Consider the following 288,358-nt stretch of genomic DNA (forward strand, 5'->3'; position numbering starts at 1 on the left):
AAACACATATTGTGCCCTTAGTATCTGCTGGAGTTTGATTCCAGGACCTCCATGGTCACCAAAATCTGTGAATACTCATCCCATTAAATATAGTGGCGTAATAAAATGGTGACCCTTACATAAAATGGCAAAATCAAGTTTCCTTTTTGATTGCACACACACACAGACACACATACCTTCAAGCCATGGATGGTTCAATCCATGGATGCAGAAACCACAGATACAGAGGGCCAAAGGAATACCATAGACTATACAATTTGACTGATATAGTCCTATTTGAATATATCAGTTACCAAGCATTTAAACAAAAGTTCCAGATCTTGCTCAAACTTTGTGGCAGTGTGAATAGTTGGGCTGTTTTATATTTGGAAGCAGCAATTTACAGAGTCATCCTGCTGCCCAAGCCTAAGGAGAGGGAACGGCACTTACTTTCCACCTGTCATTCTGGGCTTTGTGTTTACCACTGGGCATGAAACTGGTAGTAATCATTGCTTGTCACATGTAGTGATGCTAGTTGAAGTGATGAAGCAAGTAGAGAAGGGAGGACAGAAAGGAGTTAACAATTCCTCCTTTCTCCCCGCTCCTCTATCATCTTGCTTTGTCACTCTGGCTAACGTTACTACACGTGATGAGCAATGATAACCACTAGTTCCATGCCATGTTATCCCTGCTAAGGCCAGAACTCCTTTTAAGATAAGCATACCTGACTAATTTGCTGCCAGATACTTTTCCCCTTCTCCTATCATGTGTAGCCAACATAAGTGACAAGAGCTTCCAAATTAACCTACCTGAATTCTAAGATCCTCAGTGGAAGTCTTTTTATCTGGCCCAGCACCTCAAAGGTTAATTTCATGGGTGCACATGGCCAAGTTCATGCTATTAGCAACACCCCAACAGTGGCACTCCACTCTCAAATGAGGTCAGCCTGGTTCTTACCTGTAGGAATACTTGGTATTTCCCTGAAAATAAGACATACCCCTTTCTTCTGCCATGGCTGCGGCTGACTTGCCAGCTCACACCAACACACCCTCTTTCCTGCCCAAACAAGGGAAGACACTCCCAAACAGAGGGAGCAGGAGCAGTGGCAAGCCCCAGTAAGGGGAAATGCTGCAAGAAGGTGGAGTGGGACCCGCTCAGGCCCCCACCATGCCCATAGCGCATCTGTAGGGCTCCTCCCAGCACTCTTGCTGCCAGAGGAATATGCCAGAGCGCTACTCACTGGGTCACCTCTCTCGCTGTCAAGGGCTTGAGCACCACAGCGTTCCCTCCCTCGCAGGAGCAGCAGCCCCTTCCAGGCATCTGGCCATCACACTATCTGAGCGCTTGAGTACTGGTCATGGATACAGAAATAAGACATCCCCTGAAAATAAGCCATAGTATGTCTTCCTGAAAAAAAAATCAAAACAGTGTCTTATTTTGGGAGAAACGGTATATTATGCAAAGTACAGCAAGGCTACTACAACATGAGCTTCTGGTAGAAACAGAGAAAACTATTCTAAGAAAAAACTTAGTTTATTGTTTCAGGAAATCAACTGCATGATAGGAAAGGAGACAGGCAAAAGTTGACCTATACTTGCTTAGAAGAGCCCCTCAAAGATGGCTTTCATGTGTAAGCGTAAGTTAGCATCCATTGTTGGGGCTGGAGCTTCAAGGATGATCTTTCCAGACAAAAGGAAGAAAGAGACTAACGTCTTGAGAGATGGGGGAAGTGATGTCTACAGATAAGAAGGAAGGAAAAGTCTTGAGCACAGAGCAAAGAAAAATACAGAGGGGTGAAAGGAAGGGGCAGACATTATTTAGCCTCCCCCCTCTCTCAAATTACTTTACAATCACTGATGCCTCTTTGCTTCTAATACATCCCTTGTGAGTGTCTGGCAGGCAGCTAAGACTGCGTTGTTTTGCATGGCATCCAGTTCTTAAACCGGGGGTGGCTACTTTGGCTGTATTCATTGTCTGTGTTTTAAAACTATATCAAGGAGTCTGTTTTTAAATATCAATTTTTGTATATTTTTTAATGTTTTTATCTATTCATAAATGCAGGTTCCCTGACATATTAAGAGGTGAAAGACATCTGTTGTGAATACATAAATAAAAACAATTTTCAGTTCCATTTCTATTGAAAATAAATCACAGACTTGTTTTTGCATCCAGAAATATCTTGTTAGAGAAACCAACTATCTCCTAATGCTACTCTGTGGACCACTAGATACATAATAGAATACAAGAGTACAATTTATTGGTTGTTCTCAACCCTTTCCTTATTTCTCAAGAGAACATCCTGTGACTTGGCAGTTGTCCTCTATCTGTTTTCTCTAGGCAGTATCTCAGGATATCCCTTCTCTATAAACTGAGTTTCAAGAAGGCTTCATTCTTGGTGAAAATCTCTCTCATCCTTGTGATTCCGCTGTACTTACAAAATACTCCATAGGGCAACTTTTGCTTTAGGAGAGATAGAAAGGAGCATATCTTAAATATGTATTCTTATCACTGGGACTCTGGTGTCATGTAATAAAACTTTTTTCCTCTGTCTAGTTTTAAATATCAAGAAATACTACAGTAATACAATCTCTAATGTATATCAAATACTATGGTTCTTTAGCATTAACATATATCTACAATCTGTTAGCCTATCTTTTACTGCCTTCTAATTATTTTTTAAAAAACCATTTATATATTATCCCTGCATCTTCAGATAATCCCCCAAAATGGACCCATATAAAAGCATAGAGAGTTGTAAATTGATTCATATTCAGTCTATATTTTTGTGATACATAGCCTACAGCACATTATATTTATTGGCAATCTCCCATCCAAGTATTAACCAGGGCTGACCCTCCAAGATCAGTTGAGATGTTGTACCGTTAGTGTATTTATTAAAACTAAAATATGCCAAGATTTTTTAATAGCCCTTGTAAATTAACACAAAATAAATAGGGACTTTGTGAGTTTGTATAATCAATAGTTTTCCTGTGAAAATGACAGCAAGGACAGAGAACAGGCTGAATGGTCAGCACATGAATGGCTAAAATATCAACCTCATACCTTTTTTCAACCACATACAATGATGAGCAATCATGGGCATGATTTTGTCCAAAGAGTGACTCTGAAATAATGCTGCTATCATTCCAGGGACATTTTGGGGCAAAAATGATGGCAACTGACCAGTAAAAGCTCTGCCAAGGCTATCAAACAGGGTAAGGCAAATAAATCTGCCACTACTATATTAATATTTGTAGTGGTGGTCATGATGATGATCATCATAGAACTCGTTTCACAACTGACAGGTAGGCCTCTGAAAGCTCAAGGAATTTCACAGGATTATCTGAATCTTTTCTCCATCTTTTCACTTCTCAGAAATAGGTTGGTGATGGATTGTCACCTTGACGTGGTGAGGAGGCTTGCGTGTTCCAATGAACCTGAGGGCACAACCACGGGAGTCACACACTCCCAGGAGTGGCCATAGGGGAGGATCCAGACCAAGAACAATCCGAAGACCCAAAGACCTCAACGGCGGAGCAGGTGGAGGATAACATGGTACATGTTACAACGGCTGTGAAGGCGGAAGAAGGCTGCAACAGACTGAGAAGCCACTCTCGATGTGTTAATCACACCACTGCTGGGACCTCACTCTGTGAAGACTGTGTGTTGACCGGCCGTGCACCAACCTCCACACATTAAAAAAAATCACGCACAGATGATTTTATTTTGTTTGAATGAAATCAAAGTTTGACTGTAAATACCCTACCATCTTTAAATTTTGTTTCAACAGGTTTTCATGAAAAAATAGATCCAAACCAGCAGATCTTCCCTCAAGGAGTAAAGTTTATTAATTTGTTTCAAACTTGGATACCATATTTGGGATGCTAATTTAACTTTAAATAGTAATGTGCCAAAAAGAGATCATAAATGTGCCTTCCAAGCAGAAACTATAGCTATTTAAAAAGCTTATTTTGGAAGTATCTGGCCTTGTTGACAGATAACAAACCATGTTTGGCAACTCTGGCAAGTAGCTTTATACACCATTGGACACAAACTCTTTAAAACACAGTACAGATTAGATAGCCATGTATTATTTATTTATTTATTTACCCTATTTATACTCGTCCTTTCTCTACCCCAAAGGGAATTCAAGGCGGCTTACATATGACAATTATTCAATGCCTTAAACACATTCAAAACGTTAAGCTTAAAATCAATTGAATTAAAATCAATACACATTAACATTTTAAAACATTACATTCAATGTTAAAATTATGTCAGAAATCATAGTATAAGGCCATTCCGTAGTCATTGCACGTATTCCAAATATATTATTTCACTACACTTTTCTCCAAAAGCCTGATCCCAGAGCCAGGTTTTTACTTTCCTTCTGAAGGCTAGGAGGATGGGGGCTGATCTAATGTCACTAGGGAGGGAGTTCCACAGCTGAGGGGCCACCACTGAGAAGGCCCCGTCTCTTGTCCCCACCAGTCACGCTTGCAAAGAAGGCAGAAATGAGAACAGGGCCTCCCCAGACGATCTTCATTTCCAAGGTGGTTCATAGGGAAAGATACATTTGGACAGGTAAGCTGTCCAAGCTTAATAAAGAATTAAAATAAGTCTGATATATATATACAGTAGAGTCTCACTTATTCAACACTCGTTCTGGATTATCCAACACATTTTTGTAGTCAATGTTTTCAATATATCATGATATTTTGGTGCTAAATTCATAAATACAGTAATTACTACATAGCATTACTATGTATTGAACTACTTTTTCTGTCAAATTTGTTGTATAATATGATGTTTTGGTGCTTAATTTGTAAAATCATAACCTAATTTGATGTTTAATAGGCTTTTCCTTAATCTCTCCTTATTATCCAACATATTCGCTTATCCAACGTTCTGATGGCCCGTTTACGTTAGATAAGTGAGACTCTACTGCAGGGGTCCCCAAACTAAGGCCCGGGGGCCGGATGCGGCCCATCAAAGCCATTTATCCGGCCCCCATGGCACAAGGGCAGAAGGGGGTTAGACTAAATGACCCAAGGGGTCTCTTCTTCTCTTACAACCATTATTATTATTATTATTATTATTATTATTATTATTATTATTATTATATTTTTTGACACAGCAAACAAGATAGATGTGCTGGATTTCATATCACAAAATCACATTATTATTATTATTATTATTATTATTATTATTATTATTACTATTATTAACATTGAGGCTGGGTGGCCATCTGTCAGGGGTGCTTTGCAGGTGCTTTTGATGCACAAAGGCAGAAGGGGATTGGACTCAATGGCCCAAAGGGTCTCTTCCAACCCTCTTTATTATTATTATTATTATTATTATTATTATTATTATTATTATTATTATTATTATTATTAACATTGAGGCTGGGTGGCCATCTGTCAGGGGTGCTTTGCTTGTGCTTTCGGTGCACAAAGGCAGAAGGGGATTGGACTCAATGGCCCAAAGGGTCTCTTCCAACCCTCTTTTTATTGTTGTTGTTGTTGTTATTATTATTTTATTGTATGACACAGCAAACAAGATAGATATGCTGGAATTATTATTATTATTATTATTATTATTATTATTATTATTATTATTATTATTATTATTGCTCGGTGGCCAACTATAGTCCGGCCGTCCAACGGTCCGAAGGATCGTGAACCGGCCCCCTGTTTAAAAAGTTTGGGGACCCTTGCTCTACTGTATATATAAATGTAATGTGCATTTTACTATGGAGTAAACAACAAAACTACTGAACCAAATCACACCAAATTTGGCCACAAAAGACATAGTCATCCAAAATATGTCTTTCAAGCAAAAAAACTTAGAAAAATAAAGTCCAAATTAGAGGAAGAGGAAGAACAGTTTTTTCCCCTTGCTGCCAGTTAGAAGGGTAGGCCCTGCCCACTTCATCTCCTAGCAACCCACTCAGCCAGAATGGAGCTCAGGGCTTCTTGACTCAGGCCTCTTCCACACTGCCTATAAAATACAGATTATCTGATTTGAACTGGATTATATGGTAGTGTAGACTCAAGGCTCTACCACCACCTATATAACCCAGAATGCCAAGGCAGGATAATCCAAAGTATCTGCTTTGAACTGGATTATCTTGAGTCCACACTGCCATATAATCCAGTTCACTGTGGATTTTATACAGTTGTGTAGAACGGGCCTCATATAATCCAGTTCTAAGCAGATAATATAAGATTATAAATATAAAATATAATAATTACTGTGGTATAATAATACAGAACAATATATTCTCTAAAATCAGGACGGTAAATAAAGAGCAACACTCTGAAAACAGGGGAATTCCAGAATGACAACAACCAGGGCCAGCTAACACCTCCCAACAAAGGATTCCTCCAGGCAGAAAGCAGTCAGGCTTTGAAGCTGCAAGGCCATTAAATGCTAATCAAGGTGACTAATTGCAGCATTCATACTTGCCGCACAGAGACTATTAATTGCTATTCAACCTGGCCAACCAAGAATTCCACAAGGTAGAAAGCGGCCAGGCTTGCAAGCAGCAAGGCTATTCAGTGCTGTTCAACCTGACCAACCAAGATTTCCCCTAAGTAGAAAACCTTCAGGTTTTGAAGCCACAAGGCTACTCCATCCCATTCAACCTGCCCAAGGAAGGATGCCCCTATATTGAAAGCGGCCAGGCTTTGAAGCAGCAAGGCTATTCAGTGCAATTCAAATTGGCCAAAAAACCATTCTTCTGGAACGCAAGTACCCAGGCTTCCAAGCAGCAAGCCTATTCCATTGTATTCTACCTCCCCAAACAAGGATTTGCATAAGAAGAAAACAGCCAGGCTTTGAGGCTGCAAGGCCATTCACTGCTATTCCACCTGGCTAACAAATGATTCCCATAAGCCACAGCAATGCGTGGCCGGGCACAACTAGTCATTTTATAAATGTTGGATTGGCTCTAAAGGGAGTTGCCAGGTTGTTATCCCACTGAGGTCAAAGTAACAAGTTTAGTCATGAATATAGCTGAAATCCTATTGAAATAAATGGACATATATCCAGATTACTTTCTCTGGCCAGAATCTAATGACATACTTCAACTGCAGACTGCTGCTTCTACATAAACTGGCAATGTTTTGTCCCTAGAACAGGACCTTTTACACTCTCAAACTCTGCTCCATTGTGGGGAATCCTCTGGAATAGACTTTTTGGTGTCAAAGAGGGCTGCAGTAGATAGCCAAAGGATGAAAACTTTGATTCTGCTGGTACTGAATATCAAAATATACCTTTGGATCCATCTTATTGTGTTGCAAGATGTCTGACCATATCTAGTATTGCCAACTGTGGCCAACAGTCTTTTCTTCTTTTTTCAGCATTTGTCCCAGCATTTGTCCCGAGCCCCCAGATGGCGTAGTGGACTAAGTGACTTGAAGGTTGGGTTGCTGACCTGAAAGCTGCCAGGTTCGAATCCCACCTGGGGAGAGTGTGGATGAGCTCCCTCTATCAGCTCCAGCTCCATGCGGGGACATGAGAGAAGCCTCCCACAAGGATGGTAAAAACATCAAAACATCCGGGCGTCCCCTGGGCAACGTCCTTGCAGACGGCCAATTCTCTCACTCCAGAAGCAACTCCGGTTGCTCCTGACACGAAAAAAAAGCATTTGTCCCACTTGATGGCAAGATCTGCTTTATTGGTTTGTTGGTGCCATTTCACCTGGTCATGTACCTGATCAGGGTGTGTGCCAGCAGTTTTCAGATCATCATGCAGCGTGTCCAGCCAGCATTGCTTTGGTCATCCCTTTGGTCTCTTGCCAGGCATTTCTAAACCAAGAGCAATCTTGTGAATGGACTTGTCTTCACCTCAGAGAGCAAAGCCAAATCATTGCCTGATGTCATTGTTGCAGGTGTGGTCAAGGTGCGTGTCTGTAAGCTGTAAGTCATAGTATCCACATCTCCATAACACTGAAGCAGCGTTCGGCTTCCTTTGTTGCAACTTTGTTGCAATTGCAGCCAACATGAATCCAAATATTTATAAAGAAAAAATGCATTTCTATTTTTGAAAGCAAATGAGAATTACATAAAAATACCTAACTAATTTGTGAATTCCTCACCCCTTCTTTAACTCTTGATAATGTAACTCCTCTGTCTTATTAGCTGTTTTCCTTTTTCGCTATGTAGAGAGCCGTGCACATTTTGTACAGAGCAAGTAGTGTTTTCCGTAACTTTCATATTTCTATACTTTTATAATTTGGTTTCACCATACTATTTTAACATGATTATTTTTCTTTAGGAAATCATCCCCCCCCCCCCCGCCCCGTTTTTGTTAAGTCTGACATGATTATGCAGGTTGAACCTTTGTGGAATTCAATGTGCTATAAAATGTGGCAGCAAATGTTAAACTTGAAAAACCAAAAGAAACAAATACCAGAAACTCTAGGGTCATGAAGAATGTAGAATCATAAATTTGTGACTGCTGCAATGGGAGTTCCATATAGGAAATATAATCTTGCTTCTGCCCAGATTTGAATTGCACCATCTGTCCAAGTAGCAACCAGCACAAACTAAGGTTGAGCCAAAAGAACTAAATGTTTTACACAAACAATTGCTGGTAGTAAAAAACAAATGCCAATTTCTTTAGTTGTTAGTTTAAGTAAAATCTAAAGAAATATTTGCCTATCAGTTTGCACTGTCTTGCTTTCACAGCTGGATTTTCTTGCCATCAAAGGGATCATTGTGCGGCTAAATTTCATTTCCTATATAGTGTAGTATGCCATCAAATCCACAATCAAATCACTGGCATGTTGTGATTGTGCCTGCAATCAATAAACAAGGAAGAAAGAAGCAGTAACTTTGTGAGGGAAAGTGGCATTGAAGCAATAACCCCAAACAAAAGAATGGTTCCAAACAGCATTTGAAAAGATGAATCTTCTTCCCATCAAAGCATTCTTAAGGAAATTATTTCTATTCTTCTCATCCTTGCTATTTGTGGGCGGAACACTGCAAAGTGAAAATAGCTCTCACAGCTGTAGCTTTTATTCCTTTTCACAGCAAACTCAGGTGGTTGAGTGTCTATTAATTTGGAACAATATGAGACTGTAGATGAGTGTACACCCCTCCCTCCTGGAATCAGCCTAGTGGTCCAGGTTTCAATGGTGACAAGGAATACATTGGCATAGTTAAAACTGATGTACAACTATATCTCTTCCTGGAGAAATTTGAGCTGGCCTCAGTAATGCATAACTTGGTTATATCCCATTTGGGTTACTGCAATTTTCTGCCTCCGGGACCTTGGGATTCCTTAAGAATAGCTGGGGATAGCATTGATGAGTAGAGGAGAAAGAATGTTTTCTCTTTCCTTTCATGAAACCATCTTCCAACCCACCTGTTCCAAGCTGTCTGTAAGAGCCTTGGATCAGACAACTCATCTCAGGAGCTGAAGATATCCTGCAGGATTTATGTTGTACACCCAACACTTGTGTACCATTAGAATTGCAGGTGGCATAAATAGTACAAATCACCCCAAAACACTGTAACAGCCACTATGAAAACAAAGTCACACAGCTACAGAGCTATATTAGGAGTGTTATGACTTTCCTTTTGTTAAAAAAAAATACCTCAGAATTTAATTTGTCAGGCAACTTACTGTGAATTCTCTTCCTCCTCCCCTCTTTAGTAAAATGACACCTTATGTCATGACCAGTTAGGATAGCAAGGGTGAGGAGTTTCTAGATGGGCCAGCAGAGGAGATGGAGGCCAGAAGCTCCCAGCAGTTTGCCCTGCCTATCTCAGTCACTGAAGATGAGCCTTCCGCAGCTGCAAACACTCCCCCGCAATCTGGGCAAGTTTCTCTAGAGGAAGGTGAAACAAGAATGTCTGAACAAGCCACACACCTCTAGAGCATGGGAAAGAGTGGGCAGATCATTGGAGGTCTCAGAGATGAGTGGAGAAATTATCACTAATCAAGCACCAGCTGAGATCTTAAAATTAAAAGCTCTCAGTGATGTGCCTCTTGTGGCAGATGTTGTTACCTAACGTGAGTCTGATGCCTTTTAGCTTTGTCTTGGGACCTGACTCTGTTGCTTCTTGGTTTGCTACTTGAGGACGTCCGGCTTCAACTTCTGGTAATCAGGTTTCTGACTCTGGCATCTTTGTTTGTTTGAACTGCATGTTACTAACTATGGACCTGACTTTTGGATATTCTATTGCTTTCGAAGCACTCTTGTAATCAGCATTCTGACCCTGGACTGTTGACCTTGGCTATATCAGTGAATTTACTTGAACTTTGCTGCTAAGCTGCAGCTTTTACGACTTTACAAGTACAGAACAACTCCCTGACAATCTAAATAAGGCACAACACACAAGGAACAGTATGGGAGGAAATAAAGTGCAGCAGATACTGCCAGTTCATCTTGCCCTCCAATACCAAGGCACTGGCAGTAGGGATAGATAGAAGGAACTTGTCATCTGTTTCTGGATCTAAGCATGATGGAGCTGTGCCTACCTCTTCTTCTTTCCCTCTGAGACCAGGACAGTGTCAGTTGGGACAGACTGCAAGCCTTTCATCTGCTTCTGAGGCTAGACATGAAGGATTTATGTCTGCCTGTTCTTCTTTCCCTCCAAAGGGAAATTGTAATGGGAGAGAACCTTTAATCTGTTTCTGGACCTAGGCATAATGTAATTCAGTGAAAAGGAGCATGGTCACTAACATATTGCTGAAAAAATATGAAAAGCATTTCCAAGACAGCATACGAAAGAAGCTGTAGCTTTGAGTAAAAACATCTACATATTAATTTGCACCTATAAAATTATAATTCAATGTAAAGGAAACACTATGTATCTTATCATACAGGGGAGGATTTTGATCAGTTCCTATGTGCCTGCTTAGTCTGCAACTATTTGTTGAAAGGTAGTTTCAGTAGCCTTGTTTTCCTTCATATGATTGGTTATCTTTAAACTGAACATAAGGAGGATAGCAGCCTCAAACAAAAGATGCTATGAAACACAGGATTCATAGAGAATTCTAGCCATGTTTAATGGTCTTATTCTCTAGATCCTAGCAATGTGGTAAATGGAATCAAAAAGTGCACATTTTCATTTGTTTTATAATAAAAACTTCCAAATTTCATAAATGGGAAAGAAAGGATATGAGATTCAGGCAGAGATAGTTGATTGTGCAGACTTTCATTGTCTGCCATTGAATATCTCTGTATTGAGCATGTGTATGGCAACGAGTTAAGGTTTCCCCTTCTTCACCCCCTCTTTTATTTTAACAGCTATAGAACAAGGTTCCTGTACTATTGAATACAGCTAGTGCAAACTGAGAGTGCTATTTCATTTACTTTTTCTAAGAGCTTACCAAAATTTGGAAAGTTCTTCATAAGGGGATAGAAATAACATGTGGAAAAAACTGAAACTGCTGAAGTTTATTTATTCCTATTAGAAAAATATGGAATTTTTAAAGAGTTAATCTGCTGCCATCTAATATATTTGATTGATAGAGGATTGGGCAATACCACATTTAAGAAATATCCTATTGCTATCCATGTTAAGTGTTTTATAGGTCATAAGACACCTTTCTGCCTGAAGGAATGGACTGCAGGCTTTCATCCCTGTCATGGTTTTATTGCTGCCACTTTGGTGGTCTGGTTAATTTTACTTCCTAACCCTGAGGGAAGATCAGATTCTCTCACACAAATCAACCGTAGGCAGATCAACTGCTTTAATGTCTTGAGTGAAAAATATTGACCACTAGGGGGATCAAACACAACTTTATTAGAAAAAGATAAACCATTGTTTAATGTTATCTTAATGTACAAATACCCGCTTTAGTTAAATGCTTCCTTTGACTAGACAGATAATTAATTGTAGCTTAACAACTTGTAGTGAAATCATAATCTTCTGGATGATCAGATATCATCAAAGAGGTCTTCAGGATCACCACCATTTTTTCCTGCCTCTGTAGCCATTCCTTTTGAAGACACTTGCTTGTTTGATGATTTTGGCTTCGAAGAATCAACTCTACAGATGTAAAGTAGATAATGTAATTATTTAAAACAAGATTAGATACTGACATAAAAAGTTAAGTTTATATTCTAGTAGTCTAATAACATATTACATTCATTTGTAGGATAGAATGTTTTGTAAGTTATATTTCTTGTCTGTGGCAAAACCACCAATGAAATTATTCAGGTAACAAAAAGCTTAACTGTTACTTTTTCATTTAATTATCCTTCCCAAATCCCAGTTAACAATCTATTGACAAACTATTGACAATCGCATCTGTGATGCTACTACAAAGAAGAAAGCACACAGCAAAAAGTTGGATGGATTTTTTTCCTGCTTATTTTTGTTAATTATAGCTAGCATCTAATATTTTTACATTATAGGATAAATCGCTCAATTTCTTGGTGTTCTATACATGCCAACATTTAAGGGTTTTTTTTTTTTAAAAAAAATTGCCTATATCAATAATCTCTTCCAGTACCTGATATCTTAAAACTCACATTTTAAATAATGAGATAAAACCCCTCATTTTGTAATGCTTTGCCTTTTGAAACCCCTAGTCCCAAATTCCCCTCAAATGGATGTAAACTGGCTGAAAATCCAGGAAGGGCTGACATTTTTGATCTTATATAGGCTACTGGTTTGGTCTCGGGGGGGGGGGGGCAATGTGGTCCCTAAGACAAATACATTAACATGTTTGAATTGCATATTAGACCTCAGTTTCTGGGAGGGGGATATTATAATTAAAGATGTCAACTGAAAGGCATGCCATGCATTTCTCATAGTGTAATTAGTAGGAAGACCAATGAAAGACTTCCAACTTACCCCTTTCCACCCAGTGTAAGTTTCTGGATGAGAGATCAGCTGAAAATTCTTAATTTATAATTAGGAAGATAGAGGAATAGATAGCAGAATGAATCGTAGATAGCAGAATGCCCAATCAAATACTAAATCAGGAACTTTGCAATTGGCACCTAAATAAAATATTGTTCACTTAAATGTGTTGAAGAAAAGCATTGGGTACTGTGCACAATTGATATTGTCCCCCAAACATAAATACAAGTGCATAGTTGACAGATACAGAATGAAATAAAAAACAGGCATCACAGATTTTATTCGTTGTAAACAACTTCTGAAAAATTAAATAAAAAACAGGCATAACAGAGAGAAAGTTGTCTGCCCTTAGTCAGCAAAATCAGTGTCACTAAGCAGAAACCTGCTAGACATGGCATAGAGCCAAGGTCCTATTAACTAAGCCTCAAAGAAACATCTAGACTGCACATATTCAAATCTTGCCTTGTGTGATACAAAAAACAGCATTAGTAATAATAATAATAATTTGGTGATTTTCAATGCGTGGAAGTCACAGCTTTAGAAGTCTTTTGAGAATTTCTACAAATGTTTGTGACAACAAAATCCTATGCAACACCTCAAAAAGACAGATAAAACCAAAGTTTCTCAAATTCAGAGCTCTGCTACAATGTGGGCTAAAGTTGTTGTTCAATGTTAACTGCTGTCAAGCCAGCTTTCACTTATGGTGATCCTTTGAGTAAGAGAACTTTGAGTCATCCTCTCATCAACAGCTCTTCTCAGGACTTAAAGACTGAGGACTGTGGCTTCCCTGATTGAGTCTAACAACCTTCCTTTTTTCCTACTGCCTTCTACCTTACCAGATGTTATGTTTGTAATTTTGCTTTGTATTGCAAAGTATTTTATATAAACGATTATAATAAATGTGGTTTTAAGACTTACCTCAATTTAAAATAATTTACTATATTGCTATATTTTGGTAGACTCTAGTATCTGCTCGGGATATTTTGTGATGGGAAATCCAACATGTTAAGTTAAGCACTCTGCCTAAGTTTGGCAAAAAGCATCGGTTGATGTGAGTTTTCTGGGCTGTATAGCCATATTCCAGAAGCATTCTCTCTTGACATTTTGCCTACATCTATGGCAGGCATTCTCAGAGGTTGTGAGGTCTGTTGGAAACTAGGCAAGTGGGGTTTATATATCTGTGGAATGTCCAGGGTGGGAGCAAGAACTCCTGACAAGACTCACAGCAACCTAGTGATTCCGGCCAAAAAAGCCTTTGACAACACAAAAAGGATGTTTTCAGGAGAAACATACACTAAAACATATTTTGTTCAACCCAGAATTCTTTCTCATGTTTAATAACTATTAAAATCATTTATAATTGGCTTCTTAAAACTAGAAAACAGTATTTTTTTCCTTAGGAAGTATATCTTTTGGATGGGTGGAGGGAGAACAAATCATACCCTGGTGAGGCAGGAAGTAGACCTATGATACATCACATGGCCAAATGAATTACACCTCTATGACAGCATCCATACATATGGAAACTCCACTTCACATGGGATGCTCTCGACATTAGGGAAAGGCCCACTATACTTTGGCATCATTCTATTTTAGCATAGTTTCCTGGTGGATACCTGAACCAATGCTATTAAAGATCTGCTGCTATTCTTTCAAAATGTTTAGTGTGCTCTTTGTTGTTGTTTATTCGTTCAGTCACTTCTGACTCTTTGTGACCTCATGGATCAGCCCATGCCAGAGCTTCTTGTCGGCTGCCGCCCCGCCGCCCCTCCCCCCCAGTTTCTTCAAGGTCAAGCCAGTCACTTCAAGGATACCATCCATCCATCTTGCCCTTGGTTGATATCTCTTCCTTTTTCCTTCCATTTTCCCCAGCATCATGATCTTTTCCAAGCTTTCCTATCTTCTCATTATGTGGCCAAAGTATCTTTGCCTCTAATATCCTTCCTTCCAGTGAGCAGCCAGGCTTTATTTTCTGGAGGATGGATTGGTTGGATCTTCTTGCGGTCCAAGGCACTCTCAGAATTTTCCTCCAACACCACAGTTCAAAAGCATCTATCCTCCTTCGCTCAGCCTTCCTTATGGTCCAGCTCTCGCATCCATAGTTTATTACAGAGAATACCATTGCTTTAACTATGCGGACCTTAGTTGCCAATGTGATGTCTCTGCTCTTCACTATTTTATCGAGACTGGCCATTGCTCTCCTCCCAAGAAGTAAACGTCTTCTGATTTCCTGGCTGCAGTCTGCAACTGCAGTGATCTTCATGCCTAGAAATATAAAGTCTGTCACTGCCTCCACGTTTTCTCCCTCTATTTGCCAGTTATCAATTGGTCTGGTTGCCATAATCTTGGTTTTCTTGATGTTTAACTGCAACCCAGTTTTTGCACTTTCTTCTTTCACCTTGGTGATAAGGCTCCTCAGCTCCTCCTCACTTTCAGCCATCAAAGTGATATCATCTGCATACCTAAGGTTGTTAATGTTTCTTCCAGCAATTTTAGCTCCAGCCTTGGATTCATCAAGCCACGCACATCGCATGATGTGTTCTGCGTACAAGTTGAATAGGTAGGGTGAAAATATACAGTCTTGCCGTCCTCCTTTCTCAATCTTGTTATTCTGTGGTCTGTTCTTACTGTTGTAACTTGGTCATTATACAGATTTCTCAGGAGACAGACAAGGTGACTTGGTATCCCCATACCAACAAGAACATGCCACAATTTATTATGATCCACACAACTGAAGACTTTAGAATAGTCAATAAAACAGAAATAGATGTTTTCCTGAAAATCCCTAGCTTCCTCCATCATCCAGCGGATAATGGCAATTTGGACTCTTGTTCCTCTGCATTTTCTAAATCCAGCTTGTACAACTGGCAACTCTCGCTCCATGTATTGCTGGAGTCTGCCTTGCAGGATCTTGAGCATTACCTTACTGGCATGTGAAATAAGTGCCACTGTTTGAGCATTCTTTAGTGTTTGAGCATTCTTTAGTTTGAGCATTCTTTAGTGTTTCCCTTTTTTGGTATGGGGACTGATTTTTTTCCAATCTGATGGCCAATCTTGTGTTTACCATATTTGCTGGCATATGGCATGCATCACCTTGACAGCATCATTTTTCAAGATTTTAAACAACTCAGCTGGGATCCTGTCATTTCCTGCTGCCTTGTTATTGGCAATGCTTCTTAAGGCCCATTCAACCTCAACCTTTATTCTTGCTCTAGACAAGAATAAAGACTTGCTTTTCAGAAAATGTGGTTATATGATATTCTACTGAAATACATGTTAAATGTGACCGGAGTTCAAAATCCTCAGACTATGTGAATTCTCATTGGCTTGCCAGAGGTCAATACAGTTGGAGAGACAGTAAAGCTACTGTCAAACTCAAGGGCTGTGTCTGATCTGTGTCCTCAGACATCTATCCTTTGTCACCTTCAAATAGGAAAAAAATCAACTCTGTCTGAGGTCTTTGCCAAAAGTATCCAAATTGCTGGGCTGTGATTTGAAAGGCAGTAACAACATAGCTAGGTATTTGTTTTCTCAGCTGAAAATGAGCTCTACAAAACTCAAGAAGCAGATGTGAGACATCTCAATAGAATTGAGCAATGCATTCAGTGTGATGGGATAATAAGAGTAGGTGATAGGATAAGTAATGGTGATAGGAATGAAGTAATCTGACAGATAAAGCAACTTAAATACTCCTGCCTTTAGCCAAATTCCTAATTGCTACAGTAGAGCCAATTCTTTTAAAAAACCACCACTATTTAGGGTTGTTGTATGTCTTTCGGGCTGTGTGGCCATGTTCCAGAAGTATTCTCTCCTGACGTTCCGCCCACATCTAAGGCAGGCATCCTCAGTGTATAGATGCTTTGTCTTTTTTCTCAATAGCATTTTTTTCAGAAGCAAAGACTGACAAGAGATTAAATAAAATCTCAATATATGTGGAATACTTGGTTTTTAAATAAGATCTAAATATATGTGGACTATTTGGATTTCATCATGCTGGCATAGTCTATCATACCAAAGGCTATGCTGACACATTTATTGGAGCCTTGTTCTCAAATTCCCTGTGTGAGATTTGAAACATAGTCCCATGTTTACGAAACACTTTCTTAGAAATTCTAACAACTACCTTGGAAAAGTACTTGGACTTGGTTATGTCCTCTGCTCTGTTTAATTTATTCTCAGTTAGCCATATCTCTTTTTGTATATGAAGAGAAATGGACAAATTTCCCATGAGGAATAAATTCCTGGTCTCATAAATTGAAAGTTTATATTCCTTGCTGTGTTTCCAGAGTCCCTTTATCTTTTTACTGTGCAAAATAGCATTATATGTATGCCTATTCAGATGGGCATACACAATGCTATTCATATCAAAGGAATGTTCATAATGGAGCATTCCATTAATATGTGAATATGATCTAAGATGCTTATCACATGAGCCTCCTCTCCCAGTACAATTGCGATTTGTGTAAAAATGATATTCAAATTTCAAGCAGGATTGCTTTCTTTCTTACCACACCTTCAGAACCATTGTAAGTTTGGAGCATCTGTGCACTAAAATTATATTGTACACAGCATTTCATACACAAACACAGATGTATAATACACCATTGTGTTACAGTGTTGTAGCATTGTAGTATTGTAACACCACCCTCGTTTACAAAGCTGTTTTTATAATACAAGAAAACTGTGTTATATTAAATCTGCCTTTATTTGTCTCACTTCATTTTCAATTACTGCATTTCAATACTAATATCAAGTTAACACAGAGTTTATGGTATAGTATGGGATATAGTATCAGTTATTTTTAATAGCAACTCTCAAGCAACCGAGAACTACGTTTATTTGGCATCTACCAATCCCCATGGGTGCCAGTTAACTGAGAGACTGCAGTAGTCAAATGTTACCATTCTACTCTGAGCGGTCTAGGACCAGATCTAAGGTTAAAAAAACCCTTAAATTAAAAAATTAAAATATGTTAAAGTATACTTTTAAAAATCCATATTTTAAACATTTCTCAGACTTTCTCATACTGGTTTGGGGAAAAACCCTGCCAAGAAATACAGACGTCTACATGGAAATTAAAAAACACACTAGACCAGTAAAAATGGTCCATATAAAGTGATTGTATAAGTTAGCGTTTCTCAAATTCTGTTCATCCAGGTGTTTTGGATTTCAGCTCCCAAAAATCCCAGCCAGTATATCAGCTGTTAAGAATTGTGGGAACTGAAGTCCAAAACATCTGGAGGAGCACAATTTGAGAAATTTTGGTTTAACATATGAAGCAGTACAGCTATCTGTATTTCCCATATGCCATGGAAATCAAAGCTTGAGGAACAATGACAAGAGTGAATACTGGATGTCTGCCCTCTTCTTCTTCATGTAGCCATAAAACTCATAGAGCAGGAGGAGCCAGGGCTCTTTAATGATAGGTAATGGTCTAGGCAGAAGGCAAGGGTGAGATGCCAGAGGGAAGTGACAGTTAGTTTAATTACAGTCTTTATACAGATACTTGCGGAGAGTTCATGGGGAATTTAAAGTTCAGAAAGGGATTCAGCACTACTTTACTAGTCAAAACTGCATCTGCATTGTAAGTACAATGGGCATCTAGAATTTTCCCACACACAAAATTTGAAGGCACTAATTCACCAAATGACACATGCAAATTTCAGAATGAAAGCTTCATAATGCCCTTATTTTTGTTCAATGGTTAAATTAATACTGGAGTAAAGGTTAAATCGAATTCACTATAATATTCTTGGATATAGTTTGCAATTTTTTTTAAAAAAAAGCTCTGTTACACAAAATACTCTGTTAAAAAAGTACTGCCAAGATTTTATTGCTCCAAATTTTCATATATTGAGTAGAATTCTACTTAATTGTATGCATATTGCAAGTACATACTATAGAGAATACAAACAATGAAAAAAAAAAAGACCGAATAACTAGAAGATATTCATTTTTCATGCCTAAAGTTTTAAATCAATCCAGCATTTAACTGCCTTACACTACTAAATGTTATGATAACTAAAGACTGTGCTGGAAATTATTCTGTTTGGATTTTATAAGGCAATATCCTATTGTGTCTATCTGCCATTTGAATGGACTCCCCTTTCCTGTATTTCACTAAATTTACGCCAAAGGTTTGGATGTCCCTCCAAAAAAGATTTTGGGAAATTATAGGTTACAAGAATGGAAGGGAAAGTCTTGTTACTTGAGCAGAATTATGCTTCTGTGTTATTTGACATGTCCCATTATTATATTAAGTGAATTAACATAGTGATATGTAGGTTTCTATATATAGTTATAACACTTACAACCCTTTCTTCTCGCTTATCAACACACTCAGGCTTTGAGAATTAAATATGTATACCATAAAATATCTCTAGGCCTGAGGTGTGTTAACAAGAGACATACATTCCTGTGGTTCATTTACACTTAAGCTCATTCCTGCATAAAGAAACTCGACCACACAACTTGACTGAGAAATACTTTTGCAGCCACTGTCTCTACAGGGAGAAAAAAGGATCCGATTACTTAGTCATAACCACAAAAGTATACACAGCACAACTATTTGGTTTGCCTAGCTGTTTAGACAAGAGCTTTTACAAACCCAGGACATTATAAACTATTCAGTAACAGAGCAAGATTGACTTTTCTACTTAGTTTTTGGTTATATTTATAGCTATATGGTGATGTTCTATAATTCTTCCCATGACAGAAAAACTACAGAAGCTTGAGCAAACTCAATTATAATGGCCCCTTGAATAGTGTTAATTAGGAACATTATATCTGACAAAGACCTTAAAAGCAAAATTAATAGGGAATATCTTAAATATATCTAGGAGATAAGCCATCAAGAAATAGCTTTGTTGACTTTTAAAATAAACTGTTCACTTTGCTGGCTCACAAAGACAAGTGTTTTGGGCACAGACATCACCTCATTTCCTTTATATTTTTCCGTACCTGATGCTAGTAAATTACCATAACATTTCCTCCTGGTCCATAGGGAATGCTCAAGACCTTACTATCTCAGGGCTTAGAAACAACCTTGGGTCCAGAGTATCTGAAAGACCATATCTCCCTATTAAGCTCTTCATGGGAAGGTTTTCTCTTGGTCCCCTGTTGCAACAGCTCCATTGACTGCTAATCCTTTTCCAGGCACAATTCAGTGCTAGTTTTGACATATAAAGTCCTCTATGGCTTGGGTCCTTGATAGATACTCCCAGGCTAACTCATTCTCATCTGATATCCCTTCTACACTGCCATATAAAATCCACATTATCTGCTTTGAACTGGATTATATGGCAGTGTAGACTCATATATTCCAGTTCAAAGTACATATTGTGGATGTGGACAACAACAACAACAACAACAACAACAACAACAACAACAACAACAACAACTTTTTCTATCCTGCCTCCATGACCCTGTAGGGACTTGGGGTGGCTAACACGGGGCCAAGCCCGAGAACAAATAAAAGCATAATAAAATGCAAGTAAAAACAGCATCAATAATCAAATAAAAAACATTCGACCAGATGATACAAACAATAACAATACAATCACTGTAAAAACCAATTTTAAAACACAAAATGATAACATAGAAGGACCACCATTTAAGAGAAATGGAGTAAAATGGGAGGGCAGTCTAGGCAAAAGTGCAGCAATGTATGGACAGGTTGCTTACCTGTAACCATGTTTCTTCGAGTGTACTCTGTGAATTCACACTAATGGAGAGGCTGCGCCTGCGCAGGTCCCAACGGAAACTCTTCCCAAGCTGAAGTTTAAATTTTGGCGGTAGCCACGCCCCTCCGTCCCCGGAGGGCATATAAGGCAGCCCTCGGCGTCTCCTCTCCAGTTCCTACGCCGCAAAGGCAACGCGAAAGGAAGAGGGTTTGCCAGAGGGGAAGGAAGGGCGGGCTTGTGTGAATTCACAGAGTACACTCGAAGAAACATGGTTACAGGTAAGCAACCTGTCCTTTTTCTTCGTGTACTCTGTGAATGCACACTAATGGAGACTAGCAAGCTTAGGTCTCGGAGGCGGGCTAAGCAAACCCTGACAACGAGAAAACTGTCCAAACATATGTTTATTAAACATGAAAAAATCAAAGAAAACCCTGGTCCAAGGACCCATTAAGGTATTGCATCAAACACACGCCAAACACCGAAAGCAGTTCGGTCAGGCATGATATAACCCTTTAAGAGCACATGTGAAAAAACAGGAAAAACATCATTCCCCTAAGGGGGAAGGCAGTAGCAATAAGGCACGGATCATCAGGAGAGTAGTGCAAACATGTACCAAACAGGAAAAAACAACAAGAGGGTCGCATGAGAAAAGCACCCACATAGAAGTCATAAATGCAGAAGGTTAGGACAAGCATGAGGATAAAACCGCCCTAGCAAAGGCGGCATCCTTCAAAGTTTTTTGGTCTAACCTGTAGTGAGACACAAATGTAAGGGGGTTAGACCAGATCGCTGCCTTGCAGATGGAGTCTAGGGAAATGCCCCTTAGGAAGGCAGTCGACGTGGAGAGACCTCTCGTCGAACGCGGGCGAACCGACGGGGGAGGAGGTCTTTTGGCTAGTTCATAGGCCAGTTCAATGGCCTGAGCAATCCAGTGTGAGAGTCTTTGAGAAGAAATAGGATTGCCCAGTTTATCTGGGGCATGGGCCACAAAAAGTTTTGGGGTCTTTCGAATGTCCTTAGTACGGTCCCGGTAGAACAGAAGTGCTCTACGCACATCAAGGAGGTGCAGTCTCCGCTCAAGGGGAGACGAGGGGTCTGGGAAGAAAGCGGGAAGGACAATGTCCTGGTTAAGGTGAAAAGCAGAGACCACCTTGGGAAGGAAGGTGATGTCCGGACGGAGAACGGCGCGGTCGTGATGAAAGCGGAGGTAGGGTTCTGTCACGACCCAGGCTACAGAGCACCAATAACCATACGCAGAGGCCAGATTCTATCTAATATCTTTATTAAGGAAATATATAAAGTTAGTAAAAGCAAATGTAAAAGATAGTCCAGAAGCAGACCTTCCAGGAAAGGTCAAAATTAGTCCAAAGAAATAATGTCCAATATGAAATATTAAGGTCCAAAGTTGTAATCCAATAACCGAAACACTCACTTTGACAAGCAAAGTGAGGGGAGATGACAAGGTCCTTTAGTCCATGAAACTTGAGCGAGGCTAGGAAATAACTTGATACTTGAAACAAGGCTTAAAACGTGGAACAAGGTAACTAGGAACAAGAACAAGGTCCGTGGAATAACTTGGTAAAATCCGTGGAACAAGGCAAGGATTGGTCCTGGGAAACAAGGCAAAGTCCGTAGATAAACAAAGGCTGGGAAGCAAGGCGAAGGCTGGATAGCAAGGCAAGGCTTGAGCAGGAGCGAGGCTTGAATCGGAGCGCGCTGTCCAGACACAACTCGCTCCGTAGGCTGACGAATTGACTCCGCGAAGTTACTACGCGGGCAAAACACCTATATAGAGTCTAACTTTCCCACCGAAGCAGTTCTCTGGGAATCAGAAACGAAAGCTAAACTCTGAGACCAGATGTTAAACTCCTTAAAGATTCTCACGAGAAGCAGTCTTAATTGGCTACATTCTTAGCTGCAATTCTTGCACTCCTGCGCGAAGCTGAATCCAAACTTCTCTGTTGTTTACAAAACTCCCGGCGCAAGAACACGGGAGAAGTAGGCTCTGGGCTTGTTTGACATACTTCTGGGAGACAACTTTCTTGCAGGTGCAAGGTTCCCAGATCTGCCTGGGAAAGATCTGGCTGAGAGGAATCCAGTTCAGACTGGGAAGGTAAAAAACCCAAGTTTTCATCTTCATCAGGAATTACCATGCCCTGAGCAGGACTACAAGGCCCATGGGTCATCACACTATCCCCCTCCTCAAGGCCCCTCCCAAACTGGGGCCCTCTCCCCGAGGCGCGAGGTCGCGGCTTGGCGGGATAGGTCTGATGAAAGCGACGGGTTAGCTCAGGAGCATGGACTGTGGAGGCGTCTTCCCAAGAGCGTTCCTCAGGGCCAAAACCCACCCAGTCAATGAGATATTGTAGGCGGCGGCGGTGAAAGCGAGAATCCAAAATGTCCTCAACCTCGAACTCCTCCTCCCCATTCATCAAAACAGGAGGGGGGACCGGTTGGTCTGTATCAGGACGCACACCATCCGCCGGAAGGAGCAGGGAACGGTGAAACACTGGGTGAATGCGCATTGAACGCGGAAGTTGGAGTTTGAAAGTCACGGGGTTTAATTGCGCCACCACTGGATAGGGGCCAATGAAACGGGCATCTAACTTCCGGCAAGGGCGGTGGGAGGGCAGAAAGCGAGTGGACAGAAAAACCCGATCTCCTACCTTGATTTCGGGGCCCGGCTGGCGATGTTTGTCAGCGTGGCGTTTATAGTCCTCCTTGGCTTGGTCCAGTTGCTGGAGCAAAAGTTGTTGTACCGCTGTGAGTTCCTGCAGCCAATCCTCTGCTGCGGGAACTTCTGAAGTTTCAATGACAGGGGGAAAGAAACGTGGATGGAAGCCGTAGTTTGCAAAGAACGGCGTTTCTTTTGTAGAAGCTTGAACTCCATTGTTGTAGGCAAACTCAGACAGTGGTAACAGAGAAGCCCAATTGTCCTGTTGGTAGTTTACATAACAGCGAAGATACTGCTCCAAAGTGGCATTGGTGCGCTCCGTTTGCCCATCTGTTTGGGGATGATGAGCTGAAGATAAGCGAGAGTCTATGCCCAATAGTTTTTGTAGCGCCTTCCAAAAACGAGAGGTGAATTGAGATCCACGGTCTGTGACTAAACTCTTGGGCAATCCATGTAGTCTGAAAACATGTTGAAGGAATAGATCCGCAGTCTCTTTGGCCGTGGGGAGGCCTTCGCAGGGAATGAAATGGGCTAACTTGGTGAAAAGGTCCACCACCACTAAGATCGTGGTGAATCCACAGGAAGGTGGTAGGTCAGTGATGAAATCCGCAGAAATTATTTCCCATGGGCGAGATGGGGTAGGAAGGGGGTGTAAAAGTCCTGAGGGCTTCTCCCTTCTTATCTTGGAGCGCTGGCATACTGGGCAGGTGTTGACATATTTTTCCACATCCTTGCGGATCTTGGGCCACCAAAAGTCCCTTAGGATCAGATGCATGGTTTTAAATAGTCCGAAGTGTCCTGCTGGTTTGCAATCATGACACAGACGAAGCGCTTTTTCCCTGCCCGGTCCGGGTGGGATATAAACATGATTTCTATAGCAAAGCAGCCCATCCTTAAGCGAAAAGGGAAAATGCAGACCTTGGCGAAGTTGGTCCTGCGCCCAGGCATCTGCTTGCTGACTAGCCCTGATTTCTTGAGCACAGAGGGGTCCTGGAGTAGAGGAAGTTGAACCAATGGGAATGGATTTGGTGTTCCCCACTGTGAGCGTGGCAAAGTTCTCGGGTTGTAGTAGTTGGGATTCAAAGGTCTCCTTGCGTCCTGCAGCGTATTCCGGTTTACGTGACAGGGCGTCTGCTTGCTTGGTCTGGGCTGGGGTCACATAATGAATCTGGAAGTCGAAACGTTCGAAGAATAAAGCCCAACGTTGCTGCCTCTGATTTAGTTTGCGGGCAGTTCTTAGATGTTCTAGATTACGATGATCAGTGTGGACTTCAATGGGAAATTTGGCCCCTTCTAGCCAATGTCTCCAAGTTTCAAAGGCTGCCTTTATGGCCAGTAGTTCTTTTTCCCAAATGGTGTAATTCCTCTCTGGTGTGGTTAGTTGACGAGAGTAAAAGGCACAGGGATGGAGGTGATCTCCCACCGGTTGTAAGAGTACAGCCCCAATTGCCACATCTGAGGCGTCCGCTTGCACAACAAAAGGGGTTCCAGGATTTGGGTGCTGTAGAATTGGCTGGGAGGTGAATAGTTTCTTTAGTTGCTGGAACCCTTTCTCTGCTTGATCAGTCCAGCGGAAAGGCTGCTTTCCACGGATGCAGCTAGTGATGGGGTCGGACCAGCGGGCAAAATCTGGAATGAACTTGCGGTAATAGTTCGCGAACCCCAAGAAACGCTGCACCTCTTTCTTGTTAGTTGGCGCCCGCCATTCCAATACTGCTGAAACCTTGGCTGGATCCATGGAAAGCCCTAGAGGCGAGATGCGGTAACCAAGGAAATCTACCTCTTGTAGATCAAAGGCGCATTTTTCCAGCTTGGCATAAAGTCCATGATCCCGCAATCGTTGTAACACCATTTTGACGTGGTTCTCATGTTCTGATTGTGATCTAGAAAACACCAAAAAATCGTCCAGGTAGATTATCAAGAACCTGTCTAGATAGTCCTGAAAAATGTCATTGACAAAATGCTGGAACGTTGCGGGAGCTCCGCATAAACCGAAATTCATAACTCGGGACTCGAATAATCCGAATTTGGTCTGGAAGGCGGTCTTCCACTCGTCCCCTTCCCTGATGCGAACTAAGTTGTAAGCCCCCCGAAGGTCCAGCTTGGTGTAAACCTTGGCTCCTCGAAGCCGATCCAGTAGATCCGAGATTAAGGGCAGGGGATAGCTGTTCCGCTTGGTGATATTGTTCAATGCTCTGTAGTCCACCACCAAGCGTAGTTCCCCTGACTTCTTCTTCACAAACATCACTGGGGAGGCGGCTGGGGATTGAGAGGGTCTGATGAATCCCTTGCGAAGGTTTGTCTCTATGAATTCCCTGAGAGCTTCTTGCTCTGGTTCAGTCAGGGAGTAGAGATGCCCTCGCGGGATCGGGGCCCCCTCCACCAAGTCAATGGCACAGTCATAAGGTCTATGTGGGGGTAATTTTTCGGCTTCTTTCTCATTGAATACATCCCAATACTCGGAGTACTTCTTTGGCAAGGTGATGATGGGCTCGGTGTCCGTGGCATGGCAGACCTTGGCTACGAGGCAATGGTTTTGGCAGTACGGTGAAGCAAACTGCAGTTCTCTGTTGGACCAGGAGATGTTAGGGTCGTGGAGAGTCAGCCATGGAATTCCCAAAATCACAGGGAAATGGGGAACCTCGGTAACAAAGAAGGAAATCTCTTCCATATGTTCCCTTATCCACATCCTGGTGGGTTCCGACCACTGACTTACGGGGCCCGTCTTGAGGGGGCGGCCGTCTATGGCTTGCACCACACGGGCATTCTTGAAATCATGATATTGTAATCCCAGAGAGTCGGCATACTCTCTATCAATGAAATTGTTGGTAGCTCCAGAGTCTATCATGGCGTGGATCATGACGGGTCCCCTTTTTGCTGACCATAATGTGACCACGAGAAGGAACAGGACCCCGGTTGGCGGCTCTTGAATGGATTTTTTGACCGGGTTGGCGAGCCTCTCTACACCCGGTCGTTGGCTTCCCCCGCCGGCTGTGTGCCAGTCGGCTCAGACGTCTTCGTCTCCGTGGAGGACGCCGCCGCAAGACGGGCGGCAGGCTTCCCTTTGGCTGGGCACTCTCTGGCGAAGTGGCCCCCGTTCCCGCAGTACCAACAGAGGTTTAAGCGTTGACGACGGGCCTTCTCGGCGGCATCTAGTCTGGGACGCACATTGCCCAACTGCATCGGCACCTCCTCGCCTCCTCTGGGGTATGGGGTTGGCGGTGGGGGTCTCCACACTGGACGTGGCTGAACGCTGGCGGGAGCGGGGGGTTTTGCCCCGGCTCTACTGCCCTGGCCTCGAACCCACTGTTTCCTGTTGGCAATCATGACTTCAGCCCGTAAACATTGATCAATGAGTGCCTCGAGGGTCTGGGGAGGATCCACCTTGGAGATTTCTTCCAGCATTTCAATGTTGAGACCCTCCCGGAATTGTCCTCTGAGGGCTACATCGTTCCAGCCGGTGTTGTGGGCCAGCACTCGGAACTCGGCTATATACTGAGACATAGGTCTGTCTCCTTGGAAAAGGCGGCGTAGTTTGTGACCGGCTGCCTCCAAATTGTCCTCGATTCCCCAAGTCTCCTTGAGGTGGTCCAAGAAGTGTTGCGCTGATCTTAGGTGTGGAGAGGCTTGGTCGAACAGTGCCGTCGCCCAATTGGCCGCTGGCCCGTCTAGAAGACTGTAAACCCACGCCACTTTGATGTCTTCTTGGGGAAACTCGGCATCACGGGCCTCTAGATAAGCTTGACATTGGCGACGGAAAACATGAACCTTAGAAGCTTCTCCAGTAAACTTGGTAGGCAACGCCATGGCCGGGAGGCGGATTCCGCGCTCCCGCAAGCCCTTTATTTCTCCATCCTGGGCGTTGAGTCTGTCGCGGATGCGATCCACTTCGTCCTTGCTGATGGTGTAGCTCAGTGGCTGCCCACCGGGCACGGTTCCGGTAGACATTCTGGCCGAGGTTAATTGGTGCTTAGGGTGGCGGAGTCAAACTGTCACGACCCAGGCTACAGAGCACCAATAACCATACGCAGAGGCCAGATTCTATCTAATATCTTTATTAAGGAAATATATAAAGTTAGTAAAAGCAAATGTAAAAGATAGTCCAGAAGCAGACCTTCCAGGAAAGGTCAAAATTAGTCCAAAGAAATAATGTCCAATATGAAATATTAAGGTCCAAAGTTGTAATCCAATAACCGAAACACTCACTTTGACAAGCAAAGTGAGGGGAGATGACAAGGTCCTTTAGTCCATGAAACTTGAGCGAGGCTAGGAAATAACTTGATACTTGAAACAAGGCTTAAAACGTGGAACAAGGTAACTAGGAACAAGAACAAGGTCCGTGGAATAACTTGGTAAAATCCGTGGAACAAGGCAAGGATTGGTCCTGGGAAACAAGGCAAAGTCCGTAGATAAACAAAGGCTGGGAAGCAAGGCGAAGGCTGGATAGCAAGGCAAGGCTTGAGCAGGAGCGAGGCTTGAATCGGAGCGCGCTGTCCAGACACAACTCGCTCCGTAGGCTGACGAATTGACTCCGCGAAGTTACTACGCGGGCAAAACACCTATATAGAGTCTAACTTTCCCACCGAAGCAGTTCTCTGGGAATCAGAAACGAAAGCTAAACTCTGAGACCAGATGTTAAACTCCTTAAAGATTCTCACGAGAAGCAGTCTTAATTGGCTACATTCTTAGCTGCAATTCTTGCACTCCTGCGCGAAGCTGAATCCAAACTTCTCTGTTGTTTACAAAACTCCCGGCGCAAGAACACGGGAGAAGTAGGCTCTGGGCTTGTTTGACATACTTCTGGGAGACAACTTTCTTGCAGGTGCAAGGTTCCCAGATCTGCCTGGGAAAGATCTGGCTGAGAGGAATCCAGTTCAGACTGGGAAGGTAAAAAACCCAAGTTTTCATCTTCATCAGGAATTACCATGCCCTGAGCAGGACTACAAGGCCCATGGGTCATCACAGGTTCATCGACCCGAAGGGCCGCCAGCTCCGAGGGTCTGCGCGCTGAGGTTATGGCCACCAAGAAGGCAACTTTCCAAGAAAGGAGACGTAGGTCGGTCGAAGCCAGCGGTTCAAAGGGAGAGGCAGTAAGCTGGGAAAGTACAAGCTCGAGGTTCCACCCTGGAGTGGGAGGTTGAGTCGGTGGGCAGATGTTGTTGTATCCTTTCAAGAAGGTCTTGACAAGGTGGTCGGAGAATAGAGATGGTCTACCATGTTGTTGAAAACACCAGGATAGAGCGGCCAGGTAAGATTTCATAGAAGCAAGAGAAAGTTTTTGGTCTGCCAGAGACATAAGGAAGTCCAGCACAATCGGTACCGAGGTTGGGAAAACAGTAATTCCTCGGGAGCGAAGAAAGGAGCGAAAGCGAGAGACTTTATAAGTGTAGGCCCTGGTTGTAGCCGGTTTGTGAGCTGCGCGGAGGACCTCCTGTAGGTTTTGCGGGAGGGAGGTCAGGCGAGAATCCTCCAAGCAGTGAGATGTAGAGAGGGGAGATCCGGGTGGAGGATCTGGCCGTTCTCCCTGGATAAGAGGTGTGGCAGAAGAGGTAGAGTGAAGAAGGTCGCCTTGGAGAGATGAAGAAGAGCCGGGAACCAAGATTGACGAGGCCAGGCTGGAGCTATCAGGATCGCCGACGTAGGTACCGACCGGAGTTTCTGCAGGACCTTCGGTATCAGAGGAAAGGGCGGAAAGAGATAGATCGGTTCCGCCGACCAGTCCAGAAGAAAGGCGTCTCCCAGGCAGCCTGGAGAGGAGGACGGGGGGAGTCTTGCCCCGTATCGGGGCAGCTGAGCGTTCTCGGGAGAAGCGAAAAGGTCTAGAGTGGGGAAGCCCCATTTGAGAAAAAGAGAAAGAAGAGTCTCGGGGTCGAGCATCCACTCGTGGGAGGAAGTCGTCATCCTGCTGAGGGCGTCCGCCAAGTTGTTCTGGATCCCGGGAAGGTGAATCGCCGAGATTTGGATGTTGCGGGCTATGCACCAATGCCACAGCTGGGAGGAGAGGAGCATCAGCTTCCTTGAACCCGTGCCACCCTGTTTGTTGATGTAAAAGACTGCTACCGTGTTGTCTGACTGAATGAGTACAGATGTCTGGGAGATCAGGCGTGAGAAGGCTCTCAGAGCCTTGAAGATAGCAAGGAGTTCGAGAAAGTTTATGTGATTTGCCTTCTCGGAGGGAGACCAAAGGCCCCGAACAGTGAGACCCTTCATGTGGGCTCCCCAGCCGAAGTTGGATGAGTCCGTGGTTATGGTAGTGGAGGGAGGGATCGGGTGGAACGGAAGACCCCTGCAAACGTTGGAGAGGGACTTCCACCAGAGAAGCGACCGACGAGCGTGAGGCGGGACCGAGAGAAACCTCGAGTTGGGGTGGCGGAATGGCTTGAAAGCGTCTATGAACCACCTTTGAAGAGGCCGGAGATGAAGCCTGGCGAACGGGGTCGTGAAGACTGTGGAGGCCATGTGGCCGAGCAGTACCTGGATGGATCGAGCCCGAACCCTCCGGTGGGTCTCGCAGAAAATGATTTGTTGGCGAAGAGCTAGAAACCTGTCGAATGGAAGGGAGACAGTTTGAGCAATTGAGTCGAACAGGGCACCGATGAAGCAGATCTTGTTCGACGGGGTGAGGTGAGATTTGTCGTGGTTTAATTGAAGACCGAGAGATTCTAGAAGACAGAGGGTGTAGTCGACGTGACGTCGGAGAAGGGCAGGGTCGGATTCGACCAGAAGCCAGTCGTCTAGATATGGAAAGACTGTGATCCCTTGGAGCCGGAGGTGGGCAGCCACGACAGCGACGACTTTGGTAAAGACCCTTGGGGCCGTAGCGAGGCCAAAGGGTAAAACGGTGAACTGGTAGGTCTGGTCGAGAACTTTGAAAGAAAGGAAGCGTCTGTGGTTTTCTCGAATCGCCACGTGGAAATAGGCGTCTCGAAGGTCTATAGACACGAAGTAGACTCCGCGTTGAAGCATCGGGAGGATGGAGGCGATGGAGACCATCCTGAACTTGGTTGGACGTATGAAGACATTGAGCATGCGTAAGTCCAGAATTGGGCGGAGGCCCCCACCCCTCTTCGGGACCGTAAAGTATCTGGAGAAGAAGCCTTGAGGGTCCTGTACCGATGGAGAAGGCCGAATAGCCCCCTTGGCGAGAAGGGCGTCGACCTCTGCGAGAATTTCTTGAGAGGGGTTGGAGAGAAGGACTTGACCCGTGGGCGGGAGTTCTTCGAATTCCAAGGCATAGCCTTCTTGGACAATTTTGAGAACCCAGGCATCTGAAGTAATAGATTTCCACCGGTGAAAGAAGGGAGCCAGGCGGTCTAGAAAGAGACCATGAGGCTGATCTGGTGAAGGGGAGGGGTGTGGAGGCATGAGAGCTGCATCGGTACCGAAGAAAGAGTCTTTGGAAAGAGAGATGGCGTCAGGAACGCCGGAGAGGTTGAGCAGCAGTGGGGGTGGCTCGGCCGCGTTGTCTTTGTGGCTGAGCGGCCCGACGGGGTTGCTGGCGATTTTGGTTGTTTGATACCGAGGGACGCCGGAAGGATTGATGGCGGTAAGAAGGAGGCGGGAAGCGACGAAAGCGTTGAGGAAACCACTTGGTGCGGTGAACCTGGGGTTGATCGCCGCATTTAGTGGCCAGAACTTTAAAGTCGTGGTTGGTTTTTAGTTTGTCGTCGGTGCCAGAGTTAAAGAGGCCCATGGCGTCGAAGGGGAGGTCTTCGATGACCTGCCTCGAGGAGGAAGACAGACCGGAAGATCTCAGCCAGGCGTGGCGACGAATAGCAATGGCGTGGGCAATCATCTTGCCGGCCGTGTCGCCCGTATGCTTAGCCATCTGGATTTGATGATGCGCTAACGAATCGGCCTCTTGTTGGAGGGTGGACATGACGGACCGGTCTTCATCTGACAATTTAGAGAAGAAGGGCTGAGCTTTCTCCCAAAGGATCTGCTGGTATGCCCCCATACAGGCCCCATAGTTCGCCATTCTACAGAGTAGGAGAGCTCCGGAATAGAGCTTTCGACCGACCGCATCGAACCTCTTGCCCTCTCTGTCTGCAGGGGTAGTGGATTCACGGCCGGAAGACTGAGAAGCTTTAACGACCATGGAGTTCGGGTCGGGATGGTGTTTAAGCCATTCTAAAGTGTCGTCATCTGTACGATACCAAGATTCGATTCTCTTCGAGGTAGGAGGGATCGAGGAAGGAGTCTTCCACGAAGATTGGATGACATCTAGGAGATAAGGCAAAAATGGCAACAGCGTGGCTGGAGGGGCCTGGGCTTGGACCCGTTTGAAGACTGGGTCAGTGACTGCCTTGGAAGTCTGTTTGATTTCTAGACCCAGGGCGTCGGCCATTCTAATCATTTGTTCGGAGAAAGCCCGAATGTTGTCGGTAGGCGAAGGAGGGTCCACCTCATAGGCGTCATGAGGAGGGGAGAGATCAAGGCCTAAGGATACCACCGAGGCCGAGAGAGCGGAATCAGGGCGATCTATATCGATCTCATCGTCCCCAGCCCCTTGAGGGGACTGGGGGGGAGATGACAACACAGTCTCTGGTGGCGGCAAAGCCTCAAGAGCAGAAGCCATCTGTGGGCGAGTATCTTTGGAGGCCGAGGCCTGGGCCGCTCGAGCCAGGCGAGTGGTCTGTCTACCCCGTTCCGGTGTCGAGGTCGGGGGAAAAAGCTGCTGGCGAGACGGACGATGAGAGACAGCAGGTCGAGGAGAAGGCACCCTGACCACTGTCTGAGTGGAGTGGTGGGGTGAGTCCTGCAACTCGCCATCAGAAAGTTGTTGAGGAGAAGTTTGGCGAGGTCGCTGAGCAGGAGCGATCGGAGAGGACCTTCTAGAAGAAGTCGCCGAAGAAAGGACGTCCATCTTGGAGGAAGCAGAAGAGGAAGAACGTTGGGTAGCCCTCTTCTTAGCGAGTGGTTGTTTTGATGGAACCCTCAGGGATTTTCCCGGCGTGGGAGGGACCATCGCTGAGTCGGATTGGGACCGACGAGCTTCCTCGTGAGCCCTTTTAAGGGCGATCTTCATCGCAGAGGTCGACGGAGGAGCCACAAGATGGGATCGGGCCGAAGATACGGAAGCCACCGAGCTCGATGTCGAGGAAGGGCCGACCCGACCAGAACGTGTCGACACCGTAGCCGTGGTGAGTGTGCACGGTGGTTTAGCGGCCTTAGACGATCTGGAGGCTCTGGACGCCGTAGACGAGACCGAAGGGGCTTTAGCTGTTGAAGCCGACATCGAACCCGGATTAAGCGGCGGCTTCGTGCCCGAAGTCGACGGAGCGGGTTCAGGGGCAAGCGATTTTTCGTAGAGCGCCGCTCTAAGCCTCGCGGCTCTATTTTTTCTAGCCTGAGCCGTTAGGGCCAGGCAGAAACGGCAGGTACCGACGACATGTGCCTCTCCGAGGCAGTAGAGGCACTTGGCGTGGCCGTCGGAATCAGGAATTTTAGCGGCACACTGAGTGCAGCGCTTGAAGCGAGTCATAGACATGAGAATCCGAAGTGAACCTTGCGGCGGAAAAAAAGGAACTGGAGAGGAGACGCCGAGGGCTGCCTTATATGCCCTCCGGGGACGGAGGGGCGTGGCTACCGCCAAAATTTAAACTTCAGCTTGGGAAGAGTTTCCGTTGGGACCTGCGCAGGCGCAGCCTCTCCATTAGTGTGCATTCACAGAGTACACGAAGAAAAAATTATAGTGCCATATGGCGCGTAGAAGGACAAAGTTCTCAAACATTCTCAAGAGAATTGGAGAGAGGTAGGACTTCAAGTTATTTCCAGGGGAGAGTAAAGTGAAATCGTTCAAATAGAAATTTGATCATGGGGACCAGATTATTCAAAAGCGCACTGGGACAGCCAAGTTTTTAACTGCTTTTTAAAAGATGATAAGGTGGGTGCTTGCCTAATCTCCCTGGGAAGGGAATTCCAGATCCGGGGGGCCACTACAGAGAAGGCCTTTTCCCTTGTCCCGACAAGCTGAGCTTGTGATGGAGGTAGGATTATCTGCTTTGATAATCTGGATTATATGGCAGTGTAGAAGGGGCCGGAGAGAACCTCAATTGGCCTCTTTGCTGCTGACAAGTTCTTCCTCCATATTCCAACTGCCATTGCTTTGGCTTCTGAGGGACTAAGGAGGTTCAATTTTCCTTGTGCATCCTGCCTTATTTAGATGGTTTATCTAAGGGCAGAGAATTGTCAAAAATCTGATTGATAAGCTCCTTTGATAACCTTTTTTTTTTTTTTTGCAGAAAGTCAAGATATACATATAATCAATCAATATTTTGGCTGACTGGTAATTATGATTTTTAACACTTATCTATACATCTAACTTTTAATAAAGGTCCACTGATTTTAGTTTGACTTATTATTAGGCATATAAGATGGCAGCCAAAACGGTTTCATGAAAATTAGGTTGACAGCTATCAATAACCAAAGCATGAAATTTAACTGAACTGTTCACAGTGCCAGTAAGGTAGGTCATTACCATCTGAGAGAATGGTCATCTTCAATCTGAAGTTTTTGTACCAGAATAGTCTGTCTTTTTCTGTCAAGAATGCAGCCATGAATTCTTCATAAACTTTCAAAGAGTTAATTATTTAACTTGGAAGGAGGTTTCCTGCCTGTAAACAAGACAGAACTGACAGAGGAATGCTTCGTGAATTGTAACTAGACACGTGCAACTTCTATTGCTGAATACACCATCTAATAAGATTCATTTGTGCTCCTCCTGCTGCAGATTTAATTCTCTCTTGAGAGAGTGAACAACATCAGCTGAAAAGCCAGTTTGAATCTGAAATGTTTAAAGTGACTTCTTGTGAGAGTCACATACCTGTTAGTTTCTCATAGCTCATCATAATGCAGAATCATTACTTATGTATAGGGCAAATGGGTCAAACCTATTATCATCTGAAAAGAGCCCTTGCCTTATTCTTACCTTACCTCTTCAATTCCAAACAATCTACTTCTAGTTTTATTTGGCTGATCACATGGCTGAAGTAGTATTTAGTCTGTCAATTTCTACTAATTACATGCACCAAACACAAGTGCTATCAATAGATGCCTGCTGTATATTATACCCTTTAACAATTGATATAATCCCTGAATACAACATATATGAAGCACTTTTATTAACATGCTTTATGTTACACACCAATCAGTGACATGGCTAATTCTACAGATTATGAAACAATGCTAATTTACGAGAAGAGTAAAGAGATGCAAACTGAACCTGTGTTGATAGGAGACTGAAATGGGAATGGGAGTGTTTAGGATCCCAATAAGGAAATAGAAGAAAAGATACCCCTGCTTGTTATGCTAAAGCTGTGATTGATGAAATTGTTTTCATGATGATCTCTATGGTTTATTCTATGCAGCCTTCAGACCTTCTTATGAAAGACATTATATCAATGGAAATCTAAATAAATAATTCACAGATGCAATTCATATTGAAATAAGCCCAAGTATTCCACAGATGAAATACTAAGGGTAGCATCACTCTCAGAGGAGGTTCAAGGTAATTTTCAAGTATAGGCGAACAGAGATTTTGCCCCCCCCAAACCCCCCCCCCCAATAATAAACCAAAATAAAAGCGTTGGATAAGTGAAAATGTTGGATAATAAGGAGGGATTAAGGAAAAGCCTAAATAAAGAACAACACTCGGGGGAAATCCAGACAGGAAGCAATCAGGGAGAGCTAACACCTCCCAAATAAAGATTCTCCCAGGCAAGAGGAAGCCAGGCCTTGAAACCACAGGGCCATTAAATGCTAATCAAGGTGATTAATTACAACATCCACACCTGCCTCCCAACAGACAGGAGCTCTTTCTCCCACCCTGGACATTATTCCACAAACAAATAAACCCCACTTGCCTTGCTTCCAACAGACGGCAGCGGGCTCTGAAGTGCCCAACGTGGGCTCCGGAAGGCCCACCTGACCCACTGAAAGGGCTGACGCAGTGCCCAATGCGGGCTTCAGAAGGCCCACCCGGCCCACTGGAAGGGCTGATGCGCGCTCCAGAAGGCCCAGCGCGGGCTTCGGAAGGCCCGCCCAGCCCACCCGAAGGGCCGAGGCGGGCTACAGAAGGGCGGGCTCCGCAGAAAAGCGGGGTTTCTCTGCCTGGCAAAGTGGAGATGGGCTCACTTCTGGGCAGAAGGGAGCCCATCTCCACTTTGCCATGCAGAAACACGGCGTTTCTTTGCTTGGCGAAGTGGGAATCGCCTTCCTTCTGGCCAGAAGGGAGGTGATCCCCACCTTGCCAAGCAAAAAAGTGGGGTTTCTCTGCTTTGCAGAGTGGGGATCACCTTCCTTCTGGGCAGGAAGGTGATCTCCACTCTGCAAAGCAGAAAAGCGGCGTGGGAATCGCTTTTTGGGCTGCCATCACCACCGCCGCTTCAGGGCGCCTCCATGGTGTCCCGGAGAACAATGCGCTACAGGCGACGGCCTAATTGGCCTCGCTGATGGACCGCCTCTGATCACTCTTGTCTTATTAGTAACAGCGTCTCTTATCTAAAAATGCATGCTGGTTTCAAGCAATTCTTCTCTTTCTGTCCTTCCTCCAGCACAGAGAAAAGCAAATGGCTGATATTTCTCAAACATCAATCTTTTACTTGAGACCTTAATTTTCCTCTAGTGAAGAATAAACAGCCACCACATGTTTATGATTTAGCATCACATGAAATGCTTTCATCTGCTAACTTATATTAACTAGGCATGTGTCAGTATTTACATTATAAAACCTGCTTTTAATATACTGTACATGCAAGATATGAAATGTAAGATATGAAAACATGTTATCCAATTTGCACACTGAAGTGATCTTCTGTGAAGCAAAATAAATCCAAAGAGCCTTTAATGGGGAAAGGGTTAAACAAGCAAAATGTACTCACTAAGCATTTCTTAAAGTCTTATTATGATTATTTTTCTGTGCAATGAATCCAAGAGTAATTAGATTGCGAAGCCAACAAAATATAGTTACTTTTGTAAAAGTTATTCTGGCAAATTTGTTACTGATAATACTAATACATTTATAATTTACACATGTGTGAAAGCACTAGGTTTCTAGGATCATTGTGACCATGTGATTCAGCTTCTCATACAAGTCATGATGTTAAATCATTAACCATGGTCACTTAAACATGGCATGTGTGCAATTTGTCATGGCACCTCTACATAGCACTGGTGCTTTGTCTCAGCTCCCATGAGCGCTACTGGACTTTCCCCAAACACATTCTTTAGCAAAGTCTGATGAACAGGTGAGTCCTTGTAGGGAAAACATCCAGTGCTTCAGCATCACATCGGCCCAGGATATAAAGCAAGCATGGGCGAACTTCAGCCCTCCAGGTATTTTGGACTTCAACTCCAGAAAAAAAACTTTTCTCTGGAATCAGGCCTTCGATGAAGAATAATACAAGAGCGATAGGCACCATAGTAACATTTGAGCTGAACCTTTTTTGTCCAGTACCTTTATGGAGAAGTGGCAATGGCTTCGGTTTATGTTTATTTAGTTTTAACTGAACCTAAAATGTTGAATGTATTTTAATCTGTAACGTGTTCTGTGATTGTCTACTTTATTACATTTCAATTGTTATTTTTTAATTATATCTACTTCTTTTATCTCAATGTACCTTGTATGTTTTATACCTTGTTGTTGGCTGCTTTGAATCCCTGATAGGGAAGAAAAGCGGGATATAAATTAATAATAATAAATAACTCCCAGAAATTCCAGCCAGTTTGCTGGCTGTTAGGAATTGTGATAGTTGAAGTCCAAAACACCTGGCAGGTCATAGTTGGGGGCCCCTTGACCCTTCACTGGTTGGCCAGCTGTGCACATAATAAATTTGTTTATTGGCCAGGGGAATGGAGCTGGCAATAGTCTAAATGGCAGGCTACATGACAATCTGTTCTAAACTATATTCTATACACAAAAAGGAAAGCTACTTGGCATATGTTAAAGACAACAGATTTCACAATCAATAAGAATGCTGGCTTCCCCAGATTGCTATGACCATGTGATTTATTTTCACACGCTATAACTTTTTATTAAATTTATAACCAAGAGTTTTTTTTTTAAAAAAATAGTACTCAATGGAATAAATTCTGCAGCTAAGAGTACAACCTATTTTCTTCAGCCAAATAAAATATTAGCTTATAAAAAGATATGTCTGTAAAGATTATCAGAGAGAAGTGATTAGGAAGACAAAAATTCATCAACCTCAGTAGCAGCCCCATAAGACAGAAAATCTTCTATTCTGTTTCCAAACCATAAAGCAGTGATTCCCAAAGTGGGTGCTATCGCCCCCTGGTGGGCGCTGCAGTGATCCAGGGGGGTGGTGATGGCACCTATTAGGACACGGGGGCAGGGCCAGGGGAGGGGCGGGGCCTCTTTCCAAGAGTGCGAGACAGGGCTGAGCCTCTGCATACCTCCCCTGAGGCACTTGTTAGAACATGGGGGAGGGGTATAGAGGTTCAGCCCCATCAGGCACTTGGGAAGAGTCCCCGCCCCCTCCTCTAGCCCTGCCCCCTGTGTCCTGGCAGGCACTGCAAGACAGGGATAGAAGCTCAGCCCTGCATTAGAGCTCATAACTCTGCCCATCCCAGTCCTGGCCGTCAATTTGTGGCCCTGTCCACCTCCCCCTCCCCCTCCCAAGCCCTGCATCTTGGACTAGGGGAGAGGCTCAGTCCTGCCCTCTTGAGCAGGAGCCACACTCACCGCTCTAAAGCCACACCTCCCTTTCCGGGGGCGCTGAGTAATATTTTTTCTGGAAAGGGGGCAGTAGACCAAATAAGTTTGGGAACCACTGCCATAAAGTATCTAGGAATGAACTTAATTGAAGTCATGGTTTCTATTGTCACAGAACATCAGGGGGTTGACTGGCTTATCGAAAAGTAACTTTGGAAACTGTACACAGGATACAGGTTTTATACAAATGAAAAACTATAGTTGAAAATATTATTAAATAATAATCCTTAGATATTGTATTATGTTCATTGTTTTTGCTAGAGGCAGCTGGAGATACAAAAAGCCTGATTCCAATGTAATGTATTTCTCCACCCGATGACTGTTATGTAAGAATAAGGCTTCTTTTTAAGACACTGAAATAAGGAAGTTCACATTAATTTCTATTTTTCCTCCATGAAGTCTACATATACTTAAATATTACACTCGCTTTTGTTGCTAATGTGCCAAATCGTCAGCAAAATGGTATAGAAATAGTTCTAATGTTTACATTCACTTAGTATAATTGTCCATATAACTCTTATGAAGATTTTATTTCTCATAATGCAATCATATGTATTTAATATCAAAATTAGGGAAACTGGAGGAATAAACAGAGAAATACTAATTTCTTTTTTAAAATAGTATTAACTATGCACTGGAAACTGTTTCTCACATTGGAGCAAAGAAGAGATGTGTCCCAAGTATAATCAATCAGTCCATTATATGAGGCACAGGGGAACTTTCATAAAAGTACCATCAATAGTATTGGCTGGTGAAATTGGCTCCAATTCTCTTCCCCAAATCATGAGAGGTAGCCAAAACAGCAACAAAAGGAGTAATGTGTGTCAGACAAGAGGTTTAAGGAAATAAATTGAGATGAAGTTGCCAGCAGACAGCAATGGTTTAATGCAGTCTCTTCTAGGTAGAAGACAGCTGTATTCCTAAATCTATGATTGAGAACCCTACTTAGGTTTTCTTGCCATGAAAGGTATCTTGCTGGAGGTGTTTGCAATCATGTTCTAGAAGCAGCTATATTTTTTAACAAATGTTCATACTGTGGAGAGTCATGGACAGATCAGAAAAGCACAACACAGATCATGAGACAATCTGAGCATCTACTGCATTTTCCATACACATTTTAACAGGCATGATAATGGTTAGAAATAAATCCCCAAATATACTTTCCAAAACAAATCTGAACTGTTTTCGGATAAATTCAGACTATTTAGTTGAATACAAACGCACATAAGAGAGCATGAGGGGATGGGAAAGGATTTCAGCAGCAGGATGCTCTTTTGACTAATGTAGAAATCTGTATAAAGATGCAGTGAATGGTGAAACTAATAAAGAGATTAACACTGATTAAACGAATTTGTCAAATGTTGGCAGCAGGGTTATTACCAAATCTGTAAAACATCAGGGCTGGTGAGAAATTCTTTTTTAACTCTTCTGATTATTCAGGCTTAATTTTAGTGATGCTGAGTCAATTAGTGAACCTGACTCAGCACATAAAAGGTGGTTTTGAAAGGAAGCAGATTACAGGAGCTGTCTTCATTGATTTGTCAGCAGCTTATGACACTGTAAACCATTACCTTCTCCTGAGAAAAACTTATAGTATCACAAAGGACGACCACTTCACCTGCTTCATTGGAAATCTGCTACATAGCAGGAGCTTTTTTTGTTGAATTCGAGGACCAGAGAAGCAGATGGCGAAAACAGAAGAATGCCCTGCCTCAGGGGTGCATGCTTGCTCCATCAATGTTTAACATTTACACAAATGATCAGCCACTGCCAGGAGGGATAGAGAATTTCATCTATGCTGACGATCGTGCCATCACCACCCAAGCAGGGAGCTTTGAAATGGTTGAACAGAAACTCTGAAGCTTTAGGTGCTCTTACTGCCTATTATAGGGGAAACCAGCTGATTCCTAATCCATCTAAAACACAGACGTGTGCTTTTCACCTTAAGAACAGATTACCTGGGAAGGAATCCCACTGGAGCACTGAAGCTAGACCATTATTAGAGCATTATCCTAGACCGTGCCCTGACTTACAAGAAGCACTACTTGAATATCAAGCAAAAATCTTACAATTCCTCCTTAATAGCCTCTGCTAGATCGCGCCCAGCTCAAGTATTCAAAATCGTTCGTGCTTTGACCAGTCCGACTCCCTTAGTCCAAAACCCAGCAACCACAGCTCTTACAGCAAAGGCATTCCAGAAGTTTTTCACTGATAAAATCACCGTGCTTCGACAGGAACTGCCCCCTACAGCTGATACCTTAAGTGAGCTTGAGACTTTGTGGCCGCTTAGTGGGCCTATCTTTGACCGATTTACTCTGCTTGACAAGGAAGATGTCGCTAGAATCCTGGCTGTTGCAAAACCAACCACCTGTTCCCTTGATCCGTGCCCCTCCTGGCTGGTGAAGAGCTTCCTGGAAGGTCTACTCGATCCGTTGAGTAATATCATCAATGGCTCTCTTGAACAGGGGGTCTTCCCGGACAACCTAAAAGAGGCAAGGGTTCGTCCCCTGCTAAAGAAGCCTAGCTTGGATCCCATGACCCTTGCCAACTATCGTCCTGTCTCCAACCTCCCATTCTTGGGTAAGATGATAGAACGGGCTGTGCTGGGACAATTGCAACAATTTCTGGATGATACAGCCGGCCTGGACCCTTTCCAGTCAGGCTTCCGCCCTGGCCATGGGACGGAGACAGTCCTGGTTGCCATTACAGATGAACTTCGTCGCCAGTCTGATAGCGGCGGATCAGCGCTACTGGTACTTCTCGACCTTACCGCAGCGTTTGACACCGTTGACTACGATCTAATGATTCACCGTCTCTCCATGTCCGGAGTTCGCGGTCAGGCCCTCAATTGGTTCAACTCATTTCTGCGAAACCGGAGCCAATGCGTGGAGTATATGGATCAAGTCTCTGACAGATCTCCCCTCCTATGTGGGGTACCCCAAGGTGCCATTCTCTCCCCTCTTCTCTTCAACATCTACGTTAGACCCCTTGCTAGCTTGGTTCGGAGTTTCGGCCTAGACTGTTATCAATATGCGGACGACACCCAACTCCTTCTGCGCTTGGAGCCTGGAGCAACGTCAATACCAGAAAATTTCACCTTATGTCTGGAGGCTCTGTCGAACTGGCTACGTGCTAGTAGATTGAAGGTGAACCCGGAAAAGACTGAGATTCTCTGGCATGGCCGTTCAACTGGTCTGACCCACTTGCTACCCACCTTCGATGGTGCTGTCCTATCTCCTTCGCCCACCGTTAAGAGCCTGGGTGTCGTTTTAGATTCGCAGCTGACAATGGAAGCTCAGGTCGCTGCTGCCAGCAAACAGGCCTTTTTCCACCTACGACAAGCGAGGCAACTGGCACCCTATCTATCTGATGAGGCGCTGGCAACAGTCATTCATGCCACGGTCACATCTAGGCTGGACTATTGCAACGCCCTGTATGTTGGGCTTCCGATGTCCACGACCCGGAAGCTCCGTATTGTTCAAAATGCGGCAGCCAGGCTACTCACAAGAACACCCATGAAATGCCACATAACACCAGTGCTGCAGCATCTGCATTGGCTTCCAACTGATTACCTGTCAGACCCCTGGCTGCTGGGCACCAATAACCATACACGGAGGCCAATCTCTATCTAATATCTTTATTAAGGAAATATTAAAAAGCAATAAAAACAAGTGAAGAATATAGTTCAGGAGCAGACCTTTCGAATGAGGTCAAATATAGTCCAAAAATGTATTGTCCAATAAATGATATTAGAGTTCAAAGTTTTAATCCACTTGACCGAAACACACACGTTTGCCAAGCAATAGTGTGGGGAAATGACAGAGTCTTAGAGTCCAATGAAGCTTGACAACAAGGCTGGAAATAAACTTGGTTCTTGGCTAGGTCCGTGACTAGAAACAAGGCAAAACGTGAAGCGTGGAGCAGGGTCCGTGGTTAAACAGCAAGGCAAGGCAAAGGCTTGAAAACTTGATCCGGGAAGCAAGGAACTGGGGTTACGAAGTCCACACACGATCTCTCTCCTGAAGCTGATCAATTGACTCCGCAAAGAATCTCCCGCGCCAAACACCTATATTGGGTCTCGTTTTCCCGCCAACAAGTCTCTTTCCCTAGAGAACAAGAAGCAAAACCCAACTCTGTCCAGATGCAAGACTCCTTAGAATTTCCCAAGGGAAGCAGACCTAATCAGTCTGTTGTTTGGCAGCGATCCGTAAACTCCTCCGTTGGGCCTCTCTAACTCCTCTGTCTCTAGAATAAGATTCCTTCCTGGGAAACGGAGGGGAGTTCTGCCCAAGGCCTGTTTTACTTTCTTGAGGGCAAACATCAACATCCGGCAGGTGAAGAGACTCCAGCTCTTGTTGAACCGGCGAAAACCCCATGTTTTCATCTTCATCTGCCACAATAGTACTAGGAACAGGACTACAAGGCCCATGAGGCATCACATTACCGTGGTCTATATAAGATGCTAGTCCTGACTTTTAAAACTCTTTACGTGTGATGCCTCATGGGCCTTGTAGTCCTGTTCCTAGTGCTATCGTGGCAGATGAAGATGAAAACATGGGGTTTCGCCGGTTCAACAAGAACCGGAGTCCTTTCACCTGCCGGATGTTGATGTTTGTCCTTAAGAATTCAGTAAAACAGACCTTGGGCATTCCTCGCCTCCGTTTCCCAGGAGGGAATCTTACTCTAGAGACAGAGGAGTCAGAGAAGCAAATCGCAGGAGTTTACGGATCGCTGCCAAACAACAGGCTGATTAGGCCTGCTTCCCTTGGGAAATTCTAAGGAGTCTTGCATCTGGACAGAGTTGGGTTTCGCTTCTCGTTCTCTAGGGAAAGAGATTGTTGGCGGGAATACGAGACCCAATATAGGTGTTTGACGCGGGAGATTCTTTGCGGAGTCAACAGAGCTGCTTCAGGAGTGAGATCGTGTGTGGACTTCGTAACCCCAGTTCCTTGCTTCCCGGATCAAGAATTCAAGTACTGCCTTGCTTTGCTGTTATCCACGGACCTTGTTCCAAGATTCACTGTTTGCCTTGTTTCTAGTCACGGACCTTGTCAAAGAACCAAGTCTATTTCCAGCCTTGTTGTCAAGCTTCCTTGGACTTCTAAGACTCTGACATTTCCCCACACTATTGCTTGGCAATAGTGTGTGTTTCGGTATTGGATAAAGAACTTTGAACTCTAATATCATTTATTGGACAATACATTTTTGGACTATATTTGACCTCATTTGAAAGATCTGCTTCTGAACTATATTCTTCACTTGATTTTATTGCTTTTATACATTTCCTTAATAAAGATATTAGATAGAGATTGGCCTCCATGTATGGTTCTTGGTGCCCAGCTGCCAGGGGTCTGACATTACGGCCAGGGCCCATCGTATCTTAGGGACCGTCTCTCCTTCTCCCATCATCGGAGGTCGCAACGACCATCCCAACGAGACTTACTCTATGTACCGGGTCCTAGAGAAGTGCACTTGGAGAGGACCAGGCGCCGAGCTTTTTCTGTTTCTGCCCCTGCCTTATGGAATGCCTTGCCGCCCTATATGAGAGCCATGCGTGAGTTGGGGCCTTTTACCCTAGCACTCAAGACATGGCTCTTTACTAGAGCTTTTAATCTATTTTAATATTTTTAATCAATATTTGTATGTATGTATTTTATCCTTTTTTATCTTGTAAATCGCCTAGTGCATCGTGGATGGAGGGCAATTAATAAGTAATTAAATGATGATGATGATGATGATGATGATGATGATGAAAAAGTGGGTGCTAGAAACGAAATAATACGAAAGGTAACTGGCACAACCTGGGGATCACAACCGGATACAGAGTAGCAAAGCCCTTGTGCTTTGCTACTCTGCTGCCGAGTACGCATGCCCTGTGTGGAATACCTCTCACCACGTTAAAACTGTGGATGTGGCTCTTAATGAGACATGCCATATCATCACAGGATGTCTACGCCCCACACCACTGGATAAATTATACTGTTTAGCCGGTATTGCACCACCTGACATCCACTGGGATGTAGCAGCCAGCAATGAAAGGACCAAGGCAGTGACATCCCTGGCTCATTCCCTGTTCGAATATTGGCCAGCATGCCAAGAAATCAAGAAATTATTTTCTAAGATCTACAGAGATACTCACAGGAACACCTCAGCATGTGAGAGTCCAAAAGTGGCAGGCTACAACCTGGAACATCAAGCCATGGCTAATACTGAATGAGAGACTCCCTCCTAAGCACACAGGGCGACTTGGAAGGCGCTGAATAGACTGCGCTCTGGCACCACAAGATGCAGAGCCAACCTTAAGGAATGGGGCCACAAAGTGGAGTCCACGACATGCGAGTGTGGAGAAGAGCAAATCACAGACCACCTATTACAATGCAGTCTGAGTCCTGCCACATGCACAGTGGAGGACCTTCTTATAGCAACACCAGAGGCACTCCAAGTGGCCAGCTTCTGGTCAAAGGACATTTAGTATGATACCATGTTTTTAACTTTGTTTGTGTTTTTAAATACATTACAACTGTACCCTTGGTTCGCTTCTGATATGATAAATAAATAAATAAATAAATAAAGTGATGCTAATGAATCCATGATCTAATATATGAATTGACTCATGATCTGTGTATTATGTAACATCTTTGGTAATCGTATTTATGATAAAATTGAGGGTTAACAATCTCCTCAGATTATTTTTGGCTATTGCCTGACCTGCATGATAGGGAATTATTTCCAGATCTTCATAATTCCTCTGCCCAAGTTTTCCACTCTCAAAATAATTATCTTGACTGCAGTCTCCAATCTGAGCCAAATTATGGAAAACATTAATTAGTTCATTGTCTTCAACGGTGGTATTTTGTTTGCTTAATATTCAACTGTATTTCTGTTCAACCATAAACCTGTTTTTGCATTTCCTTCCTTGACTTTCTTCGGTAGGAGTTTCAATCCTTTCCGATTTTCTGATAGTAATATGATGCTATATGTGTATATTCAATTATTTTTGTAGTCTCCTCCAATTTTCAGGCCTTCCTTCAAATCTAATCAGCTTTATATGTATGATAGGTACGGAGGACTAGTTCAGGAGGGTAATGAAATGTGGTCTTGTCTGACCTCCTTGCCAATTTGAAACCATTCTCTGTATTCTGTCCTAATGCTAGCTTATAGTACTGAGCACAACTGCACATCAAATGACGTTGCATATCATTTTTTGTTTATAATTTACACAATTAAAGATTTTGCTATAATTTATAAAGCATAGACTATTTTCTTTTCAGAAATTCTTCAGTATGTTCCATTATCGTCTTCCTTTTCTGAGCCCAACTTGGACATATATAAATATTTTGTTGTGAAGTTTTGAGTTTTGAAATCAATCCAATGGTCTGGTGGTTACTGCAGCCCCCAATGTCAGCATTTTTGGGGACTAAATATATATCTTGAGCACTTCCAATCTGTGGGCCATTGTTTTGTTTTCAATATTTGTTTGTAGTTTTTTTTTTGTTAGAGTTTGTATAGTTTTTGTCTATGTTGCTTGAAACAGCTCTATTGGTAGTCCATGAACTGGTTATACATAATTTTACTCACTTCAATTTCCCTCCTGCTTCATTTTTTCTGTAACAGTGAATTTCAAAACAACAACAAGAAGTTGTTTTTTCATGTGTACTATAAAGTGTGTGCATGCTTTGTAGATTAATCTAAATGAAAGAGCTTAGTTTTGTTATGTGTGAAGCTATTGATCTGGAGTCCCTATGTCATTCTGGGACTGAACTGGGCAAAAGGATTGTCCAGATAGAAGTATCAGCTATGCTGTGTAATTAAAAGGAACTATCACCTTGGATTGGTTCATGTGCAACATCCAAGGGTAAATGTCAGTATCGTCTATACAAAATACCTGTAAAGTGATATGGCAAGTCAAAGAAAGTACAAAAGGCCTTTGTTTCAGATTGTGCTTGTAGGAAGAAATCTTTGGAGAATATGTTTAATTTAACAACTTACTGATAGCTTTTCTTGGTTGTTTCTTCACTGAATAAAAGACAACAAGTGTTGTCTAAAAGTCCTCATGCACAAAGGAAGATCAATAGAAGACAAAGAAGACAAATTAAATCAAGATAAAAAAAATGGACAAAACTAACTGATTAAATCAAAGAACACAGGTGGATCAAATTACTTCTTAGATGCCTGTTCCTGTTTCATCAATTCAAGTTAATAAATCTCTGCATAGCTAAAATTCCCAAAGCAACTTTCTGAGTTGCTTATTTTCCATCCAGCAAAGATGAATCTGGCAACAGGTGATCCCATTCTTTTCAACATCTTTGAGGAGTGACATTCAAAGCAAGGGTTCAGAGAAGCTAAACCACTTTTCACTTTTTCAAGAAGGTATTCAAAATTTAACACATGGAGAATATGCCTAGCCCTCATTCATATAACAAGGGCTGATCTTGCTGGATCAAGTCATCTCTTAATATAGTACTGTGGGAAATGAAAAATTTGATTTAAGATCTATTTCCTAAATTCTATTTGCTGTACAAAAGAGCAAAACATAAAGGCATTAAGACAATTCCTATAAATTCACATGCTCTTTTACGTTTCTGCAAACAAACTATTTGTAACGGCAACCACTGGTCTTGTAATTTAGTTGCTTTCTTATATTAATTGCTTTCACTGCACAATAAGCAATTGTCACCCTAGTCTAAACCACAACACAAACCAACCAGTCATTAAAGAAATCAAAAAGATAAGAAATACGAAATAATTTTGAATTAATGTAAGGGAAATGGTTAAAATATTTATTCTGTTGATGTTTTATGAGTGTGTTCCTGAGCTGCATGTTTTTGGCCAGTACAGAACTCTTCATTAGCCAGAAAGGATAAGTAGGTAATCTTCAGAGGAGAAAAGTATTTTGAGTTAAAAGCTTTTACATTGATTCTGTTTGGCAAAAAGTCCCATGTAATAAAAACTAAACACAAACTCTTAAACTCGCAGGATATTTTTCTGTACTGACAGAAGTATAGCCAGTACACAATCAAACAAACCCACATCCTAACCATATTTTATGTCTCCTAGACTTGTGAAACAGCACACCAAGAAAGATTGATCTATTGCAAACCGCTTCTGTTCAGTTACCTGGAAACCACCAGGTGCTGCTCTTAAGGGTGTTTTATATTCAATTGTTCATTTTATCTCTATTTCTCTTTCTATAACCTTTACTAAGATCTTTTCTGACCTAGACAATGATGGACAATCAGCTCAGCTATAATATCTAACGTTCTCTATAGAAAGTATGCCTAAAATTATGAAATTCAACAAGAAAATCAAGTCCAGGGATGTTGCCTAATCAATTGTTTCATAATAGAAGCACGTAGGCTTACTTCTACTATGGCTTTATAACAACATGAATTTCATGGCTTATTCATCTCACAACGGTGGGAATGAACTCCCAAGGAAACCAAAATGATCAGAGCACAATAATTTACTGCTGGAGCAGTAAGCCTTCCTTCTTAAAAAAAAACAACCCTTCCTCCATTAACACAGTATTTTCAAGAACTGGAACAATTTAAACAAAGCCCCATGGAGCAATTCAGCATTCCCATGAATTTAGCCAAATAAATGTTTTGATAGAAGAATAAGAATTATAAAAGAATTCAAGACTATTATGTTTAAAATCTCTCAAACTCACTTATGCTACATAGGACACTTTTGCAAAGGGATTTTAACTGGATAGATAGAACTCTCTCTTTATATATACAACTATATTTAGATTATAGATTCAATAAAATTTAGTATTTGTGAAAGTCATACAAAGTTACCAATCCCATTATTGTGACTGCTGAAAAATAAAATTATCCAGAGACGACTTGAGAACATAATGCAAGTCACTTCTGGTGTGAAAGAATCGCTTGTCTACAGAGGCATTGCCCAGGGGACACCCGGATGTGTTACTGGGAGGCTTCTCTCATGTTCCACAAGCTAGAGCTGACAGACAGAAACTCACCCTGTCTCGTGGATTCAATCCGTCAACCTTCAGGTCAGCAACTCAACCTTCAGGTCAGTAGTTCACAAGGGTTTAAACCTATTGCGCCACCGCAGTTCCTTAATGAATAGGTTACAGGCTCAATGTATAAGAAAATATATAGATACAATAAATGTGCTAAGAAATACTACAAAATTGTTCTGATCCAATGTGGGCACCTCTCATTTCCACACTCTATAACTAATAAAAGATTGATTAATATAGGTCCCCTGACTAGCATGACAGTTTCCAATTGTTTCAAAGATTTAATAAAACAATTAGGTGATTCAGTTCTGAATATGCAACATCAAATGTAAGCTGATCCAAAGAACTAATATTTTGGGCTGCTCTTGATTGTGCACAGCACATTGCCATCCCTTGGCCCTGAATGTTGTACAGGATTAATGACAATCATCTGTTTTCCATCTCTGCTCCAACACTACACTTACAAAGGTAGAAAGGTATTTTCAGTTTGGCATCACCACATTAGTGTCTTGGCAGAACAGCAGTCTCCTACCCTTTGTACAAGCCAATGTATCCAAAGAGCTTCAAGTGGAAATAAAATAGTAAATATCACTGTCCAATAATCATTTATATAAGAATATGCGGAAGAATGAACAGAAGTATTGTAACAGCTCCTGCTTGTCAAAGCAATAAGGCAAATGTGTGCGAGTGGAAGGTTAATGCTGGATTTTAAAAAGTTATGTGAAATGTAAAATGAGGTGTAAAACAGCCCTTCTGTGAAAAGAACAGGATCTTTGGACCAAGCCCAGGAAGATAGGAACTTGCTTTCGTTTGAGTTAGAACATTCATGCATCTAATTCATTATTGCCTTTGGTGACTGCTACCAGCTCCCGTGTTTGAGAAAAGAGCATTTCTCAGATCTATGTGGAGATTCCAGACACTGAAGTATAGACATATATTCAAAGCTTGTTCTCTGCCAATGAGCTATTGCTCTTTTCTGTTTTATTTTTATATAGGTGTAAAAAAAGCATGAAAAAACGGCACTCCATGCAGTCATGCAGGACACATGACCTTGGAAGTGTCTACAGACAACGCCGGCTCTTCGGCTTAGAAATGGAGATGAGCACCAACCCCCAGAGTCGGTTACGACTGGACTTATCGTCGGGGGAAAACCTTTACCTTTACTAAAAAAGCATGATAGCGCTACATAAATTCAGAAACATGACTAAGAATATAAGAACTCTGGATCAGACTTAAGGCCTTTTATTTCCAGCATTTTATTTCAATAGTGGCTATACAGATGGATGTGGAAAGCCACATGCACAACATTAATGTGACATGCTCACTGGCTCATGTTCAACAACTGGTATTCAGAGGCACTCAGACACAGGGCCTATATGAGGCAGGGTTCATTAGTCTGAATTCCAGAGAGTCTAGGAGAGACCTATGCATTTCTGACTCTAAAAGTTGTCTGCTGTGTTCATATTTTTATTATAACCATTTTTTTTCTACAAAGAAGGAAAACCCATAATTTTAAAATGTCATGCCGCCAAACCATCATCTTTATTGAAAAAACTTAACTGAGAATTTTAGGGTTTTTTTTTAATCTTTGATACCCACAAAGTATCAGGAAAGTCAAAATTCCCATCTTGGCTTGGAAAAGCAAGAAATCTCTCCAATGTGGCCCAGTCCTCCATAAGATTTGACTAAATCTAATGCACAGTCCCACATTTTAGCTGTCTGGATATAGAGAGAAGCAATGTAATCTTTTTCTTGAAATAAAGACTAAAGAGCTTAATTCTATGTGTAAAATGAAATCTGTAGATAGCATACTACAGAATACAAGTGTCACGACCCAGGCTGCGGAGCACCAATAACCATACACAGAGGCCAGAATCTATCTAATATCTTTATTGAAGGAATATATAAAGTTAATAAAAGCAAGTGTATGAAATAGTCCAGAAATAGACCTTTCAGGAAAGGTCAAAATTCGTCCAAAGAAACAATGTCCAATATGAAATATTAAGGTCCAAAGTTGTAATCCAATAACCGAAACACTCACTTTGCCAGGCAAAGTGAGGGGAGATGACAAGGTCCTTTAGTCCATGGAACTTGAGCGAGGCTAGGGAGTAACTTGAAACAGGGATTACATCACCTGTAAGTTCTTTCAGTAGACTTTCACTCTTAGGGGCACAATGACTGGAAGAATCTACTACATTAAACAACACATGGCTTGCCAGTCCGGACATCTTATTTATGTGATTAAATGTAGGCATACAGAATGTCATTTGCAATACCTGGACAAAACAACCACAGACCTACATACAGACTTCAGGAACCAGAAGTCTGCAATCCTAGCCAAGATGCTAGAGCAATACTAGCCAGGCAATTCAATTGGAATATTTGTTCCTTTTTTGTACTGAGCAGGAGAATTTCTGGATTTATAGGCTTAAAACCTAACACCACAGGAGGTGAATTTAGAGCAGTGTGGGCAAAGTGCAGTCCATGGGGTCACTTCTCTTCAAAATGGTCTTTAGAGAGCATGGAGGGCATTTCCACGATGTTTTGGGTTCACTCTGGGCCTCTCTTTCGCCACATACATTGCCTCTTTCACACAAATATATTTAGAGGAAAAATGCATATAGGGAAGATATAATCGGGAAAAAATCATTAAGAACCTTATATGCCAATTAAGTGAACTGAACAGCTTCCTGTTGGATATATAATGGAAACATATGTTTTCTTCCTTTATATATGGATGAATAAGAATAGTATGCAAAAGTGAAATATTGGTCTCATGCAAACACCCTGTTTTCACTAATTACACTTTTTTATTCACCAATTCACTAATTGTAATTCACTAATTACAAACACACTCAGGCATATGCAGATTCTCTGTGCAGTTTCAATGCCTGCATATTTATGCTTTTTGTATCACTTTTTTCTATGTATTTTAGCACCTAGAAATATTGTTCATAAGTTATAACACTTTTGATGGAAGATTTTTGTCTTACTACTGAATACATTTCTTAATCTTTACTTTTAGGGTGGGGGTATTTCTTTTATTCTGTTTAAAGTTTTTGGTGCAGACATATAAAAGTGACATTAAAATGGCATGGCTGTGATTTGCATACTATAATGTAACAAGGAAAATCGAGAAAGCTTTTATGTCATTTTTGTCAGAATAAAAGCTTTACTCTAAGATAGGAAATTTATGCTAATAACTCTATAGCTCATCTAAAATGAGAAACAAGAACGAAACACTAGCATGTCAAAAGCTAGCGGATGGTGACCCTGTAGGCATATGCCATTGATCAACTAATTACTATGATTCTGAAGGGCTGGAAACCCCAGGAAATAGCAAGCAGTTGACTGCCATGACAGAGACATTGCATATTTAAACAGCTGAAATCTGCTTTATGAGAAATTGGCATTTGGCACTACTTTGTGCCTCTTTGGTGAAGCGTATTTATCATGGAATACCATCATATTAAAGAACAAGGCATATGCCTTAGTCTGATATATTGATATACCTACTGTCTTCAGGGAACTATGCCTTAATTTTCTGGTTTTGAATATCTTTAGGAACTATTTTTAAAAGAGATAAAGTTACAAATGAGCAAGAGAACTTGTTTTCTGATGTGAAAACTGCTCTCAGTCTGATTTCCAGTTCCTTTACAATCAAGTCACCCACTTCCAAATAACAGCAACATCACAATTGACAACAAATGAAATCATTGCTGTCAATTAACATGTTTATTATATACAGGATGAGTGGGCATGTGAGGAGGGAACTAACTTTTACTCCAGTGGCAGTCTACATCATGCCATTCAGTTATTGAAAGTAACCCCAAATCCTTTCCTGGTTTTATGGGGGTTGGGTGGGAATGTGTCAGAATGTTTGGAAAGAATCTGTTACTGGATAGTAGTTGACTGTTTTTTGAGCCAAAACAAAATGTAAATGACATTGGGACATCCAAGTCTTTTGGGTCACAAACTGACAGATAATGGCATATGTGGCTTATAAGCAGCATGATTCCCACTCTGCTATCAACTGCAGAGAACCTCTACAAGTTTCTATAATGCTATTCAAAGAAAGGCATGCCTCAGATCACTGAATTCAATATATTCAGATAAGTCTAACAATACACTGAATTTGGCAGATAGATCTCAGCTCTTCTTTTAAAGGAAAATGTGAACAGAAGAGAATATATAAATTCTTGATTCTGATTTTTTTCTTACAGAACAGATACCACTAAGTCATACACTCATTCTCCAAGGATCTGATTGAGGAATGTCGGCCATTAGGATTTACGTTCATGCAACTGCTCCCATAAATTATCACCTACCAAAACCATACTGGGGAAAGATTTTTCAACTATGCTGTATTTTCTTTGAGTCAGTAGCTTCTGACTTGATCAAAACTATGGGCCAACTAACTATAAATGCTTCAGACATACTACTTTTATTTTATTGGATTCAATCCAACATGAATCCTACTTACCTAGTAAAATCATTTGGACTCCTATATTTAGGGACCTAATATTAGTGAGACAAAAATGGAATATAGTCCATTGTCAGAATGGTAATTGGGAGAAAGCCAATAGAACAAAAGATTCTAATAGTGAAGCTGGTTCTATTTTACTTCTTTTTTAAGCTACAAAAAGAAAAACATGAGAGTGAACATGTGACACAGGATTGTTTTACAGCACTATTCATTATAATTGCCTAATGTATGCCCCATCAGAATTATTTCAAGAAAGATTTGCTCCTTGATTAAATGTGCCAAATGCCAAGATCTAATACAGGGAGATTCTGCAAAGCCAATAATAACACATTTTGGAAAATGAGCTACAATGTGCTAATAAACCTTTAAGTACAGAAGTGGCAGCAGGTGTCCCTAATAACATATGATGTAAAAATCAATTTGAATATCAAAGAACATAAGGAAATACTTTCAAAATTGCTGCCATTCAGTTGATATAATGGTGGGGGGGGGGGGAGATTTAATAACTCCTTCACATCATCACTTTTTTCACTTTTCTGTGAATAGAAACACTTACAAATTGTTTGAAATGAACTGCCCTTACTGGGAGAGGAGAGTCAACAAATGAACATTAATGCACCATTAGAAAACATTTGCTTCTTTGTTTGTGCACTGAAAGAATCTGATTAAAATAATGACATCAGCCAACTTCAGTAAATAGACACAGCTATAAACCTTTTAATCTTATATATAAGGCATGGAAGTTTGAGCCAAGGCTTTCAGTTTCCTAGGAGGTATTGTAATAAGACCCCAACAATCTATTCATGCTGGTAGACAAGACTTTATATTCTATGTGTCATTCCCTATACTCACCAAAGAGAGAAATCATCAGTATCAACAGAAAGAGAACATACATTTGCAAAGAATTCCCCTATGCCAATTTAGGCATAAAATGCAAAATCAGAAAGAATTACTATAATTTAAATAGAATTATAATGCACACAATCTCACCAAAGTAGCAAAGACTGACCTGTGTTCCTGTTCAGTCTATGCTTCTAATATTATTGGTTGAAAAGCAGTTTCAAAACTCCTATTCGTTTTTGTTATCTATCTTTAAACTGAACTTGGGCTAGATAGTTTTTCAAATAGAGGAATGTCACCTGAGACTTTCAAACTATATACTTCTTCTGTAAATCAAGACATGTCTACATTTGAGGCATCCAAGGATCATCCCTGGAACCTGGATATAACAGATTTGGTAGGAATTTCTTTGCTATCACTGCACCCAAGTATACATTCAAGAAATGCCCACTTTTAGCGTGCCATCATAAATTCTGAAATAGCAGTTTTAGCAATTGGGAACATTTCCCCCCAAATAATGTTTTTTCCTGTAAGTGAAGGAACGAATGACTGTAGAAGAGGCAAGAACAGAATGATGGGTGCAGTTAGAAGTCAGGAATGGCTGCTAGTGACAAGGATATGATGCAAAATGAGGTTAGGAAAACAGATGTTATATTAATTCATTAGAACCATTATTTATTTTGATTTGTAGCTGGAATGTGCATTGTTGTAGCCTGCAAGTTACATGAAGTCTTGGGGTTTCCCCAAGTGATCCTTAAGTACCTCAGACTCCACCAGAATTGTACAAGAAAACAAAACCAACAGCTTTTGGCAAAAACACCATCAGGGGTTGAGCTGTTTTGTTCTTAAAAGCTGCTCTAGGTAAATTGTAAATTGTGAGGTTGATAGATATCACCTTCTTAGTTTGTAAACAATGTGTTATATATACCAACATTACTTGTATTCTTTTACTTTTTGGGTAATGGCATTATCAATTTATTATTTTGTAAAAGGTGATGTAACAATATGGCAACGTTACAACTTTTGGGATGTGAATAGTAGTTTGTCATTTTAAAATAACGAGTTGCTTTGAAAAAGTAATGCTCTAAGCCACCACATAATCACCAAGTCATAATAACAAAATAACTATTTGAAACTAGCCACTGTATTTAATTCTGCTAAGGCAATGCCCACAGGGAATTTTCTAAAATTACATACTACTATGACCTCCCCCCTCCCCAATGTGAAGAGTCCTAAAAGTAATTGCTCTTACACCAATTTTTAAAAATTTTGCATTTTTATAACTAAAATAAAATATAATAAAGAGAAGATTTGATGCAAAGAAATGTTATAGAACTGGTTCTTGGAATCCATTGGTGTATATACTTGAAATCTGTATATAATAGCTAACTTTGCATTGTAAAGCAAGCAAAAGTATTAAATACATTATTTGTACACAAATTATCCTTTTACCTAACTGCAATTCTGATATATAGGAACAAATATCCTAAATATCAGAATTACATATGAACAAACTACATATGCTTCAAAAGAAACAGACTTGGAAAAAGATGAGAAATAGTTGATGGGTGAGAAGTAAATGAAAATTACCCAAAGCCAAGGAAGCAATGCAGGAGAGATTAAATGCTATCAGTTAAATAGGGGTTAAATGTGCATAAATTTATATTTATGTTTAACTTAAGGTCTAATGCATGCGTTACAAACCTTGGTTTAAACATCGTAAGCTTTAGAAAGGTTGTCAGAAATACAGAGAAATGTGTATTTTTAATATCTACAATGCCTGAATAAGGAGTCTTAATCTTTAGCTGTATACTTTTCTTTTTAAAGGAAGCGCATGTGGAAATCAGTACCCTAGAATCTCAGACCAGAAGAAAAGATACTCCGTTCTTTGACAAGATGACATGAATATATGAGGTGTCTGGGAGCTTTAACTAAAGTAGAAGATTTGTAGTGGAACTGTATTTGACAAAAATAAGGTCATCTCTCACACAGAGCAAAGTTAAAGGTATTGATTCAGTCTTCAAGGGATTCAGAGTCAAGGCATGAAAAATTGATAACAATCCATAGGGCAGCATAGGGAAGCAATCAAAGCAACTGTCTGAGGCAGGAAAAGAGTGAAGAGACAAATCACAAGATCTTCTATTATATATTTATGAAGACTGACAACATCTTGTTACATAAATGGATTCTAATCAGTTTCATACTACCTGCTTTGGAATCAAAATGGCACAGTACTACACTTATATTGGTTTTTAGCTATTTGGATTTCACCACTTTTTGTTTTTTAAAGTGCTTTTAAATCATGTTTTTATTTAGAACAAAATTGGCATACACTGAGAAGAGTTCTTCAGGATGTTACAAAGTGTTGCTTTGGATGTTATATGAAGCAGTGCTGCCAGCCAAATAAACTCATTCACCCATGGCTAAGCTGATTTCTTGCAATGCTTTAACGGGAACGTATATATAATCGGAAACTTCCTTCCAACATGGGGACAGTTGTATATTACACAAGATGGAATGTTCCTAATGTTTAATTTACATATAAGCATATTCTGCTGAAAGCAGAACGCAGTGGGGTCATGATTTAAGGCTGCAGACAGAAACACTTACAAGGGTGTATGTCCCACTGAATACTACCGTGTTTCCCCGAAAATAAGACAGTGTCTTATATTAATTTTTGCTCCCAAAGATGCATTAGGTCTTATTTTCAGGGGATGTCTTATTTTTCCATGAAGAAGAATTCACATTTATTGTTGAACAAAAAAAATGAACATGTATTATATACTGTACAGTAGCTGTCATCACAAACCAGCGTAACCAGACAAACTGTGAATCCTATCAAGAATTTCTTATTACTACCAATATTTCCATGTACAACAATCTATGGTACGTACATTTACCAATCCTGCATGCTCTGGTGTTCTGTTCAGCCGACATGTTTCCAAACAAAAACTTTGCTAGGTCTTACTTTTGGGGGAGGCCTTATATTTAGTAATTCAGCAAAACCTCTACTAGGTCTTATTTTCTGGGGATGTCTTATTTTAGGGGAAACAGGGTATGTTCCAGGGACTGGAACAGCAGTGTATACAGGACTACATTATATGTAGAAGGCTACGGGGCTGCAGAAGCCCCCCATGAGACCTTGGAGAGCCATGTCTCACACGTAACCTGCTCCTGCCATTTTTAAAATGCCCTCCTAATGCTCTCAAACATTCTTCAGGGGATTTGGGGCATTCTCGCCATATTCTAGGGCCTTTTTTTTAAATAATAAGAAATGTACAAAGGTCACTTTCTTTTTACTTCTTGTTTCAGAAAAGCTGACTCTAACGTACAAATTGGCAAAAGATAGTGGAAAATATCCCCTTGAAACCTGGGGGGGGGGGGGGGGAGGTTGCAAATATTGATCCCAAAGGGCCCCAGGAGCTGCAAAAATAGCCCTAGGAGGTCTATGTGGCTTGTGTGCTGAACTTTGCCCACACCTACTATATATAGCACTAACATTTTAGACCAAGTATGTAGTAAGCTTTGGGCCTCTTTAATATAAGTATAAATAGAAATAGAAATTTGAGCTGCACTTCTGCTCCTTCTTGCCCTTGGGCTGAAACAACATATCACCTCTTCTCCAAACCACTGATAATACTCATAGTAACCACACACAAGAAAAACAAAGTATTTGTTGAACAGAAAATAAAAAGTTAAGTATTTAATGCTACAGTGGTCCAGAAAAGGAGTTGCAAACAGTGTAGAATCATGGAGTTCACCCAGCCCAACCCATTGTCATGCAGGAATCAAAGCTCTTGTGACAGATTATCATCCAGACCCTATCAGACTCCGAGGCAACACATTTCACTGTTAAAGAGCTCTGGTAAACGCTAGTTGTTTACCTCTACTATTCTTCTCTCCTTTCCTGGGCTGTGCCCTTCAACTGGGAGGAGAGATGAAATCACAACCTGTACATAAAGGTCCAGCTTGCTATCCAGAGCCTCTTATCATGAATGTCCTGAAGGCTATGCTCTACAGTGTCATTGGTTCTTATATGGACCAAAGGGGGCAATGGTCAGTGATGGTTATATTGATGTATCCACACACTGCTCCTCAATGTGAGCTGAACTGTAAGAGGGCTAGGATCCCCACTGATGAGATTTCTATATGTACTTTGTTGTTTATTTGTTCAGTCACTTCCGACTCTTCACTATTTCTATATGTACATCAACATGTATATAGAATCTCATTGCACGATGATCAGATGTTGCCCCAATTGTGCTACCCCATGAACCATTTCACACACTTTTTTCAACATGTGAGAGGGGACCTTTTCACACTACGCGATTACAGCACTGTAATTCCACTTAAACTCCCATAATTCCATCCCTGTGGTATTGTGGGATTTGCAGTATAGGGTGAGTTATTTAGAATTCTCGACCAGCGAGTTCTAGTATCTCATCAAGCTCCATGTCCCAGGATTTAGAAGGATGCTACCATGGCTGTTGAAGTAAAATCTTAGTTGTATTTTATTTTATAAAATGTATTTTATTGGCTCATATGTTTTAATTGTTTTATAATTAATGGGGCAAGTTTTATTGTTATGTTTATATGTGGCATTGAATTTTTGCTGGAGTTTGTAAGTTGCCTTGAGTCCCCTGTGGGGTGAGAAAGGCAGGATATAAATGAAGTAAATAAATAAATAAAGTGAAATCATGGTGTAATTTGAAATCATACAGATGTATTTGTATCCTAAATACATCTGTACAATTGGCCATTGTAAGTTAATGGGAAAATGTGGGGAAGGCACACTATATATTTCTTATGATATTTTGAGTACATGGCTTTATTTTCCCTGTCTTCTAGACTCCTCAGTGCATGTCTGAGCTAAATATAGTAAAAGATCAAAGTAGAGCATGGATCATTTGTGTCATTTTCTTTCATTTTTCTCTTACAGCTTCCTAAGTAATCATATTATCCACACACTAAAAGATGTAGTCAAAATAGATCAGGTTATTGCATTGAAAAGTTCTCCCATTCTGACACATACATTTTTATTGTGGTATAATTTTTAAAAAGATATTTCACTTCATTACATTGCTTTAAACTAGTAAGATATGTTTTATGGTAGAAGGGATGACCTAGCTATGATTCAAAGGATTGCGTATATCCCCAGGGGCAAGTTTTTGAAAGGTAATGCCACAGCAAATACAAGCTATGAAAGATAAATATACTAATTTTGAGAGCAGGATCTTTTTGCCTTTAATCTCTTATTTGATTTGTGTTGTGCTAAGTGCACTCGATTTCCTTATTATTTTTCTTTTTAATTATATACATTTGAATAAGGATGAATTTTAACACATTACTTTTACTAAGTATGTTTAGATGTCTGGGAAGTCTTGTGGGCATGATTTTTATTAATTTGCATTGGCTAGTGTCCAAATTCTTTGGAACTATTAATCAACTAATTTCCGATGTGGTGGGCTTTAGGGCAACCTTTTTCTATTTCCTTTCAATGCTGCAGCCAAAAAACCAGATACAGAGCAAACAAGCTATTTTTTTGTTACAACATAGCTTTTTAAAGATACAGATGACTAACAATTCAAGTCAATAGTTGTATTGGTTTTTTTTTTTTAAAAAAAAACATGTTCCATCATAACTTTATGATATCATTTTCACCTCAGACTTTTTTCCAGCATAAATCCAGCAGTGTCCCCTATATAATTTTCATTTCCTGCTCCATCTAATATTGGGCATTTGGGTTAGTATACTACACACACTCACATTCTGATTAATAAATTATATAAAAATTTGGATGGGTGCGTTGTTTTTGTGATGTGTGCTGGGGAAGGCATTTAATTTTGTTGTGCAATAGTATAATGACAATAAAGCTATTCTATAAAAAGCAGTGGTTCACTGTAAAACTCTCAGAAATAATATGTAGTTACAGACACAGCAAAGGAAGGTGGGCAGCAGTAAAGAATTAATCAGCACATAGGGACTTTAACTTCAAAACTGTAGTGGCAGACAGTGAACTCATTCAGGCAAACTAGTCCACAGTCTTCATAGTTGAAAGATGAGATTAGCCTCCTCCTAGATCTGAGTATTGGAATGTCTGAATATCCTCTCATAAAACCTCACCCTGCAACGTGAAGCACTTTATTAACTAAGAATTAAGGGTTGGATCTTAGTGTTCTATATACCAGGTGTTCAGTACAGTCATAGCTACTTTAGCTGGATTCTATTAATTTTGACAACAAAATTGCTTCTATGGCAAGTAATATTTATAAATCTGGAGAATCAATCTCAGTCTTCTGGGATGGTTGGAAAGACTAATCCACCTCCACCCATCACCAGAATTATCTGCCCAAAGCCCCAATGAATTGCCAAATGTTCATAAATTCAGCAATGGCAGTAATGGCTTAATATTATTTCCTAGTTGTCATTCCGGCAACCAATGCATGCAGTCAAAAGTAGGACATAAGGGATATTATTACAATTAGGACTTAGACTGCTTGATTAATTTTCAGTTTCTGGCTAGGCTGCATGTGGGATTAAGCTATCCTGGCAAAGATACTTTTTTCCCCTTTTACTTTTCATTTCTTTCATTCAACATGCAATAATGAGCTATCAATTTTAACACTCAAGAAAAATAAAACTTGACAGGGATTTAACTCAAGTCATGGCAACATACTGCTACTGCCATAGTGTTACCATCTGTAAAATCCATGTACATAAACCACAAGATAAATAGAAAATCAAGGAACAGACATTTAAAAAACATTATATGGAGTGGCTGCCTAAAAATGTGGGTATATTTTAGTTTCATGATAGATATGGTAATCAATTTTTTTAAATTACCACCATCCCATGTCAAATTCAATAGCTTTTCTGTTGAAAAATGGATGTCTTTGAAAATGTTTAAAAGGAAACCAGAACATTTATTTAACAGAAAGGTTAATATTTTTCATTGCTATCTTTGTTTGTCTCTAATTTCATTATCAGCGAGGAACTGAACAGAACAATGCTAATATCATTCTTACAATATAAAAATGGAAAAGGAGCTGTTCAATGTGTAAAAAAACCCCACAAACCAAACTCTGTACAAACATATATATATAAAACAGAATCATTTTATAAATGAAATCATATTTTAGCTTTTAAGCATCTGTGAAAAAATATTGGAGAATACAGCCATTCAGAATGTGTTAAGCATTTAAAACCTCAAATTAAAATAAAAAATAAGATTTATGAAACATCAAATTATGAGTTACCCAAATCTGAAACTGGTTTGTAAAATTTGCTAAGCCCTAGAGTGAAATGACATATGAGAGGGGCAAAGCATTTAAAGTGGCTTTAGAAAAAGCTTCACACACCTGGAAAACAAGTGTTTCCTATAGAATAAAAGCCTTTGCTGGATTCTCTTTGTAACTGTTTCAATAGCAGTAGGAAGCAAGAACAATGCCAAATCCTGAAGAAAGGAAATTGTCTGTTATCAACAAACTATTGATTGCTTCCAAGTCATGATCTTCTTCCTCTATTTAGTTGTTCCAAAACACCCAAAACACCCACATTGCTTTTACTACACTGAAATAAAATCTTCCTTTGTTTCTGTTACTGCAGTTTGCCCTTTCACTTTACTAATTTTATAGCTTGTTAGTGCACTTTAGAGAATCTGTCAAAGTCGCATTCCTAAATAGGCTGGTAGCTAGCATAAGGATCACGTTAGTAATGCTTACAACATCTGCAATAATTTCTGCATTATTTGAGAGTGGCCCAAACATTATAGTCTTTCCTGCAAAATAAGTGAATCTCATTACACATTTCAGTAATAAATATGAATAACAAATAAGTAATAATATTGAGAGTTCCAGATTTCCATGTATTATCATTACTGAATAGAAGGTTCCACAACATCTTCCTACACTGCTCAGTAATGAATGGCTATAGCATGTCATAATAATATATCTTCTTAAAAGAAAATTTTCCAAACTTTGCTAATGAGTTTAGATGTCACAGTACGTGGGGGAAACGTCTCTCTTTGAGAAAGAACAGAACATTACTTGCTTCACATAGTATGATGCCATCTATTTTTGAAATGACTTTTCATTACTTGGAGTTCATTTCAAATGCTGGCTATGTCTGTTTAGATCCTCTCTAGAACTTAAAAGTTCCACACTATTGCAGATATCGCCTGGAAGTGGAAAAGATTAATCAACATTTCCTATATTTCATACAGCTATAGTTTAATCACTAAAACTCTGAGATGTTTTCCACAAAATATGGAATAAGATGGTGAATTCATTTTTCTGCATTTAGAGTCTTTTAATCAGTAACAACAAGATCTCGCCCTCCCAATTTTAATTCATTGGCTCAATTCAGAAGCTCAAAATATGAGCTAATGGAAGTAGTCAATAATACAGGTCATATGTTTAGCATAATGCCAAATTCAGCAGAAATTACAGAACTGCATTATCACAGTAGCTTGCCAAAAAAACAAATGTGGACACTCCTGTGACATTTTTGTCTGTTTTTGTTCTCAAGCAAATTGGAAATTGTGCTCTACACAGAAATAATCAAGTTGTCTCACATATAAATTAGCAAGTTCTAAAAACCAAAATGTTTTGCCAAAAGGGCATTTAACATGAGCAAACCAACCATGTGCAAATTTTGCACAAAATAATACTCTAGTTACAACTTCTTCTATGCAGAAAATAATAGTGGCTGATCTTCAGCATTTCAGTTATAATAATAATAATAATAATAATAATAATAATAATAATAATAATAATAATAATCTTTATTTATACCCCGTCACCATCTCCCCAACGGGGACTCGGGGCGGCTTACATGGGGCCATGCCCAGAACAATACAATATAACAAAATATAAATGAAACAACAAATCATAACACATTAAACAATACAATAAAAGAAAATATACACTACAATAAACAAAATCAAAAGAACAGTAGAACAATAAAACCAAGGGCGGGCCACATGAACACTAGTTATGGATTCTTAATCTAAAGTTACAGATCTTTAACTATTCTGTATTCACTAATCCCACAAGATCACCTACCTTAACATCTAGTAACTTGGAGTCTCCTCAAAATCCAGCTGCCAGATCAGGCAAAAGAGCTCAATTCAGCTGATAATCAGGGTGCAAGGAAGATGACTTTTCCACTCATCCCTGTCCTGCCAGCAAGTGAGGTTTTGGCTATCAGTAGTAGTCCTCACAAGTCCTTATTACAACCTCATGTACTTGAGGGAGCGTGTGTAGACACTGTTCCCTCCTTGGCTCCAACTGCTAGCTGAACAGACCTCCTTCACCCAATTCTGTGGCTGGCTATTAGGGTAGTCTGATAGGGGTCAGACCAAGAAGTGTTATTTGGTGGATTCTAGCCAATCTTCAATTCGGGCATTTCGTCTGCACAAAAATATTATTTTATGCACAGAAAATATTTTCTACACAAAGCAACCATGTGAAAATTGATCCCAAACTGCAAAGTTTCTCATCTATAGGACTCTTCTTGTCAGAATTTCACAATCCTTAAAAAAAAAATGTGGTTTTTTTTTTTAGAGGGTGGGAGTGTTTGACCATTTTTTGAACATTTTACATATTCTTCCAATCCCTACTAGTGATGCCTATGCAAGAGTCTAAGGGCAGTACCCTAGTTACGAACAAGATAGGTATTGTAGCTTTGTTCTTAAGTTAAATTTGTATGTAAATCGGAACATGAACATTTTAGTGTAACTCCAGCTCCCCCCCCCCCCCCATCTTTCTCTGTGTTTGTGTGTGTATAGCACAGGGAAGAGTTAACACCCCTGTGATGTTTGCTTTGCTGTCTGTGCCCCTGTTCAGAAGATTTCACCTCACTTCTCTCCCTGTGAGAATTGCATTTTGAAAAATGTGGCTTGTTGTGGAAACAAGGTTTGGTGTTAAAGCTTCAGTGGAGAGTTCTTTTCCCTATAATTCTATCAGGAGCGAATTTCCCTTCTTAGGGGCAGATCTCTCTCACTTCCTGCTCTCTCACCCCCGTTCTTAACTATGAGTTGTTAGTAAGTCGGATATTTATAACTCGAGGACTGTCTGTATAGTTTTTCAGATGGCCCAAACAAAAGTCAGAGAAGATCTTAGGACTTGAATGATAGTGTTAATATGCTGAGTGTATAAGAGAGAGTGCTAATGCTGCTGTGTGTAGAAAGATAGTTGACATGAAAGATATGTAGGCCCTCCCCTACATTTTATATTGGTTTCCTTATAAATACAGTATTTTATTTTCAGACATTTTCAAAATAAATTATTTCCTATTGTGCCTCAACAAAGGTAACATTTTCATTTAAAAGGAATAAATTTTCATTAGGGCAACAAATGTGTCACTTCTAACATGGCATTAATTTTAGAGCACTGAACCTGGTTCAAATATTGTACCTTAATTTCCAACTGGGCAATTTCACAGCACATTACCTCCTGTCAATTAGTGAGGTAAACAGACTTATTGTAACTCACATGAACCTGCCTATTTGAGAAGCAATAACAATAAAGATTGCAGAATTTCACCATCGGCAAATGTATCATCAACTCAATTTCCTATGGATCTGAACTATTTATCAAAGAAAACAACATAAAGGCTACCTTTAACAGAAATTACCCAGTGGTTCCCAGTGTCAATTGAATGGATACTGTAATTCACACAATGAAAATATCAATTTCCTCTCCTATGTGCTACAGTGTTTCTTATATTAATTTTCGCTCCAAAAGATGCATTAGGGCTTGTTTTCAGGGCAGTCTTATTTTTCCAAATTGGTTTTTAAATGAATTATATCTAGGGCATATTTTTGAAATAGGTCTTATATTTCGAGAATACTTAGAAATGTTGAAAAATCATGGTAGGTCTTATTTTAGGGGTAGGTCTTATTTTTGGGGAAACAGGGTATCAACCCAAACCCATCAGAAATTTGCAGGAGATTTTGAATGTGCATGGCAAGGAGATTTTGCTTTACCGGTGGTGTCCACAGGAGTTTCCTAAGGGAGCATTATTATTTTGATAGACTAGTTCCAAATTCACAACTTTATAAAATGAATATGCCTGTACCACTCACAGTGTCCTTTCCTTTGTGATATGTGCCTATAACAAAGAACTTATGAAAGTGAACAGCCTGTCCAACTCCTTGTTTAAACACTGTACATTGTATAAAGCACAGATTGAAACATGCTGGCTGACTTCTACTGATGGAAATCAATGGGATTTATTAATCATGATTAAGTCTGGATCAATTTTCACGTGGACCAGGCTCATATACTTACAGAACATCAGAAAGAAATCTTTGCGGGGCAACCATGCTATTGACATGACAATACAGGAACCAAAAGTGTGACAAAAAATTAATACCATACCCGATTCTAACACACACACTTAAGGATTTCTAATAACTTTTAAATTTACACTTTAGAGATAATTTTGCTGATTATATGATAAATTGCTTACTTGAGATTCTCATAAGTTATATGTTATGAAGACACAGTTGCTATAAGAATGATAGTCAATTTATCTATTAAACTGATAAGTTTTCAAGCATAGCTAAATCTACCACAATAAATGCCATGCCCCCAATCAGTATGGTACGGTAGAGGCAAACCTGTAAAGTTTGGTTGCTTACCTGTAACCATGTTTCTTTGAGTGGTCATCTGTGAAATTTGCACATATGGGTCTTGTGTACAGATGCATGACAGTTGGGAATTCTCTATAGCTTTAAGAAACCCTTGGTGGTAGCCACTCCAACCATGCCCTGGAGGATATAGCCATTCAGTTAACCAACTGTAAGAAGAAGGGCAACAGCAGCAGCAGTGATGATACCAGTGCTTGCAGCTGGCCAGAAGAAAAAATTGGATTGTCTACTGGAAGCGGTAGTTGTGCAGTCAACAAAAACAAGGCATGTGCAAGGCGCAACATGAGCACCAAGAATTTAAGCAAGTCCCTCCTCTGCAGGGTCCCCTGTAGACGGCCCGTTTTGGTGCCTCTGATGCTTCAGATCCATGCTCAATGACTACCTCCTCTAGAGGAGCAGGGGAGCAAGATGTCATTCTATCCCTTGCTGACATGATGGCATGGCATAGCATATGTCAGGAAAACTCATGATCCCAAGAGGAAGAGTAGACAGCATTGTGATAGCCAGTGCTCCTTGGGCAAGAATAAGCAAAGGGATTAGAGCGAGGCCAAAATGGGGAAAACCAGGCGTGCCCTCATACTGGGAACACCTTGAGTGGTGCCCATGGCCAACAGAAGGCAGGGGGTAACAAACCTCCCCTTGAGGCTGATCAGATGGACTATACACTGTGGATCCCATGCCATAAGAGGCTTCGGTACAAGGGATGTCTTGAGGTGATTCCTGAGAAAGGCTGCGAGAATGGCTGCTGATGGACCCCTGCAATGGCGAAGGGGAGTGATGCCAGCCATGATCCATGTAAGGGGAACTCCCTGAGCAGAGCTTGTCCTGGTACCTCTGCCTCAAAGTGCCTTGGATGGGGGAGTGCAAATGGCACCTCTCCAACAAAGGCAGAAGAACACCCAGCTGGGGGCTGCTCACATAATAATGCTCTTGCCTCTCTGTAGTAGAAGGAGAAGGCATTGGGCACGAGGTACTTGTAGAGGTGCGCTGTAAGAAAGGTAATTCCTGAAGGTCAGGTACAGTTGGGCACACAATGGCACCGTAGCCGCAGATGTGGCTTGTTGTCGCTGGGGCTATCCTTGTCTATTACAAAATAACCTATTTTAGTACTGTAAATTATATAAAGTGGGTGACTTGTAACTCAAACTCCTCATGCCCTTTTACCCCATTTTGAGGGCTTTTGGTGCTACTGTGTTTCCCCGAAAATAAGACAGTGTATTATATTAATTTTTGCTCCCAAAGACACGGCAGGTTTTATTTTCAGGGGATGTCTTATTTTGCTCCCTCCTTGTCCACTAAGGAATCACGCTGAGGCTGATTTAGGAATAGTGGGAGTAGTAGTCCAGAACACCTGGAGGGCCCAAGTTGTTCCATGCCTGTTTTAGCTGCTAGACCTCCCTCTAGTTGTGCCCATTTAAACCACTAAGCCCTCCCCCCTTCCCTTTCCTTTAACTTTGGGTCACACAGGCTAGAGCACGCGAGCAAAAGGAGCAAAAGGAAAAGAAAGGGGGGAGGTTCTGTGGTTAATATGGCGCCGGTTTCCTGGGCAGGCTCGTTCATTCTAGCCCAGGCCTCCAGGGCGGTCTATGGTCCCAAAGGCGAGCACATCCCTGGCAGGGCCTAGGCCAGTGCTGCTGGCAGCAGCGCCTGCTTCCTGAGGCACGCAAGCAGGCATGCCCTTGCCTCCTCCGCCTTCATGGGTGGTTTCTTTCCATTGCCGAGGCCAAGTCTGTACTTTGAGGTAAAAATCGGTACGACTGTAGGGAGGACTAGCAGCTAAAACAGGCATGGACCAACTTGGGCCCTCCAGGTGTTTTTGGACATCTACTCCCACAATGCCTAACAGTCTCAGTGCACCTTCCTCGGTGGCGGCAGCTCCCTCCTCCCAGGTCATACTTTTCAGGGTTGTCTTATATTTAGCAAGTCACCAAAACCTCTACTAGATCTTATTTTCAGGGGATGTCTTATTTTCGGGGAAACACATATGTACCGCCCCTTGATGTAAAGAGGGATGGGCTCGGCTTCTTTGGTGTGGGGGCAGCTGCTGTGTGGCAGCTCCAACACAGCAGATTTCTTTGGCCAGGAAGGCAAGATCATAAATGCCTGGTCATAAAGGCACATTCTAAGGTGTGCTTCTTGCTTCCCCCATGCTTGGGAGTGAAAATCTGGCAACATCTTCACCACATGAGCCTTCCCCAAGTAGAGCAGATACATAGAGTGACCATCAGTGCCTGAAAGCTTTCCTCCACCACACATTGCTTTAAAAGGGTAGACACTGTGATAGAAATCAGGTGAGTAAGAGAAGTACAGGGAAGAAGTCCCAAACTTAATGTACAAAGAAATGGGAAACTCAGTGGAAGACACAGTATCATAGGATCCAGTTTTTAAGGTCACACTGCTTGTCCACTATGCCTAATATTGTCTATTTTGATTTCCAGTGGCTTTCTAAGGACTTGGTTGAACCTCATACTGAATCTGTTAGAACGTACTTAGCCACAGAGCTATAACACCTATCACAGGGACAGAGAAGTATTAGCACATTTGACAGGAAATGGCCTCAATCTAGCTGAAAAGTTGACAGTTTATCTGGAAGGTTTATACTACAGTAGCCCTTCTTAAGATAGATAGATAGATAGATAGATAGATAGATAGATAGATAGATAGATAGATAGATAGATATTAAAGCACTGCAGACAAAATTAGTAATTATCAGCTTTTCATTTAACTTACTGGAGCACAGGGATGACATTTATTTCATGGTACACATGATAGACTAAAACACCAACATGGAAACAAAGAAAATATTGTGGGGAAAATTCTAACCTACTTATTTGAGTTTTCCAGCATCTCACACAATGATTATGAAAGTCTGTGGGATGGATCTTGTGCAACCTTTTACAAGAGGTCTTGAACTTGTCCATTATGCCTTAGAGTTGATAAACCATTCCTGAATTGTTTTATATTTGAATTACAAAAGGCACTTTGTAATGCAGAAGGAATTGTGAACTCATTCATCTCTTGTCTAATCAAAACTATAACACAGAATGTTAAGGGATTACATATAGGACAACAGTTGCCAAACTAGAATATGACTGAAGACTGGGTTTATCTTGATGTCCAGGCTGACATCTTTTACCTATCAATATAATAAACCTATACCCTGGTTATAACCGAGCATTATAAATCTGTTAACACACAGTATTATTTAGATAGGATAAATGCATAATTATAGTAGTATAACTTCTCATATGAGTTATACATTCATCTTGCTCATTTTTAATCATTTCTTTAAACAGATTGACCTTTAAGCATCATAATTGATTATTTCCTGTTGTCAAATTAGACCACTGGAAAAATTACAGTTAACTCACTATCCCTTCCTTCCCCTCCCAAAATCCTTTAAAAGCAAAGAAAAATGTTCAATTTTATGAGTCTTCTTTCTTCTTATTAGTTTATATTTCTTACATTTCTTCTGTGCAAGCTGTTAAGAACCAAGCTTTTTAAAGTAACCAAGGGAACATTGCAATATAGCCTCTATTTCGTTCCATACTGTCTTCATTAAGGGATGGTGAACCTCCAGATCTTCTTGTCCATTGGCCATGGTGTCTAGGCTGAAATATTGGAATTCAGTGACATCTGGAGAGCTACAGGTTTTTTTTTTATCTTTACGAAGACTAGCATAGAATGTTCTCTACAAGGACTAGCAGCAGTTCTCCAGCGTGCCAGATAGAAGATGTTCGTAAGCCTACTTGGAGATACCATGGATTGAAACAGGACTCTTCTATAAACAAGGTGTAATCCCTTACCATTGAACTACAGCTCTACTACTTGTGGCTTCAACATATCTAGAAATGTGTTACTTGTACATGCCTATATTTTATTAAACAAAATAGAACATTTAATTTGCCACAGTAGGGGCAGTGTGTCAATAAAATGCATTGCAGTTATAATACTGTCAATAAACGATGCTTATTTAGTCTATACACAACCATATGTGGAAGTCTCAGTAAGTAAATTTCTCTCAGTAAATTCAGCACAGATGTGCATTTCAAAGAATGGCAGATTCATGTATGCTTTTACAGTCCCATCATGTACTCTTTGTGCCAAGGACCTTGTTTGGGTAGGATTTCACAGGCTTTACATAAGTAGATAAGAATGAGTGGAAGAAAAGGAGGAGAGGGAGAGAGAAAGACTGTTCATCTTCTCTTTATAGCTAGTTCTAGCCTATATCTAAGATTTGTTTAAGATAAATGCTGAGCAGAACTAGTGAATTCAAGATAGTCATGAGGTGGTCAAAATCACTTGCTCTTACCATAACATTTGTATTATTGCTTAATACTGAACAATTTTAATAAATTTCTTTACTAAGCACCATGAGTTCAAATATCACTCAAGAAAAATCATGTTTTAAATCAGAGTTCTATTTTAAATAATTGAAAATAATTGCTGTAATGCCAGTGGCTATTCAATTTAAAGGAAAAAAGAAAACCTGTCCAATGCATTTAGAACTTCCACAGTATGATAAAAGGTTCATACTATGAAAATTATCGGATGCTATTGATATTAAACATTAAGAGCATCCAAGAGCCATCAGTTTGTATTTAATAAATATGACATGAAAGGTTTACCTAAAGCGTAAGGCCTCTAGCTGGCTGCTATAATTGAAAGCATGCTATGCTGCATGTTAGACAGGCCAACCTCAATTTCATGGTGGCAAGAGAAATATGAATAGTTAGGTGAAGGGAGATGGAAACAACAGAACAGGTCTAGCCCTCTGGTCTTACACTATGGGGAGAAATTAAAATCAGAGCTGAAGATTCCCACCTGCCCCACCCACAGTTACAATTATCTTTTCCAGACAAAATTCACAGTAACCTGCCAAATAATTCCTTGCACAGCAGGTATTCTACCTCCACCATAATCAAGCCAAGCACATAGTTGTTTTATAACAGCTAACACTATTAAGCATATTGTAGTAAGCCACAGACCTTTCCTTCATCTTATTATGGGTATGGAAATCTAATCTTATGTGAAGGTAAAAGGTAAAGGTTTCCCCTGACAGGGTTGTTGTATGTCTTTCGGGCTGTGTGGCCATGTTCCAGAAGCATTCTCTCCTGACGTTTCGCCCACATCTATGGCAGGCATCCTCAGAGGTTGTGAGGTATGGATAAACTAAGTAAGGAAAGGAAAGAATATATATCTGTGTCCAAGGTGTGGCAAGAGTCCTTTATCACTGGGAGCCAGCATTAATGTTTCTGTTAATCACCCTAATTAGCATTGGAGATGTTTTGTCCCTTGCCTGGGGGCATCCTTTGTTCAGTCAAGCCTTCATTGTGTTGGTTCCCATCTACTGTTTTGATTTTGGAGTTTTGTAATACTGGTAGCCAGATTTTGTTCATTTTCATGGTTTCTTCCTTTCTGTTAAAGTTGTCCACATGCTTGTGGATTTCAATGGCTTCTCTGTGTAGTCTGACATGATAGTTGTTGGAATGGTCCAGCATTTTTGTGTTCTCAAATAGTATCCTGTGTCCAGGCTGGTTCATCAAATGCTCTGCTATGGCTGATTTCTCTGGTTGAATTAGTCTGCAGTGCCTTTCATGTTCTTTGACTCTTGTTTGGGCGCTGCGTTTGGTGGTCCCTATGTAGACTTGTCCACAGCTGCATGGTATCCGGTAGACTCCTGCAGAAGAGAGAGGATCCCTCTTGTCCTTCGCTGACCGTAGCATTTGTTGGATTTTCTTCGTGGGTCTGTAGATAGTTTGTAGGTTGTGCTTCTTCATCAGCTTCCCTATGCGGTCAGTAGTTCCCTTGATGTATGGTAAGAACACCTTTCCTCTGGGTGGATCTTTGTCTTGACTCTCATGGCTTGTTCTTGCCCTTGCAGCTCTTCTGATGTCTGTGGTGGAGTATCCATTGGCCTGTAGAGCCCAGTTTAGGTGGTTGAGTTCACCTTGGAGGAGGTGAGGTTCGCAGATTCTTTGTGCACGGTCTGTCAGGGCTTTGATTGTGCTCCTTTTTTGACTTGGGTGATGGTTGGAGTTTTTATGAAGGTATCTATCTGTGTGTGTAGGTTTTCTGTAAACTGTGTGGCCCAATTGTTGATTGGGTTTGCGGATGACCAGAACATCTAGAAATGGCAGTTTTCCTTCCTTTTCTTTTTCCATGGTGAATTGGATGTTTGGGTGGATGCTGTTAAGATGGTCCAGGAACTTGCTGAGTTCTTCCTCTCCATGGCTCCAAATTGTGAAGGTGTCATCTACGTATCTGAACCAAACAGTTGGCTTTTTTGGTGCTGTTTCTAGGGCCTGTTTTTCAAAGTATTCCATATAGAAATTTGCTACTACTGGGCTGAGAGGGCTCCCCATGGCCACTCCATCCTTCTGTTCATAGAATCCAGTGTCCCACTGAAAGTAGCTAGTGGTGAGGCAATGGTGAAACAGGGCTGTGATGTCTTCTGGGAAGTTTTGTTTGATTAGTGTGAGGGTGTCAGCTACTGGGACTTTGGTAAAAAGGGACACCAGTCCCAGTAGCTGACACCCTCACACTAATCAAACAAAACTTCCCAGAAGACATCACAGCCCTGTTTCACCATTGCCTCACCACTAGCTACTTTCAGTGGGACACTGGATTCTATGAACAGAAGGATGGAGTGGCCATGGGGAGCCCTCTCAGCCCAGTAGTAGCAAATTTCTATATGGAATACTTTGAAAAACAGGCCCTAGAAACAGCACCAAAAAAGCCAACTGTTTGGTTCAGATACGTAGATGACACCTTCACAATTTGGAGCCATGGAGAGGAAGAACTCAGCAAGTTCCTGGACCATCTTAACAGCATCCACCCAAACATCCAATTCACCATGGAAAAAGAAAAGGAAGGAAAACTGCCATTTCTAGATGTTCTGGTCATCCGCAAACCCAATCAACAATTGGGCCACACAGTTTACAGAAAACCTACACACACAGATAGATACCTTCATAAAAACTCCAACCATCACCCAAGTCAAAAAAGGAGCACAATCAAAGCCCTGACAGACCGTGCACAAAGAATCTGCGAACCTCACCTCCTCCAAGGTGAACTCAACCACCTAAACTGGGCTCTACAGGCCAATGGATACTCCACCACAGACATCAGAAGAGCTGCAAGGGCAAGAACAAGCCATGAGAGTCAAGACAAAGATCCACCCAGAGGAAAGGTGTTCTTACCATACATCAAGGGAACTACTGACCGCATAGGGAAGCTGATGAAGAAGCACAACCTACAAACTATCTACAGACCCACGAAGAAAATCCAACAAATGCTACGGTCAGCGAAGGACAAGAGGGATCCTCTCTCTTCTGCAGGAGTCTACCGGATACCATGCAGCTGTGGACAAGTCTACATAGGGACCACCAAACGCAGCGCCCAAACAAGAGTCAAAGAACATGAAAGGCACTGCAGACTAATTCAACCAGAGAAATCAGCCATAGCAGAGCATTTGATGAACCAGCCTGGACACAGGATACTATTTGAGAACACAAAAATGCTGGACCATTCCAACAACTATCATGTCAGACTACACAGAGAAGCCATTGAAATCCACAAGCATGTGGACAACTTTAACAGAAAGGAAGAAACCATGAAAATGAACAAAATCTGGCTACCAGTATTACAAAACTCCAAAATCAAAACAGTAGATGGGAACCAACACAATGAAGGCTTGACTGAACAAAGGATGCCCCCAGGCAAGGGACAAAACATCTCCAATGCTAATTAGGGTGATTAACAGAAACATTAATGCTGGCTCCCAGTGACAAAGGACTCTTGCCACACCTTGGACACAGATATATATTCTTTCCTTTCCTTACTTAGTTTATCCATACCTCACAACCTCTGAGGATGCCTGCCATAGATGTGGGCGAAACGTCAGGAGAGAATGCTTCTGGAACATGGCCACACAGCCCGAAAGACATACAACAACCCTGTGATCCCGGCCATGAAAGCCTTCGACAACACGTTTCCCCTGACGTTAAGTCCAATCATGACCGACCCTGGGGGTTGGTGCTCATCTCCATTTCTAAGCTGAAGAGCTGGCGTTGTCCATAGACACCTCCAAGGTCATGTGGCCAGCATGACGGCATGGAATGCCATTACCTTCCCGCCGGAGTGGTACTTATTGATCTACTCACATTTGCATGTTTTCAAACTGCTAGGTTGGCAGGAGCTGGGGCTAACAGCGGGTGCTCATTCCGCTCCTGGGATTTGAACCTGGGACCTTTCGGTCCGCAAGTTCAGCAGATCAGCGCTTTAACACACTGTGCCACCAGGGGCCCCTAATTTTATGTGAATGTTGCAATAATTCACTCTGCCTTGTTTTCTTTCTCTATGGAAAAAAAATCATCCACTTCCACACCAGGGGTTGTGTTCCTGGTCCCTCTGTTTAAAGAAGTAGGAGAGAAAAGTCATGGATCAGACATCATGGAACTCTTTATCTAGGGCAGGGTGGATAATGTCAGACACACACACACACACACACACAGGTGCTGTTGGATTGTTGCATCCATGATAGCTCGTGACAGTTTATTCTGGCTAAGGTTGATCTGAGATGCAATACAGAAAACACCCAGATATTCCCTAACCTGAGTGAAGGAAACACTTTTTGTCTACCTCTGCAATGTTTAGAAAGAAATGTAACATATACTCCCCAAAGACATTTTACATCACAGCTGGCAGTGGAAGCATTAATTTCTTTTTGTATAAAGCTGGGTTTTGAAGCTGTTCATTTTACACTCCTAAATGCTATTATGAGAGACTGTGTTCTTCGCGTACAGACGGCAACTTAACAGAGTTGTGCAGAAATCATAAAAACTCTTTAAAAATAAAATTCAGATGTCTATTAAACCACTTCTCTGTTATATAAGTTCTTTTTCAAAATATTATTATCTGTTCCATTTAATGCAACTCCTTTATGACATTAAATTATGCACTTGATCTAGCAAAACAGATTCCCAGTTTGCAGCAGCTCTATACTGTTAATATATGAAAACCTTACAGTATGATCCTACGTTAATTAATTTGGAAACAAGAGTGAACTAATGCAAAGGATGCTACCTTTGAAGTTAAATTTGTACACTTGCTTTAGTATCACTTGCAATGAACCTGGGTTGCTGTACATTCACACCAAAAACTGTTATTTGAAACAATCTCTGGCTAGTGAAACAAACAAGCAAACCAGTTTGAATTGTTATAACACAACACTGACCATTTTGTTTTGATTTAACATTGTTTGGGTAAAATGTATTAACTAGTATACTTTTGTTCAAAGTGAAATGAAACTTGTCAGGAATTCTTTTCTCAGTGCTGCAGAAGAAGAGCAGAAGGGTGACATGTGAGTCAGAGGTTTCAGTTGATTTTATTCCAGGCTGTGAGAATAGTCTTAACTCCTGGCTTAGTTAAGCAGGTCAATCTAGTAAATGATGATTACCAGTTAGTAAGCACACTGAATATAATATTACTTTCATATTTGTCTGAGTTGCTCAGCTTGGTAGAAATAAAAGAAAGATCTTGACTCTAGCTCTAATTAACTCAACTGCCAGAGCATATCATAAAATTATAGGTATAGTTTTATACTTCATCTTATTAGGACCTATGTTAAATGTAGGTTTGGAAGCATCTTATTTTACTTTGAGAGTTGTTACAAACAAGTTGTTACAAACAATCTTCTGCAGATTGATTTTTCCCACTGCACTCTCATGTCTATCCACACTATCAGTATGGATGGAAGGAAGGAGGGAAGGGCTCATCATCTACACTTTTTTTAGTACAGAGATTTATTTTTGCTAAATTATAATTTGTTGGTTGTTTCCTGCCTGTACTCAATCTTAAAACTCTTCTGCTTAGGTGCTATAGAAATGTCTCCTGAACATGTCTCAGTGTATTATGCAGTGTTCAGCCAGTGATCTGATGGGCCATGAGGTATCAGAAAATGAGTGCTTTAGCTTGCCTAGCAGAAATGTCCCTGCCGAGGATGAAAAAATCATGAATGTTGTGATGTACATCAAATGAACTTACAGTAATGAAAACAATAACTTTGATAATTACATTTTATTTGTAAGCACAAAGAAAGCAAGTCTGATTCACCAAAATGTAAGTTCAGAAACACAACATAGTTCTTTAAAAACCTTTCAGATATTTAAACATGGCAATCATGTCTCCTCTCAACCTTCCCATCTCTAGGCCTCACTTAGTTGGCTTCAAGAAATTGTTAATTCCAAACCATTAAGTTATTCAGGTTTACAACTTTTAGATAAGTTCTGGGTCTGCAGGCAAAGGGTGAGGGAAGAGGTGAATTCTCTAAGAGGGAAGACATTAGATTGGCTATCTAGCCTGTCCTCCTCTTGCTCACAGCCCTGTCTTTTCCCCTCTCTCAATTATCTCAGTCTTATGGGCTTTCCATAGTCTTAACATATGTTCTTCCTTCTATACTGTGGACTCTTCCTCCTCCAATCAACTGTCCTTCCAACATATTTGAGTTTACCAGCAACTGGCTGCAAACTGTCTGCTCAACCAAATTATTTCCACAGAAACACAGAATGTTAGAATGGAAAGGGGCTCTATGGGCCATTGGATCCAACCCTCTGCTCAATGCAGGATCTCTAACTAGAGCATCCCCAGTAGTTAGCTGTCTAACTTCATTTTAAAGACACCCAGAGAAGGATGTCTTTACCACCACTTTAGGCAATTGGTTTAATTGTTGAACTGCTGTTGTCAAGAAATTATTTCTAATTTTCTATAGAAATTTATTTTCTCATATCTTTGGACCATTAGACCAGGTCCTACCTTCTGGGGCAGCAAAGAACAGACTAATCAAGGCAGTAAATGGAAAACATGCCACATTATCAAACATAAGTAGTATGTGTTCTCTTTATTATTTCATCATCTGCAGACTGGTAATAACTAGTTTCCCTAACAGTTTTATGATAATTGTAATTATTAAGAATTTCTATATGCTGTTTCCTCAATAATGTCTAAAGTTAAGCAAGATCATTTAGTCTTTGTGTAAAAAATTACAGCTCTCCTGGTTATGGGCATCAATCAGACATGAATAACTATAGTTGATGACTGAATAAGTTTGTGGATTTAGGGGGCAAAAAACCACCACCTGAGGTTCCAGCACTGCATAATGTTTCACCTGTATTTGGTAAACCTGTTTCACTAGCAGCAAAATTTTTATATGACACTAAGTCCCAAACCAGGAATTGTAAGAGAAAGCTTTGTTCACAGTACTGTTTTACACATTCAGCCAAAGTTACCAACAATAGTTACCTGTATTAAATGGCCACAGAAACACATTATACAGGTTCTTTAAGAACCCTTTAAATTACAACATGTAAATCTTTCTAAAGTTCAGTGACATGCTAACATGCAGGTTTGAAAGAAAATAATAGATTTTTTAAAAGGGTGGCTGTAGTGTAAACTTCATACTCTCTGTGGGCCATGAAAAAGGCTGGTGCCTTTTTAAGTGGCATCTAATTTCATGAAGTTAAACCTTTCCAGTAAAATATTGCTTCATGTGAGACAATAATATCAACGTCTGCAAGGCCCTCTGAGAAAAGCTGAAATTTAAGATAAGCCAAAGCTCTTGCTACTTGAATCACTGGTGGTAGCAAACCACATTTTAAACAAAGGTTGAATTCAGTGTTTAAAAATGTGAGCCACAGGCAATAAATTAGGCAAAAGAAAAAGACATAATCCCAAGGGAATTCATGATGTACCGCAGACTTGCCATGCTTTTAAAAAGGCAGAGGGTTATCAGAAGAAAAGCTGTTTACGTCCTCACAACATTTTGAAAATCCTAGGCAACTTAAGCAAGACATTTCCCAAGGAGATAATATACAGTTCTGAAAGGAAGAGGCACATATAGCAGTGCACTTAGAATTCCTATGAGGTTTCACGACAGAGGTCAATCACATATCCACCAGGAAGGGAAACCCTACTTTTTGTCCTTTAGGTTTCATTTGTTCTCAAAAAAACATTTTTGAATTTGCATTTGGCTTGTACTTTGGCATAATTAATCTAAAGAAATACCAAGAGAGGAAAGGTTCTTGATGTCATCTGGAAAGTCCTGTTTCCTGGATCCTGATTCTTATAGAGCAGTAGTCATCTGTTTTATATCATCATCATCATCATCATCATCATCCATCATCATCATCTAATTACTTATTAATCGCCCTCCATCCACGATGCTCTAGGCGATTTACAAGATAAAAAAGGATAAAAATACATACATACAAATATTGATTAAAAATATTAAAATAGATTAAAAGCTCTAGTAAAGAGTCATGTCTTGAGTGCTAGGGTAAAAGGCCCCAACTCACGCATGGCTCTCATATAGGGCGGCAAGGCATTCCATAAGGCAGGGGCAGAAACAGAAAAAGCTCGGCGCCTGGTCCTCTCCAAGTGCACTTCTCTAGGACCCGGTACAAAGAGTAAGTCTCGTTGGGATGGTTGTTGCGACCTCCGATGATGGGAGAAGGAGAGACGGTCCCTAAGATACGATGGGCCCTGGCCGTAAAGAGTTTTAAAAGTCAGGACTAGCATCTTATATAGACCACGGTAATCAGTTGGAAGCCAATGCAGATGCTGCAGCACTGGTGTTATGTGGCATTTCATGGGTGTTCTTGTGAGTAGCCTGGCTGCCGCATTTTGAACAATACGGAGCTTCCGGGTCATGGACATCGGAAGCCCAACATACAGGGCGTTGCAATAGTCCAGCCTAGATGTGACCGTGGCATGAATGACTGTTACCAGCGCCTCATCAGATAGATAGGGTGCCAGTTGCCTCGCTTGTCGTAGGTGGAAAAAGGCCTGTTTGCTGGCAGCAGCGACCTGAGCTTCCATTGTCAGCTGCGAATCTAAAACGACACCCAGGCTCTTAACGGTGGGCGAAGGAGATAGGACAGCACCATCAAAGGTGGGTAGCAAGTGGGTCAGACCAGTTGAACGGCCATGCCAGAGAATCTCAGTCTTTGCCGGGTTCACCTTCAATCTACTAGCACGTAGCGAGTTCGACAGAGCCTCCAGACATAAGGTGAAATTTTCTGGTATTGACGTTGCTCCAGGCTCCAAGCACAGAAGGAGTTGGGTGTCGTCCGCATATTGATAACAGTCTAGGCCGAAACTCCGAACCAAGCTAGCAAGGGGTCTAACGTAGATGTTGAAGAGAAGACGGGAGAGAATGGCACCTTGGGGTACCCCACATAGGAGGGGAGATCTGTCAGAGACTTGATCCATATACTCCACGCATTGGCTCCGGTTTCGCAGAAATGAGTTGAACCAATTGAGGGCCTGACCGCGAACTCCGGACATGGCGAGACGGTGAATCATTAGATCGTAGTCAACGGTGTCAAACGCTGCGGTAAGGTCGAGAAGTACCAGTAGCGCTGATCCGCCGCTATCAGACTGGCGACGAAGTTCATCTGTAATGGCAACCAGGACTGTCTCCGTCCCATGGCCAGGGCGGAAGCCTGACTGGAAAGGGTCCAGGCCGGCTGTATCATCCAGAAATTGTTGCAATTGTCCCAGCACAGTCCGCTCTATCATCTTACCCAAGAATGGGAGGTTGGAGACAGGACGATAGTTGGCAAGGGTCATGGGATCCAAGCTAGGCTTCTTTAGCAGGGGACGAACCCTTGCCTCTTTTAGGTTGTCCGGGAAGACCCCCTGTTCAAGAGAGCCATTGATGATATTACTCAACGGATCGAGTAGACCTTCCAGGCAGCTCTTCACCAGCCAGGAGGGGCACGGATCAAGGGAACAGGTGGTTGGTTTTGCAACAGCCAGGATTCTAGCGACATCTTCCTTGTCAAGCAGAGTAAATCGGTCAAAGATAGGCCCACTAAGCGGCCACAAAGTCTCAAGCTCACTTAAGGTATCAGCTGTAGGGGGCAGTTCCTGTCGAAGCACGGTGATTTTATCAGTGAAAAACTTCTGGAATGCCTTTGCTTTAAGAGCCGTGGTTGCTGGGTTTTGGACTAAGGGAGTCGGACTGGTCAAAGCACGAACGATTTTGAATACCTGAGCTGGGCGCGATCTAGCAGAGGCTATTAAGGAGGAATTGTAAGATTTTTTAGCGTCCTTGACGGTTGATTCGTAGGACCTGCGAAAAGCCTTGAACGCGGACAGTGACACCTCGTCGGGCTTCTGTCGCCACTAATGTTCCAGCCGCTTTCGTGCTTGCTTCATCGTCCGCAGCTCATTAGTGTACCAGGGGGAGCGATTCCGGTGAGGGCGAAGGAGGCGTCTGGGGGCAATCTCATCCAAGGCAGCCAACAAACTGACATTCCAGGTGTTGACTAGCTCATTGAGAGTGACGCACGCAGTTCCCAGGCCCTTAAGGGCATTCAAGAACCTAGCAGGTTCCATGAGTCTCCTAGGCCGAGCAAAGATTGGTGTGGCAAGATGGGAAGGAGGAGATGGAATCTCAATCCGGGCCTTCAGGACAGCGTGATCAGACCAGGGAACATCAATTACCGCAGATAGAGATGTTTGTACTCCGATATTAAAAATCAGGTCCAAGGTGTGGCCGGCCCGATGAGTAGGGCAAGTCTTGAGTAGTGAGAGGCCCAGAGCTTCAAAGGTTGGTACTAGGTCCTTAGTCACAGATGAAGATGGCAGTGCCTCGACATGTACATTAAAGTTACCCAGAACAATAAGTCTGGGGAACTTCAGAACCCAGTCTGCCACAAGATCTATTAAATTTAGCAGACTCTCTCCCGGAGACCCAGGCGTGCGGTAAACTACAAGAATGGCTAGGGATTCCCTGCTAGCCAGGACCACACCAACACACTCAATACCGGCTATCTTTGGAGTTGGAATAGCTTTGATGCTAAAATAATCACGGGAGAGTATTGCTACCCCTCCACCCCGACCCCCGCTCCGTGGCTGTTGAAATATCTGGAAGCCTGGAGGTGTCAGTTCATGTGAGGGAATGTTATCACCCTCACGGATCCAGGTCTCTGTAATACAAACCAGGTCCGCTGCTTGATCGAGAATAAAGTCAGAGAGGGTAGCAGTTTTGTTGACAATAGACCTAGCATTGAATAATAGCAGGGACAGGAGGGGCGTTGGTAGCACTTTCTCGGCCGTATGCCGAGAAATATACTTCACTTATATGAAGTAAACAAAACGACGATGGAGGTTCATAGTCTCAAATGCCACTCATAATAGTATGGCCTTCATAATAGTATGTTCCTCTAGGCTTTTAAATATTCAGTTTATCCTAGTTTTCTGAACATGTATTGTTAGCCCCCTAAAGTCCAGTGTGGTGAATTAATAATTGGTGGACTAATACTGAAAGAAGCATGTTCAAATCCCTGCAGGCAGCACCTTTGATCATTTACCATTTTTTTGGCCTGAACCATTTCATAGGGTTGTTGTGAGAAAAAAAGGGGGAAGTGGAGAGTCTTAAAACAAATATGGAAACAAGGAAAACGAACTGCTCTATGTCGAATGGTTCTGTGATAACATAATGAGTCCCAAAGCCTGCTTCACAATGCTCTTTTGCTAAAACACATTTCTCAGGATCTGCTAAGTTTTTCACACTAACATAAAGGATGGGATTCAAGCAGCCTTCAAGAACTTCCTGATCGTAAGAGCTATCCAACAGTAGAACTCTCTGCCTCACAGAGTGGTGGAAACTCCTTCTTTGGAGGCTTTTAAACAGAGGCTGGATGGCCCATCTCCCAGGGGTGCTTTCCTTGTGCTTTTCCTGCATGGCAGGGGGTTGGACTGGATGGCCCGTGTGGTTTCTTCCAACTCTACGATTCTATGATTCTATGTTGAACAGCACATTCAAGAATTCCTCACCATTGGCTGTGCAGACTAGAATTGCTGAAAACTACAATTCAGTGACATCTGGATGGCCGCATCACCATATACTAGGATTTTAGATCCCCTAATTTTCTTTGAAAAGCTGTCATTGCAACATCAGTGTGTGAGTTTTCAAACTGCTGAATTCTCAAAGGAGATATCTTTTCTTCACATGAATAGCAAATTGCCTATTACAGCCAATATAATGTTTAATTATTATGCTTAATTTAAAAAGAAGAAGCAGGGAAAAGCAATGGACTGATATGGTTTCCCTCTTCTTTGAATGTTGGAGAGAGTTCTGCTACAACTTTCTTTACCTGTTCATAAATGCAGAATTACACAAAAGGCTTGAATTTATTCTTTGTTAGTTCAAGATATCTTATTGTAAAATCCTGTATCATGGTCTTTCAACATGTTGATATGACTTCTTTAGCACTCAAGTTATTCCTCCTCACAACCACATGGCAATGTTAGACCATTATATTCATAGCTTTACAGATGGAAGAATTCATGCAGAAAGCAGCTTGCCCCGGGCCACCCACTGAGTCCATGCTAGAGTTAGGATTTGAACCGAGATTTCTCAGGTCCAAGTCTAACAAACGATTCACTGGACCACACTGGTTTTCAAATCCAGATGCAGTATGAGTCATGACCTTGAAAAACAGACTGAAGCTTCTTTTCTGTAGCTAGTATAAACTAATCATATACACTTTGTAGCTCTGAAAGGGGATCCCTTTTTCAGTCGAATACAAAGTTTATCTACTTCCCTTTCTAAAGCTCCTCCTGTTTTATTAAGAAAATGATATAAAATAACAAATGCCAGTTCTACCATTTATAAAAGCTTCACTGCTCACGAAACATTCCCTCAAGACACTTTTAACCCATTTCCAGGACTTCACTATCTGGCTATTCTTTTATGCGCCTCTGACCAGATATCACTTTATATATTTTTACAAGTTCTGTGCCAAACTCAAGACAATGCAACCATCCTATTGCTACACAATTTTGAGTTCAATAATGAAAGAGTCAGTACTCAAATCTGAAGTACGGCAAATAGAGGACAAAAATGTGGCTGTTTATATACAGGTTTAAAAAAACCTCTATTCTCATAAAGGTCCTTCTGAAATAGAACAGTGGTCTTCATTAAAAGGTATCAGTCTAACATGATATGCAGTAGTACCTCCTATCTTATCTAAGACATGTCTTTGTGGAATTTATTTGTTCCCGTATCTTCACATGCAGTCTATTATTTGTCCAAAGCTGTAAATTACAATTGATCATCATTTTGAGCATATTTTAAACATATTCTGAAAGACTGGCTTTTGAAACGTGTATCAGCTCCCTTTAGAAGAGTTCCATATTGCAAAATATTCATGAAAGAAAGAAATAATAAATAAGTCTGCATATGCAAACATATAATTTGGAAGTTTTAAAAGGCAATAAGAATATTTAAAGGACTATCTTCGAAGACATAATCCAAAGACAGCAAGTTTATGTAGGATGCTTAAATCATAGTCATATCAGTTATATCTATACAGTATTGCCTAACTATAAGCTGGATTTCAACCCAAGTCCCTAACTGCTTGTATCATAAAGATGGTGAAATAATTACATCAGACCCATTGCAATGTGATTAGTTTTTACTTAGCCCAGGTACTTTTACATTAATAATGTAGTGTATACCTAATATCACTGTTCAATGTCTTCACCAGACACAGATATTCTAAATTGAATCCTATCTGCAAAAAGATGTGTTGCCTTCAACTGAGTGTTTTAGTTAGATAAATGAATACTAGCATCTATAAAGTATCAAGTCTAAACAGCAATAATCTGAGAAAGTAAAGTATTAGTAAATATGTTTAGAATTTCAATTTAACCTAAGAAACCTTTTTGAATAACTATATTACAACTATATAATATATTTGTCAATTGATGCAAATGCTTACTTTTCCTTGGATATTTTCTGGGCCTCATACAATGCCACCTTTGGTTCTGTACTTGCAGTATTTCGTACACGTTGTCTTCTCTTTCTATTTGGAGCAATATCAATAATATCTGGACTAAGTAACGAGTCTCTTTTGGGTTTGACTACAACATGAAAGAGAAGGAAAACAACAGTGAAAAACAAAACACAATTGTGGTAATATCTTAAAACCTGAAGGTTATATTGCAATTAAGTTTGTCATAAGTACAGCAACAGATACAAGACAATGCAGCCACATTAAGTACTAAGAAGTTATTCTTGCAACATTGTTTTCTTCTATATGGGGTTTATTTCCTTCTCAAACCGCTTCACATATGTGCTACTACAAAGCATATAATCTCTCCTTTCTTCATCTATTGACAAATGTCCAAATTTTGCAGTTTCTCCTAAAGATTGCATATAAAATCCAAACAAATCTGGCTGTGTACTGCCATAGAAACAACATCTGGGTGGTAATTTAAAATAAATGGAAGATTTTTAGGCTCTAGAATTCTAAATTATGAAAACATAATGAGATGATTTACTCTGGTAAAGAGCTCTATCTGCTTGGTTAAATTCTTTGTTGGATCTACATTTTCTTAAAACAATTTCAGAGAGCATAAGCTACAACTTGAAGAAGTCAAATTTTGCAAGAGAAGACAGGAAATTCGTTTTCCAGATTTGCCTAGCTTGTTTTGCAAAGCAGCTGCATAGTGGATAATGTCGTTTTATTCCTCCCTTGGTGCAAATCGTTGAGCAGGTTAGTTTTTTTCCCTGTTACTACTTCATGGACTGGAACATTCGATTGGCTCCATATTTATATTAATGCACAAATATTAATACAATATTTCAATGGCATACTAAAATAGAACATTTACAAAGGGACTTATCCTAAATACATAAACACAAGATTACTACCTTAAATGTTGCTGGTTTTGCTCTATCAGAATGAAGTCCTCCCATATAAAGATGTGCATTTTCACTTATTTCAGTTTGTCAATTAACAACCTACTGGGAATAATTGATTTTGGAACTCTACATGTAACAAGTTAAACCTTATTATAAAATAGATTAAGGATTCTTATAAATTGAATAGGCATATTTATTATTCACAAAGCTATTATGTTTCCAAAATTTATTTTTTCAGCATTGCACAAGATTTATTTAGTTTGAAGTCAATTGAAGGATGGAACAAAATTCAGCCAACCACATACTTCCCACTATGTATTTGGATGTACCTTGAAGTCACATCTGAGCTTGGGAAGCACAGCAAAGCTTAATTATTTTCTTTTACATGCTAAGCCACAATTATTTTCTGATCAGCTGTGCAGCTTTAAGATAAGGCTCCATGTCCAAAAAGTCCCTACACAGTATACAAAATGGGCGAGACAATTATGTCACCTTCACAGGGAAAGCCCAACAAAATTTCAACCATCACTTTGCAATGAAAAAGGTGAAATTAGAATTCAAAAACATAGTAATAGTATGTAAAGAGTTCCTGTAGCATCTTAATGACTAGGATGAAGATTAATAGTAAGAACAATTATATTATTTTGGCATTGGGTTGGATCAAAAAAACCTTCTGTTCAGGAGTTCAGATAATGAAGTTTACATGCAAAACAGAACACTTTGAAAGTACAGGATTGCGATTTGTATGAAAACATTTGTGTGTCTTAGGCACAGAATACTCATGAGCTGGTTCTGTCAGTTCACTCCTTTGAAATATATCCTACAGCAGGGCTTCTTAAACCTTTTCTACTCACAATCCCTTTCCACCTGATAAATTCTTATGCAACCCCAGGTATATAGATATAAAAATCAAACATCTACTGATAATAAATAAGCATTTATGAGACTTGCTAAACAGGGTGATTTCCCCTTTTTATTTGCTGCAGCATTTACTGCAAATACTGCACATTACTGCTCACCAATTTGTGTAAAAGCCTAAAACACACTAGGTAGCATTCAGAAATGTATTACAATGGCCTACACACATTTTGGTGCCTCAAATGTTAGATCTGTTTCTAGGTACATTTGATCTGCTGATTCCAAAAATGGCACCAGTTTTCCCCTATCAGCTCTAGTTTTTGAGATACAGGACATATGCCATATACCACTCTTCACTCTGCTCACCCATAAAATCAGGATATTTTAATGTAGTGTTTAAATTAGTATCTTTTAAGCATGAGGGACACATATTAAAAATGAAAAGAAAGGTGTACTACATGAAAATCTACTTTCATACCAAATGCACAGATTTATGATACAAATTTTCCAGTCATTCAACACTTAATATGTAAGAAACTAGAACTGATGCAGTCTACCCAATACAATTTCCTGAATCAGTACCCCAAATAACCCCCAAAACAGGCCTAAAAACCATGGCACCAAGACTATTAATTTTTGGTTGGACTGCTTTATTGTTGTCCAATTTTCGTGCCCCATTTTCAGTGATGATGACTCCATTTGAGGTCAGGGCTCACAATTTAAAAAGCAGTGGTCTAGTGGTCTAAAACCTTGTTTTTAATGGTAGCTTCCTATTCAAATACTAACTAGAGCTGACCCTCTTTAGCTCAGATGGGTATTTAGGGTATTTAGGCCCAAACAGAGGTTGCATTAAATTTTTGCATGCATGAGTTGCTCAGTATGATTAGGTATAAATGCAATGTCTGAATCAAACTGAAGTCTTCTTCTGTTCAAAGAATTCATTCACTGAAGTTCTTCCATCCAAGGATAGCTCGGTACAGAAAGGAAAATTTTGGATTCAAGCCAATTTTTCTAGAGCACATATTTTCTAAAGCACATGAGCAATGTGAAATGTTTACATTTAATGCCTGAATATTACATTTTAAACATTTCACACAATGTACATGTTAACAGTGATCAACTAATCTTATTCATTAAAGCAGGTACCGATTCCAAAGCTTTATGAGAAAAACATGTATTTAACCAATAATATTAATAACAATGACATAAGCTGTCATCTTGTTAAAATGAAATAGTTAAGATATAAAATGAAACCCCAAATTAAAGCTTCACCAAGAAAGAAAATGTAATGATGGGAGCTATAAAAATGTTTTGATTATGAAGGGAGTTAGGGTCTGGTTTTACGATAAAACAATGAAAGCTTTATAATATACTTTGAAACCTCTGTGACATGGATTGCAGGTAAAAGCTCTATTACAAAGCTGGTGAAAGCCGAGGAATTAAAATTATGTTATCTGAAACTTCTTGCCCACATGTTAATCCCTCCCCCCTCAATTATTTTCTTTAAAATGCTAAGCAAAAGCAGAGTAACTAGCTATATTATGAGAAATGTTTCTTGTATGACAGGGAGAGAGGAAAAAATAGAAAGTTCTTGAGTGAAAGGTTATTCATTACTATAATGCTCATTGTTTACAACTCTTCCCTGGAAATACGGTCAAAATTTAATATTTAATAGTTTTCTGATTTATAAAGATGACACTTTTCACACTCCCACAAAAGTCATTATTGCTTGAAAAATCCTTAAAAAAGTACTTCACAAATATTATTGTTCTACCTTATATATGTTATGCCTATTTATGTATTTATGATAATGAAAACTGCTCTCTGGTATTTTTCACCATAGTTATCCCTTAGATCAGAGTTTCTCAAACTGTGTTCTTCCAGGTGTTTTGCATTCAGCTCCCAGAAATCCCAGCCAACTTACCAGCTGTTAGGAACTGTGGGAGCTAAAGCCCAAAACATCTGGGCGAGCACAGTTTGAGAAACTCTGCCTTAGATAGTGTCCAAGACCAAGCATTAACAATCTTACCGGCTGCTTACTTCGGTTGCCTTCCTTATCCTAATCTTTATATTAATTATAAACAAAATTTGGAGACTCCCTTGAAAGACAATGTTGGTGAAATGTCAGTATTTCTCTACTCTATAGTATAATATTATAGTACTAATATAATGTTTATTTAAATATCAAATAAAAATTAGATGTTATCCAAAATGCACATGCATATCTCTTAGTCTCCCTCCTTCTTTCTAACACACACACAAACACTCTTAAACACAATAGGGAATGTCCATAGATATGCAGCCAGGATACTCTGTGCATGTAGAATTATTGAACTCTGTTAGAACCACATAATCAGCTGAAAGGATTTTTCTTTTCCTACCTCTATACTCTAGAATTAATGCAACCTGTCTCCACTTTCCCTGCCATGGCTCAATGCTATGGAATCCTGGGATTTATAGTTTTGATGAGGTATCAGTACACTTTGGCAGAAGAGGTTAAAGACCTCATAAAATTACACCTATGATACTATAGCATTGGCAGTTAAAGTTATGGCAAACTACATTAATTTTACAGTGTGAGTGCATCCAATGTCTTGCTGTTTTTGATGGAGACAAAGAAAAGAGAACACAGAAATAGAGCACTGAGTAACAAATGAGTTCATAAGCAATCATTCCCTTGACTGTTTACAAAACAGTATCAGATCACTTTTAGCTACACCACAAACAATTAAGATTTACAAATAAATTGCCCATATTCCAAGATGATAAATATTTATTTATTTATTTATTTATTTATTTACAGTATTTATATTCCGCCCTTCTCACCCCGAAGGGGACTCAGGGCGGATCACATTACACATATAAGGCAAACATTCAATGCCTTGACATAGAACAAAGACAAGACAAACACAGGGCTCCGAGTTGGCCTCGAACTCATGACCTCTTGGTCAGAGTGATTTGTTGCAGCTGGTTGCTCAACAACCTGTGCCACAGCCCTTTATGCCCATTTTCTTTTAATTTCATGTTCCTGGCAAGGTTAGTACAGGTAGTTTTATGTCATTGCATTTAAAACAATACATCACTTTTTCAGACTTGAGGAAAAAATTCAACTGAGATGTCTGACTCTAAAGTCAAAGGTCAGACTTTGGGAGGTCATGTCATGATGCATTAAGGATTCTTCTTCAAGAAGCTGATTTTTGTTTTGTACCTAATTTACATTGCTCATTTCAAGTCTTCTATTTCAGTTTCACACAGAATGAAAATAAGCAAGTCCCAGTGGTTTACTCTTCTATTTGGCTTTTTAATACCAGAACACCTGTTATTTTTCTCCAGACTTATTATTTATTGTAAAAGAACTGTGTTGATTCGGCCAGCAAGTTAGCAAAAGACAATAAGCAAACACCATTATAACAAGAATTAAGTTTCACTTCTTTTACATAATGTAAATTGCCAATTTAATATAAAAGCAATTGAGCTCTATGTGTTTTGATCTATGTATTTTATTGTACGTACGTTATATTCATATGTTTTGACTTTGTTATACTCTGTATTGAGCCATTAGGAGAGCCATGTGTTGTTGTTGTTGTTGTTGTTGACACAAAGACATAGTATGACACAGCAAACGAGAAATATATGCTGGATTTTGTATCACAAAATCACAAGTCGAACACTTCCCAAGTGTTTAGGACTATGTGATGTATTTTTGGATGATGCGTGCAGATCCCAGTAAAGTGGCCTTTTGAAGATGACAGATTGTAATTTTGTCAATGTTTATTGTTTCCAAATGCCTGCTGAGATCTTTTGGCACAGCACCCAGTGTGCTGATTACCTAGTGCAGAGGCAGCACTAGGTTTTTTCGCTATATAAGCAAACCTAGGGCGGCCCCCCCCCCGAAATTACGCCCCCCCCCCCCGACATACTGGTGGTGGTGGTGGCACGTTATCCAGCTGCGGAACTATGAAGGCCTCCAGGAAGGCCTCGCTTTCTCGTGAAATCTCGCGATAAGAGCGAGGACTTCCTCGTTCCATGGTGAGCAACCTGATGGTCACCGCCACCACCGCTGCTGCCTAGAGAGCGCCCCCCAAGGGCTGCGCCCCAAGCGGCGGCTTCAACAACCTCAATGATGAACCGGCCCTGCCACCAGGACCACCTGTACTGGTTTATGCCAGAGCCTTTGCAGTTCGAATTTGAGGTCTTGATAACGGCTGAGTTTTTCCTGTTGTTTTTCATCAATTCAGCTGTCACCTGGTATGGCAACATTATTATTATTGTTATCATCATCATCATTTGGTATATTGGGTTTTGCTACTAGGTACTTTTTTATCTTAGCCTGTCTAACACAATGCAACAACAAAACACTGACATCAATTGATTGGTCCGGGAGTGGAAATCACTGGCATAGAAAAATATATAAAAAAATAACAGTGCAAGCTTTTTGCTTTATTTCACTTTAATTTCATCCCGTGTTTTCTGGTTATGAGTGTTTGAGTAAAACACATTTGATTCTGCAAACATAAATACTCCTTTTGCCATAACACATTTTGTACCCTAGAATACAGCTGAATTCTCATTGAACTATAAGAACTTTGTAAGGTTTTTCTTTATGCTGGTAACATGAGTTTTTCAATTTAATCAAATCTGTGAATAAATCCCTTTTTGGCTTAAAACAGTTGTTTAATAGGAATTTATCATATTTGCTTCAGGAGTTTTGAAAACTATGAAAATGAAAGAAGGACATCATCACTGTCATGTATTTATTTCCTACCTGCAATTCCTTCTGGAGCAAGTTGTGTCCAACAACAAATAATACATAACCTCAGTCAAAAGAGCATATAGAACCAATACATATTAAAATCCATCAATAACTATATTAAAAACAATAGTAAAGGTAAAGGTTTTCCCCTGACATTTAGCCGTGTCCGACTCTGGGGGTTGGTGCTCATCTCCATTTCTAAGCCAATGAGCCATTATTGTCCGTAGACACTTCTGGGGTCATGTGGCCGGCATGACTGCATGGAGCGCTGTTACCTTCCCGCTGGAGTGGTACCTATTGATCTACTCATATTTGCATGCTTTCTACCTGCTACGTTGGCAGAAGCTAGGGCTAACAGCGGGAGCTCACTCTGCTCCCTAGAATCGAACCGCCAACCTTTTGGTCAGCAAGTTCAGCAGCTCAGCAGTTTAATCCACTGTGCCACCGGGGGCTCCTATTAAAACCATAATTCAGAAATAACCTGGACTGGCCTGCCAGAAGAGACTGGTGTTTATTGCTAATTTCAAACAGCACTATTAATTTCAAGAATGGTAAGCTATGTTTAATAATTTGTTTTTAAGAGAAATTGTCTAATAGGGCATTTTTTTAAAGGGAGAGATAAAAATTCCCCATTAACATCTTATATAATAGAAATTTGTGACAAATCTTTCAGACTTACATTTAAAAAGTAACAAAAATCAAGTAGGAAATGGAAAAGCTGAATTCCTGTACTTGCATTATAGCTGACATCCCTTTTGGGAGGAAACAACACAAAAAACAGGTACATAAATTGGTCAAAATGAACAGATTCACATAAAAATGCATTTCTCTACTAAAAGAAGCATTGACAGTTATTATCAGAATTTTATATCCACAATATACTGAGCCCATCATTGTACCGCAAGCTATATATACAATATTTTTATACAGGGGTTCATTGAGACCTAAACATTATTTCATGTTCTGCTCCAGTTAAATATGTTGAGAAAGGTTGTGCTAAATCTTAAATAGTATATTCCGTGCAGAGTATCTAGTTTAGACTTATATGACATTCCTTAAATGCCATCACAGATTGCAGAAGAAACAGAATAATCAACTAAAATGCTATAGTAACTATGGACTGTATTCTCCTGTACAACAGATTCTTTGCAATGAAGTTAACCATTAGAGTAATGAGAGGCTTGCCTTGTTAAGTACAAGTGTTTATATATAGTAAATCTAGATTTCTAGAATGAAGAACCTAATGAACCATGACTTCGTGACAGCTGAAAAACCAATCAGAGCAACTTGTAAATAAGTACCAGATACTACTCAAGTAACAAATGAACAGCTTTTATCAGAACTTTGAACTAAACAGCAACAGTGAAATGTTTTGAGAAAAGAACAAAAAAGTAGGATAAATTGCTCATTGCAGATCAGAGATCTGAGGATCCTTCTGCCATAAGAATGCTCTTACGATTAAGAATGAGTAGCAGCATAAGTAAACAAAATAAAACTGATTCCCAGAGCTGCTGTGGTTTGCCAAATAAAGCATAGGTATGAGCTATAAACATCTGAGAGACCTGTAAACATTACTCTTTATTTTATTCTGAACTCCTTATTTTATTCTGAGAAAGTAAAATGATTTACAAAGATCCTTCCAAATTCAGTTAGGCACACATAGTGTCTGTTTCAAATCTACTTAAAACCAAATGTCACAGTACTGACATTGCTTCAGAATTATTTATAGCTTTAAGAATTAATGTGAAAGCAATTTCCTATGTAAAGTGCTAAAAAGTCTTTCTTTCTTTCCCTGAAAGGCCTGTTATGTTCTTGCTAATTTCATTCAACATAAGCTTTCTTTTCTTTTCTTACTGGCAAGAGAGTGTGCAGTAGCAATGCATGGATAATTATGCAGCAATAAAGCTTGCTCCCACTGCTACAACGTGAATTCTTTAAGATGTATCTATTCTTTTTTTTCTCCAGTTTTCTCCAAAAGACATAATCTATCCTCTAAGGTATTACCCATTACCCAAGTAGATACGTAATTCCCATTTGTGCCTACATAAAATCATGAGATTCTTATATCATATTAATAGTAAAAGTCAAAGAACTCTGATGTAAGAAACTAGGGTGTTTGGTACGACAAAAGAAAAATCGAAAAGAATTTCGGTAACAAATTATACAATCTTCTATTAGAAAAATTTGGGAAACATAAAAAAATAGTTCTATACAAAAAATACCAATATGGATTTCCCCACTTAAAGCTAATCAGAAAAAAAAACCTTAGGATAGACGGAATGGCCTAAGTACAAGGTATTATTGACAAAGAAGAATGGCTCTTATGAATTAAAAACACAGAAGGAAATAAAACGAAAATTTAACAAAGTTTCATGGTTCCAATATGCACAAATAAAGGAACAATGCATAAAAGATAAGAAGATAGGTTTTAATGAAACAGAAAATGTTGGGGATAAAATCTTACAAAATGACAAGAAAGATATTACAAAAATATACAATAAGATCTTAGAATGGTCCACGGAGACAGAAGAAATCAAAAGTTGCATGATAAAATGGGCAAGAAATTTTGGACATACAATTAGATTGGCTGAATGGGAGAAAATATGGAATATAAAATTAAGATACACATACTCTACAGACCTTCAGGAGAACTGGATGAAAATGTTCCACCGATGGTACATCACACCAAAACAAATTGGAATAATGTACAAAAATGCTCAAAATTTATGTTGGAAGTGTAAAAAACAAGAGGGAACATTTTACCATGCTTGGTGGACCTGTCCGGAAACACTGAAATACTGGAGACAAATATATGAAGAGACGCAAAAAATATTAAATAGGACATTTCCAATGAAACCAGAGTATTATCTCTTAGGATTAACTGAAAGTATAAAGGACTGGAACAAGAATGATGACATCTTATTAACTTAAATAATGACGGCGGCAAGGATGACCTTTGCAAAATACTGGAAATTACAAGAAGTACCATCAAAAGAACAATGCTTAGAAAAAATAGACAAAATCTATGACATGGACAGATTGACCTTCTTGTTAAAAGAAAGTAAAGGAAAAATATTAAAAACAACAGATTGGAAGAAATATGAAGAATATAGGAAATAAAGCAAAGGTCTAGAAAATAACTAATGAGATCCTGCAAATTTGTATATGGATGAGTCTAGAAAACTTTGAAAAGAATAAATTTAACAGAACAATAATCACGCAAAGAACAAAGAACGGAAGACCAAAATACCCTTATACCCTGAAATTCTCCCCTTTTTTCTTCTTCTTTCTTTTCTTTTCTTTTTTTCTTTCCTTTCTTCAATACTATATTAGCTTTTAGAACTAGATACTTAGTTCCTACCCCATTTTTTATGTTATATACTTCCTGTTCACAGATTATATTTTTTTCTTTTATGTAACGCACTTGAAAATTGAATAAAAATTATTTAAAAAAGAAAAGAAACTAGGGTGTTTTAATAAATGAACATTGCTAACTGATTCACTTACTGTTTGCTTTTATATTTCTTCCAAAAATGAATGGCACTTAAGATGACTCAGAGTAGTAAAATGAGAATAGAACAAACAAACAAAAAATCAAAAGCTAAGCGAATATTTTAAAAACAATTAAAATTTGTCAATCTATTGTGATCTCCTTAGTGAAGAAAAAGCAGAATAAACTGGAAGGTGGCCATCTTAAACTTTGTGACCATGTTTAATGACTGACTTCCATCGATCCAAGGTAAGATATAGATCCACATCTCACTCTGATGTCATGAGGTACTTGTAAAAGGTGTGTTTGCATCAAGGTAGTAATCTCCTGGCAGCATACTATGCGAACAAATGCATCTCTCAGAGCTCCAGAAACAGTGGCAGACCAAAAAAGCAATGTACTTACTAGAGGCGTGTGCAGTATTAGTTCCATTTGTTTCATTCGGATATTTGTATCGTACCATCCATTTGGATGGCACAAAACAAAAGCGCCTATTTAAATAAAAAAATGAAACGAAAGAGAAAGTTGCACCGTTTCTGTTTCTTTGTTTGGTTTTCGGGCCACCTGGCCCAGGGAGTTCTTTCGCATGCATCAGAGGAGGAGGAGATGTTTAGGACTTTTGGTCAATCAGAGGCTAAGGAAACTATGACGTTGCCAGTGTATTTAATGGGGCGATCGTTCCTAAAGTGCCCATTGTGGTGCTGGCTGGCTGCCTGGCTTGCTCCTGCTCACTCAGCATCTATGCTAGTGTGCATGCTTGCTTGCTGCCTTGCCTTGCTGTCAGGGGAAAGATATTTGTTTGTATTTATTTTTTTTCCCCAAGCTTGGTTGCTTGGCTTCTATTTTTTTATTCTTTCTTTGAAGGGGTGGTATGGGGTGGGTTTGGCTGGGGAGTGCACGTGGAGCTTCAGGGATGGGGGAAAGAAGGGGATCTCTGTAGCTTCTATTTCCTGTACTGTAATATTTTTAAATCTTTAAATCTTTTATCTTAATACTTTGCTTTTACCCTCCCCCCCCCTTTTTCCTTCCCCTGAATAGTATTGGTTTAAAAAAACAAACAAATATTTTTCAAAGAAAATAAATTGTTGGTCTTCTACCTTTTCCATTTAGAAAACCTTTTAAAGGTTGGTGGACTGAAAGGGGTCAATATGTCCTCCATGTATGGAGATTTTCACCCCTCTAGCCCTAAAACAGAGGGAAAGATGAGCCTTGGGAGCCTTCCCATTGCCGTCAATGGTCTTAAATTTTTCATTTTTTTTTTCAGGCGCTAGACAAAAATCCCATTTGGATAGGGTCTCATTTTTGGAAGCAGCAAACATAAACAAAAATGGAGTAGAACGAATAAAACAAAACAAAACAGATAGCGATTTCATATAAATGAACATGGAGTCCTCTATAGCTGGGTTTGGAGATGAAACTAGCAATGAACAAGAATATGGAGAAGAGTACAATTTGTATTCTTGATTGGAAAAGTCATTTGAAACTACTCATAAATTTTGAGGTGTTGGAAGTACTGAAGATAGAATCGAGAGCATAGGAAGGTTGAGCACAATAGCTATACAGTAGAGTCTCACTTATCCAAGCTAAACAGGCCGGCAGAACCTTGTATAAGCGAATATCTTGGATAATAAGGAGTGATTAAGGAGAAGCCTATTAAACATCAAATTAGATTATGATTTTACAAATTAAGCACCAAAACATCATGTTTTACAATAAATTTGACAGAAAAAGTAGTTCACTACGCAGTAATGTTATGTTGTAATTACTGTATTTATGAATTTAGCACCAAAATATCATGATATATTGAAAACATTGACTAAAAATGCCTTGGATAATCCAGAACCTTGGATAAGTGAGTCTTGGATAAGTGAGACTCTACTGTAATAGGAGAAATCAGTGGCTTAGGTTGAAACCAGAAGAAGGCTTGGAACCAAAGGAAAATAAACTGTTGGAGTTATCAAAGATACTGCAGTAGAAGCAATTGTGTTTAATGTAGGTGGATAGCAAACAGAAACAATTTTTCTTGGGATGAGAGATGGAGGACATGGTGTCAAAGTTTGAACTAGAATATATACAGATCAGTGTCAGGGAGACCAGGACTGACTGTATAATTTTCCAGAAAGGTGTGGAGAATGGTGTTGAGAATAATACTGACGTAAAGACAATTACTTTGTGAGAAGTCACACTAAAGATACATGTCTGTAGCAATGAGCACCCCAAATTGAAGTGTATGGTGAGTACTCCCAGGGCGAGGGATAGGGTGAGGGATAGGGTGAGGTCTCACTGAGGGACGTCCCTGGTCGAGGCCTCGCCCCTTGGGAAGCTCCTTGCCCTCACTGCAGTCTAGGCAGCAGCGATGGCAGGGGCTTGCCTGGGCCCAGGTCTCGCCGAGGGATGTCCCTCGGTGAGACCACGTCCCTTGGGAAACGCCTCACAATAGCTGCTGTCTAGGCAGCAGCCATGACGAGGGGCTTACCTGGGCCCAGGTCTCACCCAGGGATGTCCCTCGGTGAGACCACGCCCCTTGGGAAGCACCTCACCAAGCTGCTAGGCAGCAGCTATCGCAGGGCACTTCCTCCTCCCTCTCCCTCTCCTTCTCTCAAACTCGAGAGAAGGAAGGGGAGAGGGAGGGGTGACCCCAGCAGTGCCTCGGGTAACCCAGAGCCTCGGTTAACCGGAGCTCAGTTAACCGGGGCTCTACTGTACAACAGTAATAATATGTAGTACTGGACTTATACAAATGGATCTTCTTTTCCCTCAGCGCAACTTCCCACTTGACTTGCCAAATCTGGTCTGGCTCCCCAACCCCCCAATAGTAGTTGCACAACAGATAAGGAATCAATTCCATCATCACATCTGTTTCAATAAAGAACACTGGATACAACCATCGCAAGAGCAGCTAGTAGATCAACTGCTGCAGGCATGGGTGATTCTTCTATGGATTTTAATGCTGCTCTGAGTGGAAAACACTTTTGCCAGGAGATACACTGGTCATCCTGACTCATGATCTATGTATAACCTGATAACAGAGAATTATTATTTTCACATGCAGCTGGATATGCTTCAGTTTATAGAAATAATTCCCACTGGCTTCAATGTAACTGGATTTTGCAGAACATGCTAATGACCTGGGAGTTTTTAGAATTGGAACAATATATTTTAATACATAAACAATAGTAAAGATATTCTATTTACTGTTTCTAATTAAAAGAATAAAATTCTAGAAGGAAACTGCAATGGCCAAATACTACACTAGCTGATGGAATTTTTCTAATTTTAAAATGAAGAGGCCATTCACTTTAACCACTACATACCCTTTTCTGTATTTTGCATTAGGAAGCTGAATACAGATCTCATTGTGCTTGTCATTTTGCTATACCAACCCACCCCCACAAACCCAATTTATACAATAAGCCCCAAAGGCTGCTACTAATAGTACCCTATGTTGACAGGTTCAATTTAGAAAAAAAATAATTCGATAAGGGTAACGTTCCACAAGAGTGAGCTATCTTTCAAATGTCTGTTATATAGCAATATCCGTTTGCAGAAAGGTTTTGGAATTAACAGCTTTGCTCTTCTACAATTCTGTCCATCATGTGCAGACAGATAGCGAACAGACTATTCCATGTTTGCCACAAGGAACAAATTTACAGCTTCTAAGATATAGCAATACGGAAACCTGAAATTCATTTTCAATTTAATCTAAGAATAGCATTATTCTGAATACTTTGAAGCCTAGTCATAATTTAACTTAATAACTAACCAGGATAAAAAAAATACGATACATATTCCTGCTACTCTGCCTAGATGTATAAACCTCTTGTGCTGTTTTAAAAATCTTTAACACCCTTCTAAAAGTATATCTGCCATGTGATGATGAAGCAGGGAAAAGTGTCCTGTGGAGCTTTTCATCATGATGATGAAAGAGAGCTTCCAGGCTCTCTTTCATAGAGACAGATGCTGGGGTTTTTTTTTTAAAGCAATTATTACTGTACACTGGTACAGTATTAAATTCTCATCTGACAAATCACTTAGGAAGTATTATCAATCAAATATGCTTCTATCATTCCCTCTAAAGCATTATTGTGTTTACCTCAGTGCCTTACACTTTGGTAAGCATACAATTTCAAAAACCATAAGGAAGTTTGCTTATTTTTAAAAGCCAAACATCAAAATCATGACAAATATTCTATCCTTTACATGGTGGCAAATGTTTAAAAGAGATATAAAACAATCTTTAAAGTATGAGTAAGTCCAAGTAGTATGCATGATTTTTTTAATCAAATAATGATTTGTGAATATAATGAAATTAAGGGGGGGCATTGTTTGAAGGGGAAGAAATAGATTTAACTTCACTTGAACCTGCAATGAAATTATTGCTATACGTTCCTTTTATCAATGCAATTTTGAAAAACAGTTGTTAAATTAAATATTCAGATATGATTAAACTTGAACTCATTCATTTCAAAAACCTGAAATTCAAAATATCTAAAATTTTGATTTACAATTAGAAATATAGAAAAGGAGTTTGAAACATTTTGGGGAAGGTTTTTAAGAGTTGTGTTTCAGTTGTAGGTCAAGTTTAGAGCAAAAAGAAGACCTATAGCAAGGACGATGGGGACAAATATAAATCTTACTAATTTGTACCAGTACCTAACCATGCAAAGCTCAGCTCAATTCTATGCATGTTTTAAGAGTAAAAAACAGTGAAACAGCAGCCTGGACTACAACCCACAGAAGCCCATTTTTTTGCTTTCAATAACCTTTGAAACCTTCAAACTAGAAGTGCTTCAGAAGTAAAATATTGTCAGGCTGCAAATGAGATTTCCTTTACATATAAACCTTACTTGGGTTTATAAAAGGTGTCTATGGGCCCTTCTAAACAGCCATATAGCCCAGAATATAAAGGCAGAAAATCCCACAATATCTGCTTTAAACTGGGTTATCCGAGTCCATACCGCCATATATTCCAGTTCAAAGCAGATAATGTGGGATTTTATTTAACTGTGTGGAAGGGGCCTGGGCAGGCCAAATGAGAAACTTCCATGACTTAGATGATCCTTTGTCTGAGATAAGAAAATAGAATCATAGAATCATAGAATAGTAGAGTTGGAAGAGACTTCATGGGCCATCCAGTCTAACCCCCCGCTAAGAAGCAGGAAATCGCATTCAAAGCACCCCCGACATATGGCCATCCAGCCTCTGCTTAAAAGCCTCCAAAGAAGGAGCCTCCACCACAGCCCGGGGGAGAGAGTTCCACTGCCGAACAGCTCTCACAGTGAGGAAGTTCTTCCTGATGTTCAGGTGGAATCTCTTTTCCTGTAGTTTGAAGCCATTGTTTCATGTCCTAGTCTGCAGGGCAGCAGAAAACAAGCTTGCTCCCTCCTCCCTATGACTTCCCCTCACATATTTGTACATGGCTATCATGTCTCCTCTCAACCTTCTCTTCTGCAGGCTAAACATGCCCAGCTCTTTAAGCCGCTCCTCATAGGGCTTGTTCTCCAGACCCTTAATCATTTTAGTCGCCCTCCTCTGGACGCTTTCCAGCTTGTCAACATCTCCCTTCAACTACGGTGCCCTAAATTGGACACAGTATTCCAGGTGTGGTCTGACCAAGGCAGAATAGAGGGGGAGCATGACTACCCTGGATCTAGACGCTATACCCCTATTTATGCAGGCCAGAATCCCGTTGGCTTTTTTAGCTGCTGCATCACATTGTTGGCTCATTGTGATTTGATAAGTGCTCTTTCGGAGACAGTTTGCAGTATCCATATGATAAATTAATTAACCTACAGTCAGCCCACTATATTTGTGGGTTTGACTTTTGCATATTTGATTATTCATGGTTTTGATTTAATCAAATGGTGATGTCTGCTAAATAGCATAGACTAAGGGCAAACAAGGCTGAAGCCTAATCCTCATTCCTAAACTGTGATCGTATTTATTTGATTAAGGAAATTCATGAACTGCCTTCAACAAATGTGGTCAGAAGAATTAAAGAGTAAAGCATACATCTCAACTATAAAACCATACAAATACAAAAATAACATTCAATAAACATGGTTAACTATTAAAAATATCATCTTGAAAACAACAGAATTGAATATGGATCCTAACATTACTATGTTGTTGTTTCTTTGTTCAATTACTTCCGACTCTTTGTGACCTCATGGAGCAGCTCACGCCAGAGCTTCCTGTTGGCCATTGCCACCCCCAGCTTCTTCAAGGTCGAGTCAGTCACTTCAAGGATAACATCCATCCATCTTGCCCTTGGTCGGCCCCTCTTTTTTTTCCCTCCGTTTTCCCCAGCAAGGACTAGTTTGATCTTCTTGTGGTCGGAGGCACTCTCAGAATTTTCTTCCAACACCACAGTTCAAAAGTATCTCTCTTCCTTCTCTCAGCCTTCCTTATAGTCCAGCTCTCGCATCCATAGGTTACTACGGGGAATACCATTGCTTTAACTATGTGGATCTTAGTTGCCAGTGTGACGTCTCTACGCTTCACTATTTTATCGAGATTGGTCATTCCTCTCCTTCCAAGAAGTAAATGTCTACTGATTTCCTGGCTGCAGTCTGCTTCTGCAGTAATCTTTGTGCCTAGAAATACAAAGTCTGCCAATGCCTCCAAGTTTTCTCCCTCTATTTGCCAGTTATCAATCAGTCTGATTACCATAATCTTGGTTTTCTTGATGCTTAACTGCAACACAGCTTTTGCACTTTCTTCTTTCACCTTGGTGATAAAGCTCCTCAGCTCCTCCTTGCTTTCAGCTATCAAAGTGGTATCATCTGAATATCTAAGATTGTAACTGTTTCTTCCAACAATTTTAACTCCAGCCTTGGGATTTGTCAAGCCCTGCACATCGCATGATGTGTTCTGCATACAAGTTGAATAGGTAGGGTGAGAGTATGCCACCTTGTTGTACTCCTTTCCCAATCTTGAACCAGTCTGTTGTTCTGTGGCCTGTTCTTACCATTGCTACTTGGCCATTAAAACAGATTGTCAGGAGAGAGACAAGGTGATTTGGTATCCTCATACCACCAAGAACTTGCTACAATTTATTATGATCCACACAGTCAAAAGCTTTAGAGTAGTCAATAAAAAAGAAACAGATATTTTTCTGAAACTCCCTGCCTTCCTCCATTATCCAGCGAACATTGACAATTTGATATCCCGTTCCTCTGCCTTTTCTAAACCCAGCTTGTACATCTGGTAACTCTCGCTCCATGTATTGCTGGAGTCTACCTTGCAGGATCTTGAGCATTACCTTACTGGCATGTGAAATAAGTGCCACTGTATGAAAGTTTCAGCATTCTTTAATGTTTCCCTTTTTTGGTATGGGGATATACATTGATTTTTTCTAATCTGATGGCCTTTACATTACTATACTTTGTCCAAATACATGTTTTCAGAAATAATGTTATTGTATATTTTCACATTCATTTGATATTAAGTAAGCCTGACAGTTTGTGATTGATGACATGGCATTTTTATTAAATGGGCATGAATTGCAATTATATTAATCAACTCGATTTATCCTACCAGGTGCTGATGTGGAAGGTTCCACCAAATTTTCACTTTCTTCATCAGTGCTACCTTCATAATCTTCTTCAGCTTTACTTTCCGGTACAACCCTACAACAATATGAAGGCATGTTCTACTCAGATAGTATTATAGTTTTATTATTCTTTGCAAATAGATGCATCAGCATTTTGATTCTGTAGAAAAGAGAGCAAAACTGGCCAGCATTTATTGAATGGCTTCTGTTTCGGAAAAATGTGATAAAAACAGATTTATGCAACTTTCGAATGAGCATTGCTTTATATTTTAGATCACATTTATGAAAGTTATATTTCTTTTAAAAATGTTTGTGAAATGTAATATTGATCCAAATTGACAAATGTGTAATAGAGTTGATAGAATCTGATTTTCATACCCTTCTTCTTCCAGAATATTTCCAAAGGTTTGTGGGATGCTATTAAATTGGTGGGCACTGACACAAGGAGATGTAGAGGACTGGGATAAGGAACATCAGGAAAAGAGAGTGTCTATGCACAGTGGATGTTAGAGATAATAAAGTCAGTGGGATGATCTGGGCAAGTCCTTCAGCTCATTTGCTCTTTCAGAACTAGTCCCTTCGGGGAAAGAGGGTTGTCTACAAATAAAGTTTATTATTTTTATTACTTAGTCTGAGTTGCTGCTCTAACTTGCAATGTAAGATCCAATTTTTAATTCTATTTATGTATTTTCCTTTTGTCTCCTCTCTCTTGTTTCTCTCCTTTGGCTTCATCTCTCTCTTTAAAAAAAAAAAACTTAAATGAATGTGGTTCCACTGCTGATATTTTCCACAACTGATCAATGCATAACCCTGTGTTTGGGTCCTGAACTCTAAAACTAAATCTTCTAATTTTTTGTGATATCCTTAGTTTTGTCAGAGTGACAACTGTAAACTTTGACCTTCAAATACTGTACTGTTTAAAAAGGAATGTTGACATAGTTAAATCAATTTCATCCAACCTGATGTTCTTTAGATGTTCTTCCACCAACTGAAGATTTATATTTCATGCTTTATTACATAAGTGGAATTGAAGAGATTCAAGTGCAAAACGGCTAAAGCTATCTGTTCTCTAGAACACAACATAATATTTTAATTCAATAATACTTGATTAAAGATTATCAAAGAAATCATTGACCTATACCTATTTTAAGCATAAATCTTGATCATACAAGGAAAATAATAAACAGTACCTTGCTTGTGTGGCTTTCACTGCTGTTTCCTCAGCTTCTTTTAAACATTTCTGTAAGTTCCTTATTTTTGCTTTCTTTTCGTTCAGGACCAGGATAAACTTTTTATACAACTCAGTCTCTAGTTCTTCTTTAGCTTCAACACATTTTTGTAACCTTTAAAAACATTTTAAAATAAGTCAAGGCCTCCAAAGCAAACCCGTTGTTTAGCAACCTAAATCAAAATGTGTGGTACAGCAAAAAGTGCATAAACATGTATGAATGTTAGCGACTACAATCCAAGAAATATGCATTTGTTAGGATTTCTCTTATATAGGAGTTTATCACTTATACACATAATACAGTAGAGTCTCACTTATCCAACATAAACAGGCCGGCAGAATGTTGGATAAGCGAATATGTTGGATAATAAGGAGAGATTAAGGAGAAGCCTATTAAACATCAATTTAGGTTATGATTTTACAAATTAAGCACCAAAACATCATGTTATACAACAAATCTCGCAGAAAAAGTAGTTCAATACACAGTAATGCTACGTAGCAATTACTGTATTTACAAATTTCGCACCAAAATATCATGATATATTGAAAACACTGACTATAAAAATGTGTTGGATAATCCAGAAAGTTGGATAAGTGAGACTCTACTGTACTAGTGGAAAATGTGTAAGTCTTTTAAATAGGTTATCAAACCTTATATGTTGAAACCTTCATAAGAGAGAAATCTTTAAAATAGTTTATTTAAGAAGCCTAAAGGCTTTATATGATTGCATCCACTAATAGGTACCAATAACAGATAGCCACCCCTTCTTTGCTAAAGATTCCCACTCACACTCCCTAAACTCTAAAGGTGATTTGAGAGAACCTCAACAGTAAACTGCAGGTCCTGAAATTCAAGTGAGATTCCCTAATCTAAATTAAACCTCTATTACACAAATGAAACCCCACCCACATGACACTGGTTGTAGACATTAATATTTGTGTTTCTACAAAGACAGTTCAATTAATAAAGTGTTGTTGCTATTTCTTACCCACCTCTCTTTGTGGCTCAAGGCGGGTTACAACATTGTATAGCAGGAAACACTATAAAATACATTATAATACACTGAACAAAGATTAAAACACAGGATGCGAGTGTAAAATTCATGATCAAGTAGATGTGTTACTGGGACTTATTCTTTAATTGAACATTTGGTATTACGTACTTCTTTAATCGAAGATGCAGAAATAACATAAAAAGAATAGGAATAGGTTCCTGTACCACTAAAAAGAAAAGCAGTTAGCAAACTGTTCATCCACAACCAAAAATACACACATGTAAACTTAACCAGGTCGTGCAGCCTTGTACAAACAGACTAAAACATTTTGAACTTTCTAGAGACTACTTCAAGGCTTCTTTTATGATAAAACTTAAAAGATCTAAAGGTCTTTAACATGTTGGGCGCAGTTAGTGAGACAGGCTTATCTGCTCTTCTCTTTTCTTCATTATTCTGTTGTTCACTCAAGTAAGGGATTCTGGAGTTAGCTACTGCTTATCTTGCTTATTATAAGCATAGTAGAATAGATTCCCACTCTTTCACAGCTCAGCATTCCTTACACTGAAATGTTACTACAACCAACACCAAAAAAATTTGTTTCCTCTGCTCTCCTTTGCCATGCTCACAATATTAAAAAGAAAAAACCCTCAATCTAAACAGAGGATGAGAGAGAAAAGGATAGACTGGACAGATGTGAAAAGACTTTGTAAAGAGAAACTACAAATGGAAGTATGTCTGTAGTTAAAGTTATAAGTTTAAGATGAGCAAAACAATTTCTCTATTATGTTGTAAAAGGTTGTAAGAATCATTAATAGAGGGGAAAGGAGTTTCAAGGGAACCAAACAGCTTAAGTTAATTCCTATCAATAAATAAATCAATTGTTTCAATATAAAGATTTCTTCAGCACCCCAGCTTTAAAAACAGTACAAAAAACTGTAGATGAGTTTAAGGCTCATTTACACTTCTACTTAAATACAGTTACTTCTTTGATTCAGTTTTAATTAAGCTGCTGCAAGCTAAACCAGGCACTATTTAAACTATCAGAACTCTGCTTACATTCAAAACTGTGTTTGCGTCAGCAAACATTGACATTATGAGCAACTGGATGCCAATACACCCTTTTAGAAATAAGCTAACCATTCAGAATATAACATAGGAAGCACATGATAAATGAAATGGGTTTGTCTAATAATAACTGCTTCCTGGATTCATGTAGGAGAGCATACTAATCTATATAAATAAAAATGTAAATGTCAGTTCGTGACAGCCATCATATCTCCCCCGATTGCTACGGGATTTTGACACAATGTAGAATACGAACTGTTGAGTGTTTTAAGCTATTTGCACTATATAAATGACACATCTGAGTCAGGTAAATTTGCAGAAGACACACAGCAAAGGCCTCACTGCCTCCTCAGAAAGGGAGATCCCTCTGCGGAAGCCATGCTACCGTGAGAGAGGAAGGGAGGGATAAAGGACAGAGGAAGGGCTTTCTTAGGTTAAATTAAAAGAAAGAAACAACAGCTCCGGAAAGAGATGTAAAAAAAACCCGAAAGTATAGTTGGCAGCAGCGTTTTGCTCAGAAGGGCTTCAAGGGGTTAGGCAAAAGGGAGGGGGCCAAGGAGAGGGAGACACCGCTGACTGGACAGCACGCCTGCCGCTCTAAGGAATCCTTGCTTCCCATAGGACAGCACCTAGGGCCTTATTGTTCTATCTCCCTGGTGCTACTATTTTGTCACGCCATTGGGTTTTTTTCTCTCTCAATCTCCTCATCTTCCTTTCTCCCACTGTGTACCTCCACTAGGGAAAGTAGTCCCTCTCCGATCAGGCCCCACTCGTTTCAAGAGGCCATGCCCCCTACTTACAACTCCATCCCCCTCCATAGACTTATAGAGATCATTGGGAAACAATATATCATAAAGACCATAACTATAAAATATTAATAAAATAATATATAATTATACAAAATAATATTAATAAAAGCAATAATAAGCCTCAGGGTGAGTGACTCACAGGGAAGGGAAAGGAAGGGAAGGGAAAAGAGGCATTTAGGAAGAGCATCCTATCGCTTAGGGAGGGGGGGCTCTTTGGAGCCCCATTGTGATGTCTCATGGGCCTTGGAGTTCTGATCCCAGCGCCATCATGGTTGATGATGACAAAAACAGGGGTTTTTTGCCGGCAAAACATTTTTAAATGGTGCTTTTTTGTGAACTGTAAAGACCAGCTGTATTGACCATACATTTTGGAACCAGTTTTATCTTTTTAGAATATTAGGAAATGTTAAAATATCAGCAAATTTAGGTTTTAAAATTTTTACATATTTAATATACAAATCATCATCATTATCTTAAGAATTATTAACTTAGTCTACCCTAATATGCTTTGTGGGTATGTTGAATACCACATAAGTAATTCATGTAATTTAAATGCAAATGACTGGGTATCATTACCATATAGATCAGCTGAATAACTCTTACAGGCAAGATCATATATACTAATCAATTATCAAGAGAATTTCCATGTATACATCAAAAATTACTGTTATGTTGGGGTCAGTTGGAAATGTTAAAATACATAATTAATACATAGAGATATATCTGCACAGTTTGTTAAAAAAAATTAAAACAAATGTTTCAGAAAATTGGGACGAGTTGATTCTTGGAACCTTTTCTGTGCTATTCCTGCAGGGTTCAAATACATCAGTTCTGCGCATGCGCTAGACATGGAACACTTTCATTTGGAAAACACACATCTATCATTCAATTCAGTAAGAAGGCACCTGGAAACCTCTGAATTATAGTCATTTAGCTACAACCCACACATCTGCAAAGTACAGTAACCGCTATTTAATTCAGTGGGATTTGCTTTTAAGTAAACTTGCATAGGATTGCACTGGGAAAAAAATAAACCAGGTGTAATTCTGCTTTTATAATTACTAAAAGTGATTATGTTAATATCAGCAAATGACTAATTTAGCACTGAGAAATGCCACACAGAAATTCCACTAACAAAATTAAATAACTTCCTCCTTTTTGAAGATTAAACATAATCAATGTAAAGCAAAGAGGATATTTTAAATATCTGAAAAGTGAAAACTGTATTTGTCATTACCATTTGTTGTGCTATCTCTTTATTTTTTTATTATTCTCTGCTATTTGTTCTAAAAGCGCTGCAGTTGACTGTTGATGAACCCCTACTTCAATATATGGCAATCATTTTCAGGTCATTTATTCAGCTATCTAAATATCCAACCAATTATGGGGTTTTTTTTACATCTGCCATGTATTTTTCAACTTATCTATCATACTAAATGACAGATCATATGATTTTACAAAAACATTTCTATCGCTTTTGTTGACAAATACCAAAACATATATAGAAAGGATTTTTATTACTGAACTTCATATAAGGGGAGATTTCTATTGTCTATTTATCAGTTATATATGTTGTGTTATGGTTGAGCCTTCTGGCTCCGATACTAGGAGACGAAGTCGTAAGACTCCTCGAGAGTCAGATTCTTTTGAGGAGCGTGAAAGGAAGCGGCTCCGGGACTTATTTGCAGAACCAACTGACGAAGACTCCTTTGAGGGTTTTACCGAGGGAATGGAGGAAGAGATGGTTAGCTCAGAGGAGGATGACATGGAATGGACTCGTGTGAGGGAGGATTTGGGTGTCACTGACAATGATAGCATGGGAGGCGACTGGCGGGATGCAGGATCAGACCCATGGACGGGCTGGAGGGATGGAACGGGATCCACAGCTGGGGATGCTGTGGGGCGTAGTCAAAGGTGTGTTAGTTCTGATGAGGATGATGATGAGGAGGCACCTGGAATTAGGATAGCAGCTGACAGCGATGAGGAGTTATGAACTGGCATAAAATGGGGTTTAGAATCAATGGCTAATTGCGTTGGGCAAGGTAATCTGGACGAACGCTTGGGCTCTTGTTGGGGAACTTCCTGAAGACGGGTGTGATTCGTTTGCTGTATACGTAAGTTACCAAGGACACTGGGCATTGACGGCGGGAGGAACTGTGTGGGCTTTTCCTGTGCAACTTGTGTTTAATCTTGATAGCTTGGACCTCCGTCGTCTTTTTGACGGACATTATTGCCAACTCTGGATTGACGCTGGACTGACTGACTGACTACGACTCTGGACTAACCCTTCTGTGGCTATCGGTGGAACTTGTGGAACCTTAGACGTCTGCGTTTGGCTTTCGACCTCGGACCGGATTGGGACCCCGCTGACCGTCGTTACCCTGATTGATGTGCCTGGACCTGGTTTTCGCCCGTTACACGGAGGAGCAACAGCCCGAGTTACTTCTGTAGCTCTTGAGTAGCAGAGGGGAATCTGCTGCTGGGTTTTGTGTTCATTTTGACCTCTTGTTAACCAGTTTTTGTTTGTTTAATTGCCAGGCTGAAGTAAGCACCTTTGATTTAATCCAGATTAAACTTCTGTTTAATCCGGTTTATTCTTTTGTACTGTTTAAACTCAAACGAAGTTATTTTTGTTACTTTTCACACTGAAGACAAGTGTTTGCCTAGCCCTTTGTTTCCTACGGGCAATTTTTAGTTCTGTAACCTCAATAAACTGAGTTGTATTCTACTTGGAGCGTTCTGTCTTTGACATGTTGAGTTATATGGGGATGGAAACTATGCAGTTCACTAGCCACACATGGTTTTTAGGGAACCTCTGTGGTGCCTGATATCCTTAGAGGTCCTGCTTCTAAAATTTAGCTTTAAAATATCCTGGAGTTTAAAGCTGGGCATGGACTGGGAATTCTCCAAAAGTGGCCAGAAATATTTTTTGGTTGCCTGTAAAATTATTTTTGGTCACCATCAGAAGTGATGTTTCATGCCACATACGATTTAACAGTGCCAAAACTGGCCCACTAACCATAATACATGCCCACTCCTGTACTATATCAATAGCAGCGAAATATTGGTGCGGTATGATTAGCACATTGTAAACATTCCATCTAATCAGAAAAAACAACTACAGTAGAGTCTCACGTATCCAACATTCGCTTATCCAACGTTCTGGATTATCCAACACATTTTTGTAGTCAATGTTTTCAATACATCATGATATTTTGGTGCTAAATTGGTAAATACAGTAATTACTAAGTAGCATTACTGCCTATTGAACTACTTTTTCTGTCAAATTTGTTGTATAACATGATGTTTTGGTGCTTAATTTGTAAAATCATAACCTAATTTGGTGTTTAATAGGCTTCTCCTTAATATATCCTTATTATCCAACATATTCTCTTATCCAACGTTCTGCCAGCCCGTTTATGTTGGATAAGTGAGACTCTACTGTATACCCATGAAATTTCTTTGCATGTGTTCCCTAAGGCATTTGTGGCATATTCCAAAATCCAACAAAATAACACCATACTCATTTAATATAGCATTTGTGTATCTTTTGTAAATCAATATACATATTTCAATAGTCATATAAATAAACCTAATGTGTAACAATGATATTACATTTGTTACTATTACATTTGCAAGGTATTAAACTTTCAGGTATCAACACAAGGATAAAAGACAGGAGGAAAATATCAGAGTTATTTCTTTGAACTTACTGATCCTGCACTTCATTCAGATCATTTAGAAGTATCTCATTCTCTCTTTGCAGGTGCTCATTTTTGGCATGGAGTCCTACAATGAAGTCTAGGCAACAACTAATCAGCTTGCTGATGACTTCAGATGGGCTTGGGATTCTTTGTAGCTTCAATGACCCAAGTCTAAACTAAAACAAACAAACAAAGTACTTGACTCGAAAAAAGGATGATTTTTTAACCAGAAACATGCAATTTTCATTCTATAAAGGATATCCCAATATAAGTACATGTTGAGCATCCCTTATCCAGAATTCTAAAATCCAAAATTTTCCATATGAATGACTGAGATAGTGACACCCTTTGCTTTCTGATAGTTCAAGGAATATAAATTTTCTTTCATGCACAAAATTTGGAACACTTCTGGTCCCAAACATTATAAATAAGGGATACCGATCTTTCTCTTTTGTATAACTAGTAAAATAAATAAGATCATTCATATTGAAGGGCATTTTTCACTGATTGAGCGTAAAAGTATAAGTGGTGTATTTGAAGTACTTCCAAAAGCTTAGCGTTACTTCCTTGCAAAATATTTTATGTCTGCATCTGAAAGGGAAGTTGTCCACTAATTACATCTGCACATGACACAAACGTTGATAGATGCACGCAGTTGGAGGCCAACAGGAAGATGTGAATTGATCTGTAGAGATTTCTGCAGAGATTTCAGAAAACTGTAGAAATTAATGAAATGGGTTTTTTCTGGGTGGAGTGGGGGAGTGAGAACAAAAAAAGTTATTTGGGAAAGGAACCAGGAAAAGTTAGAATCCTACAACAGGGAAGGAAACTTATGAATTGTCTACATAAAACTTTTTTTTGTTAAGACTAAGTTTTCAGTCATTCTCAAATTAGAAAGAAAAAGCATAGCTTCTTGGAATGCATTATTGAGACATTTTTGATATAGTTTTCTCTATTAATATGTTTGTTGAATCTTTCTAACTTGTTTGCATCTATTTGGGAATGAAAAGTAGTATGGTCTTCTACACTTATACGCAGAAAAAAATTGTTTTCTGTAGTATTATGCTCTTATATTTTCATCAGTTGCTAACACACCTGGATCCTAGTTTATTTGCTTAATATCCATATACTAAAATAAACAGAATAAAAAGTACATGACTTATGGCAACCCTAAGGCTCTATAATAATACATCACAAGGGTTTGTTGGCAAGATTAATTCAGACAAGGTTTGGTCATTGCCTTCCTTTAAAGCCGGAAAAGTATAATTTGCCTAAGGTCGTCCAATAGGTTTCCATGGTTGAGAGGAGACTGAAATACTGACATCCTGGAATCCTAGTACAAAATTCAGATCACTATACCATACTGCCTCTTATATTTTCCTATGTGAGGCATTCAAACTACACAATATGATTCAAATATCAAAATATAAAACATGTTTCTGTCCCATCGATAGTTAAACAAATCTTATATTTAAAAAATTGTTTTCTAAGTAATATCCTGTGGACCGAAGGTCATTTTTTAGTTATTCTTACTTGACCTTTACACAATGGAAAACTTATGTTAGCAGAATAGTCATCTGGAAAAATAATGCCATTTTATTTCCTAAGTTAATCAGTAAGCAGTTGTGATTTTTATAAATTGTGTCATCACTCTCCCCAGAGACAAAAATGTTCAATAGTACACATGTCATTTCTGGGTGTGGCAAAGCTGCAATATTGCAAAATACACTGATGAATGTGAAAAAGCAGAAGTAGTTTTCTCTTGATAAAGTCAATAAAAACAAACAAACATAGTTCCTGGTACCTAAAGAATTGTTATAATGTGTTGTTGAAGGCTTTCATGGCCAGAATCATTGGCTTGCTGTGAGTTTTTTGAGCTCTATGGCCATGTTCCAGTAGTACAGTAGAGCCTCAATTATCCGAGATAAAGGGGCGGGCCCAATCTCGGATAACCAAACTCCTGGAATAAGGCGCGGACCTCCCTCAGCCAGGAACTTGCTGGAGGAAACTCTTTCCTCCAGCAAGGGCCTGTCCCTCGGTGAGCCCTCGCCCCTTGGGAAGCAGCCCACGAGCGCTGCTGCCTAGCAGCACTCGTGCTTCCCAAGGGGCGAGGGTTCGGCCCAGGGAAGTAGCCCACGAGCGCTGCTGCAACAGCAATCGCGGGGTGCTTCTGGGATGCTTCCTCCTTCCTCTCTCTCTCCTCTCGAGCTCCCTTCGCTTGAGAGAAGGCGAGGGAGAGGCAGGGCGCTTTCAGGGCATTTCCTCCTCCCTCTCCCTCTCCCTCTCCTTCTCTCGAGCTCCCTTCATTCGAGAGAAGGAGGGGGAAGGGCGCCCCCAGCAGCGCCTTGGATGATACGGCGCCTCGGATTAGTGGGGCTCAGATTAGTGGGGCTCTACTGTATTCTCTCCAGACATTTCAGCTGCATCTATGGTCAGCATCTTCAGAGGTCTGTTGGAGGTGAGACATGTGGAGTGTGTGTGTGTGTGTGTGTGTGTGTGTGCACGTGCATGTGTATCTGTGGAATGCCCAGGATCAGTGATGGTATATTTGCATAGAGGTAGCTTGGCTCTTGTGCCTGGAAGCATCCTTTGTTACAGAGGTATTAACTGATACTTGATTGTTAGCTGTCCGGAATTCCCCTGTTTCTGAGAAGTGTTCTTTATTTACTGTGTTAATTCTGATGTTTTTTAAGACTGGTAAACAGATTTTGTTCATTTTTATGGTTTCCTCCTTTCTGTTGAAATTGTCCACGCTTGTGGATTTCAATGGCTTCTCTGTGTAGTCTGACATGATGGTTGTCAGAGTGGCCCAGCATTTCTGTGTTCTCAAATAATATTCTGTGTCCAGGTTGGTTCATCGAGTACTCTGCTGACTTCTTTGGTTGAATTAGTCTGCAGCGCCTTTCATTGTTCTTTGATTTTTGTCTGAGCGCTGTGTTTGGTGGTCCCTATGTAGACTTGTCCACAGCTGCATGGTATACAGTAGATTTTTGCAGTGGTGAAAGGATCCCTCTTATCCTTTGCAGAACGTGGCATTTGTTAATTTTTTTAGTGGGTCTGTAGCTTGTTTGTAGGTTGTGTTTCTTCCTCAGCTTCGCTATGCGGTCAGTGGTACCCCTAATGTATGGTTCTCAAGTGTTCCCAGCTATACTGTACTTCTTCAAGATAATACTTTGATTATGACCGATCAACAAGTTACAAAGTGTGTTAGCAATATGCAAAAGGACTCGTCTTCAAGCAGGACACTGTGATCAATATCTTGCATCAGCCTTGTGTACCATTGGTCTCTACATGCAGAGATCCACATTGATTGTCCTGGCCAAATGTGCAAAATGTCAGAAGTGACAGGTCAATATGCATTGGTACATCTGAATGTGCAGTTGCACCATCTGCACAACAAATTCCAGGACCTCAGACTGGATATAAATGAATGTACAATGTACAATGACAATAAAGCTATTCTATCTTAGATGTTTCCCACTGGACAAAATGCACAGCCATTTCAATGAAGTGTTGTTGGCTTATGTTCTGACCAGTAATGAGAGGAGTACCTGGCTTGATGGAAAACCCTACATTTTTTTAAAAAAAAAAATGCAGATGTCATTTTTGAAACAGAAGTTTTTGTTTCATTACTCATTTGATAGGACTGTGATTACTTTGGCCCTGAGCAGATTAACCAGTTAAAACAATAGCAACTCAACTCATACTTGGTAAATCAGAAACAGTCAATCGTGAATATTAAACTACCTACTGATAAATGTAACAGTCCTAATTTGAATTGTAGGGTCATATGAATACAGATTTACATGTGTTATCAAGCTTGTACTTACTGTCAAAGCACATTACAGTTGAGAAAAGTAATATTTAAGAGTTTAAAATAGCCAGTGTTTGCATTTACAGAAGCATGTTAAAGCTGCTTTTCAATTGATCATATTCATAAGCCAGACTGGCTTTTTAATATAAAAGATAGCTTCAATAAAACACAACTGAAATGTCTAGCACAATAAATGTCAGGTATGCAGAGAACAAGTTTGAAAACGACTTCCCTTTCAGGTGTTGACCTTTTAGACTGAGAAGTAATGGAAACTATATAAAGTGCCTCTTAAAAATACCCTTGAAATTAATATGGTAGTTGTGTCTAGTAATTTAAACCTAACTGCTCTTGAATATATAGTAATCAGAAAGTTAAAGTATCAACAATGAGGGAGGGAGCTATTTCTCTTTTAAATTTTGGTTTCTAGTTTGGAAAGTCAATGTATACCCCCGTGAATATGAATAAGCATGAGATAATGCCTAGACTGAGGCAAAATATACACTCTCCAAAACTGAGTACTACAAACAATTTTCCAGCATGAGTAATAACATTATTTCCTTTTAAATAATTATTGCCTATTTTTTGGTGTTTGCTACTACTAATAAAACTTGACTGAACTCCCAAATGAAACCCAGTTAAATATGACTAGTAAATCACTTACTAATTGTCTATAAAATGAAACTTTTTTTGTTATACTGTAGCAAAGTTTACCTTGGATTGCAGTTCCTGTACTTAGCAGTTCTCTTTATTGTGCCACTGTTTTACTACATTAAGAAGAATTGTTTCGGTTTGTTGCTATTTCAGAATATAAAGTTAGCAGGTATGTTTTTCCCTTAGGTGAAGTCAGTAATGTCTTAAAGAAAAGAGTGTCCAAAATATTTCTTGTTTTGATTAGATTCCTTTGAGACACTACTGCCAATACTTAAATATGGCTATTAAAAACTAAGCAAAAATGTTATGTACAAGTGATGGAATTTTTCACCTCTGACGTCTGCATCATCCATCATTTTATTACATTATCAAAACATGCTTCAAGATAACTATGGTTAATTTGAAACAAACTAATATAAATAAACCTTATTGTTTGGACAAATTACAAACTTCAGCTAGGCAAAAACAGAAACGAAAGCTTCTGAACTTCCTATGGCCTGAGCACAAAGTAGCTGCATGCAACAACATCCTGTGGAAACTTACTGGCAGCGCATGGGGTGCAGACCCACAATTAATAAGAACATCAGCCCTGGCCTTGTCTTACTCAACTGCTGAGTACGCCTGTCCTGTCTGGCACAAGTCTGCCCATGCAAAGCAGGTGGACATAGAACTGAACAAAACATGCAGAATAATCACAGGATACCTTAAACCTACACCTGTTGATAAACTCTACAAGCTAGCTGGCATTGCCCCTCCTGACGTGCGACAGGAAGTTGCTGCTAATGGTGAGAGAAATAAGGTCAAACATTGTGAAAGCCACCCACTGCATGACTACCAGCCTCCTCCCACCAGACTCAAATCAAGGGAGGACTTCATGAGAACCACCACTCCTCTTGATGTTCCTCCAGCAACAGCAAGGGTGTCCCTCTGGGCAGCTAAACCAGGCAATTCTAACTGGATGGCCCCCCATGAGGATCTTCCTCCAGGGGCAAACCAAGAATGGGCAATTTGGAAGTCCCTGAACAGACTGAGAAGCGGAGTGGGCAGATCCAAAGACAACTTGGCAAGGTGGCACTACCTGGAGGAATCCTCCACCCTGTGTGACTGTGGAGCAGAACAAACAACTCTGCATATGTATGTTTGCCCAGAATGCCCTGTCTCATGCACAGAGGAGGAGTTGTTCAAAGTCACGGACAATGCGGTCACTGTTGCCCACTTTTGGTCTAAAACTATTTAGCTGCTTGTGATTTCCTTTTAAACTTATTTATTATGCAATGCTTTTGACATGAAATAAAATGGCCTGAGCAAAAGAGATTTAAAAAGGAAGGTAAGCCCTAAATACTAAAGTACAAATGTATCCCTACATAGCATTCAAAAGACAAGAATGAAAATTGGATTAAAGCACAAAGGTATATTTTATCAGCTTCATCATTTTGAACTACTATACTTCAGACAGTAAGAACATAAAGAGGATCTTTCTGCAGCATACATTAGAAGGGGATGCTGGGCCAAAGTAAAGGGCTGAAAGAGACACAGAATGGTGTTGTGTTGAGTCCTGGACTAGAGGCCTCATCAAAAAGGCCCGGCGAAGCTTTCTGCATCACCTGGCTTCAAAGAGAAAAGAGAGGGGCAGCAGGGCAAAACTTTCAGCCTGCGTACTGCTTCCGCTCAGCGACACTTTCTCCATCACATGGGGATGGAGTGTTGGCCTTCCACGAAGGACCCGTGCTGTCTCCATTGGAGCCATCGCAACACAGGAAGACTCCCGTGTTGTGGGGAAAGCTTCTGGCGATGCTTTCGTCCCGGTTGAGTGTGAGGTCTCTGCCAGAAGTCACACGATGTCGTGTGATGGCTAGCATGGGGCTCCATCCAGAAGATACTTTTTTTGGTGAGTGTGATGAGGTTGTAAAACACTAAGAGACCAGAGATTTGAATCCTTTACACCCTGATGGCTTAAATGAAATCCTTCCTAGAAGTAGAGCAAAAGGAGGACATACCCTTTCCATTTATTTTTGCAAATATTTCAAAGTATTGATAATTGCCACTCCAGGAGCAGTCCAAGAGTAGCAGTAAGCAGAAGCACATCTTCTCCACACCCCAAATACCAGTTAAAACTACATAAAACTACTGGAAATTACCCCCTTTCACTTTTAGCCAATTTAGGCAATGGAATAACTTGCTCTGAAAGAAAAATCTAACCCCTGCAATCTCTGCATCTAGCTCTAACTCAAAACTTAAATGTTCTTGCAGAGAATGATGTCTCAATGTGGTACTGCAGAATATTAACATTTTAATTAAATAAAATGAATTAATTGATTTTGAAAAGCAAGTTGATGCTAAGATGCACACCCTCAGAATCCACTTAGCATGCAGCCCAAGTTACAAATATCTAGGTTCATTTCTCTTTAACCTATGCCAGAAACATGTCACAAGCCCTTTAACATGGAAACTTACTATCAATTATACATAGGGGTTAAAGTCATATTAACAAATAATCAAACAGTGTACAGGAATACACAATGCAATATCCCTATTCAACAATGATTTACATACTATAAAGAGAGTCCTCTATATCCATGGATTCTGTATCTATGGAAACTATTCTCCCCCCAAAACCTCTTTTGCTATTTTATGTAAATAACACCATTTTAACATTAAATTATATATAACGGGACAAGCATCTACAAATTTTGAAATCCCTGAGGGGTTGGGGTGGGACTGAAACTAAACCCAAGTGTATATCAAGGGCTCTCTCTCTCTCTGTGTATCGGTTTCCCGTAACCAATCTGGTTGCCATACTTTGAACAAAATGGGGTTTCTGAACTTGGTATAAAGATAGCCCAATGTATAACACAGTGCAAAAGTCTGACCTTTAGGTGCATGCACTACCATCTTTAGATCTTCTGACTCTAGGAATTAAGGTAAGTTGTATTTCAAATGTGGAGAAAACTAATTTTCAAGCATCTCTATTCAACAATCATGTTAAATGTTAAATCATACAAACAAACAAACATTTTCTCAAACACAACTTAGTAAGCACCCCTTTCAGGGATACAGAGCTCCCACCCAACCACACCAAAATAGTATTCTATAGAATAATACAAAATGTTCAAACCAACAGTGGAACCATTCAACCCCCAAAATGTTGTTTGGACTGTGACCTTCATCCCCCCCCCCCCCAAATCACTGGCCATGTTCACTTGAGGTGACAGGAACTTTATTCCAACAAATAAAGAACCATTGCTCACCACTCATAGAATAGAAAGAAGGATACAGTAGTATCATTCAGCATCTGATTGTTCATTTCCAATGTCTTTCCCAGTAAATTTTACAATGAAGTGAGAGAGAATCAGAAAAAGCATTTCTTTTGCCATGTATTACAGAGAGACTGGGGAAGGCCCAAATAAACATCTGGTGCTCTTTTCAGTTACAACTGCATGATGAGTTTCATGCCTAATTTTTCCTCAAGATGAAGGAGGAAATACAAAGTGCCTACAACGTAAGCAACAACATTCTGTGTAGTCATAAGGAGTTTCCTTGAATGTCTCTTCTCCAAAGCCTGACCCCATTTGCTTTCAAGATCAGAATATGCCGTCACAGTCTGGCAGGATACAATGTGCTAGTAAGCCAGCGATATCACTGTTTCCAGAGACATTGCTGTTCAATTTCAATAAAATACACTGCGGTATTTTGTGGTAACTATGTAAATAATGACCCTGCTGCCCAGCATCTAGCTGTTAATGGTCATGAAAAACAAAGGCCTAATTCAAGCTTGGTACAATATCAACCACTAAAGGCTATGGATATGAACTTCTGCTATAAAAGATTTGAGGGCATTTTGAATCAGTACATTTCAGAAGGGTGTATATGTTTGCAGTGTTCTGCCATTAGGCATTTCTGATGTGAGGACTTCATTATTTCTACATATGTGCCAAGATTAACACAGTTGATACCCGAGGGGCACTCATTTCATTGATTGATTTATTGGAGCCTTGTCCGGTGTATACAAAATGTACATCTGAGACAAATTGTGTGGAAACTTCTAGTGCACTCAGCAAAAGTTAGAAAATAATAGTTTTAAGTTGCTTATATCAAGAATATTTTGGATTTGATATACAGCACACACAAAAATGTTCATTTCTGCAGCTGTCCTCTGAGTTATAAACAGCGTAAGAGTAATATAACAAAAAAAAGTCTTACGCAAAATTAACTTCAGATGTGTTCTGTACTTTTCCTCTTTAACAAACTAAATTATGAATACAAGGATATATGCATCTTTATATTAAGACTGCAATCCTATGCAATTCCAGCCACTGAGAAGGTCCTCGCTCATGTTCCCACCAACTGAGCTTGCGATGGTGGTGGAACCGAGAGGAGGGTCTCTCCTGAAGATCTCAAGGCCCCAGCAGGTTCATGCCAGGAGATTCGATCTGCTAGATTACCTGGTCCTGAGCTGTATTTAATATACAAATATTTTGTATGGCTCTTCTGGCTATAGATGTGATTGATCACCCCTGTCAGATCAGTAAGGGAATTGCCACATCTGTGGTAGTCTTAGAGTATATCTGCACTGTAAAATTAATACACTTTGACATCACTTTAGTTGCCATGACACAATACTATGGAATTCTAGAAGTTGTAGTTTGGTGAGATACCAGCACACTTTGTGTCACGACCCGGCTGCAGGGCACCAATAACCATACACAGAGGCCAGAATCTATCTAATATCTTTATTGAAGGAGTATATAAAGTTAATAAAAACAAGTGTAGAAAATAGTCCAGAATTAGACCTTTCAGGAAAGGTCAAAATTAGTCCAAAGAAACAATGTCCAATATGAAATATTAAGGTCCAAAGTTGTAATCCAATAACCGAAACACTCACTTTGCCAGGCAAAGTGAGGGGAGATGACAAGGTCCTTTAGTCCATGAACTTGAGCAAGGCTAGGAAATAACTTGAAACAAGGCTTGATACAAGGCAACAAGGAACGAGGAGCGAGAACAAGATCCGTGGAATTACTTGGCAAAATCCGGAAGACAAGGCAAGGCTGAGTCCTGGAAAACAAGGCAAGGTCCGTGGAGGTAAACAAGGCTGGAAACGGGAACGAAGGCTTGGAAACGGAGCGAAGGCTTGGAATCAGGAACAAGGCTTGAAACAGGAACGAGGCTTGGAAACGGAGCGCGCTGTCCACACACAACTCACTCCAGTAGCTGACGAATTGACTCCGCAAGATGCCTTTGTGGGTAAAACACCTAAATAGGGTCTAGTTTTCCCACCAAAGAGCAGTTCTCTGGGGAACTAGAAACGAAAGCTAATCTCTGAGTCCAGATGCATGACTCCTTAAGGTTTCCCATGGAAAGCAGGCTTAATCAGCTGAATTCTTAGCAGCTATCCTAGCACTCCTACGAGAGGCCGCTTGAACTGCTCTCTGATGTTTACAAAACTCGTGGCGAGAAAACACAGGAGATTTAGACTCAGGGCTTGTTTGACAGATTTCTGGAAGACAAATCTCTTGCAGGTGCAAGGTTCCCAAATCTGGCTGGGAAGGTTCCAATTCTGACTGAGACGGTGAAAAACCCAAGTTCTCCTCTTCATCTGGGACTACAGTGCCATGAACGGGACTACATGGCCCATGACTCATCACACTATCCCCCTCCTCAAGCCCCCTCTCAAACCGGGGCTCTCTCCCCGAGGCGCGAGGCCGCGGCTTGGCGGGATAGGTCTGATGGAAGCGGCGGGTTAGATCAGGAGCATGGACTGTGGAAGCGTCTTCCCAAGAACGTTCCTCGGGGCCAAAACCCACCCAGTCAATGAGATATTGTAGGCGGCGGCGGTGAAAGCGAGAATCCAAAATGTCCTGAACCTCGAACTCTTCTTCTCCGTCCACCAAAACAGGGGCGGGGGCCGGCCGGTCTGCATCAGGGCGCACACCATCCGCCGGAAGGAGCAGGGAGCGATGGAACACTGGATGAATGCGCATAGAGCGCGGAAGTTGGAGTTTGAAAGTCACGGGGTTAAGTTGCGCCACCACTGGATAGGGACCAATGAAACGGGCATCTAGCTTCCGGCAGGGACGGTGGGAGGGCAAAAAGCGAGTGGACAGAAGAACCCGGTCTCCTACCTTGATTTCGGGGCCCGGCTGGCGATGCTTGTCAGCGTGGCGTTTATAGTCCTCCTTAGCTTGGTCTAGTTGTTGGAGCAAAAGTTGCTGCACTGCTGTGAGTTCCTGCAGCCAGTCCTCTGCTGCGGGAACTTCTGAGGTTTCAATGACAGGAGGAAAGAAACGTGAATGGAAGCCATAGTTTGCAAAGAACGGGGTTTCCTTAATTGAAGCCTGGACCCCATTATTGTAGGCAAACTCCGACAGTGGTAACAGGGAAGCCCAATTGTCCTGTTGGTAGTTTACATAACAGCGAAGGTACTGTTCCAAAGTGGCATTGGTGCGCTCAGTTTGCCCATCTGTTTGAGGATGATGAGCCGAAGATAAACGAGAGTCTATGCCCAATAGTTTTTGTAGTGCCTTCCAGAAGCGAGAGGTGAATTGGGACCCACGGTCAGTGACCAAACTCTTGGGCAATCCATGCAATCTGAAAACATGTTGGAGAAATAGATCTGCAGTCTCTTTGGCCGTGGGAAGGCCTTCACAGGGAATAAAATGGGCTAACTTGGTGAAAAGGTCCACCACCACTAGGATCGTGGTGAATCCACAGGAAGATGGTAGATCAGTTATAAAATCCGCAGAGATTATTTCCCATGGGCGAGATGGGGTAGGAAGGGGATGCAGAAGCCCTGAGGGCTTTTCCCTTCTTATCTTGGAGCGCTGGCATACTGGGCAGGTGTTGACATATTTTTCTACATCCTTGCGGATCTTGGGCCACCAGAAATCTCTTAGGATCAAATGCATAGTTTTGAATAGCCCGAAATGCCCTGCTGGCTTGCAGTCATGACACAAACGAAGTGCCTTTTCCCTGCCCGGTCCTGGGGGGATGTAAACATGATTTCTATAGCAAAGCAGCCCATCCTTAAGCGAAAAGGGGAAATGTAGTCCTTGGCGAAGTTGATCCTGCGCCCAGGCATCTGCTTGCTGACTAGCCCTGATTTCTTGAGCACAAAGGGGCCCTGGAGTAGAGGGAGTTGATTCAATGGGAGTGGATTTGGTGTTCCCCACTGTGAGCGTGGCAAAGTTCCCGGGTTGTAGCAGCTGGGACTCAAAGGTCTCCTTGCGTCCTGCAGCGTATTCCGGTTTCCGTGACAGAGCATCTGCTTGCTTGGTCTGGGCTGGGGTTACATAATGAATTTGGAAGTTAAAACGTTCAAAGAATAAAGCCCAGCGTTGTTGCCTTTGATTTAGCTTGCGGGCAGTTCTTAGATGCTCTAGATTTCGATGATCAGTATGGACTTCAATGGGAAATTTGGCCCCTTCTAGCCAATGTCTCCAAGTTTCAAAGGCTGCCTTTATGGCCAATAGTTCCTTTTCCCAAATGGTGTAATTTCTCTCTGGCGCGGTCAATTGACGGGAATAAAAGGCACAAGGATGAAGATGGTCTCCCACTGGTTGTAGGAGTACAGCCCCAATTGCCACATCGGAGGCGTCCGCCTGCACAACAAAAGGGGTTTCAGGATCTGGATGCTGAAGGATTGGCTGGGACGTGAATAATTTCTTTAGTTGCTGGAACCCTTTCTCTGCTTGATCTGTCCAGCGGAAGGGCTGTTTCCCACGGATGCAGCTGGTGATTGGATCAGACCAGCGGGCAAAATCTGGAATGAACTTGCGGTAATAGTTCGCGAACCCCAAGAATCGTTGCACCTCTTTCTTGTTGGTTGGCGCCCGCCATTCCAATACTGCTGAAACCTTTGCCGGGTCCATGGAGAGCCCTAGTGGCGAGACGCGGTAGCCCAGGAAATCTACCTCTTGTAGATCAAAAGCACATTTTTCCAGCTTGGCATAAAGTCCATGATCCCGCAATCGTTGTAACACCATTCTGACGTGGTTCTCATGTTCTGATTGTGATCTAGAAAACACCAAAAAATCGTCCAGGTAGATGATCAAGAACCGATCTAGATAATCCTGAAAGATGTCATTGACAAAATGCTGGAACGTTGCGGGAGCTCCACATAATCCATAATTCATAACTCGGGACTCGAATAATCCGAATTTAGTCTGGAAGGCGGTCTTCCACTCGTCCCCTTCTCTGATGCGAACTAGATTATACGCTCCCCGAAGATCCAGCTTGGTGTAGACCTTGGCTCCTCGAAGTCGGTCTAGTAGGTCCGAGATTAAGGGCAGGGGATAGCTGTTCCGCTTAGTGATATTGTTCAATGCTCTATAGTCCACCACCAAGCGTAATTCCCCCGACTTCTTTTTCACAAACATCACTGGGGAAGCGGCTGGGGATTGAGAGGGTCTGATGAATCCCTTGCGAAGGTTTGACTCTATGAACTCCCTGAGAGCTTCTTGCTCCGGTTCAGTCAGGGAGTAGAGATGTCCTCGCGGGATCGGGGCCCCCTCCACCAAGTCAATGGCACAGTCATAAGGTCTATGTGGGGGTAATCTCTCGGCCTCTTTTTCATTGAATACATCCCAATATTCTGAGTACTTCTTGGGCAAGGTGATAATGGGTTCAGTGTCTGTGGCATGGCAGATCTTGGCTACAAGGCAATGGTTTTGGCAATATTTTGAAGCAAACTGCAGTTCTCTGTTGGACCAGGAGATGCTTGGGTCGTGAAGTGTCAGCCATGGAATTCCCAAAATCACAGGGAAATGGGGAACCTCGGTAACAAAGAAGGAAATCTCTTCCATATGTTCCCTTATCCACATTCTGGTGGGTTCCGACCACTGGCTTACGGGACCCGTCTTGAGGGGGCGGCCATCGATTGCTTGCACCACACGGGCATTCTTGAAGTCATGGTATTGTAATCCCAGAGAGTCGGCATACTCTCTATCAATGAAATTGTTTGTGGCTCCTGAGTCTATCATGGCATGGACCATGACTGGCCCCTTTTTTGCTGACCACAAGGTGACCACTAGAAGAAATAGGACCCCGGTTGGCGGCTCTTGAGTGGGTTTTTTGACCGGGTTGGCGAGCCTCTCTACGCCCGGTCGCTGGCTTCCCCCGCCGGCTGTGCGCCAGCCGCCTCAGACGTCTTCGTCTCCGTGGAGGACGCCGCCGCCAGACGGGCGGGGGGCTTCCCTTTGGCTGGGCACTCTCTGGCGAAGTGGCCCCCGTTTCCACAGTACCAACAGAGATTTAGGCGTTGGCGGCGGGCCTTCTCGGCGGCATCTAACCTGGGACGCACATTGCCCAACTGCATCGGCACCTCCTCGCTCCCCCTGGGGTATGGGGCTGGTGGCGGGGGTCTCCATACTGGACGCGGCTGGACGCTGGTGGGAGCGGGAGGTTTCACCCCAGCTCTACCGCTCTGGCCTCGGACCCATTGTTTTCTGTTGGCAAGCATGACTTCAGCTCGTAAACATTGATCAATGAGTGCTTCAAGAGAGTGAGGGGGATCCACTTTGGAAATTTCTTCCAACATCTCGATGTTGAGACCCTCCCGAAATTGTCCTCTGAGGGCTATATCATTCCATCCGGTGCTGTGGGCCAGCACTCGGAACTCGGCTATGTACTGGGACAAGGGTCTGTCCCCCTGAGAGAGGCGCCGGAGTTTATGGCCGGCTGCCTCCAAATTGTCTTCGATCCCCCAAGTCGCCTTAATGTGATCCAAGAAGTGTTGCGCTGATCTTAGGTGTGGGGAAACTTGGTCGAACAGTGCCGTCGCCCAGTTGGCCGCTGGCCCGTCTAAAAGGCTGTAAATCCACGCCACCTTGATGTCTTCTTGGGGAAACTCGGCAGCACGGGCCTCTAGATAAGCTTGGCATTGGCGACGGAAAACATGAACCTTAGAAGCTTCTCCAGAAAACTTGGTTGGCAATGCCAGGGCCGGGAGTCGGATTCCGCGTTCCTTCAATCCCTTTATTTCTCCCTCCTGCGCATTGAGCTTATCACGGATGCGGTCCACTTCCTCCTTGTCGATGGTGTAGCTGAGCGGCTGGCCTCCCGGTCCGGCTCCGGTAGACATTCTGGCCTAGGTTAATTGGTGCTTAGGGTGGCGGAGTCAAACTGTCACGACCCGGCTGCAGGGCACCAATAACCATACACAGAGGCCAGAATCTATCTAATATCTTTATTGAAGGAGTATATAAAGTTAATAAAAACAAGTGTAGAAAATAGTCCAGAATTAGACCTTTCAGGAAAGGTCAAAATTAGTCCAAAGAAACAATGTCCAATATGAAATATTAAGGTCCAAAGTTGTAATCCAATAACCGAAACACTCACTTTGCCAGGCAAAGTGAGGGGAGATGACAAGGTCCTTTAGTCCATGAACTTGAGCAAGGCTAGGAAATAACTTGAAACAAGGCTTGATACAAGGCAACAAGGAACGAGGAGCGAGAACAAGATCCGTGGAATTACTTGGCAAAATCCGGAAGACAAGGCAAGGCTGAGTCCTGGAAAACAAGGCAAGGTCCGTGGAGGTAAACAAGGCTGGAAACGGGAACGAAGGCTTGGAAACGGAGCGAAGGCTTGGAATCAGGAACAAGGCTTGAAACAGGAACGAGGCTTGGAAACGGAGCGCGCTGTCCACACACAACTCACTCCAGTAGCTGACGAATTGACTCCGCAAGATGCCTTTGTGGGTAAAACACCTAAATAGGGTCTAGTTTTCCCACCAAAGAGCAGTTCTCTGGGGAACTAGAAACGAAAGCTAATCTCTGAGTCCAGATGCATGACTCCTTAAGGTTTCCCATGGAAAGCAGGCTTAATCAGCTGAATTCTTAGCAGCTATCCTAGCACTCCTACGAGAGGCCGCTTGAACTGCTCTCTGATGTTTACAAAACTCGTGGCGAGAAAACACAGGAGATTTAGACTCAGGGCTTGTTTGACAGATTTCTGGAAGACAAATCTCTTGCAGGTGCAAGGTTCCCAAATCTGGCTGGGAAGGTTCCAATTCTGACTGAGACGGTGAAAAACCCAAGTTCTCCTCTTCATCTGGGACTACAGTGCCATGAACGGGACTACATGGCCCATGACTCATCACACTTTGGCAGAGAAGACTAAAATCATTGTAAGACTACAATTCCCCTGATTCTCTAGCTCTGAGCCATGGCAGTTAAAGTGGCATCAAATTGTATTCATTCTACAGTGCAAAATATATCCTATGACTACCACAGATGTGGCAGTTCCATTACTGTATTGACAGATGTGATCAATCACATCTACACTCTGTACATTATATTAAATTAGCTTGAATTAATTTTCCTTCAATCATATGGTCCGTACAGATCAAACATACAAGTGTTTGTCATGAAAAATTGGATTAGTCATATTAAAAACATATTTGGCATGAACCAGACCTTAATATCAAAACCTAAAGTCGTCTTCTTGTAAGGATTTCTCTGAGTATAGTGAGACTCACTCCTATGCTATGGAAATTGTTAAAGTTTGTGATAACTGATGCATTTAAACAAAAAATTATACTGAGATGATATATTTGTGTTCAAAAATGAATACTAGAGAATCTTAGAATTAAAGGGGATTGTTAATTTATGAAGTCACAGACTATCTAACGGCAACAAAACACAGGCTGTTTAAGAAAGATTAATTCAGCTGATTTTTGTATGAAAGAGTATTGTGAAATTGTTTTCTTGCTTCAAAAATGCCAGAGTCCAATCAGCACTAATGAAAAAATAAAAAATAAAATGTTGTGTGAATGACGATGCAAAACATGTGAATGAGGTCCATGATGCAATCCTTTCCGCTGTTACCATCCAGTTAGTGACTAAACTGGACAGACCTTCCCATGATGCTTTAAAAGCAATATGTGCCCCATGCTTGTTATAAGCTTCTTTTCAGCAGGACTTTCAAGTTCCTTTGCAAAGTCTGGGTGGCATCCCTATAATTATTATTTTTTTCATTTGACCCAAGAGAACTCTAAGTTACTCATTATTTTAACATCTCATGTTTTCATTTTATTATTATTTGGAGAAAACTATTGTTTCAATTCTGTATTCATCCACAAAAGTAGTTTATATTTTATTTATAAGCCTCTTTAAGATTCTTGATATAGAAAAGGGAAAAAATAAATGAAACAGAACTTTTAAAAATATTCCCTGCATTTCTCTTCATAAATAACTCTAGATAAATAATTAATGCTACATATAAAGAGAATGCAAAATCAATTGGACTTACTCTCAGTCAGATGTAGTTGCTACTACCCAGTGTGGCTTATTTTTAGATAAATACAGACAGAATTGCAATCTATTCCTGTAACATCAAGAATCTAAAACAAGTTATCTCCACTGGTTAAACTTCATTAAAGGCAGCACGCACACACCTGAGATTCAGGTTTCAGCATTCCTACTGACTAAAAGAATTTCACAGATGTGGAACAGTGATTGAAAGTCCTCTCAGAATGGACATTTTTTAACAGAATTGTATTCTGGAAGGGAATCCCAAAAGGAAAGCACAGTATAAAACTAATGGAAAACCCATATAACTATTATTATTACTTCATACCATAAATACCAGAGCTAAAGATTATGTTTCCTCATATGTGGATTGGCCCAACACCTTCATGATATTGACCAAGCAATTAGTCTGGAATTGATGTGGTCCATTATCATATTAACCATACTCTCACATATATCCTTTCTATAATCTCATGTGAGAGCTAGAATGATGTAAGTAATACCTCTGCTTATCTTAAGAAGGGTTTAAACTTCTAACTGGAATACTGCGTATCTGTTGCCTAGAATTATGTGTTTATACTTAAGGCATGATCAAGGACACTCCAAATCTTTTTTCATCCCTTGTTCAATAGAACAAGGGGAGGGAAATAAAAGAATGTTTCACATAATTCTGCCAAGTGGGCTCATACAACTATGTCTCCTTGATCATCTGATCTTTGTGCACTGGTCCACACTGTGATGCTACATTTAGAGGGTATGTTTGGAGATAAAATACAGACTGCACAGCTTCAAATGTGAGATCCCATTCAAGAATGTTACTGCTCTTCCAAACAACACTTTCATATATTGCTATGACAATGCTGAAAATCTGAAAGAATGCTTTAGATTTATCTGGAGTCCAGTTCAAATATCTTTCCATCAGGGGATCTGCACCACTGTCCTGCCTTCTCCATAAAGTCCTGGCAGCAGGAAAGTAGCAGGTTAACATAGCAACATTTTATTTCCGTTGATATTCAAGCATGGCAATCATGTAGCAACAAAATAAAAAGAGGGTAATTGTATTTGGACAAATGTAAGAGAAACTTAAGGGAAGATTACCCTTTGGCATGAATGGCTCGCACATTTCTAAGGTTTACAAAGCCAACCCAATTCATGGGTGCTGTCTGGTTACCACAGCAATACATTGCCTGTTTATTTTAAATATTGCAGCTGAAGGACATTTTTGGAAAGTTTTTTTTTCTTCACAGTCAAGCCAGCAAAGAACACAAAAGGCTAAATACATGAAATATTAGTGAGATCCAAGATGAACTTGAGCCAATCCCACAGGCCTTGCCGACCAACAAATCAAACTACAGCTGTTCTAGCTTAATGTGTGGATATTGTTCAGCATGGTTCCATTAAAGTGCTCCCTGCTTTAAAGGTTGGAGAGATCAATATACATAATGTGAAACATTAAAGAGAAACCCCAAAATGTTTAAGAAAATAATTAGAATTAACAGTAATTTTGCTATTATTTTGAAAAGAGATGTTGTAGGGAAATCTAAGCCATGGAGTTTTATCTCTCTGGAAAAAAATAGTAATGGTGTTTGGCAGATACACCATAAATTAACATCGAAGTTACTAAAATATGCTGTGTTCAGGGAACCATACACTCAACAACACAAATGAAACTCTTTTGTTTTGAGATAGCTTTGCCTATTAAAAAACAGTAAAACATGAGCAGGCACAGCTGTCCATCTCACTCTATGGCAATGGTGAAGTACCATTTGGAGATAGCCAGACTTCCCTATCCCTTTCAGATACTGTTAACCCACTTAGTGGAAAAAGTGGAAGGATGAGCAAAGTGGTTGCAGATGTAACGACGGCAGGTAACTCACACGTCAATGAGATGATTAATCCATTGTGAGCATTAGTCTGAACTTTGAAAGCAGCTGTCCAAGTTGCCTTTTGGAGAATGAGGTAGGCCTTTTAAAGTTAAACTAAATCCTGGAGTTCGTTCACTGCCACACTGACAAGGAAGTCACTAACTACCTTTCCTATAAAACAAGTGAAGCACAATGGCAAGATTCAGCCAAATGATTGCATGCTCCATACTTTCTTTCAGGGTATTGAACCATATGGAGAACTATATGTAAAAAGAATGCCCAGTCATCTCCACCAATAAAGCGAGGCATTCCTCCACTGTACCATTTATCTTCCCTGTTAGGATGGGGAATATTATTCACAGGAATCACCACTGCTATTCCTCTTTTCACTAGCCTTCAAGGTGCTGTATTTGGAGAAGGGATTTGGCCAAAACCGGGTCAGAGGCTTTCTATCCCTACTCTATGCTAAGTATGGGTGAGGCTAATGATTCTGCCTATTTTTACCTGGGGGTGTTATAACTGCATTGCCCATGGTCCCATGTTATTCATTTTATTATTTATTTATTTATTGGATGAATTGAATTGAACTGAATGTATTGTATTGTTGTGTATAAGTCTAGAAATGTTAGTCAGACACAAAAACCTTGCGTTAACTTATCCATGGGTCAATCTAAGTAAATAAATATAATAATAATATCTAAGTTTAATTCTATTAAAATGTTTATAGTACTGTATTTAGGTTTTAAAATGTATTGTTTTTACCACTGTTCACCATTTTGAGCCTCTTTAAGAGAAAAAGTGCTATATGAATAAATATAGTAATAATAATAATATAATTATAATAGACGTTCACAGCCATAGCCTATTGAATACCGCAAATATAAATACCAAACATTGTTTCAACCGTATGGACTTCAACATATAAAAAGACATTCACTAAATGGTTGGACTACAAAATTATTCTTCTCTGCCAACTCAAAACATCCTCTATGCTTAATCAGTTTGCTTTCATACTACACTCAAGGACACTCCTGGTTCATTACCAGGAGAAAGCACAAATTGTAAGGTCAGTATATGAATAAACTTTTTGTTTCATCAGTTTCCTGTTTTTCTACCAAAATGCCAAATTCTTTCACAAGTCATTTTAAGAGATTAGGCACCTTCGCAGGGATCTCAGCTATTAACTCTAGACTTCGAAGGTGATCTATAATCTTTTCTTTAGCAGTTGTAATAATAGTTGCAATAAACTGCATAAACTTCTACAAACTAATGACTACTTGATATTTGCGCTTTGCTGTGTCAAGCAATTTAATAGGGTTTATAGAAATATGGTCTCTAATGGTATGGTAACTAAATTCATTTTTCAGATATGAAGCAACTTAATTGGATGATGATATAAAGTACTATATTAATTCTGAGGCATATGGATTTTAAGGAGAATGATATATGTTATCACTTTTAGGCTTATTTATATTTATGAAATTGGCATTTTATGCAATATGTTGATTTATTGGTTATATGTTGGATTGGGGGATGATGGTTATCTGTATTATGTAGTTGGGTTTTTTTTTTTTCTATTTTGTTCACCACTTTGAATTCCATCAGTGGGAGAAAAGCAGGAGAAAAATAAATAATACTGGACCACAACATAATAACTGGCAACCAATATATTGCTTTACACAACCAGTTTGAACAATTCTGAGTAGTACATTTAATCTAATGCCTACAGTAAACTTTCAGCCAATCAGATATTTATATAACATGCAAAGGGATAATTTCTTTTTCATAATAACACACAGAATTACTGACTTACTGGAATGAGTACTACTGATTTTCTGGAATATGAAATGACAGACCAGTCTCTCTGCAAGTCTTTGGGAAGGTTTAGGTTCTATTATTGTTATGACAGATAGATTTAAAGTGATAGATTTGTCAAGAGTGTTGTGATCTCCAAAATGAAGACTACCAAGACATGAAATTAATTGGATGACTTTGGTCAATTATTCTTTCTCAACTTGAACTACCTCTCAGGCAGAATTTTAAAAGGTCAGCAATCTTTATTAAATTTTTATTCCACCTCTCAATTATAACAACACTCAGGAGCCTTACACAGCAAGTCATTTTTTTCCTCTGGGATAAATGAGAGAAAATGCTACAGTTTTCTTTTATATTGTCCTGTAACATCTGTTTAATATATCTGGAACCTGCATTAAACTACTGCTGGAATCATACTGGCAATGCTTGGCTTGAGTTATTCTCCTTGCTCTCTGTTTTTGGCCTATTGTCATCTGGATGGCAGTCTATTCAGCTTTAGAGGAGAGAGTGCAATTGTGTGGTGGATGTGAGTGACTTGCCTTAGGGCTGAAAGATTGGGACAAATAATCATAGAAAAGAACGTCCCTGGGATTTTTCTCAATAAAAATGGCCTACATCCTAAAAACAGAATGGAAAAAAATCTGCATGAGTAGTACAAAACTATCTCAGATTCCCATCCTTATCTACATCCCTTCATCCTCCTATTGCACAGTACAATGAAAGAGTCAACCAAATGTGAGGCTGCAGTGAAAAAAGATAAATATAATGGTTGGAATCATTAGGAATGCAACAGAAAATATCATCACCGATGCCCAGGCATGTAGCCGGGGGGGGGGGGGGGGCTTTTCAGGGTGGGCCGCGAGAAGGCCTTACATTTATTATTTAAACTGTTATGTTTATTCATATCATGATCTGATCACCATACTCAATATATTCCATATGCATGGGGGTATTGGGATAACGATACAAAAGGTTTGCTAGGGCAGATCCTCTCTCACTCAGACTCAGCCCCCCCACCCCCGAACCAAAATCCCAGCCCCTCATGAACCAAAATCCTGGCTACAGGCCTGCCAATGCCATATAGCCTTTATACAAAGTGGAAGTCCAGCCACACATTGAATACATTGCACAATTCAATTGCATAATGATTGCATATTACTGGTGGCAGTATGTCTTTCAACAACAGCTGCTGGAAAGCATGAGAAGGAGGATGCTATTGCTTTCACAGCTTGGTGATATTCCCAAAGGCATCTGGTTGGCCACTGTGGGAACAGAAAGTTACACTACCTAGGCTTTTGGTGTGACCCATTACATCTTATTTGCTTATGGTTTTGTTTTTTCAGGTAAACAACTTAACACTTCAGAGGTGTGGATAAACTTCAAACTGACGAGGACATGGCTCTTTGGTGGAATAAACTTCAAACGCCTATACAAAATCTTTTTAACCAAATAATCACCCAGGAGACAATACACTAAAGGCATATTCCCATAATAAATTATCATTCACACCGAAACTAACAAAATGAAGTTCAACAGGGACAAATGCAAGATACTTCACTTAGGCAGAAAAAATGAAATGCAAAGATACAGAATGGGGGACACCTGGCTCGATAGCAGTATGTGTGAAAAAGATCTTGGAGTCCTTGTGGACAACAAGTTAAACATGAGCCTACAATGTGATGCGGTGGCAAAAAAAGCGAATAGGATTTTGGCCTGCATCAATAGGGGTATAGCGTCTAGATCCAGGGAAATCATGCTACACCTCTATTCTGCCTTGGTCAGACCACACCTGGAATAATGTGTCCAATTCTGGGCACCGCCGTTGAAAGGAGATGTTGATAAGATGGAAAGCACCCAGAGGAGAGCGGCTAAAATGATTAAGGGTCCGGAGAACAAGCCCTATGAGGAGCGGCTTAAAGAGCTGGGCATGTTTTGCCTGCAGAAGAGAAGGCTGACAGGAGACATGATAGCCATGTACAAATACATGAGGCGAAGTCATAGGGAGGAGGGAGCAAGCTTGTTTGCTGCTGTCCTGGAGACTAGGATGTCGAACAATGGCTTCAAACTTTAGGAAAGGAGATTCCACCTGAACATTAGGAAGACCTTCCTCGTTGTGAGAGCTGTTCGACAGTGGAACTCTCTCCCCGACTGAGGCTCCTTCTTTGGAGGCTTTTAAGCAGAGGCTGGATGGCCATCTGTCGGAGGTGCTTTGAATGAGATTTTCCTGCGTCTTGCAGGGGGTTGGACTGGATGACCCATGAGGTCTCTTCCAACTCAACGATTCTATGATTCTATGATTCTATACACAACACTGTACAAAATTAATGAGAGCAACACAAATAGAATTTGGAATCAGGTGCCCTAAATGTGTATTTTAACATACTGGTAATAGAAAAGCAGTACCATAATATCTATATACATTTTAATAATTAATTATAATAGTGCAACAAGGACCTTTGGCAAAGGGTTATAGACATGCACAACCATTTTATTCACAACTACAGCTTTGTAAACTGGATTTGAAATTCCTATTTATTTCTAAAGTAGTTTTCATCATGGGAGGTATTGCTTTGTGAGGTGGTAGAGACTGTAGCCAGGCATTTTTTTTCCAGATACAGACATTGCCATTAGAAAAGCATGATGAAATTTTACATGAAAAGGTTGTGAGGACAGAGAAAAGCAAGGACCAGCTTTACGTCTACATAAACATCCATGGTTAACAGTTATTTCCTTCTATTTATCCATAAGTGCTTTAATGTTTTGGCCATTGTCCAAACTATAAAATCTGAGATGAATAAATCCTTCACCCAATCCATCTTTAGCAACCACAGTCCAGAATAATAAAATATAAAGAGGATGGATTTAGGTGAGCTTCAAGGAAATGTATACTTAATTTTAATCCTGGCATTGTAGTTGTTATATACTTGTTGTCCTTATTGTCTATATCTAGGAGGTGGACCTGATTAAAGCCCATTGTTCAGGAAACTAAATACATGTGTTTCCAGATAGCATAAATATGCTACAATGACTAAACAACATTTGATGAACACATGCAGCATTGGAAGTATGCCAAACACAAACCTTTGTGCTTAAAATGTTATACAAATACTGTCTGGCAAGCCTGATTTAAATTACATGGCAATTAAAATCCACAAGCTTTCAATATCCCTGGGTTTAACCCGTCACGGCTATCATCACACTCTAAAGGCAGTATTAGCCCTAAAGGTAAAAAAATACAGCCCATGAATATGATTCATTTAAAGCTGGGGGAAAATATATCTTCTCCTGGTCACAGATGACTATGAATTTCCTTGCCTAGTTATAAATTGATTGCTTAACAAGTAGAAGGATCCCTTCAAGGAAACTTTTGTGTAGTTTTTAGTTCTTTAGTTCAAAAATGAACACCAAAACAGTCATGAAATTAACTTAGATGTGTCTCTCCACCAGCATAGCAACTCAGGTGCCAGTGCTACATCATGAAAGCCTAGTAAGAGTCAGATTTAGGAATAGACATAAGAGTCCCAATGCACCAGTACAACATTAAAGCCCCAAAACATGAATGAAAGCACTGGAGCAACCTATTTATTTATTTACCGCATTTGTAGCCCGTCTTTCTCCATCCTGAAGGGGACTCAAGGCGGCTTAAGTCCCCTTTGTGGGACTTTCTTGCCCAATAGCAAGAAAGGCCTATGAAATATCCCAAATGCCATTCCAAACTATAAGCCAACCATGAATCATAACCAACAAGTACTGTCACGAATTATGATGACATTCCTGTCTGTATGTATACTTCTCAAGCACTAGCAGTTTCACATGAGCCAAGCAGTGTGATTTAGTAATATATGAGGATGGAGCAATGAAATATTTAGCCGGATAGGACTTGAAGAATCTCGGTGTCAAAGGGCACAAACATACATGAAATGCAAACATCTGAACTTTGCTCTCTTCTCCATATCTGAGGGTTCCAAGAGAGCTTTTTCTCAGAAATCTGATTGTTTATACATCTGCCAAGTCATATTTTTCTGATTTTCCATTTTATAATCAAAGTTCATAAAACTTTTGATCAAAATTCAAAAATTATTTTGGTAATATCTTATAAAATTGTTTTTATAACAAGCATGAATCATGTGTGCTAGCTTAAGTTTCATTTCCACAAATGTTAATTTTTTAGGAAATTGTGTGGCTACATGAACTTTCTTTACATCTGTCAGATAAATCAGAACTGCTGCAGTTTTTTAAAACAAATTTGACATAAAGGCTGTTGTGAAAACAGGATTTTTATGCCATTTCTAAAAATCTGCAACATGCCCTACAGTATAGAAAACTATGAAATGTACAATATCCCACAAGAAAAGTCCATGTGGTGCAGCAGCAACCTCCAACCAACACTTCCTAACTCAAGGCAACCAATGAGGGCACAACTGCATTCTTCCCTCTGTCAATTGAACTAGCTCCTCCTCTCAAACTCTTCAAAACTAAATTGAAACAGGATCCAATAATCTGTTTCTTCTCAGAGTAACTGGAATCACCATACCCTGACTATGTAATTGTGCCTGTATTGAATGTTAGCCAGAAATGACCCAGAACTGTTCAACTGAAAGTAGGTTATAGGAGGTACCAGTTTAGCACATGGTATGGACTCACAAGGCTTATCTGAAGTGTTACACATTTCTCACTTTTGCTTTAACTTGAGTCTGTTTTTGAACATATTTGACCAAAATAATGTTTTCTGCTACATTTAGCTGTCAACTTTCCAGTATCATTACCTGCTAAAGCTCCCTATAATATTAAGGAACTAAATGGAATCCAGTCAGAAGGAACTATATTTCCATAAATGCCACCTGAGTGATCAAAGCAGCTGTGTCCATCCAAGGTCTCCCATCTTAAACTGGATGTTTCAAGAAATTATAGTGAATGTGCAAAAAGGAATTCACATGTAGTGTACCTCTAACATAAAAGATTATCTGATTTGTGAATGTATTACATATTTCAATTTTTCAACAAAACACAGCAACATTGGCATTCAACCCTAAGGAGATTCCACCTGAACATCAGGAAGAACTTCCTCACTGTGAGAGCTGTTTGACAGTGGAACTCTCTCCCCCGGACTGTGGTGGAGGCTCCTTCTTTGGAGGCTTTTAAGCAGAGGCTGGATGGCTATATGTCGGGGTACTTTGAATGCGATTTCCTGCTTCTTAGCAGGGGGTTGGACTGGATGGCCCATGAGGTCTCTTCCAACTCTACTATTCTATGATTCTATGATTCTACCCAGCCAATTTTAACTTGTGAATTTTAACCTGCATTTAAAACTGGATAAACAACGGCAGCACAGTCTGTACTTTTACAGTGGGCTTATACCATTAGGCACAATGAGGCAGCCATCTCGGCTGGAAATAATATGGGGAAGGGACACAGTGGAGACAAAGCACTGGGGCACAGAGCTATTTGGTTTCCCTGCAGCACCTAAACTATCTTTGGCCCCTTATACACTGGTATATAATCCATATTATCAAAGCAGATAATCCACATTAACTGCTTTGAACTGGATTATGGGTCTACACTGTCTGCCTTGTTCTACCTCACTATTTTAACTATGTTGTACCTCACCTCCAGCCGCAAGGAGAGGTAATAAATTGTTGTTGCTGCTGTTGTAGTAGTTATTAAGGACAGCTGCCTACAGTCCTTCGAAAGGAGAGTTTATACTCTAAACAGTTTTGTTTGCAAGTGAATTTTGCATAACAACAGCAAGATTCCTGCCTGAATTAAATGTTTAACTTTTGAAAGGCTATTGATTTTATCAACAGATCTTGAGAATCTGAGAACTAGAACTTGAATCTGTGAACTTGTGTGTGATATTTATTGAACACTACTTTGGTAATTCTTATAGAAGTCCTCTGTTTTCAATGAACAGTGAATTGTCATTGGTTAGATGTTTTTACAAGATTCCCATGATTTTATATGACTATGTACTTAAAATTAGAGAGGTTTTCACATTGGATTTCATTCTAGTAAAGAGGTTCAGAATTTCACATGTACAGAGATGACAAAGAATTCCTCCAGGCATGCGACCTCATAAGTTAAGCTATCAAACATATCACTGAAGGAGAAAAAAGATACTGGCATAAAATATGTAACCTAGACTAGTTTTTTAAAAAATCTTGAAATGTTTTAATCATTTAGGCAGACAAAGAACATGAGCATATTTACCATGAAATAATTCAGTTAATTTATGAAAATGACTAAAGTACACGATGAATGTTACTAACATGTGGTTTTAACATGTCAAATCTAGCCATTCAATGTATTCATGAACTGATCATTAGGCTCAATGGTTATTAACCACAGAAAAGATTTGATGATGGACTTTCACTTTTATGTTACCAAAAAGTGTTTTTCCCACATTATAAATTTGACAAGAGGAGATGTTATCAGATTTATAATGGGGAGGGCTTAACACCCAAATCTTTTAAACTTTCAGTGGCTACAAATGGGAAAACCTAAGAGCATATGAGGCGAAAAGTAGCAATTGGAAAGCAAATTGGTATGAGGCAGGAAAATCCAAAGTTTGCTGTGGTCTCCTTCAAATTCAAAAAGTCTATCCTTAATTATGATGCTCTTAATTGTTTTTATAAAATTATGAGATCTTCTCAATTATATTCTCTACTGCAGTGGTTCTCAACCTGGGGTCCCCAGATGTTTTTGGCCTACAACTCCCAGAAATCCCAGCTAGTTTACCAGCTGTTAGGATTTCTCAGAGTTGAAGGACAGGTTGCTTACCTGTAACCATGTTTCTTCGAGTGTACTCTGTGAATTCACACTAATGGAGAGGCTGTGCCTGCGCAGGTTCCAACGGAAACTCTTCCCAAGCTGAAGTTTAAATTTTGGCGGTAGCCACGCCCCTCCATCCCCGGAGGGCATATAAGGCAGCCCTCGGCGCCCGCTCCCCAGTTCCTACGCCGCTAAGGCAACGAGGAAGGAAGAGGGTTTGCCAGAGGGGAAGGAAGGGCGGGCTTGTGTGAATTCACAGAGTACACTCGAAGAAACATGGTTACAGGTAAGCAACCTGTCCTTTTTCTTCGTGTACTCTGTGAATGCACACTAATGGAGACTAGCAAGCTTAGGTCTCGGAGGCGGGCTAAGCAAACCCTGACAACGAGAAAACTGTCCAAACATATGTTTATTAAACATCAATAACATGGTCCGAAGGACCCATTGAAGTATTGCATGAACACACGCATAACACCGAGAGCAACCCGGTAAGGCATGATATAAACAATTTAAGAAAACATGTGCAAGTAAGGCGCATCATTCTCCAAAGGAGGAAGGCAGTGGCAAATAAGGCACAATTTGTCAGAGATAACAGTGCAAACATGTACTGAACAGGAAATTGACAAAAGGATGGTATGAAAAAACATCCACAAAATAGGAATATATGAAGGAACCTTTCAGGACAAGCAGGATGACAAAACTGCCCTAGCAAAGGCTGAATCCTTTAAGGTTTTCTGGTCTACCCTATAGTGAGACACAAACGTAAGTGGGTTGGACCAGATCGCTGCCCTGCAAATAGAGTCAAGGGGGATGCCCCTTAGGAAGGCAGTCGATGTGGAGAGGCCTCTCGTCGAACGCGGGCGGACCGACGGAGGGGGTGGGCGTTTGGCCAGTTCGTAGGCCAATTCAATAGCCTGAGCAATCCAATGAGACAGTCTCTGTGAAGAAATAGGATTGCCCAGTTTATCTGGAGCATGGGCCACAAAAAGTTTTGGGGTCTTTCGAATGTCTTTAGTACGGTCCCGATAGAAAAGGAGTGCCCTGCGCACATCAAGGAGGTGCAGTCTCCGTTCAAGGGGAGATGAGGGGTCTGGAAAGAAGGCGGGGAGGACAATGTCCTGGTTAAGGTGAAAAGCTGAGACCACCTTAGGAAGGAAGGTGATGTCCGGGCGGAGAACGGCACGGTCATGATGAAAACGGAGGTAAGGTTCATCAACCCGAAGGGCTGCCAGTTCCGAGGGTCTGCGCGCCGAAGTTATGGCCACCAGGAAGGCAACTTTCCAAGAAAGGAGACGTAGGTCGGTCGAGGCCAAAGGCTCGAAAGGGGAGGTAGTGAGCTGGGAAAGCACGAGCTCGAGGTTCCACCCCGGAGTAGGAGGCTGAGACGGGGGGCAGATGTTATTGTATCCTTTTAAGAAGGTTTTGACAAGGTGATCAGAGAACAACGACGGTCTACCATGTTGTTGAAAACACCAGGATAGGGCGGCCAAGTAAGATTTCATAGAAGCAAGAGAAAGTTTTTGGTCTGCCAGAGACATAAGAAAGTCTAGCACTATCGGTACCGAGGTTGGGAAGGCAACAATTCCTCAGGAGCGAAGAAAGGAGCGGAAGCAAGAAACTTTATAAGTGTAAGATCTGGTTGTAGCCGGCTTGTGAGCTGCGCGGAGGACCTCCTGCAGGTTCTGCGGGAGGGAGGTCAGGCGAGAATTCTCCAAGCAGTGAGATGTAGAGAGGGGAGATCCGGGTGCAGGATCTGGCCGTTATCCCTGGACAAGAGGTGCGGGAGGAGAGGCAGGGTGACGAAGGTCGCTCTGGAGAGATGAAGAAGAGCCGGGAACCAAGGTTGGCGAGGCCATGCCGGAGCTATCAGGATCGCCGACGTCGGTATCGACCGGAGTTTCTGTAGGACCTTTGGTATGAGAGGAAAAGGCGGAAAGAGGTAGATCGGTTCCGCTGACCAGTCCAGAAGGAAGGCGTCCCCCAGGCAGCCTGGAAAGGAGGACGGGGGAAGTCTCGCCCCGTACCGAGGCAACTGTGCGTTCTGGGGAGAAGCGAAGAGGTCCAGAGTGGGAAAGCCCCATTTGTGAAAAAGAGAAAGAAGAGTCTCGGGATCGAGCATCCACTCGTGGGAGGAGGTCGTCATTCTGCTGAGGGCATCCGCTAAATTGTTCTGGATCCCGGGAAGGTGAATCGCCGAGACTTGAATGTTGCGGGCTATACACCAGTACCACAGCTGGGAGGAGAGAAGCATCAGCTTCCTTGAACCCGTACCGCCCTGTTTGTTGATGTAGAAGACTGCTACTGTGTTGTCTGATTGGACGAGGACAGATTTTTGGGAGATCAGGCGGGAGAAGGCTTTCAGAGCCTTGAAGATGGCAAGAAGTTCCAGAAAGTTTATGTGATTGGCCTTCTCGGAAGGAGACCAGAGGCCTTGAACAGTGAGACCGCTCATGTGGGCTCCCCAGCCGAAATTGGATGAGTCCGTGGTTATAGTGGTCGAGGGAGGAGTCGGGTGGAACGGAAGACCCTTGCAGACGTTGGAGAGGGACTTCCACCAGAGAAGCGACCGACGAACGTGGAGTGGGATGGAGAGAAACCTCGAGTTGAGGTGGCGAAAAGGCTTGAAAACGTCTATAAACCATCTTTGCAGAGTCCGGAGATGGAGCCTGGCAAACGGGGTTGTGAGGACTGTGGAGGCCATGTGGCCCAGCAATACCTGGATGGACCGAGCCCGAACCCTCCGGTGGGTCTCGCAAAAGGAGATTTGTTGACGAAGGGCTAGGAACCTGTCGAGCGGGAGAGAGACAGTCCGAGAGATTGAGTCGAACAGGGCACCGATGAAGCGGATTTTGTTCGACGGAGTGAGGTGAGATTTGTCGGGGTTTAGCTGGAGACCGAGAGATTTTAGAAGGGAGAGGGTGTAGTCGACGTGACGTCGGAGGAGGGCAGGGTCGGATTCGACCAGTAGCCAGTCGTCTAGATAAGGGAAGACTGTGATCCCCTGGAGCCGGAGGTGGGCGGCCACGACAGCGACAACTTTGGTAAAGACCCTTGGGGCCGTAGAGAGGCCAAAGGGTAAAGCGGTAAACTGGTAGGTTTGGTCGAGAACTTTGAAAGAGAGGAAGCGCCTGTGGGTTTCTCGGATCGCTACGTGGAAATACGCGTCTCGTAGGTCTATAGACACGAAGTAGTCCCCGCGTTGAAGCATCGGGAGGATGGAGGCGATGGAGACCATCCTGAACTTGGTTGGACGTATGAAGGCATTGAGCATGCGTAAGTCCAGAATTGGGCGGAGGCCCCCACCCCTCTTCGGGACCGTGAAGTATCTGGAGAAGAAGCTTTGAGGATCCTGTATCGATGGAGAAGGCCGAATAGCCCCTTTGGCGAGGAGGGCGTTGACCTCTGCGAGAATTTCTCGAGAAGGGTTGGAGAGAAGAACCTGTCCCGTGGGTGGGAGCTCCTCGAACTCTAAGGCATAGCCTTCTTGGACAATCTTGAGGACCCAGGCATCTGAAGTGATAGATTTCCACCGGTGAAAGAAGGGAGCCAGGCGGTCTAAAAAGAGACCATGAGGTTGATTTGGTGGAGGAGAGGGGTGCGGAGGAATGAGAACTGCATCGGTACCTTAGAAAGAGTCTCTGGAGAGAGAGATGGCGTCAGGAACGCCGGTGGGGTTGACCAGCGGTGGGGGTGGTACGACCGCGTTGTCTTTGCGGTTGAACAGCGCGTCGAGGCTGTTGGCGGTTCTGGTTGTTCGGTACCGAGGGACGCCTGAAGGATTGATGGCGGTAAGAGGGAGGCGGGAAACGCCGAAAACGCTGAGGAAACCACTTGGTGCGGTGGGTTTGGGGTTGGTCACCGCATTTAGTGGCCAGAACTTTAAAGTCATGGTTGGTTTTGAGCTTGTCGTCAGTGCCGGAGTTGAAGAGGCCCATGGCGTCGAAGGGGAGGTCTTCGATGACTTGCCTGGAGGAGGAGGACAAACCGGACGACCTCAGCCAGGCGTGGCGACGAATGGCAATGGCATGGGCGATCATCTTGCCGGCCATGTCGCCTGTATGCTTAGCCATCTGAATTTGATGATGCGCCAGCGAGTCGGCCTCTTGCTGGAGGGTGGACAGAACCGACCGGTCTTCGTCAGACAACTTCGCGAAGAAGGGCTGTGCTTTTTCCCAAATGATCTGCTGGTAGGCCCCCATACAAGCCCCATAGTTCGCCATTCTACAAAGTAGAAGGGCCCCGGAATAGAGCTTTCGACCGACCGCGTCAAATCTCTTGCCCTCTCTATCTGCAGGGGTAGTGGATTCACGACCGGAGGTTTGAGAAGCCTTAACGACCATGGAATTTGGGTCGGGATGGTGTTTAAGCCATTCTAAGGTGTCGTCATCTGTACGATACCAAGATTCGATTCTCTTCGAGGTAGGAGGAATCGAGGAAGGAGTCTTCCAAGATGATTGGATGACATCTAGAAGGTAAGGCAAAAACGGTAACAACGTGGCTGGAGGGGCTTGGGCTTGGACCCGTTTGAAAACCGGGTCAGACACCGCCTTGGAAGTTTGTTTGATTTCCAGACCCAGGGCATCAGCCATTCTAATCATTTGTTCAGAGAAAGCCCGAATGTTGTCGGTAGGCGAAGGAGGGTCCACCTCATAAGCATCATGAGGAGGAGAGAGATCGAGGCCTAGAGATACCACCGAGGCCGAGAGAGCGGAATCAGGGCGATCGACATCAATCTCATCATCCTCAGCCCCTTGAGGGGACTGAGGAGGAGATGACAACACAGTCTCTGGTGGAGGCAAAGCCTCAAGAGCAGGAGCAATCTGTGGCCGAGTTTCCTTTGAGGCCGAGGCCTGGGCCGCTCGAGCCAGACGAGTGGTTTGTCTACCCCGCTCCGGTGTCGAGGTCGGGGGAAAAAGCTGTTGCCGAGACGGGCGATGTGAGACCGCAGGTCGAGGAGACGGCACCCTGACCACTGTCTGAGTGGAGTGGTGGGGTGAGTCCTGTAACTCGCCATCAGAAAGTTGGTGAGGAGAAGGTTGACGAGGCCGCTGAGCGGGAGCGATGGGAGAGGACTTTCTAGAAGAAGTCGCCGAAGAAGGGACGTCCATCTTGGAGGAAGCAGAGGAGGAAGAACGTTGGGTCGCCCTCTTCTTTGCAAGCGGTTGTTTTGATGGAACCCTCATGGATTTACCCGGTGTGGGAGGGACCATTGCTGAGTCGGATTGGGTCTGACGAGCTTCCTCATGAGCCCTTTTAAAGGCGATCTTCATCGCAGAGGTCGACGGAGGGGACCCGAGATGGGATCGAACCGAGGACACGGAGGCCACCGAGCTCGATGTCGAGGAAGGGCCGACCCGACCGGAACGAGTCGACATAGTAGCCGTGGTGAGTGTGCACGGCGGTTTGGCGGCTTTAGCCGTTTTGGAGGCTCTGGACGCCCTGGACGAGACCGAGGGAGCTTTAGCTGTCGGAGCCGACATCGATCTCGGGTTGAGCGACGGCTTCGTGCCCGAAGTCGACGGAACGGGCTCAGGGGCAAGCGATTTTTCGTAGAGCGCCGCTCTAAGCCTCGCGGCTCTATTCTTCCTAGCCTAAGCCGTCAGGGCTAGGCAGAAACGGCAGGTACCGACGACATGTGCCTCCCCGAGGCAGAAGAGGCACTTGGCGTGGCCGTCGGAATCAGGAATTTTAGCGGCACACTGAGTGCAGCGCTTGAAGCGAGTCGTAGACATGAGAGTCCGAAGTGAACCTTGCGGCGGAAAAAAAGGAACTGGGGAGCGGGCGCCGAGGGCTGCCTTATATGCCCTCCGGGGACGGAGGGGTGTGGCTACCGCCAAAATTTAAACTTCAGCTTGGGAAGAGTTTCCGTTGGAACCTGCGCAGGCGCAGCCTCTCCATTAGTGTGCATTCACAGAGTACACGAAGAAAAAGGTAAAAAAACATCTGGGGACCCCAGGTTGAGAACCACTGCTCTACAGCATATTTCAATAATAAAATAAGAATATACACATATAAGTCCTCAACATACAGCTTCACTGGTTAAAAACTGGGGGCCTGTTTGTTGCTATTTCTTCTTCCATCTGTACACCATTCTTCTTTAAAAATCCCATGTTATTTATTTCCCACTACTTGAAACCAGCATTGAAAAATAGAAACAACAACAAAAGATTGCAGCAGGGAGAGCTGTTCACTATTATAGTCAGTTAGCATCTTCCTTTGCAGGATATTGCATCCTCCTCCCCTTTCCACTGGCTTTTCATCCCCCCCCCCCACACACACACAGCAGCTCAAAAGTTCAGTGGCCACTGTGAGAACTCTGTGTTTGGGGGAATGACACCACTTAATCCCCCCCCCCCCCACACACACACACACATTGTGTATGTGTGAGCTTTACATGGGAGGGAAGTCTTTCAACCCTGCTGATAACTTACTCATCATAATGGTGTCATTTTAATTAGATGAGAACTGGCGCTCACATCTGAATATCAAAAATAATGACAACAAGAATATCCTTCAAAACAATGTAGCATGTATGTGGAACAGCAGGGAAAACCTTCTGAGATCTTCTTTCTCAGATAGAAGTCTGAAGAAGCTTGATGCACTGAAGGAGGGATGGACAACACATCCTGAAGGTGCAAATTGGTTTACTTATCAGCCAGCAAACTTTCATAGCTGTCCCTTCTCAGATAAGACAGTGTAACAATGGAGAAGAGCACTTTTAACTCCAGAGGAATTTCGAGAGCCTTTGAAGTATGGATTTGATCAGTTGTCAGCCAACTTTATCAGTACTTTTAAAGCCCTTCTTATTCAAGAAGGTAACTATACCAATAGAGACTTGTAGTGGTTTGAGTGCTGGAACCTTAGTTTGAGGCTAATTGTGACCTCAAGTCACACAGCCTCAAAAGGAAGGCAAGGGCAAACCCTTTCTGAACCAATCTGAAGAAGAAGACTTCATGATAGGGTTAGAAATGACTTGAAGGCAAAGAGCAACAAAATGTACAAAAGGAGAAAGTCACCTTGAAAAGGATGGGCTTTGAGGATGCCTTCTGATCCGAACAGCAATACAGCAATACCCTCTTGAAGGGGTTCATTGGAAAACTTTCAGTCAGAATCAACTTCTAAATCTCCAGAGTACCCCTTGTGCATGAAGAGAGAGAGCTGCTAATGTGTGTTAAACAAACAAACAAACCACTTCTTCAATTTGCCCATATCACTTCTCGTAATGAGTGGCTCTCTAGTCTGAACAGTAGAAATAAAAAAATATTCATATGATTGACAAAAAACCCCAAAGAAATTATTTTAACATTTTGGCATTTATCAGTAAGTAAGAAAGGCTAGGCATTTAAAACTTAAGTTATTCTCACTACAGTAGAGTCTCACTTATCCAACATAAACGGGCCGGCAGAATCTTGGATAAGCAAAAATGTCGGATAATAAGGAGGGATTAAGGAAAAGCCTATTAAACGTCAAATTGTGTTATGATTTTACAAATTAAGCACCAAAACATCATGTTTTACAAAAAATTGTCAGAAAAAGCAGTTCAATACACAGTAACGTTATGTAGTAATTACTGTATTTACGAATTTAGCACCAAAATATTGCAAAGTATTGAAAACATTGACTACAAAAATACTGACTACTAAAAGCCAAACTGCGTTGGATAATCCAGAATGTTGGATAAGTGAAGGTTGGATAAGCGAGATTCTACTGTATATTGAAAGAGAACAACTTCCTGGGGTGAAGTAAAAAAGGACCTGAAGGCAACACATAGGTTTAGTAGTTTATAAGCCAATTTTGTTAATGCTATAAATAATGTGGGGGAATTAATCTGTGTTAAAAAAATTCTACATCCGTCTTTTGTTTCTTATTTGTGGGTTTTGTTTGTCTATTTTTGATAGACACTGAGTCTGGACAATAGATTTTCCTCATGGGAAGAACTGATTTCTACTCAATTGAACAAGCATCGTATTTGTAATGCCAAGAGCTGCAGTTCACAGCATGAATTCAAAAATAGAAAAAACTAGATGCACAGACTTTAGGTCCTTAACGTTACCATTTGGAAACTTTTAGAAGCATTTAAAAAAATAGAAATGTATATTTAAGTATGCACATATCATTATGGTTTAATCAGTTTCAAAATTAAAATTATCCTTCTGTTCTACGACCTACATTTTGGAACATACTACAAAAAAAAAACAAAGAAGTTGCCTTGGAAAAGCTGAAGTAAATTAGAAAGGCTTCTTTCTTAAACATGGTGAAGTCATACAGTTTTCCACATGCTGTTAAAACTTCTTTTACTGAGATTTTGCTAGTGTTCCTTTAAAAGAGAGAGAAAACAATACCTGCCACCCTATTCTATGGAAATGTTGCTAGTCTTCAAATAATGTTTCTCAAGAGCCCTTTAATCAATTTAATTGCCACCTCCAATGAGAAAGTCTTGCAGGAGTCCCATTATTTGCAATAGGCAAAAGGTTGCTAGCTGAAGTACATGGAAAGATTTACTTCCAAGTGGTCACCTACTTAGATCAAACAGTAAATCACTGACTCTTGTTATGGTGTTTGTTTAGGTGGCAGCAGTTTAGCTGGCCAAGTCTCAATGGCCCCTTACTGAGCTCTCAGTGTGTGTGGCCCATTTTGCTCTGCAGCTGCTTTGACACACAAGCCCCACTGTGTACCAAGTCTATTGTTATTTTAATGTAATTCTCAACAGCTTAATTTGCCCTTACCAGTCCTAGGGCATTTCTGAAGAGCAGCATGTTAAAACTCTATAAGCAAGCATACCTACTTTAAAAGACAAAAGAAATTAGTAAAAGATAATTTGATGACTTGAGCTGTAATTTACACAAATCTTGGATACACTACTGTCCCATGACCTTTGGTTGCAGGTTCAAAACAGAGTAATCCACAGAAACCTAGGCAGTGTCATATATCTGTTTTATTTCTTCATTAAATGTTTTCAAACAAAAAAAAGGGGGTTCATTTGAATTTGCTATCAGCTAAAACAATGGGCTAACCCAACTCTATATATTCCTTGCCTAAGAAAACCCTATGAAATTCATGTGGTCACCATAAGACAACAAGTAACCCGGACTCAGAAATCGCAGGGACACATCCATGTTTTATGATGTTATAACAGTCCACCTATACTAAACAATTTATTTCTAATTAAAACATTTTTAATTCTTCTTGGGATGAGAGTACTGACAAATCTTGATAAAATAGTGAAGAATAGAGACATCACACTGGCAATGAAGGTCCGCATAGTTAAAGTAATGGTATTCCCCATAGTAACCAATGGATGCAAGAGCTGGACCATAAGGAAGGCTGAGTGAAGGAAGACAGACGCTTTTTGAACTGTGGTGATGGAGGAAATTTTTTAGTGTGCCTTGGACCATAAGAAGATCAAACCAGTCCATACTCCAGGAAATAATTCCCAACTGCTCACTGAAGGGACAAAGATGAAGTATTTTGGCCACATAATGAGAAAACAGGAAAGCTTGGAGAAGATAGTGATGCTGGGGAAAATGGAAGGAAAAAGGAAGATGGGCCGACCAAGGGCAAAATGGATGGGTGGTATCCCTGAAGTGACTGGCTTGATCTTGAAGGAGCTGGGGTTGTGACAGCTGACAGGGAGTTCTGGCATGGGCTGGTCTATGAGGTCATGAGGAGTTGGAAGCAACTGAACAAATAAACAACAACAAAAGTACTATTGTTTGTAGGAACCATATTTTAAAGCAAATCTCTAAATTCAAAGTTAAAGTCACATTTTGACTTCAGGTGACATTTTATATTGTTCTTTAGAGAGAAAGATGTTTTGTATTCTGCTTGATAGGAATTGCATAATGCTAAAATTATGCAAGGAGCCCCGGTGGCGAAGTGCGTTAAAGCACTGAGCTGGAGACCGAAAGGTCCCATGTTCAAACCCCGGGAGCAGCGTGAGCGGCCGCTATTAGCTCCAGCTCCTGCCAACCTAGCAGTTCAAAAACATGCCAATGTGAGTAGATCAATAGGTACCGCTCCGGCGGGAAGGTAACAGCACTCCATGCAGTCATGCCGGCCACATGACCTTGGAGGTGTCTACGGACAATGCCGGCTCTTCGGCTTAGAAATGGAGATGAGCACTAACCCCCAGAGTCAGACATGACTGGACTTAACATCAGGGAAAACCTTTACCTTTTAAAATTATGCTGCTTAACAGGAATGAGGTTCTGTAGCTAGAGCAGAGTTTCTCACCGTGCTCCTCCAGATATTTTGGACTTCAGATCCCATAATTCCTAGCAGCTGGTAAACTGGCTGGGATTTCTGGGAGCTGAAAAGTCCAAAACACCTGGAGAAGCACAGTTTGAGAAACACCGAGTTAGAATAACTGATGCAAGTGTACAAGTGGAGTCATCATCAACAGATACAATTTAGCAACATTTTACATGGTTTGGCATTTAGAGTTACAACCCTCAGGATGCAGTATCACTAATTCATATCTGTTTAGAGAGGGACTAGAACTTATTTTTCATGCTAATCACATGGATATTGGATTAGAAAATCTAGAAAGGTAGAAAACAAAAGGTATAATGATTTGAGCATTGGACTATTCTATAGACAAAGGTTCAACCATAGAAAACCACTGATTGGACAAGCCACACTCTCCGTTTCCCCAATCAAAGGAAAACAAAGCCAAATCCTCTCTCAACAAATTTGCCATAATAACGCTATGATTATTATTATGATTATGATTATTATTAAACACACTTTAGGGTCACCATAAGTCGTTAACAACTTAAAGAGAAACAAAAACCAGCAAAGGACTATAACAATGCAAGACACACTTGCTAGGTAACTTTTGAAATCTTTCAAAACAAAAAGAAGTAAGATAGCTTGAAAAATGTCATCATATCAGGAAATTTTAAAAGAATGTTTTTAAGCAGATTAAAAGAGACATAAAACAGCCAATTAAGGTTCACTGGAATGGGCATTACACAATACTAGGCCATCACCAAAAAAACTTGCTTCCATATATACTCGATAGTTCCATATATACTCGAAGATAAGCCAAGTTTTTCAGCCCTTTTTTATCAGCTGAAAAAGTCTCCCCCGGCGTATAATTGGGTCAAGCCAAGCAGCGGAGCCTGAAGGCTATTGCTTGCAATATATGATATATTTCTCTCCTCCCTTATCAGTGTGTTTGTTTTTCCAAAGCCTCCCTTGCTCTTACCCAAGGGAATGTTTTGAAAAGGAAAATAAACCCTTGCAAGTCAGGAAGAAGAATATATATATATATATATATATATATATATATATATACCCATTAATCTTATAAAAGCATTTTTGCGTGAAATATTTGTTAATCTCTGCTACAGATATGTAGGCACTTCCCCTTGCAAGCCTTTGCAATCCCTATGTGTGTGTGTGTGTGTGTGTGCGTATGTATGTATGTATATCGAGTCAATAAGTTTTCCCAGTTTTTTATGGTAAAATTAGGTGTCTCGGCTCATATTCGGGTTGGCTTATACTCGAGTATATACGGTAATTTCTACAAATAATATAACTTAACATGGGATCTGTATTATATTATCCAAAGACACAGGGGACCCAATAAAGAAGACAATTCTCTCTTGTGCATCCCGAACAAGAGCATTTGAAAGCTTAATAACAGCATCTGACATGAGTCACAAACTAACTGGCAATGAAACTAGTGCCACATAAAACCAACAAACATGGAGGGGAAGGGTTTGATAAGATGTAATTTTACAGTTTCTGATAGTTACCGCACTATTTATACTTTTTTACTTTTTGTTTGTCATTCACATACAATAATTTTTTTAAAGTACAAAGAAATACTAAAGACAATTTTTAAATTGTTTGAAAGGCAGATTGAGAACAACACAACAAAGCAGCAGTTCAACTAAATAGTTCCTGTAGACTCCCTGGCATTGCAAGAAATATGTAACAACTGTCAAATTACTAACAATTCAATCTGCTCTACTTTTCAAATTATCTTATCTGTTTCTTTCACAAACTGTAGTTACTGAGCATTTGCATCATTATAAAGAGAGTACAAGACATTGCACGATTAGATTATATAACCCCAATTTGTCCAATTCTAATTTGTGTGATCACTTGTATAATTTAGTGCTTCACTGTAACACAACTGCTTAGAGAATTTTAATGTCCCTATATATGGACTAGCAAATCAAAGAATTCTACATGTCTATGCAGCACAGCACATAATGATGCCATAAATTGCATTTCACTGCCAATAGAGGACTATTCCTTTGAAGGGATTTTCCAGTACTTTGTCTAGTTTCAGTAGCATGACTCAATGTAGTATAATACTACTATTTCCTTCAGCAAATATTTCCAAAGACAAGCATACCAAGTGAAAATGTTTCCCAGGTATCAGTCTATGTTTTTCTTCCCTTCCCTTCATTTTAGCCCATTATCTTGGTTTTTTTCTTTTTTTGGTTCTGCTGTGGATATGTTTTGACAGACAAAATTAATTGACTTTCCTTGAAAATTTCAACTGGAGGCTTAATAGAGGTAAGTACTGGGTTACACTTCCCAGAACACCTTCTTGACTGGTATAGTCATGAAAACTAACCATATTGTTTGATATATTTCGACATGCTTATCAAGTTATTTTTAACAACCCATTACTATTAGACATGCTTCTTAAAAAGAATGTTAGCATTTTACAAGCAATGATAAAGGTACTGGTTATTGTCATAATCAGTGCACACAACTGTCAGCCTTACCAATCACATCTAGATTTCCTGGACCTATACTCTCACTCACCCATGAAGCTCACTGGGTGGCCTTGGATAAATCAGTAGGTTCTATGAAGCTAAAACACATGGTAGGATAGAAATGTGATAAATAAATGTAGCTACTCAAGTTTCTCATTCTTAAACTAATTTACTTGGAAGCATAACCTACTGCGTTTACAATTTGATTTATTTCCAATAATGTGCATTTAAAACTACAGTCTGATCACAATTAGTGCATTGCAGCTTTCGTATCACAAGTTCACAAGCAGGGTACAACTCTCAACTGTGACCTACTTGCCTAGCAAATCACTTTCTGAACCTCGTGGTTCACTGAGCTAGAACTATCCCAGTATCCGTGCAAAATGCTATTTGAATGGGGAGGGAAAAACAAGACAATAATACTGGGCAAATATACTGCAGAGAAACATTCTATCTACTTATAGGACACAAGACAGCACTTGTGGTGTTCCATAGGTTTAACATGACACCATACAAAACATTCAATAATATACTGGTTAAAACCAATATTTACAGATACAACATCCTATATTTTATTTAGTTGCCATTAAAACTTAATTTAAAATGTTTATTCTTCCATTTTGTAAACATTACTATTTACTTTTAGCTGCTCTAAATTATATGCATACTACAAGTTTTATCCTGGAGACACACTCTGCTCCCATCCATCTTTTTTTCTCAACACATACAACAAAGGATGAACCATGTGAAATTCCTTCTCCACAATTAATTTATACATTTAAGTACACTATAAAGTTATACACAAAATGAGCAAAAGTATTAATATTGTAAAATCAAAGTCATAATCTAACAGTAATACTGGAATGAGGACTTAATTACAAATTACTGTAAAAGACTCCAGGCACATGCTTCTGACACAGCTATTCTGATACTACAGAAGTACTCCCAATGGCTACATAATACTTAGAGCTACAATACCATGCCAATACCGTAGAGTCCTCGGTGCAACAACTATTCTGTAGGTAAAACAGCATGTGCTACTGAGGTGTGTGCTTCTTTCAGGTTTTTGTGAAAAATATTTGCATATATAACTTTTTAAAAACAAAATGTTTTCTTTAAACCCATGCTTATGCAATAGTTCGGTATAATTGTTCATTTTTTTTCACACAAAGTTGCAGATATCTGTGGGGAAGAGAACAATTTAAAGATGGAAAACTGGAGGAAAGGAAAAAGTTAATATGATTAGAGAGAGACACACACAGATTTATATACCTCAATGGAAGTTGAAGGAAAGAAAGGAGAGGATAAGAAAAGAAAAAGAACAGGCATAAACTTTAAACCTTCTGCAATGAAGAAATGTTTCCCTCTAAAATTTCAAGCATAAGTATATCATAAATCTGAAAGCCATTACAGATAATAACAAGTCATAGTTTGCCTCATGTGGCCAATATTTTTTTGTATACATCCAGTCAATGGTAGCCACATACAGACAAGTCTTTTTTCAAATTACACAAGATATGCAATTGTCTAAGGAATCTGAAGTCAAAATCAATAACTGTCGCTAACTCCAAAATATTAAATTCCCAGGAAAATAAATATATAAATATTTAATTATTTCAGCTACTCCCATTAATTTTATTCTGTTTTGTTTTGACTGCCTTGTCAAGGCATATATACCATCTTCATTGTTCAGACTTCAGAGAATAACAACTGCCAATACATGGTTATTTTGATAAGGATGGCTCCCTACTCAAAAATGTTTTGGAATCAAAAAGCCACATTAAAATGTATATAGATTAATAGATGTTTAAAAACATATAGATACACATAACAGCACCTCAACTTGATTTTAAAAATGAAACACTGTTTTGAGAATTAGGCATCTGTCTTTTGTAAACTTCTTCAGGGTTTAAGAAATAGCTCAACATTATCTCTATTATTTATGTACTTCTGCACATGAACTCAATTGGTGAAAAAGCATTACTTACAGATAGATCTCTTAATTTCTTTTCATAAGAAAAATGAAGGCAGTCTCCATTTGTCCCCTCTTTAGAAATATCAAAATTGTAGATATTTGAAGGTATTCCCTCAGTTAAAAACACTTTTCTAAGTTCTTCAACATATTTCTTTTGCTCCATTTCCATGTCAGCAGCCTCCCTAGAAATCTCTTCTTTAGGCACTAGAAAGAGGAAATTTGTTAGAATTAAACTTCAGAATAAAATCAATTTGATAATCAATGTTTTTTGCCAAACACACATTTTTATCTACAGTTCTGAAAGACAGTAAATTTATTTAATTTTTACAAATATATAATACTGTCACTGCATTCAAGATTTCTTCAAAAAAAAAAAAAAAAAAACCACCAGAAGAGTGATAGGTGTGATGTACACTGAACTGTCGATTACTTTATATAATTTAGCAAATACACTAAATTGTCTTTTACTTCATATAATTTACCAAATAAATTGTAATTGTTGCCCACCTCTCTTCACACCTCAAAGCGGGGCACAACAAAGTTAAAATACATACTAGGCTTGGGCCTGAATCAGTTTGAACAGAAATGATTTATAATATTCGGTGGTCCGTTTTATATAATCTCCGAAAACAGAACAGGGAGGAGGGAGCCACAAAGTCCGGCAAAACAGATTAAGAGATTTCATTGACTCCTGGAGAGGAAGGAGTTAAGTCTGCAATATACATGAGGCAGGGGTCTGCTGGGGCTCCTAGAGAAGATGGGATTATTGCAGTGTCTTTTTCTCCCTCCCCAGTAGCAGCAACGTCCATCCATTTCTTTCTAGAAAATTTCCTAGACTCCTCCTCCAGAGTGGGTCTGCTGGGAACTCACTTTCCCAGCAACACTTTCATGGGATGGTCATTGAAGAGTCTCTGAGTTCCTCTCGGAGCATGATGGGAATTGAAGTTTTTTTTCTCTCTGTTTCATAGCCAATAAAAAGCCTGGTAGTATCCATGCTGATTGGCTGAGAATGGACATAACCAATGACTACAATTCCCAGAACCCTCTCTTGTGGTTTGTCTTTTTTTTTAAGATGTTGTGGTTAAAACTTAAAATAATTCTAAAAATCAGTAGATTGGTGAATTGTTTTGAAACATGGTAGACCTGCAGTTGTAAATGGGGTCTAAAACTAAGTTAGATTTCACGCATTTAGGCCTTAAAATGACTGAGGATTGAGCCTTGAAAGTTTCCCATTGTAGCCAATGGGCCAAATCTTTGCCAAATGAAAATGGTAACACCCCTCCCAATTCGAGTAACTTCCCGGTAAACAGAATGAGAGGTCAGCCAACAATGGACCCCGAAACGGCATGCCTTTTGGTTGAATTGCACACCTTCAATACATACCATAAGATACATCGATTAAAACATACCACCACCAATAAATAAATTGTGTGTGTGTGTGTGTGTGTGTGTGTGTGTGTGTATCTATATCTAAATCTAAATCCATAATAAAAGCGAAAACCCGTATGTGGCACAGGTGTCCGCTCACATAGACAGCCTCCACAAGCAGGCTATAGTTCCCAGTGCTGAGAATCCAGCAAGTCACTCTTTTCCACTGACATTGCGGTTACAGCGAGCTCCATGAACATGCAGCCCAGCCCCTGCCAATGTCCTTCCCAAACACTACGGCCCACCACCCAAGGAATGCTTTCTTTTGGGGACCATTTCATCCTAGATTTTGCATTTTCCTCCACCACAGACAGGCATCCCAGGGTTCTCCATTGGTGTGGAATTTGCATGGCCCCGCCCACTGCCCTTCCCTTTCAAATCTATCTGCATAACAAACAGAGCAGAACTGAGCAGCAACTAAACTTACTGGAGGAGTTTGGGAATTGACTGCACATGGTGGAAGTTGTAGTTCACCCTGCATCAAGTCAGAGCACTGTCACTCCTACTGGGGAATTTAGAGGAGTTGTAGTTCACCTACACCCAGAATGCTATGAACCCAAACAATGATGGGTCTGGACCAAACTTGCCATTCATACCTGATATGCCCTGATTTGAATACTGGTGGGTTTGGAGGGGAATTGGCCTGAACATTTGGGAGTAGTAGGTACTGGGATTTATAGTTCACCTGCAATGAATGAGCACTTTGAACCCTACCGATGATGGACCAGGACCACACTTGGCACACAGAGCCCCCATAACCAATACAACATATTGGACAAGTTTGGGGAAAAGGGAGTTATAGTTCACCTGCATCCAGAGAAACAGAGACCCCCACCGACAATGGACCAGGACCACATTTCGCACAGAGAAGCCTCACGATCTACTGAACATACTGCAGGTGTTTGTGGGAAGGGGCCTTGATTTTGGGAGTTGTAGTTCACTCCCATCGAGAGAGTACTGTAGCACACCTGGTACACAGGCCCAAAATGGCCAACTTATAATACTGGCAGGGTTTGGGGAGGGCTGAGCCACAATTCTGGGAATTGTAGTTCACCCACTCCAAATAGAATACATAACATTGAAAGACAAATAATATCATTCTCAAATGACCCAGGCACCGCCTGGTCCCCAAGCTAGTGTGTGTGTGTGTGTGTGTGTGTGTATGTATATGTGTGTGTGTGTGTGTGTGTGTGTGTGTGTATATATATATATATATATATATATATATATATATATATATATAAAAGAGTGATGGCATCACGGTGACTCACAAAACAACAAAAGTACAGGCCCCGCAACCTCGAAATTTGACAACACAACCCATCATCCATGCCTCCAGGTTGATACAACAAAAAGAAAAGAAAAACAAAGTCCTAATTAGAGGGAGAGCAATAATTTTTTTTATCCAATTGCTGCCAGTTTAGAGGGCTAATCTCTGCCCACTTCGTCCCCTAGCAACCCACTCCTAGCAAGCCAAGGGACAGCCAGGGTTCAGTTAGGGGACAGGCAGACTTAGGCTATCTAATTTGCACTGGATTATATGGCAGTGTAGACTCAAGGCCCTTCCACACAGCTATATAACCCATTTATAATCTTATATTATCTGCTTTGCACTGGATTATCTTGACTCCACACTGCCATATAATCCACTTCAGTGTGCATTTTATACAGCTGTGAAGAAGGGGCCTCATATAATCCAGTTCTAAACAGATAATATAAGATTATCAATAAACAGTAGACTCTCACTTATCCAACATAAACAGGCCGGCAGGATAAGTGAATATGTTGGATAATAATAAGGGATTAAGGAAAAGCCTATTAAACATCAAATTAGGTAATCGTTATACAAATTAAGCACCAAAACATCATATTATACAACAAATTTGACAGAAAAAGTAGTTCCATGCGCAGTAATGCTATGTAGTAATTACAGTAGAGTCTCACTTATCCAACACTCGCTTATCCAATGTTCTGGATTATCCAATGCATTTTTGTAGTCAATGTTTTCAATATATCGTGATATTTTGGTGCTAAATTCATAAATACAGTAATTACTACATAGCATTACTGTGTATTGAACTACTTTTTCTGCCAAATTTGTTGTCTAACATGATATTTTGGTGCTTCATTTGTAAAATCATAACCTAATTTGATGTTTAATAGGCTTTTCCTTAATGCCTCCTTATTATCCAACATATTCGCTTATCCAACATTCTGCCAGCCCATTTATGCTGGATAAGTGAGACTCTACTATACTGTATTTACAAATTTACCACTAAAATATCACAATGAATTTAAAACACTGACTACAAAAACATTGATTATGAAAAGGCAGACTGCGTTGGATAATCCAGAACATTGTATAAGTGAATGTTGAATAAGTGAGATTCTACTTTAATATGAAATCATTACTGGGATAGAATAATGCAGAACAATATAATCTCTAAAACCAGGACAGTAAATAAACAGGGGAATTCCACACAGGAAACAATCAGGGCCAGCTAACACCTCCCAACAAAGTATTCCCATCATCAAAGTCTGGCAAATCCTCTGTTTTCTCAGGGCCACAGACAGTAGAAGCAGATAAAATATCGCAAAGAACACCACTCTGAAAACAAGGGAATTCCAGACAGGAAACAATCAGGGCCAGCTAACGCCTCCCAACAAAAAATTCACTCAGGGAGGAAACAGCCAGGCTTTAAAGCTGCAAGGCCATTACATCCTAATCATTTTTCCTAATTGCAGCATTCATACTTGCCTCCAACAGACAAAAAAAACTAATCAGAAATAATTGTATATTCACAACCTTTAGGAAATAATATCCCCTGATGGCGCAGCGTGTTAAAGCGCTGAGCTGCTGAACTTCTGGACCGAAAGGCCGCAGGTTTGAATTGGGGGAGCGGAGAGAGCCCCCACTGTTAGCCCCAGCTTCTGCCAACCCAGAAGTTCAAAAACATGCAAATGTGAGTGCATCAATAGTTACTGCTCCGGCGGGAAGGTAACGCCACTCCATGCAGTCATCCCACATGACCTTGGAGGAGTCTACGGACAACGCCGGCTTTTCGGATTAGAAATGGAGATGAGCACCAACCCCCAGAATCAGACATGACTGGGCTTAATGTCAGGAGAAAACGTTTACCCTTTACCTTAACTACCACCAATTCCTCAATACTTTATTTCCCATACCACCAGACTTCGCCACAGCAACGCGTGGCCGGGCACAGCTAGTATATATATAAAAGAGTGATGGCATCAGGGCAGAGGACAAAACAACAAAACTACAGGCCCCCCAACCTCGAAATTTGACAACACAACCCATCATCCACAGCTCTAGGTTGATACAACAAAAAGAAAAGAAAAATAAACTCCTAATTAGAGAGAGAGGAATAATTGTTTTTATCCAATTGCTGCCAGTTACAAGGCTAAGTTCCGCCCACTTGGTCTCCTAGCAACCTACTCAGCCCAGGGGACAGGCACAGTTAGGCCTCACTTAGGCCTCTTCCACAGATTATCTAATTTGCACTGGATTATATGGCAGTGTAGACTCAAGGCCCTTCCACACAGCCATTTATAATCTTATATTATCTGCTTGGCACTGGATTATCTTGACTCCACACTGCCATATAATCCACTTCAGTGTGCATTTTATACAGCTGTGAAGAAGGGGCCTCATATAATCCAGTTCTAAGCAGATAATATAAGCTTATAAATATACAGTAGATTCTCACTTATCCAACATAACATTTAGTAGGCAGACTGCGTTGGATAATCTAGAACACTGGATAAGCGAATTTTGGATAAGTGAGATTCTACTGTAATATGAAATAATTACTGTGGTAATCCAGTCTAACCCAATTCTGCCATGGAGGACACAATCCAAGCACACCCAACAGATGGCCACCCAGCCTCTCAATAATAATAATAATAATAATAATAATAATAATAATAATAATAATAATATACAATCATAATGTTAGGAGACACCCCTAAGGATCATCCAGTTCAACTTCCTTCTACCATACAGGACAACACAAACCAAGCACTCCTGACAGATGGCCATCCAAGATCTGCACAATAATAATACAAATCGAATCACAGAATCAGACAGTTAGGAGAGACCCCCTAAAGGCCATCCAGTCCAACCCAACTCTGCCATTGGAAGATACAAGTCAAGCACTCCCAACAGATGGCCACCCAGCCTCTCAATACTAATACTAATAATAATAACATCATCATACAATCCTAAGGTTTGGAGTGACCCCTAAGGATCATCCAGATCAACTTCCTTCTACCATGCAGGAGGACACAATCCAAGCAGTCCATCCAGCCTCTACATAATAATGATGATGATGATGATAATATTAATAATAATAATAATAATAATAATAATAATAGAAGCATAGAATCCAAGAGTTTGGAGAGACCCCTAAGGGCCATCCAGCCCAACCCTTTCTACTATGCAGCAGGACACAATCCAAGCATTCACAACACATGGACAATGTATAAATACTATACAATACTACACAGGGACATAGACCCCCTCTACCCTCATCACTTTCACAGTACACAAACAACCAAATGCATACTAAACATAAAGACAACCATACAACAGACATTCAAAACCACCACTACCTCAACAAGTTCTCACCACCACCACCAGACAACGCCACAGCAACGCGTGGCCAGGCACAGCTAGTATATATATAAATACACACACACACACCCAGTGGAAGAATTAAAATACAATACAAATACATATATTAAATACAAATAGAATGTAAATTTAAAATTCACCATATAAAAGTGACTGGGTAGGCCTGCCGGAAGAGATAGGTTTTCAGTTTTGTCTTGAATGCTGACAGCTCATTTACTTGTTGAATCTCTTCTGGCAGGTCATTCTACAGTCTTGGTGGCTGATGAAAAGATCCTCTGGATTATAGTTGCCAATCAGGTTCTGTCTGCTTGGAATAAACATCCCTCAGAGGACCTAGGGGTCCAGGGCAGATTATAAGGAAGGAGGTGATCTTGTAGGTTAACCTAAATCCAAACCATGTAGGGCTTTAACGGTTATAACCAATACTTATTGTAAGCACTCCTGACTATCGCATCTATCTGAGCTGACATTTGAAGGGATGAATCCGGGAACACTCCCAAGCTGTGAGCACAATTTTTCAGGGGGAAATGTAACTCCATCCAGAACATTAAGGAAAGATCTAAGAGTGTTAATTTGTATATATCATTGTCTACATAAACTACAAAAAGTTGGGTAGAAATTCTTGAAATAAGCACATAGTAATAAATGGAAATCACCTCTCCCAGACCAAGCTGATTGGCCATCAGTGAGTATAACATCGAAGCCGGTGCCCAGATCTTTCTCCCACACTATTTGCAGAAAATAGGTGGTGCCTGGTTCTGAAAGAGGATAGATTCTTCTCACTTTCTTCTCCATTACATTCTAGTCAGCTGTTATGAAAAACAAATGGGGATAGGGAGAAAACTATTTAATATATTCCAAGTTCAAACAAAAAGATTAACATTTGAAATATGACATTGGCAAGCTACAGAACTGCACAATTCCATAAATTAATATAGATATGAAACCTGTATTTTAAAATGAGACAAAATAACTTGAAAACTTTATTTTCCCACATAACTTTCATAGCTGATATACTAAACAAAATCTGCATCTCCTTTATAATCTAAAACAGCATGTTGTGTTTTATATTCAAAAAGAAAAAGTTACACAAAACTGATAGAAACTGAAAGAAAAAAATATAAACATAATTTTCTTGAATTACCAAAGGAGGTAAGAAAAAGCACTGATTCATAATCTGTACTTCTCCAAAGTAAACATTTGCAATATACAAACTGCTCACATGCATGGCTGGATCTGGATCCAAAAAGATTTTCCCTCTTAAAAGACAGTGAAGTTCTGCTGAAAATGTTATAAAACAGCTGCACTATAAAACACATTTGAAGAGGTAGGGAACAATTCATTTAAAATAATGCTGAAAGAATAAGGCTAGATCCTGTTATTAGTTCCAAATATAACAGACCCATTGAATTTAACTTTTATAATTGTTGAAATTAACAGTCTCATCCTTTCCATTGGTCAAATTTCAATTTGTGCTAATAACTGGATTTAGCCCATGAATCAGAAATCACATTTGCAACTGGAAAAAGAAATTCAAACTAAAAATGAAAATAACATTTAACCCTGGATCGTGAATGAATTCCTGAAATAATCAAGGCAAAGATTTAAAAATGTTTTTATAATTACATATTATTTGTGTAATAAATAAGATTATCTTAAAATTTACCAAAGTAAAGTGGAAGATTGAGAGGGGAGGAATTTTGGCAAGAACATCAGAAAACAAGCAAGTATTTGCCGCACCAGTCCATTTTAGCTCTATCACATGGTTCAAGGGTATCATCATCAGAGCATTCTAAGGCTCAAGGCATCTGGAAATTAGGTATTTTCACTAACAACGCAACCATTAAGAGCAAAAATACTCTGATTTACCACTTCATCACACTTACCAAAACAAGCGTCCTGGGACACTTCGAGCCTCCTTTGGGGACGGAACTTCTTGCCAGCCATCATACAATGTCGTGTGGCTTCCAGCAAAGACCCAGCCCCCAACCGAGGTGGAAGTGTCCTTTGATGCCTCCCCCCAAACACGGGAGCCTCCAGTGCAGCCAGCACACTTCTGCCCTGTTTAGCCAATGCTTCCTCCCCGTGTGATAGGAGAAGCGTTGCTCCTCGCGCCTACCATTTCACCACACTTGCTGGCGAAATGGCACAGGGGGCGCTCCTCCATCTGATAAGGTCGTTATAGCGGAAGTCTCAACTTGCACAAAATGCTGGTAGCTTTTGAGCCTCCTGTGGTTTAGCCTAGATGACTCAATAACTTAGAGCAGGAAGACTTCTCAGCCCTGAAACATGTTGATATCATTGATATGCAGAAGGTCTAAAGGTGTTTAGAAAAGCCTAATACAATATAATGCAACAGCGGGCTTGAGAAAGACAGAGATACAAGCTTCCCACAACCAAAATCACAAATTTATCCCTACATTTGAGGTATTTGAAGAACTCTACAGAAATACATGTGTCACATACTTTATCATTCAATGTCAAATCACTTTTTCAAATTCTGCTGAAAAATTACAGGGCAAAAGCATCATTTTTGACCTCTGTGTTTGAGCCAGGAAGAAATACATTTCAAAACCACCCACAGTTTACATCCAAATGCATATTGTGAATTCCTCTAAAGGCCTTTAAATAAACATCACACTAAATTTGCTTAAATTTAATTTATTTTAAGAAAATATTTTAAATGCATTACAAGATTTCAAACAAAGCCTTTGAAAGCATCTGATATGGAAGCTGGTTGGATGATGACCGTGAGGATTTTTCTTGCACAATATTATCAATGTTATCATTATTTAATTAAAACATATTGGTAAAGTCAAGTATTTGCTAGCACCACTTCATTTTGAATATAGTGAAATTGTTTTTTTAATCCTATAATGAACATATATGAAGTAGTCAAAGGGGAATGCCCTGGTATGCCTTTAAAGATTTAATAATGCTGCTTCTGTGAGTCTTAATACATTAGCTATGTTGCAAAATTAAACCACTCAGTCTCACTGTTCCTTGATTAATACAAAGAAAAGCTTTAGGAAAGCTGATTGATTATAGCAATAGAAGAGTCAGTGCTTTGCTCCCAAGGGCACAAAGAGTCATATTACATATCAACACCTCACCATATAATTCCTAAAGAACAAAGATTGAATTGCAGGTGGAACGAACTAAGTTCCACCTCAAATTTGTACATCACTGGCTGTACTGAGAACATCAGACAGTTGACGATTGAGTTGCTCATCTTTAGTACTTTGTGTCTTTGGTGTTTGGCATCTATGATCTTTATTAGGCAATGCTTCCTTCTGGGGAAGAATCAGCTGTTGGCTGGCATGTAATTACTTGGAGTCTGCTCTTTCAACAATGACAGCTCACAGCCTTGATGAATAAACAAGACAGTTGTTTAAAAACTATTTAACAAAATGATTTTGTATGCTGCTTTGGATAGCACTCAGGCACAATACAGAAGCCAAGTCTTAGATTTTATTCACTGCTCCACAGAGTATCATTGATATTTCAAGTTTGGCTTTTCATTTTTGGCTTCCACGGCTGACTTTTAAGAGTGCCTGGGTGAGAAAGGTTTCAGCAGCAGGTGTTGCAAATCTCAGCCATTACGTTTTTGGAACATGCAGATTTAAAGGGGAGGGGGGAGATATTATAGCAGCATTTATGGACCAATTCTGTTCACATGACACATGGGTTCTAACCAGCCTTAACATGTAGCAAAAATCATGTCAGTGTGAGGATCAAGATGTGCACTTGCATCAGCACTGCCTATCTTGCGTGCCAGAGCAACTAATGGCTTCTGTGTGCTCCAGAATGCCAGGAAACAAACACAATACTTGACAGAGGACCAGGAGAAATGCCAATTATGAGGTAACATTTTAAACATCTATCTGAGCTGATGGGTCATTAATTTTGCTTGAAAAATTCACACATAATTAGACCTATAAGGTAGGCATTTTAGCACACTGTCACGTAAAGAGTCGCAAACTATGCCCTTGGGTTTCAAATATCTGCCATATAGAGGGCAGTGTTTTATTTAAGGGAGAAAAATAGCTGCAACAAAACTATGCCAATAAATCTATTGCATTTTGAATCAGGGTATAGTACTTTCTGTCCCTAATACAATGAGCCCTTGGCATCTACTTACGTTTGGTTCCAGGTCTTCCGTACAAATTGCTATCACTTCAAATTAGCATGGTTGAAGGGCTATGCTTAAAAATTGCTAGGACTGCAACCAGTGTTTTGATTATAGAGATTTTGGTAAAGTTCATACAAATGTATTTTACAGTAGAGGAAGATGTCTCAGAGGAAGTCTAAATTCCATATTTTCAGATCATTTGGTTTTTTTTCCCCTCCAATAGAGGAAGTGCAATTTTTCATTTTTGAGATTAGATAATGGACCTGAAGTAATACTTTTACACACATTTATGATAATTATAGAACATTTTTCCCCAAAGAGAAAGAAAATAAATCTCAATTCTCTGGTCTGTTTCATAGCAAAAAATATTTGGATCTACTGAAGGCAACTTAAGCCAACACTTCTCTAGGATTCATAACTAGTTTCCTGCCACCTGTATTTTTCTGTGTTTTGGATGGGATTTAATTTGGCCTTTATCCGCACAGGATTCCTGGAACATTTTAACTAGTTGTCATTAAACTTTCAAACTCGCTTCTGTTTGCAAACTTAATTTGATTATAACTCTTGCAATATGAAGGAAATGAAATGAAAACAGAAGCAAAGCAGGAATTAGCACACTAATCTCAGGTCTATCACCTTCATGCATCTCAGAAGACCTGGAACCAATGAATGCAATGAAGAAAGTTGTTGCTGTTCTTAGAAAAGGAAAGTAATCACTTAATGACAGAAACATACAGTTAAGAAGTAACAAACCAAATCACAAACTTATTTTGCAAAAATAAAAGAGTTGTTTTATTTATACCCCATCTTTTTCCCATGAATAAGAATCCCTTCATATTCAATCACAACTATTATAAAACATTATAAAACACAATGGAGATTGGGATGATGCCAGAAGTTACAGTATGTTAGAAAGGTTCTTCAACCACTGTATAAGAAAATACGAATAATACCCCACACCTTAAGCTACATATCAGGATCCAATTTCCTTTTAGCCACAACAGTCAGTGGGTAATTATGAGTTACTTCTTCTCATCTATAACTAACATATGCTCCAACTGTTCTGATTTGGCAGAAACAGGCAAGATTAATCTTCTTTTACTTTTTTCAGCTGCTTTGAAAATGGCCTAGTTTCTCTCTTCTCTTCCCACTTTCCCCTTGTCGTCAGTTTATTGAGTTCGAAGTCCAAAAACAGTTTTCAGGTGGTTCTCCATACTGTGGATTTCACCTTTACGGATTTGATTATTCATGGATTTAATTAGTATATTCTCTTGAAATCTCTAGGGCCTCTTCTACACTGCTATATAAAATCCATATTTTCTGATGTGAACTGGATTATAGGGCAGTGTAGACTCAGATAATTCAGTTCAAAGCAGATAATGTGGATTATCTGCTTTGATAATCTGGAGTATATGGCAATGTAAAAGGACCTAGGTTAGCAGACGTTTATAGAAATTCACTGGAGAACCGAGAGATTCCTAAAGAAAAGATTAGGCATTTAGACATCCTCCACAATGAGTATTGAAATTTGACCTTAAGATCAAGTGGAGGATCTAGAGCAGGGGTCCCCAAACTAAGGCCCGGGGGCCGGATGCGGCCCTCCAAGGTCATTTACCTGGCCCCCGCCCTCAGTTTAATATAATATTTTTATATCATTTTAAATAATATAATATATTGTATATACATAAAATATTGATAATACTATTATAATGTTGTACAATATAATACTAATAATACCATAAAATAATAACTATATGATATATATTACATATAATATTACAGTATAGTGGTATAGTTCAATATAGTAATATATAATGCTAATATTTTGCTATGCTAATAATATAATATATTGTATGTACATACAGCTGCTCTGGGTCCCCTTCAGGGTGAGAAGGGCAGGATATAAATGTAATAAATAAATGTAGTAAATGAATAAATAAATAAATAAATAATTTTAGACTTAGGCTCGCCCAAAGTCTGAAATGACTTGAAGGCACACAACAACAACAATCCTAATTAACTTGACTATCTCATTGGCCAGAAGCAGGCCCACACTTCCCATTGAAATCCTGATAGGTTTATGTTGGTTACAATTGTTTTCATTGTTGTTGTTGTTTTGCACTACAAATAAGACATGTGCAGTATGCATATGAATTTGTTCGGGTTTTTTTTCCTCCAAATGATAATTCGGCCCCTCCACAGTCTGAAGGATTGTGAACCGGCCCTCTGCTTTAAAAGTTTGAGGACCCCTGATCTAGAGGATCTGATCCCTGGTTATCAGATTTGAACTGCATTATATGAGTCTACACTGCCAGATAATCTGGGATAATCAGATAATCTGGGAACAGATCCTGGGATATAGGGCAGTGTAAATCCAGCCCTAGAGAGGTGCTCTCTTGGAAGGGTGTGTGTGTGTGTTTTTTTTAATTTATTTATTTTTGTATTAATGGTTTTCCCACTTTCATTTGGGGAGGGGGGGGGGGTAAAATCCTGCTTTTCCCAATAGGCTCAGAGAAAAGCAAACTGCTATAGCCTCTTCTAGCTTGTTTGTTCTTCCTCATGAATACCATGACATTTGACATTCTGGCCACACTGTGATGTTGCTTGGCTACATCCAGTTTCAATTTGTGAACTGTTGGATGATATGAATTACCTCCTAGATTCCTGTGGCTGTAAAAAGTAACAGATGGACACTATCTAAACATTTCTGGAATATGTGCAGGATTTCAATGTATTAAGCCAATAAGGTAAATAAACAGACAAAGTAGTCCACAAAGGATGCCCTGTCAGACACCTATCATTTGATTTCTGTGCTGTGCTCAGGGGAAATAGGTTTTAGATTGGTAGACGCAAGAATATCTTCCCTAAACTGATAACAAAAGCAAACATTTACCATATGTTGGCCTGGGTGGGGGAAAAATACAAATCTCCTGTTCAGAAATTCCTTCAGGATGAGCAACTAAAGGGTCAGAAAGCAATCAACAGGCTGTAATGAGCCATCAAAGCATATATGAAGACTTGCAAAAATCAGAAGTTCTGGACAAGTTTTGGAGTGTTTAACATGATTTGATTAGTTTATGTGAACACAGTGAAGGAGAGAAGTTGCCCCAATTAATCAGGAGTCCAAGTTTAGTGGTCTGGGAATAATCTGGATGAGCAAAATGATGCTTAATGTTTTTACAATTGTATGCTGTGGATGGCTGCTATTTCTTCTGGGGCAAAACTAGCAAACCGTATGGACACAGACTGTGAGAACTGTGTAGCAAACACTTGGATCTACCAGCAAAGTGTCTAGAAACTTTTCTGGAACAAAACACAATTAACTTACTGGGCAGTGGGAGGCAAGATTTTTAAATACTGTTATGTTTAATTCTGTTTTAATGCTTGCTTATTTGTATATTTTAAATTATGTGGTCATACTTTTAATGTAAGCCACTTTGAGTCTCCTTCAGGAGAGATGAAGCGGTGTATAAATTACCGTGAGGTGATGTCGCTGAGGTGTATATGAAACATAAATGAATTCAGTGTTTACTTGGGTCCCATTACCCGAAATACCTTATTATGCACATATACGCAAATGCAGGTGTTCTAAAATCCAAACACTTCTGGTCCACCACTGCAGAACAAAACTATGGCATAACCTATAGAATTTTATTTCTTTGGCCTCCAAAGAGAATAAGGGTGTATCTTGTAGAATTAATTCAGTTTGACTCCAAACTACAAATCCTGCCCTGGCTCAATGTTATGGAATCCTGGAGTTTGGTGAGGCACCATCATTCTTTGGCAGAGAAGGCTAGACTGTAAAACTACAACTCCCAGGATTCCATAGCACTGAGCCCTAGCAGTTAATGTGGTGTCAAACTACATTACACCTGCTGTGTAGATACACTCTAGGAGTTGGCAATCCAAGAAAGTAACTTTTCCAATCTCAAAACAGATGATAAAAGAGAAATGAGGAAGGCTTAGCTTTGAAAAGCCTCAGTTAATGTTAACTCCCTCCCCCACCTATCCGTCTTTCTTCACATAGAACAAAATGACAAAATGGTATAAATAAATGTGTTGTTGAAGGCTTTCATGACTGGAATCACTGGGTTGCTGTGAGTTTTCCGGGCTGTATGGTCATGTTCCAGAATTTATTTATTTACAACATTTCTACCCCACCTTTCTCACCCATGGGGACTCAAGGAGGCTTACAGAAATTGGCAAAATTCAATGCCCAGAACAAAATTCAATAAAATCAAGCAACACATTTAAATCAATTAACAATACTTAGTAAAAACCATTATACAAAACTTAAAAACATTCTCTCCTGATGTTTCACCCACATTTAGGGCAGCCATCCTCCGAGGTTGTAAGGTCTGTTGGATTTGCACTGAATTGCTACTTCAAGGTCTGGTTTCTTCCTGCCTGGGGGAATCCTTTGTTGGGAGGTTACCTATCTGGAATGCCCGTCTTCTGAATGTTGCTCTTTATTTACTGCCCTGATTTTAGAGTTTTTAAATATTGGTAGCCAGATTTTGTTCATTTTCATGCTTTCCTCCTTTCTGTTAAAATTGTCCAGTTTCCATTAGACCTCACAATCCCTGAGGATGCCTGCCATAGATGTGGGCGAAACGTCAGGAGAAAATGCTTCTAGAACATGGCCATACTGCCCGGGAAACTCACAGCAACCCAGTGATTCCAGCCATGAAAGCCTTCGACAACACAGGTATAAAGTTGACTTGATTTGACTTTAAATAGTCGTTCCTTCTCCTTGACAAGAAATCTCTTGCCTTTTAGTCTTCCCTTCATTAAAATGGCAAAAGGAGGGGGAACCCCACCAGCAAAAACACACAACTTCCCCCTCTCCTACCTCTCACTGTACTGAAAGTTCCACTTCCGGCTTCTTTAAAAACTACATGTCTTTTCTCTTCCCGCCTCCTTCGAGTCCTCAGAGCAGTCCCGCCTACGTTCTTGATTCCCTCCAATCAGAGCGCCGGTATCATCTTCGCTGGCGCCAATCGGGGGCTGCCGTTTCCTTCGACCAATCAGCAGGCGAGCCGAACTACCCCGTGTCTTCCGTGCCCCGCCCCTTGGCTGCCGGATGTCTGATGTGGCTCGCGGCGGCGCGTAACCATGGTAAGCGAGGGGCGCGAGAGAGAGCAATGCGGGAGGGAAGAGGGCGTCTGTGGTGTTTGTTTTGTAGGTACGGGTTGCCTTCGCTTCTGCCTTTCCGAGGCCTGGCTTTAGAGAAGGATTGGGCTCCGCGCAGGAAGGAAGGAGCTCTTGGGTCCTCTCATTTAACTCCTTGCCTTCCTCAAAAGGGGCCTACACTGTAGAATGCACTTTGCCACTCTTTTAACTGCCATGGCTCAATGCTATGGAATCTTGAGGCCCGGTAGTTTTACAAGGCCTTTGGCGTTACTTAGTGACTCGTTATACTACAGCTCCCAGGATGCCATAGCCTTGAGGGGAGCTTCCGATGGCCAAGGAGATAAAGGCCTCGTGATTTGAAGGTTGGGCTGCTGACCTGAAAGCTGTGAGGTTCGAATTCCACCCGGGGAGAGTGTGGATGAGCTCCCTCTATCAGCTCCATGCGGGGATATGAGAGAAGCCTCCCACAAGGATGGTAAAACCAAAAATATCCGCGCGTCCCCTGGGCAACGTCCTTGCAGACGGCCAATTCTCTCACTCCAGAAGCAACTCCGGCTGCTCCTGACACGAAAAAAAAATAGCCTTGAGGAGCCCCGGTGGCGAAGTGTGTAAAAGCACTGAGCTGCTGAACTTGCAGACCAAAAGGTCCCAGGTTCAAATCCCTGGAGCGGAGTGAGCTGTTGCTCCAGCTTCTGCCAACCTAGCAGTTCGAAAACATGCCAATGTGAGTAGATCAATAGGCACCGCTCCGGCAGGAAAGTAACGGCACTCCATGCAGTCATGCCGGCCACATGATCTTGGAGGTGTCTACGGACAACGCCGGCTCTTCGGCTTAGAAATTGAGATGAGCACCAACCCCCAGAGTCAGACATGTCTGGACTTAACGTCAGGGGAAACCTTTACCTTATGGCAGTTAAAGTGGTGGCAAACTGTATTCTATAGTGTAGACTAGGCATGGGCAAACTTCAGTCCTCCAGATGTTTTGGACTTCAGCTCCAACTTCACCATGCAATGTGGTTTACACTTAGGATTGCTTGATCCTCATTATGGGCTCTATTTCAGAATACAGTAGAGTCTCACTTATCCAACGCAGTCTGCCTTTTAGTACTCAGTGTTTTTGTAGTCAATTTTTTCAGTACATTGTGATGTTTTGGTGCTAAATTCATAAATACAGTAATCACTACACAACGTTACCATGTATTAAACTGCTTTTTCTGTCGATTTGTTGTAAAATATGGTGCTTTGGTGCTTAATTTGTAAAATTATAATGTAATTTGACATTTAATAGACATTTCCTTAATCCTTCCTTATTCAACATTTTCGCTTATCCAAAGTTCTGTCAGCCTGTTTATGTTGGATCAGTGAGACTACTGTATCCCCTTACTTTGCTTATTCTGGTTTAGTGCCCTTAAGGCTCATTGTGGGACACGTTTGTGTCATGCTGCCCTGGAACCACATAAGTGGTCGGTATAGATATGCCCAAGGAGACTGAGTAATGTATTCAAACTCCAGGAAAAGAGATTCCACTTAAACATTAGGACCAACTTCCTGCTGGTTTGAGCAGCAATGGACTATGTTACCTTTTAAGAGTGGTGGAGTCTCCATCTTGATGGGTTTCTAAATAGAGGCAGGATCTGTCAGTAGGGCTTGGATTGTGTCTTCCTGCATGGCAAAATGGGGTGGACTGGATGCACTTTAACATGGTTGAATTCTTTGATTCAAAAGCTCAGACAGACCGACATGAGAAAATCTACTCCATCAGGTAGCCTGGACATCAGTTGCATTGAGGCTTAGAGATCATCACAGTGTTTTGAACTGTAGCTGTTAGGAATTGTGGGAGTTGAAGTCCAAAACACCTGAAGTTTGCCTATGCCTGGTGTAGAAGATGCACCCAGAGAGTCATCTGGAGGTTTACCTGCCCTTCCCTGCTTTCCCATACCCACATTGAAGTATGTGTTGTGCAAATAGAGCTCCATGAAAGCAAAGCAGGATATTGAAGGGCGAAGAATGATCACAACTTACATTTTCATTCCAGTAAGGTACAAAAACAAATACCACCTGAAAAAGTGTGGCATCCCTTTCCTGGAATCCTGAAATACCCCCAAATCCAAAATTGTCCAGAGGAATGGATGGCATAGTTACACTTTTATTTTCTGGTGCTTTAATCCACACAAACCTTGTTCCATACACAAAGTCATTTTTTAAATATTATGTATAAAATTACTTCCAGGTGATGTGTAAAAGGTGTACATAAACAAATGTGTTGACACTAGGATCCCCTCTCCAGGATATCTCATTTTGTTGTTGGTTACCTTCAAGTTATTTCAGACTTGTGGTGAACCTATCACGGGTTTCCTGGAAAGATTTGTTAAGAAGTGGACTTCACTTAGCTTTCCTGTGAGATGTGATGTCGAAGGCTTTCATGGCTGGAATCAGTGGGTTGCTGTGAGTTTTCCAGAATTTATGGCCATGTTGCAGAAGCATTCTCTCCTGATGTTTCACCCACATCTATGGCAGGCATCCTCAGAGGTTGTGAGGCTTGTTGGAAACTAGGCAAGTGGGGTTTATATATCTGTGCAATGTTCACAGTGGGAGAAAGAACTCTTGTCTGTTTGAGGAAAATGTGAATATTGTAATTGATCACCTTGATTAGCATTTAATAACCTTGCAGCTTCCAAGCTTGGCTGCTTCCTACCTGCTTCCTCTGAGACTTAGTGAATGCAGCTTGTCAAAGGTCACCCAGGAAGTTTACAGAACTGAGTGACGATTTGAATCCTAACCTGCAGGCATTTAATCCTGTGTTCAATGCACTGCACCACTCATGTTCTTCATTATGTACATACAGTGGGTCCTTAGTATTCACCGGGGTTTGGTCCTCCAAATCCCATTATATATAATGACATAGTAAAATAGTGCCCTTTATATAAAATGGCAAAATCAAGGTTTGCTTTTTGGGTTTTTTTTTTATTCAAACCATTGATAGTTGAATCCATGGGTGCAGAATCCGAAGATGTGAAAGACCAACCAATACTCATTTACTGCTGGAATCCAGTGGCCATGCAGGCTGGGAAATTCTGAAGTCTTACTATTAGAGGTTGGGCATCTCTTATTTGGAAATCCAAAATACACCACAATCCAAAATTGTCCACATGAGTGGCTAAGATGCACAAAATTATTAAAGTATTGTGTAGAATATTAACTTCAAGGTGTGTGTATAAGGTATACACCAAATATGCATAAATGCATTTTTTTTTTATTTCAACCATCTCCCAAATATCTCATTGTGTATGTATTTACAGATACAGGCACAGGTTAAGTATCTGAAATGTTTGGTACCAGAAGTGTTCTGTAGTTCAAATTTTGAAATATTTGCATATACATAATGAGATATCTTGGAGATAATTTGATTCAAGTCTAAAAACAAAATCCGTTCAGAAGGATGTGATATGGAAAAAATAGGCCTCTGAATTTGGATGGTCATCAAAAGTTTCGACCTTTCTCCTGTTATGTCAATTTGCCCTTCGCTGTGAGGGTATACCCAAGGGAGAATAACATGTCAAGGAGATTCACTAAATCTAAAGTGTTCCTGGACCCATAAAAATTATATCTGGAAAAATGTCATTACCTTTTTATCATAGAGTGTTGTTGCTTTTGTGATGTAATCTAATCAATAGCTTCAGGAAAAAAAATTCAATGTGTTGTCGAAGGCTTTCATGGCCAGAATGGAGCCCCTGGTTGTGCAGTGGTTAAAGCCTTGTGACTTGAAGGTTGGGTTGCTGACCTGAAGGCTGCCAGGTTCAAATCCAACCCGGGTAGAGCACGGATGAGCTCCCTCTATCAGCTCCAGCTCCATGTGGGGACATGAGAGAAGCCTCCCACAAGGATGGTAAAAACATCAAAACATCTGAGCGCCCCCTGGGCAACGTCCTTGCAGACGGCCAATTCTCTCACACCAGAAGTGACTTGCAGTTTCTCAAGTTGCCCCTGACACAAAAAAAACGGATGGAATCACAGGGTTATTGTGTGTTTTCCAGGCTTTATGGCCATGTTCCAGAAGTATTTTCTCCTGACGTTTCGACTACATCTATGGCAGGTATCCTCAGAGGTTGTGAGGTATTGGAGGATGCCTGCCATAGATGTGGGCAAGACGTCAGGAGAGAATACTTCTAGAACAGGGCCATACAGACTGGAAAACGCACAACAACCCCAAAATATATTCATTTATCAAGTTTTAGGTTTATAGAGTGCTAATAAGAGCAGCTTTATTGGAAACTGTCTTTTGAAAAAGTCACAGCCTTTTAGTATCTGTTTCAAGATGATCCATGTTTTGGGAGATTTCAGGAGTAAATGATGCATTAGAATAGTTCCTGATTTTATAGACATCAAAGATTCAATAGTGATTCTAAAATTATAAAATAAGTTATAAAGGCTGGACCATGACCCCTTTTTTGTATTGCTCTTTTTCTTTTAGTCTGCGATCTTCAACTTTCAAAGTCTACTGACCGTAATCTTGCTACTTATATGTACCTGTGCCTACATAAGATCCTTGGCTCCCAAATTATTGGATAACAACCAGACTGGGTATGTGAATGTCTTGAAATGCTGTAGAAAGAGAAGTAGATGTAGCTGCTTGTTTATTATGTTGTTTTTTTCAAATATAATCACTGATATAAAGATTTTTATACTATACATTGCTAGTTTGTGAAAGCTGACTTTTCTAGTAAGAATTCATTTATTAACATACATTAAAACTATGGAATTCATTGCCACAAGATGAAAAGCTTGTTGCATGATCTTGGTTTTCTTGCTGCTTAACTGCAACCCAGCTTTTGCACTGTCTTCTTTCACCTTGGTGATAAGGTTCCTCAGCTCTTCCTCACCTTTGGCCATCAGAGTGGTATCATCTGCATACCTAAGGTTGTTACTGTTTCTTGCAGCAATTTTAACTCCGGCCTTGGAATCGTCAAGCCCTGCACGTACCATAGTCATTGGTAGAAATCAAATCCAATCTACTCGGGATATTGGGAGAATGGACTTTAAATAAAAATAATTCCAAATAAATTGCATGGTAAAGGGGACTTAGAATCCATTTCTGATATCACGAGGGATCTTTCTCAAATAAGGTTTTTTAAAAATTCCACAAGTCACAGGATTTTAGACCGTACTCATATTTTTAATTAAGATATTTCAGCCCTCAACGAATTCAAAGATCCCAGAGTGGGGTGCAATACATTTTCACAGTTTAAAATAATCTTTAAAAAGAGTCATTTAAATATACTAAAACATATGAAGCAATCTTACAAGTTTTTTTAAAAAATTGTTAACGCTATTTGAAATGTTTTGAGGTATTTTAACAGCTTGTTCATATGCAGATTTGGATTGATTTAGTTAAACTCCACAGCTTTAAGTTATGTTTTCACTTGGCACTGGAATGCCAAGTCAGGCCCCTTAAGAGTAGACACATCCATTGCAAGGATGCCACAGCAGAGAAAGTCCCCTGTAAATGGTATCTCATTATGACAACATTTTTTTCTAATTCCTCTTAATATGCTTTCAGATTATTGGGCATATTCTGGAAGTGTGCCAGAATTGGTAAGTATGTGTGTTCATTGTTTAATGTCTGGACATAGGTGTTAGCAGATGAAATGTTCTCCAACCATCCTAACTGCCACTACTGTGACCTCAGAGGGAGAAAATAAGAGACAATATCTGCTGAACTTAATCCTCTTCCACACTGCCATCTCTTTTTCTTTTTGTGTCATGTCTTAATTCAGTAGTTCTCAACCTGTGGGTCCCCAGATGTTTTGGCCTTCAACTCCCAGAAATCCTAACAGCTGGTAAACTGGTTGAGATTTCTGGGAGTTGTAGGCCAAAACACCTGGGGACCCACAGGTAGAGAACCACTGTCTTAATTAGAGTGTAAACCTGAGGCTAGGACACTGTTGTTGCTTTTTACTTATTAAGCAACATCACATACAGCAATGGTGCTAAATAAACAAATAATGATGGTGGTGATGATATCTGCGTAACTTGAATCTTTATATGCCTTTAAAATGTTAACATGTTCAAACATGTTTGGTGAGAAGCGGGCCTTTTCGGTGGGTGCTCCTAGACTATGAAACCCCCTCCTAAGAGAGACCAATATTCTGCAATACAGTGCTGTCTAATTGGTTTTTTTTTAATTTTTGTATTTGCTTTGTTTTAAATTGATTAAAGTCTCTGTCTGTTAGCCACCTTGAGTCTTCTCAGGGAGAAAGGCAGGGTATAAATAAAATTAATAATGATGATGATAATGATGATAATGTTGACATTTCCAAATATTTGGTGTTATGGAACTCTTTTCTGTCACTTTGCTTTGAACCATCCTAATCTGTGGTTACTAATATGGACAAAACTGTGCTATGCTGATAAATGTTCATGAAAACTCCATCAGTACATTGCTCTAGATAGAAATCCTCAAACATACATACCTACCCAACTATGCTGCCCTGACTTAAAAAATGATCGGTTGAAATATTTGTGTTCCATGTCTGTGAGATCTCAGATTAATGGATACTAAGAACCATCTGAACAATTTAAAAGAATTTCAGATTAAAACCATAAAATAATCTGAATATAATGAAAATGTATTAAATCAGTCAATAAGCTGAAACATGTTAAAAACCATTTATATATACTTTAAAAAATAACTTACGGCTTATAAAATGGCCGAAATAACATTACAAAGATACCAATGTTGTTGTTATTTGGACCTCCATGAGTCTGTTTCTACGAGGGCTATCCAGAAAGTACATTACGTTTTGGAATTAAAAATGAACAAAGTACAGGAGAAAACATTTACCATATGTAGTTGAAAGCCACACCCAAATACGATATTTCACATAGTCGCCATTCAAATTTAGGCACTTACCGTAGTGATGAAGGAGCTTTGCAACTCCTTCCCCACTAAATTCTGCCGCTTGTCCTCAACCAGCCAGTCACCTCTTTCCGCAGCTGTGCAGCGTCGCCAAAATGCTGCGTTGCCAGCCATGCCCCCATTGTTGGAAACAAGTGGTTGAGGAAGCAAGCAACAGAATTTAGTGGGGAAGGAGTTGCAAAGCTCCTTCATCGCTATGGTAAGTGCCTAGATTTGAATGGCGACTACGTGATATGTGGTATTTGAGTGTGGCTTTCAACTGCATATGGTAAATGTTTTCTCCTATACTTTGTTCATTTTTAATTCCAAAATGTAATGTACTTTCTGGATAACCCTCGTACATACAATTGGCCCTCTGTTTCATGGATTCTACAACCCAAAGCTTGAAAATTGGTTTTTTTTTAATTCCAAAAAAGCAAACCTTGATGTTGCCATTTTATATAAGGGATATTCAATTATATGTAATGGGAATTGAATATCCATGGATTCTGGTATCCACAGACAATTATGGAACCAAACTCCAGTGATACTAAGGCGTTCAGAAAACACTCTCTAGGCAGTTCAGCATTGATAGAAAAGATTGGGAAGAATGAAAACAAGCCATACATCTAAACAGTTCCCTGACTCCAGTAAGGGAGTGTAATTGCAGTGAAGTAAACTACAAAATCAATATTACTGGATCAAAAACATGTTGATCTAGCACTATATTCTTGAAAAAAAAAATGGACAATGAGTGAAACATAAATACAACCTTCTCCCTGCATTAATGAGTATGAATTGCTCATCTAATACTTTCAATAAATATGCAGTGACAGTCTCTAAAGTGGTAAAATGTCACAGGTATTTGATAAATAATATAGGGAATAAGTGGTGGGTAAATTCATTTGGTAACATTTAAAACTTTATATGGTAATTAATCAATTGAAGAAAGGTTCTAATACCTTCACTATGTAATAAAAATAAATAAAAATTTCTAAAGCTTTTGAAGTGGTGATGTGTTCAAGTGATTATGCATGCCAGTATTCTTTCAAGCAAATCTGGTTGCCCAACACTGACTAAGAAATCTTTCCACAGCAAGAAACAGTTCACTGACTTTTCCCATAAGAAGGGCCACCACAATTACATTACAAGACATTGTCATCATCTGGCACACATTTAATTAAACTGCAAATAGCTGTGTGAATTAATGTCTGAAATTCTACATCTGCTTAGAATTAATGTTGAGGAAGTACACCACCTACAGTTTTACAGTTTTCATATGTGCACTTCTTTTTTGTTTATATTAAATGTCTGTTTGCACTACTCAACAAATAGGCAAATTTTCTGTGTAAAGGGTGCCAATGTACAAAAAGGCTATTTCAAGACAAAAGGAAAGCTAAATTCTACATTGATGCAGATTTATTTATTTATTTTAATTTATTATTAAAATACACATTAATTTACAATAAAACACACTTAAAGCCATCAGCATCACGTGATCCAAGAGCAAGGTCCGGGCCGTTCTATTGGTCAGATTCCGAGCTTTTCATGTCTATTGCTGCACCAGGTTTTCAAAAGCTTGGTCGAAGAGCCATGTCTTCACTTTCTTGCGGAAGCTCAAGAGGGAGGGGGCTGATCTGATCTCCCTGGGGAGGGAGTTTGTTCTATTGAAAAAAAGATTTGTGTTTGTTCTATTGAAAAAAAGCCAAGTAGTTAGAAGCAGTGAAGTCCAGACAGTAACTAATTTGTAACTTGTTGTAATCATGGTAAAGCCATGCAAACTTCTCCTAGATTTCATTCAAACTAAAAAAAAAACCTAGTTTTTGAGAAGTGATTACTTTTTGTTTTGATTATTAGGAACCCAAAACTCTTCATTTTAGACTGATAAAATGAAATACCCTGGGTGTAGGTGTTTAACCCTTCTACTTTGGCAATCTTCTGGGTTAAAATATTCCCCCTTTTGCAAAGACAGAGAGATTATGGCCTCTCTTGTTTCTGTTCAACAGACTGAGAAGTAGGATAATGATGTAGACTACTAGGAAACGAAAGAGTAACTGCAAAATCCTGAGATAAGAGTATTATATCTATGGCCACATCTACTGTTTCCAGAATCCAGTTTCAAAATGCTGTTTACCTGCTTTAAACTGGTTTTAATGGCAGTGTAGACTCAGATAATCCAGTTTAAATCAGATAATCTGCATTCAAAAACTGGATTATATGGTCAGTGTAAATGGGGCCTTAATCACATTGATCATGGAGTCAGCTGTCTTCAGCATACTGATGGCACCCTAACCCAAATCTCATTTATGTTCTTCCCCAGCAGTTTCATAGAGATTTTAAAGGGGGGAACACAAGATGGAAACACTCTATAGCTTCAGTGGTCAATGGGAAGGATTTCCAATTTTAGTCAGTAGAACATTTAGAAATATATACTCTGTGATGTTAAGCATACCTTTTTTCGGAAATCCATAATACCCCTAAATCTGAAATTGTCCATAAGGGTGGCTGGGAAAGTGATATTCTTACCATGGATGGTAGAATCTGGATATGGAAGACCAACTGTATGTAGAAATAGACATTCTGCACTTTTTCTGTGAATGTGAATACTAAAGGGAAAGAAAATTGCCTGAACCTGTCCACTGTCATTTTCATTTTCTCTTACTAATTTCATTGTTTTGTACTACTGTAGTTCTTTTGTCATTTATTTATTTATTTCTTTATTTACAACATTTCTACCCCGCCCTTCTCACCCGAGGCGACTCAGGGTGGCTTACAACAACCGGCAAAATTGAATGCCAAACAGATCAGTAAAACAGCAACACATTTAAAACCATTAACAACTATTCATAAAATACAACACATAAAATACATTAGTCAGCTAAAACATATAGTTACTTAAAACCACTTTTCCACGGAACCATTGCACATAAACCCATCAAGTTGACTTTAACTTATGACAGCCCTATCAGCGACTCCCAAAATATACAGTACAGTTACCCACTGTTCTGATCAGGACTTACAAAGTCATGGCTGTGACTTCTCTGATTGAATCAATCCACCTGTCGTAACATCTTCCTCTTTATGCTGTTTGACTACTTGGCAAAGTTTGAAGCATAAAAGATCCCAGGATTGCTTGTGTGTGAGAGTTAGCCATCAAATTTTGTTTTTTCTTCTAGGTGAACGAAAGAGTCCTTATGTTGCTGTGTGCTGTATTGCGATGGCCTTCAGTATTCTGTTTGTCCAATAAGCTGGAACACATCAGGAATATATTGCTGTGAAACTGCCATGTAATAAAAGACTTCGGAAAACAGAAAAGAAGAAAATACTTTCTGCACATCCATTGCTCTGTCTAATAGTCAAGCCAAGCTTTTGACAATTTGTTTCAATATTTTTAGTGAGAGGGTGGTGATTTGTTAAGTTATGAAAACGCAGTTATTAATTGACACTGTTAAATTATTGGATTGTGCCTAATGTGAAGTGTATTCTGAATTTCTTTTGAGAAACGTTAAGATGTACAACTAAAGTCATAATATTTCTCTGAGAACTGAATTTGATGTTTGAACCCATACTCTTTTTAAAAAAACCTATTATTTCAAAGGCTTAACCATTTTTTATTTTTTGAAAAGCAAACAGATGGAGACAAACAGGAAAAAAATGTCATCACTCTGATCAGATTTCTTTTTATGGTTAAAATATATAGTGATGGTCTGAGAAACAGGAAAAGTCAGAAAGTATGCAGGCAGAGTCAGAACTCAGAGGATTTCAGCTGAGACTTATTAGATACTTTCTAATGAATAAAGCTGTATTTTACTGATGGAGAATCTCTTAAGTTTATAAGTCCATGAAAGAAAACAAAAATTATTCTGCATTATGATTTCATCAAGTAAACACTTATTGTGTTAAAAGTCAATATTTCTCAAAGTGTTTGGTTTAATTTGAACCTGAATTTTAATAAACAATTTACATAGCAGTGCTCTGTATTGCTAATTTTGTGTACTCAATTAAGATCTGGAACCTGGATGAATTCTTGAGACATATATTCCTTCATCTATTAGAATGTGGAGTTAAACTTCCACATTGAAATCTGCCTTTCCTAAATTCTTTGTCTAGACTTTAGCTGTCAGCTTCTATAGCACAAAAGGCAAAACCTTTTAAAAAAAAAACTTATTTGCATTCTGTTAATTAAATTTAATGATCTATTGTGATCATTATTTTGCCTAGTTAGATACTAGCATATTAGTAATAGTGTTTGTGGGACTTTTAAGCTTAATTTAAAAGAAAAACAACTTATGATCCCCAAATATATTGTTTATTACTCAAAAATATTTTCATAGATTTTTCTATCCAGAAGATGGTGTTACATTTTTCAGAATTAATCTGTGTAAGAATGAGACAATTTAGAATTAAACAGTGTGGTTTAACAAATGTTGCTGAATGCTGAATTGTAAAGCTATGCAGTTTGGCACGTATTTTGGAGAATGTTGAGCAGACAATTTTCACACAGTTAAAATGGAAATTTATTCATGGAAGTGAAGGAGATGTCAGCAGCCAGTGGATACATATTCTTTGCAAGCAGCGTGGCATGGCATAATTTTGGATGCTGTTTTCTCAAAACAGGATTGCAAAGAAGATACAATATGCACATCACAATTTGTGGTGTGTTGAGTTCTTAAGGACCTGACCACAAGTGGAGCTGAGAATTTTGTGTATACATCGTTTCAGTTCATCACCAATAAAATGCAAAAGAAATTTTTAATTTACATTATATCATATTGAGAGCCAGCGTGATGTCATAGTTCAAGTGTTAGACTATAACTCTGGAGAACAAATTCTTGCTGAGGCAAAAAAAAACCCACTGGGTGAACTGGGACAAGTCACATACTCTCTCTCAGTTTCACAGGAAGACAATGGCAAACACTCTGAGCAAATCTTGCTAAGAAACCCCTGTGGTAGGGTCACTGTAAATCAGAAACAACTTGAAGGCACACAGCAACAAATCATACATGTTTTTAGAAGGCTAAATTTTAAGAGTTTCCATTTTATTTCTAAAATCAGGCATTTAATTGCAAATTAGAAATTAAAACATTTTATGAAAAATACATTTAAAATTGAGTTAAAGTTACTATCTTTTAAAGTATTTTAATTCATATTGTTTCTCTGTCTACAATATTTTAAAATATCAGACAATATACGTGTCCTGTTTTATTTTTAAACCATGTTAATTATGTAGCTCATAATATTCAGCTTAAGATTCTGTGTTGTTAAATGTAACTACAGTGATACAGGGATTGTTTGTTTTTAAATTATGCCTGACAATGCCAGCCCCTCCAAACCTACCTGTTCAACCTAGCAGTGCCCAACCGAAGGCTGTCAGGTGAAGCAGATTGGAGCACTGCGAAATTATATCTGTACTGATCTCACAGTCATGAGGTACACTGAGAACAGGCAGCTGCTTCTCTCAATATGCCCCATGACCAAAAGAGTGCTGCAGTGGTCATTTCCCGATGCGATGATCTCTGGTGCATCAAACCCTTCAAATGCGGCAGTGCCAGATTGAAAAGTCCAGTTTAGGCTTTGTAACTACTGAAAATCATGCCAGCCCCAGTTTATGAACAAGGATGGAAAGACAAAAATTGCAACAAAGCCAGGGCATATTACAGCTTGGTGTTCGGCACTCAATGCCTCTTTGTTTCCAAATCTTCCTATAATAATGCTAATTTGTAACAGCCGATGGTCAAAGGACTTACTGTAGCAACTTTTTCAGTTTTTCCAGGTTTGTCTCTGATGGCTAAGGAGCAGTTATTAAAAGTTGTTGCACGTTCTACACAGTTTACAGTGCCATGCATTTTCAGTAATTGTTTCACCAGTTATTTAAGTCACCATTCCATTCAAGTTAACATGCTCTGGATCCTTTTGATGCTGGTCTGCAGGTGTATATGCATTACAAAATTATTGCAGTTTGACATCATTTTAAGTGTTATGGATCAATGCTACAAAATCATGAGAGTTACAGTTTTTTTTTCCTAAAGTGTTCTGGTGCCTCACCAAACTACGAATCCCATAATTTCATAGCATTGAATCGTGGTAGTCAAAGTGGTATTAACTTTCATTAATGAATGTTAAAGAATTTTAATGTGTTATTGTATTAGTAGGAAACTAATTTCAATGTGTTATTGTATTAGTAGGAAACTAATTTTCACTTTTAATTTGTAAATTGATTTGTTATTTTCTTGGGAAATACCCATTAGACCACTGGTTCTCAACCTGTGGGTCCCCAGATGTTTTGGCCTACAACTCCCAGAAATCCCAGCCAGTTTATCAGCTGTTAGGATTTCTGGAAGTTGAAGGCCAAAACATCTGGAGACCCACAAGTTGAGAATCACTGCATTAGACAAATCAGTCTTTCGCATTCTAGGAATTAATGCATATGATACAATTAGAAGTGCATGTGACATATTTGGTAATATAAATCTCTATTGTGATAATGAAAAGTCCATTTGTTATCTTGTAAACATATGACTGGAATGGTGGGACAAAGTCATTTCAGAAGAAATATGAGGCAAAGTCAGTTTAAAAAAATTCCTAGTTTATACCTTCTGACTGGGCATTCTAAGAACTTTGTAACTAAGAGTTTGCTTTCTTTTTTCCTTCTGCCTTTTTGATGTAATGTCTTCAATATTGTAAGCTTGAGAAGAAGGGACTGTCTTATTACTGAATGTTTTAAGCTCGCTTAAGAGCCTCTCCTCTTTTTTGGCTGAAAAGCAGGATAAAAATCCCATAAGCAAATAAAGATGAGAATGCCCAACTTAAAAGCAATTGTCTATACAACCAGGGGTCTGTCTGACTTAGAGACTTCAAAGTCTGAAAATGAAAAAACTCAGCAGGATGTTTTGGATCTCTTGTTCATTCTTTTCAGATTAAATGACCTAGATCTGTGAACTACATAACCAAGATAATCAATTGTGGCTTAGTTATCCTTTAAGACCTTTTACCTTCCTTGTCCTGTTTGCAATCAAGGTAGTAAAAGATTGAAGGAAGGAAGTACTTACTTCTTTTTACTGATTACTTATAACCAGAGATTGAAAACTAAGTAACCAACTTGCTGAGTCAGTATCGAATTCTTTCTTGCAAAGCTAACATTTGAGGATTGGCAATTTATAACTGATACAGTAGAGTCTCACTTACCCAACATAAACGGGCCGGCAAAACGTTGGATAAGCAAAAATGTTGGATAATAAGGAGGGATTAAGGAAAAGCCTATTAAACATTAAATTACGTTATGATTTTACAAATTAAGCACCAAAAACATCATGTTTTACAACAAATCGACAGAAAAAGCAGTCTAAAACATGGTAATGTTAAGTAGTAATTACTGTATTTATGAATTTAGCACCAATGAAAACATTGGCTACTAACAAATTGACTACAAATAAAGATAGAATTGCATGAAATGAATTTACAGTAGCAACATTGTTGGAAATTAAATCCATAAAAACTAGAGAAACAGCTGTGGATCGGGGTGGGAGGCAAACTGCATTGGATAATCCAGAACACTGGATAAGCGGATGTTGGATAAGTGAGACTCTACTGTACATACTTATGGCACTAATTAATTAATCACATGTCTTCTTCATCTTATTGATTTTTAGAGAAGAATAACATAAACAATTTTACAAATGTTATGTTATAGAATTTTGAAGAAGAGCCAAGACAAATGTGTTACTGAATAGGAAGGCTCATTCTTAATCCCTCTCTCCAAGTATATCTGGATACCCACAACATTGTAAGGTTCCTGCTTTAGTAAAGTACTAATTTTGAAAGTTCCTTTTCAAAAATTAAGTTTTTCTATCTTTTCATTTCCCCTGAAGAAGATTTTAATAGAAACATAGTGTTTTGCAAAGGAAGGGAAAATACATGTCTTTACTTGTTAGCAGTTGTTTATCTATTTGTGTTCTATTTTGCTGAGAGCCCCTTTTCCTTTTCACATAAAGGTAGCCTTTTTTACAGGTAAGATCAAATTTGAATGCTTTAATATCCTCATACCTGACATTCTATTACTGTTACTGCCATACAGTCTAGCAAAAATGATGGATGTGTTTATATATGTGTATGCATACCCAGATGAATGGCAAGGAAATAACTGCAAACCACAGACAAGCTTTGCTTCTCGGTATTTATCTTGATCATTTTCCTTGGTTATGTATCACAGTTATGTGTGAACATGGCTGGATATATTGCATTGTGACACACTGAATTCCCTTAAATGAATGTCTCTGCTTCATGTGCAGGCATTTTTGTGTTTCTCCTTTAATTAAAAAGGAATTGAGGGAGGTCCTGTTACATGGTAGGTCTCTGTCCTACTGGAATATGCATTAAATGTGAAACGTGAACCCCTTAGACTGATGACATCTGGCATATTTTCAACCAAGTTATCATCTATTAGCTCTGACTAGTGAATGTGTGGAGCATAGGGAGAACATTTCTTTGAACTATTTAAACTTAACACATTTGAACAAATGCAATATCTACAAAGGTCTCATATATGCTATTCAAATCTCATCTTGATTGCTAATATATTACAACTTGTTTTGTAATAATATCTGACAGACTGTTGTTTCCTCCTAAAGTTGTTTCCTTCTGTGCAACTGCTAACCAAAACAAAGGTTTGAATATTAACTTGCATTTCCTTATGTTGTCTCTGTGAATATCTTCACAATATGAACCTACTTATAATACTCAACAGTTCACTTAAACATTAGCTTAGTGATAATACGGTCTATGCATAAAGGGAGAAATCTGGATGGAAAATACAGAAGTAATCTAACCTAGCCATGCAACTCTTTGTTTAGAAAAGATGTAAAAAAAATCAAGTTTGCATGCAGTTACTATTACTTTATACTGTAGAAAGCAATCAGATCAATGAACATCTTGACAAAGATAAATGTACATGGTATTTCTTGGATTTTCTTATGCTGTCTCTGGATGTGCACTAAACACAGATTTGATTCATATCCTAACTTAACAATATTACTAGAACTCATTTCTGTTTATCAGACCTTTACAGACATTTCATGCTCGATAACCTCCCAAGGTGCAAGAGACTTTTGTCCTATGTAACTTTACATTTTGATCTTTTAAAAGGGAGTCACTACACTGCTTTTTTAGGTTTGGGTGAAATGTGCATGGTTAATCACTCCTTCGCAACCCAAGCTATTCTAAATAATGTGTGGCTTCCCCTTAAGAAAGGTGTAAAAAAATGAAAAATACAGTTAGCAGTTTTCATAATGTACCAGCTGTGATAAAGCATCTCTAATTATATGATACAGCTCTCAATCGCAAATCTGCACTATCCTCTCCTCCTTGACTCCCCACAGCCTTTTGGAGAGCTTGAGAAGATGCAACACTTATTTATAGATACCTAGGACTAAATCTAACTAAGCATTAAAGGTCAGGACTATTCCACCGTACCCTTCTACTGCATTAACCACAGAATTTCCCAGCCCTTTGAACAAAATATGTTTGTAGGGTGTTTGTGGGGAGCTCAGCAAAGTGTTTCCCCTTTTCCTCATATTGCCAGTGTCACTGAATATCACCTGCTCTCTGGGTCCTGTTGAATTACGAATGAAGCCAAGGTTAGCATTTGTTCTGTTTTAGAGGAGGTCTCTTTTTGATATAGTTTGAATCTTTAAATCAGCTGAACTTGCTTATATAATGCTTACGAAACCTTCCTAAAAGTGTAGAGCCTCTAAGATGTCCACGTTAATGAATTTATGATAGAGAACTCCTATTAGGATACCATTCTTTTCTTGTAGAATGCATTCTAGTAGTGCCATTGTTTTTCTAGATCAGTGGGTCCCCGGGTGTTTTGGCCTACAACTTCCAGAAATCCCAGCCAGTTTACCAGCTGTTAGGATTTCTGGGAGTTGAAGGTGAAAACATCTGGGGAACCACAGGTTGAGAACCACTATTCTAGATTAATATGTCAACCCATATTACTTTCCAGAGGGAAAGTATCACAAATAATTCATAAAAGAGCTTTTTACTCTGAATATTGTTCTAGATTCTGGAATATTGAAAGCTAATGCCAATTATAAAAGAGGTTTGATATAACCTGATGAATACATATAAATGAAAACATACTATATTTTCAGCATGTTTGATTACTGAAGTACATGCATCATATAAATGTAACTTGTCAGGACTTGTTTGCAAATTGCGCTCCAAATATCCTAAAGGCACCAGATCCCATCAGATCTTAGGAACTTAGCAGGATACTAACCAATTACTACCAGGTGCTGCAGGGTATATTTCAGAGGAAGGAACTGGGAGAAAATCCACTTCTCAGTATCCCTTGCCTACAAAAAGCCTATGAAATTCATCATAAGTTGACAGGTGACTTGAAGGAATAAACAAATGTGGATAGGAAACATCTCAGAGTCTCAGGTGAAATTGTTTCCACCTGGGTTGGAGGATATTCCATGAATAAGTGTTAAGATTATTGCTTCCATGTTAAATGTTTGGCAAAGTTCAGCCTATTCTGTAGCCAAGTGAATAAAGAGAAATGACAATGTGGGACTTTATAAACATCTTGTTTTTTTTCTTTTCTCTGCAAAGTTAACAAATGTTGAATGTCCATCATAACAACAACTGTGGGGGAGGGGAAATAAGTCTCATGAGGCTGAGAAATAAATATTCAATTTCTTGGGTTTTTACACTTCTGCCTAACCTCATATTCCCTTCCCTATTTGTTTAGATCCAAGTCTGCCACACTCAAACACCTGCTTCCTGTAACAACCCTTATGGACCACTGAAAATGAAGTACTTCTTGTTTTCCCATGTTTCTGTCTCTCTCAGATGAGAGGTAATGACCTCTCTGTGTTGGGGAAAAAAAATAAAAGAAATACTGCAACTTGATAAAATGATTCAATATGTGTTCATAGAATCTTTGCTGAAGTCAAGAAGCGACTCTCCCACACATTCTCTTTTTTACAATTGGAAAAATATTTTTGCAAAGAAAAGCAAAACACAGTCCTCAAAAGTAATATACGGCCAACTTGTTACATCTGAGGTTCTTATGTCAGCACTCATTTTCCTGTCAGAATGATATAACTTGTAGATTTGTAATCAGATGCTACATCCTAGGTGGAGAAAAATTGTTGACATACATGTTAAGTGGAATGTTTCAAAGCATTTGAGTGTACTTTTGATAACTGTTGCTGCTGGAGGGAAGCAAGTTAAGCAGGATCATGACTCTGGCTTGTAAGTAGTGAAGGGCCCTGTTCACACACATCTATTGTTCTAGTTGGCATGGCATAGTACTATCTTAAAGTAAAGTGCATTTTGAGTATGAACTGATTCACCATTTCGAGAGGAAGTTCATCGGTTCATAGAATCATAGAATTGGAAAGGACCACAAGGATCATCCAATTCAACCTACTACCATGCAGCAACACATGGTCAAACCACTCTCAACAGATGGCCATCCAGCTTCTGTTTAAAAAACCCAGAGAAGAAGACTCCAACACATTCCATGGTAGCATATTCCACTGCCAAACAGTTCTGACCATCAGGATGTTCTACCTAAAGTTTAGGTGGAATGGCTCTGTTTCTTAGGGCCCTTCCACACAGTGATATAACCCAGAATATCAAGGCAGTTAATCCACAATCCTGTATCTGCTTTGAACTGGATTATCTGAGTCCATACTGCCATATAATCCAGTTCAATGTGGATTTTATACAGCTGTGTGGAAGGATCCTTAGTCTCTAGAGTGGTTCTCAACCTGTGGGTCCCCAGGTGTTTTGGCCTACAACTCCCAAAAATCCCAGCCAGTTTACCAGCTGTTGGGATTTCTGGGAGTTGAAGGCCAAAACATCTGGGGACCCACAGGTTGAGAACCACTGCTCTAGAACAACATAAAACAAGCTTGCTTTCCTCTTCAATATTACATTCTTTCAAATATTTTAATATGGCTATCATATTGTCCCTTAACCTTCTCTTCTCCATGTTAAACATACCCACTTCCCTAAGCTTCTCCTCATAGGGCTTGACTTTCAGATTTTTTCCACTTTGGTCAACCTTTTCTAGACACATTCCAACTTGTCAATATCTTTCTTGAATTGTGGTACCCAGAACTCAACACAGTATTCCAAGTGCGGTCTGACCAAAGCAGAGTATTAAGTTTCTTTCTTGGGTAATAATTTTGCCCAAACCCCACAAATTTCAACAATGCCAACAGCTTATTTTCAGACTTCAAAAGCGAAACCAGCAACCTAGAACCAGGCTTTATAAGAGTAGGCTTATTAATGGCACTGCTCTAGAGAAGACACACGGGATTCTAGGTAGCATGTTTAAAAGAGGGAGGCTTGAGGCCCATGGCATGTCCTTTGCAATATGGATGGGGAATGTGCAGCCCTCTGGCTATTAGAATACAATTCCCAGGATCACTCCTATGACATCCGCAATATCTGGAGAGCCATCCCTGGATCTAATTCACATCCTCAAACTGAAGGAGTCACTCTAACTGCAGAATGTAGGCTTGGATCCAATCTACTGAATGTACATATGACTTTTATTTTACACATACACAAAAGATATGGGTATGAGTAGAAGCCTCTTTAATGAATTGAAATTACAAGTGTTTTGTATGAGATCTGGTATCTTACAGTTATTCTAACAAAATCCTAATAGTCTCCTTGAGTTTAATTTCAACAAGAAAGAAGTAAAAAATCTCTTTAAAACATCTCTCAGCAGTTCTGCCTGAGGCAATGACGGAGGCAAGAGGAGGTTATTGCCAGTAGCAAAAAAGAGCTGAAGTTTCTCTCACAAAATTTATGTCTTTAAAAATTGCTTTTCACAAATGTGGCACATGTGAGAACATACTCAAGGAAGTGCAATAAATGAATACCCAAATGGATGCTTTTCCTTCCCATATGTGCTACTTAAACATAACTAGGCCTGTGATTTACTGCCCTTTTAATGGCAGGTTTACTGCAACACATTATTTCCCTAGGCTCCACTGTATCTGTATATTATGTGTTATCCTTAGGTGAAATAGAGAACTTCCTAACTTTACAAAGCAAAACCATTCAACCATACATGCTTACACATACAATTTTACACAAACCTGTATGGGAGACACACCCTCTTTTTACCAGGTGTTAAAGAAACACAAGAGCCAGCATGGTGTGTAATAGTTCGAGTGATAGACTACAACTCTGCAGACCTGGGTTCAATTCCACATTCTGCCATGGAAATCCACTTTGTGATCTTTAGTGAGTCATACATCTTCTTCATTCACACAGTCATTTCCGACAAGGCCCCCGTTACTGGAGAGAAGTGGGGGAGCTGCCCTTTCTTCTCCCACTTGATAAAGTATGGCTTTATGTAACCTCAGAAAATCCTTCAATGTAACCCATGCAGATATGGGAATTGTACTGTAATTGATTCATAGTCATTCTCTCTCTCAGTCGCATAGTCGTTTCCGACTGTTTGTGACCTCATGGACCAGTCCACGCCAGAGCTCCCTGTCGCCCATCGCCACCCCCAGTTCCTTCAAGGTCAGGCCAGTCGCTTCAAGGATACCGTCCATCCATCTCGCCCTTGATCGGCCTCTCTTCCTTTTTCCTTCCATTTTCCCCACCATCATGATCTTTTCCAAGCTTTCCTGTCTCCTCATGATGTGGCCAAAATACTTCAACTTTGCCTCTAATATACTTCCCTCCAGTGAGCAGCCGGGCATTATTTTCTGGAGGATAGACTGGTTGGATCTTCTTGCAGTCCAAAGCACTCTCAGGATTTTCCTCTAGCACCAGAGTTCAAAAGCGTCTATCTTCCTTTGCTCGGCCTTCCTTATGGTCCAGCTCTCGCAACCATAGGTTACTATGGGGAATACCATTGTTTTGACTATGTGGACCTTTGTTGCCAGTGTGATGTTTCTGCTCTTCACTATTTTATCAAGATAGGCCATTGCTCTCCTCCCAAGAAGTAAACGTCTTCTGATTTCCTGGCTACAGTCTGCATCTGCAGTGATCTTCGCGCCTAGAAATATAAAGTCTGTCACTACCTCCACGCTTTCTCCCTCTATTTGCCAATTATCAATAGGTGTAGTTGCCATGATCTTGGTTTTCTTGATGCTTAACTGCAACCCAGCTTTTGCACTTTCTTCTTTCACCTTGGTGATTAGGCTTTTCAGCTCCTCTTCACTTTCAGCCATCAGAGTGGTATCATCTGCATACCTAAAGTTGTTAATGTTTCTTCCAGCAATTTTAACTCCAGCCTTAGATTCGTCAAGCTCCACACGTCGCATGATGTATTCTGCATACAAGTTGAATAGGTAGGGTGAAAGTATACAGTTGAAGGCTTTAGAGTAGTCAATAAAACAGAAATAGATGTTTTTCTGAAGCTTGATTGCAAAAACCTCTGTGAAAGGTTCATCTTAGAGTCACCATAAGTTGGTAACTCCTGGAAGGTGCACAACTACAATAAAGAATCACTTTGACCATAAGCTTCACGAATGATACATCCTCAACAGTACTTTCTCCTGTTCTCCAAGATGTTTGGAAATTTACATGTAAAGTGGTCTCTGTCCATTTATAATAGAAAGCAGTCCTACTTGAGCATCAAGCATCTGCTATCAAATCACTTGGTGCTTGGGAAGAGAGAAAACTGCAATGTAACATTATAATTAATTGGAACACATCCATTTATCTATGGTCAAGAGCTTTGGGCATTGTTCTTTATGCACGTGTGAAAAGATCAATGCAAATCTACCCATAAAAACAGTTATGTAAGATATAGATTCCCACTTCACTTGCTTCCTGTGACTGTGTTAACAATTTTCTTTTTAAAAAACCAAACTATTTTAACATATTACAATTGCCCTGTTACATTAATCTTCCTTTTCACTGAGCAATGCCTGTAATAGCACCCTGACAAAGTGTGTTCCACAAAAAGACACTTCAGCTGTCACTTCTATCCTAGAATATTGCAGGGTGATCAAGGAAGGTGTTAGACCTTTCATTTAGAGGATTTATTGGAAAAAATGTGAGATCATATTTCTCCAATAGACATGGGCTACAATGGACATACTGTAAGTGCTAATTGTTATTTTTCTCATTCCTTAGCAGGGGCCCATAGAAATAAGGGACAGCAACCCAAAGGCAGGATATGTGTGCTAGTGGAGACAAGGCTGCAGGCATCACTGGTTATTCTGGAACCATTGAATTACCTAGCTACAGCCCTCTTAGCAAGATACAGACCCTATACCCTTTTATTAATTAATATATATATTCCACCACAATGGAAAAAAGGAGCTGGTAAGAAGGGATTGGCCAAGCTGGAAAATTACATAGACAACTTGTCAAATAGGTTCCCTGAAGCAACAATAATAATGACCGGTGACTTGAATGCTTGAATTGGACAAAATGGAGATACCCTGTATACTCTACTTTCTATCATGAAGCTCCTTCTGACCTGGCAGCTCATCACATACCTCATAGGCCTTGTTATATCATCTATTCACAAATCTATACATGCCTCCCACCACCCAACATCATTCATATAGCATTATAAAATACAGCTCTGTCCGTTCTATTACTTTTACTTATTCTAATTTCATTAATTGCATACAATTATAACATATTTTCTAATTGTTTATTCACAATCTTTCTTGGTCATTTGGTGGTTTTGCACATGAAGCTGATAAATGGTTTCCATGTGTTATCAAACACATCTTCCTTTATTTCTTCTTTTGCTGATCTTAATTTATAGGTTGAATTTTTTATCATCTTTTAGCATATAAACACCTGTAAGGCGTGTCACTCTTCATATGGCTTTTGTGAGTACATTTTCCCTTTGGTTTCTTTAATCAGCTGTCAGAAGACAAAACAGTATACATTCATGACAAGATTTTAAATCTATCTTCCTTTTAAAGCAAGACTATACCAAACGATTTTTCTAGTTTATCAATAATCTGTAATACTTATTTTCTTATTTCTCATTTTTAAGTACTTCCATGTCATATTTTAAATGTTGTCTCCATTTAGTGTTTTGCTTCCTCTCCTTATATTTGACATTCTTTAAAACAATCATTCAGAAATGCTGAAAGAATCTATTAGTCATCATAAACTTTCATCACATCTGGAGGATTAGCCAGAGGAAACAAAAGGCTCTTGTTTAACTGTCAATCTGTCACTTGCAAAACTCCAGATGAAACAGACCTCCAGGTGATTTTTGGGTTTGGTTTTTTTGTTGTTGTTTTTCAAAGTCCCATTAAGAAATATGCTCATGAAGGATTATGAATGGCAGCTGTCCAAAGAATGCTTTTCAATGAAAGAGGAGAAAAAGTATAAGACCAGAGGCAAGTATAGTTATGAATATTAACTATGAAAGAACTGCAATTTCCTTCTAATTTCTCTTCAGAAGACCAGGAAATTCATGTTCCTATAGTAAATATTAAATTATTTTCAGTAGAACGACATACAAAATATCACATGCAATGAACAAAAATTAAATTGAGAACACATAAATAGTAGAAAAAAAATAAATGTATACATCCCATAATTTCTGTTACATGTTAACAGTGATGGCTATTGACTTGTATGTCAATGGAGTAATAAATCTAATCCTGGTTTTCTGTGTTAATTTAAATGAATAATCTGACCTGAGTCCCTTCGGGGAGTGAGGGAGGAATACAAATAAAGATGATGATGATGATGATGATCATTAAAGTTGTGAACCCAAGGTAGAGGGATGGAGAATGAGACAATGTATGTCAATGAGACAATGTATGTCAATCCAGCACCTTGGATAACTCTAATATGTGGGCTAAGATTTGGAATACTTATTATCTCACTGACAAAAAAGTCACACTGCTACTATACATATTTAAAATTTATGTATCTTCACACATCTGATGTTGGTGAGTGAACTGATTGTTAATTATTTCAGAAAAAAAATCTGCTGAATGAAAATGTTTTTTAAAAAAATCAAAGAAAACTCTATATATACAGTAGAGTCTCACTTATCCAACACTTGCTTATCCAACGTTCTGGAGTATCCAACGCATTTTTGTAGTCAATGTTTTCAAAACATCATGATATTTTGGTGCTAAATTCGTAAATACAGTAATTACTACATAGCATTACTGTGTATTGAACTACTTTTTCTGTCAAATTTGTTGTATAACATAATGTTTTGGTGCTTAATTTGTAAATTCATAGCCTAATTTGATGTTTAATAGGCTTTTCCTTAATCCCTCCTTATTATCCAACATATTTGCTTATCCAACGTTCTGCCGGCCTGTTTATGTTGGATAAGTGAGACTCTACTGTAGTTAAATTGAATGAGCATTCACTAAGGATGGACTATTGTATGTTCCATCATATTCCCATACATTGTAGTAACCCTCTGTATCCCATTTCCCCTCATTCATTAACAAACACAAAAAGAGCACATTACTTGCAAAAATGAAAAAACAAAACAAAACAGGAGCAGGTGGGCATCATGGGCAAGCATATCATCTGTCCAGTGGCGTGAAAGAGCTTACTTGTATTAATAAGGTATTGGATACTTTTTGCATTCACTTTGCAGTTTGAAACAGGAAAAAGATATGAAGATTTAGAATCAACTAGGGACTGAATTTTCCTCTGTTGCTAATATGCTTGCACAGTTCTCCTATCTATTGGCAGAGGGGAGATGATTTGATGACTGACTGATGGACAAGATTGGGCAGAATTTATTTAGAGGCCCAGTTCTATTCTTGGCTGTGAGGAGGGTCCTATCAGCACATTGGCTGGAATGCTGCTCTGCCGTGTACCATCTCCAGCATCATTTAGCACAATTAAGCTTATGTGTTGCAGTTATGTGTGTCAGTGTTCATCATCAAAAAACCCTCAGAGGGGACTGGAATTCCATCTAATTATGTCATGATATGGGATAAAAAGCCAATAATGAAAGAAAGATCCAACTCCTCACAATTTTTATAAATCCAAAGTATTTTGGAATTCACTTTCAGGGCCTTGACATATTAATTCTCAAATCAGTTCAGTTCACTTGTGCACATGATGACTTCTGTTAAACATGTGACTCAATACATGCCTGACTTCTATAACTGTTTCACTTACACAGACAATCCCCGACTTACAAACATCCGGCTTACAAATGACTCATAGTTAAGCAGGGAGAAATCTAGCCCTAGGAAGTAAAATTCACTTCTGAAAGAGTTATCATGGAGAAAAGGTGTCTCCACTAAAGCTTTAGTACCAATTTTCACAGGGACAGAAAGTGAGGTGCAATCATTTGAAGAGGGGCATCCTTCCCTATGCCATCAAATGCATATATACATATATATATTTGCTGGTGTTACACTTAAAAAGTGTACCTGTTCTGACTTACAAACTAATTCAGCTTAAGAACAAACCTACAAAACCTATTGTGTTCGTAACTTGGAATTGCTTGTACTGCATAATATGATGCAGCACCAACAGTTATATAACTGGCCAATGCACAGGACCAGAAGACTGCCTTGACTTTAAGGTTTCTTTCTTGCTGAACAGAGAAACTTAAGAAATTGGAGAAAATATAAACACTCATATTTCTGCTACTATTTTGGAATTTTGCAAACTTGTTTGGGAAGGTTATTGAATAGTGAAATATAAATGCTTAAAATTAAATAAACTACAGCATTTACAGTTTGCAAGAGGTTTAATATGTTCTCTAAAAATGAGGCTGGGCAAGATATGTTGCTCCTATGTTTTTAACACCAGATTTAACCTTAGACTTTTGCCTTTCAAGAGCAGGCAGCTCTGTAACAGTAACAACACATCTCCCTACACCATACAAACCCTGCCTGTTGGGTGGCTCAGACTTTGAGATGCTACTGTTATTTTGTGGAGGGTGTTTTCTTTTTCATGTGAAGGAAGGATGAGGTGAGAGGTCTACATCTGCAAGCTCTTTCATGGATCAGTACCAAAGCAGAGGGGCTCTATCAACACAGAGGGTAGCAACTTTATTTTTGCTCCATGTGCTTCGTTTTGTGCTTAATCATGTTAAAAATTCTCATCATCCCATGCCATAACTCGCCTTCCACATGTTGAATGAGACTAAAAATTCTGAAGATGTGATATTTAAGCAAGAATGTGTAAAACAAAGGCAGTACAATAACAGGATTTGCCAGTTTTTCTTTTATTACTCTGCTTGAAATATATTGTTCATCACTTTTAATTGACCAAAACATTGCCAGTCACTTGCTAAAACATTTCATTGAACATTAATTTACATAATGGTAGTGGTCTTAGAAAAATGGTTAAGTATTACTTGCATGTTATTTGGTATCTTGACCATTTAGGGACATTATGGTTTGGTTCTTGGACTGGCTCTCCCATTAGGAAGACTGAGACAGCTGCTTCAGGCAGCAGATTTTGGGTGCCATGAAAACGCAGTCAGGCAAATTGCTAGCTATTTGGTTTGGGATTGTATTTTACCAGTAGGAATGGAGAATGATGGGGCCTGTAGGAATCTTTTCTGTCCTATGTGCCAAAATAACTTGGCTGGATTAAAACTACTATATACCTTGTGCTGGAGGGACATCAGTTTCTCTTACGCCTAACATTATGTTTAGCTTTTTGTCAGTCTGTTGGAACACCTTGCCGGGGACTGGTGTCTGCTGTGGAAATACCAGTGTTACATTGGCATTTTCTCCCCCAAAGCATGAATTTTCTTCTTCTTACAGTTTATTGAATATTGAATAACCACTTTGCCCATGCAGTAAGGAAGGTTTGAAAGTATTATATAAATTTGTACCTCAGTCAGCATGCTTTATCATAGTACCAATTGCAATAGATAGGCTGGATTTTATAAATATTTCATCCTAATCTGTTGTTATCTGTTGAAACTTTTCAAGTTTAAAGTTTCTCTCTTGGAAGGTTTGTATTTTTAGAGTTATTGATTACAGTCATTTCTAAATACACTATATTATACATGAAAAATCTACAAAAATTGTTTGTGTCTCAGTATCTGCATTTTTTGAAATGGCCAAGGGTAATGAGAAAGAAATTTACTATTACTAAAAAATACAAGCAGTCATAATTCTATCGATAGTCCCATAGGCAGAAGGAAGGGGATACTAGAAACCACTATATCCCTGAAAAGCCACCCTCTGAAACATCCTAGGTGGAGGCTCTGAGTGATGCAATATGGCGGGAGAACTGGAAAAAATTATGTTATCTCCCTTTCCACATGTGGGAGTATCCCATTTGCACAGCAACGCCCACTGGTGAAGTTAACTCATTTCCACAAATGAAAGAACCATGTGCTGATGGAACATGCATTCTAGATTCATCCTAATATGTTTATTGCAAGAAAATTATGTAGATATAGTACAGAGTGTAGTTTTAAATCAAAATAAAAAGGTTAAAACACAAGTCAAATGTATATGAGCTCAAGTTCTTGAAGAATAAAGAGGGAGCAGATCCATTTTAAGACTGAAAAAAGAAGGGAAGAAATTCTTCAACCTTCCAAAAAGATGGGTGAGAACTCTGGATCTTTTCTTTTCTTATCTTGCTTTCAGAGCTGGAACAGAAGAAAGTCAATTTTTCTTTCTTGATGGAAGCAGTTCATGGGGTCAAGAAGAATATATGGTAACCACTGCAACAAAAGATGTCACTTGCAATTAAAATAAATAACCATTGAGGAAATGTGCTCATTATTATTGTTGTTAATAATTGCTATCAAGACAAATTTGACTTATGGCAATCCTATGAATGAGAAAACTCCAAGACATCCTATTCATCAATGGCCTTACTCAACTCTTGCAGACTCAGAACTGTGGCCTCCCTGATTGAGTCTATCCACTTGTAATGTAGTCTTCCTCTTTTCCTAATGCCTTCTATCCACCATTCTACTGAGTCATGTCTTTGCATTAACACCACATTTCAAAGGAGTTGATTTCCCTCCTAACAGCCTTCTTCACTGTCCAACTTTCACAACTATATATAGAAATTACAAATACAATGGAACGGACCATCCTAACTTTAGTATTCAATTATACTTGCTTCAGGATCTTGTCTAGTTCCTTCACAGCTGCCCTTCCAAATTCTAGCCTTCTTCTGATTTCTAGATTGCATTGTCCATTCTGATTAATACTGAGGTATGGAAAAGCATAAATATTTCAATATCTCCGCCATCTACTTTAACGTTATGTAAATAATCTGTGGTCATTCTTTTTGTTTTCTTAATGTTCAGCTGTAAACCTGTTTTTGCATTTTCTTCTTTGACTTTCTTCAATTATCATTCCAAGTCTTTTCTATTTTGTGCTAGCAATAGGGTATCACCTGCATTTCTTAAACCGTTGATGTTTTTTTCTCCATGCTTACTTCCTCCAAGTCTAATCCTGCTTTAAGTATGATATGTTCCACTTCCAAGTTAAACAGGGTGATAAAATGCAGCCTTGCCTGACTCCCTTGCCAACTGGAAACCATGCTGTTTCTCTGTATTCTCTCCTGATGTGCTGATTACTAGATTTGTTTTAAGTACAGCCATTTTAAGATTAAAACGATAATGTCTAGGAAGTCTGAAATACTTCTTTACTATGATTTTAGTTTGAAAAAGGTATCAAAGTAGTTTATACAGTGAAACATTTGTTCCATGATACATTTTGTAGTTAAGAATAAATGTGTGCCCACAAAATGCTATTTCACAAGCTACTCATATACAGTCAACACTCCTTCTCAATAGATTCTGTATCCATTGATTCAACCATCCATGGTTTGAAAATATTTCAAACAAAATTTCCAAAAACAAATCCTGATTTTGTCATTTTATATAAGGGACAGTATTTATTATACTATTGTGGGTACTGTTCCATTATCTCGGCGAACTCCAAAAGAGGACCTAGACAGATAAGGATAGTACATTTTATCGGGGGGGGGGGGGGGCGGAGTTGAAGAAGGAAACCCATTTTCGCTGGTTAGTCTCCTAGCCCTTTCCATATCATAAATGATGGTTGTTTTAACGATGACGTGGGTGGGAAGAATAACAAGAAAACAAGGGGGAATGGTTTAACTCCTTCAACCCCCTTTCTCTCCCCCCCCCCCAAATAAAATGAACTATCCTTATATTTCTAGCACCTCCTGATATCCTCCGCCCAAATAATGGAACAGTACCCTATTGTATGTAATGGGACTTCAGCATGCGCCGATTTTGGTATCCAGGGCGAGAGGGGGGCGCAGGGGATCATGGAACCAAACCCTAGTGCAGGGGTTCTCAAACTGTGCTCCTTGGAGCCCTTGGAACTCCATGAGTGATAGCCAGGGGCTTCATGGTCCCATGCTACTTCCCACCTCCTCTTTTTTCCTTCTCTGAGAATTGCAGGGAAATCAAAGTTTGGAGCTGCTGAAACAGCAGCAGCAGGAGTGTCCTCCCTTTCTCTCTAGCACAGACACTTTTTCCCTCACCTCTCTTGTTGCCCAAACTCTTTTCCTTGCCACCCAGAATCTTCCCACCCATCCCCTCGCCCTCTTTGCTTCCAAAATACTATTTCTCTCCTACCGCTCAGGGAATGCTTTGATTGTGCTTTTCCTGCATGGCAGAAGGGAGTTGAACTGGATGGCCCCTGGGGTTGCTCCTATTACTATTACTACTACTACAGCTACTATGAATACAGAGGCTGGATTGCCACTTGCCAGGTGTGCTTTGTGCTTTTCCTGCACGGCAGAAGGGAGTTGAACTCGATGGCCCCTGGGGTTGCTCCTATTGCTATTACTACTACTACAGCTACTATGAATACAGAGGCTGGATTGCCACTTGCCAGGTGTGCTTTGTGCTTTTCCTGCATGGCATAAGGGGGTCGACTGGATGACCCCTGGGGTTGCTCCTGTTGTTGTTGTTATTGCAAAGGCTGGGTGGCCATCTTTTGGGGCTCCTTTGTTGTGCTTTTCCTGCATGGCATAAGGAGGTTGGGTTGGATGGCCCCTGGGGTTTTCCACTGAAATACTGTTAAGATTATGTTGATTTAAATTTTTCTTAATTTTAAATATTGTATTGTTCTTTCTTTCCCTTTTTTTGCACAAACATGAGATATGTGCAGCTTGCATAGGAATTTGTTCATGCTTTTTCCCCATTAGTTCACACAAACACTCACCATCCATCTGCCTTGATCCGGCCTATCTGTCAAATTTTAAAATGCAATGCAGCCCCTGTGTCCAAAAGTTTGCCCATGTCTGATATATATACATAATATATAATATAATATAATATAAACATTTCTTGGGGCTCCATAATAAACTTTTGCTTCAAAAAGGGCTCCGCAGCTGTAAAATGTTTGAGAACCCCTGATCTAGTGGATACCAAGGGCCCACTATATTCACTTTTAGCATAAATACAAGCAGGAATCTGGTCCTCTTCTGCTTGCTATCTGCATATACTTCAAAAAGAAAATATATTCCTAACATAATTTGTATGCACTGTACTATGTCTTCTGAAATGATGAATATTCATAGACCCTCTTCTTCTGTAAATCTATTTGCTATTAAAATTAATTCCTACAGAGGTATGCAAAACTGATTTCATCAAAGCTTGAAGCTAGTCATTTTTGCTTTTACAAATATTTGCTAAGCCTGTCAGACAATTTCTAGGTTAATTCCTGGAATGCAGTTTGAACATTTAAGCTTGCATCTGAGAGACAATGGTTCAGCTTACTTCTGGGCTTTGGTACTGCCTGCCAATATAGCTGACATGTTCAAACCAGCCTACAAAACAAAAAAAAATATTTGGCCTTGTTTCTGAATATAAAGTCGCCCCCCCCCCCCCCCCGCTCACCCTGTAATTATTTAACAATGTCTACACATTTAACTCCCATTATTTTCTGGCACTCCTACAGTCATTATGAAAGCTCTGGTTCCACACACCATCTAAATTCACACACATACAGAACATGCAATAACTGATAATGGTATTAACAGGGACCAGAGCAAAGGAGGCAATAACGGTAACGCTAACTGGGGGAAATTCAATACAGGTTGAACATCCCTTATCCAGAAATCTGAAATACTACAAAATCCCAAACTGTCCACATGTTGCTGAGATTATTGTAATTTAAAGCCTTCAACATATACATATTAGAATTAAACCTACAATTGTTAAAACAAATCAGTTAAAATCATATATCACCATTAAAAACAGTGAAAATAATTAAAACACTATAAACACCACTGCCTCTTTCTTAAAAACCTTTTGCCTTTAAAGCTTTCTGATGGTTCAGAGTACATAAACTTTGTTTCATGGACAAAAATATTAAAATACTTTTTATAAAATTACCCTCATAATATGTGTGTAAGGTGTATATGAAACATAAATGGATTTAGTGTTTCGACTTGCATCCCATGACCTAAACATCTCATTAGAACATATATGCAAATACAGATATTCCCAAACCTGAAAAATTCCAAAATACATCTGGCCCAAGCATTTTGAATAAGCAGTGTTCAACCTATACTGACATAGAAGAAAATAAGTTTAGGGTAAACCTTTCAAAGGTTTCAAAATACCTTAAACACACCAAATCCTGTTTGATCTCACAAGCTAAACAAGTCAATACTTGGATGGTTAGTACTTGGATGGGAAAGCTACCAATGAACACCAGGTGCTTTAGGCTACATTTCAGATTGTTGTCGAGCAATTTAGAGCAGCAGTGGATAGTGAAATCCAAGCAACTGTGGGTTAAGCCTAGTGAGAAGAAGACGCCAATATTCCAGAACAGATCTCACCAAGTTGAAGCAGAAGTCACCAAGATATTTTATTTAATGTCAGCTGAAAGTGATGTCAGCCCACGATAATTTGCCAAAATAGGCTGAGATACATAGCACAGCAAAACATGCACTTTTATACAGTTTTCTCATTTGAAATTCCCACACCCGCCCCCTGAGCTGGCTTGGCGCTGATTGATCAGGGCATTTCTGACATCATCAGCCTGGGAGGAGCGGCTGGAGGCTCGCGCACCTCATCCAATGAGAGCCTGAGCCTCACCTGTGATGCTGCCTCCCTGCTGGCCAATGGTGAGAGTGGAGGCGCAGCTACAGCAAAACAAAGAGAAATATTTGACATGGTGATGGGACTATGGCTGGTCCTGGACCCTTTTGTCCAAATGGTCTGGCGATAGCCAAAAGCTATCTCGCCTGACCTGTCTATTTACATGAAGATTTGAAACATTTTCCTTGAGTGGGTCTGACACAGACAGCATCAGTTCCATTGTTAACTAGCAGCAATCCAGATATCTTGATGGGAATAGATGATCCTATTTTCTGGGAAGGGGAAATGTCATTGTGGGGAAGGCTGCAACATTCCCTGCTCCCCACAGAGAGGAAATGTCCTTTATGAAGAATGATTAACATGTCCAAGGGCTTCTCATCTTCCTAAGTGGTCTGGTCTCTGACCCTCTGAAGCTTGGGGGGAAAAGCTAATAGTTTATTGGATGCATGGAAGTCCTTTCAAAAAGGTGATGGTCTGAGGCTACCTGAAACACCCAGATTTTAGAATTGCTGGTCAGAGTTCACAACAAGGTCACCCTGCTTCATGTTTTATACACCAATACATACAATCATATAAAGTGATACAAAAGCATAACAAGATTATACATACACACACATGAGGGGCTGTGGTTGCAGGAGTACCCATACGAGTGGAGGCCTGGTCCATACAGTCTTGGGGTTACACACAGATTGGGATACACAAGGTTCTTTAAGGGGCTCCTACCTCCTTTGGTCTTCTTGTGGGGAGAAAGTACGAAATTATAGAAAGGGATAGTGGGACATTCACAAGAGGGTCCAGGAAGGCAATGACATCTAGAAACTAGATGGGCTGACCCTCCCTTGGGAAGGGAAACACACACAGAAAGGACATGGATGAAGGAGGGAGACCATCTAGATCTCCATATCCACAGGGGGTTGGGATAGGGAATCTGGTGCAAGGGAGGGGATTATAGGTTAGGTAGTTAGAGAGACAGGGAAGAGAGAAAGCCTATCTAGTGGATGATGTGTTTTAGAAGTCAGAATACCTTTTGTGACATGATTTTCCCTTGTGATCTTTTGCTATAAATATATGCAATGTAAAATATAGAATATCAAATGTACACAGATTTAACATGGGAAGCATTCCTTATTGTGGTCATTATATTATTGTGGCTCTGCAAACTGCCCAAGATTTAAATGTTATCATTATACCGTGTCAGCCTGGTGTCCTTGGCAAAACTATAAGTTTCCTGATTATAAACTATCTTCTATTTGGGGGGGGGGGTGTCACCCTTGACTACATTCCCCCCTTGCAAGGCTGGAAATGGCCATGCCCATTTTCTTAAGCCTCGCACTCAAGACATTAGATTTCAGCCAGGGCCTCTGTTTGGACAAATCAGATTGTGCTCTGCTGACCAATTTGAGAGCTAATTGAAACAATGTAAGCTAACAGCAACAAGAACCAACAGGGTGTGAAAAGTGGTACCAAAATTTTGTTTTTGGTGGAAGGCAGGAACTTGAAGACCAGTTTTGGCTGGGGTTGCCAGCCCACGGAAGGTGGTCACATGATGTAGAAGCAGGAGTGTCACGGTCTTGAGCCATGGGAAATGGAGAATGAAGGTGGAGATGGAGAAGGCTGGGGATGATGGAGGCTGAAATAGTGGTGCAGTACTCCCATTTGGCTGCCTGCTTCTTGACTGTAGCTTGGACCCCCTTGCTACTTGGCAGTTGGGTGGGGTGACTGGACACAGCTTCTGCCACTCTTCTCACAGCACGGTGCAAGCAGGTCCAGCACTCCAATAGGGGAGAGGGAAAGATGGGATAGAGAGTGCCCAGTGAAACTAAGAAGGTGAGATTATAAGTTCCCCCCCTCCCCCCTGAACATCCATTCAGGAAAATGGGAAAAGGGGACCCAAGAAGGAAGGGAAAAGGCTGCTGTGGAAAGAGGGATGCTATGGAGGGAGAAACTTGACTTTAGCAGTTGCAAAGGCGTTTAATGTATGAAATTTTAGGATATTGGGAATCTCCTTAGTAGAGAAAGAGTTTTGAAAGCATAGGGGGAGAGAGAGAGAGAAGGCAAAAATGTTGAGATTTTCTTTGGGCATCAGAAAGTAGAGGAGAAAACTCATTTATGGTTGGAAAAGTGAACATTTTGAAATGTGGCATCCTAGAATGCAAGTGGGAAAAAGCATAGAACAAAGAGGACCCACGTGGCATTCCCTTTCATTTTCAGCTGAAATTAAATAAAATACCTCGGTGGCTTCTGCTTCAACTTGGTGAGATCTATTCTGGAATATTGGCTTTTTTTCTCAACAGGCTTAACCCACAGTTGCTTGGATCTCACTATCCACTGCTGCTCTAAATTGCTTGACAACAAGAGGAAAGAACTCTGAGTATTGCTTGCCTAAGAAAGTCCTATGAAATAATTTGATTGGCAATTTGAGGAAACAAACACACACACAAACCTGTCTCATTTAGCCAGCATGTCTGTCCTTTGGCACTGTCTTAAAAATATAAAGAATTGCTACAATCTTGTCTTATGGTTCACACTGTCTATAAACCCACCTCATTAGAGGACTATCAGAGGCATCATCAAAAATGAAGTAAAAATAAACCAACTCAGTCAGTCAACCCATAAACCACGCTGCCTGAGCAGGGAATGTAATAAAATGGGAGAAGAGAGGATTCTCTTCTTAGATGAAAAACAGAGTGCAGCTGATTTATCTGAGCCTCAAAACATGCAAATTACACAACAGATCTGATGGAAAATTACATTAAACTGGTTTAATCCCAACAAAAAGGATACTGGGGGTTTTTTTGGGTTTTTTTCACACGTTCTATATTGGTTCTTCAGAACAGGCTTAAACTTAAGAACATTTCAAAGGTTCTTCTTTGAAATATTTATTTTAGTCACACTTGTCCTCAAAGGAGCTCAGGGCAACATGTTGTTATCTAGTTGTTTATTTCTTTTTTAAGAAAAGACAAATAAAAACCCCTCAACTCTGTCTCACTTAACCACAAAACTCTCCTAGTGCCTAACCCAGATTAAGGTGAAACACATGTTAAATCCAGTAAAACAAACAAAATTGAACAACTGGAGAATAGATAGTAAAAAAACAAACTTTAAAAAATATTCCTAAACAAGCTCAGTAAACTGGCCAAGTGTAACTGTTGACCAGCACATGCACACACATATCTGCCCCTAAGCATTATAGACTTCACCATTAATGGTAGTATCTGTATCATGTAGAACAATGCCTTTTATCCTCACAGTAAATCTGTTGGGGAGATTAATCTTCATGACAGTAATTCCATTGATGCTACTCAGCTTCATGCCTGCAGCTTCTGCATTTATGACCCCCCCTTATTATTATTATTATTATTATTATTATTATTATTATTATTATTATTATTTGATTGACTGATTATTCCTGCATGGCCAGAAGTTGGACTGGAGATGGTCCCTCCACACTTGTGATTTTGTATTCCTGCATTTGGAGTTTTGTCTCAAAATTTTCTTCTAACTCTTTGGTTCCTCTGAACTATAACACATCCCAACAAAAGAAGATCTTCATGTCTTGGTTTCTAGGCCTGTACCTGGATTATTTGGGGTGTTGATTCAGAAAATTGCATTGGATAGACCACATCAGCTCCAGTTGCTTAGATATGGTTATCATGATTCTCTATGGGTGAGCAGATGGCATATGGTCTGTATCTCAAAAACTAGAGCTGGTAGGGGAAATATTGTGCAATTTTTGGAATCAGCAGGTCAAATATATCCAGAAACATGTCTAATGTTTGAGGCACAAAAAGTGTGTTTGTCAGTGTAATTTGGCACCTGGTATATGTTCACAGTCTCTAATCCAATTACTAACTGGAGTCCTTACTTATTTTGGCAATCCGAAAGCAAATTTATCATAGGGTTCTCCTAACATGATTTGTTGGGGTGATGGTGTGGGAGAGAGCTTTTGGTTTCTTCTGAGAGTGAGAAAGTAGAACTTACCCAAGGTCATCCAGTGGTTTTCCATGATCATGTGGGGTTTCAAATCTTGGTCCCTAGAGTAGTAGTCCAACACTCAGATCACTACCCCATGTTGGCTTGTAGAAACTGGATAGGAAGGAATTATTTTAACATCCTGTTCTGGAAGGGAAAATGGGTTAACAGCAAGAAGTAGTACACCCCCTTAACACCCGATTTGACCCTATCTGGGGCAGGGCTATATTTGTGAAGAAACCTTAGGAACTTTAGTTCTATGAAAATTGCTAATGGAGAGATGAATCTGATCCCCCCCCCCCCCACACACACACACACTATTGTCCCTGTATGACCTTAAGATCTATTCTAGAGATCTGGCAAATTCTTTACAGCAGAGGGTTGGGTTTTTTGGACAATTTTCTAGAAAGTGCAGGAATGAGTTAAAGTACTCACACATTATCAGTGCTGATTAGTATTTTAAGCCAGATATTTATTCAAAGAGATTCAGCTTGATGATTCCATGAATTGTTTGATAAATTAGGTCTGCTTTTTTAGATCAAGGACTCTTGATAGCATAAGACCAAGCCATAAATATCACTGCCAATATTATTAAGGAAGTCATTTAGCATAACCTAATTAGATATACAGTAGTCTCTCACTTATCCAACATAAACAGGCCAGCAGAATGTTGGATAAGTGAAAATGTTGGATAATAAGGAGGGATTAAGGAATAGCCTATTAAACGTCAAATTACATTATGATTTTACAAATTAAGCACCACAATATCATGTTTTACAACAAATGGACTGAAAAAGCAGTTCAATACATGATAATGTTATGTAATAATTACTGTATTTACAAATTTAGCACCAAAACTTCACAATGTATTGAAAAATTGACTACAAAAACATCAACTACTAAAAGGCAAACTGCGTTGGACAATACAGAAGCGAAGGTTGAATAAGTGATACTCTACTGTATAAACCAATTGTTGTCGTGAGCTGAGTAGCCCTCATCTTAAATGCTTGGTACCCAAAGTATTGCGTATTTTGGATTTTTTCTTTGATTATGGAATACTTGAATATACATATCTTGGAAACATTTTCGAAATGGAACCTGTGTCTAGGCATGAAATCCATTTATGTTTCAAACACATCTTATACACACAACCTGAAGGTAATTTTATATACAATATTTTAAAGAACTTGTGCATCAAGCAGAAACTGTGTACACTGAACCATCAGAAAGCAAAGGTGTCATTATCCTAGCCACCCATGTGGGCGATTCTGGAATATTTTAGATTTTGGAAATCAGAAAAGAAATGCTTTAACTGTAATAAAATATTAATTGAAATTATTAACATCAGTTTCTTGCAGGATATTCTTCTGTATAGTTTGTAGATGTCAGATATATACCTTTGTATGGCATGGCTTAGATATCAATAAAACCAATATTACTACCATGTTATAGAAGTCTTATCTCTTGTTTTACAGATAGGTACACAATATATATATAAATAACGAAAACAATTATAGTTAGAGCTAAAATATCTACTTCCACTTTACAAAAAACCTGTCAGTCAGGGAGGCAGATGTAGGGTTGCTAGGATACCTTTTGGAAATTATATGCACTCACTGCTAGATATGCACGCATTTCTTGTGTGTACTGAATTTACAAAGAAGCAATAATGCCTCATACAAGAAACAAGGCTGTCTCTTAAAATATGCCCAACATAGACCAGAAGCATGACTTTCTTTACTACTGAATAAATTAGAACCAGAGGCCTAGATTTATACTTATATACCATCAGAAATGAAACTGGTGGTGAGTTCAATTGTCTCTGGAAAGGAGACATGAATATCTTTGTTCTCCATAGATTTTTCAGTTCATAAAAAAATGACTTAAAAGTGTAACTGTTGTTGACATAATTCACTTTCTTTCTAATTCTTTATATTTTTCCAATTTAATTTTCTCATCCCCCTTCATTTCTCCTTTAGTTGTTTTTTGATGTTCCTTTCCTTCTACCATTTATTTTGTATCATTCTTACTATAGATTCATCATCTTTTATCATCATTTTGTATATTTCTCCTTCTAATCCTTTCTTTATTTTCTGTCCTTTTGTTATTATACTTTCCAATTTAATTTCCTTGTTTAAACATTCCCCATATTTCCCCTGTTTAAGTTTATTGTATAGACATAATACTTTAACCCAATTTTTGTTCCAAGTTTTAATTTGTCGTTGATTGATTTCTAATGGGAGGACCTGGAACAAGTAAATTAGTTTTGAGACTAAGAACATTTTGGCAGCTTTTATTTTACTGAAAATACTTAGATTATTTTAATGACCTTAAGGACTTTCTTCCATGCCTCTTTATAGGTATTTTTCATCATTTTTCTGTGTTTTTTGTATTATCACTCTCAAGTATTATTTTACCCATGTCTATTCCCATGATTTTATCTATTCCTAATTTTTTATAATCTGTTTACTTCAAAATACATAATTTCTGATTTCTTTATGTTTACCCCAATCCTGTATTTCCTTCATGGTCCCTTAGTATGATCTTTAATTCTCTTATTCCTTCTAAAGACTTAGTTAATATTACCAAGACATCATCAACAAAAAGCTTCAGTTTAATCTGTTCTCCCCAACCAAATTTACATCCCTGTATCCTTACGCTATTTCTTATTCTATCAGCTAACACCTCTATACCTAACACAAAAAACAATAGTGAGACTTGTCTTATTCCTCTTTAGATTGGACATTCCCCTGATGTTCCTTCGTTTATTCTAAATGTGGCTGTTCATTTTCTTTACAACCCCTTAATTGCATTTATATATAAATCTCCTACTCCAAATTTTTTCATAACCTCCCATAGGAACTCATGGTTTATTGAGTCAAATGCCGTATGTATATCTAATTTTAGGAAAGCTACTTTCTTACTTTGTGTTCCTAATTGGATGCCCTATATATCTGCTTTAACAAATCCATGTTGATCTTTTTTTATTAATTTGGGTAATATCTTTTCTCATCTGTTGGCTAAAATATTTGCCTGCGCCTCAAGCGTCAGCGCTGAGTCCAGGAGGACCCCCAAACTGCGGACCTGTGATTCAGGGAGAGTGCGACCCCATCCAGCACAGGTTGCCACCCAATACCCCGATCCGACGCGCGACTGACCAAGAGGGCCTCTGTCTTGTCAGGATTGATCCTCAGTTTGTTCCTCCTCATCCAGTCCGCCACAGCGGCCAGGCACTGGTTCAGCATCCGAGGGGCTTCCTTGGAGTCAGATGGGAACGAGTAGTGGATTTGCGTGTCATCTGCATAGAGATGGCAACACCCTCCCAAACTCCGGATGACCTTTGATTTTAGAACAGCGGGCATTCAGATCAGCAATATAAATTATAGGAAAACCAAATTGGTAATTATTAAAATAGGGTATTCAACAATATAATATTATGTAGACAAGGATAATCTGGTTAAAATAGTCAGGTTTAATTTTTCCTCATTACATATTCCTCCTCAGTTCTTTTATCTGCAAAATGCAGCTGATAATAATTTACTGACAAATCTTTTCTAAACATAACTGAGGAAATATGAGAAGCCCATGAGTGATATTATATTAATGCTATTTCCTTTAGTATTATTTCTAGATGTAAATGCATTACTATTGACTTGAGAAACATGTGTGAAAAATTTAGATGTGTAGGCAATTTATTTTTGTTTTGTCAAGCGATAGTCTGATTTGTCTTGGAATTCATTCTAGCTGAACCATCATCTGACAGTGGAATCTTTCTAAATAGAATACTTGTGAATCTAGATCACTTGCACTTTCCCTTTGGTTCTCTTTATTTTTGACTGTTTATCCTCCCAGTGGGCAACTGAATACATTACAAACCAATCCAGCTGGCTGAATAAGACAGTTGCATAAATTAAGTGGCTGAATCACATCATTCTCATTTTTTCATCTAACTAATATGCATGCTACAGTCTGAATAGAGCAAGACCCTGTGTCTTCAGGCATCAATTAGAAAATTCTCCAAAGGCATCTACTTTCATATTCTGAGAGAGATGCTGTAAACATATTCATCAGCACTTATGACATATAAACCATGGATTTTACGTAAAAGTAAACATTCTTTTTAATGTTTCAAGTGTTTATCATTATGAATAATTGTTCATCAAGTAGCCATTTGTTCTTGTTTGCTTCAGGCACAGTATATGGCTGGCAACTGCTTCCAATATCTTTCACTAGATGTGTGGCAACAAAAAAAAAAATTCCCAAGGCAAATGAGAAAGAAAAGGTAAGTCTGCTTCAACAACTATGCCCAACATGTTTTTAAGTTTTGCTACCAAAATTGAGATCATAAGAAATGCATCCAAGGAATCATTCTTAGATGCATTTCAGAGAAAATCTTCAACTGGTCTGTAAGAAGTTCATAATATTTTTATTTACATATGAAAGGCTAACCTGATTTCACATGTGGATATTGTCAGTCCTGAATAAAAAGTTAGCTAGAATATGTAGAACTGTTCTCATTTTCTGTTTGCTGAAGAAACCCTATCCACATTATTTCCATGTTATTCTTCTCCCTTTGGCAATAAATTCTCTGTTAAAAAGGGCACTGTCCAGAAATGACTTTGCTAAAGGAGTATATCGGTACTGACTCAGTGAGGATTCCTCTCTAAAGAGAACAGGGAAAATAGTAATATCATTATTTTCAGCTACTTTCAGTTGTAGAATTGTAAATCCTAAGGTTCCTAAATAATTATTGCTTGGAATTCTGTTGGAGACTTACATCTTCATAAGTTATGTATTCAGGAATTAGAAGTATGCAGTTGTATAATGTCCATATCTAGTATAGAGGATAGCTGTTATATTACTTCATAGCAAAGTGCCTGATGTGCATACGATATACTCCATTAGCAAAGTCATTTCTGGACAGTGCCTTTTTAAACAGAGAATTTATGACTAAAGCAAGAAGAATAACATGGAAATAACAGGACGAATGAGAATTTCTCATTATGTGTATCACATTGGTACCAATACATATTGGTCCCGATACATACTCTGTTTTTAAATATTTTTGTCCCAGTTAATGACATGTTCTATCATGACAACAGGTCTCATCTCAGTGCCCTAAATGCAAATGGGTAGTTTGCCATGATTTATTTTTTTTTTCTTTGCCTGGAGGATTACATTCTTTCACCCATTGGTTCATTTTTTCCTAAATTTGTTTTTACCATTTTGTTTTGCTATCTTAGACTTTTAGCTTTTATTGGACACATTCTTTTCCTGATGTGGGTCACTATGACATATGTGCATATTTGTCTGTCAACGGTGATATTTGCATTCATATCCATATCTGCAGGAAAGTTTCCTTGAAGATCTGTATTCTGTCTCAATGGGTCTTGTTATCATTGTCAGGAGCCAAAAGGTACGTTTCTGATTTATATCTGATGTTACAATCTAATTGGAAGTAATATCCTATGAAATAAAGACTACTGCCAAGCAGATGTGACTTTCCCAGAGCTTTGTTTTATGATTTTTTGGCCTCATCAAAAGCAAAATATATAGATCCAATTATGCTAGTAATAATTATTGTAGATAGGCATGTAGATGATAGGTAGATTGATGATATATACATTGTATCTTGATATATATATTCATAATGTAGGCCAACACTGATAAACTTCTCTAAATATCATGATATGCCAGTTGCAACCTTTCGTAAAAGGAGATAGCTCATGCTCACTTGTGCATGGACTGGTAACATCTCATTTAGAATATTATAATACTGTATGCAGGCTGCCTTTGAAGAATGTTTGGAAACTATACTTAGCACAAAATACAGCAGCATGTCTATTAAGTAGAACCAGATGGAGAGGGCTTATCTCACCAGCAGTTTTGGAACAGTCACTCTGTTTGCCACTCCATTTCTGGACACAGTTGAAAGTGCTAGGTTTAACCTATAAACTGAGGTTTGGGAGCAAGATAGGTAAAGGAATTTGTACCTTCACGTGAATTTGTTCATCCTTGTGCAAAGCAGTGCAGCCAGATTGTTGACCGGAACATAGCACAGAGACCATATAACTGCAGTCTTTAAGAAGCTGTGCTAGGTGCCTGTATGTTTCTGATCTAAATGCAAGAAGCTGTTTATGACATTTTTTTGCCCCAGACAATTTGGGATCTGAACACATGAAAAAAAGCCTCTCCCTACATATAATACTTAAGGGATGATTCTGCAGGAGAGGCCATCTATGGCCCATCATGCAAGACAATACACCATAGTGGACATTGGAGAGGACCTTCTCTGCTGTGAAGCCCTGATTGTCAAATACTTCTGAGGCCCAATTAGCATCAACAATAGTGTCAAAAATTACTTTCTATTAAAGTCTTTGGTGCCCAATTGAGTCAATCCAAATCTGCACATGTGTTATAGTTTTAGATTGATTTAAGCTTTGGCAATTGTCCTGTTTTAACTTGTCATGTTGTTTAATATGCTTTCAGTTTGTATACAGTAAAACTCCCTTATCCTTGGGAGTAATATCTGTGGTTCCAATTATCCATGTTTGACAAAAATTTGTTCTCTCTTGGCATTTTATTGGTACTTCAGCAGATTTTGTGGAATTTTTAGGCCTTAATTTCAATTATCTGCTGTTTTGCCAATCCATACTAAGTCTGGGAATGTATGCCTTACAGATACGACAGTTGTACTGTTATTCAAATTGTTTAAGCTTATTTTGTTCCTTGCTGTGCCAAGGTGATATGCTATACATTTGGATAGAGTTTTAAAAAATAAAACAAAATATAAATACTTTCAGATTGATGGCAAATGTCCTGTTCTGAGTTTCTCTATATTCCCTACTTTCCCTCCAAAATAGGAAGAAACAGAGGCATGGCCTATTTAACTGGGGCAGCTTGACTTTGAAATTATCTTTGCAATTATTTAGAGAGAATGCCAGTTTTTTTTAAATATAATTCTTTTTCGTTCCCTGTATTTCAATTACTCAAAAACAATACATTTTATTTGTGCTTCTCTTCACAGCTAGAGGTGGGTTACAATATACTTAAAATACATAGGTAAAACAAAGGAATATTACAAACACATATATTAAAAACATAGAACAAAGATTTAAACAGCAATAGTAATAAAATGCAAATTTAAAATTAATAGTTTAAAATTGACTGTTAAGCATTGGTAGGAAAAAGAAACAGAAAAAGAAGGAGAATAAACACACAAAGACAGAGACAGTTTACAGTGCTGTTCACTAGACTTGAACCATTTTAAATTAATTAATTACTTTAAGCAGATAATAATATATGTCCATTTTTGTATCGAAGTATGTGGAAAAATGACTGTAAGATGTACAGTCAAATGTAGATAGAACAGAGTGACAAAGAAATAATAAGTTAAATCAGTCCCTCTTGTTAACAGAGAAGGAAGGATATTTTCCCAGATCTGATAGCTATCTTAATCAAACACTTGGAAAGACCTGCAGGTTATCAATAAACTATTTCCTAATACTTAACTAATGTTAAGAAAAGAACAAATAACCACCCTCAGTTATTGAAATAACAGAAGAATAGTCAACCAGAAACTATAACATCATAGAGACAATAATAGTGTAATGAACATTTTAGTTTGCTCCTTTTTAGGGTAACATTTACATTGGGAGTAAGTATACTTAATTCAAAATGTAGTAAAATTTAGTTTGAAGCTGTTAAGTATAACTGTGTATGTAATAGTAAAGAAAGAAGTGGAACAAAATCACTGAAAGTAAAGTAATGCTGTTGGTTAGTAGGGCTGATGGCATTAACCAAAACTCTCCCTTCAAATTTCTCTTCTCCTTAGAATTTAACTACAGCTTTTAAAATAATGGAGAGTGGGGTCAAGATTCCTAGCTGCAAACCATTGCTATGAGCCGTGTTGTAATCCAAAGATGTTCTGAGACTGTCTTGATTTTCAGTAGAAAATTGAGACCCTTAAAAAAAGACCTTCCCCAATTTAAAGATGAAAATGCTAGTGCTAGTTTGTTATGAATCAACATAGCTATCTATGTTTTTGTTTGTCTGTTTTTCTTTCGGGGGCGGGGCGGGGGGAGGCATCTGTGACAACTACACAGAGTCCTGCACTTCAAACATTTCCTAAACAAAGTTCAAGTGGACATGTTTTTAAAAAGGCATGTCCTCTAAATAATTCTGGAAATTTTGATTTGTCAAGTTGCATCATATTTATAACTAACTATGAAAGGAAAATATGTATTTAAAGGAGAGTCTATGTTAAACTCCTGGGGCTACTTAAAGGATTTTAAATAAAATTTCCTACTTTGCTGATGTTCTTAAAGCAATAAAGATTTCTGGAGAAATCCCATCAACATGAATGGAACTGGTACTGAAACATTTAAGGGTCACTACGCATGAACAGACTGTCCAGATGTGTTCAGTTTTAAATCAATTTCAACTGACAGCATTAGCTAAAAATAACATAGGAAGGGGCAAGCTGGGAGCAACATCAATATAAATAAGGGTCATATCCACACTTTCCTATGTCCTAAAGCAACAGGGACATAGCCTTGCCCTCTGTCTTATCTGTGATTATCTAAATCAAGCAGAGGTGTGACAATCCTGCTGAACTATACCAAGTATAGTATGGCCCTTAAAGTGTCTTACTCATGGTCAACTCAGTGGGATTAAGCTCAATAGGATTTCCAGATATGGGCAAAAGGTTTGGGCACATATGACATAAGCTAGTCATAAAGAGAATATACAAAATTTTCAGGCATTTGCCAAGTTCCAAAAGATTACAAGATCCAATTTCAGTTCCAGTTAAAAAACCAGATAATTTGAGCTACTTCTGAAGAATGTTGCCAACAGCTTCATTTATTTCTTTTAAAATGATTTTGTATGGCCTTTAAGGGTGGAATCCTCCCTTGGTGGTTGTGACTTTTTTCCATACCAAATTATTCATCTTTGTACGCTATGTAGGCAGAATAATTCATATTAATGATATTAATGGTAATGCAAGCAAAGACCTCATTGAATATTTAAGATCATATCCTAACTTTTTTTTTTGCTTTATTCACCAAAGATATCTTCTCTTCACAAAACAGGAGCATTTTTCATAGAGAGAAACCTGGAGGCACTCCATCTGTAGCATAACTCTCATTATGTGAACCAAAGTTCCTTTACAAATGAAGCAAAACATTGCAATGAAAGCCAAATGTCTTAATCAGTTTTCCTAGCATCTTCCGTCTGTTTTGAACCACAGTTCTTGTCATCCATGCTGGTTACGGCCAATGGCAGGCATAGGCTGAAAAAAGTAGGAATAGAGCACAAGGTTGGAGAAGGTAAATCATACCATTCACATCATGCTGCTGAAAGAGATCTGGGGTAAATATCCAAATTCAATTTGCTAGGAATCTCAATGTTGCTCCATTATGATCATGTGGGAATTGTTTGTGTAACACTATAAAGTTCTGAGCTTGTATCTGGCCACTGTATAAGTGAAAAAAACACATATAGAGAAAACATGTTAAGATTGCTTATCTTCAGATGAGAGATAGGGCAAAGGAATAGACTCTTCAGCCCCAGTGTTACTTTAACTATGTTTCAGTACCTGATTTTCCTCTGAAGCCATTTTACTATGGCTTCCTGATGCAGAGATAACCTTTCTCCTATTACCCTCTCTCCCTTATTCAGACAAGCCAAAGAAATCTCTACCAGAAGTCATCAACATGCTTCACCTAATCCAATTAATTTTCAACAACCTTCCTACTGATGACAGTGGGAGGTCTGACATTTCCCAGCAGACACCTCAAGCTATAAAAATAGAAGGGGAGGAAGAAAAGGAAGTGGTAGAAGGAGTTTTGTGGCATCTTTAAGACTAATAGATTTATTTTAGTGCAGCTTATGTGGATAAGCTATAAAAGGATCACTGCTTAGTAATTTTTCAAGCCTCAATGAAACAATTGAGGGAATTACTTTTTTCACTCTTTCTCCCTCTTTGATTTTGGCGGCATGTGGATTACATCATTCCTACTTTCATATATAAAAGCGACATTTTAAAAATTAGTCGAGAAGGGGAAAATCTAATGTATAGAATATTTGCTTCTATAATTTGTATGAAGTCTCTGAGGAGGGAATTCCAATTTGCTCTGATAGCATCCACACCTGCAACAAATTGTGCTGGAATCAATCCCTTTTTGCCAAGCTTAAAAGCCTTCAGTGTAAGAAAAGCAGCAACTTGTTCCCACTCAAAACTGTTCACTATGTCCCACAAATGTTCTGTCTTCTGAAAGTTTGTAGTGAAAAGGCTTTACAAGTCTCATATAATTATGTCCATTAGTTTTGTGGTATTCACTAGCATAAAAGCCTATTCACATTTGTTCTTGTGGTCTGTGTGTTGGGAAAAGGAAACTGTGTTTATAATATTCCACAAAGCTGTCCTCTTTTAAACAGAGCTTTGTTCCAGGGACAACATTACCCTGAGCCAACCTGAATAGCTGCTTGAGACACCAAATATATCCATGTTCTCTTAGTCAAAAATTATTTTGGGGAAGAACTTTTGTTCTCTCCTCTTCGTTTCCTTTATTTTTCTCTCTCTCCTTTTAATCCTCTCCTCCTCTTCTATCTTCTTCCTCTTCTGCTCTGACCTTCTTTTCCCTTTGTTCTCTCTACTTCATTTGACCAGGCATAAGTGCTTGGGATGTCCATTCAAACTTACTAAAATCAAGTAGGCAATATTGAGAGTTGGAGGGCAGGGAGAAAATGTTTACATTCTCATGTTATTTATGTAATACTTTCAACCTATTACACCTTAACTGGCATTTTTTTTAAGTGATGATCTTTAAAAAAAAAACATTTAGAACAGCAAAAGTCACAACTACTCTGCCTTGAAGAGGAGGGGACCCCATTATAAGCCTAGAAAACTCCAGGAAAAAAACAACAGATCCGACACTGGATGGAAATGAGAATGTAGGCCTTATATTCCTCAGAAATATTAGGGATGGTCATTGCTTATGCACTGCATTCTATTGGACCATCAAGGGGGAAAGGGTGTTATATTTTCATGAATAATGATCACAATGCCATATAAATCTCAGATGCAAGAACAACACATGGGAATTGTAGTTTTGCATTTCTGTCTTACTTGGAGCTAGCTGGCAGGTGGGTTGTGTTTGGAAACGGAATGCTAGATTGGATCTGATACTAAGTCAGTTGTCATGTTGTGAAGTTCAGCTCCTGCTCCTGAATGAGGATCTTTGAATATACCTATACTGCCACCACCCACTGATTTTAAACCCACTTTATCCAGTTTCTCAGTTGGAAATTACTAAGGGTATACTTGGACTTGAGTTGACTCTGCAGAGATTTCCCTTCCCTTGGGAGAAGAGAATTCTATTTAGACATAAATGAGCAACAGCTGAAAGACTATGACAAGAAGGTGATCTTCAAAAGGAAAAAGTCTTTTTGTTCTAAGCAAGCAATCTTTTCACGTGAAGGCACCTTCCTTCAGGTATTGTGTAAAAGGTAATTACAAAATTACAAAAACTGCCTAAAATCATATTCAGCTCAGACTTTTTTTAAAAAAAAAAACAACTTAAATTTTGTAGCTTGGTTAGCTAAACCTTTTCTATCCTATTTATGATAACAAAGTGTGGGAGGGGAGAGGAGGCTGGGCGTGGGCCCTTTCTCCAGCCTTGACCATGCTCCCAGAATCCTGGCAGGCATCTAGCCCTTCGTCTCTCATTGTCCACGTCTATTTCTCTCATAGCCTGGTGGTATCCTGAGACTTTTATAACTTATTAGAAGTATCTCAAAGTATTTGTATTCTATCCCAACTGTACATTTAATTGGACTGTTAACTCTTGTGATCCTGTTACTTCTGTGTGATGCTGACTCCAAGAAACAAAACTTAACCTAACACATCATTAACGTTTTGTTTACCTGGAGAAGAAGCTATCCCCTTGACTATGTTGTCCAGATAATGGGAGAGCCCATTATCACACTTCTTGGTTGAGCTAATACTTCAGATTAGTTTTGCTGTTTTTGTGTGCCTTCAAGTCATTTCTACTTCATGGTGACATTATCATGGGATTTCATTTGCAATTTTGTTCAGAGGGCATTGCCTTTGCCTCCCTCTTAGGCTGAGAGGTATGATTTGACCAAAGTCATCTAGTGAGTTTCCATAGCCAAGCAGTGCATCAAATTGTGGCCCCCAAAAATCATAGTCCAATGCTCAAACTACTACATCAGGCTGTTTCTGTCCTGAAGAGCTGCTCCCTTCTACAACATTTGGCCCCTACAGTATATGAGAATCAGCAACTGAAGCTTTTTTTTAGCTCCTGGCAGTTCCAGAAGTCTATGTTTCCACTAAAAAAGAGAATGCCTTTTCTTTGGTGGCAGTCTGAAAATGGGACACCTTCTCTAAAGAAACATGACCATTTGTGGCAACATTTTCCACACCAGGCCAATACATTCTTATTTTCCAAAATATCCTAAATTGGTTATAAGACTTCTGTTTAGAGTTCTATGGTTTTGTTACCTCCCAGTTTTATACAATATAAGACTACATTGCTTTTGTAATATAAAACTACTATTATTCTAGATGACATTGAAATCTTCTTGGATAATAAGTCTAAAAACTCTAAAAATGAAATAAAATAAAGATACCAAAGTGGTTGTGGATGACTGATTCATCCTATAGAAGCCTTTATAGTTCAGTTCAAAACTAAGGCTACCATAGCCAAATGGCTAGCATGATCAAAAATGCCTCTGCTTTTGCGTAGCCAATTTTGCATGTTATTTCTCGGCAAGAGAAAAGCAGTTTATTACAGAAGCAAGCACACAATGGAGTAAGGAAGTACAGAGCAAATGAATACAGATGACAGAAGTTCTGGAGCCTCCATTTGGCAGAAAAACTGCCTGAAAGCCAGCAAAGCCAAGCAAAACCACCAACAAAATTTGAAAGATTTTAGATTAATTGAATCCATGAAGGGTTGCGTCATATTCTGCTGTCTTGTATTTTACAATCTAGATGCTGACTTTAAGCCTTGGGGTACATAAAGTTCAGCCCCCCAGAGGCAGCATGACTCACTAGTCCTGCCTATGAGTCACAATTCACTACTAAGTAATCCTGATGTTGGGACAAGTAAGAGATTAAATGTTTCCTTTGCTGTCTCACTTGTTCTTAGGGAGACTCCACCTATTTCTCATTTCCTTTTGCTCCACCTTGTACAATGCTCCCAAAATAACTGCAATTAGTTGTCTTTCATTTCTTTAACCATAAGATCAACAATGTCAAGGGCATGGGAAGTGCCCCTATTAATTCTCCCAGACACTTTTTGATACCATCTGTTTTAGCATTCTTCTGGACCAGTGATTCCCAAAGTGGGCGCTACCGCCCCCTGGTGGGCACTGCACTTGGGAAGAGGCCCTGCCCCCCCCCCTCTAGGACAGGACAGGAATAGCTCAGCCCTGCCTCAGAGCTCGTAACTCCGTCCATACCAGTCCTGGCTGCCCATTTGTGGCGCCGCACACCTCCCCCTCCCAGCCCTGCATCTTGGACTAGGGGAGAGGCTCAACCCCGCCCTCTTGAGCAGGAGCCACGCCCATCCCTTTAAACCATGCCCCCCTTTCCAGGGGGTGCTGAGTAATATTTTTTCTGGAAAGGGGGCGGTAGGCCAAATAAGTTTGGGAACCACTGTTCTGGACCATTTGGTTGGCCTACAGTGATTTCATTCTTTCCTATCAAACTTCCCCTTTAAGGCAGTGGTTCTCAATCTATAGATCCCCAAGTGTTTTGGCCTACAACTCCCAGAAATCTCAGCCAGTTTACCAGCTGTTAGGATTTCTGGGAGTTGAAGGCCAAACTTCTGGGGACCCTCAGGTTGAGAACCACTGCTCTAAGGTGATGTTGAGAACCACTGATCTACAGTGTCCCAGCGGTTCTGACTTGAAATAACTATGGGGAAATTGGCACTTCTACACAGCCACATAATATGGCTGGAACTGACACCAAAAATGCTGGTTCCAAGCCCCATTGTGCCTACATGGTGGCTCTAATTTGCCCCATTGGTGAGAGACTAGCCATACAACCCAATTGTTCCAACATTTCCCCTCTCCAAAGATGTTGCATCAATGAAATTGAAAGCCTCCAGGAACAGTACGAAGGTTTTCTATGATTGGTGTGTGTGTGTGTGGGGGGGGGGGGGGCTAATAGGAGGCAAAAGCATAGGGAGGCACTGCCATTTCATGCACTCCTAATCATGGGGAGAGTGAGATGGCTGTGGGAATGCTACCTGTGATTGCAGATGGTGATCTGAGATGGCAGTCTCCACTGCCTCAGCACAACAAAGATTGGGTCTTCACAGAGGATCCAAATCTTTGCAGGTAATTTTTTAACCTGGGTGTAAATTGGATTAAAAAGCTTACTCCATCAGCAGTAGCCTGGATCGTTGGATGCACAGGCTAATGTGGCAGTATAGATGGGGCCACTCATAGCTTTACTGCAAAAACAGGGATTTTCTCCATTGCCTCAAAATAATGGAATGTCAAGTTTCTTCCTTCTTTCAAGGAATTTTTTGTTTTGCAAAGAGGAGGCGGTTCCCTGTTTCTCCCCTCTTCCAAAACAAGTGGCACAGATTTAATACAACAGCAATACACCGGATGAAATTGTATTTTTAAAATTAACAAGTTACATTTCTAATAAGTCATGTGAAACTGGCAGGGGGGTCATAAATGACAAAACATTGGAAAAAGCAAACATGTAATTTCACTATTGTGGGTGGGATCTTTTGTCTTTCTAAACAAGATCTGGTTTGACTTTAAAACAGCGATTGGTCTAAGTGCAGCAATATTCCAAAAATCTGGTGCTATTTGCTTGCTTATTCAAATACTTTGCTATCAATACTGTATAAAAGGAAGGCTCAGAGGTTACTTTACAAATTGGTATTGGCTACCCTGGATTCATGGATTATCTGTCAGTATTTTTAAAAAGGTGGTAGGTTTTCTGTTCAAAGATCTTGATGCCCCATAAGTCAATGTACTTCTATTCTTTCTTATCACATATTTTCTTGTTCTCATTGCTTCTTGTGGCCTTTGCTTGGTAGCCTCATGTTTATTCAACATCTGCACTCATTTCTCTTTGTCCCTTCAGACCTGATGAGGAAGTCTGAGAAAACTCACTGTCTTTGTACTTGTGCAAAAATTTGTAACACCTAAAAGATGCAGCTTCTGTGACTCTAGTAGGATCTGGTTTTTCCCCATGCATAATTAATTCTTTAAAACCATCTTTGCCAGATAGAGAGCCTCGAAACCTAGCATAACATTTTTGCACATTTCAGTCACCTTAAAAATGATACCGGATTGTGGATTTTGTTTACCAGTGAACATGGTTACTCCTGTAATTGTAACACTTCAGTGATCCCTAATAAAAGGTATTCCCCAATTTGCATTTTATTTGCACATTCATTCAGTTCAACATTAGTACCTATAATAGTTTTCTGCTTTAGTAGCCACCCTCTCTGATATCTTGTACTATTCTGTTGGCAAGTAATTTTGAGGCTGCAAAAGTCAACTTGCAAAAGACACCCTACCAGGAAAGCTCGTTTTTTGTGGGGTGGCATGGGGACTTAAATCCATGCCAAAGCAGGTTTCTTAAACAAGTTTAAGCCCTGTCTGGAAGAGCCCTTATTTTTTTTTGTTTTGGGAGTTTTACCACCCATTTGAAATTTCCTTTCAGTCTCTAGGTAACTTGGAGGCAATAGATCTCATCTGTTCCTGAAAACTAAGCAAGGTAGTCCTGGTTAGAATTTGCATGGGAGGCCACTAATAAACACCAGGTGATGTAGACTATGTTTCAGAGGAAGAAATTTGGGAAAGCACTTCTGAATATTCCTTGCCTAAGACAATCTTATGGGATTTGTGGCACACCTGTAGGTACATATAGGTATTAGGGTTGTCCAAATATTCGTTATGCTTCTCGTTTCGTAATTATTTCGGATTGTTCTCGTTTTTTGAAACGAGTATTGAAATGTTTTCCCTGGGCGCAACTGGCAATGTAATTCGAACCATCCTTGGCCCATTCTCTAATTGTTTCTTAAAATTTTCATTAAATTTTTTCCTTCCAAAATTTTTTTAAATATTTTTTTTAATTTTTTTTAATTTTTTTGTTTCTGCAACCTAACATGAATGGGAGCCTAGCGCAGCCTAACATGGCTACCGCTCCCTGGCCAATCAGAGACTTCCACGATGGCTGAAAAAGGTGGGGGCTAGCGTCCTCCGCGTCCACGTGGAGGATCTCTATAAAAATCCCCTCCCCAACTGAGCCAAGCTCTTCTGGGTTGGGATACCGAGGAGAGAGGGTGTTTCGCACGCACTGGGAAGCTGCTTGCTTGCTTGCTTGGGGGAGAGAGAGCTAAGTGACTGGGGGTAGAGTGTTTCTGTTGTTGCTGGTTCAATATTGTGTTTTTTAAGGGGGAAATTGGCTGGGGGCTTGGGGCAGAGTCCTTGCTGTGGCTGGCTTTAGGGAACTTTTTTTTTTTCCAAAGGACGTCTGCGTCCCTGCTAGTGCTGAGCTTGGGGTGCTTTCCATCTACTCCTGAGGGAGACCTTTTGCCTTTCTGTTTTCTTTTTTGGAATTTAGCAATCACCACATCAGCCCTTCTTTGCGATCCTGAAAGGGGGGGGACTTGAAAATAATAGTTTCCAAAGGACGTCTGCGTTCCTGCAAGTGCATTGCTTCCCTCCCGCTCCGTTTGTAATCCCAAGCCCCCGGGCTGAGTGTTATTGCAGCAATCACAAAGACACACATTGTTTTCAAACCTAAAGGGTACATTGGAAGAAATAGTTTCCAAAGGACGTGGGGCACCCGCCAAGGCATTGCTTCCCTCACGCTCCATTTCTATTCCCAAGCCTTGGGCTGAGTTTTATTTCTGCAATCACAAAGTCAGACATTGATTTGATTCAATAGAGGGTCCACAGCAATTTATAGTTTCCAAAGGACGTTGCCAATCCTGTCAAGGCATTGCTTGGCGTGTGCTGCATTTCTAATCCAAAGTCCTCAGCCAGAGTTTCATTTTTGCAATCACAAGGTCAGCCAGTGGCACCATTGATCAAAAGGTTCAAAGGCAATTTATAGTTTCCAAAGGACAGTGGCACTCCTGCCAAGGCATTGCTTGGCGTGTGCTGCATTTCTAATCCAAAGTCCTCAGCCAGAGTTTCATTTTTGCAATCACAACGTCAGCCAGTGGCACCATTGATCAAAAGGTTCAAAGGCAATTTATAGGTTCCAAAGGACATTGCCAATCCTGTCAAGGCATTGCTTGGCATGTGCTGCATTTCTAATCCAAAGTCTACACAAGTAGAAGAGGGACTTTTACAGTGATAAGAACCCAATTGAACAGGAAATAAGACTTTCAAACCAGGAACAGGTTTCTTCAAATATTGAAAAATAGTGTATTATAAAAAGTTATGAAAATTCGCCAAAAATCATAGGAGACAGGAAACATTCTGCAATTTGTTGAGCAAAGAGTGTGGAATGTGTTCTCCCACTGTACCAAATTTGATGAGAATAGCTCAAGAAATGAGGGCGGGAGACCCCCAGAAAAGTCCCCCCCGGTTTCCTGTTTTTTGGTGATTGCGCATGCGCATCCGCCATTTTAGAAACATTACGAATTTTCGGAAATATCCAAAAATTTTGGGTGAAACATTAAGAAATAATTTCTATATCGAAGAGCCGGCACCCCCTACTTTAGAAACGAGAATTGAAACATTTTTTCCATCGATCAGACAAGCCTAATAGGTATCCATAGGTACACAAAGGTATCTACCCTCCCCACCTCCCAACTTCTAGCATTTAAACCTTCTATTGAATGTTTAGAAATACAGATTAGGTATCCCACCTCTGGACAACTTTAGTAGTTGGAAACTGAGTTCAAAGTGCAAAAGTAGTTTGTCCTCAATTCAGTGGGAAAGAGGAATAAGGCCCCTTCTACACTGCCATATAATCTAGATTATCAAAGCAGATACTTAATTCACATTATCTGTCTTGAACTGGATTATATGAATCTACACTATCATATAATCCAGTTCAAAGCAGATAATCTGGATTTTATATGGCAGTGTAGAAAGGGCCTAAAGGACAGAATCTTGCTCTTTTCAGTCAGCTGAAGCAAAGCAGCCTCTTCTAACTTGGCTGTTCATTTTTATTAATAACTTTTGTCACTTTGACTGCATTCTGATGTTGATTGCCAACATGTGACCTGATTTTATTCTGTGAAATGTTAGAAGATATGTTAAGGTGAAGAGAAGAGGAATGTAGGAAGAAATGAGATGGACTGAGCCATTTTAAGAGCTTTTGAAAAAGGAGAATGACAGAGGATTCATTGGGAGTGTTCTTATCAGATCAGGACAATTGGAAGGTACAGCATGCAGGTACATGCTCATGCATACACAAAGAAATCCCAGCCCTATTCTCATTCCCACCAATGGAACTCAGATATTAGAAGTACTGTTTGTATTTACAAAATAATATTTAATTAGCATATGAAATAATCCATATGAAATTCAGGGTTATCTTGGAGGGAGAGGGTATTTCAGGCTGTGGAACTTTTTCTGGAGAAGCATTAACATCATCATTTTCTTTTCACAGATAAGTAAAGATAAAGAAAGGAAAGATAAGAACTTTTCTGTTCTAATGGACATTTGTTATATGATTACATAAGACTTGTCTAACTTAAACTGGATCTTTCTAACTGTTGTGTTCCTGAGTGTATGCATATGTGTGCATGTGTTTAATGATGTATGTTTTGATAGGGTTTTGATTTTCTGATAGTTTAATCTCATTTTAACTTTTATACCTTGTGAATTTGTAACAATGTATTTAAAAATGTATTGTAGGCCATGCTGTCCTGAATCGGAAAAAAGGTATAATAATAATTATTATTATATATTTTTAAAGATTGTTGGTCTCCATACTGACTTTAAAAGTCAGAACACCTGTGAATATTCCATAGCGCTGTAATGATTCTGCCGAGAGAACATGTTCACAAGTTATAAGCAACCATATTAAATTTTATTTTATATGCAGAAAATATATGTCACAGATCACGATGGTTGCAAATGACTCCATATAGAAACAAATACCATTAAGAAAAACATGATATTTTTTGTTGTTCAGAAACCTTCCTAAAGTTAAGAGGAGAGCTCATATAAACCTGTCTGTAGCTTTTATGTTGTATAAGTAGCAGGGGCTTCTTTTGTAAACAAAAAAAAAACCTACTTTCCAAATGTCCTGTGGGCAGGGGCTTTGCTTCTGAAGTCAAGAAAAGAAAGTTTCCTTTGCTGTCTTTAAAGACACAGTTCATCACTGTCTCCTCTGACATGTAGTCATTATGCTTTTCACTGAAGTTGATCCTTAGCTCCATAGGAGGTGCCCAGTGGATATTCGACCACAGAATAAAGGCATCATTACGAGAGAAGCAACTCAAAAGTGTGGAATTTACCATTCCCTGGAGAGAGTCTCGTTCTGAAAATGACTTCAGTAGACAATCCTTGGGTTTGGTTAATTGAAGCTGAGCCCAGACTGCACAGCGATTATTTGTAGTTTCCTGTTCACATTTAACCAGTAAATCTTTCTGCTCAATATCCATAGAATTAACAGCTTTCTTATGTTGTATATATTTACTGAGTGCAGAGCTTTCCAAGCTTGTAGTGCCAGAAAAAGTAATTCTGAAATTTCATGAAAAATTAGCAAATAACAAAGCTGTCTAAAATGTTCAAACCAATATTGTATTTTGCAGTAGTTTATTCCTACATACATCTAATAAAAAACCACTGGATTCAATAGGGCTTTTCCACAGGTAAATAGATTTAGGATGAAACTCATAATTATTGAATAGTATATTATTACATGGATTTTCCTTATTTTTTATTGTTTCTTGGTGTGTAAATATTTTTGTAGTCAGACCAGAATAGCAAGCAACATATCCATCACTTAAAAGTAGATTGAAACATAGAATAATGTAAAATTTATTTATAATCTTTTTAAAAGTTGTCAGTTTCTAAAATATCAGGATACTGTAGGCATTTATTCAGATTCATAAATAAGAATTTTTGGAAACTCTTGTATTCAAGGAATATTGGGAACAGGCACTGGCATAATTTAATTATGGTTTGAATAATCTTCTGCAAGTCCATATCAAAAAGGAAGAAAAACAAGACACATCCTTAAAGCACAAATCCATTCCCAAGACTGTCAAAGTCCCAGCTCAGCCTCTGAAATGGTATTTTAATTTACCATGATAAGAATGTTGTCTTTGCTAGTAATCTCTGCCTCCTTAAACATCTTCCCCCATTCTCTTTGTTCTCTTTTGCTATTAGCAGAGTCAATTATAAGCAAGTCAAAACTGCATGAGCCACTACTTGCTGAAAGATTTGTCAGTCTTTTTAGCAATGCCATATGAGAGCACCACAGAGAATGATTATGGACAAAAATAATGTAACTGTTAATTGCTGTCCTTCCATTTCTTTCAGATTCTCCATACACTAAGGAACAGACCTTAAAAAGGAGCTTAACAGATGGATTTTTAACATTTTTTTTCACATGACATTTTACAAATTTCATTTTAAGAACAGAGTTATTGTAGGGTTTGAACTTCATTTACTGTGGAATATGGTAGATATGCATTTTCTAAAATAAACAGATGTATGTTTTTATAAATGACTTTGAGAAATACGTATCTTCTTGCCCAGCACTTTATTTATTTCTTTGTTCTTCTTGGCTTTCCTGCTCACAAGAGCAGGTTATGAAATGAACTTTATCAACTTTTAAAACAGATTTGGTAGTCATAGATAAGAGTACATGAGGAGAAAGAGCAGGTGCAGTATTTTTTGCCCACTGCTGCATGTGCAACAATTTTAAATAATCAAATAAATCAGAAAGGAACCTTGTCTCCAAACACAGCAGAGTCTGGATTCCTGTAGGTGCATGTATAACAATTCCATTATGTCAGCTTTTCCAGGCTCACAAAAGGCTTGTCTACATTAACCAGAAAATCTGGACCTACCTCAAACCTACTGTTTCCATAATACATGGGGACGTCTGATGAGTATCCCAGATGTTCTGGTTTTAACCTAATGCTGCCCCACTTTAGGCAAAGTTGGGATACTCCAAAGCTTGCAGGAAAGTCTGTAGTCCAGGGGCTTCATGCAGGCTGGACAACTGCATTGGGACCAATCTCTTGTCCAGATGAACACCACTGGATATACATTGATCAGTGTAGGGGAAATGAATGGTTCATCTCCATGTCTTCACAATTATTTATTTATTTATTTCCAATATTTCTATCCCGCCCTTCTCACCTGAAGGGACTCAGGGCGGCGTACAATTGGCAACAATTCAATGCCGACACATCATTAAAACAAACAGCATATAAAATCTATTACAAATAGTTAAATACAGTATAAAATATAAAACATATGGTTAAAATCCGTTCATCCAATATCCTTGTGCTTTATCCATACATCAGTCTGGCTCGTCTTTGTCGTTTATTCCTCAATCAACCTCTTCTTTCTTATTGGTCACATAGGTATTCCATTCTGACATCAATAGATGCAACAGGCAATGGCCAGATGCTGAAATCAAGCTATGTGACTGGCAAAGAATTGTGATATTGAAATGGAGGACAATGTGGGACCATTGTAGTCCCATCCGGTCATGAATTTCTATTTAAATTACAATTATTTTTACGACGTATCTTCTAACTGCAAACTTTTGGTTAGTGAGTTGTTTAAATAACCCACATCATTATACTTTGCTTTAATCCTGGATAGTTTCAATGAGTTCCAATTCACACTATCTAGAGTTTGGTCATGTTTAATTATAATAATAACCTATTATTATTGTTGTTGTTGCTATTTGCCACCAAATCAATTTCAACATATGGTAAATGAGAGACCCCCAAGAGCCCCAATCATCAGCTTTTCTGCTCAGGTCTTTAGAAACTAAGGACTGTGGCTCCCTTAACTGAACCAATCGACTGGTAATGCAGTTTTCATCTTTATTTACTTCCTCCTTGCATTTTGGAGATAATTCCCCCCCCCCCCCCCAGAGTCACATCATCTTATGACATGTCCAAAGGATGATAGCCACAGTTTATTTATTTTGGCTTCTAGTGGGAATTCAGGCCTCATATACTCTAGAATACATTTATTTGTCTTTTTAAGCAGTCCATAAGATCTGTAGAACTCACATATAGCACCAATTTCAAATAAGGTGATTATTTTTGCCTTTACTTTTGAATTTTCTTACCTATACAAAGAAATTGGAAATAGATGATTCTGACTTTGGTATCAAAGAAATTATTCCTCATTTGCTCATCATAGCCATCTCAAAGTCAGAGAGAAATGGAGAGGTGCACAAACTCAAGGTACACAAAGCCAATGAATACCAGTAATTGTATTTATCTCATTTTAACAAATAGGTTTTATACCAGAGAAGAAAGCTTTGGAAACTTCCAGAACACTCTAATAATATTCAGCTTTCACTTTGACTTGTTTCTTATCCCATGCCAATAGTATCCCTTCATGACTTCAATAGAATGAGTCAGAGAAAGACCAAACATCACATTTTAACACATCTCATTGACCTTTTTCAAACAGTTGGACTATCAATCTCCTTCTCTGAAAGGCTTCTGTGAGTTACCAAGGGTTGCCTTGAACAATAAATCTCCAAAAAGGAAAAATAAATTAAATAGTTTTAACGTAAATTATCACTGTGGAAGTAAATAAGAAAGACTGATGTTTAATCCTAACGCCTTTCTTTGGGAGGGATGAAAATCCAGGAGTACAGCTATCACTTAGGCCCCTTCCACACAGCTGAATAAAATCCCACATTATCTGCTTTGAACTGGAATATATGGCAGTGTGGACCCAAATAAACCAGTTCAAAGCAGATATTGTGGGATTTTCTGCCTTGATATTCTGGGTTATATGGCTGTGTGGAAGGGCCCTTAGAAGAAAAGTATTAGTAAAAATAATATAGACTAGTTGTTAAAACAAAGCTTGTAGGGTTATTCTTAGGGTTTACCATTATCTCCATCCTGTTGACTTTTTTGATGGTATTTATTTTTTAAATTATTCTGAATTATAAGCTATCAAGAGTCTTCCTCAAGTTGAAAAGATGTAGCAGGTAAATAAAGCTTTTTGTCAGTGCAGGAGGTCAAGTATAGAACAAGCCCAGGACAAAGGCTTACCACTTTCCCTCTTGTTTATTATTTTTCAATTTGATTGCATGTCCAATTTGATGTGATTCTTGAACTGGATTAAATCTGTAAATGGGTTTGCTGGCTTGGATTTCCATTGGGTGTGCCATTACTAACATCAGGTCCACAGACCTCAAATGTTTTATGGCCATGGCAGCTTCCCAACTAATTTCTGAAATAGGCAATGACTGAAGTTCATGCTATAAACCAATGGATTTGAATCTATGGTCCTCCAGATGCTTTTGACTTCATCTTTCTCTAGCTAGCATGAACAAGACTCAAGGATCCTCAGAGCTGCAGCCCAAATCCATCCTACTTTACAGGGCACAGTATTCCATTTAAAGTCTTCTGTTTGAAGTTCTATCTGATACAAGGATAAAGAACCATAAGGAGGGAGGGCTAAGAATAGAAGTTTCATTGTACAGAAAACTGAGGCCCTTTCCACACAGCTGAATAAAATCCCACATTATCCGCTTTGAACTGGAATATATGGTAGTGTGGACTCATAAGCTGGTTCAAAGAAGATATTTTGGGATTTTCTGCCTTGATAATCTGGGATATATGGCCCTGAGGCCCTTTCCACGCTGCCCAATATTCCAGGATCTGATTCCAGATTATCTGACAGTGTAGTCTCATATAATCCAGTTCAAAGCAGTTAATCTTGGATCAGATCCTGGGATATAGGGCAGTGTAGATCCATCCTCAGATTAGCCACCACAGGGCTAATTCTTCCAGTCAAGATTGACCTTCTTGATTCAGCTGCTGATGCCATCTCAGAAACGAAAGAACAATCTTGTTCAGACAAAGAAATCTATTGTGAAGAATTTCGATTACATAACAAGCAACACCTGTTGGAATACCCATTTTTACACACATTTTGAAAATACAGGAGGCCTTGTTTTATATTTCATTTGGCATTCCTATGTTAAGTTGACCAATCTAAGCAAGCAGCATAAATAAAACAGATGGCAGCTTGTATTTAAATGATTAATTAGCATGAGCTAAAACTAGTACAACACACTTGTAAATGCAATGCAATTCATAGATAAGTATTGCCCAAATTTCCATGTTCGGATTACATTATTTCCTTATTTAAGTTAGATAGGGTTGCTGTTATATTTATTCATACACTTCTTTCCCACCAGGACTGGGACACAAAGCAGTTATATTATTGGTTTGGACTGAACTTATAATATGGCCCTGACATTACCCAGTATAATATGTGTTATATTAGACTTGAACAACAATAGTAGGGTCACATTGCTTTAAGTCTTCAAGTTGTTTCCGATTTATGGCCATCCTAAAGTTGATCTATCATGAAGAATTTTTGTTCACAACAGAATTGTATTCGGCTACTTCTTAGGCTGTGAATATGTGACTTTCCCAAGGTCACCTTGTGAGTTTTCATTCCGAGCAGGGATTTGATCCAGAATTGTAATCCAACACTAAACCATTACACCATATTAGTGGCAGCTAACAGATGTTTAAAATGCGTTTTTTAAAATTTGACCTGAGGGCAAACTCTTCCCATTTAGTTCTTTAGCATATAAAACATTGTTCACCTGGTTTTCTTTTCTTCTTTGCACAATTAAACAAACAAACAAATAAAAGACCATTAGAAGCATGGTTATCAATTGTTAGAATTCAACTGATATGAAATGTGGTAAACCAAGTTGCACTTGCCGAACCCCTGGCTACAACTGGATCCTTAAAGAGAAGGACATCAAAGCATTTTTAAAGTGGCTCCATGAAGAAAGAGCTACTTCTGTCAATAATTTTCTCAGCATTAAGCCTTGGTTTTCCTTATCTGCTCTCTGGGTGTATACAAATGGCTACATTGGTGGAGTGGAAGAGGATTAGCACAGTAAGAATCTATTTATACTCAAGGGAGCAGGAGACTCTATCTTAATAGCTGCTAATGGAAGAGATGCTATCAGATGTCCTTTGTATATTTCCCACCAGAACTATTCCCTCAGTTAGCTCAAGCTATCATGGCCATTTGCCATAAGAAGAGTCTGTGAATTAAAAGGTCTCTACTGGCCAATGTTTTTCCCCAATATATCTAATGAATTCTTCATTGATGCATTTGTTAAAGTGAGAATTCCCAAGATGTGCCATTGGACCTTTGCTGTTTTCTATCCATTTGGGATTCTTTGGTTGTTTGTGTCTGTTTGAAATGTCAGTTCCTCCTTGTATTTAAGCAGTTTATCTGCAGAGAATAAGAAGTCTTCTTTAATTATATATAATTCCCTCCTCTTAACAGCTAAAATAGATTCCCATTTGATTTGGTTTCTGTTTGGTAAACAGGAACCCCTTCTTTGCCTATCAGCTCCCAATTCTGTGTTGCTTTACAAATGGTCAGCAGCTTCCCCTTAAACACTTCAAAGGTCAGGTGAAGAGAGATATTTGTTGTCAGCAAATGCACATGCTTCTCTACAAAGGCTCCCAGTCTGAAAACAGACACCTTAAGAGAACTATGGAAAGTCAACCCGCTTTCCTCCATTGCTCCAGCCTTCCATGATGCATCCCTAGTTTATCTACCCTCTTCATCTTATACCTTCTACAATGCAAACTCAAGATAGTCTGAAATTAAGAGGGGCTTGGGAGATAGGTATCCTAGAATTTTCCATACTATGGACCACATGTAGTAAAAAGGTTTCAACACCAATTGAGTATTTGGCATTACATTTGATATTTAAATTAAACATTCATGTTATTTGTACCAGTACATTTGAGACAACCTTGAAATTATTTTTTTCTCAAAGCCAACACCAATCCCTTTCATTAAGATTTGGAGGTTGTGTCTCTACTCCCTCTGCTGACCAGAGACAAGACTGCTTGCCTCTTTTGAATAGTTCTATTTTTGTTCCTTGGATTTGGTTGTTCATAATTCTACAAGATGATATTAGATATATTTGGCAGGCATGTCTTATTAGCCCTCTCCTACAAGCTGAAAATACCAGGTGCTGTAGGCTGTATTTCACAGGAAGGGACTGGTAAAATCACCTCTTTGCCCAAGAAAAGCCAGTGAAAGTCATGGGGTCACCATAGGTTGACAGACAACTTGAAGGTACAGTAGAGTCTCACTTATCCAACACTCGCTTATCCAACATTCTGGATTATCCAATGCATTTTTGTAGTCAATGTTTTCAATATATGATATTTTGGTGCGAAATTCGTAAATACAGTAATTACTACATAGCATTACTGCATATTGAACTACTTTTTCTGCCAGATTTGTTGTATAACATGATGTTTTGGTGCATAATTTGTAAAATCATAACCTAAATTAATGTTTAATATGCTTCTCCTTAATCTCTCCTTATTATCCAACATATTCGCTTATCCAACGTTCTGCTGACCTGTTTATGTTGGATAAACATAATATAAGTCTACTGTATATTCAAACACAAGAGCAATCTAGAGCTCTGTTCTCCTGTCTGCTATGAAAGCAGCTTCAAGTCGCCTGCACTCCCTCTCCATACGTATAGTTAATGGAAATATGACAGTTGTTCTCCAGTGCCTGCCTTCCTCCAAGGAAACTGAAAATCTAGTTCAGCTACTATCTTCTACTTTTACAAAGGAGATATAAACTGAGAAACTAAGCCTCTGTCTTGTTGTTGTTGTTTATTTGTTCAGTCGCTTCCAACTCTTCGTGACCTCTTGGACCAGTCCACGCCAGAGCTTCCTGTTGGCCATCGCCACCCCCAGCTCCTTCAAGGTCAAACCAGTCACTTCAAGGATAACATCCATTCATCTTGCCCTTGGTCGGTCCCTCTTCCCTTTCCTTCCATTTTCCCAGCATCATTATCTTCTCTGGCTAGGCACTTGAAATAACAATAGACATTGCACTTAATATACATAACTGTTCCCTGCTTTCTTCAAGCACCTTTTAAAAAAAATGGGGGGGGGGGAGGGGATCCAGAATAATAAAATAATTCTAATAGGATTAAGAAAGTATAGCAACCCATACATAACTTTGCCAATTGTATACTTAAAATTTCCACAAACATATTGGTCCAATTAAAAATACCATTTAAATGTGCCGTATATAGTCATAACACCACAAATCACCCCTGTAATATTTTTATTGGGCTAGCAATTCCAAGATGTGTGATTTACTTCCTGCTTTAATTGAAGATAAATTAATAGGCTCAAGGCAGCCACAACCTTGAGAAATGTGCTATATGTCTGATAGGCCATGGTGGGTGACACAGATAATATCCTTTTTCAAGGTTGGATATTTTTGGTACTCAATAAGCATAATACTTGTCTGAAACCTATATAATTAGAAGTATATGAAATATGCATGATCTGAAAAATGTGAATAATTCACTCTAGAAAGTATAGTTAGTAACTGCAACACCTCTAGGCTGCGTGAGCACTGGAAACCAACACGAAGGCCAATAAACAATCTAATATTTTTATTAAAGCAATAAAGGAATCAAACAAAAATAAGCAGAGTGTATAGTCCAGCAATAGTCCTTTAAGGAAAGGTCAAATATAGTCCAGTAATATAAAGTTTAATGTCCAGTATTAGAGATCAAGTTTTCAAATCCAATAACCGAAACACACTCAAACTTCCAAGCAGTTTGAGTGGGGAATAAAGCAAGGTCTCTCAAGAAAGTTCCAGGTTCAATGTCCAATGCAGGGAATCAAGGTAAGGCAAGGCAAGGCAAGGTTGGTCGTGGTGGAACTGAAACGCAGTCCAGTCTTGGCAGGGAAACGGAACACAACGCCCGGTCTACTCGAGAGTAGCGCGCCGTCAGGCCGCTGAGATTCACAGGAACAAGAGTCGATGTTAACTTTCCAACTGTCACGTTGACACCGCGATGGGTAGCCTGTGCCCAGAACATTTATGGAAGTTCAAAAACTCACCGAACCAGGTGTCTGAGTCCCCATTTTCCCAAGGGAAATGGACTGATGACAACAACCTGCCAGATGTAAGCCTCCCTGAATCTTCCCAAGAGAACCAGTTTAATTATAATCCTTTCTCTCCGCTAATCTCGCACTTCGTCTCTGAAACTCCTTTTGGGAGCGGTGTGTTTTGAGAAAAGACATTCTATCAAACACAACACTGTCCAGGGAACCAGGCTCTGATTCAAGGGCTTCCGTAATTAGCGTTGGCACCAAACTGTCAACAGGGGACATCTGGAATGGAATGGAATCTTGCTGAGATGGGGAAAAAACCCATATCCTCTTCAGTTTGATCTATGATGGCTGCGGGGTCATGGCTCAAGGGTCTCTGAGACATCACAGTAACACTGAATATATCTACCCTGTTTCCTGAAAATAAGACATCCTCTGAAAATAAGACCTAGTAGAGGTTTTGCTGAATTGCTAAATATAAGGCCTCCCCTGAAAGTAAAGTTTTTGTTTGGAAGTATGCCCCCCAAACAGAACACCAGAGTATGCAAGATTGGTAAATGTATGTACCATAGATTGTTGTACATGGAAATAATGGCAATAACAAGAAATTCTTGATAGGATTCATATTTTGTCTGGTTATGCTGGTTTGTGATGACAACTACTGTACAGTATATAATAAATGTTCATTTTTGTTCAACAATAAATGTGAACATCCCCTGAAATTAAGACTTAGTGCATCTTTGGAAGCAAAAATTAATATAAGACACTGTCTTATTTTCGGGGAAACACAGTAACAGCCACGAGATCCAATCATGGAAGTATCCTAAAAAAGAAAAATGTAGTAATAATCCCAATTACCCTTACATTGAAAAGTGTTGGGTTTCATCCCTGGTCTGCTCAAGGCTTTGTTTCATCAAGTTGCTAGGCTAGAGACATGGCCAAGCTCAGAGATTTCTTTCTCCACATTCCTGTGCATATTTTTAAAGGGCTTTGCCTTTGATTTTACTGCTAGCCACTGTCTCATCCCCCCTTTGATGACGTAGTAATGGAATTCTATGAGGGAACTCCCTTTTAAGTTTGAATTGCTCAGGAAGGCCATGAGGTCTCCACCATGTTAGTTTCTCTGTTTTCTTTATCCCTGTGAGGACACATTTGCCTCTCTCTAGGCAAAAATGTAGCTGCATGGACTTTTTAACCTTCTACTTCTTTTAGAAGATGAAATTTAATAAGTTAGTTAGCTCCAAAAAATTTTTTTATCAAGAATATATTTTTTTACTTAATAAATCTCTCCAACCTAAAGATTGACTATGCAATTCTTAGCCCATCTTAAAGGTTAAAAGGTTATTCCTACTCACTACACATAAGTTTCTGCTGGTTATGGAGTTTACTCCTGGTACTCTGCTATATTTTTACCCTATCTGAGGGTTATTTTTGAGCCTAACAGCTCAGATTCCCCCAACAAAAAGATGTGCTCTCTTAGAATCATGGAATCATAGAATAATAGAGTTGGAAGAGACTACATGGGGCATCTAGTCCAACCCTCTGTCATGCAGGAAAAGCACAATCAAAATGCCCTCGACAGAAGAGTTGATTTTCTTCCTATCAGCTTTTTTCACGGTCCAGCTTTCGCATCCAAATTGGAAATACAGTGATGTGGGCAATCCTGACTCAATAATAATAACAAATAGATTTGGATTGCATGATTTTAATTGATATTTTAATGTTGATGTTCTAATTGTTTTGGATTTTAATGCATTGCTTATTTATTGATATGTATATGTGTGGATCAAATTGTTGTTTTTGTAAGTGAGCTCTGGTCTGGTCCATGGGGTCATATGTTCAGATTTCAGATGCTTGTTTCTAGACAGAAAAATAAATAATGCATTGATATTGATCCTTGAGGTTGCCTGGTAATATGCTAGGTCTAGACCGAACCCCCTACTTTCTGTGTATCTGAATAAAGCATCCGAGTAGCCCTGTAAACAGTATTGATAGGGTGTATTTATATGAATAAAGAATGTAACATTTCACCTGCCTTTTTTGGTAATGTCAGATGGAAGAATAAGTTGAAAAGGAGTCATGTAGTCAAGTAGTCCAACCTTCTGGCAGTGCAGAAATCTACCACTAAATTACAAATGAGAGGTGCCATCTACTCTTTCTTTAAAAATCTCTAATAATCTCATGTCCATAATCTTCCAGGGCATCATACTGCATTGTATAACAGCTTTTACTGTCAGAAGGTGCATCCTAAATGTTTTGCAGTAAAAGTGATTGAACAGTACCTTGTGACCATTTTAACAATCCCCAAATCCCAGGAGTTATTGAGTCAGTAAACCCAAATATTTCTTCTTTTTTTCAAGCATTCTTATATCATAGGGTCTCTATGCTGAAAATGTGATGCACTAGAGAGGCTGTGTCCCTCATATTTGAATAATTTACAGAAAATTAATCCAGTTCTTTTTGGTCACAAATTGTTTATGATTTCCAAATTCTATCTGAAGATGCGAATTGCTTTTTTTCAAGATACTGCAAGCTGCATCTGGTACTGGCTTATATACATATACAAATACAACACTGGAAGAATTGTGAGTCACATTTTGTTTTGGCATTCGGTTGCATATATGACATTGGTAGAATTGTAAGTTTACATAGGTTTTACTAGAGCTGCTACTTTTAAATGCTTTTGTTTCATGCTGGAACAAGAGACACATCTAAAGTTTGTTTGTTAGTAGAAAAGTCTAGTGAATTTTGACTATTTTTCAGGCGGTTACTCAGAACAAAATTTCAGAATTTTCTGGAATTCTTGAATCATTTAGTATACAAATAAATGATCGAGCATGCATATGACCAAGGGTGGTTCACCCGTTAGGCCAACTAGGCAGCTGCTGAAGGCACCATGCTCTGGGGGGCGCAGTTGAGGCGCCTCCAAGTTGAGCAGCTTCTTATCTTTTTTTCTTTTTTCCCTCTCCGCTGGGAGGGGGCATGCCCTCCCGCATGCGTGCATGCATGGATGCATGCATGCGCACCCCCGCCTCCTCCTCCTCCCAGACTCGTTGCCGGTGGCAGGCAGGCGAGGAGGGAGGCGCACCCCGAGGGACACCAAGAGAGACCTTCACTGGCGCGGACAATAGCAAGGTAGGGACTCTACTGGCGTGAGGAGGAGGAGGGGCCAGGGCCGGCTGGGAGTGGGCAGCGCCAGGCCCCTAGGCCCTACAGTGGCCCAGCACTCCCAGCCAGCCCCGCCCCCTCCTCCTCCTCCTCGCACCGCAGCATCCCTACCTTGCCATTGTCTGCACTGGGCTCCATAGAAGGAGGAGGAGGAGGAGGGAGCAGGGCCAGCTGGGGCCACCAAAATTCTGTTCGCTTACACATGAAAATTACCTAGGGCCAGCCCTGCATATGACTAAACATATGAGGATTTCTACCAATAAACAACCATCTTTTTTTCTTATGTGGATTCAATTGGATGTCCACAGGTTTTGATTCTTATGTAGATGTGCATATAAAATTATACAACACATACATTTACAGTGATATCTTTGATTTTTAAAAAAATTCTCCTGTACTTCAATTTCAGCTCTTTCCATCAACTTCTTTTGGTTAGAGCTGAATGAAAAGGTTGGATGGATAGACTAACAGATAGGCAGATCTGGGTGAATAACAATGGCTCTTCTGTTATTGGGCTGAAAATCACATCAACGCAGCCAATTTAACCAAGCATTATAGATACTGGAAGTTGCAGTCCAACAACATTTGTAGGACTAGACACATTAACATACACACATTCCCTGGACTTCTGTTGCATTGTTGAAAGTGTGCCTAGTCCTAGAATATTCTGGAACTGCACACTCATATTTGTGATGACCCATGGGCCTTGTAGTCCTGCTCAGGACATGGTAATTCCTGATGAAGATGAAAACTTGGGGTTTTTACCTTCCCAGTCTGAACTGGATTCCTCTCAGCCAGATCTTTCCCAGGCAGATCTGGGAACCTTGCACCTGCAAGAAAGTTGTCTCCCAGAAGTATGTCAAACAAGCCCAGAGCCTACTTCTCCCGTGTTCTTGCGCCGGGAGTTTTGTAAACAACAGAGAGGTTTGGAAGCTGCTTCGCGCAGGAGTGCGAGGATAGCAGCCAAGAATTCTGCCAATTAAGTCTCCTTTTTCGTGAGAATCCTTAAGGAGTCAAACATCTGGTCTCAAAGATTAGCTTTCGTTTCTGATTCCCAGAGAACTGCTTCGGCGGGAAAAGTTAGACTCTATATAGGTGATTTACCCGCGAAGTAACTTCGCGGAGTCAATTCGTCAGCCTACGGAGCGAGTTGTGTCTGGACAGCGCGCTCCGGTTCAAGCCTCGCTCCTGCTCAAGCCTTGCCTTGCTATCCAGCCTTCGCCTTGCTTCCCAGCCTTGTTTATCTACGGACTTTGCCTAGTTTCCCAGGATCAATCCTTGCCTTGTTCCACGGATTTATCAAGTTATTCCACGGACCTTGTTCTTGTTCTTAGTTACCTTTGTTCCACGTTCAAGCCTTGTTCCAAGTATCAAGTTATTTTCCAGACTCGCTCAAGTTTCATGGACTAAAGGACCTTGTCATCTCCCCTCACTTTGCTTGTCAAAGTGAGTGTTTCGGTTATTGGATTACAACTCTGGACCTTAATATTTCATACTGGACATTATTTCTTTGGACTAATTTTGACCTTTCCTGAAAGGTCTGCTTCTGGACTATCTTTTACATTTGCTTTTACTAACTTTATATATTTCCTTAATAAAGATATTAGATAGAATCTGGCCTCTGCGTATGGTTATTGGTGCTCTGTAGCCTGGGTCGTGACAGTTTGACTCCGCCACCCTAAGCACCAATTAACCTCGGCCAGAATGTCTACCGGAACCGTGCCCGGTGGGCAGCCACTGAGCTACACCATCAGCAAGGACGAAGTGGATCGCATCCGCGACAGACTCAACGCCCAGGATGGAGAAATAAAGGGCTTGCGGGAGCGCGGAATCCGCCTCCCGGCCATGGCGTTGCCTACCAAGTTTACTGGAGAAGCTTCTAAGGTTCATGTTTTCCGTCGCCAATGTCAAGCATATCTAGAGGCCCGTGATGCCGAGTTTCCCCAAGAAGACATCAAAGTGGCGTGGGTTTACAGTCTTCTAGACGGGCCAGCGGCCAATTGGGCGACGGCACTGTTCGACCAAGCCTCTCCACACCTAAGATCAGCGCAACACTTCTTGGACCACCTCAAGGAGACTTGGGGAATCGAGGACAATTTGGAGGCAGCCGGTCACAAACTCCGTCGCCTTTTCCAAGGAGACAGACCTATGTCTCAGTATATAGCCGAGTTCCGAGTGCTGGCCCACAACACCGGCTGGAACGATGTAGCCCTCAGAGGACAATTCCGGGAGGGTCTCAACATTGAAATGCTGGAAGAAATCTCCAAGGTGGATCCTCCCCAGACCCTCGAGGCACTCATTGATCAATGTTTACGGGCTGAAGTCATGATTGCCAACAGGAAACAGTGGGTTCGAGGCCAGGGCAGTAGAGCCGGGGCAAAACCCCCCGCTCCCGCCAGCGTTCAGCCACGTCCAGTGTGGAGACCCCCACCGCCAACCCCATACCCCAGAGGAGGCGAGGAAGTGCCGATGCAGTTGGGCAATGTGCGTCCCAGACTAGATGCCGCCGAGAAGGCCCGTCGTCAACGCTTAAACCTCTGTTGGTACTGCGGGAACGGGGGCCACTTCGCCAGAGAGTGCCCAGCCAAAGGGAAGCCTGCCGCCCGTCTTGCGGCGGCGTCCTCCACGGAGACGAAGGCGTCTGAGCCGACTGGCACACAGCCGGCGGGGGAAGCCAACGACCGGGTGTAGAGAGGCTCGCCAACCCGGTCAAAAAATCCATTCAAGAGCCGCCAACCGGGGTCCTGTTCCTTCTCGTGGTCACATTATGGTCAGCAAAAAGGGGACCCGTCATGATCCACGCCATGATAGACTCTGGAGCTACCAACAATTTCATTGATAGAGAGTATGCCGACTCTCTGGGATTACAATATCATGATTTCAAGAATGCCCGTGTGGTGCAAGCCATAGACGGCCGCCCCCTCAAGACGGGCCCCGTAAGTCAGTGGTCGGAACCCACCAGGATGTGGATAAGGGAACATATGGAAGAGATTTCCTTCTTTGTTACCGAGGTTCCCCATTTCCCTGTGATTTTGGGAATCCCATGGCTGACTCTCCACGACCCTAACATCTCCTGGTCCAACAGAGAACTGCAGTTTGCTTCACCGTACTGCCAAAACCATTGCCTCGTAGCCAAGGTCTGCCATGCCACGGACACCGAGCCCATCATCACCTTGCCAAAGAAGTACTCCGAGTATTGGGATGTATTCAATGAGAAAGAAGCCGAAAAATTACCCCCACATAGACCTTATGACTGTGCCATTGACTTGGTGGAGGGGGCCCAGATCCCGCGAGGGCATCTCTACTCCCTGACTGAACCAGAGCAAGAAGCTCTCAGGGAATTCCTAGAGACAAACCTTCGCAAGGGATTCATCAGACCCTCTCAATCCCCAGCCGCCTCCCCAGTGATGTTTGTGAAGAAGAAGTCAGGAGAACTACGCTTGGTGGTGGACTACAGAGCATTGAACAATATCACCAAGCGGAACAGCTATCCCCTGCCCTTAATCTCGGATCTACTGGATCGGCTTCGAGGAGCCAAGGTTTACACCAAGCTGGACCTTCGGGGGGCTTACAACTTAGTTCGCATCAGGGAAGGGGACGAGTGGAAGACCGCCTTCCAGACCAAATTCGGATTATTCGAGTCCCGAGTTATGAATTTCGGTTTATGCGGAGCTCCCGCAACGTTCCAGCATTTTGTCAATGACATTTTTCAGGACTATCTAGACAGGTTCTTGATAATCTACCTGGACGATTTTTTGGTGTTTTCTAGATCACAATCAGAACATGAGAACCACGTCAAAATGGTGTTACAACGATTGCGGGACCATGGACTTTATGCCAAGCTGGAAAAATGCGCCTTTGATCTACAAGAGGTAGATTTCCTTGGTTACCGCATCTCGCCTCTAGGGCTTTCCATGGATCCAGCCAAGGTTTCAGCAGTATTGGAATGGCAGGCGCCAACTAACAAGAAAGAGGTGCAGCGGTTCTTGGGGTTCGCGAACTATTACCGCAAGTTCATTCCAGATTTTGCCCGCTGGTCCGACCCCATCACTAGCTGCATCCGTGGAAAGCAGCCTTTCCGCTGGACTGATCAAGCAGAGAAAGGGTTCCAGCAATTAAAGAAACTATTCACCTCCCAGCCAATTCTACAGCACCCAAATCCTGGAACCCCTTTTGTTGTGCAAGCGGACGCCTCAGATGTGGCAATTGGGGCTGTACTCTTACAACCGGTGGGAGATCACCTCCATCCCTGTGCCTTTTACTCTCGTCAACTAACCACACCAGAAAGGAATTACACCATTTGGGAAAAAGAACTACTGGCCATAAAGGCAGCCTTTGAAACTTGGAGACATTGGCTAGAAGGGGCCAAATTTCCCATTGAAGTCCACACTGATCATCGCAATCTAGAGCATCTAAGAACTGCCCGCAAACTAAATCAGAGGCAGCAACGTTGGGCTTTATTCTTCGAACGTTTTGACTTCCAGATTCATTATGTGACCCCAGCCCAGACCAAGCAAGCAGACGCCCTGTCACGTAAACCAGAATACGCTGCAGGACGCAAGGAGACCTTTGAATCCCAACTACTACAACCCGAGAACTTTGCCACGCTCACAGTGGGGAACACCAAATCCATTCCCATTGGTTCTACTTCCCCTACTCCAGGACCCCTCTGTGCTCAAGAAATCAGGGCTAGTCAGCAAGCAGATGCCTGGGCGCAGGACCAACTTCGCCAAGGTCTGCATTTTCCCTTTTCGCTTAAGGATGGGCTGCTTTGCTATAGAAATCATGTTTATATTCCACCCGGACCGGGCAGGGAAAAAGCGCTTCGTCTGTGTCATGATTGCAAACCAGCAGGACACTTCGGACTATTTAAAACCATGCATCTGATCCTAAGGGATTTTTGGTGGCCCAAGATCCGCAAGGATGTGGAAAAATATGTCAACACCTGCCCAGTATGCCAGCGCTCCAAGATACGAAGGGAGAAGCCCTCAGGGCTTTTACACCCCCTTCCTACCCCATCTCGCCCATGGGAAATAATTTCTGCGGATTTCATCACTGACCTACCACCTTCCTGTGGATTCACCACGATCTTAGTGGTGGTGGACCTTTTCACCAAGTTAGCCCATTTCATTCCCTGCGAAGGCCTCCCCACGGCCAAAGAGACTGCGGATCTATTCCTTCAACATGTTTTCAGACTACATGGATTGCCCAAGAGTTTAGTCACAGACCGTGGATCTCAATTCACCTCTCGTTTTTGGAAGGCGCTACAAAAACTATTGGGCATAGACTCTCGCTTGTCTTCAGCTCATCATCCCCAAACAGATGGGCAAACGGAGCGCACCAATGCCACTTTGGAGCAGTATCTTCGCTGTTATGTAAACTACCAACAGGACAATTGGGCTTCTCTGTTATCACTGTCTGAGTTTGCCTACAACAATGGAGTTCAAGCTTCTACTAAAGAAACGCCGTTCTTTGCAAACTACGGCTTCCATCCACGTTTCTTTCCCCCTGTCATTGAAACTTCAGAAGTTCCCGCAGCAGAGGATTGGCTGCAGGAACTCACAGCGGTACAACAACTTTTGCTCCAGCAACTGGACCAAGCCAAGGAGGACTATAAACGCCACGCTGACAAACATCGCCAGCCGGGCCCCGAAATCAAGGTAGGAGATCGGGTTTTTCTGTCCACTCGCTTTCTGCCCTCCCACCGCCCTTGCCGGAAGTTAGATGCCCGTTTCATTGGCCCCTATCCAGTGGTGGCGCAATTAAACCCTGTGACTTTCAAACTCCAACTTCCGCGTTCAATGCGCATTCACCCAGTGTTTCACCGTTCCCTGCTCCTTCCGGCGGATGGTGTGCGTCCTGATACAGACCAACCGGCCCCCCCTCCTGTTTTGATGAATGGGGAGGAGGAGTTCGAGGTTGAGGACATTTTGGATTCTCGCTTTCACCGCCGCCGCCTACAATATCTCATTGACTGGGTGGGTTTTGGCCCTGAGGAACGCTCTTGGGAAGACGCCTCCACAGTCCATGCTCCTGAGCTAACCCGTCGCTTTCATCAGACCTATCCCACCAAACCGCGACCTCGCGCCTCGGGGAGAGGGCCCCAGTTTGGGAGGGGCCTTGAGGAGGGGGATAGTGTGATGACCCATGGGCCTTGTAGTCCTGCTCAGGACATGGTAATTCCTGATGAAGATGAAAACTTGGGGTTTTTACCTTCCCAGTCTGAACTGGATTCCTCTCAGCCAGATCTTTCCCAGGCAGATCTGGGAACCTTGCACCTGCAAGAAAGTTGTCTCCCAGAAGTATGTCAAACAAGCCCAGAGCCTACTTCTCCCGTGTTCTTGCGCCGGGAGTTTTGTAAACAACAGAGAGGTTTGGAAGCTGCTTCGCGCAGGAGTGCGAGGATAGCAGCCAAGAATTCTGCCAATTAAGTCTCCTTTTTCGTGAGAATCCTTAAGGAGTCAAACATCTGGTCTCAAAGATTAGCTTTCGTTTCTGATTCCCAGAGAACTGCTTCGGCGGGAAAAGTTAGACTCTATATAGGTGATTTACCCGCGAAGTAACTTCGCGGAGTCAATTCGTCAGCCTACGGAGCGAGTTGTGTCTGGACAGCGCGCTCCGGTTCAAGCCTCGCTCCTGCTCAAGCCTTGCCTTGCTATCCAGCCTTCGCCTTGCTTCCCAGCCTTGTTTATCTACGGACTTTGCCTAGTTTCCCAGGATCAATCCTTGCCTTGTTCCACGGATTTATCAAGTTATTCCACGGACCTTGTTCTTGTTCTTAGTTACCTTTGTTCCACGTTCAAGCCTTGTTCCAAGTATCAAGTTATTTTCCAGACTCGCTCAAGTTTCATGGACTAAAGGACCTTGTCATCTCCCCTCACTTTGCTTGTCAAAGTGAGTGTTTCGGTTATTGGATTACAACTCTGGACCTTAATATTTCATACTGGACATTATTTCTTTGGACTAATTTTGACCTTTCCTGAAAGGTCTGCTTCTGGACTATCTTTTACATTTGCTTTTACTAACTTTATATATTTCCTTAATAAAGATATTAGATAGAATCTGGCCTCTGCGTATGGTTATTGGTGCTCTGTAGCCTGGGTCGTGACAATATTGCATAAAGTCACTCGCCTAGGCAATTTGATATGCCTACTGCCAGCTGCTTTCACAATTAGAAATTATCTTCACATTGCCTGTGATATGCATAGGACAAAGATTTCAGAAATACATATGCACATTGCACACATTTCCCACCCTGTTTCCTATCCCCACAAGAGCTGTAGCTTCCAGGATTCTCCACCCTGCTTTTTTCAGTAGGTTGAAAGTCAGCACACAGATATAACTATTTACAATGAAAGAAAATACAGCTGTTGAGTACTGCATAGGTTTTGTCACAATGAACTGAGATTACTGCATTGGTTTTGCCCACAGTATGTGTTCCAGATTTGTGATTTTAAAGACACAAATTCTGGGATAACCCAATGATTTTCTTGACTATATGGTACACATGAGAGATTAATGATTTAATTTCCTTTTTATACATTTATTGACTCATAAATAGTTTTCCTTCTGTTTCAGACACAGATTGTTGTACACTTTGAAAACGGTACATTTTTAAAGAATGGGCTGAAGAGGTTGTATTGTTTTAGACTGAATTGTTTTGATTACCTTTTATCTTTTGATTACCTTTTATCTTTTAAAGTGTAGTTGTGAATCATTTTAATATTATTGATAAGTTAACTGAATTTTAATGTTCACTTTTTATATGCATTTTACTATATTGCTTTTAAATTGTAAGCCACATTGATTCTCAGTTTTGGGAGGAAGGTGGAATCATCATCATCTTGATGCTTTTGATTGTCTTAAATATTGCCTCTGTTCCACAACTTCATTGGTCCATGTGCTAAATAAGCTACACATAAAGTCCCAGCCAAATTCAAAGACTTGACACATTTCTCAGTCCAGGAATCTAATAGCCACCAATTAACAGATGTATTTCTATATCCAAGCTGCAAGCTGATGCCTCAAACTAGACATAGGACATCATTACATGGAGGTCCAGAAGCCAGAGGACAGCGGGGGAAACCATGGGGCAGTGTTCTGCTTCGTTTCCATACTTCCGTGGGTCATGGAACACCATCCCACGACATTTTCCAGCTGACCACAGCTTCCTTCTGTGCTGCCCCTGGCTTCTTCTGTGCTATCATCTGACTCCTCGGGGCTCCATCTCTGGGTGCTGCCCCACTGGAAGTAGCCCTGCATCATTTGATGGGCATACTCCGTCCCAGCAGTGTGCTGGCAGCACTCAGAGATGGAGAAAACCACTCATCTGATGAGGTCCATAGACCTATATTGACATCTTGTCTCTCATTCATTCTTCTTTCAATTATTTTGATAGGGAAGCAGGATAACTATTTCCACCATGTTTGGGGGAGTATGCAAAGAATCAAAGATACAGAAGGGACTACAAAGGCCACCTAGTCCACCTTCCTGCCATGCAGGGAATACAAATATCCCTGAGACAGAGTCCATCTGGCCATTGATCCTCTATTTAAAGATCTCCCAAGAAGGAGAGTTCACCACTGTCAAAGGCAATCTATTTTTATTGCACAAGGTTTTTCTGCCTACAATTGTGATATCTGTAAAAACAAAATAATACTAATACTAATAGTTATTTCTTGCCCACCTCTCCTTGAGGTGTGGCACAACATAGTTAAAAACTGTAAAATATGTATATTAAAATGTATTTCTATGAAATACATATATTAAAAAACACAGAAAAGTAAAATACAGTATACACAAAACATGAGTTTAAAGTTCATAGTTAAAAATGGACTATGTAGGCTTGCCTGAAGAGATAGGACTTTAATGTCTCTTGAATTTCAACAGCTGGTTTAGCACTAGGATAGGCTGGCAGAGGGCTGGCTGACCCCAAGTGGGCAGCTTTGGCCTCACTAGAAGCCTGGGCAGAGGCAGAGGGGGTTCCAATGGAGGCATCTCTGCAGGGCATGAGTTGAGCCCCCAGGGTTTCCCCAGATTTCCCCTTCTCCCACATGCACAAAGTCATAAAGCAGACAGCATATACAAATTAATTGAAGCACACAGCATATACTTTCCCAATAAGTGACTCTGACTTTGTAGTTTGAAAATTATCTCTTTATCTGAGCTGCCATTTAGTGGCCAGCTCGGTATTCCCATATGTGGTGGGAATGCCCAAAGCTAATCCCCTCTTGCAAAAATGATGGAAAAAATATTTGAAATATCACTTCAAGTAAATTTAGGTATGTTATTAATGGGAGTACTAGGTAATACTAGAATCAATACAAAAGAAAAAGAATTGTTCAAAAGTATGATCTGGACAGGACAAGCAGTAATAGCATAGGGGTGGAAAGATGAAAAAATGGACAATGGAAAACTGGAATAGTTATCTATATGATCAGGTTCTATTTCAAATTATGACATGTATAATGGGAGACAATACGCAAGAGGATAAAATAGAAATGAAGAACAAATGGATGGTTTGATGGCCATCTATCGGGGCTACTTTGATTGTGATTTTCCTGCTTCTTGGCAGGGGATTGGACTGGATGACCCACGAGGTCTCTTCCAACTCTATGATTCCATGACATAAATTGGATGGTTTTTAAAGAGTGAAGCCAATACAATCATCATACAGAAAGTAAAAAAAATTGTGTGCATGGTTAAAGATAGTCTAGACCAGTGGTTCCTAGCCTTTTTTTGACCAGGGACCACTCTGACCAGGAACCACTCTCAAATTTTTGTACCAAAAGAGTTACAAATCAGTTTTTGGCCAACTTTAGATTTGATTTGGTTTTTTGGGATGCTGATTCAGAAATTTTCATTGGATAGACCACATCAGTTCTAATTTCTGATACCGAACATCTGCTCGCCTACAGAAAACCAGATTTAATCATCTAGAGCTGATGTGGTCTATCCAATGCAATTCTCTGAATCAGCACCCCAAATAACCCAGGAAGAGACCTAAAAATGAAGTCAGCAAGAATTATTATTATTTAATTGGGCTGCGTTATTATCTGTGGACTTTGTTAATGCTCGTGTTAAAAAAAAAGAAGGGGAGGGGGCTGAGATTGAAAAAAAAAAACCCCAAAAAGCAGAGCACAAGACCCAAGAAACTGTACCTAACAGCTTTAGTAATTATAATAATAATAACTTTGGGGAAATAAATAGGGCCATACAAAGGGCTGCTTTCCCATTACAATGCTTGTGTTGGCAATGGGAGCTTACTACTACTACTACTACTACAACGGACAATGTGATTGCTGTTGCCCGCTTTTGGTCCAAAACTATTTAGATGTTTGTGATTCCTTTATTTTATCACTTTTAAACTTATTTATTATGCAATGCTTTTGACACAAAATAAACAAACTACTTTTGGGGCTGCGTCTCTTATTTTAGGTCTCACAGCCCACCAGTGGGCCATGGCCCATGGGTTGGATGCCACTGGTATAAAGAAAATATGTCGTCAGAGAGACGAGTAATGGGTGAGCAACATGGCTGGCTTTTTATTATGAAAAATTTGTTAAATGTTAATAAGAAAAGGATGTTATAAAATCAAGGTATAAACAAAAGAAATGTATACCAATAATACGACTTAGAAATGTGGGCACAAAAAGCAAAAGTAATAAGTAATAAAAAATATTAAAGGGTTAGACTTGATCGTTTGTAGGGTACAGGTGCTGCTAGATCCATTCTAGAACCTCTAGCTTTGGCATTTCGCAACTCCAAATGCACAAATTAGGTTTTAATTTTAAAAATTCATATTATTTGCTTGAAGTCTTTTGTTGTACTATAAATCTTTTTGGGGGGGGGGGGGGGGAGGAGTGTCTTGACAACAATTGTAGCACTCTAACTCCAAATACAAGCTTTGGAGAATTCAAGTGCACAGATCATGTCTCCATACATCCAAACATCTGATGAAGTGAAGTGCAGAAGCCACAAAAGCTAATGTCAAGTAAAAAAATTAAGAGCTGCGAAACTACTGTTTTCCCTGCAATTGTACTGTGTGATTGAACAGTTGGAGTTTAGTTTGGCTGTGGGATAACTGTCCCAATTCCTAACTGTAACGAAGCAATAGATTACATAATTGTAAGATGAATGAACAGGAGGAAATAGTTTTATTTGTTAAAAAGCCATCTTTGCCTAGAAACAGTAGCCTGTCTACACCTCATTACTTGGATGTTTTTGTGTATGTGTCATGCAATTTCCTGTTCTTCAAAGTGCATCTGCAGTGCAATTAAAATGATATGGTAATTGTAATTTCATCTGTATGGGCACAGCTGCCAGTAATATCTTAATACCATAGCCACTTGTAGCATTACAAAGGCAATCTTGGTTGGCATACAAGCTGACAGTAAAATAATAAAGAGCAAATGTGTCATATGCGGCTGAGATGCCAGTTTTCTAGTTTTAATCCTTCTCATTGTGAACATGTGCACACGCACACACATGCATACACACAATATTACAAATAATATTCATGCTGAAAGACATTTAACAAAAATTTGGAAAATCAGTTTACGAGTTCAGCTGCCTTGTCTCTCCTTTTCATTTCTGAGAGTAATTTGTGATACTTTATCTCCCGTGCTCAGGCCCATTGTTTAAAAATAGCTTAGGCTTGCAGTAAAAAACAGCTTGAACCAATCTGTATTATTCCAAAGGAATAATTCAGCTGCTAGATCAAAGATTATCTGTCTGATTTTATCTGACTTCCTCTATGAAAGTGGCAAGACTTGTGTACCAAAATTTGGAAAGAGACAAAAATATTGTTGTTTTCACAATGATTCATTGCAGATGGGCTATTATGAAAACATATAATTGATTCAGTGAAAAGCATAATTCAAATACTACTCAATATTGTTGCAAATGGGATAAAGAAAGCAGAGTCAACTATTGTTCCTAACACCATGACTCTACGGACCTTTCCACTCAGCCCTATATCCCAGAATAGCAAGGCAGAAAATCCCACGTTATCCGAGTGTGAACTCAGAAAACCCAGTTCAAAGCAGATATTGTGGGATTTTCTGCCTTGCTATTCTGGGATATAGGGCTGTGTGGAAGGGCCCTATAATAATAATTCACGCTCACTTAGATGGTTACAGTAGATCCTTGGTATGTAGTATCAGGCTCTTTGTTTGACTGTGTACTATGTGACTGTGTACAGTTTGCACTGTTTGAAGATGTCAACCAGATCTTTGACAGTATGAGACCAAACATGTGCCTCTCTAAACCTTGCCTATATTGGCTATTTAAAATAGCCAAAGGAAGCTTAGTTGGGTGGAAAGTGGTATATGCAACCCTGTAGGAAAGTACACTTCCACTCAACTTTTAGTTTGATGCAGTGCCCTTCCTTGAGTTCTTGATATGGTGTTTGGGAAACCTCTGTTTAATGTCCTGGTCACTGGATTATGGTATCCTATAGGAATCAATCTGGTCATCCATATTAATATATCTAGCTACTGGAAGAACCCATCAAGGGACTGCTGCTCAGTCGCATAGTAGTTTCCGACTCTTCGTGACCTCATGGACCAGTCCACGCCAGGGCTCCCTGTTGGCCGTCGCCGCCCCCAGTTCCTTCAAGGTCAAGCCAGTCACTTCAAGGATACCGTCCATCCATCTCGCCCTTGGTCGGCCTCTCTTCCTTTTTCCTTCCATTTTCCCCAGCATCATGATCTTTTCCAAGCTTTCCTGTCTTCTCATGATGTGGCCAAAATACTTCAACTTTGCCTCTAATATCCTTCCCTCCAGTGAGCAGCCGGGCATTATTTCCTGGAGGATGGACTGGTTGGATCTTCTTGCGGTCCAAGGCACTCTCACGATTTTCCTCCAGCACCAAAGTTCGAAGGCATCTATCTACCTTCGCTCAGCTTTCCTTATGGTCCAGCTCTCGCAACCATAGGTTACTATGGGGAATACCATTGCTTTAACTATGCGGACATTTGTTGCCAGTTGTGATGTCTCTGCTCTTCACTATTTTATCAAGATTGGCCATTGCTGTCCTCTTATTTCCTGGCTGCAGTTTGCATCTGCAGTGATCTTCGTGCCTAGAAATATAAAGTCTGTCACTGCCTCCATGTTTCCTCCTTCTATTTGCCAGTTATCAATAGGTGTAGTTGCCATGATCTTGGTTTTCTTGATGTTTAACTGCAACCCAGCTTTTGCACTTTCTTCTTTCACCTTGGTGATAAGGCTCCTCAGCTCTGCTTCACTTTCGGCCATCAGAGTGGTATCATCTGCATACCTAAGGTTGTTAATGTTTCTTTCAGCAACTTTAACTCCGGCCTTGGAATCGTCAAGCCCCGCACGTTGCATGATGTGTTCTGCATATAAGTTGAATAGGTAGGGTGAAAGTATGCAGCCCTGCTGCACTCCTTTCCCAATCTTGAACCAGTCTGTTATTCCATGATCTGTTCTTACTGTGGCTAACTTGGTCTTTATACAGATTTCTCAGGAGACAGACAAGGTGACTTGGTATCCCTATACCACCAAGAACATGCCACAGTTTATTATGATCCACACAGTCGAAGGCTTTGGAATAGTCAATAAAGCAGAAGTAGATGTTTTTCTGGAACTCCCTAGCTTCCTCTATTATCCAGCAGATATTGGCAATTTGGTCTCTGGTTTCTCTGCCTTTTCTGAACACAACTTGGACATCTGGCAACTCTCGCTCCATGTGTTGCTGGAGTCTGCCTTGCAGGATCTTGAGCATCCAGGGACATACTTTCAAGAATATGTGATGATGCACATTTTTTCTCCTTTATATCTAATGCAATAGAATCTGATTTATTTCTTGTTTTTTTTCCTAAAGATATTTTACAGGAAATGAGTGATAAATAAAAACCTCAAAAACGTACCGCACGGGTGCAGTGGGTATAAGACATCGTATTCTTAATTGGCATAAGGAGAGCCAAGACTTCCCATGTTAGCAGAGCCTAAGGCAGTGGTTCTCAACCTCTGGGTCCTCAGATGTTTTGGCCTTCAATTCCCAGAAATCCTAGCAGCTGGTAAACTGGCTGGGATTTCTGGAAGTTGTAGGTCAAAACAACTGGGGACCCACAGGTTGAGAACCACTGGCCTAAAGTCTCCCAAGTAGGACTGCGCCAGTGACCATTACACTTTTGTGCCTCACTTCTTTTCTTTTTCTTTTTACTGGTTAAAGACTATTTTATTTCACCAGGAATTAATGGTACCTGGTAGATTATGCTTCTACATTTTGATTTAAACTCATGGCCTCATTTTCTCTGTTGGATCATTTTGATTTGTGAATTTTTGTATTCTGTGTGTTTGCACCTTGAGTGCTTTGTGAACCACCCTGAGTCCCTTTGGGAGATGGTGGTGGGGCATAAATGTTGTTGTTGTTGTTGTTGTTGTCATTGTCATATTATTATTATTATTATTATTATTATTATTATTATTATTATTATTATTATTATTATTATTATGCCTTTGGAATGAGTGAAGAGGAATGAAAGAGGTTTGTCTTCACTCCTTACCAAGCCTGGTGGCTGGCAGTCTGCCTCTACTCTGGCTGCCAAGTGAGCGAACATACACACTCCTGCCTTGTGATACTGTCATCCTACCCCCTTCTTGCCCACCTGCATGTGTTAGTGAGTGAGCAAACATAAGCACACACCTTCCCTTCTGCTTCTGTCCCCTCCTCTTCCCCCCATGTGAGCAAGTACAGTAGTGAGAGAATGTGTAAGCTGCCCAGCCCCCCCCCCCCCCCAACAATCAATTTGATCTCCTCCTAGTGACAATGTTGTTAATGGAGTGGTAAAAATAGCATAGGTCAGTAGTGGAAGAAGGGATTAATCAATGAATAATCAAATCAGCAACTGTGAAATCTGCAAATGGGAAAGGAGGACATTAGTAGGTAGCTCAAGTGCACTGGACAGTGTGCTATATATAACTTAAGACAACATCTCTATTTCCTGAGGATAGGAAAGAAGTAAAGTGAAATAATGAATCAAATATTTGGAAACATAGGACTAAATCCAGTTCTTTGTTTATAAAAATCACAAAGCAATCAGATGTGCAGGAGTTAAAAAGTAGTGGTACACATCTTTAAAAATATGGTGCAGAAATTTAAAGATACACCACAAATCTAAATGCAATTTATTCTTGGTAATTTAGGATAGTAACTGAATGTTACGCAAGTTGACATGAAATATGATCCTTCACATTGGCCTTGTACCTGGTGCCTCCTGATAGGCTACATCTTTTGAATCTTTATATCTCCCACTTCCTGCTCTAATAGTGGGTTTCTTATCAAACACAGTAAGACAGACTACATATAGTATTCATTACATTTAAAAATGCATAGGGGAAAAATTGTTTCAACCCTGATGGCCACTGAAATAATTTCTTTCATTTTAAAATTTTAAAATTTTAAAATTTCATTTTAAAATTATATCACTCCACCATTTTTGAAAATATCTGTAGAACTTAGAGTTGATATTGACACTTCAGTTTTCAAGACATAGCCCTGTTAGTCTGGGATGTCAATATGCAGGTGGATCTTATAGCACTTTAGTGAACAACTCTTAGAAACTAACTGAGGTCTCATCTACACTGACCATTTAATGCAGTTTCAAACCAGTATTGAAGACAAGGTTTTCACTGTGCAGATGATTACATAGAAAATACTGAAAACCAGTTTGAAGTCCAGATGGTAATTACAAAAACTACAGGGCACTGATGCACATTAAGGGCTTTCTTTCACATGATTTTGTGCATGTTTGTTGTTTGGATGCTGCAATTTATAGCTAACTTTGAACTGCATTAAATGGTCAGTGTAAATCAGGCCATAGACTAACTACAAGACCCCATTACCCATTTCAGTTTTGTTGCTATTCAGTTAGAAGGTAAATGATGGTGAGGTAGGTAACTGATGCACCAAACACCTGGTGAGTTTAAAGGGCTGATCATGCTGAGATATAATGAGCCCTGTGCCTGGACTCAAACATAGATTAATGAGGAAATTAGATTATATAGCAATTATATTTCTCTTATCACAGCATGAACAGGTAAGCACTATTTATCATTTTGATGTGCCCATTAAACTATTAAATTTATGCATAAATTATCACATGAACTCTACACTAACCTAATATTACTAAATTCTATAATGATGTAGTTCAATGCATAAATAATTAAATAATATTTAGAAAAGACCACATCTTCTGCTGTGACATGTAATACGATCCTTGTCTAAATTCTATCACTTCAGAATATAGAGAAAAGACATGAAATATGGTGTTGAAGAAAAGGGTTCTAGACTAGTCTAATTTGAAAATGTGTATGTGGGTTTAAAAAGCACTCAGTTACATGAGGCACTGCCTGAAAAAAAACTCCAAATATAGGTTTACCATTTCAGTGGGAACTAGGCTGTAAACCAGAGATGGGTGACTCCCCCCCCCCCCGCCCGGATGTTGTGGGAGCACCACTCCCAACAGGTCCATCCAGAAGTGATAGCATTTAGTTAGAGATAGGCTGAAACTAACAAAATGAAGTTCAACAGGGACAAAGGCAAGATACTCCACTTAGGCAGAAAAAATGAAATGCAAAGGTACAGAATGGGGGATACCTGGCTCAACAGCAGTATGTGTGAAAACGATCTTGGAGTCCTCATGGACAACAAGTTAAACATGAGCCAACAATGTGATGCAACGGCAAAAAGCCAATAGGATTTTGGCCTGCATCAATAGGAGTATAGTGTCTAGATCCAGGGAAGTCGTGCTACCCTTCTATTCTGCCTTGGTCAGATCTGGAATCCTGTGTCCAATTCTGGGCACCGCAATTGAAGGGAGATGTTGACAAGCTGGAATGTGTCCAGAGGAGGGCAACTAAAATGATTAAGGGTCTGGAGAACAAGCCCTATGAGGAGCAGCTTAAAGAGCTGGGCATGTTTAGCCTGTAGAAGAGAAGCCTGAGAGGAGACATGATGATAGCCATGGATAAATATGTGAGGGGAAGTCATAGGGCGGAGGGAGCAAGCTTGTTTTCTGCTGCCCTGGAGACTAGGATACGGAACAATGGCTTTAAACTACAGGAAAGGAGATTCCACCTGAACATTAGGAAGAACTTCCTCACTGTGAGAGCTGTTTGGCAGTGGAACTCTCTGCCCCAGAGTGTGGCGGAGGCTCCTTCTTTGGAGGCTTTTAAGCAGAGGCTGGATGGCCATCTCTCAGGGGTGCTTTGAATGTGATTTTCCTGCTTCTTGGTGTGTGTGTGTGGGGGGGGGGGGTTGGACTGGATGGCCCGTGAGGTCTCTTCCAACTCTGTGATTCTATGTGGTCCAGCAACATCTGAATGATTACAGTTTACCCAACCATTTTAGAAACGATCCAATGAATAAACAACATCTAATGTAGCCAACATACTAAAGCTAAGAAATCATACTAAAGTCAAGTAAATCTTTTTTGTTCCTCCATTGCTTTTTAACTGATCTTGCTCATAACAGATATAGGCAGCTACTAGGATAAAACTGCACTTTAGCATGTTTTAGCACTCTCTCATTGCAGTTTCTAGATTTTGAATCCACAGTTCTATGCAAGTCATGACAGCTTTATTGTAGTTTTCACTTAATAAAGTATACTTGTATGATAACATCTGTATAGTGGCTTGAAATTTACTGCATTACATTTAACTGTAGCTTTATGCTTTTTAAAAAAAATGAAGTTGGACCAGTGTTTTATTGGGTTGCATTGCTTAACCATTCTCTGCCAGCCAGAGTTATGTCTATTACAGCCCCTGGAACCATAGCAAGTACAGGAAATAACTACGTTCACTTACAACCACAGAAGGCAGTGAGCCAGCAGTCTGTCTGGTTTCTCTTTCTCTCAAGTCCAGTTCTCTGAAAGGTGGGCCTTCTTATCTTACACTTGGTCCAGGGATTTACAGTTCCCTGCAAAATCCACCAATGCTTAGCATAGAAGTAGGCTAGGGTCCAAAGAAGCAGATGGAGTTGAATGTCTGTAACTGCCTTGGCTAGTTTTTTAAAAAAAATGTTGCATCATTTGAAGGAAACCTACAACAGAACAGAAGTATTAAACCTGCAAAAATGAAAGAAAATACACAGATATATAGCCAAAAAAAAAAAGCTATCATGAAGTAGCAAAGCCAGATGTTTAATTTCTCCATTTTGATTCTTTTGCTACTCCACCTGCATCTCAAGCTGTAGCATAGAGATAGCTTTCCCCACCAACCAACTTTGGGTCCATATATATTAAGATATGCAATACAAAGTAGGATGCAATGAGTGGTCATGCAGTATTTCACTATCATTTTCATACAGCTGCCCCCTCGATGGATTGTCACCTTGCCGTGGTGAGGGGGCTTGCGTGCTCCGATGAACCTGTGGGCACTGGAGTGATGCACTCCCAGGAGTGGCCGCAGGGGAGGTTCCAGACCAAGCACAATCCGAAGACCCAAAGACCTCAACGGCGGAGCAGGCGGAGGATAACATGGTACATGTTACAACGGCTGTGAAGGCGGAAGAAGGCTGCAACAGACTGAGAAGCCACTGTCGTTGTGTTAACCACACCACTGCTGGAACCTCACTCTGTGAAGACTGTGTGTTGACCGGCCGTGCACTGACCTCCACACATTAAAAAAAATCACGCACAGGCGTCTTCCAACAAAAATAAAAACAAACCTACAAAAGTCCCATGGCGATCAGCGAGTGGCGACGGGGGCAGGACTGTGAAATCTGGAAGCCCCTAGTCACAGACTGGCACATGGGCGGTGGATATGGACTCAGTCGTTCTACCTCAAGGACCGAGGCAGTTGAGTAGTCCGGCAGCTGTATCCATGACTGAGCAGCCCTTTTTAGGATCCGCTCTGCTCACCCCACACGGGGAAGGGGCTAGAAAAGGTGCCCTAAACATAGTCTGCCTCTCCTACCCTGACTGGACTGCCGCGTCCAGAGGGGTCACCACTCTGCGGCCAAAAAAGAAAAATGAACTTTGGAACATGGAACGTACGGACATTGTTAGATAACACTGACAGCGAACGCCCCGAACGCAGGACTGCTCTCATTGCAAGAGAGCTGGGACGCTTCAAGATCGACATAGCAGCCCTTCAGGAGACCCGGAGAGCAGGAGAGGGGCAGCTGAAGGAAGAAAAGGGAGGCTACACCTTCTTCTGGAAGGGACTGCCTGAAGAAGAGCGAAGAAGAATACACGGAGTTGGCTTTGCTATCAGAAACGACCTGGTGAAGCACCTGACTGAAGCACCCACTGGCATCAACGAACGACTTTCAACCCTCCGAATTAACCTTGCCAAAAACCAACAAGCAACCATCATATGCGCCTATGCACCAACTCTAGATGCTGATGAAGACATCAAGGAAAAATTTTACTGTCAGCTGGATACCATCCTATCGGAGATACCTAAGGAGGACAAAATCATCCTCCTGGGGGACTTTAACACAAGAGTCGGAAGGGACTCTGACCTGTGGCCAGGGATCATAGGAAAAGACGGGGTTGGAAACAGCAACTCGAATGGCATCTTGCTTCTCACCAAATGCGGAGAGCACAACCTTGTCATCACCAACACGCTCTTCCGCCAGAAAAACAAGCTCAAGACATCATGGAAGCACCCTCGGTCAAAGCATTGGCACCTCCTGGACTATGTTATCACACGTGCCAGAGACCGCCGCGATGTGCTTCTCACAAGAGCCATGACAGGTACTGATGACTGCTGGACAGACCACAGGCTAATCCGATCCACGATGGCTATCAAGATCGTCCCCAAACACAGACTCCAAGGAAGAAAAACAAGGCGAAAAATGAACACCCAAGCCCTTCAGGAGCCCTCCAAACGAGCCCTTCTCCAAACAACACTCAAAGATCATCTACCCACAGAACACCCCGAAAATGTTGAGGAACATTGGAACAAACTGAAGACCTCCATCATCACAGCCTGCGAAGAAAGCATTGGATACCTAACTAAGAAACATCAAGACTGGTTTGATGATAACGACAAAGAGATCCAACAGCTGATTGATAACAAAAGGAAAGCCTTCCAAACATGGCAGAGAGACACCAACTGTGCTGCCAAGAAAAAGATCTATGCCAGTGCAAAAGCTGAGGTCCAAAGAAGGACCAGAGAACTCAAGAACATCTGGTGGACAAAGAAGGCTGAAGAAATCCAACACCTTGCAGATACCCATGACGCTCAGGGATTTTTCAAAGCCACAAAGATCATTTATGGACCAAGAAACCATGGCATACAGCCCCTAGGCTCATCAGATGGAACCAAAATTCTGAAGGACAAAACATTAATTGCACTACGTTGGAAAGAGCACTACCAGAACCTGCTGAATCGCAGCTCCAATGTGGCCGAAGAGACCCTCTCACAAATCCCGCAACAACAAACCAGGGATGAGCTTGCAGCACTGCCTAGTTTGGAAGAAGTCAGCAATGCCATCAGCCAACAAAAAAACAACAAAGCTAGCGGACCTGATGGGACTCCCGCTGAAATCTTCAAAGAGGGTGGACCTGAGCTGATGCAACAACTCCACCAGCTCATTGAAAAGATGTGGATGACTGAGAAAATCCCAGCTGACTTCAAGGATGCCACCATCATCACCCTTTTCAAGAAAGGGGACAGAACAGACTGCGGGAACTATCGTGGTATCTCCCTTCTAACCTCCACCGGGAAAATCCTCGCAAGAATCCTTGCAAACCGCCTTCTCCCTGTCTCAGAAGACACCCTCCCAGAATCCCAGAATGGCTTCCGCCCCTCCAGAGGAACAGTGGACATGATCTTCACTGCTCGACAGCTCCAAGAAAAATGCAGGGAACAAAACCAACCTCTGTACATGGCATTCATTGACCTTGCAAAGGCATTCGACACAGTGAATCGCAGCGCTCTCTGGACCATCCTCCAAAAAATCGGGTGCCCTGACAAATCTGTGAACATCCTGCGGCTCCTCCATGATGACATGATGGCAACAGTCTTGGACAGCAACGGCTCCCAAAGTGACCCATTTAAGGTGGAATCAGGTGTCAAGCAGGGATGTGTTATTGCCCCCACCTTATTTTCCATCTTCATCGCTATGATACTTCACCTTGTTGATGGGAAGCTTCCCACCGGAGTGGAAATCATCTATCGGACAGATGGCAAGCTATTTAACCTCAGCAGACTGAGAGCCAAAACCAAGGTCACCACAAAATCTGTTATAGAACTCCAATATGCTGATGACAACGTAGTCTGTGCGCATTCAGAAGAAGACCTACAAGCCACTCTAAACACCTTCGCAGAAGCATACGAGAAGCTCGGCCTCTCACTGAACATCGAGAAAACCAAAGTGCTCTTCCAACAGGCACCAGCTAATCCCTCTGCAAAGCCAGGAATACAGCTTAACGGTGTAACATTAGAAAATGTTGACCATTTCCGCTACCTTGGTAGCCACCTCTCCACAAAAGTCAACATCGACACTGAAATACAACACCGCCTGAGCTCTGCGAGTGCAGCATTTTTCCGTATGAAGCAGAGAGTGTTTGATGACCGGGACATCCGTAGAGAGACCAAGGTGCTTGTTTATAAAGCCATTGTCCTCCCAACCCTGCTCTATGCCTGCGAAACGTGGACTGTGTACAGACGTCACACCAAACTCCTGGAGCGTTTCCATCAGCGTTGTCTCAGGAAAATCCTGCAAATCTCTTGGGAAGACAGGCGGACAAATGTCAGCGTGCTTGAGGAAGCAAAGACCACCAGCATTGAAGCGATGCTCTTACGCCATCAACTCCGTTGGACTGGCCACGTTGTCCGAATGCCCGATCACCGTCTCCCAAAGCAGCTCCTCTACTCTGAACTCAAGAATGGGAAACGGAATGTTGGAGGGCAGGAAAAGAGATTTAAAGATGGGCTCAAAGCCAACCTTAAAAACTGTGGCATAGACACTGAGAACTGGGAAGCCCTGGCCCTTGAGCGCTCTAATTGGAGGTCAGCTGTGACCAGCAGTGCTGCGGAGTTCGAAGAGGCACGAACAGAGGGCTTAAGGGAGAAACGTGCCAAGAGGAAGGAGCGTCAAGCTAACCCCGACCGGGACCGCCTTCCACCTGGAAACCGATGTCCTCACTGCGGGAGAATATGCGGGTCAAGAATCGGTCTCTTCAGTCACCTAAGAACACACGCCCAAGATACCAAGGTTGGAAGACTATCGTCCTCGAACGACGAGGGATCGCCTAAGTAAGTAAGTCATACAGCTGATAGCTACAATTTGTCTCCAGAAGAGGTATGAATATGCACTGGCGGAAATTAAGCCAATCCTTGCCTTCAGACTTATACTCATGTGCCTGGGGAACGAAAAGCACATCTTCTCACAATATTTCCAGTTAAATATAAGATCAAGTGGGAGGTATTTATAATTCTCATAGAACAAGTCATAATCTTGCTGATTTAACAACGACTTGTTGTGACCAAAGTGAATCTAGAACCACACTTTCTAAAGAATGGATTGAGGACAGAAGATAAGTGCCAATTACAACCTCACCCCATCCTCACCCCATTTTATTGCCCCATTTTCCTATTCTGGATGGGGCCTGCTGAGTGCCATCAAACTATGCTGGCTTGGCCCTGCCCCCATTCCACCTGAAGTGGAGGGGAAGCATCACAAGAGGAAAGTGTATTTGGGGTAGCTCTGACAGAGCTAGCTGGATTTTTTTGCCCTCTCCTCCATGTGATAGGGGAAAGGGCAATGCGCCTTATCCCATCACCACCATGTAATGAGGGAAGGACGGAGGGTGCACAGGGTACTACGAGTGGCCCCCTGTGATTACCATTTTGCCGGCGACTACTAGTGAAACAGCAAGTGCTCAGGGACCATTTGGAAAAAACCCTTAGAGAAATTCAAGTCAAACTTGGAAACAAGAAAACTATTTCTGTCTATATCAACCCTTTTTGAGTATATTTATTTACAGCATTTATATTCCGCCCTTCTCACCCCGAAGGGGACTCAGGGCGGATCACATTGCACACATAAAGGCAAACATTCAATGCCATAACATAGAACAGAGACAGAGACAAGACGCAGGCACGGGCTGGCCTCGAACTCATGACCTCTTGGTCAGAGTGATTTGTTGCAGCTGGCTTGCTATCCAGCCTGCGCCACAGCCCAGCTGTATATAGATTAGGGCTACATTTCTCCATAGGTAGCTGAACTTCGGTTTCTACTATTGATTCCATCACACTCGACTAAAGTTGTGGCATGATAGATTCAGTAGTTTATCAAAAAAGAAAACTGGAAACTACCCAGCAACATATTTAAAATATACTACACATATAATCAATACAGCCCCCATTTACCCTCTCACACTAACTAGAAATACTTCAAATGACATCTGAAAAACAACCATAGAAACCCACTGGGTGACCTTGGGCAAGTCACACTCCCAGCCTCAGAGAGAAACAAAGGCAAACCTCCTCTGAACAAATCTTGACAAGAAAACGCCAAGATAGGTTTGCTATAGGGTTACCATAAGTCCAAAACAATCTTAAAGGCACACACAACAAAAATGTAGTGATGGTTGCAAACATGGAGAGTTTGATAAGGGGAGAGGGAACACCATCCTTCACAAACAGCATGCCCAATAACAAGAAACTGCAGGAGCTATAGCTTATTTAAAGAAATTGTTTTTTTCATCATCAGTCAGAAGAATTATGTTGTGATTTGGTGCATGAGGGTAACATGAGAAGGCACACAGCATGCCCTTAAAATGTCCTGTTTGTCAGGGATAGTTCTAATTAATCCTCTGTTCTTTCATTTTTTCAATTGCTTTTGAAATGTCCCAGTTCCTCTTCCTCACCTCTCCATTTCTCCCCTTTGTCTTCACTTCACTTCACCAGTTACAAACTGAATTGAAACTGCAAAGGATTTTTGAACTCAATTAAGTCAGCAAGAAGGGAGAGAACTGTTGCCCTTCCCCGTGGACCCATACCAAAGGAAACTGCTAGTTTGTGTGTTTTTCCTGATTAATAATATTTGCCATCTTGACTGTATTCTGATGTTGCTTGGCCACACATATGCCTATTTCCATCAATGAAGTGTTGGAGGGCATAGTATTGTGGTATTCACATTTATGCACAAAACCTTTTTATATTCCTATTTTTGAACATCTATAGGGTCTCTACTTTCTATATTTTGTTATCAAATTTAGCATAGATTTACATGTGTGCGAAACTAAAATTAAAATGAAATGTGGTGGAAGAATGGGTAATACCAATTAATGTCACAGGTAGATAACAATTTTCCAAATATGAAAACAAAACAAAAACACCACCCCCCTCAAATGACCAGCAAATTGGGAAATGATTTAAGATCCCTCATGCAAAGACCTACCTTGTTCAGCATCTTGTTTTCCACAATGATCAGGAATTTGCCTCAGGAACATTAGGAAGAACTTCATAACTGTGAGAGCTGTTCAGCAGTGGAACTCTCTGCCTCGGAGTGTGGTGGAGGCTTCTTCTTTGGAGGCTTTTAAGCAGAGGCTGGATGGCCATCTGTCGGGGATGCTTTGAATGAAAATTTCCTGCTTCTTGGCAGGGGGTTGGACTAGATGGCCCATGAGGTCTCTTCCAACTCTATGATACTATGATTCTATAATAATATTACATTTTATTTATACCCTGTCCCCTCTCCCTGAAGGGACTTGGGACAGCTTACAACAATCAATCTATGATCATAAATAGGACAAGAGAGCAATAGTCCCCTCTTCCTGCCATTCACTTCCAACTGACTTTCAAGTATATGTTTAATGGTTAAAGCCTGATACTGTCCATTGCAGATTCAACTTTGTAACCTGCTGAAAATTTATCAGCCCATGTCCAATTCATCATTGTTTCATAACTTGTTTACTTCATGCACAGATTTTGTATAGATTTTGTTTCTTGATTATTTTATTTTACATAACCTTTATTTTAAAATATAAATTATTTAACTATTATTTCTATTATTTTCTTAAAACAAAATTATGTAATTTTTTCTCAAAAATAAAAGTATTTTAAAATATGATTGACACAAGAATATGTATTTTCTTCCTAAAGATTTCTAACATAGTGCACGCACACACATGAAGTAAGTTTGAGAACAAATGTGTTGAATCTGTAACAACACCTCATCTTTTACTTCTTTCATGCCTTTATCTATAGCTCATATTCACTGATAGTCAGATTTAAAAGTGTTTTGTCTGTCCAGGCTGGTTTGCATTCAGCATACGTCTTACTCTGAGGGAAAATAAAATACCTTACACAATTCAAGAGTAGAATAAATAACTATTAATTGGAGTGAGAAGGCTGTTCAAAGGAGTTTGCATTTGCAAGGGATTGCAAAACATCTGCCAGGTCCTCCATGTTGGCTTGTCTTCAAACAGCAGCCCTTCCTGTGTAGAAGAAATCATGCATTTTAAGATTAAAAAGCTCTAAAATTGCCTCCAGCACTAGCTTTTACTGCTAGAAAAGCACAAACTGGAGGGCCAAACCTCAGCATAAACCAATGGTTACTTTACCAAGGTTCCTTCCTGCTCAATGAGAGATTGAGGGAATGCCCCCAAAATTAAATTCAGTCCTCAGTAAGAAACATTTGTTTTAGAACTGAAGCAGAGTGGATTTCTGTCCATGTATTTTCTTAAATTTCCTGAAGTCAGCTCTCCTAAAGTCTCGACTTCTCTTAGTTTCACCCTTCCTTTGTATCACAAACTCTAGGAGCACATGGTCACTCCCACTTAAGGATCCCACCACTTCCACTCCATTGACCAAATCCTCACTGTTGGTTAGGATCAGATCCAGAATAGCTGATCCCTTTGTTGCCTCTTCTACCTCCTGGACAATAAAATTGTCTGCAAGGCAAGTGAGGAATTTGTTGGACTTTGTACTCTTGGCAAAGTTTGTTTTCCAACCAATATCAGAGTAGTTGAAGTCCCCCATTACCAGGCCTGTAGCGAGGGGGGGGGGGGGTTAGGGGTTCAAACCCCCCCCTGAAATTTTTCGGGTTATAAAAAAAACCCTGGTTTACTCATGAATTTTAACTGGTTAACCAAATCCCCATGCTAAATCTATGAGACGCAAAACATTAAGAGTCCCTCCAGGCACTATCTCAAGCAGATATTGACAGGTTTGTAGCGGGGGTGGGGGGGGGTGCTAGGGGTTCAACCCCCTCCCCTGAAATTTTCACACACACACACACACACACACACACCCCAATTTTTTTTCTGGCTGCGGCCCTGCCCATTACTACGTCTTTTCTTTCTGCATGTTTGGTAATCTGGTCAAGAAAGTCTTCATCCAGTTCTTCCACCTGACTTGGAAGTCTGTAGTAGATCCCCACAACTACATATTTTACAGTCCTTATTTCCTTAATTCTTACCCAGATGCTTTCAACCTAGTTTCCAGGACTGAGGTCTTGCATCTCTTCACAGGTGTAAATATTTTTGACATATAATCCTAATTCACTCTCTCTTCTGTTTGATCTATTTCTCTGAAATAGGTTATACCCCTACATTGCTACATTCCAATCATAAGACTCGTCCCACCAGGTTTCAGTTATGCCTATACTTTTTCTTTCTGTTTTCCATACAATACAGTACAAGTCATTGCCTCTCCTTTAGTTTCTGGCGAGAAACACATTTCATCACTTCTTGCAATAGCAAACCAGCAGTTTTTGATGAGTGTTTGCCATAGACACTGAGAACTGGGAAGCCCTGGCCCTTGAGCTCTCTAATTGGAGGTCAGCTGTGACCAGCAGTGCTGCGGAGTTCGAAGAGGCACTAATGGAGGGCTTAAGGGAGAAACGTGCCAAGAAGAAGGAGTGTCAAGCCAACCCTGACCGAGACCACCTTCCACCTGGAAACCGATGTCCTCACTGCAGGAGAACATGCAGATCAAGAATAGGTCTCTTCAGCCATCTACGGACACCCCCCCCCCCCGAGACCCTATAACTGGAGGACCATCATCCTTGGCCTATGAGGGATCGCCTAAGTAAGTAAGTAAGTAAGATGAGTGTTTGTTAACTGAAACTTCCTTTAGCTTTGTAGTACAGTATGAAAAAATGTAGAGAATCATTATTTATTATTACCGTAGTTGCAATAGGGGATGAGGGGATCTTATTTAATAAAATATGTGGGGATAGTGCAGATTTCCTTCCCAACACTGATTATTTATGGGTTATTTTTACTTTTTGGAAAATCTGATGGATTCCTATGATCTATTCATTTACTCACATATTCTTTGAACATATAGACCTCCTACCTGACTACCATGTTGTTTTATCTCTCCTATAAGTTACTTCTCCCTCCTATCTATATCTATATAAGGAACTGTGAGACTGATAGTTCTTGAGATAGCATGTCAGGTGAAGCAACCTAACTCTATCTGGATTTGCCTTTTTGTGTCACTTCCACAACAATTTTATGTTCCTACAAACTATTATGCAAATCAGGTTTTAAAAAACTGTACGAACCACATGGCTACTTCATTTTCAATAGCACCACTGGTCACTCTGGCCCAGATTTATCGTCAGAGGAAAAATATTTTGAACATTCAAACTTCAGCAAAATGAAGACTTCAGGTTAGGGAACACATTCTGGTTTCAAGTGACTTTTTAACTACATAGATTTAACTCTCAGCCTTGAAGACTTCTATGCTTTTCTACTGTGAGCCAACTCAAGAGTTAGTGAATGTCAAAAAAGGCAATGATCGGTTTGATGCGCTCAATGGAGACCAGAAATTGTGCATCCAAGCAAATTGAAAAATGATGGTTTTTATATATCAATCAGTCACTGTTTGTAACTACAAATAAGTGCTATGGCCAGATGTTTCTGTTTGTTTTGCGATCTCTTAATATTTTGTATCCTCATGCCTGATGAAAAATTCTGCAAAATTCAAAGCTTAAGCCTTGCAACTTTTCAATGATTCTAAAAGCAGTAATCAATTTTGTTTTTCATTTATGGGTCACATGACTATTTTGTTTTCTATTTGTAAATCTCTGTGTCTCTCAAACCGCAACTCATAAATGGGGAACATGCAGCACACAGAAAACATGTAGCCCCCCAAGAGTCCCCAATTATTTTTAAATATGTTTTTAAAATATTCAAGATGCTGCAATACTCCTTTGAGGCATGAGTCCAGAGAGTTGAAAAAAACCAGACGTAGCTTATTTCCAATAATAACTATCTTTTTCAAAATGAGAGTTTTCTGTTATTTCAGTCCAAAGAAGAGGGCATGGAGAAATAAGAGCACTTCATTCATTCTAATAGTTCATGGGAGATCACTCAAGGAAGAAGCAATGATATAAATGCTTTTCATGCTTTTGACAGAGTGGAAGAAGCCAAATTTAAACCTTCCTCTTGGCATTTTGCCTATGAAATGTACAAACTGTGCCCCCATCTCTTGTCTCTCTTGCCATGGAAACTCTAACAATGAATTGAACAGCTGTTACTTTATTCATACTACTACAGAAGGGCATTGTGTGTGTATTTTAAAAAGTGCCTTTTCCAGTTAAATCCTTGCTAAGCCTTGAAAAATCTTTCCCTATCATAACTTGTAGACCCAATTAGGAAACCACGTTTTTTTCAGATATGTTTTTGTCGCTTCACCATATGAGCTCAAACAATAGTATACTGGAAAATCTCCCTTCTTCATTTTTTTCTTCTGTTTGCTGCTTCAGTGATTCTCAATAGGAGACTTATTTCTTCATTCATCTGACACACTGTCACTTATCTGCCTTCTTGCATTCACATGTGTGAACACCTTTCTTATCAGAAATCACAGGCCAGACAGCTCCTGTCACTGGAGGCCAAGAACACAAGTAACAGCAATCATAGGAAAAGATAAATAACAAAGGGCAACATCCTGTTATGCATGCTTAAGTCTTTCTGGAGTCATAGGTGAAGCTGACAAAGCTCAGGTTTGCCAGCCAAAGGTGGAAAGAAAATGGAATGTTTAAGAGTAAGTAGAACAGAACAAAGACTGGAGAGAAACAGGCAGTAAAAATGAGGTCAGAAAATGAGATTTTTGTGGAATGAAAACAAAACATTTGTCACTTTAGCTTATTCTAAAATAAATCTATTAGGATTTTACCACATCAACCTGCTATTCCACTGGTTGTGTTAGCATAGATAGTGAATATATAACACATTTATTTATTTATTTATTTATTTATTTACAGTATTTATATTCCGCCCTTCTCACCCCGAAGGGGACTCAGGGCGGATTACAATGAACACATATATGGCAAACATTCAATGCCAACAGACAAACAACATTCAGTTTTAGACAGACACAGAGGCATTTTTTAACATCTTTCCAGCTTCACAATTCCGGCCACAGGGGGAGCTGTTGCTTCACCGTCCATTGGTGGCTGTTCTTCCTCTTCTTTTCCTCGTGAGCAGTTTTATGGTGTTGTAGATTAGTTAAATTAGCCTCCCGCATAAAGCGTCCCTAAATTTTCCCTACTTGACAGATGCAACTGTCTTTCGGGGCTGCTAGGTCAACAGCAAGCCGGGGCTATTTTTTATTTTATTTTTATGGTCGGAGGCTTAACCCGACCCGGGCTTCGAACTCATGACCTCTCGGTCAGTAGTGATTTATAGCAGCTGGTTACTAGCCAGCTGCGCCACAGCCCGGCCCCTGCTACCTTTAGTAGCTGATATCACACTCTCTTCAGTAGGAGGAGAAGAATCTTACCCCAATGTCATTTTTACTACTGGTATGCCAGTACAGGACCAGAAGGGACACATCATGTCTAGGTAGGTGACTGGAACATTGTAGGACTGGGAGCTACTGTTGGGTTTTACCCATCAATAGCTTGGTTTGGGGAATCATGGGAGGGAGAGAAATCAGTAGTGGGTGGAAGACAGCATTGTGTAATAGGTGATGAACTAGCTGTAAGGTTAGTATGTCTGCCTTGTGTAGTAACACCTTGGTGTTAAAGATTCTAGACGCTCCCCCCACTTTTTATGCTGATCACATAGCCACAATAATTGCAAATAACAAATTAACTGTTGTGCTATTAGTTAGGTTTTCTCCTCATGTGTTGTAATATTTTTAGTTTTTCTCCTCATGTGGCTTAGGACCTCATCAGATGCAGGTATCATCCATTTCAAGAATGACTTGCCACAAAGTCCATCAAACGACATTTAGCGACTTCCAGGAGTCATCCGTGACATTCTTTTTTAGAAATGGCCTTGAACTGTATTGAAAAGGAGGAGAAGAGAAGATGAGGAAAAATCGTCTTCTGAGCCCCTTCTGAGAGAAACCGCTACAAAGCACATGGGATGGGATCTGTCAGATTGACCAGCTGAGTTGAGCTGTGTTTTGTTTCAGTGATGTGGAGCAGGAGTTCCCATGGGCAGTGTCACACACCAAGGCAGTGGAGCACCAAGAACCAGACACGGAGGCCAATAAAACTATCTAATATCTTTATTAAGGAAATATATAAGAAGGATAAAAACAAGTAGAGAATATAGTCCGGAAACAGACCTTTCAAATGAGGTCTAAAATAGTCCAGGAATAGTTTGTCCAATAAATGATATTAGAGTTCAAAGATAAAATCCATTACCGAAACACTCACTATTGCCAGGCAATAGTGAGGGGAATTGTCCAAAGTCTTTCAAGGCACAAGGTTAAATCCACAAGGAAGCTGGGAACAAGGCTTGAATCTAGGAAACAAGGTCCGTGGTTCAAAACGAGGCAAGGTAGTCGAAAACTTGATTATAAGAACAAAATCCGTGACTAAGGACAAAGCGAGGCAATTCTTGGAGACTTGAGCAGGCGAGGCAAGGAAACTGGATTGTGGACTTAGCGAAGTCCACACTAGGCTGGGAACATGGAATTCACTCCCGAAGCTGAGCTGTTGTCTCCGCAAAGAATCAACAGAGCCCGATACTTTTATCTGGGTCTCATTTCCCGCCAAACGGGCGTCCAGCGTTCTCTTTCCCTAGAGAACAGGGAACGAAACCCAACTTGCAGGTGTGAGACTCACTGGATTTTCCTAGGGGAAACATGGCTAATCAGTCTCTTGCTTGGCAGCAATTCGGGCACTCCTCCGAATTCTCTCTCTCACTCCCTTATCTGCCGAGAAGGATTGCTTTCTAGCGAAGGGAGGTGAGCGTTGATCAAGGTCAGTTTTAATTGGTTCTTGGACAAGAACCTCAGGCATCTGGAAAAACTCTGGCTCTGGCTGTGAAAACCCCATGTTTTCATCCTCATCTGTCACGGTGACACTAGGCACAGGACTACAAAACCCATGAGGCATCACAGGCAGCAGTTTTGATATATTGTTTGTAGTGAAATATACAAACAAGTGGTGTGCAATTCAGTTAACTCCAATACCATTTTTGGTGTCCTGAATTTGGTACCCCCCAATCCATTTTGGGAGCCTCCCAAATTTGGGCAGGCAAAATTCCCTTTCTCTATCTGGCAGCCGAAAGATCAGTTTTTGCTTGGGGATGATCCGGCTCATTGATGGCAGTGGGGGAACTTTGGAGGCTCCCCTTTTTGTCATTTTTAGAGCATCAATGTTAAGAAACCACCTTTTCTCGGGTCATTTCCCTAATATCCTTCAACTAGAACTGGGTTAAGGCATCAGACTTAAGAAACCACTTTTTTCTGAAGTCCTTTCCCCTAATATCCATCAACTAAGCCTGGGGAGGAATTAAATTCTCCCTATGGGGACTCAAGGGAATCAGACTATGCCTTCCCTTCAGTAAACCACCCCAATATTTAAACAAACATCCCTCCAAATGCCCTTTCACAGCCTCCAAAATGCACGCCCACCCTCACTTCCCTAGCAAAATAGTAAAAAAGAAGTAAGTAGTAAGTAAAAGTTTATTTGTATACCGCCCTCTCTCCCAAGAGGAACTCAGGGCGGTTTGAAGGAATGAAATATATTAAATTAAGAAAAATAAATGACATTTCAAAGAAAAAGATTGTAATTGAGTCCAAAAGCAAACAAAGCAATCCTAAGAGTAGCAAAGGCACTGAGATAGAATACAGAGCATGTGAGCAGCTTTCTTCTTCTGATTGGCTTAGGCAAGTAGCAGGTTTCACATCCTCACAGGGAAACCTGTGTGGGTGCGCGGTTGCTTCTCCGTGCTTCATGTGTAGCCTAAAGCAATGGAAAGCAGCTGTTTTCAGCAGCCACATGGTCTGTTGTGGCTGGAAAAATATGGCACTGGCGCTTGTGCCATTAAGACTGACCGAAAGAGCAGGAGCCCATTTTGAAAAACGGATTTGTGCACAGCCCTAATACAAACTATATCCTTGTGGGACATGTTTTATAGGCTGTGCAAAGATTTTATTCTATTAGATTCTAGAAGGTGCAACAGACTGGTTTTGTTGAAAGAGAATAGCAAGAGAGAGAAATTATTTTTGCCTTCAAGCTACTTCCCTTGAAGTTTGAGACGTCTCTGGAAGGCAGGTCTTCGTTTGTGTTTATAACGAATGATCCTTTGTCAAATCCTTCTGATGACTGATACATTCCTTCTGACAAAATTTTCATCCTTTCTGTCAATATTAACCCAGGATGGTTTCCTCTGAGATTACAGCAGCTTTCATTGACTCAGTATTGTGATAAGCTATATGCCCTCCAGTGCTTACCTAACCTTTAACTGCAAAGACTTCCACACAAGCGCCCGATGTGCTTAGGTAGCTTTGTGGGATTGCTGCAGCCCATCAGTTTTGCCAGGACAATGTTATGACTGGGAGCTATAAACTTCTGAGTTCTTTTTTAAAAAGTCATCTTGTTTAAGTACTTGAGACACAGGGGATTGTTTTGTCTGCCTACCTACATCTCACCAAGTAGTCCAGAAGGACCAATAGACTTTAACATGGTTTAACAAATAATAGCCAGCTACTTTACAATTTTTCAGATAAATTATGGTCTGCATTTGTGAATTTATTCAGGTTCTAACCTATTAACAAGGCTCTACTATTTTTAAGTTGTTTGATTATCTAACTATATCAGGTCTGGGAACTGATACTGGAGATGTGTTATGGTTGAGCCTTCGGGCTCCGGTAATAGAAGAAGGGGTCATAAGACTCCTCGAGAGTCAGACACTTTCGAGGAGCGTGAAAGAAAACGGCTCCGGGATTTGTTTACAGACCCGACAGATGAGGACTCATTTGAAGGTTTTTCTGAGGGTTTGGAGGAAGAGATGGCCAGCTCGGAGGAGGATGACATGGAATGGACTTGCGTGAGGGAGGATTTGGGTGTTGGGGAAACAGGCAATGAAAGCATGGGAGGTGATTGGCGGGTTGCAGGATCAGACCCATGGACTGGCTGGAGGGATGGAGCGGGATCCACAGCTGGGGATGTTGTGGGGCGTAGTCAAAGGTGCTTAAGCTCTGATGAGGATGATGATGTTGGGGCACCTGGAATTGGGATGGCAGCTGACAGCGATGATGAGCTTGAACTGGGATAAATTGGGGTTTGGGACCAATGTCTAATTGCGTTGGGCAAGGTAATCTGGACGGATGCTTGGGCTTTTGTTGGGGAACTTCCTGAAGACGGGTGTGATTCGTTACTGGATACGTAAGTTTACCAAGGACACTGGGCATCGATGGCGGGAGGAACTGTGTGGGGTTTTTCTCTGTGCAACTTGTGTTTGATCTTGATAGCTTGGACCTCCGTCGTCTTTTTGACGGGCAATATCTACTCGCACTGGATTGACTCTGGACTGACTTACTTCGATTCCGGATTGTCCCTTCTGCTGGCTATCGGTGAGACCTTTGGATTTCTAGACGACTACGCTTGGCTATTGACCTCTGGACCGGATTGGGACCCTGCTGACTGCCGTTACCCTGACTGCTGTGCCTGGACCTGGATATCGTTGGCCGCTGAACCTTAAATTGAATCCTGACTACGACCACGCTTTCGTTTGCTGCAGGGAGGAATAAACAAGCCTGGTTTATTCTCCTGCTGTTTCTGAGTAGCAGAGAGGAATCTGCTACCAGTCTGTTGTTTACATTCTGACTCCTGTTGATCCTCTTTTGTTTGCATTGTTTGCCAGGCTGAAGTAAGCACTTTTGATTTAATCCGGATTATACTTCTGTTTAACCCGGTTTATCCCTTTGAGTTGTTTAAGCTCAAACTGAGCTGTTTTTTGTTACTTATCACACTGAAGTCAAGTGTTTGCCCTGTTCTTTGTCTCCTAGGGGCGTTTTTAGTTCTGTAACCTCAATAAACTGAGTTTTGTTTTACTTGCTGGCGTTCTGTCTATGACAAGATGTCCCTACTTATAACTGGAAGGAAATTGCCACATTGAAAATCAAACCATAGTGTTATGAAATAGACATGTGAGCAACACAGGGATAGTTCGTGCCTGCTTTATGAAATGACCACAAACTGTTTTATGGATCTTAAAAGCTCAAGCCCAAGCACTTCACATCAAAATATCATTGCTTTTAATAAACACGATTTCCATAAGGTGTGTTCTGTATCATGTCCTAACAGGAAAACATATACTTATTTCCAATTTGTGAATGTGCTTTTTGGGTGGTAATTTATGAGATAGGGATATTTTATCTATATTTTAAGAACACATTTTATATTTTAAATTGATTTTAAAAGATGCTATGTATTGCTTTTAATTGTTTATAAATTGTACTGTAAATGTCTTTACTTTATTGTGCCAGGATGCCAACTTAGGTCCCTTTTCAGGAGAAAGGTGGTATATAAATTAAATCCTTCCTCATACAATTTCTGAATTAAACTGAAGATATGGTTGGCCACTAATGATATCCTTTTCATGCAACTCTCATCAATGAAAAGACATTCCAGAATCTTGGAGCTTGAAACTAGAATCTACTAGAAAATAACAATTGTAAAGTATTATATTGTGCACCTAATATTCAATTTAAAAACAGAGAAACATAACAATAAGAATAAAAAGATTTTCCAAAATGTCTGAGTTGATTGAAGTCCAACCTGTTTTGGAAATGTGCTTTCCTTTTTCAGGGAGAAGTATCCTTTTTGGGTCTTGGGAACTTCTGAATTAAATGGATTCCCGAAACACTTTTAGATTGTATAGTTGTAAGAAAACACATGTTTCTAAAATATGTTTGGACTCTTGAGAATCTCCTTCTCTGTTACATATAGAGCTTTACTACTTTGTTTCATGTTAATAACATCCTATTGCTAATTATTGTTGCCCTTTTCATGTAATAGGGGCCCCTGGTGGCACAGTGTGTTAAAACACTGAGCTGCTGAACTTGCAGACCTTAAGGTCCCAGGTTCAAATCCCGGGAGTGGAATGAGTGCCCGCTGTTAGCCCCAGCTCCTGCCAACCTAGCAGTTCGAAAACATGCAAATGTGAATAGATCAATAGGTACCACTCTGGCGGAAAGGTAACGGCGCTCCATGCAGTCATGCTGGCCACATGACCATGAAGATGTCTATGGACAACGCCGGCTCTTCAGCTTACAAATGGAGATGAGCACCAACCCCCAGAGTTGGTCACGACTGGACTTAACGTCAGGGGAAACCTTTACCTTTACCTTTACCTTTTTCATGTAATGACCACATCAGATTAAATAAATTAATAAAACAACCTGCTGCTCATTAGAATTGGGGACGATAGATGTGGAGAACCTAAAATACATGCTTTGAAGTCATCCACTTTTTATTTGCAACACTGTTTGCAATTAGCAACCTGAAATGTTTTCTTTAATTATCTCTTTTTTTAACCCCAAGTGTTTCATGCTCATCTAATCACTATCTGCTTTTCATAGCAGCAGCCGCCTTAAACTTTCCATCCATATGACTCCCATTACAAGTTGTACAGCTGGCTTATGATCCCTCAACACCTCACCTTCATGAGGTGCTGATGGATCAGAACAACATGTTAACGCCTTTTAGGCATTCCACCAAGCACACCAATGATATAAAAATAGACAGTGTGCCACCAACTGCGCTAACAAATTCTAATTATAATGATACCCAAAGCTGTAATGGCTTTCTGTTGTTATAACTAAAAAGATAATGACATTAACACTTGATTTCTCTATTTTTAATGAGCAATATACTAACTGACTGATTCATTGTCACTCCGTACAGTAGCCTGTACACACTGTATCAATAAAGAGGAGGAAAGTCTCCAATTGCAAATATTTTACTACATATTTTTCCTAGCACTTTTAACATTTATAATGGAGAAACCATGCTTTTCAGGAGATACAGCCCTGATATTTTAAAGTATATTCATTCATATGTTGAAGCCTTTAAAAAAAACCTACTACAAGTGATATTTCTAGCATTGCCTTTCATCTAAAATGGCAATGTTATTATGAAAAAAAAGTTTGAAGACCTTCCTTGGGCAAGCATTATACTCATGGTAGCAAAAGTGATCTTGTCTGGACTCTCATGGGGTAGAATACATATATTATTCCATTGTACTGCTAAACAATCATATTTGCTTTAAAAAAATAAACAGGGTATGTGCATCAATTGTAACGCTGGGCATTTCATGTTAAACGTTTTATAAAACCATGCTAGAGATCTAAAATCAAAGAAAAGGCTGATTGCTTTAAATAAATATGTAAAATTAGATGTTAGTATTCTACGCTCCTTAATCTTTGGCTCCGTATCCCTTAACTTTCCAACATCCTGGGCTCCCTTCATAGTCCCAGCTTGTGCCACTTCATCTGCTGCAAGTGCCTATGCAGTGTTTTTCTCTTAGCCAAAGGGACAACTTTCCATTCCATCACAAAATTTGGAATGTAATAGCTTCATTCCTTAAGTGTTCAAGTGAAATGTGCTTGATAATGTAATCCCCTCAAGGCTCCATTATCACACATACAACAAACAAACACCACAAGGGTGTTAACCCTTCCCTATCAAAAACTAATGGCTAGAGTTACACTTAAAATGTACCTGTTCCAACCTACATACAAATTCAACTTAAGAAAAGACCTACAGAACCTATCTTGTTCGTAACTTGGGAACAGTTACAAATTTGGAATTTTATATGAAATCAGTTGAATTGGATACCTCAAAAGTCAAATTTTAGGGATGATTGTGAAAAATTTACATAGGCCAGAAATTATTATTTAAACTGGGAACAAATAGACAGTTGATGACCACATGTTTTAGATTCCAGCTACAGCTCATATATATATATGTGTGTAAGATATAGTCTAATCTTCAAGCAGAGGTTGTAAAACTCCTTCCAGAAAGAGCAATATTATTTTATGTGAGTAGAAGCATCCTCACAATCCTTTGGAAATAAACCAACATCAAATGAAATGCATGTATGAGTCAGCCACCACTTCTAAAATATCAGGTTGCCCTTCAGGTAATCTCAAAGAGAGAGAGAAAAGAGGTGACCCTATAAAGGTATATGTCCTGTATTCATCACTGGAATACAGCTGAGGAATGAACCATTCAAAGAAAAGAAAAGCAGCTGTGTTACCTGGAAGCTTAATACTCTGACTCAATGGCTGTATAATTGCTTTCCCCATGATATAACATAAACATTAAAATGTTTGGCTGCATTTCAGGAAGTTTTCCTAGAGAGCAGCTTCTCAAGTGCATTGATCATAACTATTCCCTGCTTCTTTTTCCATTTTCTTCTGGCTGGAGGAGATGCTCCGTTATGGAGATTTCATCTGTTCCAGCTGCTTATTCCCACACCAGGTGACTTGTTGTAATTCTATGTTTGTAACATCACAGTTGGCTGCTACAATAGCCATTAGGGGTTTAGAGAATTGAGAATCAAGGGCCTTGCTCCTGCTGGGTGCAGGTGTGGAGTGCTTCCTATATAAGCTCAAGGTAGAATGAGATGAGGTCATGGAAACATGACCTCTATTGATGAAAATCCAGGGTGAGCCAGCCAGAAAATGATTTTAAAAGCATGGGACACCAAATGGAGTTGAATGGGACAGGAATAAAAACATATTCTAACAGCAATGTCTCAGGCAAGATTACTCAGAAGTAACCCTCCCTGTGTACAGTATAGTTTCTTCCCATGTTTAAAGGTATTTGAGCTGAAAAACTCTGAAATAAAAAGTGATTGGGGTACAACAGTAGAATATTAACAATTGCAACTCTTTTTCAAAGGTACGTGGTAGGTTGTGCTCATACCATATAGATGCAAATGAGAGACCAGATATGGGACAGTTAAATTGTGCTACCACCAGTGAACTAGGAGAAGATAAAGAAGGGGCCGTATTACCCAAACAGAATGTACATCTGCTGCAGGGCTGGCTTTACCATTAGATACTGGGGGCTAACTGCCTCAGACGACAAGTATTGAGTGGAATGAGTAGCAGTCGTCTCTTTCTACACCCTTCAGGGCATTTTCCTGTATTGGAGGACCGAGTCATACAGTATGTCCTGTACTCCCTAAATGAGCAATTGCAGTAGAAACAGTGGTCAAATTCAGAATGGATTCACGAACCCCCTTGCATGCAATAGAGGTCCCTAATTATTTATCATTCTTATTATGTTTATTTATACCCCATTTTATCTCTCCTCAAGGAGACTCAAAGCAGCTTACATTAAAAGTGTGACCTAACCTATTGCGTGATAGAATTCATCAACCACCTCATCTTGGCTTCTGAATGTGGAAAAACAGATGGTTGCCCTTTGTTTTAAGCAGAAAAAGGCCTTGTTCCGGCACCAGAGAAGTATGTTATTCTCCTATTTGCATGTGGCTGTTCCTAACAAAACCAGGTCCTTGATATACTTCGACTTACATGCAAACCAACTTACACTTTTTTTAGATATGAGTCATCACTTAATCAATTTTTTGCTTTGACATGCAAGCTGAGATTTGAGTTATGAGCTAGTGTGAGAATACACCACCTGCCATCTTAAACAGGCCTTTAAAGGAACAGCTAGGGAACAACCTTGTTCTTGTCCTTGCTGTTATTTCTGCAATCCCAGGGCTTTGGGAGATGGTTTTTGTTTTTAAAAATAAAATGGTTGGCTATAACTTGATAATCAACGCATGAATAAATAAATGTTTATTTTCTGCAGTCTGTGTTCCTTTCCTTATAAGACAAAAGAGAAGACAAAGGAAGCTTGCTTGGATAGAGAAGTTTTCTGCAGCAGCTGAGAAACCATGCCATTGCTCTGGGAGTTTCTATATTTTAATTCCTGGTCAAAGACTAACAGGCATGCTGTGTTGACAAATGACCTCTCTTATGTTTCCAAGTCTTTTTCCTCTGTCTTATTTTTCCCTGAAGACTTTTCTCAAACCTTTGGATTCATTGGATGCTGTGCCTTAATGAGAGAGAAGGCAGAATAAATCTACAAAACAGAAGGCACAAGAACAAGGGGAGGGGGATACTTCGAATATAGAGACCTCCCAATGCTACCAGGAACAATGCTGTGTACAGAAAGCTCTGCTGTCTCTATCCTTTGAACATGCTTTTATGGTACTCAAAAAGATACCTAAGAAATGGGGAAACAAGGAAGTGTAACTCTTCTGCCCCCATGCTATCTTAACTACTTGGAAGGTGAACTGGCTGTGCAGGGAATAGATCGGAGACTATATATTTGAATCAAACAAGAATTTATTATTAATTTTAGACTTTCTCTCCTCTTGAATCTCACTACAAAGTCTTTATAAGGAGAGGTAAAAGTGTTTGAGAGATGGACACAATTCTGGCCGAACTGAGGTGCTTGAATCTTTATTTCTTCTTACTGTCTCTTTCTTGTGATGTTCAACTGTCTCTTAAGATGGTCTAAATATTTAACTCTAACTGGACTTGAATACAACCCTGACTAGACATGAATACAGCTCCGACTGGATGTGTTATTTTGTAGATTTTCAGTCTTCCTCTCTCTTCAACTTCTAGTTATAATACTTTATTTTGTTTTTAAATTTTGTATATTGTATATTTTTATTTTGTTTAACTGTTTTATTTTATTGTACTGTGGTGTATTGGCATCGAATTCTGCCAGACTTGTAACCCGCCCTGAGTCCCCTCGGGTGAGAAGGGCGGGATAGAAATGATGGAAATAAATAAAATAGTTACAAAAAAGGACTGATTCTTTCAAGAACCAGAAGCACCTTGCCTGAGGCTCCGCCCCTGAAGGGATTCTAAAAGGGGCAGGGTGAGGGAGGCTTTAAAGGGAAAGAAGCTATCTAGATTGACCCCCCACAGAACTATACATACAATGCTAATCCCTCTAACTAAAAAAGGGCTAAAATAGGGGTAAACAATGGGAGTTGTTATGGAGGCACGACAGTAACAAAAGAAAAACTACAACGTCCAGTGGGAGGAGAAGACAGATAAGCCAACAAAAGCCTTTAGTGTCAAAGGACAGTTGTTGAAAGAATTGAATTGGTCTTTTGGTTAGAAAAATACAGTAAATGAGAACTGGCATAATGAAACTGTATTTTTGAGGGAGAGCAGGATTGGAGGAAAGCAGAAAGCAAACTTTCCTGGCTGGAGGAATGAAGGGGGGCAGTTCCATTAGCCAACTAAATGGTATTGGAGGTGCTTAACAAACAGAATCAACATTATGTTAGGGACATCCACACATCTAGGTTTCCCCTTGCTATTAACTGCTTTAAGTCAGCTTTGACTTATAGTAACCGCATGAATGAGATACCTCCAAATCACCAACAGCTCTGTTCAGGACTTGCAGACTCTAAATAATGTGGATTTCCATTTTTTGTTCTCTGGTTTTCTCTTCCTCCTTTTTCATCCTACCCAGTGTCTCCCCTTACTGAAAAGCTTCTGAAACCACCTCATGTGGGCATTCTATGCTTCAACGTGAGTAAGCAGGATTTCCCCATGAAATAATGTCACTATGTATCCATTTATGGGGATGTACCAGATGCTTCTCCAATTACCTGCCTGCCATGAAGTACAAAATGGTTACATGGTATTTTTAGTAAGTAGGAGGAAGGTTTTATGTCTAAATCTGCATATAGATATTTATACTATTTTCCAGGGATGATGGTTTTAGAACATGGCATGTAGGGAAGGCGCCTATGGTCCCTATATAACTTAGAATGCCACTGATTCCATTATCTGACATGACTTTTGTATTAAAGTAAGTTGAAGTCTTCAACCTGAACCTTATTTAAATTCTTGATCTATTCTAAATTGCTAGCCAATTTATTTGTGAGGCCAGTATTCATCTAGCCAAGGTATTGCTTTTTGTCATACCACACCTTCATGAACCTTCATAAGAATCAGATGGCTGTCAGGCTCTCACATTTGTTCAGTTTCATATAGCCAACAGGCATTCTACAGACCTACTAAGACTCATTGGCATGCATTTGAAAATAAATCATATTTATATTCAGTTGATATACAGCTACATTTTTCATCAACAGATCATCATCTAGAAACAAGAAACACATATAAAAATATAATAGCCTTAGCTGGAAGCTTTTGTCTGGACATTTCTCCGTGTGTGTGGTATCATATTAGATCATTTTGAGGGCATTTAAAGTGCACTTTCCTCAAGTCATTTATTGTTCCAGTGTCTCCTTTAAAATCTTTCCTATTCTCCTGTACATTTATATAAAATAAATGTCATTTGCTGTATAAAGCACTGTGTTTCAGCTGACTGAAATCTAAACCTAGCTTGCAGAAGACCTCACTGAAGTGGTCGGTCTCTTGGTCTGCCTTCACTTTTGTTACAATTTCAGATGGCTTTTACAGGATAATTGTATAAATTTCTTGAAACAAGAGAATCGAAGACCTACAAAACAGTGATACTTTTATTGGGTCAACTAAAAAGCACAGAATGTAGAGAGTCAAAATGTCTATGAATTTATTATTGTCACCTTTCCTTTCCTGTATGATTTTTAACATTTTTGTCTAATGTAGAAACTATTGTCACTTTAGAAGCTTCCTGATGTACCGTGTGCATTTCATTGGCCCAAGGAAGATATCATGGTTTTGTAGATTTTGAATTTTGTTGTATTTTGCTGCATGGTCTCTTATGACAAAAGGTTTGATTTGTCTCAGAACTGATCCAGATCCCTTAAAATATGAATGGCTACATTGTTTTAAAATATTGTGCTGCTTTCCTAACTCATGGGTCATAGGATAGTATTATTTATTTATTTATTTACATTACTTTTACCCCGCCTTTCTCTCCTAGGAGACTCAAAGCGGCTTACAGTAAATAGGCAAAAATTCAATGCCTAAAACAATGTAAAAACAGCAATTCGTGGTGGAGGACAAAGTGTCTTTCAACGCTTTGCCTCCGCTTTGGGAGGAAAATTGGTGGGGCCTGCTGTGCACTGTATGATGGCATAGAGCAGGTCCCATTTAAGCCACCAAATAAAGTGGAAAAATTGGGCATTTGTGTCCTATGTGAAAAGGTCCTTAGATGCCGGTGTCTTTAGTAATGGTGAGTAGTGGCTCAGCACTTTAACACACTCTAGTTGACATCTAGTTGGAGTTATATGCAGGTATAACTCCATTTTATACCTGTGTATGCCTCCTTGTTCCTCTTCTCCTCCAATCTATTTTAGTCACTGCATAGGTGGTACTCCTTTCCACACTCTGCAAAGACCAGCTCCCAAAGAACAAGCCCCCAACTTATTACTGAACCATTGTAGCCCCACTCCCAGCCATCTGTGACTAGTGAAGAGCAGGAAGGAGGGGGGGGGTTGGAGAAGCATTTGGCTATGAAAAATTATTATGCTGTCCTCTGAGACCTCTGGAAGACCCCAGTGAATTTAGTGGATGATTCTGCATCTCAGTATGGGCAATGTAGCAAAATGTTTTTGTTCCCCTTCCATTTTCCACCAGTTATAGATTTATGAGGGGCAGGGTGCAGGTGGGGGTCAGGGTGGGGGGTGTTGAATGGTCAGCTCTAGCACATGCAGAAGGAACCAGTATGCTATGCTGTGCCATAGGTCATTGAAACTGATATTTCAACTGAATTTGGTAAGACTATTCAGAAATGCTTGGGTTTATTCTCATATATCTGCAAGGCTTCATTGATATATTCTATCTATAGTACTCTTCTGGCAGTGCTATTTAGGGTTATTTTGTCTTTGTCTTTTAGTTTCTAAAGCTGAGTTCGAAAAGTCAAGAAATAATTTTAGATGTACTGCGTGGCTTAAGGGGTTTATTATTTATCTTCCTTCCATTAAAAAGTCAATCATGGTTTTCAGTTAATATTTTTGGTTTTTTATATTTATCCTTTGTGAATGCGAAGATTTTTTTAAACAGTGTTTATTACAAGCCCAAAGTACTAACTTCAACCATGCAATAACATCATGGTGAAACAGAGGGCCCTTTTATATTGACATGAAAAGTGGGCCTGATCCAGCATCCTGATCTACTTTTGTACTTTGAATTCATTTTACAGAAATTTGTTGAGGTTTGTAAAGACACCATTATGGATGGGTTAACTGGAAAAGTATATGTAAGAAGCTGATTGGCTGAGCCTGCGTACAGCTAGGAATCTGATTGGTCAATTTCTTTGCCATGCTACTGAGGAACTGGTTTGAGCAGGCTTTACCTTAGAGTGAGTGTGTATGCTGACTGGAAACAGCCAGGAGAGAAGATGGCTGCCGGCTCTCAGAGGCTCTGTTACTTCTAAGGCAATTTTATGGACTTTAAAAGAACTGTTTATTCCTACTGTTCTCTGTAAGCAATCAAAGCGACTATTGTAAATATTATTGCTCCGTTTGATCATTTTGAAGTCAGTAAAGTTCCTATTAATTGTTCTACAAAACTGAGTGGCACATCATTACCCTGCAGGGTGACTTTGGTTCACTGGTGGACATAAGAGCTTCTATTTAACATCATCTTTAACAAAATTGACATAAGCTGAGGACAAAAAGTGAAATGGGAAGGGTAGAGAGAAACCAGGACATTTTAAAAGTTAAAAAGTGAGATGACCAATGATTGATCAGAATTGTTCCTGCCAAATCTGAACACTTACTATCTCATCACATGGGCCAATATGCCCATCATACACCACTCTCAGTAAGGAGCCGACACACAGGGACTTCTGGCCAGGCTCTGTGCTGAAAAAGGATGCAGCAACATGAGAATCTTCCCATGTTGCCTTACCAGCAAAAGGGGGAAGTCGGGCGGCAGGCCCAAGGTTATTTTCAAGTATAAGCGAACAGAATTTTGGCACCTGCCCCCCCCCCCCCCAAAAAAACCCAAACACTGAAAAATAAAAGCGTTGGATAAGCAAATCCAGACAGGAAACAATCAGGGCCAGCTAACACTTCCCAACCAAGGATGCCCCCAGGGAGGAAGCAGCCAGGCTTTGAATCTACAAGGCCATTAAATGCTAATCAAGGTGGCTAATTGCAACATTCACACTAGCCTCAAACAGACAAGAGCTCTTTCTCCCACCCTGGACTTTCCACAGATATATAAACCCCACTTACCAAGCTTCCAACAGACCTCAGAATTGGGGGGGGGGGTCGATCACAACAACCTCTGAGGATGCCTGCCATAGATGTGGGTGAAACGTCAGCAGAGAATGCTTCTGGAACATGGCGAGGCAGCCCGGAGACCTGGCCTCGAGGAAGGGGTGAGAAGGAAGGCGTTTGCTGCTTTGGGGAGCAGAGAAGCGGCGTTTGTCTGCTTTGCAAAGTGGGGATCGCCTCCCTTCTCGCCAGGAAGGCAATCCCCACTCTGCAAAGCAGAAAAGCGGTGTTTGTCTGCTATGCAGAGTGGGGATCGCCTCCCTTCTCGCAAGGAAGGTGATCCCCACTTTGCAAAGCAGAGAAGCGTCATTTGTCTGCTTTGCAAAGTGGGGGTCACCTCCCTTCTCACCAGGAAGGAGATCCCCACTCTGCAAAGCAGAAAAGGCCTTCCAATCGACCGTGCAGATGGGTGGCGCTCTCCAGGGGGCTGCCTCCTCCGCCACCACGGAGACACCTCAACTTTAGAATTTTTAAAAATATCACATTCTTGATTGGTGCTTCTTCGTAACTTTATCTTGGACTTCTTTTGATAGCCCCCTGTTCTTCCTTAAGTTGTTTAGATATGACTTTCAACAAACTCTAGGACCTCCCAGAAAACAGTGTATATAATCTGAGGTCATGTGACACTTATGTGGCTTTTTAGAGTTAGTGGGTTACCAAGTGCTTAATTAGGTAAGTCATAGTAAAAGTAGTGGATATACAGGTCGAATCTCCCTTATCTGGAATGCGTGGGACGAGGAGTGTTCTGTATTTTGAATTACAGTATTTGTTTGTTTGTTTGTTTACTGGATTTTGAAATACATCTGCATGCATAATGTAATATCTGGGAAATGGAACCCAAATCTAAACACAAAATTCATTTATGTTTCATCTATACATTATACACATACCCTGAAGGTCATTTTTTGTGCATGAAACAAAGTTTGTGTACATAGAACTATCAAAAGGTTTTCACTATTTCAACCATCCTTGTGAATAATTTTGAATGTTGGGATAGTTTGGAACGCTGCATAAAACTGTACAGTATATATGCATGCAACTGAAATTGTTTTCAAAGATGTTTCTACCAAGTATTTACTCACACTTACGCCTGTAAGTAAATACTTGGTATAAGCAACAAGAGAGCCCAGTATAGCTAAATTGCCTCTCCCATAACCCATACAACTATCCTTTGAGGGGGAAAATATTTATCAATTATAGTGACACAGAAATGCATTCCCTGCAAACCTTTCAAATTTTGTGTTAATAAACTGCCAGAAATAATGTTTCATTAATTGTTCCAGTTAAGATTTTGTTATTTGAATAAATCTTGTGGATTCTCCTGTCATAATGAGCCTAGAAAATTTTGCTTTTGGTAATTATTTATTTTTTTATTTGTTATTGAGATATTATTTTTATGTTCTGGTTTGCTGACCTCTTATTAGGATTTTCCTGCATCACTGCATGTCATTGGGTGGCGGGCGAAGGGATCCAATTTCTTTCTCCTTTCAGGCTATACGTTACTTTCCCTCATGTTTTTACTTTATATTCCAAAGCAAAGGCCAAACAAGTAAGTATTTTAATGGATACAGTGATCAGTTGATACTATCTTCTCTTTCCTCCATTAGCTTTGGGAAAAGATTGGTAACTTAAACAAGTATCTTTCTTTATAGATAGGCTTAATGCTTTCATAAAAAATGTTTGTCCATGGTACTCTCTGTAATAAAAATTTCTTGGAACAAAATTCAATCAGTATATGGTACTTTCTATATGACACTGTTATATCCACAAACTTAAGCCAGTGGCTACATTTTCCTTCCAAATTCTGCTGTAATGATTTCAGTACCACTGACGATGGGAGACTATCTAATAAAAAATGTTTATATTGCAGATCAGGAAAAGCTGGTTTATATTTAAGACCTGAAGTACAAATGCTCATATTACTGAAATCAGCAAGCAATATCTAGATCTCAACTGTTCCCTGTAGGAAAGCCTGAAACATGATATTATAGCAATATTATTTCACTTTGGCTGAGCTTTATGTAAAATGTCAATGGTTATAGGGTTCCCATATTTCAGGATATAATTTATTAAATGTTATTTGACAGTTGACTGTTAAATTTCAAAAGCTTTATCATTGCTGATTAACAGTACTATGCACTTTTAAAGGATCACAACCTCTATTAACTGTAACCCACTGATTTCAGTAGATCATCTAAAACAAGGGTGGAGTCCTTAGTTCTCCAGATGTTATTAGAGAGCAACTCCTTCCAATGAAGTGGAATGCTGGGAGCTGCAATTCAGCAACATCTGAAGGGTTGCACAGTTCCTACCACAGAACTATGATTAATGACCTTATCATATGAGCCGCTGGAATCCGTTGCCCCATTCCTCGCATCGCCCTGCTTTCCCCTTACCTGATACCGGGACGGGGGGGGGGGGTGTTCACCACCCGGCTTCTCCCTGTTGATCCCTATGCAATACAGGAAGCTTCCTGTGTTGCCGCCACGGAAGCATGCACCAGTTCAACTCCATTCTCGCAATGGAACCTCTCAGAAGTAGTTCTACATCATGAGTTGGGAGCAGGCAGGCTCCATGACACAAATAGAGAGGAACCAGTGTATGCTGCCAAAATTACCCCATATGATGAAGTCATATATCAGAACACAACCCATCAGTGTTGTACTCCAAGGCAGCGTGAGCACTGGAAACTAGACAGAGACCAATAATAATATAATATCTTTATTAAAGCAAATATAAATTCAGGAATGCATAAGTGGAAAAGATGAGTGGGAAATAGTCCTTTGTGAAAAGGTAGGAATAAGTCCAAAAAGATGAAGAGAAATGTCCAATATAATTGTCCAAAGTCCAAAAACCGAAACACACTCAAACTGTTGGAAAGTTTGAGCGGGGAACAACAAGGAAACAAGGCTGAATAACAAGGTCCAAAGTCACTAGGAGGTCGTAGATATCAAGGCAGAAACGAGACAAAGCGAAGATCAAACTTGATTCAGGAACAAGGCAAGGAAGAGGATTTACTCAGATTCTAATCGGGAGTCACGGCTCTGCTTGGCCACCAGGAGCAGGAAACTTGGCTGGGTAAACACCAGGAGCTAGAGTTGGTGAACTGTTCTTAGGTATTTGCTATGTTGACACCGCAAAGTGTTTGCAATGCAAGACACTTTTATGGAACGAAGATCAGATCCCAATGAAGGGAAACTCCCCAAAGGTTCCCAAGAGAATCTTATCCACAATCTTCTCGAGATGCCAAGCGGTTACTCCTTCAAAGCCCTTGTTTTTCTGATCTCTGGCGATGCAGAAACTCCCTTCGGTTGAAGGGCACATTCTCTGGGGAACTCTGGTCATCTGGTTCAGCCACAGGAGTAACACCTCCAGTATCTCTCCCAATTAAGGAAGCATCTGAACTATCAACAGCCGGCAGCTGTAACTGAAAGGAGCTCTGCGGACTAGGCAAAAGGTCAGAATAAGCTTCATCCTGGTCAAAGTTCATTTCTGAATCAGGTTCAGAAACCAAAGGTGGCTGGGGTATGACAATCAGCTTATGAGTACAGCCTTAGTTTTTACTTCATTCCTTGTTACTGGTGTCCTTTCTACACCAGGATTGCCTCCACACAGATTCCATTTAGCAGGAAAGTACAAGCACTTTTACATTTACATTACTTTTACATTTAAATTTACATGTGTGTGTGTGTGTCCCTCGATGGAGTGTCACCTTGTCGTGGTGAAGGAGCTTGTGTGTTCCAATGAACCTGCGGTCACAACCACCGGAGTCATGCACTCCCAGGAGTGGCCACAGGGGAGGATCCAGACCAAGAACAATCCGAAGACCCTAAGACCTCAACGGCGGAGCAGGCGGAGGATAACATGGTACATGTTACAATGGCTGTGAAGGCGGAAGAAGGCTGCAACAGACTGAGAAGCCACTGCCGTTGTGTAATCACACCATTGCTGGAACCTCACTCTGTGAAGACTGTGTGTTGACCGGCTGTGTACCAACCTCCACACATTTAAAAAAATCACGCACAGGCATCTTCCAAGGAAGATGGAAGACAATTGTCCTCGAAATACAAGGGATTGCCTAAGAGTAAGAGTGCATAGAAAGAGTGTGAAAGTACTTGTGTAGTGCAGTGGTTTGTTAGACTAAGGCTGGCTCTACACTGTAGAATGCATGCCACTTGAACTGCCATGGCTCAATGCTTTGGAATGATAGGAGTTATAGTTTGGTGATGCACCAGCATTCTTTGGAATAAAAGACAAAATATCTTATAAAACTACAACTCCTATGATTCCATAGTATTGAGCATGGCAATTAAAGTAATGTCAAATTACATTAATGATGCACTGTAGATGCATCCTGAGATTCTAGCAGATCTAGATCCATTTTTCCGCTCAACCATGGAAATCTATTGGGTGGCCTTGGACAAATCACACTTTCTCAGCTTCAGAGAAAGACAATAGCACACTGTCTCTGAAAAAATCTGGCCAAACTGTGTAATAGATTTGTCTTAGGATCACCATAAGTCACAAATAACTTCAATGCACACATGGATATATCATTTACAGATGTATAAGCTATGTATATATTGACAGAATACTATTACTACTGCTGCTGCTAATAATAATAATAATAGTAATAATAATAAATAAATAAATAATTCCTGTGCAGCTCAATGTGGGATACAACATAATTAAAAGAGATAAAATACTACTAAAAGACATACAAAAAGATACACAGAGTTAAAATGCAAGTTAAAATCCACTGATAAAATGCAGATTAAAATTCACAGCTTAAAATTAACTATGTAGGTCTGTCATGAGAGATGGGTCTTCAGTTGTGTCTTAAATTCCGACAACAGATCTAGCTGTCAAATCTCTTATGTCAGGATGTTCCACAGTCTTGGGACAGCTGATGAAAGGTCCTCTGGGTAAACATTTCCAGTTGGGTTCTGGCAGGTCAGAGTAGACACTCCCCAGAGAACATAAGTGTGCAAGGTGGATTGTATGGGAGAAGGCGATCCTGTAAATAATCAGAATGTGCAAGCTTTCATGTTTTCTGGAAATCATCATCTGGCTAGATGGTTTAAGAAAACTATGGAGAGAGGAAAGATGGGGTATCCTTCCCACCCCCACCCCCCAAAAAGTAAAATGTTTTAAATCATCAGAGTGTGCAGTTAAAAATCAGTCCCAAGTAGGGGGATGATGAGTTACAGATACTGCAAGATTTCTAGTACAGTCCAATAGGAAAAAGAAGATTTTGAATGCATCTTCTGCACTGTAGAAATAATGCAGTTTGACACTGCAACAACTCAATGCTATGGAATTGTGGTATTTTTAATTTGGTGAGGCACTGCCACTCCTTGGCAGAGAAGGCTAAAGATCTTGTAATGATTCCATAGCATTGAGCCATGGTGTTGAAGTGTGAAACTGCATTAATTCTACAGTGTAGATGCATCCATAGTGCTTTTCCTTCTTTACAGCATAGTTTCCTCTCCAACTGGCTCTGGGCCTTTTCTCAATTCACAGCTAGCTTCTACTTTTCCAAAGGAGAGGTAGTACCCTTTTAAAATGCTCTTTATAACTTTACAGACTACTCTTCGATGCAATCCATCTGTACTCCTTGCATAAAAATATTTAACAGCATTCTCTCTGCTTTTTTGTGTTTTTTATTTTGTAGCTAAAGTGCCTGCCAAGAACTATGCATTTTCTTTGACTGAATAGGATAGTTCTGACTTGCTACTCTTTCTACAAAGCCTCTAGAAGACAAAATTCTGGAACTTTACCAGTGTTAACGTGTGCTAGCAATAAAACTGGAATTTCTCATAACTTACATTGTGGTGTTTGCCTAGACTACACGTTATATAGCAATTGTCTTTCCTGAAACTTTTTAAAGCAAATAGTTGCCCTTTTCGGAATAGTAAAGGAAATACATGATATATAAAAGAAACAAGGCCAAGAGAAAGAAACCAATAGCCTGAAAGTTATTTCAACTTTATATACTTACAGCAAATCAAAAGGCTCACTAGAATAGTACTTATTCACCACTGTAACTCACAATTAGACTTTTCCTTCACTGAGGCCATCTGCATGTGTTATTTGCAGGGAATTCAAATATATCAACTTCCCTGAACTAGAGCCTCAATCCCTCAATTACTGAGCAGTTTGTATGCTATGACTATATGGTTAGATTAGAAATTAGAGCCATAAATGTAGGCAGCAAGCAACTGTGATGATCATAAAAGATTGTTGGGATCCTAAATGAGTAGTCTAAAGAAAGCAATATTTTTCATAATATAATCCAGCAGGTATTGGTCAGATTTACTGGTGGTTGTTACCTTTTTATTTACTCATTCGGTTAGGAGGGCAGGGTGCCCATAGCAATTATCTTGAATCCTCACTAGTAGAACCTCTTCACATAGCACCTTCGGGCCATGTTGTTGCACCGGCAATCTCCGGTGAAAGGGAAGGCATGCGGAGAGGCTCATGGTGCCCTGTGCATCCTCCCTCCTGCTTTGGCACCCTTTCCCTCCCCTCATCAGATGGTAGAAAGGGCGGCAATACGTGTTGCCCAACTACCCTTTCCTCCATCACATGGGGATGCCTTTCAGCACTTCCCCCTGACTTTGGGAGGAAAGTGGGCTGGACCTGCCATGCATAGTGTGATGGCGCATAGCAGGCCCCAACCTTGACACAAAAATGCCCCGTGTGAAGAGGTGGTAGGATTGTTTGAAAAGTTTAAAAACAAAAACAAAAAAGGGCACAATTTCCTGATGTTTTCCCATAATTTTTTTTAAATTTGAACCGTTGACCTTATGGTCAGCAAGTTCAGTAGCTAAGCAATTTAACCCGCTGCGCCGCCAGTAGCTCCATGGGTGACATAGTGATGCCTTTTATTTCTGGTGGTTCAATGTACACAGATTTTGGTCATGTAAAATTTTTTTTACAATATTGTTTGGGAGACATACTGAAACGTGTGCACCTTAAATAGAAGAGTTTAACTACAGAAGGTTAGGGTCCATAACCCCTTGATTTCCTTAATGTTTCATAGCTTCCCTTGGATACATCCTCAACACTCATCTCAATTCTAAATATATCTTGGCTCTGCATCAAATGAAATGCAACCTTTACTTTTAAATTGATCCAAGGTTAATACATTCTGCATTACATGCTGATAGCGCTGTTATTTAGCTACTGAACTAAAGTGCTGTTTTAACAAAAAGTTTGTTCCAGAACAGTAGAACAAGAAAGTTGCTCTAATTTAACCCAGCATTTTCACATTTGAGTGTGCCTGTGTGTATGTGGAAAACTGCATTTTGGAATAGAAGTTCAGAGTTTGCAACTACTTATTTGCACATACTAAATAATGAAGAGCATATGTTTTTCGAATGTCAGCCAGGGAAAAAACACAGAAGAACTAGCACCAGAACACAATGTACTAACCTAATGCTGAATGATATTTGTAGTCAATATATTTAATTGGTCTCTCGGGCATTGTAGGTCACTCTTTAGTTCAACTTCTTTTGGGAAGCCGAGAATATCCTAAAGTATTGCAATTCTCATCATCATCTACCAGAATGGCCTTCAGTCATAGGCCCCATCTACACTGACCATTTAATGCAGTTTAAAGCTGGAGGCCAGACAACAAATGCCCACAGAAGTACACAAAAGAAAGCACTTAACACGCATTAGTGCTCTGTGGTTTATGTAATCACCATCCGGACTTCAAGTTTAGTTGCAGGATTTCCTGTGTCAACATCTGCACAGTGAAATCACTTTAGTCAATACCAATTTGAAACTACATTAAATGGTCAGTATAGATGTACTCATAGTGGCTGGGTAGGAGGTGAGTTGTTGACCAATGCAATTGCAAGACAGCAGTTTGAGGAAGGTTCTTCTGTAGTAATGAAGATGCATTTTTAAAGACTTCCCCGGACAAAGTGAAGGGGAAGCAGGAGAGAGCAGAGGGAACCATCTGAGCCCGTTCCCTCCTGTCTTTCCCCATCTTGAAGGATGGTCAGCCATCCCACGTCCTTACCCATATTTCCCCTGTCCTTTGCCTTCTTTCACCTTGAATCTGTTTGGAGCTGGATAACATCCAACTCCTGAAGATGAGCGTCAAGCTCCGTTTTTATGCACTGTAGAAACAGAGCCCCATGAATTCCCACCAGAAATGTGATGGCCTCCTTAGGGCTTTTGTGGGGCTCCATTTCCTAAGTGCATGAAAACGGAGCCCAAAGACTGTGAGATGAAGTCCTAAGACTAGGAAGTACATCCCACATTGTAAAAAGGAGATATCTTTCCAAATATTTTATTTAGGCACATGTGGGAACATGCAAAGCATTTGTCAGAAGCAATAGTACTGCCTGACAAAACAGGATTGTGAGCTTCAGCCCAGAAGAAACTACTTAGTTAAGTGTACTTACCTTAATAGGACACGTTCAGACTGAGGAAATGATCTGGAAGTCTCCGATTTTGTCCTTGTCCTTTTCAGTTTTATTTTGAAGATCTATACATGTTTTGTTTATGTGAAAAAAATTATTTCAGCTTCCAGTAAGATGATTTTTATATCAGCTTTCACATATGTCCATTTATTTTAACATGATACATTAAAAACAGGGACAAAACCTGGGACTTTTCTAGACTTAATTTATGCTGAATTAAGGAGCTAATCTACAAATGTGGACGTCAAGTTGCTTTCTGGGCTAATGACAGCTTTTTCTGTTGCATGTCGGTAAACAGCATGATAACCCCAGGTATTATCCATAAAGTAACACCTTTTAAATGAAATTATTTAGGGCTGGTAAGTGCTTACCTCATTTGAACAGTGTGACTGAAGGATTATCTCTCAGGTGTTTTTTGGGTGGATGTTGTTTGTTTGCTTGCTTGCTTTACATAAGAGCAAGAATGCCACACTTTTCAGAGCAGCACTGTGCTCCATTTGCTGCTGCCTGTTTTGGTCATGAGGTAATATTCTAACCAGTATATGAAGTGACATTGTTTGGACATGCAGTAGAAACTGTTGCCTGGTTTTTAATTTCAAGATAAGTTATTTTAAGGATTTTCTGGACAAAAGCAGTATCAATAAATCAACCAGTCTGCTCTCAATATCCACAGATTATGCATCCACAGATTCAACCATCCACAGCTTGAAAATATTTCCCCTCCAAAAGATTCCAGAAAGCAAACATTAGTGTCTCCCTTTTATACAAGGGGCATCATTTTATTATGACATTGAATAGTATGAAATTTGAGCACCCATGGATTTTAGTATTCACAGAGGGTCCTTGAACCAAACTTCAACAGATACCATGGTCTCACTGTAAATAAAAAAAACTTTCTGGATCTAATCCTAACACTGTATGCAAGGTGCATCTCTGTATTAAAATATTCTGCAAGCATATCACTCCACTTGGAAACCAGTTCACTGAAACTAGTCAAGATCAAACATTTCAGAATTTTAAGACCCCTTTGGCACTAAACTAGAATAGTACTCACAGCTTTTTCTTGCGTATTTGAAAATATTCTCACAGTCCTTCTAACACCAATGAAAAGAGCCAGAGAAGATATGCATTGGGGAGGGAAGGGAAATGGAAAGAAATATCCCAAAATGAACTTGTAAACAAGCACAAGGAAAAGAAAGTTTTGCATGCTGCAGATATTAACCACAAAGTCATGTAAGCGGCAAGGAATGAAAACTAGAGCTGACAGTTTTCAGTGCTAGATTGATTAGGAAACGTTTGGCACATACCCAAGGTCCATGAATGGCATGGGAAATGATGCTGCAGAGGAAAGAACCCCACACGGTGTTATGGAGGAATACAGCAGGAAAATAACAGGCTGTGGGGATGCTGGAGAGCTGCCATGAACCCAGCACTGTAAGGATGAATACCACATGGCACTGTGTGTGGGGGCTCAAATGATTACCTGCACAGCTTTTGACATGCTAAGAGAGGAAACCCCTTGAATGGCTTGATTGCTGAGATTTATTTACAGATTTAGTTTCATGTCTTGTATACCTCCTTGTTTTAGATATCCTAATTCCCATCTTCCATTGTATTGCCACTATTCACAGGACATCCATAAATGCTTTGGCAAAATAGTTAGTAAACGGTAGAAAACCAAAACAATATGTGTATCGGAAATGCTGGAAATTATAACTCAAAACAATGTATGGACATAACAGGCATATACTTCACAAAAAAGCAAAGATTCTGCTGCTCTAGTTTCTCCATGTGTGCAGTATGACAGCTGGACTTAAAACAAAAAACAAAAAAACCCTCCAAAACTGTATTCCAATCTCTTTTATGATTGCCTCCCTAAGGAACTGTGTTTCCCCATCCCAGGGCGTTTGTGCCCCTCTCTGTGCTGGTCATGGACCATAATAAAGTCTTGATTGATTGACAGCTGGATTTAAGTAGCAATAGCAAATGGAAAAAGTGGAAACCAGGACCCTATAACAACAACAGGGAAAAAATCTGCTAGTTGTACTGTCTCTCACATTTAGAAATCTTCAGTCATTTCCATTCCAAATATGAAAAAATGGCAATGTTGATAAAGGACCTTCATCATGCTTACCTCAGGGACAGTCCAGGAATGGATGGGCATGCTGCCCATCACACAACATCACTGGACTTCTTGTTGAAGCCCCACCTTCAACCAAAGTGGAAGTATCATAGGACGCTTTCCTCCTAACACAGGAAAGCTCCAATAGAGCAAGCACACTTCAGCGATGTCCCCCATGGAGGCTGGCAAAACAGCACCTGGTGGGGGTTGTCCATGTGATATGATCACAAGTCTTCAAAAATGAATTGAACTGAATTTCAGCTTTGTTTTTAATTGTCGTCCAGTTGGCTTCAGCTTATGATGAAATTGTGAATGAGAGACTTCCAGTGTACACTCCCATCAACAGCTCAGGATCTGCAAACTCAAGGCTATGACTATGTCATGTGGTCTTCCTCTTTTCATACTGTTGCTCACTTTACCAAGCATTATTTTTATAATAAGTCATTTCATCTCATGATATGGCAAACTGCCTCAGTTTGATCATTCAATGTTCTAGGGAGATTTCTGTCTTCATTTCACAAAGGAGCAATTATGGGGGGGGGGGGGGGTAGAGTGAGGAGTGCGCAGTTCAGCCACCAAGAATGAATTAACTTTAGCCTTTGGTGCAGGCCCGGCCCAACACGGCATGCTGGCCACGCCCCCGCGTTGGGCGCCACCTTCCCAGGGGCGCTATTGAACCCCTGGGAGGTGGGGCCACACCTGGCGGAGGCGGGGCCATGTGACGTGGAGGCGTGGCCAGCTCTGGCCCCGCCTCCCGCGGGGCGCACCATGGCGCAGCCAGGCCAGGGCGCACCCCACGGGAGGTGGGACCGGCCACGCCTCCCATGGCGTGCGCCCGCTGCAGCGGGAGTCCTTTCAGGCTGCGGCCTGGAAGAACTCCTGCCGCAGCTTGGCTGCGCCAGGACGCACCCCGCGGGAGGCGGGACCGGCCACGCCTCTCACGGCGCACGCCCACTGC

At 40.2% G+C, this 288,358-nt stretch overlaps 2 protein-coding genes across 3 annotated transcripts; one reads left to right on the forward strand and one right to left on the reverse strand.

Annotated features, from left to right (window-relative positions):
- Positions 1-11,718: 11,718 nt before the first annotated feature.
- Positions 11,719-165,096, reverse strand: xrcc4 (X-ray repair cross complementing 4). 2 transcript variants are annotated; one of them, XM_008103005.3, is made up of 8 exons: positions 164,975-165,092; positions 156,647-156,799; positions 149,922-150,112; positions 108,048-108,214; positions 101,428-101,580; positions 100,222-100,313; positions 82,656-82,797; positions 11,719-11,987 (listed from the first exon to the last, which is right to left on the reverse strand). In XM_008103005.3, the coding sequence occupies exons 2-8, from the start codon at positions 156,783-156,785 to the stop codon at positions 11,876-11,878; spliced, it is 996 nt and encodes a 331-aa protein (XP_008101212.2). In that variant the 5' UTR covers positions 156,786-156,799; positions 164,975-165,092; the 3' UTR covers positions 11,719-11,875. The 2 variants fall into 2 exon arrangements, with proteins under 2 accessions (XP_008101212.2, XP_008101213.2); XM_008103006.3 differs by lacking the exon at positions 82,656-82,797 and having other exon boundaries at positions 164,975-165,096.
- A 14-nt stretch (positions 165,097-165,110) lies between these two features.
- Positions 165,111-176,120, forward strand: tmem167a (transmembrane protein 167A). Its single transcript, XM_003216281.4, has 4 exons — positions 165,111-165,240; positions 169,727-169,836; positions 170,813-170,847; positions 175,327-176,120. The coding sequence occupies exons 1-4, from the start codon at positions 165,238-165,240 to the stop codon at positions 175,395-175,397; spliced, it is 219 nt and encodes a 72-aa protein (XP_003216329.1). The 5' UTR covers positions 165,111-165,237; the 3' UTR covers positions 175,398-176,120.
- Positions 176,121-288,358: the final 112,238 nt, after the last annotated feature.

This window comes from Anolis carolinensis, chromosome 2 (assembly GCF_035594765.1).
Source record: "Anolis carolinensis isolate JA03-04 chromosome 2, rAnoCar3.1.pri, whole genome shotgun sequence".
NCBI lineage: Eukaryota > Metazoa > Chordata > Lepidosauria > Squamata > Dactyloidae > Anolis > Anolis carolinensis.

What these genes read in the sequence shown, in the direction of transcription:
- xrcc4 (XM_008103005.3), bottom strand. Translation starts at nt 156,785, where the DNA reads ATGGAGAAGAAAGTGAGAAGAATCTATCCTCTTTCAGAACCAGGCACC. An exon ending in ATCAGCTTGGTCTGGGAGAG is followed by an intron (nt 150,113 to 156,646) that starts GTGATTTCCATT and finishes TCCTCTTTCTAG; the next exon opens with TGCCTAAAGAAGAGATTTCT. An exon ending in CAGAAAATATCCAAGGAAAA is followed by an intron (nt 11,988 to 82,655) that starts GTAAGCATTTGC and finishes TTACATCTGTAG; the next exon opens with AGTTGATTCTTCGAAGCCAA.
- tmem167a (XM_003216281.4), top strand. An exon ending in TTGGATAACAACCAGACTGG is followed by an intron (nt 169,837 to 170,812) that starts GTATGTGAATGT and finishes ATATGCTTTCAG; the next exon opens with ATTATTGGGCATATTCTGGA. An exon ending in CTGGAAGTGTGCCAGAATTG is followed by an intron (nt 170,848 to 175,326) that starts GTAAGTATGTGT and finishes TTTTTCTTCTAG; the next exon opens with GTGAACGAAAGAGTCCTTAT.